The sequence below is a fragment of the Heloderma suspectum genome, chromosome 5 (assembly GCF_057233095.1).
Source record: "Heloderma suspectum isolate Gila_16-S chromosome 5, 16-S_ref, whole genome shotgun sequence".
In the NCBI taxonomy this organism is placed as follows: Eukaryota; Metazoa; Chordata; class Lepidosauria; order Squamata; family Helodermatidae; genus Heloderma; species Heloderma suspectum.
Genome location: NC_139462.1, coordinates 169,789,025 through 170,077,382, shown reverse-complemented (window position 1 = coordinate 170,077,382; position 288,358 = coordinate 169,789,025). Strand labels below are relative to the sequence as shown.

Genomic DNA, 288,358 nt, shown 5'->3' with positions numbered 1-288,358 from the left:
AACATTCCAAGTGGCAACAGAAGCATTTGCAGGGGGAAAGTACAAGGAGGTGAACTCTGTCCTGATCACCACTTCCCCCTGCAACTCTTCCTTCTGGCTGCTTTTCCCTTCTTGCCTAGGAAACACACCTGGGAATCCTGACTAGTGGGGAAAAGTGGCCTGGGGGAGGAGTTACAGAGGAAAAGCAGCAAGTGCAGGAAGGATTCAACATTTCTCCTCCAACTGCTACTTCTCCCCTGCAGCTGCTTACACATACTTTGCACATTGTGCAGCAAACATGAGGTTGGAAGCTACCAAAAGCTCCCACACTACCCATTCATTGAGATCAGATACCGTGGTTAAGTGCCCCCATTTTCAGAGATAAGTTGGGCAGCAATCACAGGTATGGCCTTTTTGGTGGTGGTGCCCTGGTGGAGTATAATAAATGCTGAAATAAATAAATAAACTTGACATGCGGAGGAGAGACAGGAGAGGCATATGGAGGAGATTCATCCATCACTGCTACTTTCCACCTAGGATAAACAGGCTTGGTGCTATGAGGTGAGGAGCACCAGCAGAGAAGGAAAGGAAGAAAAAAGAGTCTTGACTTATTTGAAACCTCTACGATTTCACAGTGATTGAGCCCTTTTGCAATTAAAGTTTCTCTGACAAACTGCAAATGCTTTTCCAGCTCAGCCTTTTGCTTTTGCTCACATTTTCATCTGCCTGCTTATACTTGTAAGAGAATGAAGGAGAAATTAATGTGGCTGCAACTCATGCATTATCCTCTGGGGATCTGATTGATTGGCTGGAAGCTTCCAGACAACCCTTCTAACAGTCAAGTAGTCTAAACTAGTCAGCAGGAAAGCAGTATGGGTGAACAATAGCAAATCTGAGTCTTCTACCTGGTGTTCCATGCCTGTGCTTCTCACAAAGTGACACCTAGCCAGGCTTTCTTGTGTGTCACAAACCAAGGAGAACATGGCATTTTGCTCAATGCACACCTTACAAATCTTCTCAATGTATTCATCCTGAAACAACACAACAACAACAACAACACCTCATGTCGCTGGTTTCTTTGCTTTAAAAAGAAAAGAAAAGCAGGGGCAGGGGGAGAGTTCCAAGTTTCTTTATTCATCCATTCTTGTGATCAGTATCTCATAAAATGAATTTCCCCAAACCCATTTTAACATTCTAACTGATCTCAAGATCTACCTGTCCTTTTTGAACATTTATTGCTGGCATTTTGCAGGCAGAAAGCTTTACCATCCATCATAAAGGCTAACGATCAGTCTCTAGGATGGTTGACTTTTATGATCTTCAGTGCAGGCATCTGAAGAACTGAATACAAGGGGCAAACCTTTATACCCCTTGCTTCTTCTCTGGGAAAGAAAATCATTGGAAATTCCGATGTGATGATATAGCAGTGAAAGACCTCTTGGTGCATAATGGCAGGAAAAGACAGTTTTGTTTTTTTTAATGCCATGGTTATACTTCATTGAAGCTGAGGCAACTGACAGAGAAATAAAAAAACTGTCAAATTACAAACAAAAATAAAGGTAGCCAATCCATATTACTATAATACCTTTATTAAGCCAACCAAAAGATCACAAAATGTGCCAGCTTTTGAGATCTCCAGATCTCTTAATCAGGAAATATATTACAAAAAGCAGATTTGGGGTGCATGGGTGGGTGCATGGGGATTAGGAGGAAAAGAAACCTGACTTGATGGTGAAGTCACAGTACCTGCATGTTCAGAGTACCAAGATGAAATGGGAGAGGGGTCTACAGACAATCAAATTAAGATCTGCAGGTCATGTGATGGTTACAAGGTCGGGCCTGGAGTTTCTGGGAAAATGCTGGCTCCCCCATTTTGAAAATATACAATTCAGTGATTCCTCAGACATGTTTCCATCCTGGGTGAAGCACACACAGGCTCCTTTTTACCAGTGTATCACAGACAGAAACTAGGTAGTCTTTATATTAATCAAGCCGGTGATAATTTTAGATGCTGTACCAGGTAAAAACAACAACAGGCCAAGCAGAACATGTATGGCTGCCAAAACCTTGAGCTGGATCCTGAAACATAAGGGAGGAAGTTATGGAAGTTAGGAAGTTAACTACAGACCAGTCAGTCTGACATCAATCCCTGGGAAAATTCTGGAGCAGATCATAAAGCAATCCATCTGGAAGCACCTTGACAACAATGCCGTGATTACTCGAAGCCAACATGGATTTGTCAAAAACAAGTCCTGCCAGACAAACCTGACCTCATTTTTTGATCAAGTAACCTCCCTTGTAGACCGTGGGAATGCTGTAGACATCATATACCTCGACTTCAGCAAAGCTTTCGACAAAGTGCCCCATGATATCCTGATGAGCAAACTAGCTCAAAGTGGGCTAGATGAAACAATGATCCGGTGGATCCACAGTTGGCTACAGAATCGGACTCAAAGAGTGCTTATCAATGGGTCCTTCTCAAACTGGGGAGAGGTAACGAGTGGGGTACCGCAGGGCTCAGTCCTGGGCCCAGTGCTCTTCAACATTTTTATTAATGACTTGGAGGAGGAGGTGCAGGGAATGCTGATCAAATTTGCAGATGACACAAAATTGGGAGGGATAGCTAATACTTTGGAAGACAGAAACAAAATTCAAAGTGATCTGGATAGACTGGAGCGCTGGGCAGAAAACAATAGAATGACATTTAATAGGGATAAATGCCAAGTTTTGCACCTAGGAAAAAGAAACCAAATGCACAGTTACAAGATGGGGGTTACGTGGCTCAACCACACTACAAGCGAGAAGGATCTTGGAATTGTTGTCGATCACAAGCTGAATATGAGCCAACAATGTGATGTGGCTGCAAAAAAGGCAAATGCTATTTTGGGCTGCATTCATAGAAGCATCGCTTCCAAATCCTGGGAAGTACTAGTTCCCCTCTACTCAGTACTGGTTAGGCCTCATCTGGAGTACTGTGTCCAGTTCTGGGCACCACACTTGAAGAAGGATGCAGACAAACTGGAGAGGGTTCAGAGGAGGGCAACAAAGATGATCAGGGGACTGGAAACAAAGGCCTATGAAGAGAGACTCAAAGAACTGGGCATGTTTAGCCTTGAGAAGAGAAAGCTGAGGGGAGATATGATAGCACTCTTCAATGACTTGAAAGGTTGTCACAGAGAAGAAGGCCAGGATCTCTTCTTGATCATCCCAGAGTGCAGGACACGGAATAATGGGCTCAAGTTACAGGAAGCCAGATTCCGGCTGAACATCAGGAAAAACTTCCTGACTGTAAGAGCAATACGACAATGGAACCAATTCCCTAGGGAGGTGGTGGGCTCTCCCACACTGGAGGCCTTCAAGACGAGGCTGGACAGCCATTTGTCAGGGATGCTCTGACTTAGATTCCTGCATTGAGCAGGGGGTTGGACTCGATGGCCTTGTAGGCCCCTTCCAACCCTACTATTCTATGATTCTATGATTCTATGAAGAAAAGTGAGTTTACTCAGTTCTAATGTACAAAGAGAGCATTTTTCTTTAATTGTAGAAATCCCACTAGCAAATAGAAGTATTTTATGAGCTTGCTCCCTAGAATAGAAATAAAGATCAAGTGCCTCATTTGAAGAGCAAAGGTGAAGAAGGAAATCTTATTAAAAAAATATTAGTTGTTAGGCTGTAGAGATTAGTACAGCTTTTAAAGGAAGGTGGAAATGTGCAAAAAGAATCAAAGAGACTAGTCTGTGATGTCTACTGGTTTTGATGGAAATAAGAGAGCTTATTAAATTGCCTATAGGGCATTCACAAGTTAGCTAAAGATGGAGCTACTACAGACCAAATTAGCCTGGTTCTTTGATCCACCCTGTTGGACAGATACACATTCCCTAGAGCATGGGTGGGAAAGCTGTGGCCTGCCAGATGTTGTTGGACTCCAACACCCATTAGCACAAACCAGCCTGGATAATGCTCAGGGCTGATGAGAGTTGCAGTCCAACATCTAGAGGGCCGTAGCTTCCCCCAGTAGAGGCTGGTGGCTCTGATTTCAGTGAGGCCATCAATCCATTCAGAACCGGCCAGAATTCTAAAGGAGCTATCCAAGGTGCTAAACCCTATCCCCAAAATATGTGCAGCACCTTAGACAGCAACATGTAGATAACTAAGGCTGCAATCCTACACCTGTTTAGACAGAAAATGTCTTACAATCCCGGCATGCCCCAGCCAGCCATGCTGGCTGGGGCATGCTGGGAGTTGTAGGACTTTTTCTCATTTAAACATGCACAGAACTGAGCCCTAAGTGTCTTGTGCTTCCAGTGTTATGTCCCAGGGGGAACGTGTGCTGCCAGGGGACAGAAAACCAGGCCCAGGGTCCCAATCTGCCCCTCCTGAGGTCCCAGTCCAGTTCTCTGGGGTTCACCAAATGGCCATGCCCCCTTCTCATGGCTCCACCCCCTTTCCCCAACCATCAATAGTTTGGTGGTTTCCTGGCTTTGTGCAGGTTTTCCTCCCATTCTAAAAGGTTGAAATGCCTCTCCTAACACTTGCTTACTGGAAGTAAGAGTTCTAAGCTAAAATATGCTGGCATTTGGGGTATATTTGGCCCTGCAACTTTTGCCTTTGGCCCCACCCACCATGGGAATGTGGTCACTGAGAGCTTCTCCAAAATGGAATTTGGCCCTTGGGCTGAAAGAGTTTCCACACCCCTGTTGTACAGGGGAAACATGCAAGTTGTACATGCATCTGAAATTTGTGTGCCCCTCAAACTGAGGCTCCGTTCAGATTGGGGAGGGACGAATCTGTCACTTTCACTTTCTGCTGTATTCAGGGTTTTTCTTTAGGCTCTGTTTCCATCTTCTATATGAAGAAATGTGCAAATTTTGGTAAATTCTTATCAAAAACGAATCAAACTCAGTTTTCACGTATCTGCAGCAGCCACATTCAATAGGCACATCTATTTCTGGCTTGGAGAGGGCTATGTTATACCTGCCTGCCATGCAGCTGTTAAAGATAAGCCTATCAGAAAGAAAGTGGCAACCCTAAATTCACCACCACAAACATGGTTGAATAAACACAGATTCAAACCCTGACTTTTAAGAGCATAACACCCAAAGCCCTGCTGGGCCTGGATGGATGAATCTGTCAGTTTCAGCTTGTCCCACATTCAAACGTTTGAAATCTCATGTTCTTTCTGTTCTGTTTATGAAGACATTTGTACAGTTTGGCAAGTTCTTATCAAAAAAATAAACCAAACAAAATTCTCATCCATCCCTATTTAAGATAATATTGGGCAGAACAGAGAAAGCAGAAGAAGCACGATGACAGAGCCTCCACACCTTCACTTGCTGGTGTATTTTGTAATTCCAAATCTGATGTGAGTTGGGCTTGTTTTATAGCATCTGAAAAGAAAAGCTACATACATTTTGGTGCACAGAGAAGAGTTGCAGCTGCAACCCCTCCCACAGGCTGTCAGCCAGAGCTCCCTGATGGGAGCTGGAAAAGGTTGTCAGGTCTATTAACCTGAATGTAAATATGAACGATGAATGCAGAAAATGCTCCGATTTGAAATGAATTTTGTTCTAACTGACTGCTGAGTGAAACAATTACATATGCTGTGCACGCACGCGCGCGCACGCACACACACACACACACATACAGAGGGAAACAACATGTTGAAAAACATAAAACTAGTTTATGAGTCTTTCTAAGATCGGTTCAGTTTCTCGGGCCGGGATGCACATTGCTGGGTTTCTTTACATTGTCACTGACATATTTATGACCCCTTATTTCAAATCCCAACACAGTAGGCTGGCTTGCATGAAATGCTAAAACCAGGGTTTAGCACTATCTGGATGAGCCTGAGAAAGGTATAATAAGGCTTGTGTGCTCCCCTCCCCTTCCTTTCCTTCTCCTACAAAGCCAGGAGGAGAATTTTGACAGAATTTAGCTACACTTTTAAAGAATCCTGGCTTAGCGTTGCCTTCAAACCTGGGATCCTGGTTTAAAACAAACTCTAGACAGTTGCTAAAGAAGCTAGCTTCACACCATGGGTTCAGAAGCTGGTTTATTGTATTGAATTAAATCATTTGTTTAAAACCAGGATCCCTGGCTCAAATGTAACACTATTCCAAGATTCTTTAACAGTGAAACTAAGCTGAAGTCCTCCTCTTAGCCACACAGGAGGAGGGGAGGAGAGAGTGGAGCATGCAAGCCCAGGACTTTACTTGGGCTCATGCCAGGTCATCCATACAGCAGTAAACTATGGTTTAGCACAGGGGTATCAAACCTCCTTCAACCCAAGGGCCAAATTCAATTTTAGTGAAGCTCTCAGGGGCCCACATTCTAGTAGTGGGTGTGGCCAGAGGCAAAAGGGGTGGGGCAAAAATGCTAGCATATTTTAGCTTGAAGCAATTACTGCCAGTAACTAAATCTTAAGAGAGGCATTTGAACCCTTTAGAATGGGGGGAAATGTGAAAAGGCCAGGAAACCACTAATGATCAGCAGTCGAGGAAAAGGGGACAAGGCCATCTGGACGACCATATTGGCTGGATTTGGCCCTTAGGCCTGAGGTTCAACAGCCCCTACTTTAGCGTTACATGTGAAGCAGAAATAGGTGGGTGGATAGAATGGGACCCATGTGGGATCTTACAGAGAGGAACCTAGGCTACCAGCCCATCACCATTCTAGCAGAAAGCCTCATGAGCAATCCCACCAACCTGTGTGAAGCCCCAGTGTCATCTCACCAAGAGCTCTTGAGCAAAAGAAGGAAAGATCCAAACTGATCAAGTCATACCTACTAAAGCTTAGGTGACCAAGTGCCTAACAGTTTGGGACTGAAAGGGGCAATCCAAAAGCAAGGTAGTGCTGGGGACTCCTTGGCTGTGCAAACATTTGCAAATTAAAAGAAAAACTGAATTTGAACAAAAGAAAACCAGCCTGACAAAGATGTGTGAGATTCCAGGGGTATGGAATTTTGAGGTGTCAGTTGAAATGGAGAGGGGTAAAAGGAAAATGGAGATGGGGGGACAAGAGAAAGAGGGGATTGGCCTACTCAAGTGGATAGAATTAGAGCCCAGGGATTGCATGCCATAAGGTTAAGAAAATTATCTTCCCTGTCCTATGTTGTTGCTGTTCAGTCATTCAGTCATGTCCGACTCTTCGTGACCCCATGGACCATAGCATGCCAGGCCTTCCTGTCCTCCACTCTCTCCCGGAGTGTGCTCAAGTCCATATTCATTGCATCGGTGATGCTATCTAGCCATCTCATCCTCTGCTGTCCCCTTCTCCTTTTGCCTTCAATCTTTCCCAGCATCAGGGTCTTTTCCAGTGACTTTTCTCTTCACATTAGGTGACCAAAATATTTGAGCTTCTGCTTCAGTATCTGTCCTTCCAATGAGCAGTCAGGGTTGATTTCCTTTAGGATGGACTGATTTGACCTCCTTGCAGTCCAGGGGACTCGTAAGAGTCTTCTCCAGCACCACAGTTCAAAAGCATCAATTCTTCCGCACTCAACCTTCCTTATAGTCCAGCTCTCACAGCCATACGTTGCTACTGGGAAAACCATAGCTTTGATTATATGAACCTTTGTCAGCAAGGTGATGTCTCTGCTTCTTACTATGCTGTCTAGGTTGGCCATAGCCTTCCTCCCAAGCAGCAAGTGTCTTTAAATTTCATGGCTGCAGTCACCATCTGCGGTGATCTTGAAGCCCAAGAAAATAAAATCTGTCACTGCTTCCATTTCTTCCCCTTCTATATGCCAGGAAGTGATGGGGCCAGATGCCATGATCTTAGTTTTTTTAATGTTGAGTTTCAAACCAGCTTCTGCACTCTTCACTTTCACCCTCAACAAGAGGCTCTTTAGATCCTCTTTGCTTTCTGTCCTATACTTCTCCCTGTCCTATACTTCTCCCCATCTAGCTATGCAGCAATAAAGCACTCAATGTTAGGGCTGGTAGGTAACCCGGTGTTCTGTATAGCACAGTGGGGAAAGGGTGGGGAAAGGAAAAAAGCCCCCAAACAGTGTCACAAAGTTCCTATTCCAGACTGGCTGAAGCCCTAGACAGGAGCACTCCTGTTAGGGGCTGAAGATCCACTGCAACATTTTGTTGTAGGGTCTCACTTGTAGTGTATAATATTCGCCTCTCTCCTGTACCTGTGTCAAATGGCAGCGATTCAGGAAGCCAAAAGCATCCAGGGGTACCTGACACTATAAAGCAATTCCAGACATCGTGCCCTAAACAGAGAAGACTGGGTTGAATCCAGGAGCTTCCTTCCACAAGATGAAAGCACCTTCCGCCAGAGGAAGGTTCCCCCGCCTGATTTGGAGGGATCCCCCCCCCAGCTCACTCAATTTGGCAGGGCCTCCTGACTCTCTGCATAGCATTTCCAGGACTCTGGGGAGGTGCCATGAGAAGGGGTAGGTGGGGAAAATCACTTCTGACAATGCAGCTGATCCAACATAAATCTGGATCCAATCCACTGTCAGAAGAATTGGGATCAGGAATGTCTTGTTTTGTTTTTTTAAAACCAGCATCTGAATTGATGCAGATTTAGGTATCATTAACCTGCAATCCAAATATTTTTGGATTTGGGTGTGCCATTAAGTATTGTTGTCATTGTTATTTATTCGTTCAGTCGCTTCCGACTCTTTGTGACTTCATGGACCAGCCCACGCCACAGCTTCCTGTCGGCCATCGCCACCCCCACCTCCCCCAAGGTTGAGTCCTTCACTTGCAGAATATCATCTATCCATCTTGCCCTTGGTCGGCCCCTCTTCCTTTTGCCTGCCACTTTTCCTAGCATCAGCATCTTCTCCAAGGTATCCTGTCTTCTCATTATGTGGCCAAAGTACTTAAGTTTTGCCTTTAATATAATTCCCTCAAGTGAGCAGTCTGGCTTTATTTCCTGGAGTATGGACTGGTTTGATCTTTTTGCAATCCAAGGCACTCTCAGAATTTTCCTCCAACACCACATTTCAAAAGCATCTATCTTCCTTCGCTCAGCCTTCCTTATGGTCCAGCTCTCGCAGCCATAGGTTACTACTACGGGTAATACCATTGCTTTAACTATGCGGACCTTTGTTGTCAGTGTGATGTCTGTGCTCTTCACTATTTTATCAAGATTTGTCATTGCTCTCCTCCCAAGAAGTACACATCTTCTGATTTCCTGGCTGCAGTCAGTGTCTGCAGTAATCTTTGCGCCTAGAAAGACAAAGTCTGTCACTGCCTCCACGTTTTCTCCCTCTTATTTGCCAGTTCTCAATCAAGCTGGTTGCCATAATTTTGGTTGTTTTTGAGGTTTAACTGCAACCCAGCTTTTGCACTTTCTTCTTTCACCTTCGTTATAAGGTTCCTCAGCTCCTCCTCGCTTTCAGCCATCAAACCGGTATCATCTGCATATCGGAGATTGTTAATGTTTCTTCCAGCGATTTTAACTGCAGCTTTGGATTCATCAAGCCAGGCATGTCACATGATGTGTTCTGCGTACAGGTTGAATAGGTAGGGTGAGAGTATACAACCCTGCCGTACTCCTTTCCCAATCTTAAACCAGTCCGTTGTTCTGTGGTCTGTTCTTACCGTTGCTACTTGGTCGTTATACAGATTCCTCAGGAGGCAGACAAGATGACTTGGCATCCTCATACCACCAAGAACTTGCCACAATTTGTGATGATCCACACAGTCAAAGACTTTAGAATAGTCAATAAAACGAAGATGTTTTTCTGAAACTCCCTGGCTTTCTCCATTATCCAGCAGATATTGGCAATTTGGTCTCTAGTTCCTCTGCCTTTTGTAAACCCAGCTTATACATCTGGCAATTCTCGTTCCATGAATTGCTGGAGTCTACCTTGCAAGATCTTGAGCATTACCTTACTGGCATGTGAAATAAGTGCCACTGTTCGATAGTTTGAACATTCTTTAGTGTTTCCCTTTTTTAGTATGGGGATATAAGTTGATTTTTTCCAATCCGATGGCCATTTTTGTGTTTTCCGAATTTGTTGGCATATGGCATGCATCACCTTGACTGCAACATCTTGCAAGATTTTAAACAGTTCAGCTGGGATACCATCGTGTCCTGCTGCCTTGTTATTAGCAATGCTTCTTAAGGCCCATTCAACCTCACTCTTCAGGATGTCTGGCTCTAGCTCACTGACCACTAGGGGTGTATGAAACCCCGCTTACCTGGCTCCGCCGGGTTCTGCAGGTGGGGGGAGGCAATCTGTTCCTCCCCCCGGAATCCTCGACGGGGGGGAGGTGATCCGTTCCTCCCCCCCAGAATCCTGCCCGGCCTGCTCTGCTCCACAGCCAGGTCATGGAGCCGCTGGCTGGCCCAACCCACAGCGGGGTCTCCAGCTGCTGCTGGGCTGCTGTGGATGCAAATGGCATCCTGTGTAGGCCTGTGATAGGCTACGTAAATATTACGTATATTTACGTAGCCTATCACGGCTAAAGCAGGGATGCAAATGGCGTAGGGGACACCATTTGGGTCCCTGCTTTAGCCGTGATAGGCTACGTAAATATATATGTAGCCTATCACGGCCCGGCATAGGGATGCAAATGGCGGCCGCTACGACGGCCACCATTTGCGGCTGCAGCAGCCCAGCAGCGGCCAGAGCCGCCGCCGCTGCCGTCACCACCAGAGCCGGAGCCAGAGCCGCAGCCAGGTAGGCTCCATTTCGCGGGGCTTTCGCAGGGTGGTGGGGCGGGGGGCTCCATTCCGCCATGGATTCTGGGGGCCGAATTCACTGAAATTTGGCCCCTCTGGGATCCATGGCGGAATTCTCTAACATCCCTACTGACCACACCGTCAAACCTATCCCCGATATTATTATCCTTCCTATACAGATCTTCCGTATATTCTTGCCACCTATTCTTGATCTCTTCTGCTTCTATTAGGTCCTTGCCATCTTTGTTTTTGATCATACCCATTTTTGCCTGGAATTTACCTCCAATCTAATTTCTAATTTTCTAATTTTCTGGAAGAGGTCTCTTGTCCTTCCTATTCTATTATCTTCTTCCGCTTCCGTGCATTGCTTGTTTAAAAATAACTCCTTATCTCTTCTGGCTAACCTCTGGAATTTTGCATTTAATTGGGCATATCTCCCCCTATCACTGTTGCCTTTTGCTTTCCTTCTTTCTTGGGCTACTTCCAGTGTCTCAGCAGACAGCCATCTTGCCTTCTTGGTTTTCTTTTTCTTTGGGATGTTTTTTGTTGCTGCCTCCTGAACAATGTTGCAAACTTCTGTCCATAGTTCTTCCAGGACCCTATCTACTAAATCTAGCCCCTTAAATCTATTCTTCACCTCCACTGCATATTCATTAGGAATATTAGTGAGCTCCTATCTAACTGCTCTGTGGGTCTTCCCTATTCTCTTTAGTCTGATTCTAAATTGTGCAATAAGAAGTTCGTGATCTGAACTACAGTCAGCTCCAGGTCTTGTTTTTACCAACGGTATAGATGACTGCCACCTTTGGCTACAAAGGATGTAGTCAATCTAATTTCGGTGTCGACCATCTGGTGATGTCCATGTATAAAGTTGTCTTTTAGGTTGTTGGAAGAGAGTGTTTGTTATGCACAGTGAGTTGTCTTGGCAAAATTCTATCAGCCTATGTCCTGCTTCATTTTGTTCTCCCAGACCATGCTTGCCTGTAATTCCAGGTGTTGTTTGACTACCCACCTTAGCATTCCAGTCTCCTGTAATGAAAATAACATCTCTTTTTGGTGTATTGTCAAGTAGGTGCTGCAGATCCTCATAGAACTGATCTACTTCTGCTTCTTCAGCATCTGTGGTTGGGGCATATATTTGGATCACTGTGATGTTAAATGGCTTACCCTGAATTTGAATTGAGATCATTCTGTCATTTTTTGGATTGTATCCAAGCACTCCTTTAGCCACTTTATTATTAACTATGAGGGCTACTCCATTTCTTCTGTGTTCCTCTTGTCCACAGTAGTAGATCTGGTGGTCATCTCATGTGAAGTGGCCCATTCCAGTCCATTTCAGTTCACTGACACCCAAAATGTCTATATTTAATCTTGACATCTCCCCAGTAACCACATCCAATTTGCCCTGGCTCATAGATCTTACATTCCAGGTTCCTATGGTGTGTTGATCTTTAGAACATCGGATTCGTCGTTCACCACCAGCACCATTGGCTGCTAGCCGTCCTTTCGGCTTTGAGCTAGCTGCACCATCACATCTGGGGCTAGTTGAACTTATCCTCTGTTCCTCCCCAGTAGCATTTTGACCATCTTCCAACCTGGGAGTCCCATCTTCCGATGGTATACCGACATATCTCTGGTTGTACTGATCCATTTAGTTTTCACGGCAAGAATACTGGTGTGGGTTGCCGTTACCTTCCCCAGGGAACGTATTTAGTCTGACCTCTCTGCCATGACCTTCCCGCCTTGGGTGTCCCTTCACGGTTTACCTCATGACATCATTGAGGTGCTCAAGCTACCACGACAAGGTAACTTGTTTTCATAGACTGTTCATTTTTAATTTTATGTATTATTTTTGCAACCATATTTTATCAGCTGCAATGAGGATCCACAGCAAAAAGGGAGTGTAAAAATATAAAAATAAATGGATGGATGTCATAGAGCTGCAGAAGGTACAGATAGCAGCTCAATACTATACATGCATATTCTGAATATGGCTATTCAGAAGTAAGTCCCATTGAGTTCATTGGAACTTACTCCCAGGTAAATCTGCATAGGTTTGCAACCTAAAATGCAGGTAATTTGCATTAATAAGGCTGGCAGCTTTATATTTCAGTATAAAGAGAAACAAGACTTATCTATAGTTTGCTGAAATGTAACAATTGGATGAATAGATCTTATTTGTTTTTACATCTCTCCCTCTCTTTCTGCCTGTAAAAATAATGCAAATATTTGTAGACATTTAGTTTTGTATTTGGAGGTTGTTTTCCCTTTCTGCTGTCTTCAAATCATGATGGAACAGATAGCATGACATTTTACTCAGCACTTTATTATTACAAAACAGGGAGACCTTTGGAAATATTTTTTTATAGGCTACACGTGCATGTAAGTGGAAAATGTACTGCATGACAGAGTGTCTGTTCAATTCTACTATGGCATTTTACATACATGCGTGCGTGTTTGTGTGTGCGTGTGTTAGGAGTATTGTGAGTTGAATGGGTAATGTGCATATCAACAGGCCATTATGCATATTTACAATGGAGAATGTACACATAATCTGTCCACAAAGAGGGAATTGTGCATATTTCCTGTTTAATACACATACTCTCCAACAGGCCTTGGAAAATGTGCACATCTCAGCAGGAGTTTGTATATTCTTCTAAGCATTATACATAATTTCCAAGAGGCCTTGGAAAATGTGCATATCTTGGCAGGATTTTGTACATTCTCTGGGCAATATGCATAATCTCCAACAGGCCTTGGGAATGTGCATATGTCAACTGCATTTTGTACATTCTGTGGGCAATATGCATAGTCTCCAGGAAACATGCCCTTTGTTTTATCTCTAGTTTAGAGGTGAATAACTCCCTACCTGCTTGCTGCATGCAGTCTGTTGTCTAACTTTATGCCATCATGGCCGCATCTCTGGGGCTTCGGAGCTGGCGGCAGGCATGATCCGGCCGTCGAGGACTTCGCATGGAGGTGGAGGTAACAGATCCGATCCTCCATAGACTTGGGGGTGGTCCGTGGAGGATCGGATCTCTTACCTCCACCATTGGGGTCCGTGGAGGATTTCTCTGCCATCCCTACCTCCCTCACACTGCTATTAAGCTTAAGAAAAAAAGGCAATTTGCCTCACACATGCTGCTCAGCTGAACGGCAGGGAGATGTGAGTCTCCTCTAATGCAGTAGGAGTGCCTGGTTATGCAGTGGTACCTGCCGCACCACTTTGTGCAATAAAGTTTATATTACACAGGCAGAAGCTCAGCAGGCAGAGTTCCATCCCTCCCACCATTTCCCCCAGAAGCATACCTAAGGTGGAATGGTTTGAAAAAGATCAGCACGCCTGCTCCATGTTTCCACAGTCTCCCATGGTGTTCACGATCATTACAAATATTAGCTCTACCACATACATTAGCCCTGCAGTTTTTCCTCCTTATGCAAGTGTAACCCCCTGGAGCACAATCCTTTTTGGCCCACAGGAGCTGCCATAGGACATTCTGAGGAGCAGGGGAGTTTGAGGCATTTCTGAGGGAGGGTGTAAGATCTGAGAGAGGAAAGAGACTGGGGAGACCACAGGATGGGCAATTTCATTTGATTTGTTATCAAACAAATTTGCTCTTACCAAAATTTGCAGATTTCTTCATAAGCAGGGTGCAAAGAACTTGAAATTTAAAAAAAAATCAAATCTAGAAGAAATAAAACTGCACATGTGACAACCCCTAATGGTGGGGATGCATAAACTTCCCCATATCTTACAGCTTAATGCTAAAGTGCTGACCTAGGATTAGAAAATGTTCTTATGCAGTAGGGTTGATTCATCTGTCCTCTACAGAGTCTCTGTGCCATTCACAGCCACACGACAGGCAGAAATTCAATAGATTTGTTTTCCTTGTCTCTGCTTTTCTGTGTCAGGAAAACCCGTACCTGCTAAATTTGTGTCTCTGTGAAATTCTGCCTGCAGCTATTGAAGGTTCAGTGCAGTTGCAACACTACCTGTGCAGATGTGCCTTGATTTAAAGCAGTTGAGGAGGAGCACATGAGAGGCATTTTCTCCCTTTTAAATACATGTCTGAAGTGGTCATCATAATACTAAATCCAACTGTGAAGAAAATAATCATGGAGTGGTAATAAATAAAATTTAGGAGCAATTAACCCAGAGCAATTACGTATGCATGCTGGGATTGAGGCCATCCTAGGTTGGCTTGAGTCTTGGCTGAACACCTGGAAATACCAGTGAGGCGGCAACAATCTGGGTGATGTGTTTGGGGCAGAGCCAGCCCTATCATTAGGCAGAGTGATGCAGCCACCTCAGCAGGCAGATGCTGATGGTGGGGAGCAGACAGTGCTGTGCATGCCACCTGCACGCCCTAGCTAGTGGAGGGCGCTGTCCCATCACCAGTGTTGAAGGAAGATTCGACAGCCAGTCTGGTTGGCTCTTCTACACAGAATGTAGAAGAGGAATTGTTTTGTCCTTTGTCTCAGGCAGCAAAATGTCTTGGACCAGCACTGGGGCCCTGACTACATGAGCCATTTCCCACAGTGCAGCTTCGGAGGGAAGATCTTTGTGACAGATGACACGGTCCCCGCTTCACAGCCCAATCGTGGTTTTCATGGAGAAATCCGGGTTTTCTCAGAGTCCATTTGCAGGGAAGTTTTCACTTGCTTCGGGTTCACTGCGGGGGGTTGAGCTGTCCGTCCCTTCCTTGGGTTGAAATCGCAGCACCGTTAATGATGCCACTCCTCCTTCGCAGCTCCGCAGTTACAGAGGCATGAAGAAGCAGGCTGGTGGAAACCACGCTGATTGGTGGAAGGGAAAGTAGCCTGGGGCAGGGGTGGGGGGAGAGCAGAGGGCCAAACACGTCTACCAGGAAGTAACTCATGCCTTCAGTTCCACATCGCTGCCTCTCTCACTTCAAGTAGTTGAGATTGAGAGTGGAGATGTGCAGCTACAAAGGAACACAGCTGAAAAATGGTGGATGCCTGTTGATTAGAAGCTGTGAAGTTGAGAAAGAGTGGTGCCAGGGAGGATGATTTTCATAAAAGTGTACTCAGAAGCACTTCATGCTCTCAGCTAGGGATGGGGGAGAATTTCTCCCCGAAACTTCAGGGGGCCGAGTGCCAATGTATTCGGCCCCCCGAAGTAGTTTCGGGGAGAAATTCTCCACACACACCCTGCCCCCCCCCCCGGGATGGGACTTACCTTTCCCGAATGTCCCTCCCGGCGGCGGGTCCCGGCGGCGGTTCGGCAGGTCTTCGACAGGGGCAGAGGCAGCAGCCGGTCTTTTGACCAGCTGCCACCGCCATTCCAATAAAAGTAAAACAAAAACAAAAACGCCCCCGTGATAGGCTACGTGACGATTAACGTAGCCTATCACGGCTGACTTTGCAGATCTAGCCGTGATAGGCTACGTTGATCATCACGTAGCCTATCACGGGGGTGTTTTTTGTTTTTGTTTTTACTTTTTATTTCGCGGCTGGGCGAGGCGAGGCGCCTCCTCCCCGGCCTGAATTTCGGCCGGGCGAGGCGGGAAGCCTCCCCCCCGGCCTGAATTTCGGCTGGGCGAGGCGGGAAGCCTCCCCCCCCCCAGCCTGAACTTCGGGGGGAACAGCGAAGCGCCTCCCCCCCACCGCGAAGCAAGCTGCGAGACCAGGTAAGTGGCTTTCGTGCACCCCTACTCTCAGCACCCACTCAATCTCTGGAGGCAGAGGCTGCCTGCTTGCCTGCCCCCCTCAGAAATGCGTATGCAGGGTTTGTTATGGACATCTACCCACAAGCAAGTTCTACATGCTAGTCGTGCAGCCTCCTCCCCAGCTCTTAACTCTCTGCTCTTCCCAGCTTGAGACGCCCGCTTTAACCCTCCCATCTACCACCTCAGTTGTTAATTTGTAGCACTAATATTGCACAGCTCCTACGGAGCAAACAATGAAATTGGTGCCATGTAGATGTGGCCTGGGGTAAGCATGGGGTAAATTAATTTACATTGTTCTGTCTGTCTCTAAATTTCTGCAGGCACTTTGCCAGCACAGAGAAAATAAGAAAGGAATTCACTGAAAACATTCATCATTGGAAGTGCCTCTCTATGAAACTTATGTTCCACTTTGTTTCGAGAGAGGACAGATGTTCAAAAATCTGGATAAGTGTTTGATATTGAGGGGAGGAGGGAATGCTGAAGTACTTTAAAATCCCATTAGAATTATAGTGGAAGTTTCAGAGGGATTCCAATTCATTAAAGACAAAACTTTATGGAATATAAGACTTATGAGCCAATCCTAAGACTTGCTGTGTTATCAAATAAGAGCTTCCTAGGAATATATAAACTGCTTTGCCAATGCAATAACACAAACCATGGCATTATCTCAGTAGTATGTTATACTACAATTCCACATTTTGTTCAGACTTTTAAAATGACTAACAGTACATTTTATGATTTTAACTATGTGAGTGTACTCGAAAGGGACCCTCACTTTCAGTGGAACTTACTCTGTCCCAAGAAAGGGCCCAAAGAGATATTACTTTAAATATGTATCTAGTAGCTACTTCTTTCCCTTCTTGTATTTTACTCTACAATAGGTGCAGGGCCCCCAGTCTGGTTCAGGGGAACCCAGTCCAGATCAGAATCCTAGTGTTGCAAGTACAGGGGTTTTTAAGATCCAGACTGGGGCCCCTGTGCCTACTCAAAGTGGAAATGAAAAGAAGACATAGCTGCTAGACATGCATTTAAAATCTGTTTTGGCCCTAGGTGTTCATAGGATTTCAACCTCGGGTATTTTCTCAGCAGGGTTAACTATATTTTTTGGCCATGAAAGCACACCAACAATTTAAACTGGCTTGTTGGATGGTAGTTTAAAGAGACTGGAAAGCAATAGGACCCTAATGCTTATTGTATGGACAATTGTTTGTGACTACTTACATGTTTAGGACAGGAAGGCCTGGCATGCTATGGTACATGGGGTCACGAAGAGTCGGACATGACTTAACGACTGAACAACAACAACAACACTTACACGTTTCCTCATGAATAATTCAGCTTAATTCATTGTCTTGGCATTGAGCTGATAGAAACATTTTAAAACTTTGTTCTGTTTGGATGGATTTGATACAAAAATGTTAGTTTAATCCTGATTCCTACAAGAAAAATAAACCAAATGATTGTGAAACCATTTAGGAATAGTTGTCATGTATTCTTGCCTTCTTGAGGTTCCTGCCCACCTAAGTGGTAGAGGGAAGGGAAGGTTTTGGTCTGGTATCCAGTCTTCTTTACAAAATGCTCCATTGGTTTTACTAAAATGTCCATGAGCTTCTATGAATTACTTTTAGATAAACTGGTGAGATAACTGGACTCAAAGATGGAGTCCAATGTTGCAGCCATACCACTTGTTTGCTCCCAGGTGCTGTCAGGGTGGACACTGAGCCCATAGAACCTCAGAGCAGTTTTCATTCTGAGGAGGAACAGCTGCCTGTGAGAGAGGAGCACGCTCATCTCTCCCAGGCCCTGCAGCTGGCAGAGATTCCTCCTGCCGGCATTCCAGACATAGATAGCGGTCCTGGGAGTGAAAGAGCGCAGGAGGAGGGCTGGCTGGATGCTCAACGCAGACGCAGAGAGCAACTAGCTATGGAGGGTGCGGAAAGGAGGCGTACCGCCCGTTTGGCACGCAAGCAATGGTCACATCCAGAGGACCCAAGGGGAAAGGGGAGGGACTCTTCCTAGCCCATAAGTTCAGGGTCTGCAAGTGATTCTCGCTCAAATGGGGACCAACTGTTTCCAACCCGGGGCATAGGTTACTCTGCTGTTCATAGCTTAGTCGCTGGTGATAAGAGTTATTAAGTTGTAAAAGGAATAAAGCCTTGAAAAGAATCCTTTGTCTGTGTCTGGAGTTGGCTACTGGAGTAGACTGAAAGAGGCTGGCTAGGGCCCCCTGACAGGTGCCACCTCCCATGTCTCAGACTCTGGGAGCGCTTCCAGATGAGACTATTAGTGTGCAATCAACTTGTCCCATTCACAGAATTTTATGGGGGGCAGGGGAGATGCTGTTGTCATCCACTTGCAATCTTCCCATGTTCTCCACCCACTTATTCTTTCTTCTTTTTTAATGCAGAAAATCTGAAAAGACAGTCTAGCTGCCTAATGCCTTCTGTGGACATAGGGGCATGGGAAGCTGTCAGACCATTGGTCCATCTAGCCCAGTGTCTATACTGATTGGCAGCAGCTCTCCAGGGTTTCTGGAAGGAGTTTTTCCAGCCCTACCTGGTGATTTCATAGATTGAACTGAGGACCTTCTGTGTGCAAATGATGTGCTCTACCAATGAGCTACAGGCCATCCTTCTGCTTATTAGGGCTAGGACCCTTCCATCTGAAAGCACCCTGAGCTTCAAAAGATTTGGCAGTCCTATTTCTCTAGGCATGGCCACATGGATGACTATTCGCAGAAAGGGACACAGAGGTTCAGCAGGATTCTGATTCTTAACAGCTCAGAGTAGCCTCCAAGATAACATCTGTACAAAACTATTGCCAATGAAATGACAAAGAATCAAACTTCAGCAAGATAATGATAATTCGAACTTCTGATTAGTAAGGCAAAAAAGGGAAAGAAACTCAAGCCACCTCTGTTCCAGCCACTCGTTCTTGAGATGAAGATAAGCCATGAACTACAAAGACTGAGCACTAAGAAAAATAGAGGTGAATGGAAAAGAAATGATGTGTCTTGCAGCCTTGACATGTTCTCCAGTATTTTGGTTTTTTAATTGACCAGCTCAGTCGTGTTCCTCTTCCATCCTGATTTTCACTTTCTGATCACTTCCTTTCATCACCTTCTAAAGCCTTATCTTTCTGCAAAAGAGAGATCAAACCACTTGTTTTTAGGTTTGCCCTTTCATGCATGCTGCACCAGCCATTTGACATCTCAGCTGGAACATGGAGGGCTTGGAGGAGAGTATCCTTGGCCTAAACCAATGCAAACATCAGCCCCTTGAGTGCAGAATGAAAAGGGCATTTGCCACCTTGAAAGAAATATGTGTATTGATGCAAGGGGAAACCACCAGGGATTTTTAAATCTTTCAGTCCTTTCCTGTTAAGACTTTGCTTTATGGAATGCTGAGTTTCCCAGAACAAGGCAAGTTGTGTGGCTGTTTGCAGGTATAACGAGATGCATTAACATCACAGAACTGTTCATGGATTGTAGGGCTGGCTTCAGGTTAGGTGACAAAGTGCCCTCTGATGAGCCCCCTCCTACATCGGGGGGCACCTGGCTGTGGGCTTACTGACAGCAGTGGAAGACCATCATTTTAAACTTCCCATAATACCTCCAATGTGGTGTGACTCTGTATGAACAACAATGACCAAAATCTGATCCAACAAGAGTAAGAGAGAGAGAGTGTGCTGAGTCTGACTTCCTGAACAGAAATCAAGCTATATGTGAGAACGAAACGGAGATAGCAGGTCTATATACACCTTCCTGGCTGTTTCTTCAAGCGTGATTGGTTGTAAGGTGAATGGCATCATCACCAGTTTACCATAAGCAAGAAAAAGGTTTATCCAACCAACTTGGTGCATATGCAGAAATAGCATTGTTTAGATACAGACTGTGCATGCTCAGAAGCTTGTGATCAATTCCGAACTTAATAGCGAATTTGCAAAACATTGGTCCAGGTTTGTTAAAAAGGTGAGCATGGGCAAAGTTCGACCAGTGAGCTAACTAACCAGTGAGCCAACAGAGTTCAACCAGTGACCCAACTAATTATGAAATTTGGAGGAATCACTACTCACAAGGAAACTGGGCAGAAGGACTGGTCCCTAGAACTTCCTCTTGCTTGGATGAGTGTGGAGTGTAGAGCTGTAACCATAGTTGGCTAATACTGGAAGACTTGGACCTTTGAAAGGGAAGGCAAGGCATCCTGCTGGGAACAGGTAGGTGTGGCAGAGCCAATGACTCTCTTGTAGATTCTCCTTCCTTCTGAAGCCAGCTATGTTAGGAGGCGGTCTGGTGCTGAAGGGATCCTTTAGGCAAGGAGCTGGCCCAAGGGATGCTTTTTTGCAAGCTTTCAGGGAACTGCTGCTTCTCTACATATACACACACACACACACACACACACACACAGGAATGTGAGACCTTTAATTTACAGGCAGAAAGCATTTTGTATCTGTGAAGAATTCTTGCAAGGAGATCTATCTCAAGTCAATTGAAAGAACAGCTTATTGGCAGGCAGAACATAGCTCAGTCCTTCAGTACTGGTTTAAATTACATGCAACAAAGTCAACTAAGCCCAGGAGCCCTTGCCATGCAGACGTTTGCCTGAGCACTCTAGTTTTATTTAATGACATCTGGGAAGTGTGGACTATAGCTCTTCCTCTAACAGAAGTGAAATACAGAAGTATTCATTGCAAAATGCAGTCTTAACAGTATCCCCCAAAAGACACACACACACACACACTCAAATACGTTACAGTATCTAGCATTCAAACCATTTCCATCATTGGACACAAAGATAGGCTGATAGGGAGCTGCCTTATACTGTGTCAGATGATTTGTCCATCTAGTATTATCTCCATGGCTGTCACTCTCTTTCCTGCTCATTGCTGCTTCTGCTACAGGAGAAGATAGCCAATAAGCAATGGGGGAGAGGTGGTGGCAGAGGCTGAATTGGGGGAGAGCACAGCCCTTTTCGGGCATTCTAAACATGGGTAAAGTATGCACACATGGAAGGGAAGTGGGGATGAATGTGCTAGTTCCACCACTGCCTCCACTGCCATTTTCACTGCTCTCTGCGTGTAAAGGGTGACTTTCTGAAGGGGAAAGCCTCTTCTATCCCTGGAGGCCAGTGGAGACTGGTGGCTCTGATGCCGGGCAATGAATCTATCCCAAGTTTCAGTCGGAACTCTAAGGGAGCTATCCAAGGTCCTTTGTTCTAGCTGAAATATGGAGTGGATTCACTGCTCCACTGACATCAGAGCCACCAACCTCCAACGAAGGCTCATCCCATGATTTGGAATCCTGGAAAATCAGGGTCCAAACCACAGGGAGAGCCTCCATGGACAGAAGATGCTCTCTCCTTTGAAAAGCCATTCTCCAGAGGCAGAGGGTGACAGAAATGCAGCAGGAGGGGGGCTAGCATGGTCATCCCTGCACCCCCTCCTTGTGCATCTTCTTTACCCATATTCAGAACACCTGAATAAGGCTCAACTAGTGGTTAAACTTTTCTATCTGATTTTAAATTGAACTCTTCTACCAAGGAGCAAGCCTGAGAAGTATGTTAGGCCAAGAACTAGTGACTGGCCCAAGGTCACCAGGTGTCAGGAGCGCCTTGGCGGCCTCTTTCAGTAGACTCCAATAGCCAACTCAAGACACAGACGAAAGGTTTCTTTCCAAGGCTTTAATCCTTTTACAACTTAATGACTCTTTCAGATGCTAATCACCAGCAACTAAGCAAGGAACAGCAGAGTGGCCTATGCGCCGAGTAGGCAGTTGATCCTAGGGATGTACGAAAGTCACTTACCTGGTCTCACAGCTTGCTTCGCGGTGGGGGGGAGGCGCTTTGCTTCTCCCCCCGAAATTCAGGCCGGGGGGGGAGGCGCCCCGCCTCGCCCGGCCGAAATTCAGGCCGGGGAGAAGCGCCCCGTCTCCCCGGCCGCGAACTACGTAAGTAAAAAAAAAAAAGACCCCGTGATAGGCTACATAACGATTTACACAGCCTATCACGGCTAGATCTCCAAAGTCAGCCGTGATAGGCTACGTTAATTGTTACGTAGCCTATCACGGGTGACTTTGAAAAAAAAAAAGCGCATACGCAAATGGCGGCCCGCATGGGGCGCCACCATTTGCGTTCCTTATTTGGTCCCTGTAGTCTACGTAAAGATTTACATAGACTACGGCGAAAATAAGGGCAACGCTATTTGCGTTGCCCTTATTTTCACCGTAGTCTACGTAAATCTTTACGTAGACTACAGGGACCAAATAAGGAACGCAAATGGCGGCGCCCCATGGGGGCCGCCATTTGCGTACGTGCTTTTTTTTTTCAAAGACACCCATGATAGGCTACGTAACGATTAACGTAGCCTATCATGGCTGACTTTGGAGATCTAGCCGTGATAGGCTACGTTAATCGTTATGTAGCCTATCATGGGGTTTGTTTGTTTTTTACTTCAGCTGTAATGGCGGCAGTGGCAGCTGGTCGAAAGACCGGCTGCCGTCCCCGCCGAAAGCCCGCTGAACCGCCGCCGGGACCCGTCACCGGGAGGGACATTCGGCTACAGTAAGTCCCATCCCGGGGGGGGGGGGGCGAAGAATTTCACCGCCGATTTCGGGGGGCCGAATGCGTTGGCGCTCGGCCCCCCGAAGATTTGGGGAGAAATTCTCTGCCATCCCTAGTTGATCCCTGCTTGAAGGAGAGTCACTTGAAGACCCTGAACTTATGCGCTAGGGAGAGATCCTCCCTCTTTCCCTTGGGTCCATGGGAGACGGCCGTTGCTCGTATGCCAAATGGGCGCTACGCCTCCTTTCCGTGCCCTTCATTGCTTGTTGCTCTTTGTGCCTGCGTCGAGTGTCCAGCAAGCCCCCCTCCCGCACTTGCTCACTGCCAGGGTCACTATCTATCTCAGGAATGCCGACAGGAGGAATCTCTGCCAGCTGCTGTGCCTGTGAGGGATGAGCTGGCTCCACTCCCACGGATTGCTGATCCTCCTCAGAATCAGAACTGCTCTGGGGTTCTAGCGGCTCAGTTTCCACCCTGACACCAGGTAAGCTTTGTGGCAGAGCAGGGGGGTTGAACCCCAGACTCCCAGTCCAAGTCCAATACTGTAACCACTCTGCCACAGTGGTAGTGGTGAAAAGACTTAGACCAGTTCCAGTGTACGTATGTTCAGGTCCCCCAAGTCCATAATCTATATTTGACTAAAGACTCATCCAAACAATCATTTTCCCTGTTCCTGGTTGGGTGTTGTCTTGCACAACTGGGAGTGCATCCCAGCAAAGACAAATTCCTCCCCCAGTGTGCTTGGGAAGCTGACTATGCAGTGCTCCATGGTCTTACACTTGTGTCTGTAACCAGTATGGGCCCGCAACAATGGAAGCACCTTGCTAGTCAGAATTGGGAGCTCTGAAACAGGAGTGTCTGATCCCCCAAATGCAAACTGGCCAGATATTCGCTATATGTGGCTGTATCGTTTGTTGTTTCAACATTATGCAGTGTGTTGATCTAAGTCTATCTGACCAGACAGAGTGCAATCCACCAGGAATATCTCTGCTTCCCAAGCCCAGTTGAAAAATAAACGACTCTTGGGCACTTCTTGTTTGTCTCTAATGGAATTCTCAAAAGAGGAGTTCCTGGTGGATTGTGCCCACAGATGACTGAAACCAGTTACTATTTAACTAGACAAACCCCGGTAAAGGATGCTCAGTTGCTCGTGTAAGGTGAAGTGTTATCATTAATCAGATATATAGTATAACTAGCACATCTTATTCCTGAGAACAAGGATTGATTTGACACAGTGCTAATACGATACGATGTAAAACCGATGGTATAATTTTGTACAGTATTAGATTAGGGCAAAGCAGCCAGGTTTTCAATCTAATAATGGCTGCAGAGCTGATGGAAAAACTTGTATACTGTGCCACCGCCTTGACAAATGCATTATGATAATCCACTTATATTGACATTATCCCAGGAAAACAGCAAGAGTGTGCTTGATCTTCTGGCCCCCATCCAGGTCAGTGGGTTTATAGGATGCTCCTAAAATGAGCTTCTTCTTGTTCTATCATGGGTGCATGTGTTGTGGACAATTGGGAATTTGATGATGTCCCCCTGCTAAATTGTGTAGGAACTTTGAGATAGCCCCTTAGAAGCAAAGGCATTGCCTTTTAGTTCATTCCACTTTCTATTTTTGTGGCTGGTAGTTCAGTTTTGCTCAAGCAGCAACCAGTAAAATTCAGACCCTCTTATAGCAGGGACAATAGAATTATTACCCTTCTAGATGGAAATCATCTCCCACAAAATAAAGACAAAGCATACAGGAACACTGAGCTTTCCCAAGGATTATGAAATGCAGGATTTTTGCTCAGTTGATCAGCAGCAATAGATTAAAAAGCGGGAGGTGATACTTTCAATTAATCCCATCATCCGTGTATCACCCAGTTCCAATAATTATATGTTTTCTGGACCTCTCTACACAAACAGCTCATGACATGATTCAATGTGTTTCTGGATGCTGCTATTTCAGACTGTAGAAGGGAGATTGTATCATTGAATGCTCCTGCATTTTTATTATTTTTAAAAAGCAACAGTTTCCTGCAAATACAAAACTATCAGGTCAGGCAAAAGGGTCTTCACTAGTTATATATGTGTAGGGATTTGGGGGAGGCAGGAAGCATTCAAACATACACACCTATAATGTTGAAGTGGTACAGCCCAGGAACAGTTTTACCACATGACCACCAGCCTGCATGTTCTGCATGGTCATGCTCTAACAATGGCAGAGAAACCATTGCCAGGGTGGAGAGAAGCCAGTACTGGCGTGGGGGGGGGGGGGCTGGGGCTGGGAATGGCTTGCTTTATTACATATCAAGAAAGACAGAGCATGGAGGCTGGTGGCTCCAACGTCACTGGGTGGTAAATCCGCTCTGGGTTTCAGTCGGAACCAGTCAGAACTCTAAAGGAGCTATCCAAGGTGCTTCACAAAGTGCCACCAGCCTCCACTGAAGATAGATTGGCATGCTCCCAAAGAACTCATAGTAAGAAATCCTCCAGCACCACCCCAGAAGAGAATTGCAATTTGACTTCAGAAGGACAATGATGTGAATGATTGAACTGAATGAGGGCAATTTACTGAAGGGAAATTGATGTTGGAGCAGGAACTGGATCATCTGGGGGGAAATTAATTGAATAAGATCACAGATCTGGGTGACCTGGGGTGGGAAATTAATTAATTAATTTAGAAATTGTTTTATCTTCCCAGAAATTTAAATTCTAGTATTTTTTTCTCTCAAATCGGCATATATGCACATCTGCAAATTCTGCACAAATTGCCACTGTCTTTTGTCCTCCTTTTTGGTGGTGCATGCCCTCTTTTTCGCCAGTGAGTAACTGTCCACCATACCCTTCGCTCCTGTTTTTACAAAGCTACAGGGTGAACCAAGACTTTGCTGAAACTGGTGATCAGAAGATGGGGATTCAAGATTACTTAATTAAGGGGAAGGGACCATGGCTCAGTGACAGAGCACAGGCTTTACATGCACAAGGTTCAGTGGATGGCATCTCCAGTTAAAAGGGTCAGGTGACATGAAAGAGCTCTGCCTGAGACCTTCGAGTGCCACACCACCATGCTAATAGGACAAATAGTATGGCCTAGTATAAACCACCTCAGTGGAGGCTGGTGGCTCCGATTTTGGTAGAGCTATGAATCCATTCTGGGTTTCAGCCAGAACCAGCCAGAACTCTAAAGCAGCTATCCAAAGTGCTGAACCTATTTTGGGGCTAGGGTTCACCACCTGGATAGCTCCTTTAGAGTACTGTCTGGTTCTGACTGAAACCCAGAATGGATTCACAGCCCCACCAAAATTGGAGCCAACAGCTTAGAATCATAGAATCATAGAATAGTAGGGTTGGAAGGGGCCTACAAGGCCATCGAGCCCAACTCCCTGCTCAATGCAGAAATCCAAGTCAGAGCATCCCTGACAGATGGCTGTCCAGTCCAGACTCGTCTTGAACGCCTCCAGTGTGGGAGAGCCCACCACCTCCCTAGGGAATTGGTTCCATTGTCGTATTGCTCTAACAGTCAGGAAGTTTTTCCTGGTGTTCAGCCAGAATCTGGCTTCCTGTCACTTGAGCCAATTATTCCGTGTCCTGCATTCTGGGATGATCAAGAAGAGATAATGGCCTTCCTCTCTGTGACAACCTTTCAAATAGTTGAAGAGCACTATCATATCTCCCCTCACTCTTCTCTTCTCAAGGCTAAACATGCCCAGTCCTTTCAGTCTCTCTTCATAGGGCTTTGTTTCCAGTCCCCTGATCATCTTTGTTGCCCTCCTCTGAACCCTCTCCAGTTTGTCTGCATCCTTCTTCAAGTGTGGTGCCCACAACTGGACACAGTACTCCAGATGAGGCCTAACCAGTGCTGAGTAGAGGGGAACTAGTACTTCCTGGGATTTGGAAGCGATGCTTCTATGAATGCAGCCCAAAATAGCATTTGCCTTTTTTGCAGCCACATCACATTGTTGGCTCATATTCAGCTTGTGATCGACAACAATTCCAAGATCCTTCTCGCTTGTAGTGTTGTTGAGCCACGTAACCCCCATCTTGTAACTGTGCATTTGGTTTCTTTTTCCTAGGTGCAGAACTTGGCATTTATCCCTATTAAATGTCATTCTGTTGTTTTCTGCCCAGCGCTCCAGTCTATCAAGATCACTTTGAATTTTGTGTCTGTCTTCCAAAGTATGAGCTATCCTGCCCAATTTTGTGTCATCTGCAAATTTGATCAGCATTCCCTCCCCCTCCCCCTCCAAGTCAATAATAAAAATGTTGAAGAGCACTGGGCCCAGGACTGAGCCCTGCGGTGCCCCACTCATTACCTCTCCCCAGTTTGAGAAGATCCCATTGATAGGCACTCTTTGAGTCCAATTCTGTAGCCAACTGTGGATCCACCTGATCATTGTTTCATCTAGCCCACTTTGAGCTAGTTTGCTCATCAGGATATCATGGGGCACTTCAGCTTCCACTGAGGTACTTTCCTGTTGTTCAAGAACCCCTGTGCTCTCTATCATTGGAACACAAGTATGAGCAGGAGAAAAGATACGATGCCTCACCATGCCCTGGAAATGGCACACGGTGGTATTATTATTATTATTATTATTATTATTATTATTATTATATCGCTAGGCAGTTTTATTTCAGCCATTTGTATAAAAGCCTATTTCTTCTCTCTAGCCTGCTTCACACATTGGGTTGAATCCAATGGGGCACTTATGCCCCCACCGATCCCTTTATGCCCCGCTGATGGCCTTCCGTAAGCAGTGGGTCCCGCCAATTCTGTTCCACAAGTGGGACCCACTGCTTACACAAGGGAGATTTGGTGTTTCCTAGGGGAAGCCCTGAAATTAGCACTTCCGCTTGTTTGGGGTTGCCCCAGAAGTGCTAAATCGCCCTTGTGCAAGTGGCAGGAGTGGAACTGGCAGGGCATAAGAGACTTGGCAGGGGGGTAAGTCCCCTGTGGGATTTTGGCCATTACACGCTTAATGAGTAAATTCATGTTAAGCACAGATGTCCCTGATCTCATCTGATCTTGGAAGCTAAGCAGGGTCAGCCCTGGTTAGGACTTGGATGGGAGACCGCCTGGGAATCAGGCTTCCTGCACTGAGCAGGGGGTTGGACTCGATGGTCTTGTAGGACCCTTCCAATCCTGTGATTCTATGAATCATTAGCTGCAATGTTACAAGCCCAGTGGAAGGTGGTGACTCTGATGTCAGTGGAGCAGGGACTCCGCTCAGGGTTTCAGTCAGAACCAGACAGATCTCTAAGGGAGCTATTCAGAGTGCAGCTTGGATAGCTCCTTTAGAGTTCTGACTGGTTCTGACTGAAACCCAGAGTGGATTTATTACCCCACTGACACTGGAGCCACCAGCCTGCACTGAATAAGCCTCACATACAGAGACACAAGCTCATAGTGGTCTCTGGCTCCAACAGCAAGGAAAAGTGGCCATGGCTGAAGAGGCTTCTCCCGGGCCTCACCTTGCCCTTTGCTCATGACAAGAAAAGGGACTCGGCTGTTGCCACATACTCCCGCTCACAACAGCATCTAGCTTTCCCCTGCCAGAGAACAAGGACATCCCTGCCCAGCTGTTTTCCTTGCTCCATCTGGCAGTGGCTGCACATGCCTATTGTTGGGAAGTGGGAGGGTGCATATTAGTTGTCATGTGCCTCTTTAAAGTACATAGGAGCAGATTGCCTTTAGCACTGTCTTTAAATCATTTGTTGTTGTTGTTGTTGTCTCAATTGCTTGTTGTTTTATTGTTGTGCTTTAATGAGACTGTTATAAACCTCTGTGAACTCTTTAGAATTGAAAGACAGGACAGAGATGTTTAAAATAGGCAGGCCCAGCACCAGGAACTGATAAGGCGGGCAGCTGCTGGGGGCTCATGGGCTCAGAAAGGCCCAGCGGTGACCCTGCCAACTCTGCAGGTGCTGGCAGGTGACAGTCAGTGCTTGGCTCTGCTCCACGCCCGGCACCCACCACCGTAGATTATACCACTGCAATGCCCAACCCAACACTGGTGCTGGGCATTGCGTTTGGATCTAAAATGGCTGACGGCCAGCGTGGAGCGAAAAGGAGGCCCAACTCCCTTTGCATTCAGAACCATCGCTGCCCACTACCACCACACTCACCCACTCTCACTCCAACAACTTTTCCTGGCTGGGAACGGTGCATCTGAATGGGAACCAATGTCAGGCATTGCATCTGAGATAACCTAACATGGTGGCCAGCATGGAGCAGATTACTGACTCAGCTCCCATTCAGAAGTGCTGCTGTCACTCACCAAAACAACTTGTCCAATCCGTAGGATGAGGTGAGTCAGTCACAGCAGCAGGCTGGCAGTGGTAGGGGTCGGAAGGCCTGGTGGTGGCAGCAGCAGTGAAATTGGGGGCCAGTTGCCACACCACCAGAGGGGCAGCACCATGCACCAGGACCCCCTGAAGCCTGGAACCAGCCCTATAAATAAATATGTCTTAAAGCAGGGGTGCAGAGCTTCAGGCCTAGGGGCCAACTCCAAGCCACCAGGGGCCCCAGTCCAGGCTTGTGAAGTTCCTCAGATGCTCATGTCCCTTCTCTTGGCCCCACCCCTGGCCACTAAACATTTGGTTGTTTCCTGTTTTTGTGGAGATTTTTTCCCCCTAAAATTCTAAAATGATTCTAAAATGCCTCTCCTAAGGCTAACTGGCAAGAGCTTTAAGCTAAAATATGCTGGTATTTTTGGCCCTGCCCCATTTGCCTTTGGTCTTATCCTCCCCTGGAATGTGGGCTCCGAGAGCTTCTCTGACATGGAATTTGAAGGAGGTTCAAGAGACAAGGGGGTTCAAGAGCCATCGCCCTTCACCACTGACACGTTCTACAATTCTTTTGCACCGCAGTAATTTCTTTAGAGCTGAGTGAACAAAAAATCCGTTTTCGGTTCTTTTTCTCCCTCCACAGCCCCGAAAGAGAATTCCACTGTGCAGAATGTTCTCTGGATATTCTCCACCATTTGTTGTTCCTGCTGCCAGTTCCCCACCACCACCACAAGGCCCCAGAACCATGCATTGTGCTTGATGCAAAACAGTGTCAAGGCTGCCAACACAGTTGCTGCAGCTGTCGTAGCACCACAAAAAGAAAAACCCTTAGAAAATAAGGAAAGAGGCTGTGCTGCTGCCACTGCTAATAATGGTGAACTGTTGGAGAACTTCTCCTCCCCCTGGAGAAATTCAGTGAAATGGTTCTCCCAACTTGTCTGCCCACAAATATAGAATTTTCAAGTACAGATCAGGACCTACTCCATATCTTTGAATTCTGTGGGAGTAGCTGAGGTATTTACATTCCCAAGTCAACATAAGGTTATATCCAACCTGGAAACATTACAAGCATTGGTGTTGTTCCACTAGGGCTTGCATAACCACTAGCACAGCTAGTGAAAGAGACACCTAGTCTAATGAAGTCATAATGAGCTGCAGAATGCCTTGTGGATCAGCTTGCAGAATGGCTTCCAGAAGAATCGAAGTAGTGGATCTGACACTTATGCAAGGATGAAATGGAGTTTCTGCAAGCAGTAGAAGCTTTGTGCTAGTGGAATTACACCACTGGATACAACCCATGTTCAGTGGTATAGTGGTAAATTTTGAATGCAGTCGCTCATCATGACAGTTCGCATAGCCATACCCCCAAGGAGAGATCAAACATTCCAGCACTGTGTTGATCCATATCAACAAACCAGTTCTAGCAGTTCTATCTCCACCAGGAGCACCTAAAGCTAATAGGTCTTATTGACCATTCAAAACCAGGCCACCCCAAAATACTTTACATGACAACAGGGTACAGTATACTGTTGTTGGGAAAATTCATTTTCCCTCAGCTACTGCAAGAATTGTATCTAAGCTCAGAGGGAACAGGGAATTTTGAGTGGGGTGGCAGATGACATCGGTGTCCCTGCTGATAAAAAAAGTACCCATGCTATGTCCCTGCAAGCCCTGCCTCCACTATGCCACTGTCCATATTTCCCACATTTGGACTCAAGACAACACTTTAAAACCTTGCCATTTTTTCTAGCTTTCACGTTCTATATTTGAGTTGCATCACAGAAATTTTGCCACCGAATTTGAACATTTATCACTGAAATCCAAGCCTCGCTCAGTTGTAACCCTGAAGATGACATTTTAAATTGGAGATGTACAGGTTTGGCAGCTTCTGTTCAATTTCGGCTCATGCTCTAATTGTGAGATTCAGGGAGAGAAAAACCCGCCAACAGCTTCCTCTTCAGATGACAAAATGCTTTGTTTTTTAAAGGTACATTTATAACTAAAACAAATCATTTTGTCATCTGAAGAGGAAGCCGCTGGCTTTCTTCCTCCCCAACTCTCACTATAGAAGATGAGCCAAAGTACAGTAAAATCATTGTAAACATTCCCATTGATTTCAAGCAATTTAGACCTGGCTTTAAACTAGGAATGTATAGATTTTGTTCCATCTGTGTTTCATGGATTTTCAGGCATCTTTTGCTGCATTGTCCAGTCAATGACGGAAATTGCGGGGTGGGGGTTGAGAATGTATGAGAATTCCATTCCACTTGCGCAAGTGTGCATTAGCACTAGTGTGCAGTAGCGCAAGTGTATTTGCGCAAATCCATCCCAAAAGTTAAAAAGCAGAGTGTAAGTCGGTGTGACTCAGAAAAAGCCAGTCCACTGTGGAACCTGCAAGTCGGATTCATAGAAATCTGAACTCATTTGAATCAGTTGCAGATTTCTCCAGCATCCCTACTTTAAACCAGGGGTGCTGAACAAGTTCCAGGTAGGGGACCGAATTGCCCTCCTCCAGGCACTCCACAGACTGGATGACATCAGTGGGCAGGGGCATGCTCGCTGATGTTGTTGCCCTGCCCATTTTGCCTTTCTCCTTAGTGAGAGAGCAATGGAGAAAAGGACTCGGCCGGCCCAGGAAGGAGCAGCCACTCTTCCCAGCATTGACCAAGTCCCCAGCTTCACATGGCACACTTCATCCCCCTGCGAGTGGCTCTCACCTCACAAAAGGACTCAGCCACTGCTGGGAAGAGCAGCCACTCCTCCCAGCCAAGTCTCCAGCTTCAGGCATCAGGCTCCTCGTGAAAGGACTCAGACGGTGCTAGGAAGAGCCACCAATCCTCCCTGTGCTGGCCACTCAGCACCTGCATCCCTGCTGTGATCTCTGATCTGAGATCAGCCACTGTTGTACCCAGTCAGAGAAGCAGAGTAAAGTACAAAACCCTTTATTTGAAAGTATAAACAACAAAGGTAGCAGAACTACCAGCCATGCCTAGAACTAAGCAGACTCCACTGCTACTGCCTATGTCCTTTTGTAGGCTGCCTCTGTTCAGCTGGGTATAATCCCAGCTCTCTTAAAGGTACAAAATCAACGCAGAGATAACAGCAGGGATTCCTCCAGAGAGTGGGGCTTAGAGGCCAAGTCCTGCCCCTGGAGGAACTCAAGGAGGCTCCACGGGCTGGATGGGGGACTTCCAAGGGTCAGATTAGACCTATAGGCTGGAAGTTCCGCATCCCTGCTTTAAACATGCACATATATACACCATGTGTTTTCAAGGCCTGGCTATAGACAAGTCCATTTTCAACAGCAGTACTTAGAAGGCTGTCTGGGCACAGACAGCTGATATCAAGTAACTTTACAGTTTGTAGACATCTGAATGGCTGGGTTGTCTATATTTTACCAAGAAACACTTATCAAAATGCTGTTTGGCTAGTTATAACTGGCACTGTATAGCAGAGGTGAAATATTGACAAATGCTTCCAGAATTATGTAATGTTTCAACTGATAAAGCACAGCATGTATGTTTTGTTTTCTTCTTCTCGCTTCTTTTGCATATATCGGGATTTTCTTCCTCTTTCGCAGTATTCCATCAAGATACGCTGTGTAAAGCTTCTTATTTATATGGAAATTAAAAACATAGTAATGTAATAATTGGAGGAGGAGCTGCCTCTTCAGGATCTATCTACTGCTGAGGGAATTTTTCAAAACTTAGCATAATGCTTTTTGGTTGTCATAAAAAATAGACTTGTCCTATAATACTGGGCTTGTGTTACTGGCTCTGAAGCAAAACCCCAGATTGCAGTACTTTTGCAGTGAATTAGACTATGCAGAACTCTCTATGTAGAAAAATAATAATAATACTATGCCTCTAGACGTTTGTTGGCATAATCTCTCTGTAACATTTATAGGATATGAAATGCTGAGTACAACTGCATCTGTCTTTATAACCAAAGATGCTGGAAGCTTCTGAAAAGCATCACTCTTGTAAATGTGTCTGTAAGTGTGATAGGGAATCAATTTTGCCCTGACCTCTGAAACTTTGAGCTATATTTCGTTATGGATGAAAATCAGCTTCATATCAGCAACAACTTCCATAGTGATGTGGAAAACAAAACTGTTTTTATTTCTAGCTATTTTACAACAAGCCTATATTTTGTTTAGCAAATATTTTTATATCATATATTTTTCCTTTTTTAAAAAAAGGATCTTCTGGAATTTAGAAACACGAAAATGGGCAGGCAAACACTTTTACTTTTGACAGATGTATGATTTCTCCCAGGGTCTCCTTTATTTGTTACGGTGGCTAAGGAAAGTTTGTGCCAATGGGCTCTATAATGCCAGGTCATTCTTCCATTAGAGCTACATGCTTAAGAGATGTCAGACTGCGTTAGCTCAGTGGCCCACCTACAGCTATAATCTGATCTCTGAGAGTGGCCATAACAGATGTTTCAAAAAGGTATACTACCCTCCTCTCCTTGCCCCAAAGGAAAAAGTTGTCTAATGACCTTTGTGGTAACTAGGACACTGATTCAAAGCTTCACAGAGCTTCAAGACACGCATAGCTGATCCTGAGCTTGGTGGGTGCTCTGATGTGCAAATAGATTTCCCTATTCACATCCGAGATCCGTCACCTGAAAAGGAAATTATGGCTCAAAGAAAAAGACTTCAACAACAGGCAAAGGGGCTATCCCTTTCTGTTCTAAAATGTGTGATAGTCAGCACACACAATGAAAAGTCTGCGAGTGCACCAGAGTCTCAAGATTATGGCATACAATCTTGAACTTTCAAACTCAACCAAATTGATTGAAAGTAGTGTCAGCACCAGCATAACTCCTCCAGCTGCCATAACAACTACCGCATGCTGATATGCAATCATACTGGGCAACTACATCATGAGTCCAATGTGGACAGGAAAAATGCTGTTGAGGCTTATAGAGCTCCTATGCCTTTATTTAAAAGCTTTCTGCTTTCAGGTTCTACCCTTTTATTGCTTAATGTTAGTGCAGCAGTAGAATTATGATTATTGGCCTGTTAACATATATATCATCTTTGTATAGCCTCTCTTAATGACCCCTTAATGTTACTCCAATTCCTGTTTGTGGTGGTGGGTTAATTACCAATTTTCCTTCATCCCATGGAGCTGATTAGTGGAAGATTCAGGACAGATAAAAGGAAGGACTTCTTCACACAATGCATAGTTAAACTATGGAATTCACTTCCACTAGATGGCCATCAATTTGGATCTTGGATGGGATGGACAAACCTATGGAGGATAAGGCTATCAATGGCTATATGCTACCTCCAGTATCAGAGGCAGTATGCCTATGTACACCAGTTGCTGGGGAACATGGGTGGGAGCATGCTGTTGCACTCATGTCCTGCTTGTGGGTTCCTATGGGCAGCTGGTTGGCCACTGTGTGAATAGAAGGCTGGACTAGATGGACCCTTGGCCTGATCCAGCATGGCTCTTCTCATGTTCTTATGTCCTCACATTATATTTTTCCCTTTTCATTTTTTAGACAGAAAAATGACACAATTTCACTATTTTAAAAAAGTGTGAGAGAGAATCGATAATTTAAGCAACAATGGGCAATTAAGAGAGACTATATGGGGCAATTATCAATAATCTCACTGCTATGTTCAATAAGAATCAATGAAAGGGCAGAACACGTAAGGAAGAAGTTTTAATTAACTTTTGCTAAATGGAACTAACTTATGAGTAAATATTATAGAAGGATCTTAGTCGTGAGGTAGAATGTTAGTGCTATGTTAAATGCCAAGGGAAACCTCTGTTTTAATAATGCTTTCAGCCTATTGCAGAAAAACAATGTCTCAGCTGTAATAAAGGACTCCAGCATAGGAACAACCTTAATCCCGGACAACTAAAGCCTACTTTCCCTTTTTTGTTAGGAAAAACAAAGTACCAGATGTGCTTGCATATTGCCACATCTTGAAAAATTTGACTGCATCCCAAGTTTGGAGTGTTCTGTAACTCAGTGTTCATCATATATTTAGTGAAGTAATTTGCCCAAGGTTCATTAAATTCAGACATCAAGTAATCAAGTTTCATAGGTTTACCAATTTCCTGTCAATTTTTCTTAAAGTGATGAATCACACTCCATGGTGCTATGCTTGTCACACAATGGGTTGTATCCAGACTTAATCATACTTAGAGTAGACCCACTGAAGTAAATTTGTCTCAGTTTAGTCACGACTGATTTCAATGTGTCTATGATGAAGTCCGGATCCAACCCATTGTGTAAAAAGTATGCAGGATGTGTAAAAAGATGTGTTTTACATCTTGTGTAAAAGGTATGCAGGATGACAACACAACATATTTCATGCAAAAATGTAAAGCACTGAAAATTGTAATTAGATCTACCATTCTTCTTACTCAAAAGATGGATTTGAATTTGTTATCCTAAAAATGGCAAAGAAGGCAGATGTTGGTGTGATCTGACATGAATTGTCCTACTACAAACTTCAAATATCAGACCACAGATTTTTGAAAAGGGTAATTTGAATTAACCATAGACAGTTAATTCCCATGAATATTTGCAAGGACATTTCTCTGTTTGTTTGGTATCCCCTTAGAAGAGATGATTCTGGAGAAACCTTGCTTCATTTCACATGGCTTCCTCAAGAAAAAGAAGTCAAGCAACATCAGGTATAATGTTTTCCCTAACCTGCTATGAATTTTTCGTATTTTTCTCCCTTTGTCTTGCTTACTGTAGAATGAAATTGCTAGAGCTATACTCTCTGCAGCTTGACTGTTTTGGGGTCATCAGAAGGTTAGACATTAGATCATACCTTTCTCTGTTGCATCAGCAGAGCATGAGACCATGAGTACACTCCTGTCTCATGTCATGCGATTCCTCTTCCCTACCCCTGCCCCCCAAAATCTGGAACTAACCTTCATGTATTTCCACACACAGAGAATTGTCAACTTTATGTTACATTTAAATAAATTGGGGGCGGGGGGACCCTCAGGCCTGCAGACCAAATCTGGCCCTCTTGGGGTCTCAATCCAGTCCTCCAGGGTTCCCCAGATGGCCATGCCCCCTTCTCCTGACCACACACCCTTTCCCCTGACCTCCAATCTTTTGATGATTTCCCTGCTTCTGCACATTCCCCCCCCTCCCCGGAAAGATTGAAATGCCTCTGTTAAGACTTAGTGACTGGCAGGAAGAGCTTTACGCTAAAACATGCTGGCATTTTGGCCCTGCCCCTTTGGATCACTGGAATGGTCCTGGGGGATCTCTACTTCCATGCTGAGGCCACTGTATCCAGGGTGGCTCAGGACTTCATGGCCATCATGACAACCATGGGGCTGTCCCAATGTCACTGGCCCAACGCAAATAAAAGGACACATGCTTGATCTGGTTTACTCGACTGGTCCGGAGGATGGTGATCTGAAAGTGGGGGAATTAACATCTGTCCCCTTGCTTTGGTCAGATCACGTTCTGCTAAGACTCTTAGACTCTCAGCAGCCTTTGCCCTCTGCAAGGGTGGGGGACCTATTAAAATGGTCCACCCCCAGAGGCTAATGGAGTCTGATGAATTCCAGAGGGCTCTAGGGGAATTTCCTGCCAGTATGGCTGGTGCTCCTGTCGAAGCCCAGGTCGCTCTGTGGAATGCAAACCAAGATGACTTGGTTTCAAATATTGAGGCCCAAGGATGCAGACAAGGTGCCTGGCCAAGTCTAGTGAACCACCTGTGTGCTCGCCCCTGCCCTTCATGGCGTATTACATCAAACAAGGAGGGGATGTCTGGCTGGGTCCAGGAGGTTGTAAATTCCTCCTCGAGAGAGGGAGTGGTGCCGGCCTCTTTAAAAGAGGTGTAATCAGGCCACTCCTGAAAAAGCGTAACCTAGGGATGTACGAAAGTTACTTACCGTTTTGCAGATCTGCTTCGCGGTGGGAGGGGGAGGCGCTCCGTCCCTCCCCCCGGAATCCTCGATGGGGGGGAGGCACTCCGTCTCTCCCCCCGGAGTCCTGCCCAGCTGGCTCCGCGGGGATTCCGCAGAGCCGCCGGCCGGCTCCGCCATCAGCTGGACATCCAGCCGCTGGGTATAAGGGACACAAATGGCGGCTGCCATAGCCACCGCCGTTTGCATCCCTTTATTCAGCTGTGATAGGCTACATAAAGACTTACGTAGCCTATCACGTCTGAGTTAAAACAAAAACAAAAAACGCGTACGCAAATGGCATCGGCTACGGCAGCTGCCATTTGCGTTCCTTATTTTTCCTTAATATTTACGTAAGCTAAAACAGCGAATCAAAAAGGAACACAAATAGCGCCCACTACGCTATTTGCGTACCCCTTTATTTTCGCCGTCTTAGTCTACGTAAATATTTACGTAGACTAAGATGGCGAAAAATAAGGAACGCAAATGGCGGTTGCTGTAGCCGCCGCCATTTGCGTATGCGTTTTGGTGTTTTTTTTAACCCAGACACGATAGGCTACGTAAGTCTTTACGTAGCCTATCACATCTATGTAAAAAAAAAAAGACCAGATTGCAAATGGCGGCAGCCGCTGGAGCCGCCGCCATCCGGAACATCCGCCCCAGGTAAGTCTCGTCCCGAGAGGGATCCGCGGGGGGCGGCAGGCCGTTCCACCAAGGATTTCGGGGGGCCAAATGCCAGTGCATTCGGCTTCACTGAAATCCATGGCGGAATTCTCCGCCATCCCTAGCTTAACCTGGACCCAGAGGATGTTAACAACTATAGGCTGGTGGCCAACCTCCCCTTCCTAGGCAAGGTGCTTGAGCAGGTGGTTGCAGGACAACTCCAGGCACTCTTGAATGAAAGGGATTATCTAGATCCATTTCAGTCAGGCTTCAGGCCTGGTTTTGGAATGGAAACTACCTTGGTCACCCTATGGGATGACCTCTGCTAGGAGAGAGACAGGGGGAGTATGACCCTGTTGATTCTCCTGGACCTCTCAGAGGCTTTCAATATCATTGACCATGGTATCCTTCTGGATAGGTTGTCGGGGTTGGGAGTTAGTGGCACTGCACTGCAGTGGTTCCGCTCCTACTTGGATGGCTGATTCCAGAAGGTGGTGCTGGGGGATTACTGCTCTGTGCCTTGGCAATTATGCCATAGGGTTCCACAGGGCTCTATTTTATCCCCTATGCTGTTTAACATCTGCATGAAACTGCTGGGAGAGGTTATCCAGAAGTATGCGCTGAGGTGCCATCAATATGCAGATGACACCCAGGTCTACGTCTCCTTTTCATCAAACCCAGGTGAGGCAGTGGCTGTTCTGAATCAGTGCCTGGGCATGGTAATGGACCGGATGAGGGCCAATAAACTGAAACTCAATCCAGACAAGATGGAGGTACTGTTAGTGGGTGGTTTCTCTGCCTGGCTAGGCAATGTTCAACCTGTTCTGGAGGGGGTTGCACTCCCCCAAAAGATCATGTTCGTAGTTTGGGGGTGCTCTTGGACCCAGAACTGTCACGTGAGGCACAGATGAACTCAGTGGCACGGAGCACTTTTTATCAGCTTAGGCTGGTATACCAACTATGCCCTTATCTGGACAGAGATAGCCTAGCTACAGTTATCCATGCTCTGATAACCTCTCATCTGGATTACTGCAATGCGTTATATGTGGGGCTGCCTTTGAAAATGGTCTGGAAACTTCAGCTAGTCCAAAATAGGGCAGCAAGATTGTTAACAGGGACTGGCCAACGAGATCACATTCCACCAATACTTTTCCAGCTGCACTGGCTGCCAGTCTATTTCCAGTCCCAATTCAAAGTGCTGGTATTAACATTCAAAGCCCTTAACGGCTTGGGGCCAGGTTATCTGAAGGATCGCCCCCTCCCATATGCGCCTGCCCGGACCCTAAGATCACCCTCAGCGGCCCTTCTCTGTGAGCCCCTGCCAAAGGAAGGGCCTTTTCTGCTGTGGCACCCCGGCTGAGGAATGAGCTCCCTGGAGAGGTTTGCATGGCACCTACGTTGTACTCCTTCTGGTGTCAGGTGAAGACCTTTTTATTCTCCCAGTATTTTAGCATTTTAGCTTTCTAGTCTTTTAGTGTTGGTGTTTTAAATCTGTATTTTAAATCATTGCTGCTAGGTTTTATTCTGGTTGTACTATTATACTGTGGTTTTAAGCTTTCATATTTTATATTGTTTTATGCTGCGCTTTGTGGTTTTAATTTTTGTGAACCACTCAGAGAGCTTCAGCTATTGGGTGGTATAGGCATGAAATAAATAAATAAATAAATAAATAAATAAATAAATGCGCCCCTCAATAGTTCCTCTGATATTGGGTTCAGCCCTCAGGCTGAAAGAGGTGCCCCACCCTTGAAATAATGACTGAATTTGCACAAATGCTCTCCATCAGCACATCCTGAGAACACAAGAAAAGCCCTGCTGGATCAGACCAAAGGTCCATCTAATGCAGTCTCCTACTTCCTACCGTGGCCAACCAGATCCCTCTGGGGAGCCCACAAGCAGGACAATCGTGGCAACAGCTGTCTCACATTGTGGCTCCCCAGCAACTGGCATTCTGTGGAAAGCTGCCTCTGAACATGGAACTTCCCTATAGCCATCATGATTAGCCACTCTTTCTCCATGAACTTGTCCCAGCCCCTTTTAACGTGAGTGGCCATTGCCACAAGGGGTGGCAGAAAAGTCCATAATTTAATTCAGTGTTATGTGTGTAGCCATTAACAGGCGATGTCTTTTGTCTGTCCTGAATCTACTGCCAATCAATTTAATTGGACAACTCTCAGTTCTAGGATTAATGGAAAAACTCCTCCCTATCCAAAATGTGCATACTCTTATAAACCTCTACCATGTCCTCCCTTAGTTATCATTTTTTCTCAGCTAAAAAGTACTTTACCTTTTCCTTGAGTAGAACGTGCACCAACCCCCTGATCATTTGGGTTCTCCTTTCCTGGACTTTCCCCGGCTCTAATATATCCTTTCTGAGATGAGGCAACCAAAACTGTGCACTGTGTTCCAGATGTTGTCCTACATTTCTATAAAGACACTATAATACTGACAGTTTTGTTTTCAGTCCTATTGCTAATTATCCCTAGCATGGTATTTGCTCTGTTCACAGCTGCTGCACACTGGCCCAGTTCAGACAATTACCTAACCCATGAGAACCACAATGAGCCTTAGGCTCATGTACTCCTCCACCTCCACTCTTCCATGCATAAGAAGAGGAGGACAAATGTTTCCGCTTTCACTTTAGCACAAACTATAGTTCTGTGTTACATACAAACCAAAGTTAGTTAGACAAACCAGAATCAAGCCATGGTTTCAGATCCTGGTTTGTTTAATCTAACTTTGGTTAGAACAAGCCACAGTGTCCAGGGTTTGCATTTAACTTATTCAAGCCATGGTTTCAGATCCTGGTTTGTTTAATCTAACTTTGGTTAGAACAAGCCACAGTGTCCAGGGTTTGCATTTAACTTATTTAAATGCAAACCCTGCAAAATGTATTTATTACGTTTTCATACTGCCCAATAGCTGAAGCTCTCTGGGCGGTTCACAAAAATTAAAATGACAAAGTACAGAATAAAAGCAGTATAAAATATAAACACTTAAAACTACACTATAAAAATACAACCAGAATAAAACTTTGTGGCAATTGTTGTTGTTGTTGTTGTTGTTGTTGTTCAGTCGTGTCCGACTCTTCGTGACCCCATGGACCATAGCACGCCAGGCCTTCCTGTCCTGCGCTCTCTCCCGGAGCATGCTCAAGTTCATATTCATTGCATCCGTGATGCTATCTAGCCATCTCATCCTCTGCCGTCCCCTTCTCCTTTTGCCTTCAGTCTTTCCCAGCATCAGGGTCTTTTCCAGGGAGTTTTCTCTTCGCATTAGGTGGCCAAAATATTGGAGCTTCAGCTTCAGTATCTGTCCTTCCAATGAGCACTCAGGGTTGATTTCCTTTAGGATGGACTGATTTGACCTCCTTGCAGTCCAGGGGACTCGTAAGAGTCTTCTCCAGCACCACAGTTCGAAAGCATCAATTCTTCGGCGCTCAGCCTTCCTTATAGTCCAGCTCTCACAGCCATACATTACTACTGGGAAAACCAGAGCTTTGATTAGATGGACCTTTGTCGGCAAGGTGATGTCTCTGCTTCTTACTATGCTGTCTAGGTTGGCCATAGCTTTCCTCCCAAGGAGCAAGCGTCTTTTAATTTCATGGCTACAGTCACCGTCTGCGGTGATCTTGGAGCCCAAGAAAGTAAAATCTGTCACTGCTTCCATTTCTTCCCCTTCTATATGCCAGGAAGTGATGGGGCCAGATGCCATGATCTTCGTTTTTTTAATGTTGAGTTTCAAACCAGCTTTTGCACTCTCCTCTTTCACCCTCAACAAGAGGCTCTTTAGATCCTCTTCGCTTTCTGCCATTAGGGTGGTATCGTCTGCATATCGGAGGTTGTTGATAATTCTCCCAGCAATCTTAATTCCAACCTCTGATTCATCCAACCCGGCATTTCTCATGATGTAATCTGCATATAATTTAAATAAGCAGGGTGACAATATGCAGCCTTGCCGTACTCCTTTCCCAATTTTGAACCAATCGGTTGTTCCATGTCTGGTTCTTACTGTTGCTTCTTGACCCTCGTACAGGTTTCTCAGGAGACAGGTAAGGTGGTCTGGTACTCCCATCACTTCAAGAATTTGCCACAGTTTGTTGTGATCCACACAATCAAAGGCTTTAGCGTAGTCAATGAAGCCGAAATAGACGTTTTTCTGGAATTCTCTTGCTTTCTCCATGATGCAGCGAATGTTGGCGATTTGATCTCTAGTTCCTCTGCCTCTTCGAAACCCAGCTTGTACTTCCGGTAGTTCTCGGTTCGCATACTGCTGAAGCCTAGCTTGTAGGATTTTGAGCATCACCTTGCTGGCATGTGAAATGAGCGCAATTGTGCGGTAGTTTGAACACTCTTTGGCGTTGCCCTTCTTTGGAATTGGAATGTAAACTGACCTTTTCCAGTCTTGTGGCCACTGTTGAGTGTTCCAGATTTGTTGGCATATTGAATGCAGCACTTTAACAGCATCATCTTTTAGGATTTTAAATAGCTCGGCTGGAATACTGTCATCTCCGCTAGCTTTGTTGTTACTAATGCTTCCTAAGGCCCACTTGACTTCACTCTCGAGGATGTCCGGCTCAAGTTCAGTGACCGCACTATCATGGCTATCAGGGACATTCAGATCTTTCCTGTATAGTTCTTCTGTGTATTCTTGCCACCTCTTCTTAATCTCATCTGCTTCTGTTAGGGCCCTGCCTTCTTTGTCCTTTATCATGCCCGTCTTGGCACAAAACGTTCCCTTGAGATCTCCAATTTTCTTGAAGAGATCTCTAGTCTTTCCCATTCTGTTGTTTTCCTCGATTTCTTTGCATTGTTCATTTAAGACGGCCTTCTTGTCTCTCCTTGCTATTCTCTGGAACTCTGCATTCAGTTGGGTATATCTTCCCCTTTCTCCCTTGCTTTTCGCTTCCCTTCTTTCGTGAGCTACTTGTAAAGCCTCATCAGACAGCCACTTGGCTTTCTTGCATTTCTTTTTCTTTGGGATGGATTTCGTTGCTGCCTCCTGAACAATGTTACGGACCTCCGTCCATAGTTCCTCAGGCACTCTGTCTATCAGGTCTAATCCCTGAAATCTATTCTTCACCTCCACTGTATATTCATCAGGGATATGATTTAAGTCATACCTGAACGGTTTAGTGGTTTTCCCGACGTTCTTCAATTTAAGCCGAAATTTTGCAAGAAGCAGCTCATGATCTGAGCCACAGTCAGCTCCAGGTCTTGTTTTTACTGACTGTATGGAGCTTCTCCATCTTTGGCTGCAAAGGACATCATCAATCTGATTTCGATATTGACCATCTGGTGACATCCATGTGTAGAGTCGCTTCTTGTGCTGTTGGAAAAGAGTGTTTGCTATGATCAGCATGTTCTCTTGGCAAAACTCTATTAGCTTTTGTCCTGCTTCATTTTGTACACCAAGGCCATGCCTGCCTGTTATCCAGGTGATTTCTTGACTTCCTACTTTAGCATTCCAATCCCCTATGATAAAGAGGACATCTTTTTTTGGTGTTAGTTCTAGAAGGTGTTGTAGGTCTTCATAGAACCGATCAACCTCAGCTTCTTCGGCCTCAGTGGTTGGGGCATAGACTTGAATTACTGTGATGTTGAATGGTTTGCCTTGGATTCGTACTGAGATCATTCTATCATTTTTAAGATTGTACCCCAGTACTGCTTTTCCCACCCTTTTGTTGACTATGAGTGCTACTCCATTTCTTCTAAGGGATTCTTGCCCACAATAGTAGATATGATGGTCACCTGAATTAAATTCGCCCATGCCTGTCCATTTTAGTTCGCTGATTCCCAAGATGTCCATGTTCAATCTTGCCATCTCATGTTTGACCACCTCCAGCTTACCTTGATTCATTGATCTGACATTCCAGGTTCCTAAACAATATTGTTCTTTACAGCATCGGATTTTCTTTTCACCACCAGACACATCCACAGCTGAGTGTCCTTTCAGGTTTGGCCCAGCCGCTTCACTCTTTCTGGCGCTACTTGGAAATACCCTCTGCTCTTCCCCAGTAGCATATTGGACACCTTCCGACCTGAGGGGCTCATCTTCCGGCGTCATATCTTTTAGCCTTGTGATACGTTCCATGGGGTTTTCTTGGCAAGAATACTGGAGGGGGTTGCCATTTCCTTCTCCAGTGGACCACCTTTTGTCAGAACTCTCTGCCATGACCTGTCCGTCTTGGGTGGCCCTGCACGGCATAGCTTATGGCTTCACTGAGTTACGCAAGCCCCTTCGCCACAACAAGGCAGTGATCCATGAAGGGGTTTGTGGCAATACAGAGATTTAAAATACAGTAACAGATTTAAAACAGCAAAGTTAAAAGGCTATATAATGCTGAAATGCTGGGAAAATAAAACGGTCTTCACCTGGCGCCTGAAAGAGTACAATGTAGGCTCCAGGCAACATCTCTAGAGAGCACATTCCACAGCCAGGGTACCACAGCAGAAAAGGCCCTCTTCCTGAAGTTCCTGGTAGCCACCTGCCTCACTTCCTTTGTCAGGAGCTCCTGACCCCTGAATATGAACATAGGGGAGGTACATATGGGAGGAGGCAATTCTTCAGATAACCTGGTCCCAAGCTGGTTAGGGCTTTGAATGTTAATACCAGCACTTGAATCAGAGCATGGATAACTGTAGCTAGACTATCTCTGCCCAGATAAAGGTGTAGTTGGTATATCAGCCTAAGCTGATAAAAGGTGCCCCATGCCAGTGAATCCACCTGTGCCTCAAGTGACAGTTCTGGGTCCAGGAATACTCCCAAACAACAAACCTGATCCTTTAAGGCTGTGCTGTCATGCACAAAGGAGAAGAGGCAAGGGGAGCATGCAAGTCTGAGACCTGCTGTGGCCTTTTATCTATCAGCTAATTAAGCAGGAGGAATGGCCAGGAAGTGAGCAACCACGGAACACCATGTTCAGAACAGTCATGCAAAAGCCTGCACTTTTCTAATGAGGTTCAAGCTTTGTATGAAAAAGAAAATACTAGAAAGCAGGGAGCAAACAATCATGGATCAAGGGATGTGATGTGACTGCTCTGGCCCCTTATATGCATATTCTAGCAGCAGACGCTCCTCGTATTCTGATAGCCAAAGGTGGCAGTTGCCAAGGTAAGCAAGATACTGCTGCTTTAAAAAAGCAAGTGTTTCTGCTGCCCATGACAAGACTGGGTTGGTGTGATGACTCCTTCATCCTGGGTGTCTGTAAAAAGGCAAAGGCACAAGCTTCTCCTGAAAGCTATAAGCCAAGTCACATGTTCCAGCTGTTGATTCAAGGGAGGTTGGACTAGATGATCTCTGACATCCCTTCCAACTCTATGATTCTATACAGGGATGGAGTGGGCAGAGGAGGAGGAAAACAAACAACCCAGGGGTTGAGAAAACAACCCACGGTTTGTTCAATAATCTGCCAAACAAACCTTGGATAGGGCAACCAACCATGGGTTAACCATAGGTTAAATAAGCCATGGTTTCATGTGCTATGTGAACCAGGACAACAAGTGATTGATTACAGTGGAAATGAAGAGTACTAACACTATTGCTGTAAGACTGGCAGGGGTTAAAAGAAAACCAAAATAGATTTGTGCTGCAAAGCTTACTTAAAAAATAATAATTTTATTCAGTTGACACATGGTGTGATGGAAAGTATATTTCTTATTAAAATACTGTCTGATAATATTTAATATTTTCTGCCTTACAGATGAAGTTCCAAATGACTTTCACTATAATACAGACATTTTCTTTCATTTTATATAGCAGAGCTTTAAAAAAAATTAAAATCAAAAAGTGCACTTACATTTCATTGTTTTACTCTCCCTCTTTTCCTTTATCTTTATCTCTAGGATAATTAAATATATTTGAAGGTCCATTAGATGTACTTAGCCTTCCTGCCATTATTCCTGTTTGGCAATAATAGTTCCAATTAGCTACTGTTCTCATTAACCAATTTACCAATTCACTATCAAAGACAACTGCTTTCAACACTATAAGCACATTTCTAAGACGATGTCTGGTTGACAAACGTCTTAATGGGTATTATCCTTAGATTACTTTAAGAAATACGCCCTTAAAAAAAAAAGAAAAAAGAATCAGCTGATAAGACAGAACACGTTTATGTCCCCGGGCTCCGATTGTTGTGCAAATAAAATAGAAATGCACAGTACTTAAGTAACGCAATGACCTGGTTTTCACATCATGATCAACTATGGGTTAAACAACCCATGGTTAGTGATATGTGAACCTGGGTTGTTGAGGGGGAAACAACACAATTTTAAGCCAACAACAAACCATGGGATAAAACTCTGGGTTGTGTCTACCTCAACAACCCAGAGTTCTGGGTCTGTATGTCATGACAAAGGTTGTTTACAAAAGCAGAAATGAAGTGGAAGGACGAGCAAGTGGGAAGGTGTGAACTGGGTCTTATGCTAGGCAAACTCTCAAATAGGCCTCTATTTATATGGGGAAGATGGAAGGATGTGGAAGAGATGTAGGGTCTTTTGGCAAAATCTATTGGCGTGCAGTTATAGCCACAGCTGCACTAATTCATGTAAAATATGTGGGACAATATCAAAAGGCCATAGGTCACAGTGGGCATGGCTTACTGTTGAAAATGAGTAGGTCTTTTATATATGCTCTGAGGCTGAGTTCAGACAACATGCTAACCCACAGTTGAACAAATAACCCACAGTTCAACTTACACTCAATCATTAAGGCTGGGTTTGCATATCACTTTAAGCCATGATAGTTTATAAGCTATTCACAGTAGCTACTGTATCCCCCAATTGGACAAATAAGCTACTGTGTGTAGCTTATTTTCCCTGCCCACTCCCTTCCCCCTCTACAGTCCTTCCGCTCAGTCGATATGGTATCCCAGCTTCCTTTGCATTGGAAATCAAATCCCAGCTTCCCTGCACTGCTGCTATATCACCTGTACCTCTCCGACTGGCCTGGTGCTAGGAGCATATCCTTCTGTCTCCAGTCTCAGATCCCCGTCATCCCCTGATTGGTGCATTGCCAATAGTTAGCTGCTTTTCCACTCCCCCATCGCCCCAGCCAGCCAGCCAGCAGTGCCCTGATCATCACGCCGTTCCTTCCTGTTCCCGCTTCCTCCTCCTGCCGCTGCTGTCCACTTCCCAGATGGTTTTCAAAGCCGTTCCCTTATCCCCGCCGGTGTGCACCAAAAGGGAGGTGGGGCTCTAACTCCTTGACAGTTTACTGGAATGGGGTGAAATTTTATACATGGGGTCTCCTCATGGGGAGCTTCCATGATAACAGCTGGGTTTGGTGGGAAGAGCCTGCCTCCTCTGGGGCAAGGGTGGAACTAATTACAATTCCCTTAGCCAATCACCAGGGGCTGAGCTCATGATTGGCTAAGGGAAATCTGCCCTGGATTTCGGGTTGGCTGATGGCTGGACTCGGGAGGCCCTTACTTTGGTATGTACAAGGACAAGTTAATCAGCTTTGTTATTTTGCTTAGGTGTGCAGTGAAAAGGCTCTCTGTGTATTTAGGTTTCTTTTTAAGTATTTCAGCTTTGAAACCCTCGTAACAACCTACCACCTCCAATTCTCCCTTTCCCTCTATCCCTTTCCCTGTAATAAACATTTATCCAACTCCAAGTTGGTGTGATTCCTTCTGGGTAACCTCAGTGCTAATTTCAGTGCCTCTTGGCCAGGGAGGGTGGCTACTTATGGAGCGCCTTCTCCTCTCCCCTACATCCCGATCCACCACCTAAGGTCCCCTGAGGGGTCTCTGCTGCAGCTGCCTAATGTGAGACTGGAAGCCACACGCAAGAGGGCCTTTTCCTTTGCCACCCTTCACTTGTGGAATGACCTGCCAGTTGAAATGCGCCTGCTGACCTCATTGAAGGTTTTTAAGCAGGCGTTAAGGACTCTATTATTCCAGCAGGCCTTCCCTTTTTAGAACTCTTGTTCCTTTTGCTGATTTTGTATACTGTTTTTAAGCTGTGTTGTTTCATTGTTGGATTTTTAAAAAAAAATAGTTCAAAATCGTTTTTAGTTATATGTTGTTTGTATACTGTCTGTATGCTTTTATGTAAATCATTTTTAAACTTTGTATATTGTATTTTAATATTTTAACTTTTGCAAACTGCCCAGAGAGCTTTGGCTATGGGGCGGTATAGAAATAATAATAATAATAATAGGTATTTGGGGGGGACCTGAGGCCAGGGTTGGCCTGTCCTACCTTGCAGGAAAGTTGTAATTAGTTCCACTGCTCCTTCACAATTTGTTTTTAAAATTTGCAGATTAATGTGGATATGGGACAGTTCAGACTTAGGAATGAACCTATGCAAAATTACATAGACTGGCAATACCATCCCTACTGTTCATTCTAATTGGTTTCAAAGGGAGATATTTTGTACATGTGCTTAACTCTCCCACTAAATCAAGGACTTAAAATGCTTCCGTTTGGCTGGATCATGCCCTTGTTTGTAACTTCAGATATCATGGAGTACAGGAATGTCTGTGGGCTATTCTGTACAGTGTATAAATGGCATGCTCTTAATTAAGACATCTCGGTTCTGAAAAGGCTTACACAAAAATAGTCCCTCTGAAGTCAAAGAATAAGTCGCTCCAGGCATTTAGTGTCAGATGAAGCAATAAATCTAGAGAGAAGACTGTGGCAATTCAAGCAAAAAAAGTCATCCTGTGAGCTTTTGCCAGACGGACATGTTACCCAAGGAATTACAGCAAAACTGCAGTCATTGACCATATGCTCCACTGGTGAAACTTTAATGGCTAGATTAGCATCTAATCAGAAAGATTTACTAATGATCAACAACTAGCTTCTGGCACTGCTGCATTAGAGGGCTGCAGGCTGCCGTACGTGCACACGCTCTCGCGCGCACACACAGATTTAATAGCAGTAAAGGAGAAGGATATTCATGCATGGGTTTAAAAATACTGGTAAATAACATTTGGCAGAAAAATGGATGAAGTGATCTAATTTTCTTGAACTTTTCTGATGACTTAGAGAGATCTGTATGCTCTATATACCCTGGGTAAACCTGTACTCCTGCCCAAAACAGAAATCTACAGATTTAGTAAGTGGGAGACTATCATCCAGTCCAGTACCAGCAATCCACTATCCAATACTGATAGTGCTGGGCCAAAATATTCAGTCTAGACTTTTGGGGTGGGGCACCTCTCTCAAGATTGGATTAATGTTTGTGGGAGGAAATCTCAGAGCCTTTAGGAGCAGATGGGCTTACCTTTAAAGCTGAGGTAGCTGTGGGTTTTCTTTGTTTTGACAGGAAAAAAGCTTCCTCGCCATTTCAAACTGTGGCTAGGCTGCCCCCAGCAGTCCCAGTGGTCTTCCCTTCTAAATCTGAGACAGAATACCCCATTTGACTGATGTGACATCATGATGTAGCATAGTTCCCACTGACATTCGGGGGTTGGGGGGGAGAGATCTTCCCCATTGGCCAACCTCCAGTCAGTATGTGTGCTGGATTCAGGAATGTTCTTCCAGCCCAGTAGTCTAATCCAAAATCAAGCAACTGAACTGAAGTACTTAGACTTAAGTATTTTTCTTCAGTGGGGCTAAAACAGTTTGAATCCAAGCACTTTGGTTAACTACATTTTGGACTTGGCTGACAATTTTATTAGTCAGTTTCTGTCCTGCAATCCCATCAACAGTTATAGATGATGAGCGTGATGTCAGAACCAACTTCAGGTTGGGGGGGTGGGGGGTGTCGGCTTACTTGGAAGTAGTGACAAGCAGCTACAAGCTACCATTTTGAATTTCCCACCATGCTCCAGTACGATACTATATCAGTGTGAAGGTTTGAGGCCTACAGAGGCAAAGGGGAAAAACGGCCAGGCGTAGAGGCCTGGAGTTTTCTGTTGGGAGGGGGTAACCCCGAGAGGAGTAGTTTCATTTCTCTGGTTAAGTGTCAGTTTCATTCCTCCTCTTAAGTATCATTTCTTCAGATTTGAACATGTACTTTTGGTTTTGTGGGAGGAGGGTATATAAAAAGAGCAAGAGAGCCGGTAAGAGCAGAGAGATAGCGAGAGCCTGAAGTGAGAGCAGAGTCTGAAGAGTGAGCAGGAAGAAGCAGCCTAGAAAAGGCTGCTTCATCTCTGAGTGACCACAGCAAATTGCCACATCTGGGATTGGGGTAGAGTTTTCAAGACTGAAGTGCATAAAACGACTGCTGGATCAGAATGACTAAATTTAATACAGTCTAAAACCAGATTAGTATTATTTTTAAATCTTCCTTCAAATTTGAAATGATTTAATTTGTTTTCATCACTTCCCAGTTACCTGTATATACATTACTATTGCTTTTGCAGTTCTTGGCTAAACACATTTTTGCTACTGTAATCAAATTTCAAACTACTTCTGCATCCTTTTTTTTATATATACACGATATCCTTAATGCAACCTAACAGAAAAATGAATGGATTTTTGGTGTTATGTATCCTAGTATTGTCTCCATTAGCCTAATCACATTAGCTATATGTCTGTATTATTTAACAGACCCACCACATGTGATAAAATGCGTCATTCATCTTCACTGTTGTAACTCACATTAAGAACCAATGAAAGACAGTTTTTATTCAAGTTAATACATAACAGAATTTAATCCATTCTGTCCAATATCACCAGAAGTGGACTAGCTTAAATCTTTTCTCATTGATCTATATAAGCCAATTCATTACCCCCCCATCAACTTATTCTATATTTTGTCTGTATTAGCAATTAATACAATTTTTTCAACTTACTTAAAAAAAAAATGTTGGGTCTTCTTCCAGGGTCATCACAGTCCCATAGAGCACAATAGATGTCCCTAAAATATATTTTATAATTGAAATTGTGATCTCTGCCATGCTATTCCACAGTGTCAAGAAATTGAAATTCAGAGAGTGTAGAGCTATTTCATCCTGCTCATCTGTACAAATGCCAGATAGGGCGGCCACTCACAAATTGCCAAAAAAGAGGAAATGCATCACCAAAAACAAGGGGAAAAAAGGACACTAATTAGCATATGCTGATTTATATGTATGTATGGAAATTTAGAAATAATCAGTATAATTTAGATAGAAATACAGTGCATCTCACCATAGTGGAGAAGACTGACAAAGTGACCGGTGTACCTGATCAGTCTGCTGCTAACTGCTGATGGTCAATTCCTTCTTATGGTCCTTTATCTTTAAACCAGACTTAGACCGGACGGATTCTTTATTTTTAAACCAGACTTGGACTGGACTGGACTGATTCTTTATCTTTGAACCAGACTTTCAAATAGATGATGCCTTCAAATAGAGGACTGTCCTCTGTGAAGTAGAGCTGTGGCCACCCTAATGCTAGAGTGGAGGCCAACATCTGAAGCAGCCCTACTAGAGATCGCTTTCTGCAGCAATTAGAGGTGATAATGTTTAGCTCCATGCCATAAAAAGCTGCTGGTTTCCACATATCAACCCTCTGTTAAACTTTTCTTCTATCCAGTTGAAGACCCTATTGCGACCTATGCAGCTCATAGGAAATAACCTCCTTGCTTGTTTAAGCAGGCCCAGCAAGGCTGGTTCCAAACATCAGGGACTGATAGCCGAAGTCCAGAAGCTAGAAACTGATCGAGACCTGGCACAAGATTGGCTTTCACAATGTCCCCAAACAGTGTTTCAGTGTTATGTTTTGAAGTGCAGGGACTCATCATGACAGTCCCCATAGCCACACCCCTAAGGAGAGTCCAAAAACACAGGTAGCTGTATTGATTCATATCAATAAACAAACCAGTTCTAGAAGTTTCCATGTCCACCAGGATCAGTTCTTTGTTTGTTTGTTTGTTTGTTTTGGTAAACCTAAAGGGTTTTGACTGCCCATTCAAGACCAGGCCACCCCAAAAAACTTCACACTACAGAATGGATAGCTCACAGTAATATATTATTGCTGGGGAAATTCATTTTCCTCCCCATCTACTGTGAGGATTACAGCTAAGCTCACGGAACAGGGAAGCCTGAGATGGGTGGCAAAAAATGACACCATCGTCCCTGCTAATAAAACATTCCTACCGCTTCAACCCTGCGAGCACTGGCTCCAACACTATCCCCAAGATGATTCCCCAGATGGATATCCTCCAGCTTTGAAGAAGTCTCCAGATCAGCCATTTTCCTAGCTGCAGGAGGGAGATGGAAAGAAGCAGTTTGGAGTTGCTTAGCAACCACTGAGAAATACTTCTCAGTCACACCTGGGCTGGGGAATTCAAACACTCACTATGTGAAAGGAAGTAATCGTAAAGCAAATTAAGGTCCAGCTAGCAGAGTAACTATTGTAAATTGCTATATGGACAAACAGTACATTGTATTATACTGGCTTCTGGGAGGGAATAAGAGATATCTATTTGTCGATCAGGGCTGATGCCAGGTCTGAGGGTGCCTGAGCAAGGTGTCCTCGAGTGAAGGCCCCCAGCACCACTGCAACAGTGCCGGCAGGAGGAATGAGCTGAAGAGCTCAAAGGAGCAGTGGCTCTAGCCACTGGCTGCTCCCCTGTCTTGGGATAGCTGGTTGATAATACCACCAACTTAATATCCCACAATTCTGGACCCCACTCCCAATATTCCATCACTCTGTGAGACTATATTGATGCCCAGAGATAATTGTAGGACAATTGAGATGGCAGTGTCTCTAACCGTCTGGCCTGGGCACTCCTCCTTTCAGCAGCATGCCCTAAAAGAATATATTTACACTAAAGGGCTGCTTGTGTCAGTTACAGTGACTCTTGGGCCCTTGGCAGATGCCTGAGGGTGCTGTGCACTGATACCAGGCCTGCTCTAGATCAACAGCAGCTATAGGACTATCTAAACGCACAGACACAGCAGATGCACACTTTTTTCCCTGCAAGTGGCAGGACTCTCATATGACAAATCTCTCACACTGAAGAACAGGATCATAGGCTTCAAAAGAAGCCTGATACGCCTCCATTTTGTTTTGCTAGTCCAAGAAGTGGGAGTTATTAATATTCCATCCAACTAACTCACTGATTGGAGATGGCTTATTTGGCTGGTTAGTAGATGATGGAACAGAGTGTTCAGCTTCATAGTTACTTTCTGATACCAAATTACATGGTAGGCTGATTCTATACATAGTCGCAAACAAAAGGAAGACCCTGCCCAGGTCTCTTCTCATTCATCAATTTCTGTTTCCCTATTCTCACTGCCAAAATATGTCACAGGCTGCTAAGTTCCTCGGCTTCCATTTCACACTTGCTAAGCTTTCACATATATGACTTGTAAAGGCTAGCAATTCTCCTGCTTTGGTACATGAGTTAATTACTGCATGAAATTAGAGAAGAAATTCTTCCTTCTCCAGTGTTACGCTCTTGTATTTTCTATAAAGCAGTTGTAATGCATGTGAGTGGGTGAATGAGCAGGGTTTGTTAATCTATACAAGATAACACTAAGACAGGATTCCAAAACAGACAGACAACACATCTGCTTATGATGATGATTTTCACCATCGTACTGAAACTGTGGCATCTTAGAACAACATTTGGCATATGTGGGATGCTTGCAAGTCATACTCAGTTGTGTGGACTGCAGAGAGAAGAAGCAGTTGTGCGATTGTTTTCTATACTCTGAGATGCAAGATGTCTACAAACTGATATTGTAGAGCTGGAAAAGGTGTAGAAAAGGGCAACCAAAATGATCAGAGGGTGGAGCAACTCTCCTACGAGGAAAAGTTACAATGTTCAGAGCTATTTAGTTTATTAAAAAGGTAAGAGGAAGCATGATAAAGGTGTATAGAATTATGCATGGTGGAAAGAAAGTTCATAGATGTTTTTCTCCCCCTCTCATAATACTAGAACCCAGGGTCATCCAATGAAGCTGAATGGTGGGAGATTCAGGACAGATAAAAGAATATACTTTTTCACACAGGACTCTATCTATCTATCTGTCTGTCTGTCTGTCTGTCTGTCTGTCTGTCTGTCTATCTATCTATCTATCTATCTATCTATCTATCTACAACACTTATATACCACTCTACGGGCATCTCTACACCAGCCTAAAATCCTGCATTTAAAATGGGGCGTTCTGCTTCTGTTTTAAATGCAGGATCACAATGACTCCCTCTTTCACCCACTTCCTTTCCCCCCTCCTTCTCCCCGTATCTGAGTCTTACATTATCTTTCATTGATCTCACTCCTCTTTTTGCCACTTTTTCTCTTTTCACGGAGGGACCTCAAGCGGAACACAATGGGGTAGTTTGATAGCTCATTATCTGCGATCTATTTAAAATGGAACAAAGGGCATTTAGTGCAGGAGTCGTCATGGCGTCATGTAAAGAGTCTGCAAACTTTTGTGAGGGAGCATTCTCAATCCCAAGATAAAAGCTCCATGTGAAGAAAGCCTACATCTAAGCATATTCTGGAGCAGTAAACAAGGAATAAAACACAATAGTTTAAAAAAACAGAAAAAACAATACCAATAAAAACTGTGGCTGGTCAATCAGGGAAGGCTTGTTGAAATAAAAATGTCTTTAGCAGGCACTGGAAACAAAACTTGGAACTGAACTAATCAGAAACTTGGAACAAAACTAAGCATGCAGATCATACACACTGATGCACACTTATGTATGTGATGCTAATTTGCATTTTCTGGGCTTCCTTAATGCAGTATTTCAGAAGATTTTGGTGCACGCTACAACTCACAGCCCTGAGTAGTTCTCCTGCTTAATGTGTATACACCGTTACATCAAAAACCATCTTTTCTTTCCATTTGTTATGAAATTTTGCCACAGTCCATTGCTATAAAGAATGCTTTCAAATCCACCAGCATTTATGAGTAAAGGAGAGTAATCAATTAGTTTATAGCAAAAAATGCCTCCAGTGACATAATGAGAGGCTACTATTTTTATCTACTGGTATGTGCAACTATTACCCTTTTGCTCATCTTGCTCTTCTGCCTATCATTTGTAGCTAGACAATTTCTTTGCTACAGAACAGCCAATCAGTTCTGATAGCTACTAGAAACAACCAATCAATTTAGAGGCTCATTTACCAGGAAGATCATTCCCTTGTTCAATAAAAGCAATTATGGTTGGTTCTATAAATCCATGGTTGACACCCTGAAACTAATATTTTGGTTTTGCTCATTCATCATTACTGTTTCCTTGCTCTTTTTATGATGGAAGCTAAAGTCTGGACAGATTAGGGATTCTGTTGGTGTACCGCCCACCCTGCTGCCCATCAGACTCCCTGCCTGAGCTGACGGAGGTGGTCTCGGACTTGGTGTTGAGGGCCCCCAGGCTGATGGTCCTGGGGGATCTCAACTTCCATGCTGAGGCCGCTGTATCCGGGGCGGCTCAGGACTTCATGGCCACCATCACAACCATGGGGCTGTCCCAACATGTCATCGGCCCAACGCATATAAAAGGATACACGCTTGATCTGGTTTTCTCGACTGGGCAGGAGGATGGTGATCTGAAAGTGGAGGAATTAACATCTGTCCCTTTGTCATGGTAAGATCACTTCCTGCTGAGGTTTAGACTCCTGGCAGCCTTCCCCCTCTGCAAGGGTGGGGGACCTATTAAAATGGTCCACCCCCGGAGATTAATGAATTCTGATGGATTCCAGAGGGCTCTGGGGGATTTTCCTGCTGGTATGGCTGGTGCTCCTGTCGAAGCCCAGGTCGCTCTGTGGAATGCAGAGATGACTCGGGCAGTTGACACGATCGTGCCCAAGCGCCCTCTCCCTCTGAGCAGAGCCCGGCCAGCTCCTTGGTATACACCTGAGCTGAGGGCAATGAAGCAAGAGGGGAGACGGCTAGAACGCAGGTGGAGGAAAACTCGTGCTGAGTCTGACCGAACACAGGTAAGAGCCCACTATCAAGCCTACTCTGTGGCGGTGAGGGTGGCAAAGAGACAGTTCTTTTCCACCAGCATTGCATCTTCTCAGTGTCGTCCAGCGGAGATTTTCCGAGTGGTTCGCGGCCTGTTACATTCTGGGCCAGGGTGAGAGACAGTGGAACCCTCAGTGGCATGCTGTGACGAGTTTGCACGGCACTTTGAAGATAAAGTCACTCAGATTCGTCATGAATTGGACACCACGATTAATGCAGTTCCGTTGGTAGAGGCATTCAGAGCACCGTCTGGTCCAGTTTTATTGGATGAGTTTCAGTTACTGAGGCCTGAGGATGCAGACAAGGTGCTTGGCCAAGTCCGATCGACCACTTGTGTGCTTGACCCTTGCCCTTCATGGCTTATTAAATCAAACAAGTAGGGGATGTCTGGCTGGGTTCAGGAGGTTGTAAATTCCTCCTTGAAAGGGGGAGTGGTGCCTGCCACTTTAAAAGAGGCGGTAATTAGACCACTCCTGAAAAAAGCCTAAACTGGACCCAGAGGATGTTAATAATTATAGGCCAGTGGACAACATCCCCTTCCTGGGCAAGGTGCTTGAGCAGGTGGTTGTAGGACAGCTCCAGGCACTCTTGAATGAAAGGGATTATCTAGATCCATTTCAATCAGGCTTCAGGCCTGGTTTTGCAATGGAAACTGCCTTGGTCGCTCTGTGGGATGACCTCTGCTAGGAGAGGGACAGGGGGAGTGCGATCCTGTTGATTCTTCTGGACCTCTCAGCGGATTTTGATACCATCAAGCATGGTATCCTTCTGGATAGGTTGTCTGGGTTAGGAGTTGGAGGCACTGCACTACAGTGGTTCTAATCCTACTTGGATGGCCGATTCCAGAAGGTGGTGCTGGGGGATTATTGCTCTGTGCCATGGAAATTGTGCCATGGGGTTCCACAGGATTCTATTTTATCCCCTATGCTGTTTAACATCTACATGAAACCGCTGGGGGAGGTTATCTGGAGGTGTTGGCTGAGGTGCCATCAATATGCGGATGACACCCAGCTCTACCTCTCTTTCTCATCAAAACCAGGTGAGGCAGTGGCTGTTCTGAATCAGTGCCTGGGCATGGTAATGGACTGGATGAGGGCCAATAAACTGAAACTCAATCCAGACAAGACAGAGGTACTGTTAGTGGGTGGTTCGTCTGCCCGGCTAGGTGATATTCAACTGTTCTGGAGGGGGTTGCACTCCCCCTAAAGGATCACATTCATAGTTTGGGGGTGCTCTTGGATCCAGAACTGTCACTTGAGGCACAGGTGAACTCAGTGGCACGGAGCACTTTTTATCAGCTTAGGCTGGTATACCAACTACGCCCTTATCTGGACAGAGATAGCCTAGCTACAGTGATCCATGCTCTGATAACTTCTCGTCTGGATTACTGCAATGCGTTATACGTGGGGCTGCCTTTGAAAACGGTCTGGAAACTTCAGCTGGTCCAAAATAGGGCAGCAAGATTGTTAACAGGGACTGGCCTGCGAGCTCATATTACGCCAGTGCTTTTCCAGCTGCACTTGCTGCCAGTCCATTTCCAGGCCCGATTCAAAGTGCTGGTATTAACATTTAAAGCCCTTAACGGCTTGGGGCCAGGTTACCTGAAGGATCGCCTCCTCCCATATGTACCTGCCTGGACCTTAAGATCATCCTCAGTGGCCCTTCTCCGTGAGCCCCTACCAAAGGAAGTGAGGCAGGTGGCTACTAGGTGGAGGGCTTTTTCTGCTGTGGCACCCCAGCTCTGGAATGAGCTCCCTAGTGAGGTTCGCCTGGCACCTACATTGTATTCTTTTCGGCGCCAGGTGAAGACCTTTTTATTTTCCCAGGCATTTTAGCATTTTAGATTTCTAAACTTTTAGCTTTGCTGTTTTAAAATTTTTATTTTAAACTCCTGCGCTGCTGCTAGGTTTTATTGCGGTTGTATTGTTATATTGTGGTTTTAATGTTCTGTATATTTCAAATTGTTTTATTGTGTGTTGTTTGGTTTTAATTTTTGTGAACTGCCCAGAGAGCTTCGGCTATTGGGTGTTATAGAAATGAAATAAATAAATAAATAAGTCAGCACATTGTAATCAGCTGTGATCAAACTTTGGGGCGGGGGGGGCATGCAATTTGCAGATATCATGGAGAGCTGAAATATTGGCCTGTAGTATCAAGATTGCTCTTCTCATCCATAGCCAGTAGCACCATTGTTGCTACCAAATGAATGCTGACTCATTGCTGCTGCTGCACTTAGTTCATCTATTCCGTTCTTAGGATGCAATCCTATGCATGTTTAGAAATAAAAAGTCCTACAACACCCAGCATTCCCCAGCCAACCATGCTGGCTGGGGAATGCTAGGAGTTGTAGGACCTTTTTCTGTCTAAACATGCATAGGACTGTCCCCTTACTGACTTTTTCTTCTCCCAGTAAAGTTAGAGTGACTAAAGTGTGAGAAGTGGCACTAAGTCTGCATCAAGAGGGCTTGTTGCAGGTACAACCTGGTCCTCAGATTTGTACCACATGCTGGTACAACAGCATGCAAGAATGTAGGGAGGCTTGCCTTGCTACCTCTATAACAGTTTTCTGCCAAATTGTGAAGAGCTTTTGGTTAAGGTTGTGTTTTTTCAGTGTGATGCAAGCTGTTTCAATGGTGTTTTTTATTACTCTTTTGATCTCTGCTTGTTTTACGTTTTTGTAGGTTTTATGATATTCTGTTGTTCTAATTGGCTGTTAGCTGCCTTGAAGTCTTTTGAAGAAAGATGAAATACTAATGTTTATAATAAGTAATCAATAGTAATACTAGAAAGCTAAATGCAAATGGAAATATAATCCGCTCCGCCAAGGCTGTCGGCAGCTCTGGTGCAAGCTCTCTCGTCACCTGAGATGGGAGACAACATGCACCACCAAACTGCCCCCCTTCCTGCCCCTTTCCATCATATACCCCTTCCCCTTACCTTTGCCACAGCTGTGTCAGCTCTATGGAGAGCCATGTAGCTGGGGGAAGTGGCTCTGCAGCTCTCGCAAGATCCGGGCAAGCTCTCACGAGAGCACTGCACTCGCTTCTTCTGACCACGTGGCTCTCTGTAGAGCCAGCGTGGCAGGAAAAGTAAGGGGACATGCAAAAAGGGAAACAGAGGGTGGGTGGCTGCTCCAGAGAGCCCTGCCAGCTGCTCTGTTGCTGCAGCAAATGCCACAATGGGATAACTGCTGGTGGGCATCTCCAGAGCACCCACTGGAGCTGGGAGGGTGGCAGCAGCAGACCCTCCTGGTGGGGGCTGTGGGGAGCAGCACAATTTGCCACTCCTCCCACTCTGCTGCCTGATGCAGGTGCCTCACTCTGCTTTATGGGAGGGCCGGCCCTGGATGCTGAACTTCTTTCAGCCTGTGGCCAAACTTTCAAAGCTCTCATGAGGGGAGGGGGATTCCAGTGATAGGTGGGGCTGAAGGCAAAAGTGGTGGGCAGGATCAATAATACCAGCATATTGTAGACAAAGCTCTTACTGCCAATACCTAAGTCTTACAAGGGGCATTCCAACGTTTTAGAAGGGGGGGGGCATGCAAAAGCTGGGAAACCACAAAATGATTGGCAGTCAAGGGAAAGGGCATGGCCACCTAGGCAATGCTGGATGGCCAGATTGGGACCTCAGGTTTCCTTGATTTGGCCTGTGGACCTCAGGCTCAACACCCCTGCACTCCACTCAGCCCTAAGAACAACAACAACACACTGATAACTATATAGTGCTCCCATTTATATACTTCATTTTGGTAATATCTTGAATCTCCAAATTCTACATCTTCTGTACCTGCCTGTCATTTGTCGAATAGACTGTTCACACTTTTCATCTCCGGCAGCAATTTATTTGCCTCAGTGTTCCCCATTCCTGGTGCCTTTTCCTTTGACATGTTCTATTCAGATTTGTTTGGCAATAAATGCCCCTGCAGCAACTTGACATTCAGGAAGAAGTGACTTGCAGAAGCGAGGTGGCGGGGATGTCATTAATTCTCCCAATGCCAAGGCTTGTGTTTGCAGCTTTTCTCTGTCCAAAATCACAGGCAAGATGAGCCTGAATGCAAATGTTAGGGGCTGACAGTTTTCCCCCTTTGTTTTCTGAACAGGAAAAATGAGGCCAGCCATTTCAATAACAAAAAAGTCATCTACATTCATTTGCCGCTCAGGCTTACTGCCCTGTGTCCCTGGCAACGCTGCCAGCTTTATTAGTGTCTTGGTCAAAGACTGAAATTTGGCATATATTATGTCCTTTTGTCCTCCGCAGTTAACACACGGATCATCCAGCTAGTGCATTCAATACCTCTCTAGTATGATGCAAATGTTAGAAGGATTCTTTTGGCTGTTTGTTCACCCTTTTTCCTAGATGCTAAGAGTGATATCCTGGGCACTATCTCATTCCATCTTCATAACAACCCTGAGAAGTAGGGTGGTGACTTGCCTAAAGCCAAGCAAGTGTTTGAACTCTGGTCTCCCTAGTCTATGTCCAGGCTCTGAGTGAATTTAGAATTTGTTAGCAGAGCACATTATGCAGAGAACAGAAGAGTGCTTTTTATTATGATGTTAAGCAAGTCTACTCTGATACTGATTGTGCTGAAAAGCCCAGCACATATATCTTGAGATTTTCAAAGGATTGGGAAACCAGATTAAAATTCCCTTTTATATTGAATTCAGGTACATAAGACCGTAAGAAGAGCCATGCTGGATCGGACCAAGGGTCCATCTAGTCCAGCTTTCTATTCACACAGTGGCCAACCAGCTGCCTGTGGGAAACCCACAAGCAGGTCATGAGTGCAACAGCACCCTTCTGCCCATGTTCCCCAGTAACTAGTGCTCATAGGCATAGTGCCTCTGATACTGGACGTAGCATATAGCCATAAGGACTAGTAGCCATTGATAGGCTTATCCTCCAGGAATTTGTCCAACCCCCTTTTAAAGCCATCCAAATTGATGGCCATCGCTACATCTTGTGGTAGCAAATTCCATAGTTCAACTATGTGCTGTGTGAAGAAGTACTTCCTTTTATCTGTCCTAAAACTTCTACTAATCAGCTTCATGGGTTGACCCCGGGTTCTAGTATTATGAGAGAGGGAGAAAAATGTTTCTCTATCCACTTTCTCCACACCATGCATAATTCTGTAGACCGCTATCATGTCTCCCCTTGCTCACCTCTTTTCTAAGCTAAACAGTCCCAGAGGTTGTAAGCTTTCCTTGTAGGGGAGTTGCTCCAGCCACAGGAGCACAAGCCTACCACATTTTCACCCTTTCTGGCCTATAGTAGGTTGGAGGGGATTTAAATTGGGGAAACGGCATGGGGATTAACCTTGGCCCTCTACCAGCACTATAGCCCTGATCCAATTTGTCTTCTGTGGCTGCTTAGTCATTCTAAACTAGCATCTTTCATGTCACATGTAGTTTGCTCCTTAGTTTATCTGCTGCTATGAAATTACTGCTTGTCTCCTATTTTTGTGTTGGATTAGTCTATATTATATCTGTGTGGCATTTTAGTCTTTTAACTATTTGTAATCCACCCAGAGAACATTGGTTATTTGGTTGATTAAAAATATAATTAATTAATATGATTGTGTTTTAAATTAACTTTATGCAAGCTGCTTTGGATATTAATTTAATGGAAAAGTGGGATGTACATTTAAACAAACACTTTCAGTCTAACTTGCTTTACTGGTTCTTGTGAAAATAAAACGTGGGTTGCCCTAAGCTCTTTGGGAGATACAAATCAAATATCATCCCCTCTATTTCCGATGTTCAGGCTTGTCAGTGATGTTGCTTATGTAGCCAAAATGGCACCACTCACACACGACAGGGAGGTATCAGCAGGCTTGGGGGAATCCCAAGGATGGCAGAAATACAATTGTTTTAAAATAAAATCCTTAGTGGTCAGGGACACCACCACCCCACAAAAAAACCCAACCCATGCTCAGTGGCCATGAAATTTTGATTGATTCTTGGGTGGGAGGTGGAATGGAAAACTGTGTGGGAGGGAGAAATGGAATGGCGTATCATGGAGGAGGACATGGCTTCCTGGCTGGATCAGCAAACAGAAAACATTGCAGCCACCTGTATTCATTGACTTCACACAACTTGCTAACCCACACTCAGTGGTTGAGTGTGGGTTGCTGTTGAACTGTGGCTTGTTTCTTGAACTGTGGGTTAATGTGTTGTCTGAACCCAGGACATTTTCCACAGAGTGGCTTGTTAATCATGTCATGTGAGTTATTTTTCTGAAACAAGCCACTTTGAGAACCCATGGTTTGTTGTTGGGTTGTTCAGTGTGGTTAACAAGCCACACTGCATGGTTAATGAGCCACTGAGTGTGGGTTAGCGTATTGTGTGAACAGCCCTACTAACTGCTAGATCATAGAATCATAGAATCATAGAATAGTAGGGTTGGAAGGGGCCTACAAGGCCATCGAGTCCAACCCCCTGCTCAATGCAGGAATCCAAGTCAAAGCATCCCTGACAAATGGCTGTCCAGCCTCGTCTTGAAGGCCTCCAGTGTGGGAGAGCCCACCACCTCCCCAGGTAATTGGTTCCATTGTCATATTGCTCTGACACTCAGGATGTTTTTCCTGATGTTCAGCCGGAATCTGGCTTCCTGTAACTTGAGCCCATTATTCCGTGTCCTGCACTCTGGGATGATCAAGAAGAGATCCTGGCCTTCTTCTCTGTGACAACCTTTCAAGTACTTGAAGAGTGCTATCATATCTCCCCTCAGTCTTCTCTTCTCAAGGCTAAACATGCCCAGTTCTTTCAGTCTCTCTTCATAGGGCTTTGTTTCCAGTCCCCTGATCATCTTTGTTGCCCTCCTCTGAACTCTCTCCAGTTTGTCTGCATCCTTCTTCAAGTGTGGTGCCCAGAACTGGACACAGTACTCCAGATGAGGTCTAACCAGTGCTGAGTAGAGGGGAACTAGTACTTCCCGGGATTTGGAAGCGATGCTTCTATGAATGCAGCCCAAAATAGCATTTGCCTTTTTTGCAGCCACATCACATTGTTGGCTCACATTCAGCTTGTGATCGACAACAATTCCAAGATCCTTCTCGCTCGTAGTGTGGTTGAGCCACGTATCCCCCATCTTGTAACTGTGCATTTGGTTTCTTTTTCCTAGGTGCAGAACTTGGCATTTGTCCCTATTAAATGCCATTCTGTTGTTTTCTGCCCAGCGCTCCAGTCTATCCAGATCACTTTGAATTTTGTTTCTGTCTTCCAAAGTATTAGCTATCCCTCCCAATTTTGTGTCATCTGCAAATTTGATCAGCATTCCCTGCACCTCCTCCTCCAAGTCATTAATAAAAATGTTGAAGAGCACTGGGCCCAGGACTGAGCCCTGCGGTACCCCACTCGTTACCTCTCCCCAGCTTCAGAAGGTCCCATTGATAAGCACTCTTTGAGTCCGATTCTGTAGCCAACTGGGGATCCACCGGATCGTTGTTTCATCTAGCCCACTTCGAGCTAGTTTGCTCATCAGGATATCATGGGGCACTTTGTCGAAAGCTTTGCTGAAGTCGAGGTATATGATGTCTACAGCATTCCCACGGTCTACAAGGGAGGTTACTTGATCAAAAAATGAGATCAGATTTGTCTGGCAGGACTTGTTTTTGACAAATCCATGTTGGCTTCGAGTAATCACGGCATTGTTGTCAAGGTGCTTCCAGATGGATTGCTTTATGATCTGCTCCAGAATTTTCCCAGGGATTGATGTCAGACTGACTGGTCTGTAGTTCCCAGGTTCCTCCTTTTTACCCTTTTTGAAGATAGACCCTGTTTAAAATATTCAGAATCTGAACAGAATGAGTTTCCAGAAACCCTCTGTGTATCATGCTGTACTTGTTTTCAAGAACTGGAGGAGCGCAAGGGTAAGATTCTTCTAAAAATTTTCATGGTTGCTTGGCCAGGTCTAGCTTGTGGAGAGGGAGAGAGACTGAGTCCTAAATAAAATGTGGAACCGATCTGCTCCAGATTCTAATGTGACAGAACTGCTAGGAAAATGTGGTGTTGATTTCTAAAGGTTACAAGCACCAGCAAAAAGGCGAACAAAAAGGTGAGGGGTTTTTCTCCACTGAAAAATGCGTAGATTGCAGGTCAGTGAAAGAGTATGCTCCAAACAGCCAGTGCTGAAAGGCAATGCTGTGAAAGGTTTAAGGCTCCTTTGGTCACCGAGGTGTGTTGCCTCACAATAACGTGGGATCATAATGGCTTCTGCAAGGCCAGATTGTAATGGTAGCATCTTTCATCAACTTCTTCTTGCAAGAAATGTATGCATGCATGCATGCATTCTGTCTTCAGAACTGGCTAGACATTTACTTTGAAAGTAAATTTGAAAGAAGCCCCAAGGAAAATTAGTCTTGCAGCACTCCATCATCAAGGGTGTGATGGTGTTCATCAGTAGGCAAGTCATCCAGCATGAAGGAGTGAGTGATGGCAGGTGGTGGTGGCGTAAATTGATTACCGAAGTCAGCCAAGAAATGGAATACAGAACAGCTGTACAAGAGCTGGCAAGGTGAAGCAAGCAATATGGATGGACAGATGGTCTCAGTGAGTTTGCCAACTTCAGTCTCACATAAAAACACCTTTGGGCCCACGTGCAGCCCCAACCTGTAGGGTGTTCGAGGTAAGCTCCCCTCTGGCTCTGGTCCTGTTATATGCCTGGTAAAGAGCCCAGTCTCCCTTCAACCCCTGCAATCACCTTTTCTCTCCAATGCATGGACCTACCCTTGCAAGTGGGCTACTTGAGGGTCATTTCCCAACCCTGGCCCCCCAAAAGAGGGATCTCCAGGGCCAGAAAGCCCAACCTAATTTGGTTCAAAGACACTTAAGCAGACTTTTACAACCTGGTGCTTTATAGAGGTTTTGGAATGTAACTGCCATCAGCCCCAGCCAGTTTGATGAGAGTCGTAGTCCACAATATCTGGAAGGCACCAGGTTGGGGAAGCCTGGACTAAGGTCAGCAGTCAGCCAACATCCCTTGTCCCAGCTTAAGGCTTAGACGTTGGAGGTTAATTTCCTGTGGGTTGAGCCCTTGTTGAAGGCTTCCATGTATCCAGTGCCCTGCCAAGCTGCTGCCAGCAGGGCAGAAGGAGCAGTGGAGGCAATTTTCACCTCCCCTTCCTCCTTCTTTTGTTCTTTTTTTCCCTCTAGATGGGCTTCTGAGCCTATCTAGACAGGGCACGCTGGCAGGGGCAGGGCTGGAGAGGCCTTATGATTTCTCATGTCCTGACCTCCCCTCCCTGCCCATCAGAATGCCCTCTTGCAGACCTCTCTGAAGTCCTCTGAGGGCACTTTGGCGCTGCAGTTCTCTCCACAGTGACTGCAAGGGGGTGGGGGAGGGATCAGATTCCAGAGTCTCCCTTCCAAGGTTGTAGCAGTATCTACAGCTTTGGAGGGAGGACTCTGAAGAATCCCATGGTCCTTCAGACGCTCTTCAGAGAGCATAGGATTGCTCTCTAATTCACCCAAATCACTCCAAATAGTGGCATGATGTATTTTTCTTTTGCAAAATTTACTCTCAATATCCCACGCTTATTTGCTGCTCAAAATGCTTGTTTCTTGTTTTATTAAACTGTCTACAAGGATACTGATCTTCATGAAACAAATGGTTTTGTTGTCTACTTCCACTGATTACATGACATCGGCTATGTGCATAACAATCTATTAGCGTACACAGTATTCCTCCCATAAAGATTTGTATGGTGTCATCTGTACTAGATTGTCAAGACAACATCCATCACAGTCACTTAAAATAGTTACAGGAAATACTGCCTTGTTACACTCGTTTGGACGTAGGAAAAGAACTTAAGCCCAAGTTTACATATACTTGCATTTCAAATATGCCACAACCTATAGGCAAATATATATCATATAGAGATAGAGATAGATTAGTGCAAGTTTTAGTTAGTGCACACATATTATTGGAGCTGTCTCCAGATTAAAGAAATCTAACAGAGGCAGGAGGCAGCGTTCTTGCTTTTCCTGCCATGATAGGGATTTTTTGCTATGCCAGCCTCAGGGCTGACTTAGAGTCACACCAGTTCCCAGGGTGTTCTAAAGAAACAAAGGGGTTTAGGATTAGGGTGGCCACTTGTGAATCACCAAAAAAGAGGACAAAAGAGGATACCTGTTTACCTAAAACTTTCATATGCTAATTTATATCTATAGATGCACTTTTAGAAATTATTATTATAATTGAAATACAGTTCATCTCACCACCGTGTGGAAGACTGGGACCAGGTGACCTGTGTGCCTTGCTCAGTTTGCTGTCCAGGTGCTGCTGATGGGCAATTTCAAGGCCCAGCTCTGCCTTCTGACGGTTCTTTCTCTTTAGACCAGCCTTAGATTAGACAGCCTTTTAAACACACTTAGGGGACGCCTTCAAATAGAGAACCATCCTCTGACAGCCCTCCAAATCAAGGACTGTCCTCTGTAAAAGAAGACACCTGGGCACCCTAGGATGTGGCATCTCCACCCTGCCACAATATGCCCCATATGGGCCCTGTTTCTCCCCACCCTACCAACAGAATGCCACAAGTGGCACACCCACACCAGCTTTTCATAGGCAGGCTGGGGGATTTCCAGCAGCAGCATCCTGCCTGCATACCTCCGTCTCCAGCAGCGGAGCAGGACTCACGCCACTTCCTGAGGATCTTCAGCTGGCTGACGTGAGCTCTCAGACTTAACAGTGCAATCCCATGCATGTTTACTCAGAAGCGAGTCCCTCTGAGTTCAGTGGTGCTTATTTCCCGGTAACTGTACTTAGGATTGCTGCCCAAGGGCACAATCCTACAGGATGGGGACTTTTTTCTGAGTAATCTCGGAGTCCGTCCTTCCTAAGCCCAGCCGTCAAGAGCCCGGCAAGGCAGGAGAACAAGAGAGGCTTTTACATCTCCTGTTCCTCCTAAAAAGCATTTAAGCTTTTTAAAAAAGCATTTCAGTGTTTAAGCTCTAAGCTTGTCTAACCTATCTTGCTGGGGATGGGATCTGACATCCTTGTGGATCCAGCGACCCACGGCCTCTCTTCTCCCCACTCCACCCACCAGTAGAGCCCCTCCCTCCCTCTCCATCCCCTTCCTGAGCTCAGACCTTGGGAGAGGAGCAGCAGCAAAGCTTTCCTTGGCTAGGGATGTACGAAAGTCACTTACCTTTGCGGAGCTTGGATTTGCGGTGGGGGGGAGGCGCTCTGTCCCTCCCCCCGAATCCTGCCTGGGTTGGTTCCACTCCGTGGTGGCTCCACGGAGCCGTCGGCCAGGGCCGTCCGCAGCTGGAGTTCTGTCCGCAGCCGGGCTGCTGAGGACGCAAATGGCGGCAGCTATAGCGGCCACCATTTGCGTCCTGCGAAGCTGCCGAGATAGGCTACGTAAGTATTTACATAGCCTATCATGGCAAGCCAAAAAAACAAAAAACAAAAACAGCGTACGCAAATGGCGGTGGTTACGGCAGCCGCCATTTGCGTTCCCTATTTTTAGCCGTTTTAGCTAAATATTTACATAGGCTATTACGGCAAAAACAAGGGGAACACAAATAGTGTAGTGGGCGCCATTTGCGTTCTCCCCCCCCCCCCGTTTTAGCCTACGTAAATATTTACATAGGCTATTACGGCGAAAAAAACAGAATGCAAATAGCGCCCACTACGCTATTTGCGTTCCCCTTGTTTTTCGCTGTAATAGCCTACGTAAATATTTACGTAGGCTAAAACGGGGAAAAATAGGGAACGCAAATGGCGGCCACTGTAGCCGCCGCCATTTGCGTATGCTGGTTTTTTTTGGTGGGGGGGCTTGCCGTGATAGGCTACGTAAGTATTTACGTAGCCTATCATGGCTATGATGAAAAAGCGAATGGCGGCCGCAGGGCTGCCGCCATTCGCAAGTCAGCGCGGACGGCAGCAGGTAAGCGCTCCGTTTCGCACGCCTTTCGTGGGTTGGGGGGGCGGGGGCTTCCTTCCACCATGGATTTTCGGGGGCTGAATCCACTGGCATTCGGCCTCACCAAGATCCGTGGCAGAATTCTCTGACATCCCTGTCCTTGGCAGGTGTGTGTGTAGGGGGCAGCCCATGATCAGAGACTCGTGCTTCAGAGGAAGGGATCTGCAGCATCCTATGCCCGCTCAGAGTCTGACTTGGTTTGCATGACACAATTAGCGACGGTGGGTTGTGAGCCTTATTTGTGTCAGTGTGGTTTGTTGTGATGGCCAAACCCGGTGCAGAGGCTTCAGCACGGCTTGCTGAGAAGCCGTGGCTTATGATTGGGTTGTTAAGGTTGGCTTGTTTTCAGGGTGGCTTGTCATTGTGCGTGAACCCGGCAGTGTGGTTTCTGGGTGGCATGTCAGCATGGGCTACAGAGCTGCCTGGCAAGTGGAGCGAAAAATTATCTCTACCTGTGATATTATCTCTACAGAGCTGTGCTACCTCCCTCCTCAGTGCTGTCTGCCCCTCCACCAAAACAAAAATGACACTTGGAAATGGCCTTAGTGCATTCACAACCTTTTTTCCCCACTGTTTCGCCAATGGCTTCATAATTGTTTTTTTTGCTTTGTTCTTTTACTTCTGAAAAAGATGTAAAACAAAATGCTGTGAAGTATGTAATTTTCATACCAGCTTATGCAAAATAATGATGATGATGATGATGATGATGATGATGATGATGATGATGATGAACTCATCTGTGCACTTGCGAAGCACCGGGGGGGGGAAAGGGTTGCGAACTTAATCATTGCTCAGAAAATGGTAGCGATTGGAGAGTGGTGGGGGGGGAGCCAGAAAAGTTTGCCTCATAGGGAATACGAGCATACGAGAGAAGTTGTGCTGCAAAGGCACCTGGGATACATGCCAGGAGTGGGTGGGAGGACTAAGGAAACAAGCCTTGGCAAGCCACAGATCAGCTGTCCAGAGTAATGTTGGTTAATAAGCAAACAGAACAACCCGCCATGGGTAATTTTCAGCATGACTTATTGTGACATGTGAACTCACCCACTGTCTAGAGGGCCCATAGGTTTGCTCTCTTCGTTAGTCATATCAGTATTTGTTGAATAATTAATTTATTAATCATTTAAAATTCCATACAAGGAAAAAAAAAATTGTTCTAAAGATGAAAATAAAAAGCATCCTTCCTTTGCTCTTAGGTAATGCATAATATGTTGCAGCAAGCATAATCTTAGAAGAGGCATTCCCTTTTTACTCTTACACAGGACAGAATGCCTCATTTATGCCTCATAAGTACTTACATTTACTTATTTGATGGTAACTACTTGCTATCTGCAGTTTTTATAAATTGTATAAAAAAAAAAGTATCTGCATCATTTTAGTTTATCAATCAGTTGGGGCTGGTGACTCCAAAGTCAACGGGGCAGTGCCTCTACTCCAGATTTCAGTCACAACCAGTCAGAACTCTAAAGGAGCCATCTAAGGTGCACCTTGGATAGCTCCTTCAGAATTCTAACTGAAAGCTGGAGCGGATTCATCGCCTCACTAACATTGGAGCCACCAGCCTCCACTGCTATCAATATGTCTTTAATCTGATTAATACGTTGGTTAAATGCGGGAGCCAAACTTATTATTTATTTAGCATGTCATGGTCAGTAAACATTATTTGCATTTTGCAGATGGTGAAGCTAAGGCTGAATAATAAATTACCCAGAGTCATAGATGAAGTTCAAAGATAAACTAGAAATAGGTGCCTGTGGACCACAATGATTCTGAGTGAATACTACAGCAAAACATAATCTGGATTTTAAAAAATTTACAGAAATATGGAAAATCTTAAATTCAAGCTCCAATTTAAACATTTCTAATTACAAAATTCAAATGTATAATTGAATGTCAGATTAATTTGAAGGGATTATGTAAATTTCTACACCCCCCAAAAGGGCATCTATGATGATATCCAAAGTTCATCATACTCATTTTATCACAGATATGTAACTCTGTAAAATTAAATTTGGGGGGCATGCTGCACAGACCCCAAAAGATCCGCCAGCACCATCTCTACTGTTAGGCAGAGTGAGGTGGTCACCTCAGGTAGTTGATTTGGGGTGTCATGGAAGAGCAACAATTTTTTGGTTTTAAAATTTGTGATTGTTGTAATTTTACTACCAGGGATGGTGAGAGGCACTTGTGGGATCTTCTGCCTCAGCCTTGATTGGAGTCTTTCTACTTGAGGCTTTTATTGTTCGCTCATGATTGCTTATTCACGGTAGTTTGCAGGTCCTTTACATGATGTCATCCTCCTCCAGGGCCTCTCCTGTGCCTTGCAATCATTACTGCAGGTTTTTTTTTCCTAATGAGGAAAGTCTGGTATTGTTTAGAAATGGTGGAATGAGAGTCTTGTGTAATTGCACAATTCTGCTATACCACAGCACCATCTAGTGGCTGTATAATGAAGCATATAGAAAGGCAGAGAAAGAAAAAACCCTGGAAAAAGCACATGTAAAGAAGCCAATCTTAATCCCTCAAAGAATCTGGAAGCAGAAGCTTTGGTAAAGGTGCAGGATAAAAGCCTCATGTAGAAATGCCCTTGGGGGAGGGTCATCACTTGCTGCTCTGCCTCAGGAAGTAAAATGTCTTGGGCTGGCCCTGGTCCTCCATGGAGAATGTCTTCTCCCTGATTGCCCTACCCCATTAGCCTCCTTCCCACACCTGGAAGGCTGCATATACCGACTGTCATGCAAAGGCACTGGCTGGATCATGTCCAAATTATTTAACATTTTTAGGGTGCAATCCTATGGGGATAGGTGGCCGCCTCCAAACTTGGAGGCGACCACGTATCCAATGCAGGGCAGGAGAAGCACAGAGGGGATTGTTCCCTCCACACTTCTCCTGCCCTGCATTTGTGGCTAGACAGCAGATTTCAGCTGTCTAGCCATGGGAAGGCGGAGCGGGGGAGGAGGCTGCTGGACGACATGTAAGATGTGTTGTACTGGCATTTCTGCCTTCCCTGCCCTAGAACGCCCCCACAGAACTCCCCATTTAGGCCGCTCCTCGCGTCTCTTCAAAGCGTGGAGCACGGTGCTGTCCCATACTGCCTGTGCGGCAGCGCAGAAGGGGGGAAGGTCAGTTCTCCAGGAACCGACCTTGGCGCATAGACTCCGAGGTCGGTATCCAGAAAACCAGATATCCTATGGCCGTCTAGCCTCTGACTAGCAGCCATAGGATTGCTCCCTTAAAGCATTAAATAAAATCAAACTGAAACCTTTCAAACTGATGAACCCTAATTTCACTTTCATGTAATATGTAAGTGCAATCAATCTGAATACATGTTTTGCTTTTGAGTTTTAAACATTGCATAATACAAGAACACACACAATATTTTGTTGTTCATCATCATCTTTTCAAAACAGATGGCTGCTTCTCACATTACAATTTACAGGTCCATGATTCAGCCTGTAACTATAGTGTTTCAAATGCACACCTCTGAGCAGGGTTGAGCACACTGCAGAAACATGAGGTGGGGGCTTGCAATGTGCCCCCTGCTACCTGGAATGCATTTCCAGGGTTAAAACATTAGGTTAAAAAAAAAGACACACATTGTCTTCAAAAGGACACATATATTCTCTTCTGTTACGGTTTTAGTGGGTAAACAATATGGGGCTTTTATGTGAACCTTATTACAATCATAACATTTGAAGCAGCCACATTTTGAGAAACAAAGCAATAGAGGGATGAATGATGCCTGAAAACTTTCTTCCCCACCTATACAGCCATTCAACATGAGCATGACGCTGGGAATGCGGTGACAACTGAACTCATACCCAACTGCCACAGTAACCATGACAACCAGAGATTAATTTGTGGAGATTCCACTTTCTCCCCACTTTGGGAGGGCAGAACTTTCCCAATCCTGCTTATTTTATAAGACCGTGACTGGGCTCACACAATAGTGGTTAAGTATGGGTTGATCATGGGTTGTCGTTGAATTGTGGGTTGTTGCTGAAACGTGGGTTATCGTGTTGTCTGAACTCAGCCATGCTAACAAACCATGGCTTGTTAACCACAAACAACCCATGAAGAGAACCCATGTTTTGTTGTTGGCTTTTGGACTGTGGGTTGTTGGTTGTTAACAAGCCATGGTTTGTTAGCACAGCTGAGTTCACACAACATGATAACCCACATTTCAATGACAACCCACGGTTCAATGACAACCCAGGCTCAACTCATATTCAACCACTAAGTGAGAGTTATTGTGTGAACCACACACGCATTGTGTGATGCGTGGAGTAGATGGTGTCAGGAGCGCCCTGGCGGCCTCTTTCAGTCTACTCCAGCAGCTAACTCAAGACTAGGGATGGCGGAGAATTTCTCCCCGAAACTTCGGGGGGCCGAGCGCCAACGTGTTCGGCCCCCCGAACAAGTTTCGGGGAGAAATCCTCCGCACCCCCCCGCACCCCGCACCCCCCCCCAGGATGGGACTTACCTTCGCCGAATGTCCCTCCCAGCGGCGGGTCCGGCCGGCGGTTCATCGGGTGTTCGTGCGGGGCGGGAGCGGCAGCCGGTCTTTTGACCGGCTGCCGCCACCGCCATTCCAATGAAAGAAAAACAAAAAACAAACGCCCCCTGATAGGCTACGTGGCGATTAACGTAGCCTATCACGGCTAGATTTGCAAAGTCAGCCGTGATAGGCTACGTCAATCGTCACGTAGCCTATCACGGCTGACTTTAAAAAAAAAAAGCGCGTACAGATAATGGCGGCCCCCATAGGGAGCCGCCATTCCCATTCCTTATTTGGTCGCCGTAGTCTACGTAAATCTTTACGTAGACTACAGCGACCAAATAAGGAACGCGAATGGCGGCTCCCTATGGGGGCCGCCATTAGCGTACGCGCATTTTTTTTTTTTAAGTCACCCGTGATAGGCTACATGATGATTGATGTAGCCTATCACGGCTGACTTTGCAAATCTAGCCGTGATAGGCTACGTTAATCGTCACATAGCCTATCAGGGGGCGTGTTTTTTTTAAAAAAAAAACTTTCGAGTTTGCGGCCGGGCGAGGCGGAAAGCCTCCCCCCCGGCCTGAATTTCAGCCGGGGCAAGGCGGGAAGCCTCCCCCCCGGCCTGAATTTCAGCCGGGGCGAGGCGGGAAGCCTCCCCCCCCGGCCTGAACTTCGCGGGGGGAGCAGCGAAGCGCCTCCCCCCCACCGCGAACAACCTTCGAGGACAGGTAAGGGACTTTCGTCCACCCCTACTCAAGACACAGACAAAAGGATTCTTTTCAAGGCTTTAATCCTTTTACAACTTAATGACTCTTTCAGATGCTAATCACCAGCAACTAAGCAAGGAACAGCAGAGTAGCCTATGCTCCAGGTTAGGCATTTGGTCCCCATTTGAAGGAGAATCACGGGAAGACCCTGAACTTATGGACTAGGGAGAGTTCCTCCCTCTTTCTCTTGGGTCCTCGGGACGCGACCGTTGCTTGCGCGCCAAACAAGCGCTATGCCTCCTTTCCACGCCCTCCAGCTGTCGTTGCTCCTGGCATCGGCGCTGAGCGTCCAGCAAGCCCCCCTCCCACACTCTCTCGCTGCCAGAGTCACTATCTCAGGAATGCTGGCAGGAGGAATCTCTGCCAGCTGCTGTGCCTGTGAGAGATGAGCTCGCTCCTCTCCCACAGATTGCTGTTCCTCCTCAGAATCAGAACTGCTCTGGGGCTCTATTGGCTCAGTTTCCACCCTGACAGATGGATGCTCTGACTTGGATTCCTACACTGAGCAGGGGGTTGGACTCGATGGCCTTGTAGGCCCCTTCCAACCCTACTCTTCTATGATTCATATGATTCATATGGTCCAGTCCATAGCTCATGCACATGCTTTCCATGCAGGCCCCTGGTTTGATCCCTGGCATCTCCCGTCAAAAGGATGAGGTAGCAGTTGATAGGAAAAACCTATCAACTAGCCTGAAACCCTGCAGTGCTGCTGCCAATCTGAGTAATACTGGGCTAGATGGACAAATCGTCTGACCTGGTATGTTCCTGTGTTCTTTGGTGGGGAAAATGGAGATGTCTTCAACTGCTGCTGTACTTCTGGGTCAGAGACCATGATTTGTGCAGGATATTTCGTGCAAAGTTGGCTAAGGGTTGTTGGAAGGATTTGCGTAGCTGAACAAAAGGCTCTATAAGGAGTGTGTATTAGTGGCAGCAGCCAGTTTTTCACAGAAGGAAAATAGAAATGTTGCCAGATGATCTGGATGTTATATGCAGTGACAATGCATTTCCATCCATTCAGCATATTTTCATTTGAAGCCTAGGGCATTACGATCTGACAGGATGCTGTTCAAGCTGTCAATGGCAAGATTTGGGAGTGCATTCATAGGCAATCCCATCATTTCTAGCCTTTCCAATGAGGAAAATTAATCATTGAGCCTTACATGAAAATATTAGATGATGACATACCTAAAAGACAAGGGTGGATGGGTGAAAAGAAACCATTATGGTCTTAAGAATTCTAAAGAGCCACAGGTGACTTAATATAATTCACAATTAAATAACTGAAGATGATCAAGAAAGGAGGGTGTATGGGAAAAATACCCATGGGTGTATTTTTCCTATATTAAAAAAACAGTTCCCATATTTTCATTACTGTCTGTGTGCATCATTGCATGTGCAGAACTGTATAATGTATTGTCTTGCACAGATGAATGAACTGGTACAAAATGGCACATTATTTTACAATGTTCATAGAGGTACTGCACTGCAGTGGCAGCACAGCATAGGACGTTAGCGCTAATGTCTCAGGATAGGGCCCTGCGCTTGTGATGCTACATCAACAACATAGTGTCTTCTTGGGTGTAGCACCCAGTAGCTGGAATTCTCTTCCCAGAGGGTCTCTTCTGATCCCAAATGTGTTTTTGGTGCCAACCAGAGACCTTTTTATTTGCTCAGGCCTTCTTTCAGCATGTCAATTTGCTGGTTTTAATTGCTGATCGTTTGCGTTTCCGCTTTATTGGTTTTAATGAGTTTTTATCATTCTGTTGAATTGTTTTGTGTCACATTTTAATTTTATTATAATACTGTTTGCTTCTCTGGCAGCTTTATAGCTGAAGCACACCATACACATTTTGAAATAAATAAAGTCAAGAGCCGAGGGTGGTAATTCATACAAACTGTAGCAGAAGTAGTAAAATTGTTCCTGGACTGTACTACGTCAGACACCAGATTTTTTTGCAGGGGGGGGGGGATCTCATGATTGCATGCTTCTCCATATACCCTACAGATAAAAAACTAGATGTTGCGGGGACAGGTTCCAGCCTAACATGCTAGATTTGTATGTGCAGGTTCCTTCCACTCACCCCGATGGGAGAGCTTTCAGCCATGAGATTTCCCCTTCCCCCCTGCAGTCTGAAGTGGTACAATTGAGGAACAGCTCAACTACCTTATCTGCTGTTTGTGTGAACTAGGCCTTTGCCGCAAGTGTGCTGCATTGATGGAGCTGGGATGGAAACAGCCACTGAGGGTTTCCTGTACAGCACCCTCCTAAGACCAGCTGGAAGAGGACTGCCTCTAGCACAGCACTACCATATGGCCGCCTCCCGCAACCTGATGCCCTCCGGATGTTTTGGACTTTGACTCCCATCAGCCACAATCAGCAGGGCCAATGATCAGGAATGTTGGGAGTTGTAGTCCAAAACATCTGGAGGGCACCATGTTGGGGAAAGCTCCTATATAGCATCTTCAGTAGTTAACAGAAGTCGGGGTTAAGCTGGCTTTCCCCTGCAATCATCTGGGTGAGATTCCTCTGAAGGCAAACGCTCAGATTCCCTACACCACTTGCCCCAAATCTTGCTTTAATGTATTTTTATTGCATTGTGTTGTTTTTTCCTTTCCTAAGTTCAAAGGCCATTTCAGCCTATCCGCTTTCCTTGCTCTCCCTCTCAGGCTAACATTAAGAGTCTGGAATGATGTGTTATTTAATCTCACTGTATTTAGGGGCAGCTGAATCATTCTGGAATCTCTCCGTGCAGCTGAGTCACCTGACCTGACTCCGCAGCTTCAGGTGTTCTGATCTCTGCATGACCATCAGGAAAACAATGCATTTCATGGGAGCCGGAGCAGATGAAACACCTGGTGCACAAACCCGGCATTCAAAGTGGCTAATTTCAAAAGCCAGACCTGCAAGTAAGTTTTGACTGAATTTCAAATAACTCCCAGCTTGATGAACCAGGAGGTGGTTATTAAAAAGAATGAATTTTCTATCAGCTACCAAGCAAACTTCAATCAACTTCAAAACAGAGAGAACAACTCAGTTAACTGCCTGACTGTTCTGCAGAGAGCCAGGCCAAAGCAGAACTAATGCAAGCACTCTGTACCTCTGGGCACCATGCAAGGTCTACTAACTCCTGGAGCACCTAATTCTTTATTAGTATCAGAGCATGAAAGCAGCTCACGTTATGACTTCCTTGAAGGCCCTTGAATGAGAAGATGATGTGACCTGCTGCGTAACAACTGCTGCAAACAAATCTGGATTTTGCATACAGGGACCTGTAGAAAGCTAGGATTATGCCATGTTAACCCCAGTGGGGTTGGGTTTGTTTTTTTCTTGTGGCTTGAGAAGATGTTCTTTATTAATCGGAATTAATTTCCAGTTGTCAAGAAGGTGGCTGCTCTAAAACTATTTTAAACAACCTTTACTATTTTCTTGAGGATACATGACTTGCAATGAAACTATATCTGTCTCGGTTTTACACACAACTATTTGCCCACGTAAATGCCAGTTCCGTGTAGGAAAAAGGGAGCGCCCAGCTTCTGTCAATTAAAACACTTCACATTCCTCGAATCTGGGACTCTGAGTAAGCTTGGGTATAGCCTCCTTCTGTCCCTCTCCTTCCTGTCCCTCAGGCCTTGAATCAAATTAAAAACTTAGGTGAGGAGTTTCCTGAGCAGGGGGCCTGTTTCACCTGAGGCTCTTGGTTTCCTCTCCCCATTAAGCAAGCCCCTTAACAGGGGTGAGGACCAAAGGGCTCTGGTTCACACAGCCTAGGAAGAATGAATAATGAAACATCACAGGGACTGAGGGAAGAAGCTCACCTAGGGTGAGCCATTTGTGAATCACCAGAAAAAAGGAGACCTATTTGTATAAAAATTGCATATGCTAATTGCAATGCAACTTTAGAAATAATAATAATAATAATAATAATAATAATTATTATTATTATTATTATTGGAATACAGTACATCTCACCATAATGTGGAAGACTGATCAGGTGACTACATTTAGATCCAACCCATTACATTTAAACATAAAAATCCATGACAGTAGGGTGCCACATGTCCTACTTTACAGGTGGCAGTCCTCAATTTGAAGGGCTGCTGGAGGGCAGTTCTCTCTTTGAAGGTGTTCTCCATTTGAAGGGCTGTCTGGTCCAAGGATGGTTTAAAGGTGAAGAATCCTAAGGAAGGGAGAGCCCAGGGACCTTGGAGTTGCCCATCGAGACTTTACACTTGTACTTCACACTGAACAAGCAGTCATATGGGAAGACCATGACCAGGTGACCTCACTATGGTGAGATGTGTTGTACTTCTATTTACATTATAGTAATTATTCAAGAAATTTAAAAACCTAAATAAAAATAATTTTTAAAAAATTAAAATTAAATGTAAAAACCATAGTTTACCCCAAAGAAAGAAAAAAAGTTAAGGCTTTTCAACCAAGCACTAAAAAGCAGGGAAATTGTGAGCTAAGGCCCATAAGCCGTAACCCCATATCCTCCCTAAGGAGGCAGAAAGTGCAAGTGAAATCCTCATTCTTCCAAAGCAGACAAGGGACCGTAGGATTGTTTGGAGCCCCCCCCCCCATGTTGGAGACAGTGCTCCGACCTTGGAAGGGGGAGTCAGGGATCTGACCCCCCTCCTCCTTGCCGTTAGCATGGAAAGAACTGTGCTGACTGGCCTCTCAAGTCGGAAAACTAACCTCAGAAAGGGGGACGTTTTGGTGGGCGGGGCGGGGCGGGGCGGGGAGGAGACTGAAGAGGCCAGGAAACGAGCTATCCTGAGCCTCTGCCAGCTTCTCCCCCCACCCTCCAAAATGCCTTTGCTAGATGTGCAAACTTTGCTTCTTCCGCCCTACATAGGATGATCGTAAGCCTCTGAGTTTGGGGGCTTACGATCTTCAAACCATGTGGACAGGATGGAGAATATGATTGCTGCTCTAACCATTATACATTATTCCCTTCAAAAGAACTCAAGGAGTCCTCCCATCTCCTATCAGCGCAGGCAGATGTTCACCTCGCTCATCCCAACCTTCTCATACAGAGATGGGACTACCATCCCAGACCTGATCCTCCACTATGTTTTACCTAGTGGTTAACTCAGCAACAATGATGAACAGTAAGATTGCAGGAGACAGCTCATCATTTGGTTGGATGAGAAAAGTCTGCAGATAATGGGCCTTTGAGGAAAAAGCTCATAGCCATATGTTTTTGACCTTTCTGGCAGCTTGTACATCACTCTGGCTTTGACACTGTCTGAAAGATTCTTTTTAATCAAGTTCTTCTGCATGCCAGAGTATTTCTCCCTGGATCAGCACAGCCATTTCCCATGCCTTGCAAACTGTTTTGATCCATTTCTCTTTCAAACGTTTGGTCTGTTCCCTTCAATGTCTTTAATTTAGCAACTTGTCTTCCCCACCTGCTTCACACCTTCCTTTATCAGCTTTCTTTTTCTTCTTCCTCCTCCACTGCTGTTTCCCCAAAACACATTGAGGGAAGACAGTTTCAGATCTCTTGACAGTGATGTGTGGATAAAATCTCATGGTTTTGCATGAGACTGAATCTATAATTTATTGAGCAGAACCCTGGAAGAACTTCTTATCTCTGTGTCTCAATTGCAGGCTCACATGGCCATTTGTTTCTCTTTTGCTATATCAGAGTGACAAGCGCTGGTCAAGCAAAGCTGTGGGTTCCTCCTTGTTTATAAGAGTTGGGATACATGATCAAAAAGAAGCACCGATAGATTGATTGGATTGGATTTATATCCTACCTTTCCTTAGAAAGAGCCCAGGGCAGCTAACAACCTACATAAAACAGTATAACTCATAAACAATATTAAAACCATCACTCTAAAATTTCAAATATATAATAAAATACAATAAAAAACATCACAATCAAGCAGAAAAACAAACAGAACACTTGTCTATACCCCCAAAGCTGCACGAATAAATCCATCTTTAATTGGCATCTAAATGACAAAGTGTGGGGGACAGTTAAATCTCTACTGGATGGGAGTTCCAGAGCCAGCGTATCACCACCGAGAAGGCCCTGCTATGCATAGTAGCCCCACAGGTCATATTCCTCAAGGGATCCACATGCAAAGCCTCCCCGACCAACCTTAAATCCTAGATTGATCAGTATTGGGGAAGGTGGCCTTCCAAGTACCTGAGCCATTCAGGGCTTTATACCTTAGTACTAACACCTTGAATTGGAGCTTTGGTGTCTTGGGCTGGCATGGAAAATTCGGGCCAATCTACACTTACGGGTTTTTTCGCTTCCAATGAGGTTTCACTGCCCGTCTTTCACACTTACACAGTACCCACCTTGAATTGGAACCGGCATTTCCTGCTTTCAATACCTGATATCCTGGTATTTCCCCTTAATGTGCTCTGATTTTCCGCCTTCACTACCGTATCTGGTCGTAGTCCCCTCCCCTGCCTGTCCATATACCATGGTGTTTGTATTTCCCTCCTGTCCAGTCATAGCTCCCGACGGCCCCATGTTGTCTTCCAGCTACTAATCACATAGCTTCCTTAGCAATCAATGTTTCCTCAGCAACAAGCAAGAAGCACGCACTTGTCTGGTCTCGGAAGCTAAGCAGGGTCGGCCCCTGTCAGTAGTTGGATGGGCAACCGCCTGGGAATCAGGCTTCCTGCAGTGAGCAGGGGGTTGTTCTATCCCTTCAAATAAGACTAAGTTTTACCTCCTTCTATCCACCACTTTGCGGTTGGTATTTTTTAATTAAGGCGTTATCTTCGAAGAATCGTGGCTTTTCCGTGATTTTTTTTTTTTTCTAATTCAGGCATGATCTTCGAAGATGCCACATCCAGCTCATTAGCAAACTTCTTCAAAGATGCCAGCAGCCCACTCCCCAAACGTGAGCGCTGCATGCCACTGCCACTGCCCCTCTTCCTTGTGCCAGCTGTCAAGGGCTGGAGCGGAGAAGAGAGCATTGGCAGAAATCCCCCAGCCGCTCGCCCTGGCCTCCAGCAGGTGGGGGGGAGAAGAGGATAGGTCCCTCCTTCTTCCCTCCATCCTCACCTGCTACGGCGGTGGCGATGGCAGGGGACAAGCTGGTCGTTTTTCCCAAGGCAGGAAAACATGCGGAAAACGACAAGCCTCTCCCGCACGGTGGGCGTGGAATCAGCAAAAACAGGAAGAGTTTCTGATCCTCCAGTGAGAGCCGCCGTCTTTAAGAGCAGGAAAACAGCACAGCTCAAACTCACGCATTCGATGAAGCACAGCAACGGGGAAAATGGGTGAGTGTGGATAATCACGTTTTAATGTGAGAGCGTTTAACCTGACAGGACACTGAATTCGTTGCGATGGTGGGCGCAATGTAGATCGGCCCTCTTAGAGAGCTGAAAATGCGTAGCTGCTCTCTTTGGGAATCTAATGCAGGTTTTGCAATGGTACTGCCTTCTTGTAAGAGTTTGCTTGCTTCAATAGGTTTTGCTTGAATCTTTGTAAATAAACAGTTCTCACAAAGGCATTGTCAGCTTCTACTGCTCTCTCCCATCCAGAGGAACAAGAACAAAACCCTGCAGCTGACCCTAAACTTTTGACCGCTCAGGGAAGTGGGAAGCACACACACCAAGATTCTCTACCTCTTGCAATTTCTAACCACCCCTCACAGTTGGCTGAGCTACTTTTGTGACTTTGGTGGGTTTTATTTTACTTGAAGTTGGGCGCTTGAGTACTTGGTTCAACTTTTATATAATCTTGAGGATGTGTTTTTTTATGGCAGAAAAGTGATACAATGGCTTGATAGGAAAACTAGCAGCAGCTGGGCTTTTGTGAAGTTTGGAAGGAGGTCTGAAACAGGTTTGCTCCCCAGTGTATCATTTGCTCACTGCCCTGCTGCTGCCTGCATCAGCAGTTCCTTTGCCCTTTAGAAGAAGAGCTACGTTTGGAGGTTTCAACCACTCTGGGATCTGGTCTCCTTCCAGCAAGTAAGAGTTTAAAGGATTCAAGGCAAAGCTTTCACTTTTGGTTAAAAAAAAAATAGGATAGAGAGGACGCAACACCTATTGCTAGAAATAGTGTTGTATTTATTTTAATGTTGTGTTCAAAGGACCTGTAGAAATTCTCCACCCTATTTGTGGGTAAATAAATTGGGGAGACCATTTCACCAAATTTTTCCAGGGGTAGGGCTCACCATTAGCAGTGGCAGTAGCACAGCTTTTTCCTTTTTTCCAAAATTATTTTTTTTAATGCAGCCACTGCAAGTGGCAGTGGCAGCAACAATGTGGGCACACCGGCCACCATTTTGCAGCCTGCACAATGTCCTGGACCTAGCATCATTCCAGGGCATGGTGGGGCAAAAATGGCAGCTGCCACCAAAATTAATGGTGAAGAATATTTGGAAAACATTCTGCAAAGTGACCTTTTTTTTCTAAGGGGATGCAAAAAGGAAAAATCTAGGAAGTTCTCAGAAAAAAAATCTTCTGAGAAATTTTGGCTCAGCTCTAATCCATTTCATAAGAATAGAGTTGGATCAGGGTAAATAGCCTGCTGGTCTAACCTCCCACCAGCTCAAAGGTGGGACCTGTGGCAGATCAGCTGGAACATTCTGGAATATAGTATGCCACAAAGAAGGAACACCTGAATGGCAAGGGACAGGCTTGGCAGAAATGTTGTCAGTTTGGTAGGTTCCAGATCTGAGTACCAGATGTAGGGAAGTATTCATGTTGTGACCTATTTATGGGTCCAAGTTAAGTGCCCAGATGCTGAAATGTGTCTGAAAAACTGAAATGGCTTTGGCCTTCCTTGTGGGCTTCAGACCTCTTCACATACCTAAGAGCCTTTCATCCTCAATCAGTGCCAGCTCCAGGTTTTTGAAGGCCCTTGAGCAATGAGCCTTCAAGCAACCCCCTCCCTCAGGGAGTCTTCATTCATCTCACCACCATTGCCACCAGGTGGTATTTCTCCTCCTTCTCTTTCTGATCATTGCTATCGCTTAGGGATGGCCGTGAATTTCTCCACGAATCTCGGGGAGGCCGAATGCCAACGCATTCGGCCCCCCGAAATTGGTGGTGAAATTCTCCGCCCCCTGCCCCCCCCCCCCCGGGATGGGACTTACCTCCCTCGAATGTCCCTCTCGGCGGCAGGTCCCAGCGGCGTTTCGGCGGGGGCGGGAGCAGCGGCCGGTCTTCCGACCGGCTGCCGCCGCCGCCATTACAAGGTGAATGAAAAAACACACACACACACACACGTGATAGGCTACGTAACGATTAACATAGCCTATCACGGCTAGATTTCCAAAGTCACCCGTGATAGGCTACGTAACGATTAACGTAGCCTAACCCGGCTGACTTTGGAAATCTAGGCATGATAGGCTACGTTAATCATTACGTAGCCTATCACGTGTGTGTGTTTTTTTTTCATTCACTTTTTATTTCGCGGCCGGGGAGACGGGGCGCTTCTCCCCGGCCTGAATTTCGGCCGGGCGAGGTGGGGCGCCTCCCCCCCCAGCCTGAACTTTGGGGGGAGAACCGAAGCGCCTCCCCCCCACCGCGAAGCAAGCTGCGGGACCAGGTAAGTGACTTTCGTACATCACTACGGTATCGCTTGCTTGCTTGCTTGCTTGCTTGCTTGCTAAGCAGAGAGCCAGTGACCAAGCAGGTGGTGGCATTTACTACTACTCCATCTCACCACTCCGGGGTGCTTTTCTCAGTAGGCCCCTGTTGGGTTGTGGGCCATGAGCAAGTTCCCAACCATGCCTACCTTTGATGCTGGTCCTGTCCTCCATCAACCTAAAAATAACAACAGGTGGATTAATTTTCAGATGTCTTGCAGTGTAGGGTTGTTGTGCTGGTTGTGGTGGTTGTTTTTAAGATTAATGACATTCTGGATTTGGGTGAGCCTACCTAGCACTAGAGCCTACAGAGCAAAGAGAGTATTTAAACAAAGGATGATGACTCAAGTTGAGCCAATGAATCAAGTGGCACTCTTTAAATAGTGCAATCCTATACATGTCTACTCAAAAATATGTTCCACTGAGTTCTAGGGAGCTTGTTGTTGTTCAGTCGTTCAGTCGTGTCCGACTCTTAGTGACCCCATGGACCATAGCACGCCAGGCCTTCCTGTCCTGCGCTCTCTCCCGGAGCGTGCTCAAGTTCATATTCATTGCATCGCTGATGCTATCTAGCCATCTCATCCTCTGCCATCCCCTTCTCCTTTTGCCTTCAGTCTTTCCCAGCATCAGGGTCTTTTCCAGGGAGTTTTCTCTTCGCATTAGGTGGCCAAAATATTTGAGCTTCAATGAGCACTCAGGGTTGATTTCCTTTAGGATTGACTGATTTGACCTCCTTGCAGTCCAGGGGACTCGTAAGAGTCTTCTCCAGCACCACAGTTCGAAAGCATCAATTCTTTGGCGCTCAGCCTTCCTTATAGTCCAGCTCTCACAGCCATACATTGCTACTGGGAAAACCATAGCTTTGATTAGACGGATCTTTGTCGGCAAGGTGAGGTCTCTGCGTCTTACTATGCTGTCTAGGTTTGCCATAGCTTTCCTCCCAAGGAGCAAGCGTCTTTTAATGTCATGGCTACAGTTACCATCTGCGGTGATCTTGGAGCCCAAGAAAGTAAAATCTGTCACTGCTTTCATTTCTTTACGTAGACTACGGCGAAAATAAGGGCAACGCAAATAGCGTTGCCCTTATTTTCGCCGTAGTCTACGTAACCTTTACATAGACTACAGCGACCAAATAAGGAACGCGAATGGCGGCTCCCTATGGGGGCCGCCATTAGCCGTACGCGCTTTTTTTTTTTTTAAGTCACCTGTGATAGGCTACGTGACGATTTACGTAGCCTATCACGGCTGACTTTGCAAATCTAGCCGTGATAGGCTACGTTAATCGTCACGTAGCCTATCACGGGGGCGTGTTGTTTTTTTTTTACTTTTCTTGGAATGGCAGCGGTGGCTGCCGGTCAAAAGACCGGCTGCCGCCCCCGCCCCTGTCGAAGCCCTGCCGAACCGCCGCTGCGACCCGCCACCGGGAGCGACATTCGGGAAAGGTAAGTCCCATCCCGGGGGGGGTGCGGGGTGCGGGGGGTGCGGAGAATTTCTCCCCAAAACTACTTCGGGGGGCTGAATATGTTGGCACTCAGCCCCCCGAAGTTTCGGCGAGAAATTCTCTGACACCCCTAGTTCCTCTGCCTCTTCGAAACCCAGCTTGTACTTCCGGTAGTTCTCGGTTCGCATACTGCTGAAGCCTAGCTTGTACGATTTTGAGCATCACCTTGCTGGCATGTGAAATGAGCGCAATTGTGCGGTAGTTTGAACACTCTTTGGCGTTGCCCTTCTTTGGAATTGGAATGTAAACTGACCTTTTCCAGTCTTGCGGCCATTGTTGAGTGTTCCAAATTTGTTGGCATATTGAGTGCAGCACTTTAACAGCATCATCTTTTAAGATTTTAAATAGCTCAGCTGGAATACTGTCATCTCCGCTAGCTTTGTTGCTACTAATGCTTCCTAAGGCCCACTTGACTTCACTCTTGAGGATGTCTGGCTCAAGTTCAGTGACCGCACTATCATGGCTATCAGGGACATTAAGATCTTTCCTGTATAGTTCTTCTGTGTATTCTTGTCACCTCTTCTTAATCTCATCTGCTTCTGTTAGGGCCCTGCCTTCTTTGTCCTTTATCATGCCCGTCTTTGCACAAAACGTTCCCTTGAGATCTCCCATTTTCTTGAAGAGATCTCTAGTCTTTCCCATTCTGTTGTTTTCCTCGATTTCTTTGCATTGTTCATTTAAGAAGGCCTTCTTGTCTCTCCTTGCTATTCTCTGGAACTCTGCATTCAGTTGGATATATCTTCCCCTTTCTCCCTTGCTTTTCGCTTCCCTTCTTTCCTCAGCTACTTGTAAAGCCTCACCGGGCAGCCACTTGGCTTTCTTGCATTTCTTTTTCTTTGGGATGGATTGAGTTGCTGCCTCCTGAACAATGTTACGGACCTCCGTCCATAGTTCCTCAGGCACTCTGTCTATCAGGTCTAATCCCTGAAATCTATTCCTCACCTCCTCTGTATATTCGTAAGGGATATGATTTAGGTCATACCTGAATGGTTTAGTGGTTTTCCCAACGTTCTTCAATTTAAGCCAAAATTTTGCAAGAAGCAGCTCATGACCTGAGCCACAGTCAGCTCCAGATCTTGTTTTTACTGACTGTATGGAGCTTCTCCATCTTTGGCTGCAAAGTACATAATCAATCTGATTTCGATATTGACCATCTGGTGATGTCCAAGTGTAGAGTCGTCTCTTGTGCTGTTGTAAAAGAGTGTTTGCTATGATTAGCGTGTTCACTTGGCAAAACTCTATTAGCTTTTGTCCTGCTTCATTTTGTACACCAAGGCCATGCCTGCCTGTTATCCCGGTGATTTCTTGACTTCGTACTTTAGCATTCCAATCCCCTATGATGAAGAGGACATCTTTTTTTGGTGTTAGTTCTAGAAGGTGTTGTAGGTCTTCATAGATCCACCCCAGCTTCTTCAGCATCAGTGGTTGGGGCATAGACTTGAATTACTGTGATGTTGAATGGTTTGCCTTGGATTCGTACTGAGATCATTCTATCGTTTTTGAGATTGTACCCCAGTACTGCTTTTCCCACCCTTTTGTTGACTATGAGTGCTACTCCATTTCTTCTCAGGGATTCTTGCCCACAGTAGTAGATATGATGGTCACCTGAATTAAATTCGCCCATACCTGTCCATTTTAGTTGGCTGATTCCCAAGATGTTGATGTTCAATCTTGCCATCTCATGTTTGACCACCTCCAGCTTACCTTGATTCATTGATCTGACATTCCAGGTTCCTAAACAATATTGTTCTTTACAGCATCAGATTTTCTTTTCACCACCAGACACATCCACAGCTGAGTGTCCTTTCGGCTTTGGCCCAGCCACTTCATTCTTTCTGGCGCTACTTGGAAATACCCTCTGCTCTTTCCCAGTAAGATATTGGACACCTTCCGACCTGAGGGGCTCATCTTCCGGCGTCATCTCTTTTAGCCTTGTGATACGTTCCATGGGGTTTTCTTGGCAAGAATACTGGAGTGGGTTGCCATTTCCTTCTCCAGTGGACCACCTTTTGTCAGAACTCTCTGCCATGACCTGTCCGTCTTGGGTGGCCCTGCACGGCATAGCTTATGGCTTCACTGAGTTATGCAAGCTAGGGCGCTTACTTCCAGGTAATTGGGCACAGGACTGCACCTAAGGGAAGCGAACAACGATCAGAGTCCCTGTTGCTTTGGTTTGGAAAACAGTAACTAAAGGATTAACTGATATCATTCTATGAACATGAGGATTACAAACAGGACATTTACAAGTAAAGGTTAAGCCAAACAACATGAGGAGGATGCAGAAATGACAGAGGGGTCATCACACGGGGGCAGAAATCCACATCAATACCGGGGCTTTCTCCGCCCGGTTTCATCACGGGATTAGATCAGGCTCCTTTACACAGTTGTTTCTATCTCGTTACATTCTGTTCCTTACCTTTTCAGGGTGTGGCTACTTTTCTGTGAAATGCCATTACATGCACTGGGGACATTGCAAAATTTCCTCCCTGCTTCTTGCCCTTTTCCCTCCCTTTGCAGCTTACTGGTGGTTTGGTAGTGATTGACACGCAATGCCGGTGGACAGCAACCTCCACCAAACTTCATGCCCCTGCCCCCACAGGCACCAGTTTCCTGGCGAATTGCTGGAATGCTGGCATGCTGGCCATTCTGTATTGTGGAGCAAGCCAAAGTTGGGAGCCAAAGTTGGTATGTTGCATTTAGTCATGGCACAGTGACAAGCCAGCATGGTGGCAAGCCGACAGGTCAGTATACCAACACGCCCATCATCCCAACATCACTTCCATAGTCATTATGACCACACCCCCAGCAAACTAAAACAGCCGCCCACAGTTGCACATACACAGCAGTTTCTTCATGCTATGGGAGAAATACTTAGGGAGGTCATGGCGCTCCTGTTACGTGGGCTGAAAAATACTGCATTTTTTTCCATTTGGGGATAACACAGGATAGGCAAGGCGAAATGGCAGGAAAACCACTGGAGGATTATGAGGTCGTGTAATGGACCCACAAACTTCCGTGAGAGGCCAATCATGAATGTACAATAAATTGCAGGTGTAGAGATGCTTAGTTATGGAGACCACGCAGGCTCAGAACATGGCTTAAACACTGTAATCAATTTTGGACTGAATAACAAAAAATACTAAAGTTTATATTGTTGTTGTTGTTGTTCAGTCGTTCAGTCGTGTCCGACTCTTCGTGACCCCATGGACCATAGCACGCCAGGCCTTCCTGTCCTGCGCTCTCTCCCGGAGCATGCTCAAGTCCATATTCATTGCATTGGTGATGCTATCTAGCCATCTCATCCTCTGCCGCCCCCTTCTCCTTTTGCCTTCAGTCTTTCCCAGCATCAGGGTCTTTTCCAGAGAGTTTTCTCTTCGCATTAGGTGGCCAAAATATTGGAGCTTCAGTTTCAGTATCTGTCCTTCCAATGAGCGCTCAGGGTTGATTTCCTTTAGGATGGACTGATTTGATCTCCTTGCAGTCCAGGGGACTCGTAACAGTCTTCTCCAGCACCACAGTTCGAAAGCACCAATTCTTCGGCGCTCAACCTTGCTTATAGTCCAGCTCTCACAGCCATACGTTACTACTGGGAAAAACATAGCTTTAATTAGATGGACCTTTGTCGGCAAGGTGATGTCTCTGCTTCTTACTATGCTGTCTAGGTTTGCCATAGCTTTCCTCCCAAGGAGCAAGCGTCTTTTAATCTCATGGCTACAGTCACCGTCTGCAGTGATCTTGGAGCCCAAAAAAGTAAAATCTGTCACTGCTTCCATTTCTTCCCCTTCTATATGCCAGGACGTGATGGGGCCAGATGCCATGATCTTAGTTTTGTTAATGTTGACTTTCAAACCAGCTTTTGCACTCTCCACTTTCACCCTCAACAAGAGGCTCTTTAGATCCTCTTCGCTTTCTGCCATTAGGGTGGTATCGTCTGCATATCGGAGGTTGTTGATAATTCTCCTGGCAATCTTAATTCCGACCTTTGATTAAACCAACCTGGCGTTTCTCATGATGTACTCTGCATAGAAGTTAAATAAGCAGGGTGACAATATGCAGCCTTGTTGTACTCCTTTCCCAGTTTTGAACCAATCGGTTGTTCTATGTCCGGTTCTTACTGTTGCTTCTTGACCCTCGTACAGGTTTCTCAGGAGACAGGTAAGGTGGTCTGGTACTATCACTTTAAGAATTTGCCACAGTTTGTTGTGATCCACACAATCAAAGGCTTTAGCGTAGTCAATGAAGCAGAAATAGATGTTTTTCTGGAATTTTCTTGCTTTCTCCATGATCCAGCGAATGTTGGCGATTTGATCTCTAGTTCCTCTGTCTCTTCGAAACCTAGCTTGTACTTCCGGTAGTTCTCGGTTCGCATACTGCTGAAGCCTAGCTTGTAGGACTTTGAGCATAACCTTGCTGGCATGTGAAATGAGCGCAATTGTGCGGTAGTTTGAACACCCTTTGGCGTTGCCCTTCTTTGGAATTGAAATGTAAACTGACCTTTTCCAGTCTTGCGGCCACTGTTGAGTGTTCCAAATTTGTTGGCATTAAGATCTTTCCTGTATAGTTCTTATGTGTATTCTTTCCACCTCTTCTTAATCTCATCTGCTTCTGTTAGGTCCCTGCCTTCTTTGTCCTTTATCATGCCCGTCTTTGCACAAAACGTTCCCTTGAGATCTCCGATTTTCTTGAAGAGATCTCTAGTCTTTCCCATTCTGTTGTTTTCCTCGATTTAAAGTTTATATAGTAAATACTAAATACCATCTAGGCTTGGTACACATATGGGTATTACAAACTTAATAGATTCTACCAATGGACCACCTGATTTTGAGTTTCAGCAACATCCCAACATCCCTAAGGAATTCCATAGACGTTGAAGTCTCCAAAAGGTGAATGGAGGATTTCATTCCAACAACACCCTTTGGGTCTTGCCAGCAAGGAATGAGTGGAAACCACCCACAAGCAGTCCCGTGAATTTCTACAATTCATGACAATCATGAATTGTCATGCTATTATCTATATAGAAAGGCTCACAAAGTTCTCCCCAAAGCAACATCTGAATCTTTCAACCAGGCCTCTGTAGAGTTTACATCCATATTCTGTGTTCACTGCCAAGGAGAATCTTTTCTATCTCCACTACTCATTTTACTACAATTTATTTATTTTATTTATTTATTGAATTTATATCCCACCTTTTTTCCTCTTGCAAGGAACCCAAGGCGGCTTACATTATCCTCCTCCTCTCCGTTTTATCCTCACAACAACAACCCTGCGAGGTGGGTTGGGCTGTGAGTCTGTGACTGGCCCAAAGTCACCCAGTGAGCTGCCATGGCCGAGTGGGGACTAGAACCTGGATCTCCCGGCTCCTAGTCCGTCACTCTCACCACTATACTACACTGGCTATTTCAATTGGTGTTGCAAACCAACACTACCACCAAATCAGGACATGATGCTACACACTTCTGTACATTGCATGCAAGCATATGCCTCTTACTGCAAGCAGCTCCCTGATCTCCTTTCACTGACATGGCCAGTATTTGGGAGCAACTGCAGGAGGCATTAACTATGCAAAAACATCTCAATTCTCACTATAGTTCTTTCTTAGTAGCTCTGTTCATCTTTAATTACAGCCAGTGTGGTGTAGTGGCTAAAGTGTTGGATTGGGAGCTGGGAGATCCGGGTTCTAGACCCCATTTGGCCATGAAGATCATTGGGTGATTTGGGGCCTTTCACTGACTCTCAGGCTAACCTACCTCACAGGGTTGTTGTTATGAGGATAAAATGGAGGAGGATGCTGCGTTGGGTTCCTCGGAGGAAAGAAGGTGGGATATAAATGTAAGAATAAGAATATAGTGGTGGTGGTGGTGGTGGTGGAGGAGGTGGTGTGTGTGAGAGAGAGATACAGGGAGACAAAGAGTGTACATGAAAGACAGAAAGTGTAACTCAGAGCCTAACTAGATGAGATGATGGATATCTATGATCAGAATTCCAAGTCTTTACATTTTAGAAGCTAATGACTGTGGAAGAGGGGGTGTAGGTCAACAACATGGCTTAGGCCCATGGCACAAGGTGAGGGGGATCCCCCTTCCAGATGCAATCTGCCACATTAGAGGAAATTACATGGGCACAAAGATATTATTTTTTTACTAATGGGGCAAAAAACAACAAAAATCAGAAATGTGCCACTGGGAGGAAATGGTTAACGGCCCCTCCCCAGTGCCATTATCCTAGTTTGCCTCTTTGCTTCTCCCCACCCCAGCCACAAGGCTGATCATTTCTAAAATTTAAGGACATGGGAGATTGGATCACAGATCTTTGTTATCTCATCTTAATTAGGCCCTAAGACGTTTGGAGATGGCTTAAGGGGATATCTGCAAAATCATGATTAGGCCTTAACAACACTGAGAGCAGACAGGCACAATCTCACTCTAAATGCATATTTGTATGCGTGCTTCCAACACAAGGCAAGCAGCCCCGGGTGTATCTGAGCTGTTAGGAAACAGAGTATGTTTATGATTAATAGCTCATTTTTCTCTGTTAATTAAAGATGTGCACTGTAAACTAACAAGAGTAGAGCCTGCTCCTGGGATTTCCCCTTTCCACAGCAAAAAGACAAAAGCCTTATATATCCAACAAACAAATATTAGTTTTATATCACTTTAACCAGCATGGCTTTGCTTCCCCCAAAGAATACTGGGAGCTGTAGCTTGGTTAGGAGCAGAGAATTCTCTATTAGAGATTCCTATCTCCCCCCCTCCCCCCAAACTAGAATTCCCAGGGTTCCTTGGGAAAGGAGGATCATTGCTAAAGCAATTTATATCTATCATGTGGATGTATGCTCCAAGTGGATACCCTCCCGAGGAGCCTGAAAGATTAGCTAGTTTATTCTGCCATGAGGCTTCATAGGATAAGCTTATGAAAAATCTCTAACACAATGAAATAGTTAGCATTTAAAGTGCCACAGGAATCTTTGGGTAGTTTTGAACATTTGATAGAAACAATCAAGTCCATCTTATCATTTCTTTCTTGATTTACTTATTTACAGTATTTTTACCCCGCCTTTTCAGCCAAAAAATGAGACAGTCCCTGCCCTCAGACTCTAAAATCTAACAATCTAAAAGATCTAACACAAAAGGGAAAAGGATTGGGAGGGAAGAGGAAAAAAACAAAACAAAACTCAGGCACTCGTTTTTGGTTTCAGCGTTCTTATTATAGGTGTTCCTTCTGGCAGGGAAGGGTGAAGTGAGCTCCCTGCAGCTGTTCCTCCTCTGGCCAATGTGTAGGGCTAGCTTGGTCTCCTCTTTGCCATGGCGCTCTTCCGGGGACTGCAAGGGGTGTAGCCTCCCAGTGGCCCCTGGTTTCCTGGCCGATGGATGAGGCCAGAGTCTGCAGCCCCAGGGAACTGTCAGATGGAGGTGCGTGTTTCTTCTGGCAGGGAGGTGTAATGCCTGCCTCTAAGGGCCTTGGAATGTTGGCTGAGTAAAGTGAGCATGGAGTGGAATAAAGTGGGCATGGAATGGAGTGAGGTCGCAGCAAAATGTCAGTTGGGGCCAGAGAAGAGGGGGAAGAAGAGGCAGAAAGGGAGTGGAGGGGAAAAGGGAAGAAAGGACGGAGAAACCAGCAGCATGGTGGAGAAGGAGAAAGTCCGCAGCTCAGTGAAAAGTGCACCTCCACACAGGGACAGGCAACCAAGGACTAAAGAACTGGAATAAGCAACGGTTGTTGGTCCAGCAACAATAACTCTGCTCTTCACAGCAAACTGTGGGTTGAAAAGGGAGTTGAATATATATTGGTTCAGAGTTCTGTTAGTTGTTTACTTTCTGTTATTATTCACCAGACATTCTTAAGTAAAGTAAATACTGTTCACTATCTGTTTTGTTTGTCTCTGGAGTGATTGTAATCTGCAGTCCTCATCCTAGAAACATCACAGAGGGGTGAAACAAACTCCCTGCAGCTACTCGCCCTGTGGCTGATGCATAGGGTCAGATTGGTCTCCCCCTTGCCATGATTTTTATCTTGGGAGTAGGGGGTACCAAGGGGCTCCCTGTGCCCTTTGGTTCTCATGTGAAAGTAGGGTGGCCACATGTTCTCTTTTACAGAGGGCAGTCCTCTATTTGAAGGCTGCTAGAGGCCCATCCTCTGTTTGAAGGTTCCTTCTGTTTGATGGGCTGTCCAGTTGAAGTCCAGTTTAAAGATAAAGAACTATAAGAACTGTTGCTCATCAACAGTTGGTACCCTGGGCAGCAGACACAGGTCACCTGGCCACAGTCTTACACCCTATGTTGAGATGGACTGTATTTCTATTTAAAGTATAATAACTATTTCTCAATCTGCATTTATGTATATAACTTACCATATGCACATTTTATGCAAATCACTGTCGTCTTTTTTGGTGATTCATAGCCCCCCCCCCCCCCGCATGTGAAATGGGATGATGCCCATACCCCCCACAACAAGATGTGGGTCCTGTTTTTCACTTTGGAAGATCATGCATCTTGCTGCAGGGGATTCATGAATCTCTTCCTTTGAATAAGACCCAGAAGCAGGGGAAGGAGGAAGCGTGAGTCATTCATACTTCCTGTCATTGCTTCCGTAGAACATCTGAAGCCACCCTTCATCTCTCTGCTGCAGCAAGCTAATATAGCTACGCTTTGGGAATTTGTGCCCTTCCACAGCTCTAGTCTCTGAGCTTTCTGTGTATATTGTCTATTTTGTTTTTATTTTTCTATGTATTTATGGTAGGTCTATGCTGCCCATAACTAGGGCTCCCTAGGCAGTGTACATCAGAAGAACTGAAAATACAACACAAAGAATGAAAAATACATTTATGGTATTTTAAAAAAACTCACTGCAACTGCGCTAAAACCAATAAAATCAATCAGAAGCAAAAACTCTCACCACACAAACAGAGCTTTAGAACTTCACAATAACAGAACCTCAGAAATCCTAAAAAGCCTATGAAAAGTGTTCCCACCCTGAAGCCTAGGAGAATAAAAAGTTCTGCCAGCATCAAAAAGAATACAAAGGCAGCACTACATGAGCATCTCAAGAGAGGGCATTCTAACATCAGGGTGCTACCACTGAGAAGTAACCACCCACTGCATCTCATTAGCCAGGAGCACCTGAGTGCTAGAATTATGCACAGGATATAGAGCATTTCTACATGAAGCTTTTATTGTGCACTCGTGATTGGTCACTCACAGTTTTTTGTGGGCCCTTTACACGATGTCATCAACCTACAGGGCCCCTCCCATCCCTTCTGGCGATTATAGCAGCTTAAATCCCAGTAAGGAACTTCAAAGCTCAATAAGATTCTGGTGAAATTCTGGAGTCATGTTATATTGCAGCACTATCTAGTGGATGTATAATGAAACATTTAGAACTTGCCCAGAAAGAAAGAAAGAAAAAATGGATGAAGCCATGAAAAGGAGCCAAGCTTAATCCTGCAAGGAGCAGGAAGCAGAAGTCCCAGTAAGGGTGTGGGATTTTAGCCTGGTGTGGAAATACTCTAAGGCTCCAGTCAGAAAGGTTTGAGAGCTGGTGATGGGCTTACAAATCTATGTTCTTCCTGCTGCTATTATCTCCCAGTTTATGGGAATGGCAGTTGCAATTGCAACACCAACAGTGGAAAGTTGTATGGGGGCTGTGGGAGTGGTCAGGGATGAGCCTCGAGATGTGAAGGCTGGGGCGGGAATCCAGGAAAAATGGGGGAAACTGGAAATATTCGGGAGGAAACCATGTTTTTCCAAATTTTCCAAAATATCCCTGGAAAAAAATGGGGCCCTAATGTTTTTCATGCTTTTTTAATTTAAAATGAATGTTTTTAGGGGGCAAGGGGTGGAGAGCTTTGCAAGCACCATTTGGGGTGCCTGCAAGCACCACATTGGGGACCCCGGCCTATGACACAAGCTCTTACCTCCAAAGGACTGCTGCCTTCAACTGGGATTTTTTCTGTAGTTTTCCCCCAGGCCCTCATATCTCTACGTCAACCAGATTACATTTTCAGGCCAGCTTGTGGACTGACATGGAAGTCTGCATCATATTTGTTTACATTTTAAGGTGATTCGAGACTTATCCAAATACATGCGCATAGTTGAAGCATGATCACACTCAGATCCAGATTTGTCCATATTTTCAGGTCCGATCAAGCCCTGTTCATACGTTACTCATGTGAGAAGAATCACATGAGGGGAGATACGCTTGCTGGACACCTCCCTGCCCCCTCTGTTGCCTGCCACCCTCCGGTATTGGTGGGGGTAAGGCCTTCAGCGAGGAGCCTATTCTATGCATGTAGCCTCCACACATGATTTTGAACCTGATGAGATCTGCATCCTAAACTGTGTGGGGAGCCAAAATATTATTTATTCATTATAATTATTGATACGCTGCCTTCAGGATACAAATTCTATTAAACTGGCTTACAAGTAACATGCAAATAATAAAATTACAATAAAAATATTAATAATTTTTAAAAATCCTTCCCTCAGGGCAGTTGGCTAAAGATGGCCCTAAGGCAGGGAGAGTTCAGCTGGAACAGGTAGGGCCAACCCAAGATATTTTGCTGCCTGAGGCAAAGGACAAGATATCGCTCCCCTATTCCACCTACTGAAGCCAACTGGACAAGCAGCTGAATCTTACTTCAACACTGGTGACTAGACAATATCCTCCACCTCACCTGAGGGCACCAGGCAAGCTTAGGGGTGCAGGGCAGGATGCCTGGAACACACAGGTCTGTTCTCCCACAGAGGGAAACAGCCAGGAGGCTGCCATTGCTGTCCTCTCCACACCACCCAGCATCTGCCACCTGTCTCACTCTGTCTAATGGTAGGGAAGGCCCTGGAAACAGAGGCAGATGTCTGGTGTTATCCTCATCTACCTCCCGCTCTCTCCTAGAATCCTTCCCACAGGGGAGTTGATGGTAGATGGCCCTGTGGAGTGGGGAGATCCAGCTGGAGCAGGTCTTGAGGTCTTCTTCGCCTGCTTCTTCCTCTCTCTCCTGGAACGTGTAGCGCAGACTCCCCATTCCAGACCTTTGCCCACCACTGCACAAGACAGCGTGATGGGGATGTGATGGAGGTGGTGGGCCCAGTGAACACATGCCAGAATGCCTGAACAGGGCTACCATGTCAAGAGATCCCCATCTCTTTGTTTTAGGATGCTAACTGAGAAATGGTCACATGAGCATTAATTTAGAAGTGTGCTCATGAAAGTGATTATCCTTCTGGGCCATGGAGGTGCGCCCATGGAATTCATCAACTCCCCTCCAAACCAGGTACAACATTGGAGGTATCTGTTTTGAACTGTCTCTTTTGAATTAAAAGACGCCAACTAGAAACTTCAAAAGGGACTGGCGGCCTGCCATGCAATCAACAGCTTTCGGTTAAATTGGAGTGACAGCATTGTCACAGCAAGGCGCTCCCCCTGGAGGGAGATCATCTCCAAATCCGTGCAAGCTGTGCCAAATGCTTTGCCAGGGAGGTGCCCTCTCAGAGGTGGCAAGAGATCATTTCCATCACCCCCTACTGAGCCATATGCTTGCAGTAATCCTTGAGCAGTGCAGGGGTGGTGGGAGATATCAGGCTCTGGAATAGCTGGGTAAGAACTAAGATCCATGCATTATAAATAGCTGAAGACCAGCTCTGTGGGTTTAGAGGTTTAGCTGTGCTCTGTGGCTTTGCTTGCTTCCTTTCCTGATAAGCTAATCTTGTGCCTTAGAGGGTTAAGAGGAGCCTACAGAGTATATGTTAAATAGGTCCAATAAATGCCAGTTAGTGTCAGCCTCTTACACCCCCAAGTCTATTATTTCCTGCTTATAGACGAAAGCACATTTTAAATATAATTTAAAATGACAGTTTTCATTGTAATCACATTTTGTAACTTGCCCATAGGAATCCCCACTGCCAGTTTGAAATTTCTCTGCCAGGAAGCTCCCTACACCATCCAAAGAGGGCTGCCATGGTGCTAGAAATGCTGAGGTCACAGATTTGCAGTGTGCTAATGTGCCAGAAAACAAGGAGGGCTATGCATCTCGATTACTTCATTTGGGTATCAGCAAGACTTGCTGCTGCCACTGAACTATAGTGGGAGGGTGAGAGGTAGATTTGGACCACGGAACCTTACATCAGGTTTCTGCCCAGGTTCTTGAGTGGCTTTAGGCTAGCTACTATCTCTCTGCTTTCTGTGCTATCTCTGTCTCTATCTCTTGTTTTATAAGTTGCTCACTGGTTTTCCCCCACCTGCTTTCAGGGAACAGGGGTCATAGTGGGCTGAAGGCATGGCACGCTAGTCCGGGGTCACCATCTTTCTCCATCGTCCACTATTGCGCATATGAACCCAGGTCTCAGTGGTGTTTCCAAATGTAACCCCACTTTCTCTACCAGCAACTCTGTCAGGTGGTGAAAATCATAGGACCTGCACATTTGAGCTTATCCAACTCCATAGGCTAAAATGGGGTGAAAAATCACACTTCTTTCAAAACCTACGAATACTTCATACTTCTTCTGGGGCATAGCCTAATCCTTTTCCCTTACCTAAGCTGACAAACTGCTTTCCAAAAGATACCATACAAACAGAAAAAATGTTACTACAAACTGATCCCCATGTAAATATACAGTGTATGTGGGAGGGAATAGACAATACCTGTCAAACTGCTGGTGGGCACTCATCAAATTTTAAACTCCCATAATAAGCCATTTCTTGCTTGTTATATCTCAAAATTGGCATGGACCATCCTCAAACAGACTTCTCTTACACTACCGAGTTTCAGATCAGCCTGTTGAGCTAGTTTCTCAGTATAAGCCATAGAACCTACTGCCCCTCCCCAGGTTCTGAATGTGCTTCAGCTGACTCACCCTTAACACAGGGCCACTGGAGTGGCACTATAATAAAGGAAATATGACTCAGCTATACAATTCTGAAGTGAAACCTCTTGAATCCTGTGACTTACTAGCAATACTTTCTATCTGCCTATTATTAAAATGACCTCTAGACACATTTTTGTGCCTTCTTATGGTGCTTTTATAGAAGAGGAGAAAATCGTATCTTAAATTTCATGCATCTCTACAATGTTGCAACAAATTACATCATGATACTCCATAAAAGAGAATTGTTATGCATCTAACCCTTCTTCACCTCATTTTGTTTTAGGAAATGCTATTCTCAGGGGGAGAGTTCGGACACTGCAATCTCAGTAATGGTGCTCATACATGCCTATGCAAGTGTGTTCCTTCAGAAAACCACGGAATTGCATATCCAGTGCACTAATTACTTATTATCCATATGGAGGCATCTATGGATGGATGAATCCGCCACGTACACTTCCTTCCACATTCAAGTTTTTAAGATCTCACGGGTTCCCATCCTGTTTATGAAGACATTTGTGAATGTTGGTAAGTTTTTATATAAAAAATGAACTGAATGAAATCCTCACATCTGCACTGGCCAAATTCAATTGGTACAGCTATTCCCAGCATGGAGAGAACCATGTTGTACCTGCCTGCCATGTAGGTAAAGGTTAGGAGTCTGTCAGAAAAGAAGAGTTGGCACCCCTAATTAAGCACTAACATAGTTAAATACTCAGGGATTCAAATCCAGGCTTTTAAGAGCTATGGACTCAAAGCCCCAGGCCTGGGTGAATGAATATGTCAGATTCAGTTTCTCCCACATTCACATTTTTTAAATCTCAAGTTCTTCCCATCCTGTTTACAAAGAAATTGGGTAAGTTCTTATCAAAAGAATGAACCAAACAAAATTCTCATCCATCCCTAGAGGCATCCATTTTGAGGTTTTCAGAGGATTTGTTTTGTTTTGTTTTTTACATTAAACTTCACGGCAAAAATATTTCTTTCTATGTTAGTGAGGAAAAAACCGGTCCAATTATCAGCTGTATCTTTTCCCCTGGTAATAATAATATAACAATACAATGGTGGAAGCCATGATAATTTTGTTTGAGACCCTCTACTTTCCACTCACATTATTCCATCCCATTCTGTGGCTCTCACCATCCATTACCAAGGAATGTGAATTTTTGCTGCCTACATGAAGGCAATGCCTAGATTCAGACCGCTGTTTACAGATATAACTGATACAATGAAGACACCACAGGTAACTTTTGTGTGACATGGCCAATCGTTGAGTCTTATTGAAACCAGTTAGTTCACAAACTGGTACCCTGATGCCCTACCCTTCCTGGCTCAGCCCAGATATTAATGTTTTCCCAAGAGGCGAAATGGCATGAAGCCTATTGCCAATTGTTTGTGATTTGACAGACATAAAAAATGCTAACATGTGGAGGCTTCACCCAGCCTGTTGCTGATGTCACCCCACATCTAATAGCAACATTGGGTGGCCCTGTGCCAGTCATTTTGGAAACAAAACAAAGGTTTCATACATATGGGGGAACTCCGAGGTATGCAGAAATAGAATACTTTGCTCAAAACCAAACTCCTCCAAATGAAATTGAGCAGGGGATTGGACTCGATGGTCTTGTAGGCCCCTTCCAACCCCGCTATTCTATGATTCTATGAGATAAGATATCCCACACACACACAAAGAGGTAGAGAAGAGCTCTGCCTCCATTCTACTCAATGACTGTTTGATCTGTTATGGGCTTCTTCAGGCAACAAGGGTGCCATCAGTTACACAGTCAGTTTTCAGTGTTCCCCTCCTTCCTGCCACTGACCATCACCTGGAGGAAGAGGGGAGGTGGAAATGAACTGTCCTGGATACGTTGGGTGAGCAGAAGCCCTGGGCTGTGGCAGGCTGGCGGCCAAGGGGAAGGCTGCGCTTACTCAGAGGGGGACAGACACCTCTGCGGCTATTTGTGCCTGGCTGCCAATGAGTGATGTTTCTCTGCCTCCCTTCTGGCTGAGAGGAGAAGGGAGACAGCTCCATTACTGGCAGCCAGTATCTGACTGCCTAGCAAGACAGGCTGAGAGATCCTGGAAAGTGAGATACCACGTTTGCCCAGTGAGGCAGCTGTATTTGATTTGCAAGGAAGCCACATAGAGCTTAGGGCGGTTCACCCCTCGCTGGACTGTAATGCAGACATGGAGGGCCATTTTCACACATTAGATGGCAACAAGCCCAGCTGGCCACCAAGTGTGCACATAGGGAGATTTTCTCTATATGACATACGTTTTTCAAGCACCAGTGTATTGCATTTGGAGGTGTACGCTTCAAAACTCCTGGATTTTAGCTTCTCTTATAGTAATATCAAGGAAGGTATACTTGCCAGTCCCTGGGTCAAGTAAGCAGAAATTACACAAATGCTGGACATTGACATGAATGCTAATTATTATTCCCAGCATCCATTCAGACAGGTTGAATAATAAAGCAACTGACTAGATAATGTGTCAATATATAGATCAGAGCCATCCACAGCTATTCATGTATAAATGTCACCAATGTAGGATAAAGGAAACTTGCATTTAGAGCTGTTTGTTTCTTTGACATGGCTCACTTGGAAGCAAGGATTCTGCTATTACCCCCTGTTGTTTTCTCTCTCTCTCTCAGAGCCAGGGCTTGAATTGTAACATTCTCCTTTTTATCCTTCTTCTCCAAGTCCTCTTCTGATTCACATTTCATCTGAAGCTGCATCCCACCTACAGCACATTTTGTTATTTCTGAGGCTGTCACTCTTAAAGCATGAATCATATTTTTTCATGTTTTGTCATTTTTAATATTTCTGTTTTTTAAGAGCTAGTTGGGGAATATGGCAGGTGATGGAAAGATCTATGAGGAGTGGGGGGAAAGCACACGGTATAGCTCCTAGTGAGATAGATGGCAGGCTGTGATATTTCTAACAGTTCATGTGGCTGGGATCCAACTTCTTCCAAAGGGCAGTAAAGATGCCATTACAGAGAATGTATTAATATGTACAAATGAGATACATTTTGCTATACTCCATGAAACAATCTTATGCACCTTTATTCAGAAGTAAGTTCCGTTGTGTCCAAGGAGACTTATTCTCTTGTAAGTGTGTTTAGAATTGCAGTTTGATATGGCTTTAAACATGATGGCAACATGAGGTCTCCAAGGGACCCTGAGATGTGAACCACAAATATTGTGGTCAAAAGGCTGGGATCTATCCAAGTGAGTTACTTGGGCCTAGGCATGCTTAAGCCTCAGAGCCTCATCAGCAGGGCCCGCCCTAACATTAGGCAAAATGAGACCTCAGGCAGTGGATGCTGGGGGGCACAAAGCAGTGGCAAGATACTGCAGGACAGGGCTGTGTGTGCCACGCAGCCTGCCCTGTGCCCACTAAGCTAACCTGCTGCCCTCAAGTGCAGTGGAGGATGCTGTCCTGTCACCAAGGTTGAAGTAGGTTTCAGCTGCCAGTCCAGGCAGCTTGTGTGTGTGGAATGGGGGTGCGTCATCTTGGCCTTCACTTCAATCAGCAAAATGTCAGGCCCTACTCATCAGCCACAGGAAAGAAAGGGGATAGTCAACATCAGCCCCTGTAATTGGCAGGCATTGTGAAGCCCTGGATTGGCAAAGGTCAATATGAATGCCAGCAGCCAGGACTGCCTTTGCCTGGCCAACCAAACAGTATCCTCAGCCTGTTGCACTTCAGGCCCCACGCGCCAGACCTAGCTCTGCCTTATGGATCCTGGCCTGGAGAACAGACACTCCAGGTCTGGATCTGAATATGGCCAGCCATGGCCTCAGTTAGGCCCTTCTAGAAGCTTCTCCAGCAACTGTCCTGCAAAGGATGTTGAACAGGAAATGCCACAAAGAGATGTGGCCTCAGATTCCATTGAGGATGAACTCAATGACTGAGTTAGCACACTGACAGCAAGTTCTGGACTGAAATATCTCTGGATGGGGAAATAAGTAAATAGGTGGTTTATTGCTGAAATGGCGAATGAAAAATGATATATTTTTGCAAGGGACATGGGCATTTGAGGGAGACTTTACACATCTCCAAGGGTTTATTAGTTTTTCATCTCCTGCATCTAAAATCCATCAATTTGGGCAGGGGTGGGGTGGGTGTATCTATTTTTATTTCAGTGACTCTTAAGGGAAATTCTTACATAATTTAAGGAAATTACATTGCAGCTTGGCTGTCGATGTGGTAGAGTTGTTTGCTTGAATTAAATAATATGATGACCACCATTTGAGTTGTTACCCTAAAGGCAAAGTACTTATTGATGGTGTTTCGAATGTTAGAGTGGGAAATAACAGGGGGAACTCCTTTAAATTAGGGAGATGTTTCCTAGCATAATGGTTTGGTGCTACAAGAACTGGGCCAATGGTGGTGATGTAGACTAGCAAGAATCAGCATGAGGATTGGCACAGATCCCACAAGGCCTGAAGATGTCAAATGCACTGACTCAGCAGAATTGATGGTGATCACAAATGCCTGTTTGGAAGCAGACTATGATGTCCATAAAGGAAAGCAGAATTACAAAAATGTTACTAGACCTCACTGTGGAGATAAGGCTGAAAGTGAAGCAGCAATGTGAAGTCGAGCCTCAGAAACTCAAGGGAGAAATCCTGCATCATCATCATCATTCATTCATTCAGTCGTTTGTTTGTTCGTTCATTTTTTTTCTTGATTTCCAAGTCCACTGCATAGTTTTGGAGGGTTAGCAGAAACACCATCACTCTTAGTAGTCCAGTCATCCATGATAAGAAGGGGCTTCCTAAAACAAATAGTGTAAACAGGAACATGGACAGTTCAGTCTACAAAACTCATTTACCCATGTGGGAGAGTAGGAGACTGTATTGTGATTCCATCAACAGTAATACTTTACACAAACATTGAGTCCTCCAGTAGTCCTAAAATGGGTATGACATGCCAACTCCATAGGAAATATATTTTTGTAGGTAAATCAATGTGCTATCCAGCTCCAACTTCATTATGTCACCTTGAAACAGAAATAATTTAAAATGTGTGTTAATCTACAGAGTGATCTATGACAAGGGCAGGATGCCACTACTGAAAATACTAGCTGGGTAAGGCTTGTTTTTCAGCAAGTGACTTCAGTCATAGAAGGTGATCTCCAGGAGTGGATATTGGAACCTAATCTTGCCCAAGTTGCTTTGAATTATTATCTGCTTCCTATTTTTGACATTCCTTGGAACATTATTGTAGGCGGAAACAGAGTTTGCCATTTGACACACATTAACAGGTTCTTGGCTTTCCATCCCAGAATATATTCATATCAATCCATCATAAAAAGCATTTTCATAATTCAGGATATGATGACAGAGGGACTGCTCTACTCTAGCTAATGCCTTCCTAATAATCCAAGCTGCTTTATTGCAGCATTAGCTATTCATAGAATCCCAGAATAGTATAGTTGGAAGGGGCCTACAAGGCCATCGAGTCCAACCCTCTGCTCAGTGCAGGAATCCAAGTCAGAGCATCCCTGACAGATGGCTGTCCAGCTTCGTCTTGAATGCCTCCAGTGTGGGAGAGCCCACCACCTCCCTAGGGAATTATTGCTCTAACAGTCAGGAAGTTTTTCTTGGTGTTCAGCCGGAATCTGGCTTCCTGTAACTTGAGCCAATTAATCCTTGTCCTGCATTCTGGGATGATCGAGAAGAGATCCTGGCCTTCCTCTCTGTGAAAACCCTTCAAGTACTTGAAAAGCGCTATTGTATCTCCCCTCAGTCTTCTCTTCTCAGGGCTAAACGTGCCCAGTTGTTTCAGTCTCTCCTCATAGGGCTTTGTTTCCAGTCCCCTGATCATCTTCGTTGCCCTCCTCTGCCCTCATAGTGCTGAATAGAGGGGAACTAGTACTTCACATGATTTGGAAACTGTACTTCTCTTAATGCAGCCCAAAAGAGCATTTGCCTTTTTTGCAGCCACATCACATTGGTGGCTCGTATTCAGCTTGTGATCTACAACAATCCCAAGATCCTTCTTGCCTGTAGTATTGTTGAGCCACGTATCCCCCATCTTGTAACTGTGCGTTCAGTTTCTTTTTCCTAAGTGCAGAACTTGGCATTTATCCCTATTAAATTTAATTCTGTTGTTTTCTGCCCAGTATTCCAGCCTATCAATATCATTTTGAATTTTGTTTCTGTCTTCCAGGGTATTAGCTATCCCACCCAATTTTATGTCATCTGCAAATTTGATGAGCATTCCCTGCACTTCTTCATCCAAGTCATTAATAAAAATGTTGAAGAGCACTGGGCCCAGGACTGAGCCCTGCGGTACCCCGCTCGTTCCCTCTCCCCAGTTGGAGAAGATCCATTGATAAGCACTCTTTGAGTTCGATTCTGTAGCCAACTGTGGATCCACCTGATAGTTGTTTCATGTAGCCCACTTTCAGCTAGTTTGCTCATCAGGATATCATGGGGCACTTTGTCAAAAGCTTTGCTGAAGTTGAGGTATATTATGTCCACAGCATTCCCACAGTCCACAAGGGAGGTGACCTGATCAAAAAATTAGATCACATTAGTCTGGCAGGATTTGTTCTTGACAAATCCATGTTGGCTTCGAGGAATCACTGCATTGTTTTCAAGGTGGTTATAGATGGATTGCTTTATCATCTGCTCCAGAATTTTCCCAGGGATTGATGTCAGACTGACTGGTCTGTAGTTCCCAGGTTCCTCCTTTTTGCCCTTTTTGAAGACAGGGACAACATTATCCCTCCTCCAGTCATCTGGCACTTCACTCGTCCTCTATGATTTCTCAAAGAGAATAGACAGTGGTTCTGAGAGTTCTTCTGCCAGTTCCTTTATTACTCTACAATGTAGTTCATCTGGCCCTGGAATTTTGAACTCATTCAAAGTAATTAGGTGTTCCTTCACCATATGCCTATTAATCTCAAGCTGCAATCCTGCCCCTTCAGCCTGTACTTCACCTTTGCCGGGGTGTGTGTGTCATAGACCCTCTTTCTGGAGAAGACTAAGCCAAAGTAGGAATTGAGCATTTCTGCCTTTTCTTTGTCATCTGTTATCATTTTGCCATCCTTATTTAATAGTTGAATGACCATTTCTTTCCTCTGTCTTTTAGTATGCACGTATCTAAAGAAAGCCTTTTTGTTGCTTTTAGCATCCCTCGCTAACCTCAGTTTGTTCTCATGTTTAACCTTCCTGACGCCATCCCTGCAATTCTGTGCTACCTGCCTGTACTCTTCCTTTGTAGCTTGGCCTTCCTTCCACTTCCTATATGTGTCCCTTTTTGTTTTCAGGTCTTCTCTAAGCCTTTTGTGAAGCCACATTCTTTTTTTTTCTTCAACCTTTTCTTCTTGTTGGAATTGTTTGCAATTGTGCCTTTAGAATTTTTAGGGATGTTAGAGAATTCTGGCACGGATCCCAGGGGGGCTAAATTCCAGTGAATTCGGCCCCCCGGAATCCATGGTGGAACGGAGCCCCCCACCCCGCGAAAACCCTGCAAAACGGAGCCTACCTTGCGGCGGCTCCCGTGGCGGCGGCGGTGGCTCCGGCCACTGCCGGGCTGCTGTGGCCGCAAATGGCGGCCATCGTAGCAGCCGCCATTTGCGTCCCTACGCTGGCCTGTGATAGGCTACGTATATATTTACGTAGCCTATCATGGCTAAAGCAGGGATGAAAATGGCGTCCCCTACGCCATTTGCATTCCCGCTTTAGCCGTGATAGGCTATGTAAATATTTGCGTTCCTGCTTTAGGAAATATTTATGTAAATATTTGCATCCCTGCTTTAGCCGTGATAGGCTAGGTAAATATTTACGTAGCCTATCACGGGCTTGTGTAGGGACGCAAATGGCATCCCCTACGCAGGACGCCATTTGCGTCCGCTGCAGCCCGGCAGCGACTGGAGGCCCCGCTGCAGGTTGGCCCGGCCGGCGGCTCTGCAGCCTGGCCGCGGAGCGGAGCCAGCCAGGCAGGATTCCAGGTGGGAGTAATGGATCGCCTCCCCCCTGTCGAGGATTCTGGGGGGAGGAATGGATCGCCTTCCCCCACCTGCGGAACCTGGCGGAGCCAGGTAAGCGGTGTTTCGTACACCCCTAAGAATTTTCTTTTTAAAAAAATCCCACCCATCTTGGACTCCTTTTCTCATTAGAGTCACTTGCCGTGGGACCTTACTTATCATTGTTCTGGGTTTATTAAAATTGGCTTTCCTAAAATCCAGGGTACACATTTGGCTATGCTTGGCTTTTGCTTCCTTTAGAATCAAGAACTCAAGTATAACATGGTCACTTTCCCCTAGAGTTCCTGTAACTGCTACTTCATCCACTAAGGGTGCAATCCTATGCATGTTTAGACAGAGAAAAGACCTATAACTCCCAGCATTCCCCAGCCAGCCATTTCTGTTGGTTAAGATCAAGTCAAGGATAGCTGATCTTCTAGTTCCTTCTTCCACTTTCTGTAGGAGGAAGTTATCAGCAACACTTCAGGAATTTCTTGGAGGAGCCATGTTTTTCAGAATTTGTCTCTCAACAAATATTGGGGAAATGGAAGTCCCCTATTGCTACTGCATCATGCTTCCTTGGAACACTGGTAATTTGCTTTTCAAAAGTTTCATCCTCGTCTTCTCCTTGATTGGATGGCTGGTAGTAGTCAGCAGAGGACAGTTTATGCTCAGCTCCTCTTGAAATGAACTCCTAGCCTTCTGACCATATGAAGCTTACACTCTGCTAATCCCAAAGTAGGAACCCTTAATTTGAGCAAAGAGATTATGCAGTCTTCTTTAAATATTTTTTAAACCCACCCCATCCTTAGAAGGACAATAGCACTAAAGCATCAATGCTATAAGAGCAGATAGCAGAAGTAAAAGAACACAACAATAAAAGGAACCAAATGGATCAAGGTGTCAAGATGTAACTACCATAATTAAAATAACTCAATTCCTGTTTTATTGTACACATTAAATTCACCGGGAACAAAAAAAATCTGCACAAAATCAGATTGTGGAAAATCCCCAGAGGAAGAAAAGGTCAATGGTTATGAAATGTCACCCAAAATGTGTCTTCATGTACATGCCCAGTGCTCAAGGCTGAGCTCTAGAGCTGGAATGGGAAACCTATGGCCCATGGGCCTGAATGCATGTGGCATCATCCAGCCCAGTCTGGGCTCTTGGGTCCATGGTGCCATCTGGATTGCTTTGGCCTCTCCAACTGCTGCAGCAAATGTGGGGCTGCATCAGGCCACTTATCTCCCTCCCCCTGGGTTCCCCCAGCCTGCCAGCTCATCCCCCACCATGGGGGCTCACAGCATCCAGAGTTGGCCAGAAGATGGGGTGGGCTGAGGGAGGGATCATGCCAAGGAACAGACTGGCAGGCTGATGGAGCTCAGAGAGGGAACCAGATTGCTGCACATTAACTGCAGTGTACTGTAGCAGCCATATCGGGGGTCAGACTAAGTAGCCTCATGCAGTCTCATGCTTCATGTTCTTGCTGAGCTCTTTCTCCCTTGAATATATTGTTGTAAGCTGACGAGACACAGGAATTCCTTATCTTGTCAAAGGTCATACAATTGTATATCTTGTTCTCTGCTGTTCTCTTCTGTTCTCTCCTTATCATGGCTACCCTATAACCCAGTTCTTGTATTATAAACAATGGTGCTAGGAGGAAAAATGTTGAGGATTGCAACCCCATGCGGGAGGGAGAGGAGGAGCCTTTTCATATGTGTCACAATGTCTATAAAACCAATGTGCTAATGTAAATCGGGGCTTCTGGCTCTTTGGAAACGATTCCAGCCTTAAGCCCGCGCGTTAAATAAAGAATCTCTTTTTCCTTCACTCCGTGGTCTCTCTGACTCTGGGTTCTGCAACATAAATGGTGCCGTGACTCGGATGTGGCAGGCTCTGAGCCAGACAGGTGGCAGTTGCCTGCTCTTGATCGCCGCACCGGGAAGACGAGCTCGGCGCATGCCTCCCTTTCTTGGCGCCACCGACCTTTTTGTCGAGTGAATGGGAGAAAGCCTGCACCGGGATCGCCCAAACGGTAGTGAGCAGCAAGAGAACTTGAGAAGCGGAGGAAGGAACTTGAGCCCTGCCTGTATCGCAGCTGCAATTGAGTTGAAACCCACATTGGAAGCCTTCAGGAGAAAGGCAAGTATATGGGAAAAAGAGGGCCCCGCCTTTAGGGAGAAAGGCCACTGGGCAGAAAAAAAGAGGGCCCCGCCTTATGAAGAAGGTCAGTGTTGGTGGTATACGTATACAAAAGAACCTACTCCTTGCGGGTAGAAGGGGGGCCTGATCACACCCCCGAGTGGGCGCCAGTACCTAGCACGCCAGTACTCAGTAGGAAGCTGAGGAAGCTGGGGAAGCCGTTTTCCGCTCTGGTAAAAAGTGGGAAAAGTGGGTGGCAGGGACATATGGATGTAGTGGAGAGATTGATGATTGTGTGAGTGGCTACTGCGGTTTCTGACGCATACCGTTGACCGTCCGGGTGCCCAGGCCAGTAGCAAAGTGCGTGGTGTGAAAAATCCTCTTGTGTCGGCCAGTGAGACCCCTTACTCACTGACCAATTCCCATTCCCTAATTGTGTCTGTCTTCAATTTAGGAGGGAGGCTATGGGTGGTGGGGGAAGCAAACCTTGCACCCCCTTGAGATGTATGTCAAACAAAGAAGGAAAAAGGTTTTTTTTAAAAAAAGATTCAGAATAAAAAGAGAAAACAGCAAAAAGCTCAAGGTCGAGCTGAGAGGAAAAAAAACAAGATCTGAGGCTGTTAATTAGAAAAATGTTGCAGGACAGTCTGGCTTTTAACAAAGCGTGGGAGCGTGAGAGTGTAAGGCCGAAGAAGTAGCTGTTAGCCTAGCGCGCCGAGAGAGGGGGGGCAGGAAAATTGCCCACAACGTTCTGAGTTGTGCAACATCATCACCTCGCCTAATTGAGATGAAATCCCTAAGAAATGGAAACTGAAAATGAAGACCCAGAAGATGAAGGCAAAATAGAAAATAAAGGTGAAGAATCAGCCCCCAGAGCACAGGCTAGACCCCTCTTCGAGTGAAAAGTGTGCCATAAGACTGTCCCAAAGCAGAATGAAGCGGAAAGACCATGTTGAAGATCTCTGTCAAGGTAACCGTGTTTAGCTTTGAACTGTGTTAGAATTGCATAGAGCCTGTAGCTACTGACCATCAGCTATATGATTTCTGAAGAGCCTAACCATTAAGCTTTTGCCGTGGGATTCCCTGCAATAAAGAAATCTCACTGATTTGAGTGTCCAGTGTTACACTGCCTAAGTGTGTGTGCTAAAGAGACCGAGAAACCAGACAGCATGTTCCTGGCCAAGCCAAAATCACGCTACTGCCATGCTCCTGAAAGCTGCAATAAACTGTGTAAGCTGAAAGACCCAACCTGATTGAGAAGAAAATATTGGAGCAACTGTCTTAAAAAACAATGAGATCTGTGTAGCTGGCTGGCTGACGCTGTCAGTGATGTTACAACTTTAAATTAAAGCTGTTTTCCTGTTTGAGACCCCAGCGAAGAAAGCTGACCCGAGTTATTTGTTGCCCGTGCCAAAGCAAGAATTTAGCTGCCCTGTACCTCATCGTGTCCTGTTTTAAGCTTGGGATTTACAAATACAAACAAACTGAGAAGCTTGCCTTTGAAGTCCTGCAAATCACCCCACCGCCTCCCCGAAGATTAATGGCTGCCTGAAAAATGCAAGTATAAAGCGATGCCCATCACCCCCCAGCGTCCTGAGTTTCGGCACTCAGTGTTTCAGTGCTTTCGTGTACCAGGTTAGAAAAGAAAAAAAAAAGAGTAAGTTCTTAAAATGTCTGTGAGAGAACCTGACAGAAGTAAAATAAAATTTACAGAGGAGTTGCCCAAGTTAAAGCGTCACGGCTAGAGAGCTGAGCTGTGCGGCTCTGTTTAGACAGAGGCCTTGCTAAAAAGTTAAAGGCCCTTGTCTGTCAGAAGGGGTGTAGGGCCACACTTTCCCTTTTTAAACTCATGCAAAAGTAGAGAGCCTTTGCTGGAAACATCGCATCTTCATTGCCCAGAGCCTTCTCTGTTTGCCTCCATCATCATCTGGGCTTTTTAGAGACACTCTGCACATGAACTAAAATTTTAAATTGTCACAAACTTGCCATGGACAGTGCTATGAAGCTTTTGATAAACTTGAACTCTCATCGCTGTGGACCGTGTGTCTATGTTTGTAGTCAGCTCAGTGTACAGCAGGCTGAGTTTGATCTATAACTTTTAGATTTCCTTCTGCCAGAACTCATGCAGCATAGAGTTGCCGATGCAAAAATGGTGACCTAGAACTCTGCGTGTGTGGGTATGCCCGTCCCTTGATTTTAATGAGCCCTGAGCTTTCAGCCAGAAGACCAGTATGACTGCTGGATCTGCTCCATCATGCCTTACCATGCAAGAAGTGTTTTCCATTCATTGTGTTAAATTGCAGAAAAAGTTTGTTGTATATATTTTATGATTTCTTAAATATCATAAAATATATGTGATATTTGCAGATTAGTGTTAGTTGCAACTCCAAATAATACTAAGTGTGGTTCCCAATGGATGACGAAGAGAAAAGACAAAAGCAAGTAGAAAAGAAGGAATAGAGAAAGTAGAAGACAGATAGAGAAGAGAGAAAAAGAAAAGGCAAAAGGCAAAGAAAAAACATTTGTAAAAAAGAAGCGTGGCCATAGTTGCCCCCAGGGTAAATTAAAAGCAGCTGATTGTGCCTGGAGCTTATTACCTGGGGTAAAGTAGCCACAATAATGTAATAGTTCTTTAAAATGAAGAAAATGTAACTAGAAGGAGAAGAAGAGCCTATCCCAAATGTGTGTCATTGGGACTAGTGTAAGGCAGAAAGGTTTAAGTGAGTGAGTTTAACTTGAAAAAGACAAATAAAGAGACAAGGCTAGTGCATGGAGCAGAAAGTTTTATATAAAAAGTTTGAAACATGATCTGCAATACAGGCAGATCAGCAAAGAAAAAGAAAGCAAAAGAAAGAAAAAATTTGTCTTCCCATACTAATAAATAAAAAGTGTTATCAAGCACTTTGAGAAGCGAAATTGTTTACAGGAAGCTGTGCCTGAGAACCAAACACTTCTAGCCTATGCTGAAAATGCTTGCTAGTGTTATGGGTAACATGTATAGTATAAAAACCCATTTAGCCCAATAGCTCGTGGTTCAGAGAAGCTGTCTGATCCAGCCATTAAGTACGCCTGTGTGCTGTAAGTTACCCAATAAAGTCTCCTTGTAAGTAACCCCCCCTGCTGGAATCCCAAAACACAAGTTGGGCTAGAGCGCCTCACCCAGTATCAAACCCTGCTGTTAGAAGCCATGAAAGGCAGGTATAAAGAAGTCAATTAATATGACCAAAGTGTCTAAAGTGCTGCAAGGTGCCACCGAGGCCCCAGAGCGTACTTGGAGCATCTTTCAAATGCCTATCGCCAGTACACCCCCCTCGACCCAGAGGCCCAAGAAGACGTAAACGAAAAAAGAAAAGAAGAAGACCCGGCAGAGGCAGAAGATTCTTAAAAAAAGAACCAGTGTGCCCAGTGTGGACAAGATGGACATTAGTGGCATGAATGCCCAAATAAAATAAATCAAATACACAAAGGAGAAAACCAAAGGGGCCAGAATGGGCGAAGAGGGAGACAGCTTGAGAGGGGCAGTGACATTGACTTCATGATTGACACTGGAGTGGCATCAAGAGCAAGCAAACGTTAGCCTTAAACAAGAAGTCCAAACACTGAGCAAAGGTCTTCAAGCCCAGCGTCGCTTTGTCTTAAAAAAATAAGCCATTCCCATCACAGAAGTTCATCCTTTCCAACCAAGAGTTAAAGTATGAGTTAAAGAGGGAAAAATAACCCTTTGACTCCCAGATGGAAAGAACTCAGAACTGTCATACTTTCCACCCCCGCAGCTATGAAAGCAGCTAGAGTTAAACCCTAGATACATTGGACACGAGTCAAGAGAGCGAGAGGGGGAGAGTAGACTGTAAACAGAAATCCTGAAAATCCTTTAAAAATCATTCTGAAAAAGCAGTAAGAAGACTCAGGCTAGACCTTACTGTGGACACACCGGGAAACTGTCCCCCTGCGTACGGTCAGACCTGCAACTGGAGAATTGAAGAAGGGGACTAGACCCTACTGCAGCTTCCCAGGTGAATAGCTGCCCAGCGTACGGTCAGATCCCAAAGAAGATCAAACATGCGTGTTGTAGTGTTAGTAGTGTTGCATTGTGTTTCCTTAATAAGGTGCAAAAAGGGGGGTCTGCCCCTGGAAAAAGAAGTTTGTCCCAGTGATTTGCTGATAATTACTGGCTTCACCTGGCTAACATCACAAGAGTAAAACATTTTTGTTTGCCAAGAGGTATACCTGCAAACAGGCTTATTAGCTCTTGCCTAATACCTGTCTGTAGACATCCTGGGAAAATTCAAAAAGATACCATGTTAAGAGTTTATGGTGTAAGTTTAACTTATTCCCAAAATGCTAATTGGGGCGTGGTTGCAAAGATCCTACCCCCTACAGAGTTCACTCTACGCACCCCCATCATTGCTGAAACAAATGCTACGTGTGCACAAATGCTTAATTGTCAAAATTTTTTCCAGAAAATACAAAGCTATCCCTGGACCCCTTCCACTGTAATAAAATTCAAAACATATCTTTTAATGATGCCCACATACTTTTGCCTCATGGATGGTTTTAGACATGTAATTCCCGCACTTGGTCATTCATTCCTGCCAACTTGTCTGATAACCACCCATGTTGCCTCAGCCGCCAATTGAACTGGTGCCAATTCTTCCCCTGTAGCCCGAGAAAATCCGTCAACGGCAGCCTCGAGCACTCCAACTAACTAAAAATTGTAATAGTCATGTGCAGTTATATTCTGACTCAGAAAAATTGGCCTTAGCAATGTCACTGGTTAAGGTTCCAGGTTTAGCCTTGGCTGATGGTCTGGAAATCAACCGGTTAGCTTGCAGCTTAGCCAAAAGCATAAATGCCACCTCACGAGCATTGTCATTGTTAAATAAAGAGTTGCGTGATCTAAGAGGTGCAGTTCTAGAAAATAGAGCTGGTATAGATTACCTCTTCCTTCTTCATCATTTAAGTTGTGAGACACACCAAAAGCTCTGTTGTTTTAACTTAACTGATAATGGCAATGCTGTAGATGAACAGATCAACAAGCTGCACAATATAGTAGCTAACAAAACAATAAGACAAAACAATTAGCTCAATTAGTTAACCCCTTTGCTTCCAGATCTTAGCTAGCTTAAAAGCATTGTTCATCCTAATTCTACCAGTATTGTTCATAAAAGTTCTGTTATGTCTCTGCGTTCCTTGTCTTATGCGCTGTTTAACCAATCTGTTTTATGTCTCAGCTAGTAAAACTGCTGCCCTCTATGCTCTAATAGCCCAACAAAAGGCTAAGTAATATGTATGTCACAAAAAGCTTTGTATGGTTATCAAAAATGCTATAATTGTAATGAAATTATGCATTTAAGGGGGGAATGTAGCAGCCATATCGGGGGTCAGACTAAGTAGCCTCATGCAGTCTCATGCTTCATGTTCTTGCTGAGCTCTTTCTCCCTTGAATATATTGTTGTAAGCTGACGAGACACAGGAATTCCTTATCTTGTCAAAGGTCATACAATTGTATATCTTGTTCTCTGCTGTTCTCTTCTGTTCTCTCCTTATCATGGCTACCCTATAACCCAGTTCTTGTATTATAAACAATGGTGCTAGGAGGAAAAATGTTGAGGATTGCAACCCCATGCGGGAGGGGGAGGAGGAGCCGTTTCATATGTGTCACAATGTCTATAAAACCAATGTGCTAATGTAAATCGGGGCTTCTGGCTCTTTGGAAACGATTCCAGCCTTAAGCCCGCGCGTTAAATAAAGAATCTCTTTTTCCTTCACTCCGTGGTCTCTCTGACTCTGGGTTCTGCAACAGTACCTCTTTTCTCCTTCCTGCCATCACTGCTCCACTTTTCCAGTTTTCCACATGTCATTTGGACAGGGAAAAGCTCTGACAAGTCAAAAGCTATTCCCTAATACTGAGACACCAATTTTCCTTTTCTCTCATCTTTATCTTGACTTTTTAGCTCTCTTGGCTATCACTTGATCTTCCAACCTGTGCAGATTTTGTTTTTGTTCAGGCTTATCCCTGTCAACTTTAAAGTCCTTTTTCTAAGAGCATTTGCTCTTTCCACCCAAGGCTGTCCCAAATATATTGTGAAGTCTAAAAGCTGATGATTCACCTGCACCAAGTTCTCAAAATCAACAATGTGTTGGCTAAAAAGGCACAGACCCAACTGGAGTTGTGTAATCCTGCAGTGCCGCAAGCTCCAGCTGCTTTTGGCTCTTCGCACTGTTGGCATTGGCCCCTGATTGGTTTTCCCCATGGGTCAATGGCCCTTCGTAGAAAAAAGTTCCCCATTCTTGACAAGCGGTGCAGTGGTAAATTTTGAAGTGCAGGCGCTTATCATGACAGTCCCCATAGCCACACCACCAAGGACCATCCAAAAATGCAGGCAGCTGTGTTGATCTATATCAGCGGCTTCATCTCTACTAGGAGCAGGTCTTTTGTAAAGCTAATGGGTCTTAATTGCCCATTCAAGACCAAGCCACCTCAGAATACTTTGCATTACAACAGGGATGGCACACAACCATATAGTGTTACTTGAAAAATCCATTTTCCTCCAGCCACTGGGACGATTGCAGCTAACCTCAGAGAGAACAGGGGAGCCTGAGGGATATGTGTGTAGCAGATAATGTCATTGTATCTGCTAATCAAAAGGTACTGGTGCTTTGACCCTGTGAGCCTTGGTTGCACTACACCTCTGTTCCTGACCTAGAGGGAACATGCAGTCTATTAATCAGCATAGAGGAATGGCGTGGTGGTCCCTCAGACACATGTTGCCCAGGCTGAGGGAATGCAGTAGATTTTGGAGCTTTATAACAGGCAATGGCATGGTATTGGCTCTCTGGGGTCAACTGATTCCCAGAAGCAGACCCTGGGCTGTGGTGCTAATATCTCAGCTCAAACTAGCTGCAGTTCAACCAATGTTTCCTCCAGCCAATGTTTAGGGAGGGAGGCATAATATAATTAGATAATAATATCATTCTCTGTGTATCTCTGAACCTATACGCACTCGACCTGAATATAATCCTCATGCTACATCAATTCATAGAAGTTGTCTCCTCTTTGAAAGAATAATTCCTGAAGGATTTCCCAGCATGCCACATTCAGAAAATGGGGGGAGGGATTCAATCTCATTGACTCTCTGTGAACACAGCACTGAACACTACCACCAAAATACAATTTGGAAGTATATCATCATCAGCCCAAATGAAACAAAAATACAATCCCAAACCTCCAGTACGGCTTCAGTAGAGGTCCTGATGGTGGAGAAATAACATAACCCCAAATGACTCATCCTATTTCCAGTGTCATTCATTGGAAAACTAACTTGAGGTATGAAGCAGCTGCCAGAAATCTCCAGAGAGATACCTATGTGAGGCTGTTTCCTGGATCTGATTCCTGTCGCACTCATTCTATCTTTATCAGCACAGAAGCTGTCTCCCTTTCTTCCCACTAGATTATAATACATATGCCATTCACACAGATACCTTTTTGTTTCCCTTGTTTTCTTTCCATCTGCCCTTCACGAACATCACTTTAAATAGCCACCACTTGTTACTGGTGACTTTTAGCTGAAGGAGCTGAACATAATTGGCCATATATTTCCTGGAAAATTCATTAACCACAAGGCATGCATCTTTCATCAGTCTCCCATTGCACACAGAGCCGTCAATTCCCATTCCCATTTTAAATTCAAATCAAGTCTGAGACTCTGTGTTGTATTATATTAGGATCTGCCTTTTTCATGCTGTTGTGCATGGGAGTTAAATGGCTTCATTCCGTTCATTATCAGAATGGCAGCACAGTCATCAATCAAGGTGGTCAAGTATCAGGAACCAGCAGGGCAAGAACCGGGAACGCTCACCTCTCTGTGCACAGATGCCCATGGGGCAAGTTACCAGAGCTCCTGTATGGAGCATCTTCTAGGGCAGTGATATATTCTCAGGGTCTGGACTGGTCATTGGGCCCTCCAGGAAAGGATGGCATAAATATGGCCATATGCCAGTACCTTTCACTACTTATATTACTTAAATGTACTTAAAATAAATAATAAGCACCATCTGATCAAGGGACCTGGCTTCCATGCTTGGGTCATGTGGTTTATGCATGTGAGACATGAAACCATGACATATTCCACGCAAGGTCTTAACATGTGTGCTATGAGTAAGGAATGTGCAGGATGGATAAAGCAGTACAGGAATGACACATTTACGACATTGCATTGGGGGTAGATTCCACACCCCACCCCACACCCCAGTGTCTCCAGACAGCCCTTCATCTCGTACTCATGTGCTTCCATGGTGTAACCCCCCCATGAATATATTTGAAAACAGTGGGGCATGTTGTTATGGGAGTGTGGGCCCACTGCCGATTCCAGAGTTTCTCTAAAAGAAAACATAACATGTAAATACCCTCTAAGTTACCTGGCTGGATTTCTTTTACTGATTGATTGCATTTATATCCCACCTTTCCTCCAAGGAGTTCGAAGTGGCATAGGTGCCCCCCCCCATTTTTTCCTCATAACAACTTGGTGAGGTAGGCTAGGCTGAGAGATCGTCACCCAGAGAGCTTCATGGCTGAATGGGGATTTGGCTGTGGGTCTCCCCATCATAGTCCTACACTCTAATCACTACCTCTCACTGTATGCAGGAAATTAGGATATTCCCCAAATAGAAAAGGGATGCCTTCTCGGGGAAAATAAAATAACCTTGTTGAACTCCCCTTTCTGAAAATAGTAGGCTTGTCATCTAAGGTCTCTCTTCACCTATTCTTTAGTTAATCCAAGTCGATGACTGTATTTGTCTGGTTTCAATCAATCTATTTACTCATCAGCTGTGAAACCCCAAAAGAAAATTAGTGATGTAGAGGGAGATCTGGACATGCAGCTGAGTTTCCAAAACAAGCCACTGTCAAAACCCAGGGAACCAAGAGAGTTCCCAAGGAGGAGCAGCTGGGAAAGAATGAGTCACCTAGTGAGCATGTGAAAGCACTCACATATACCCCACCTGGTTCTTTGGTCTCAGGTTCAGCCTAGATCCATTGCCATAACCAGGGCCAAGATGAAGTGACCTGCTTTAGGTGACACCACAGGGTGGGAGGATAGTTAAAGGCAGGGACTGGTGCCAGAATGCTGACCCTAGCATTGGGGACATACCGTTTGAGCCTCCTTTTAGGCAACAAAATATCTTGGGTCAACACTGGCCATAACATAGGCAAAAATAGCATCTATCTCCTCTTCAATGCAAGTACAATGGCCATTGGTGTAATTGTCATCAGGTAGGACATGGAGAAAGCAAGAGAATTCCAGAAAAACATCTATTTCTGCTTCATTGAATACGCTAAAGCCTTTGATTGTGTGGATCACAACAAACTGTGGCAAATTCTCCCATTCTTGATGGGAGTACCAGACCACCTTACCTGTCTCCTGAGAAACCTGTACGAGGGTCAAGAAGCAACAGTAAGAGCCAGACATGGAACAACCAATTGGTTCAAAATTGGGAAAGGAGTACGACAAGGCTGCATATTGTCACCCTGCTTATTTAACTTATATGCAGAGTACATCACGAGAAACACCGGGTTGGATGAATCACAGGTCAGAATTAAGATTGCTGGGAGAATTATCAACAACCTCCGATATGCAGACGATACCACCCTAATGGTAGAAAGTGAAGAGGATCTAAAGAGCCTCTTGTTGAGGGTGAAAGAGGAGAGTGCACAAGCTGGTTTGAAACTCAACATCAAAAAAACGAAGATCATGACATCTGGCCCCATCACTTCCTGGCATATAGAAGGGGAAGAAATGGAAGCTGTGACAGATTTTATTTTCTTGGGCTCCAAGATCACCGCAAACGGTGACTGTAGCCATGAAATTAAATGACGCTTGCTCCTTGGGAGGAAAGCTATGGCAAACCTAGACAGCGTAGTAAGAAGCAGAGACATCCCCTTGCTGACAAAGGTCCATCTAATCAAAGCTATGGTTTCCCCAGTAGTAATGTATGGCTGTGAGAGCTGGACTATAAGGAAGGCTGAGCGCCGAAGAATTGATGCTTTCGAACTGTGGTGCTGGAGAAGACTCTTACGAGTCCCCTGGACTGCAAGGAGGTCAAATCAGTCCATCCTAAAGGAAATCAACCCTGAGTGCTCATTGGAAGGACAGATACTGAAGCTGAAGCTCCAATATTTTGGCCACCTAATGTGAAGAGAAAACTCCCTGGAAAAGACCCTGATGCTGGGAAAGACTGAAGGCAAAAGGAGAAGGGGACGGCAGAGGATGAGATGGCTAGATAGCATCACCGATGCAATGAATATGAACTTGAGCACACTCCAGGAGAGAGTGCAGGACAGGAAGGCCTGGCGTGCTATGGTCCATGGGGTCACGAAGTATCGGACACGACTGAATGACTGAACAACAAAGGACATGGTGTCTCAGAGCACCTGCCAGTGGCTGACAGCTGGAGCACACATTGCAGTCACCAAAAAGGGCACCTGCACATTACAATCTCCAGTGGATTTTGTTACCCCTGTAAAATGTAGAGAATATTTACAATGTAGATTGCTGCCATCACTTTGTTGGTTTATGTCAGCCTTCCCCAACTGGGCGGCTTCCAGCTGTGTTGGACTACTAATCCTATCATCCCCAGTCAGGATGGCCATGAGGCATGCTGACTTGGGTGATGGGAGTTGTAGTCCAGTTCAGCTGGAGGGCACCAGGTTGGGGAAAACTGGTCTGTATGCTCGTGCCTCATGTGCCTAGCAGCCCACAGTCAGCAGTGTGAACAATGCAATGCAACAGTGGCAATCCATGTAGTGAGTGGTTCTCGAACCTAGACATTATGTCCATTTGCCACAAGGAGGCTATTTTTGGCACCATCTCCACAAAGTCCTGGTTTGCACGATTAAGCAACCCATGGTTTGTTAACCATGGGTTGATTGGGAGTCCATGGGGGCGAGCATGCTGGCTCTTGACTGCTCACCCACTTCTGCTGTGCTAAAACCCCCCAGGAATGCACCATTCCTGGGTTGTTCTCCATGACATCCAAATCCAAGAACAAACCAATGGGTTAAAACTCTGGGTTGTTTCTCCCTCAACAACCCAGAGTTCCAAGTTTGGACATTACATAGAATGACTCAGGAACAAACCCAGGTTACTTGCTCCCATGCACTCCTACACTGGGAATGATGGAACTTGTAGTCCAACACAGCTGGAGGCCAGTTGTGGAAGGCTGATACACACTGACAAAGTGATGGCAGCAATCCACATTGTAAATAGTTCTCTACATTGAATCATGTGAACCAGGCCAGTGAGTGTAATACTGTGTGCTTTGGCCCTTGTTTTAATATCACAGATGTACTAGGCAGCAATGGGGCAGGTCCCATAGGCTCTAAAGAGGACACCCTTAGAGTTTAAATCTGAATGTCTATGACCAATTTTTTAAATGTAGTCCATCTAAGAATGAAACTATCTATACACCATAAGTTTTCAAATGACAAGTTTGTTGGTATGAAGTGGTGAACAGTCTTTCAGCGTATAGTAATGGGACACAGACAGACACCATTCCCCACTCATAAATGTAGATTTAAAACACAGGAGAGTACTATACCACAGGTGATAACAGTAATAACATAAACAAAGTCAAATAAGGCTAGTATTATTATAATACCTGAAGGATTAAACTCCCTGCAAGAGAAGCGCCCATAGCCCCCCCCAAATCATCTCTGATTCACTCCAGTGTTGTTTATTATAGCACCAGGGTTGTTGTTGTTGTTGTTATTTTTTAACTATATTTTTCTAGAAATACTACAGTTTGAAAAAGCAAAGCAGTTACACACAAGACAAAACAAGTAGGAATCCTTGCCAGGTCAATAAAGAAGTACAGAATGGATATTGCATCATATGCTATTATATTAATGGCATTTATTAGATAAAAAGAAATAATATCTAGGAGGCCTCAGGATGGCCACTGGGGATCCGGATTTCCGATTTCTGTAAGCCAGCTGAGGAGCCAAACGAGCTCTGATGCTGAGCCCCTGGCTTGATCAAGAGTTGCTCATTAAAAGGAGACTGTGGCACAAATCCTTTGACATCCACATCCGCTGAGAACAAACAGCATGCTGATCGTTTATTCCAGCGTGTGGCATTTTATTCAAGCTAGCCCTCCCTCAGTACATTTTTCACGAGTGAGAAAAATTCACTCCCGTCATTCAGCGCCTGGCCATGGGGCATTTCCTACAGCGACCCGTTTTAGTCAAATGAATGTTTTCATCGAGGTTAATTTAGAGATTTCTTCTCGAGGAAATGAAATGATTTAGTATAAACAGACCCAAAGTTCACTTAGTGAGTGCCTGCTGAGGGCATGAAAAACAAAGCAGTGGATCATTCTGTTCGGTCAGTCTAGTGTTCCCCCCTCCCCCGCTTCTCCCTTTTGCCGTTACAAAACTGAACAAGAGAAACACAAGAAGAGCTTCTGGTCCCAAAAGGACGTGCTTTTGAAAGGGGGCTGCACAAGCCCTCGGCACAGGTCCTTCACCTGCTGCCTTTTCTCCTCAGGAATTACCACGTACCTTTTGTTTCTTTTTAGCTCCCTGCTCATCTAAATGAGGAAAAAAGCTGACGGCTGTTCCAGACAATTTTCTTTTCAATGAATAAGTGTGAAGCTGTTGTTTCATTTCTTGTGGAGTTTCTCCAAATAACCAGCTTTGTACTTGGGAGAAGCTAAAGCAGATTTGTTTGGCAGTTTTTTGCTCCAACATCAGCAGCTAGGGCTTGTGAAGGGGATATTGAGAGCTGATGCAGTGGAGTGGTCAGCCATGTAAGCAATGACACTTCCATTTCATTCTCACTTCAACTGTGAATTCAGTAAGTAGCCTCAGCCTACCCATGCCTTGCCTAATCTGTAATATTATAGAGATTGTGGCTGACACATAATGCTAACCCATAGTTTATTTAACCTATGGTTAACCTATGGTTAACCTATGGTTTGGTGCCCTACCTAGAGTTGTCTGGCAGATGATCAAACAAACCATTGTTTGTTGTTTCAATGTGTGGGTTGTTTTTTTCACTTCTCCTTTACCTGCTTCCTCCCTGTATCCCAAATACCTTTGTGGTTCTGTAGTTAGTGTTGCACAAACCCCCCACTTTCCAGTCGGGGGGGGGTCACAGAGGGGCCATTCGTGCTGCTCCCGGCCCCTTGAAATCCTCTGGAATGGCTCCGCGTCCAGAGGATTTCACAGAGCAACACTCCAGCTCCCTAGACCAGGCAATACGGTAATGATGGCTGCCATTAGCCTATCGCTGGGAGAAATACAGACACAAACGGCATATTGTATGCCACTTGTGGCTGTAAAGCACTGTTTTTTACCTAAATACAGCCCTAAACAGCTGCAATTAGGTCAAAGTCAGGGCTTTACGGCCACAAGTGGTGTCCAATACAATATTTACGTCTGTATTTCTCCCAGTGATAGGTTAATGGCAGCCATCGTTACCGTATTGCCTGGTCTAGGGAGCTGGGGAGCCGCTCCATGCAAAATCCTCTGGAGCTGGAGGTAAGTGGAGCCGCTCCACCGTGGACTCCGGAGATCAGATTCTTTGGAATCCGGCCTTATTGGAGTCCGCGGAAGATTTCTCTGCCATCCCTAGCTGTAGTACTGGCACTGTCAGACACCCGGCCCCTGGCTTTCTTTGCAGTCAAACTTTCCAGTCAACTACTTTTATTATGCAAAATACAAGCAAATAGGCATTACCTCAAGCTGCAGACAGTATCCTCATGCATCCATTACAGATAGGCTTTTCTAAGAGACTTTGCATAATACAAGAGCATGTAGACTTCAGGTAGTCATCTGGGTTTAAGGCACCATGAAAGAGAGTTGCTATGAAACTGCCACTGGCTACTATGGGCTTCCCTTCTCAACCTGAGTGGGCTACTAAGTTCCACCTTCAAGGTAGGGTTTTCCAGGGGTTCACCTTCCTGGCTGTCAGTCTCTTGGAGCATCTCATGACCCTACATTGCCCCTCCCTTTTCAACTGACATCTAACTCTTGGGTCTGTTATTCCTACCCCCTCCTCCTTGTCTTTCGGAGCCTGTGTTCCCATGGATTCCAAGGCCTGGCCTGGCTGTCATCCAAATGCTTAGGCTCTAACTGAGCTTCATCCCCTCTGGCACTGTTATTCTCACTGGCCTCCTGCAACCTTGCCAGCTCAAGAACACCTTCCAACTCCCCCTCCCTGTCTGACTCAGAATCCGTTCCCATGTCTTCTTGGTGCACGTCTGCAGAGGTGCTGGGCCCAATCCCTACAGGCATGGAGAGTGGCTGGGTCTTTTTACCACTCTTGTCCACCACCTCTGTATCCTGGTGAAACAACCCATGAACAACCCATAGTTCTGGGTTCACACATAATGACAATCCATAGTTTAAACCACCCAGAGTTCACATCCTAACAACAAACCATGGATTCTTTTTCTGGGTTGCTTGTGGTTAACAAACCATGGTTTGTTAGCATGGCAATTGGTTTTGCACATCACAACTCAGTATTCAACAACCATAGGTTAAATAAACTATGGGTTAGTGTTATATGTGAACCAGGTCAATAAATGTGGGCTTACCCAACATTGTGGTTGCAAGGATTACGAAGAAGGCATTTTAAATACTTTGAACACTCTAAAACAGCCTTCTCCAACCTGATGTCTTCCAGATGTTTTGGGTTATATCTCTTATTGTTCCCAGCCAGCACGGCCAATGGTGGAAGATGATGAGAGTTGTAGTCCAGAGGGCACTGGGTTGGGGAAGGCTGCTCTAAAAGCCCTATAGAAATGCCTGGACCGTGTTGACAATGGAAAGAGAAGCATATGGATGAGTACCAGATTTTTTTAAAAAAGGAATCAGCTTTGCTGCACTGTGGTCCATGCAGGGCTCCACGAGCAAGTGCTCCGCACCAGTAAAAATCACTTCACAGACCATACTTCCTGGTGGGGGCAGGGGCTGGAGTGAACATTATCTGATTGGCAGGGGCTGCTCAACCAGTAAGAGAGACTTCCCCCCTCTCTCCCCCTTTCTCCTTTCCCCGGAAACTCCAGATGCACCTGCATTTCAGGAGCAAGCCTCACTGAGCACAATGGGGGTTACTTCCAAGTAGACACACATATCCTTGTGCTGGGAAAGAAGCGGGGCACACAGGGATGGGAAACCAGCCCCCTTTCTAACTGCAGGATCTCTATAAGGAAGGTGTGAAGTAGTTACTTCCTAAGGCAATAAACCAAGCCAGGGAGAATTGGAAAATCGCAGGTTCGGTAAAGCGCTTTACAGGCAGGCTTCAGGGAATCAGCGCTTGAAAATCTGTATTTCAATTCAGGGGGATCTCTGTAAATTCTGATGTGCACAAGCCTCATCGAGCACAATGGGAGTTACTTCTGAGTAGAAACTAATTGGTTTGTGCAGGGATGGGAAACACAAGAAACACCCCTTGACTGGGGTCACGGTAAAAGGCACACCCCTGGGCAGGACTAGCATACCCCAGCTAAATTCAGGGGTTGGGGCACACAACAGCTATACCATGGAGGACCTGACTTAAGGAAAAGAATCGGACTTTAAGCAGCCTCAGGAAATCCAGTTTTTCCTTGATAAGCTCCGGGCTGGCTGCTGGATGGCCATGACGTCATGTATCCCTAACAACCTCAACACTTAGCCAGTTCAGAGTAAATTGCTGGTGGAGACACCCCCCTGGGTTCAGCATGCTTGTTGGTTTCTTGGCAGCATTGGGCTGTCCACTGCTGGAAACAAGGTACTGGGCATGATGGATCCTTTGCCTTATGGAGCAAGGCTCTTCTTACATTCTTATGACGCCTCCAGGTGACTGAAGTGCTGTTCCAGCAAAGTCAAGTTTCAGTTGCTCCTCGCAGTATACATAGTTTTTAATGCCAGTATGTACTTGTTGATTCCTCCCCCTAGTAGTCATATTTTCAAATTAATTTCTGCAGCCTGGAGCAATGAATAAATCAAGAAAAAAACGTATCATAGCTAGAGGGAAGTCAATGTGCCTGAAAATAATTTGTCTGGCCAAGTGAGCAAAGGTGTCAGTTAGGTCAGCAGCAGCACAGATATCCTAGCAGTTTTTCCAGTTGACTATGCATTATAATGAATTCAGATGGAATATTTGGTATCCTAATTAACCGTGTGTGTCTGATTGGAAACTCAGGCTGTCTTTTTCGCATTTTAAGCACCTCTTCAGATGAGAGAGTGCTGTGGCAATAATAGCAGATCGTAGCAGGATATGGTTCCATAGAATCCTCTTTCATACTCTGATACAAGAAAGATTTCTATCCTTTGCTGGCTCTAAGAAAAACTGGTAGATGTGCATAACATACTGCTATAAACACACACACACACACACACACACACACACTGTACCATCTGTGTGTTTGCTAGACATTATGATCACTCAACAAATGAGGAATAGATTTATAATAGAATTGTAATATAGCAAGGCATCCCCCTCTGCCCCAGGTTTTCATTACATTTGTGAGGGGTGGGAGTATTGTGTGTGTTGATGTTTTGCGAGTCTTATAGCCTGTCAGGGCTGAAGTAGTCTGCTATTCAAAATGGGGGGAAAGCTCTCACTGGTGCCAGTGGTTTTCCTACCATTAAACAGCAGGTGCTGGGGGTGAATTCCAATCAGGATTTCAGGACCACCTTGGAGGCAAAGGGTTAAAGCCTCTCCCCCATGCCATTGTCCCAATCTTTCTCACTCCACCTCCTTTGCACTGGCTATATCTTAGAGAAGAATCAGTCATGCAAGGGCAGCATGGGATGGATCCAGGATCTGCCTTCCACAGGAGGAAGGGCTCTGCTTGCAGAAGGTCCTTTGGCCCAATATTTGGGGATGCCCCCTCCTGCCAGTTCATTCCATTCAGCAAGGTCTGCTTGCTCTCTCTCTCTCTCTCTCTCATTTTCAGGGGGCTGGAGGGGCTGCCATGGGAAGGAGGGGATGAGGAAGTCCAATTCCATCAGTGGAGTCAATCCAGCATAAAGCTGTATCTAACCCCATATCTAGTATGGCCCACCGTGCCTGGAGCTATAAACCACGTGTACCATTAACAAGATCCAGATTATCGATTAACTCCAATGTCACGTTTGCACAAGTCTGCTAGTGTGACAGGACTTTCTTCCTGTCTTCTCTGCCCTAGAGTCCCCTGGACCATCCAAAAATCTGCTCTGGGGGGTTTCCCAGCCCTCTGGGGCAGATGATGAGGGCTCAGGGCAGGGTGATACTGGAGAATCTCCCCCTCCAGGTTCTGCTGACAGAACTGCTTCCATTAGTGTAATGACACAGTTGGGTATGACCCAAAGAAATTGCTCTGCCTACTCTTGGGCTGACAGGCCCAGACTCTCCCCATTTACAATGACAAACTACATTCAGCTGTAACAGCTTTAGGAAAAAACATAGTTTGGCAGGACCAGGAGAACTCCAAGAAGTAATTCACAACAACACTATTTGAAATTAAACATCCCTGTCAAATGGCAGACATTCTAAAATGGTCGAGAAGGTCATACATACATCGACGCCTTTGCTTATGAGTGCTTCTTAAGGTTACTAAGGGCACGATCCTATCCAGAGGGGATCATTCCCTCCGCGCTCCTCCTGCCCTGCATTTTTGGCTAGACAGCTGATTGTGGCTGTCTAGCCGCAGGAGAGCAGAGCAGGGGAGGAGGCTGCTGTACGACACACAAGATGTGCTGTACAGACATTTCCGCCGGCTCCAGAACACCCCCAGACACACCCCTTTTCGGCTGCTCGGCGCTCCTCTTGCGAACACGGAGGATAGGGCTGTTCCGTACTGCCTCCGAGGCAGCACAGAAGTGAGGGGAGGTCAGTTCTCTGGGAACTGACCTCAGAGCATGGGCTCCGAGGTCGGTTCCCATAAAACAAGATAACGTATGGCTGTCTAACTGCTGTCTAGCAGCCATAGGATTGCTCCCTAAAGCACACATCACTTGAAGGAAATAAACATCAGGCAAATGGTTTCATAGCTGCTGCAGGCAGTGCTGTCTCCAGGTTTTTGAGGGCCCTTGGGCAAGGCACCCTCAATGGCCCCCTCCCTCAGTGAGTCCACCTTCTCACTGCCGTTGTCACCAGCTGCTATTGCTCCTCATCCTCTCTGTCATCATAGCTACCATTTCTTTGCTTGACAGGCAGAGAGACAATGAGCAAGTAGGCAGTGGCATCTAGTGCTCTTCCTTCTCATCATCTCATCACCCACCATTGTCTGGGCCACAGTGAAAGGCTGGTGAACAACAAGGTTGCAATTGGTGAAAAGGAGCAATTCTAGGAGGCTCTTATCAGTGGGCTCCTGCTGGGGTATGGGCCCTTGGCAGATACCCAGCCACACCTGTCCTGGTTGCAGGATCAGGATGGCTCAGAGCCATTCTGATCTTTGTCATTCATGTGGCAAAGTAGAAATTGCCTCAAGCAACAAACCCAATTTCCATATTTTTAAACATCTCACTGTTCACTGTAGTATAGGTCAGGTTTATCTCTAATGTCCAGCTGCAAAAAGGTTCCTGACAAGGACAACACATCTATGGAAAATCTCTAAAGAGAGAACATATTAGTTAGGGATGGTGGAGAAATCCGCCACGGACTCCAATGAGGCCGGATTCTTTAGAATCCAGCCCCCCGGAGTCTGCGGCGGAATGGACTGCTCCCTCCCGCCACCCCGAGAAGCCCGGTCAGGATGGACCCTACCTGGCGCTGGCTGGTCCAGGTCCATCCTCTTCATTCCGCAGCCGGCCGTTGCCAGGCTGCGGCCGCAAATGGCATCCGTCGTAGCAGATGCCATTTGCGTCCCTGCCCTTGGCTGTGATTGGCTACATAAATATTTATGTAGCCAATCACAAAAAGAGCAGGGATGCAAATGGTGTCCCCTATGCCAGACACCATTTGCAGCCGCAGCCTGGCAGTGGACAGAAGTCCGGCTGCGGGTGGCCCCGGCCGGCGGCTCCATGGACTTGCTGCAGATAGGAACAGGCCGGGGGGGGGGGGGTTCCGAGGAGAGGGACGGATCGCCGTTTTCATCCCCGTTTTTCCTTGCGATAGGCTACACGTCTCTATTTACGTAGAAACTTGCGAAGCCTATCACGTAAAAAAACAGGGATGCAAACAGTGTAGTGGACGCCATTTGCGTCCCTGGTTTTTCACGTGATAGGCTACATAAGTATCTACGTAGAGAGGCGTAGCCTATCACAAGAAGAAACGGGGACGCAAATGGTGTAGCTGATGCCATTTGCGTCCGGAAAGCACTGTGGGAGCCGGGACAGAGCTGGCCAGCTCAGATTCCGGGGGGAGGAACAGATCGCCTCCCCCCTCCGCGTTGAGGATTCCGGGGGGAGGAACAGATCGCCTCCCCCCCCTGCGTTGAGGATTCCGGGGGGGGGGGAACAGATCGCCTCCCCCCTGGCGGACCCCCCCGCAGATGCAAGGTAAGGGAATCTGTACATCCCTATAAGCTATTATTACAGCTTTCTGTTTGAAAAAAGCAATCACAGCAGGCAAACATGTAATCAAGAAAGTGAAGAAACATTTCAGTAACAGCCTTGCAAATTTAATCTGTAACACTGGCTGCTAGGATCCCAATAAGCCACCTGGAAAGAGACAACTTCTTTTCCAGATTTATGGGTAAAACCCTGCCAGTTTTGAAGTACTAAATATGACTTGTGACATGGAACTGGGTCACACATAATGTGGCCAAACTTAGAAGAACATACCTTAAGTACTTTAATACTAAACAATCAACCCCGTTTTTAGAACAGTATCTCAATCCAGCAGTTTCCAATAAGAACTAGGGCTCCTATACAGTATACACACATGAAACTCCTTTGCCCCCCAGGGACTGCCTCATTCACAGGCCAGTTTCAGCACCAAGCACCTTTATGCATTTGCCAGGGCCCCAGGACAACAGCAGGACCTATACTGGCATTGGCATTTGCCCTGGGTCCCCTTCATAGGGTGGCTACAAGAGGCCATTTTACATTTTCTACAACACCTCAGAACACCCAAAGTAGTATTGCACCGGGACATTGTGGAAATTAAACTGGGGCTGCCATTTTATTTTTCCCCTATGCCCTGGAGGGGGGAATAATTACTGGAAGAGGGCAAAGGAGTATTTTGTAGGAAACTAAATTTGGGAGAAAATTAATGGCAGGGGAAATACTTTGGGAGAAATCTGAGGGGGAGATTAATCTTTTGAGGGGAAATATTTTGGGAGTGTATGCCTTTTGGAGCTGGGGGAGGGTGTTTTTTTTTTTTTTTTAAATCTAACTGTAGCCAGTCAGGTACCTCTTGAAGCTCATAAGCTGGCATAAAGTTGAGGACTGTGTCCTATTTTTAAACCTAGCATCTGGACTGGGCCAAACTTCAAAGGCTGAAACTCTGACCAAAATTGGGAGAGGGGTGCTGGTGAAAGAAATGCTGAAACCATCTCCCCTCTTTGGGGCAGGGGAAGTTGGGGGCAATTTTCAGGGGGTTTTCAAAGCTCTGTCAGCTGGTGGCCATTTTAGATTTCCCAGAATGACCTTTTCTGAATGGCATTTGCAAGGGGCAGGGAGGGAATGGGTAAGTTACTTGTTTCCAAGCCCAGCACTCATATTACCAATAGCATCCAGCTAAATGCCCTTCGGAAGTTCATATTCAGGGCATGAAGGCAACAGCTTCTCCTGTTCCTCGTACTTGGTGTTCAGACATATAACGCCTCCACTTTATATTGTTGTCCATTATGGCCTACTCTAATTCTTAGAGATGTTTCAGCGAATAAACTCATCGGACAGTTGAATTCATGTGCGTCAATGACCAGAGTTGCAATTTATTCCACAAACATATATTGCCTCAGAAATTGATAGTTCCATTTAGCTATTATGGCTGATAGGAGGTGCTTTCGTAGGCAGAGCTGTGGTGGAGAAGGCAGGGTGAGCTTTGGGTGAGTGGATGCAAGGGATGCTGTGCTGGTAGTGAAGGCAAGTTGGATGGGATAGCTCCTTTAGCATTCTGACTGGTTCTGACTGAAACCCAGAGTGGATTCACTTCTCCACTGACATTGGAGCCACCAGCCTCCTCAGCCTCCATTGAAGTGAACATGGAAGTCTGCACACACACAGGAGTGCATCCAGGCATGCAAGAGGCATTTGACTAGACAATCCTGTCAAACCTGGCTGGATACATTTATTTATTGAGAACACTTTATCCTTCCTTTCTGTTTCCAAAGCAGCTCACAAGGAGATTAACAATTAAATGATAAAACATAACAAAATTTCAAACTATTAAAAATCAAAACAGAACAATTTGTTTAAAGGACCTTGAGAGGAGCAAAAACAGTAGAAAAGCACAGGAACAAAGAACAAAGGAGCTTTCAGGTCAATGCAAACTGAAGGCCCAATGAAACAAAATCATTTTTATCTGACATCTGAAGGCCTGTTGGGAGCCGGGGGTCAGGGAGTCAAACAGGCTTCTCTGGGTACAAAGTTTCAGGGATACTTCATTCCCAAGCCTCAGTTGTAGCCCACAGAAGCTTGGGGGCTTTTCTGATTCATCAAGGACTGCCATAATGAGTATAACGATGATGGATGGGGTGGACTTGAATTCTCAGCTAAAGCTGTTTCTGTGCTTACTACATTATAGAGCCACATCAAATAATTTCAACAGTAAAACCTTGACATGCTGGAGGCCAGCTTAGCATTAGACATCTGGTACCAAACACAGCATTCCTGCTGTTTCAGTTACTTTTTCTTACACTTATAGTTACACAATTCCCTATGCTAAAGATCAAATAGTATATCCATTGGTAGTGATGTTCATTTAGGAAAGAGCAAGATAAAAATAATAAACACTCTACACCTAAGGAGTTTGGAGTTGCAAAACCATAACTTCAGGATGCCTGGTGAACCTGAATGACCCATGATGCTTTGTGAACATAGCAAACACTCCACATATAGGGGCCACCTCAGCCACCTCTGAACACATTGCTGCCTCTGTAATGGGATGCACTGACTTCTTAAAAGCATGCAGTGACTGTACACGGTTGCTTAGCAGTCTGGAATGCCTTGTCCGATATAACACAATTTGGGGGATGCAGATGGGAATGCTGGTGATGGTGCTGTACCAGCTCTCAAAATTAAGGAAGGCAGACCATGTACATTAGTGACTGAACGTGTTCTTTAGCATAAAAAATGCCGTCAGGTGCCCTGTTGTAATCCAAAGGAAGCCCGGTTCTTATTTAAAGTTGATCTCAAAAACAGGAATGTTAATGACTGCTGTTATATTTTCTGGCTACCTCTGCTGTGTCTCTACAAGGAATATGGGGAAGAAACAAGGCGGCAGAACTGAGCTATTTCATTTTCTGTGGGAAATGGAGGTGTGAGTGAGACATTAGCAGGAAAAAGAAACATCAGGGAGGGGCTGCTCCAGCTGGATTCCACACTCCCCCCCCCCAAGGGCTGACATCAACTGTCCTGTGTGAAAGAAGAAGGCGCGAGGGCAGGGGCGGCCCTAGACTAGCTGCCAGCAACTAGCACCCTAGGTGAACCATGCAATCGGCACCCCCACCCCAAGCCACAAGGACAGATCTAGGCTGAGGTTTCTGGTAAACTGGGAAACCTTTTGCCCCTATTTTGCATTTAATGAAGAGGCAATCCACCCACCTCTGCATCTTCAGAAGCAGAAATATTATCATTTGTAATAAAATGCGCCCCAAATGTTGTTGTTGGTGTTGTTGACTAAGCACTGTATCAGCACAGAGGGCCTGATAGAAACAACAAAGGAAACGAGCACAGCTGTCTGCTCTGTGGAGGAACAGGGGTCCCATCCACAATGCCCAAAGGACGTTCCCGAAAGGCCCTGGTTGCATCCTCAGGGCAACACGGCCAACAAGGCACTGCCGGCCCTAGGCTCAGCCCTCTGAGGGCAAAGGAGGCAGTTGCTGTTGGGGAGCCTCTCACTCCCTGCCTCCAAATGGGAGCGGCAATAAAGCAGGAGGATATCCCGCCTCACCTCGCCCACCTCCACAGCTTTGGCCACATTCCCTCTGTACGCGCATGTATTTTTTTGCATTTTTTTTTAATTTGGCACCCCACTTAACTTGGTGCCCTAGGCAATCACCTAGTTTGCCTGTATGGATGGGCTGCCCCTGAGCAAGGGGGCAAGAGCAGGCAAAGGAAGCATCAGGGCCTGTTCCAGTTGGACTCCTCTCATCCTTAGGAGATGAGAGGGAAAGCAGGGCAATTCCACCAGCCCTCCCGACAGTCTACTTAATGCTTTTCTCTTCCCTCACCGTCACTTTTTCTTAGGCCTAGTTTCCATATAATGACAACCCAGAATATGAGCTGAGTATGAGTTGTCATTGAATCATGGGTTGTCATCATGTGAAAACTCTGCACTATGGGTTAACCACAAACAACCAAGGAAGAGAGCTCATGGTTTCTTGTTGGGTTGTGAACTCTGGGTTGTTTGTGGTTAATAATCCATAGTTAAACCATAGTGCAAGGTTCCCACATAACAACAACTCATGATTCAACGACAACCCACCTTTCAACAACAACCCATACTCAACCCATACTCTTCGTTGTTGTTACGTATGAACCAGGTCATAGCGTGTTGTGTCTTTTTAAATTCTAAGCCTGAAGGCAGGACTGTCTTGTTTTGCTGATTGCCCGGTAGCTGTTTTTTAGTCTGGAGAGTGGGATAAAAATACCATAAATGAATGAATGAATGAATGAATGAATGAATGAATGGAATAAACAGCAAGGCTATGGGTTATTTTGCTTTACGCTTTTTCAGTACATAAAAGTTTTATCCTCTGTTGACCACATTGTTAGGAGAGGAAAAAAATAGGATTCTGTGACAACTTTGAGGGGACAAATATTGGACAGCTATTTTGATATCATAGAAAGATGGAGAATTAATTGGGCTAAGGCATCCCTCCCAAAATTTGAAGGAAAATTTTCTAGATCGACAATGAGAAATAGCATCATCAAACAGTAATCTCGAGTTAAGGAATCTTTTTTCTTCTTCTCTTTTTGGTTGGTGTAAAATACATCCACAGTGAGCCAAACTAGACATGATACCATTCACACAATTAGCTTTGACTCTTTGCCCCCTCCTGTGGTCCCAATCCCTACTGGGGTCCTTATTTACTCTTAAAAAAACCCACAATTGCTAGGTGTGTGGATGGTTTCCTGTTGAGTTTGGCCTGTAATCACTATACCATTATTATTGTTGTTTATTTTTGCATTTTTACGAGTCACTGTACATATCTTTTCATAAACTCGATCGATTGGCTGTAGAAGGGGAAGCTATGGGAGGCAAGGATCAGCCCAAAGAACAGCACCATCAGCCTCTTCTTCTCTCTCATCACCTTTTAGCTGCCATTCCATCAGACTGCATCAAGGAGAGAGATAGGACAGCAAAGCCCACTCCATTAGTGTATTGCCCCTGCCGTGGGCATTGAACTCTTAGGTTAGAGGTGCCAAGATAGTGATAAATCAGATTCAAAGGTTTACTTACAAGGAGACTTTATTGGGTAACTTACAGCACACAGGCGTACCCAACAGCTTCTCTGAACCCCGAGCCATTGGGTACAATGGGTCTTATACTCTACATGTTGGCAATAAGGCAGCATAGCATTAGCAAGCATCCCTAGCGTTCATTCCCAGCATAGGCTAGAAGTGTTTGGTTCTCAAGTTCAGCCACCTGTAAACAAACTTCACTTCCTAGGCAGAGTGCTTGATAAGGCTTTCTACTCATTAGTAAGGAATGCACTGAGAAGGCTGTTATCGGCCCTTTGAATCATCTGCACATGCTCAGAGGCTTACTAGCAAGGGAATTGCACCAATAATGAACTTAAGCAAGCATTATGGATCTCTAGGCCCCTCTAACACTACAAATGACTTGGCTCCGCTCCTGGGACCAATACAATCAGCCCTGCTGAAAGACCAACTGCCTCCTCAGTCCTGAACTGTTTCCATTCAAGTTGGTCATTTATAAGCATATTGTAACTTTAAGAACTGGTGACTTAAGTTTGCTTCTTGCCTTTTCCCTCCCCATTCCATTTTTGTGTGTGTTATCTCTTTTTGTAAGCCTTCAAGCAGGAACTGTCTTATTTGTTATTGATCGTATGTAAGCAGTTCAGGGAACCCTTTTCTGACTGAAGAGTGGGTAAATACTTAAAAAAAATAGAACATGGGACTTAACATGTTTCAACTTTATTAATATAGAATGGAATTTCATCAAACCAGGAAGGTCAACACCCCTGCAATTTCTTTGAGTTGTTGATGGGATCCAAAGCAGCAAAAGGGGGGAAAGGAGGATATGTCAGCAAAGAATGGCTGCAAAAAGGAAAAAGCTGGTCCAATGTAAAACTGTTGTAATTCAGCCATTTTGTATACATTGTTCTTTCAGATTCGGTCATCATATAGTCCTCACCACAGAGATTGTGTGTGCAAAGTTCCAGGGAAAAATCTTGATTTTATCATTATTGTCTTGATTTTATCATTATTAGAAAATTCAGGCACTATCATCTGCTACAACGATTGTGTGAAAGAACTCAGATTTCCACAGCATTCTGAACTGTTTTCACGTGAGCATAACCTGGAGCTTGAATGACAGAGAATCATTTTTCTAAAGGTGTCTAGTCAAGTGCATTCAGAAGTCATGTTGTGTTACTTTTGCAAGTCAGAAATGATTTTCTCATGTGTTAACAATAAAACTTCACCTCCTGTCATTTGATGTCATTTCATATGTGCAATCTCCTTGACTGGAGGACCACTTTCATAGACAGACAATGAAAATTCTTTGATGGACATCCCCCTCCCCTGCCCATAGAAACTATTTCCAACTTCCTTTGCTGTATCCATATCAGCTGTGCCATTGATAACATAACCTGAGAATTGCCTTCAAAGAGAAATCCTTTTGTAATAATTCAACAGCAGTGTTCTGTCCTACAGCAGTCATACTGTTTCCTTTCATCTTTGTGCTGGTTACTGCTTTTGTAGTGTGTCTTTGTTACATTCTTCATTGACACTTTAATTTCAGAACAAGCTGGATCTGCCAGCACCCCTAAAGAATGCTGCATCCTCCATCATTGTTTCCAAACTTCTCGTCTTTTCTTGTTCTTTGAATTGATTGGATGAGAGCCTGCCCCATACCCATCTGATTGTCATGTGACATGTAATTTATTTGTGAATGATTTGTAGACACCAAGATGTATTTCTGCACGTTTGCTCATGCTTCGAAGACATTGGTTTGTAGCCTCACTTCTTTAAGTGTTGTGCTGCTCACAGAAAAGGAATTCCAAGGATGTGGATAGGATCCTTGGAGAACTGAGGCCTACCGCATGTGTGCTTGATCCTTGCCCTTCCTGGCTCATAAACATGGCTAGATTGGGGGATAGCTGAGTAAGGGTAGTGGAGAATGCCTCTTCACAACAGGATGTGATTCCATCATGCTTAAAAGAGGTGGTGATGAGGCCTTAAAAAAAACCCTTCCTATTACCCATCATGTTCGATAATTTCCATCTCCAATATGCCATTCTTGGGCAAAAAGTTAGAGCATGTGGTGGCATCTCAGCTCCAAGTGTTTCTGAGGAGATGGATTTAAATCCATTTCAATCTGGCTTCAAGCCTGGTTATGGGACAGAGACTCCTTTGGTTGCCCTGGTGGGTGATCTATGCCAGGAACTAGTCAAGGGGAATTTGTCCCTTTTGGTCCTATTGGACCTCTCAGTGGTTTTCAGTACCATTGATCATGGTATCCTTCTGGACTGCCTGGCTGGGTTCCAAATTATTTTAGGGTGGTTCCAATCCTTCTTGGAGGGTAAATTTTAGAAGGTGGTGATGGGGAACTCCTGTTCACTGCTGTGGCCATTGGCCTACGTTGTCTCTGAGGGTTTCATTTTGTTCCCCATGCTACATGACATATACATGAAACTCCTAAAAGTGGTAATCTAGGCTTTTGAGGTTTGGTTTCAGTAGTGTGCTGATGACATCCAACTCTTTTTCTCCTTTCCATTTAAATCCAAGGAAGCTGTTCAAGTTCTAAATCAGTCCCTGATGTTGTTAATAGACTGGATGAGGGCAAACAAAGCTTAAACCAGACAAGACAGAAGTACTTTTGGTCAGTCGAAAGGCAGATCAAGGGACAGAGAGTCTACTTGTATTGGATGGGGTTAGCCTCCTCTTGAAGACTTGGGTTAATTATTTCAGTGTAATCCTGAATTCAGCCCTGAACCTGCATGCCCAGGTTTCAGCAATGCATTTGCACACAGTATACCAACTATGCTTGTTCCTGGAGATGACAGATCTGGCCACCGTGACACATGCTTTAATTTCATCCTGTTTGGATTACTGTAATGTGCTCTACATGGGGCTGCCTTTAAAGACTGTTGACCAGAGCCAACTTATAGGTAGCGCGTGACTCCTTGTTATAAGTTTCACTGGCTACCTGTTTCCTGATACGATTTCCTGCTGGTTATGATCTATAAATCTCTAACAACATGGAACCAGGCTGTTTGAAAGACCTCATTCTCCGTTATGCCTCTGACTGGGTTTTAAGATCCTCAGGAGAGGCCTTTCTCTCTGTCCTGCCACCATTGGTTAGATGGATACATGTTGTTTATTGTGTCTACAAATAACTTTAGGATCTCTGTATCAAGTCTGGCAGACATCCTGTTATCCAGAAATAATTTTTAGAAATCTCAATTAATGTTCTGGTAATGAAGTTTGTTCACAATATTTCTTTGCATGAAATTTACATGCTGTCATCTGGCAAAGCCCAGTTTTGCCAATTAGGACAGTATCTGCTTAATATTGGTTAGTCCTAGAAAACTCATTTTCCATTCAGTCCTTGAGAAGTTCTCATATCTTTCAAATGGGAAGTCTTACTGGCAAATCCCAAGACTCAGTTAATTCTCTTTAGAATCAAAATCAAAACTCTAAATTAATATTTAATGCCTGAAGGTTAAAAAATGAAGCAGGTTGTATCTGTAGAATAACTTATAAGCCTACTTTATTTATATTCCCCCACCCCCATTCAGTCAGGGTGACACAATTCCTAGCATTTCCCAGAAGTGACTTTTGTAGTTCATAGAATCACAGAATAGTAGGGTTGGAAGGGGCCTATAAGGCCATCGAGTCCAACCTCCTGCTCAATGTAGAAATCCAAGTCAGAGCATCCCTGACAAATGGCTGTCCAGCCTCATCTTGAATGCCTCCAGTGTGGGACAGACCACTACCTCCCTAGGCAGTTATTTTTTCCATACTGAATAAAAACGGTTTCATATTTTATATCATGTTTATTACTGAATCAGATACCTCCTGATCTAATTTTAATTAGGGATAAACAGAAAAAGGTGCAATACTTCCCTCCCCCCCACCCATAATGGGCAGAAGCTTTCCCTGTGCACATACTAGCTTCAGACCATGTCAGGGGTCCCCTGATTAGGGATGTATGAAAGTCACTTACCTTTCCGCAGGTGTGATTTGCGGTGGGGGGGAGGTGCTCCATCCCTCCCCCCGGAATCCTCCCTGGCCGGCTCTGCGGAGCTGCCAGCCAGGGCTATCTGCAGCCGGAGTTCCGGCTGCAGCCAGGCTGCTGCGGACGCAAATGACGGCCGCCGTAGCGGCTGCCATTTGCGTCCTACCAGGCTGCCATGATAGGCTACTTAAGTATTTACATAGCCTATCACAGCAAAGAGCAGGAACACAAACGGCGGCCGCTACGCTGTTTGTGCCGCTGCTCTTTTCGTGATAGGCTACGTATTTATATACTTACATAGCCTATCAAGGTAAAGGCAGCCACACAAATGGCATAGTGGCCGCCATTTGTGTGGCTGCCTTTACCGTGATAGGCTATGTAAATACTTATGTAGCCTATCACGGCAGCCTGGCAGGACGCAAATGGCGGCCACAACGGCAGCTGACATTTGTGGCCGCAGCAGCCGGCCAAAAGACCAGCCGCCACTGGAGCCGCCCCAGATAAGTTTCGTTCCGGGGGGATTCCGCCGGGGGGGGGGCCGTTCCGCCACGGGTTTTGGGGGGCCAAATGCCAGTGCATTCGGCCTCACTGAAATCCGTGGCGGAATTCTCCGCCATCCCTACCCCTGATGGCATGACTGGGCAACAACTCTTAGGGCACAATCCTATTCAGATAGGCGGCCACCTCAGAACTCGGGGGCGACCGCCTATCCAATGCAGGGCAGGAGAAGCACGGAAGGGATTGTTCCCTCCGCTCTTCTCCTGCCCTTCATTTTCAGCTAGACTCATGTCTAGCCACGGGAGGGCTGAATGGGGGAGGAGGCTGCTGTACGACACATTGGATGTGTCATACAGGCATTTCCACCCGCCCCGAAACGCCCTCCGGGAACGCCGTTTTTCAGCCACTCCGCACTTGTCTTGTGAGCGCGGAGCATGGGAATGTTCTGCACTGCCTTGAAGGCAGTGCAGAAGTGGGGGGAGGTCGGTTCTCCAGGAATTGATCTTGGAGAGCGGGCTCCGATGTCAGTTCCCAGAAAACTAGATATCCTATGGCCACCTAGCTGCTGTCTAGCGGCCATAGGCTTGCTCCCTTAGTGAGCTAGACATCACCCAGTCCTGGGACCCTGGAGGGTGGAACCACTGTGCTGCTGCCCTACCTACCATTATCTGATGCTCCAGAATGTGGCCTGCCATAAAACTTCAATAAAAGCGGCAACCCTTCCAGGCATGGACTTGTTCCCCTGGCCAGTCTGGCTGTAGGGACTGCTGGAATACAGCCATATTAGAGCTACTTATACTCCAGGCATTAGTCAGCTGCAATAATAATCAAAATAATAATAAGCAGAAATAATAATAATAATTTCTGCTATGGGGGCATTTTTTCCAGCTGCCACAATCACAGAAATGTCAACTTATTGCTGCAGGCTACATCTACATACAGACTGGTGCATATGGCAGTTTCTCCATGCAATCCGTGGGGAAAATAAGCAGTTGATTCACAGTTATTAGGCAAGCCTTAGAATTTTTTTTCTAGTTTTGTACAGTTATTGTAAAGGAGCTGTATGATCATAAGAATGTGTACAAATATGGGCTACTGAATCCTAGATTTTTTCTTAACAAGACAGGAAAATAAAAATGAGGACTCCTGATATATTGTTGTAATATAGCAATCAGATTCATATGTAGTAAGGTGCCAGTTTATCCCTTTCACCATTTCAACTCTAACAGATAGCAGAAAGATCTCCAAGCCCTGCTGTATAACATTGCACCACATTCTGTAAATAAAACATGTTTACACCAAATACACAGCTAGACAAAATTAGCTCTTTAATCAACAACCTGAGGAAAATTGAGAAAAATTAGTAGTGGCTATGGGTGTATTTTATTTGTCAATAAAAATGCTTTCAAGTATCAACTGTAGTATATAAATAAAATTAAACTAGAAAAAAATTGTCTACATACTCTGACTGCACTAAGAAATAAAGTCTTAAGAGGCCATTTTGTATTGTTTCCCGCCAACTTTTGAAAACAAAATAGCTGTGCAAACAGAAATAATTAGGACTCCCAATTACTGGTAAACACAATGTAACAGTATTTGAGGGGGAAACTACCAGAATGATTGTATGGCCTTCTAGGTAGCCGTTTCTCTCCTCTTTCCATCGGATACTTGAAATCAAAGCTATTACAAATGCATTTTTTCCTGCTCTCCAGTGATTGCAGTGTCTACTATTCTAAAAATAGTAAGATGCCATGATTACTTTGCTATTCCCAAGATGATGAATGCTGAGTTTTGAAGGTTGCCAGTATAATTACACACATCTTTTTTAAAGCAATCAGCATACTTTATTATTTGCATTTTCAAAATGTGTAATCACACTTTTGAATGGTTCCTGTTTCACAGGGCATTACAGATGGTACTTTTAAATCCAGTATCACTGAACAAGAATTTGGTCTGTGTTTTTAATGGCAGTATTATACATATGCAAAGGTTCCTAAGTTCACTGCGATATCAGCAATGGCATGAAGCAGAGCTCCATTGAAATTTATTGTATGCCATATGTTTCCTTACAATTGAGAGGACAAATCATGCTGTGGTATGTATTTTGGAAAGCAACAAAGGCATCTCTGTGTTGTTCAGCTAGAACTGATGGAGAAGTCTGTCCGTGTATATTAGAGGATGAGCTTGAATCCAACAGCTTCTTGTCCAACTGATTCCTGCTGATCCCCTTCCCCCATTACAGTCTCCCACACTGTATTTTATATTGCTTAGAAAGATCAGCCCTGTGATCCACAGGAATAACTTTGGGGGAGTGGGAGGATTTGCAGCAGAAAAATGCCATTGTGTGAGCAAACTTCTGCCCGTTTTTTAATAAAATCCAAGCAACTGTTAGCAAATACGTGACAGTGCAGTTACTATTTACTCCGGGAAGCTTTGTGTGCTACTATCTACTGGCATGAGCTTTATTTTCAAAGAGGGGATTGATCTAGTCCCACTCACTTGCCCCTTCATGGATCACTGCCTTGTTGTGGCGAAGGGGCTTGCGTAACTCAGTGAAGCCATAAGCTATGCCATGCAGGGCCACCCAAGACGGACAGGTGATGGCAGGGAGTTCTGACAAAATGTGGTCCACTGGAGAAGGAAATGGCAACCCACTCCAGTATTCTTGCCAAGAAAACCCCATGGAACGTATCACAAGGTAAAAGAGATGACGCTGGAAGATGAGCCCCTCAGGTCGGAAGGTGTCCAATATACTACTGGGGAAGAGCAGAGGGAATTTCCAAGTAGCGCCAGAAAGAGTGAAGCGGCTGGGCCAAAGCCGAAAGGATTTTCCACAGCTGTGGATGTGTCTGGTGGTGAAAAGGAAGTCCAATGCTGTAAAGAACAATATTGTTTAGGAACCTGGAATGTCAGATCAATGAATCAAGGTAAGCTGGAGGTGGTCAAACATGAGATGGCAAGACTGAACATCAACATCTTGGGAATCTCAAAAACGATAGAATGATCTCAGTACGAATCCAAGGCAAACTATTCAACATCACAGTAATTCAAATCTATGCCCCAACCACTGAGGCCGAAGAAGCTGAGGTTGATCGGTTCTATGAAGACCTACAACACCTTCTAGAACTAACACCAAAAAAAGATGTCCTCTTCATCATAGGGGATTGGAATGCTAAAGTAGGAAGTCAAGAAATCATCGGGACAACAGGCAAGCAGGGCCTTGGGGTACAAAATGAAGCAGGACAAAGGCTAATAGAGTTTTGCCAAGAGAACACGCTGATCATAGCAAACACTGTTTTCCAACAGCACAAGAGGCGTCTCTACACATGGACATCACCAGATGGTCAATATCGAAATCAGATTGATTATGTCCTTTGCAGCCAAAGATGGAGAAGCTCTATACAGTCAGTCAAAACAAGACCTGGACCTGACTGTGGCTCAGATCATGAGCTTCTTGTTGCAAAATTTTGGCTTAAATTGAAGAACATAAGGAAAACTACTAAATCATTCAGGTATGACCTAAATCATATCCCTTATGAATATACAGTGGAGGTGAGGAATAGATTTAAGGGATTAGACCTGATAGACAGAGTGCCTGAGGAACTATGGACGGAGGTCCATAACATTGTTCAGGAGGCAGCAACTCAATCCATCCCAAAGAAAAAGAAATGCAAGAAAGCCAAGTGGCTGTCTGATGAGGCTTTGCAAGTAGCTGAGGAAAGAAGGGAAGCGAAAAGCAAGGGAGAAGATATATCCAACTGAATGCAGAGTTCCAGAGAATAGCAAGGAGAGACAAGAAGGCCTTCTTAAATGAACAATGCAAAGAAATGGAGGAAAACAATAGAATGGGAAAGACTAGAGATCTTTTTTAAAAAATCGGAGATATCAAGGGAATGTTTTGTGCAAAGACGGGCAAGATAAAGGACAAAGAAGGCAGGGACCTAACAGAAGCAGATGAGATTAAGAGGTGGAAAGAATACACAGAAGAACTATACAGGGAAGATCTTAATGTCCTTGATAGCCATGATAGTGTGGTCACTGAACATGAGCCGGACATCTCAGACAGTGAAGTCAAGTGGGCCTTAAAAAGCATTCCTAACAACAAGGCTAGTGGAGATTCCAGCTGAGCTATTTAAAATCCTAAAAGATAATGCTGTTAAAGTGCTGCACTCAATATGCCAGCAAATTTGGAACACTCAACAGTGGCCACAAGAATGGAAAGGTCAGTTTACATTCCAATTCCAAAGAAGGGCAATGCCAAAGAGTGTTCAATCTACTGTACAATTGCGCTCATTTCACATGCCAGCAAGGTTATGCTCAAAATCCTACATGCTAGGCTTCAGCAGCATGTGAACCGAGAACTACCGGAAGTACAAGCTGGGTTTCGAAGAGGCAGAGGAACTAGAGATCAAATCGCCAACATTCACTGGATCATGGAGAAAGCAAGAGAATTCCAGAAAAACGTCTATTTCTTCTTCATTGACTACGCTAAAGCCTTTGATTGTGTGGATCACAACAAACTCTGGCAAATTCTGAAAGAGATGGGAGTACCAGACCACCTTACCTGTCTCCTGAGAAACCTGTACGAGGGTCAGGAAGCAACAGTAAGAACCAGACATGGAACAACGGATTGGTTCCAAATTGGGAAAGGAGTACGACAACGCTGTATATTGTCTTATTTAACTTATATGCAGAGTACATCATGAGAAACGCCGGGTTGGATGAATTACAGGTCGGAATTAAGATTGCCGGGAGAATTATGAACAACCTCAGATACGCAGACGATACCACCCTAATGGCAGAAAGCGAAGAGGATCAAAAGAGCCTCTTGTTGATGGTAAAAGTGGAGTGTGCAAAAGCTGGTTTGAAACTCAACATTAAAAAAACGAAGATCATGGCATCTGGCCCCATCACTTCCTGGCATATAGAAGGGGAAGAAATGGAAGCAGTGACAGATTTTATTTTCTTGGGCTCCAAGATCACTGCAGACGGTGACTGTAGCCATGAAATTAAAAGATGCTTGCTCCTTGGGAAGAAAGCTATGGCAAACCTAGACAGCATAGTAAGAAGCAGAGACATCCCCTTGCCGACAAAGGTTCTTATAATCAAAGCTATGGTTTTCCCATTAGTAACGTATGGCTAATTAGTAACGTATGGATGATTATGGCTGTGAGAGCTGGACTATAAGGAAGGCTGAGCACCGAAGAATTGCTGCTTTCGAACTGTGGTGCTGGAGAAGACTCTTACAAGTCCCCTGGACTGCAAGGAGGTCAAATCAGTCCATCCTAAAGGAAACCAACCCTGACTGCTCATTGGAAGGACAGATACTGAAGCGGAAGCTCAAATATTTTGGCCACCTAATGAGAAAGGAAAACTCAATGGAAAAGACCCTGATGCTGGGAAAGATTGAAGGCAAAAGGAGAAGGGGACAGCAGAGGATGAGATGGCTAGATAGCATCACCGATGCAATGAATATGAACTTGAGCACACTCCGGGAGAGAGCAGAGGACAAGAAGGCCTGGAGTGCTATGGTCCATGGGGTCACAAAGAGTCGGACACGACTGAACGACTGAATAACAACCATCACTGGCTATCTACTAGCATCCATCAGAACTATTGTGGTTTCCATATAAAATGCCCTGACATGCATTAAGTTGGCAGAACTGTTTATCATCTATGAGTCAACTGCTTAAGTCCACTGATTTTTGCAAACAAGCAAAATATGAAGAAGAGATGTATGGCCCCCAAAACACAATACACACTTGGGAACCTGGCCAATTACTGTATTCAGGGAATTCCTCTGAGTGTTTCAGGATGTGCATCTTCCTTACAGACAAACACTGCTGGAACGCTAGTATACTTGTATTCCCTTGGAAAGTGTATGGCACCTCTAAAATAACTCATCTATAAATCTTTGTTACATGGTGCTCTGGCAGTGCCATTGTCTATATTTCAAATGGTCCTTTTGGGCTGGTTGCAGAGTCAATCATGATGATGGTGCTAGATTAAGATGTGTTAGAATTGGTAACTTGAACATGGCTTTTCTACCATGCCTTCTTCACTTCCACTTGAACTACAAAAATATACAGTGTATTAGTAATGTTTTGCCTAGTAATTTAGGTGTTCAGTAAACGTCCTACTTCAGAAACAATGTCAGTGTATAGATATATTACCCACCATAGGTTAAATCCAACAATGTTGGTCGAATGGATTCTCCCTCCTTGCACACTCCCAAAATCTGCTCCAGAGATTTGGGGAACCCTCTGGAGAAGATCTGGAGGGGTACAGAGGGGAGGGGAGGAAATCCCATTGCACAAGTGGAAGTCACACAATGATGGATGATGCGCCATCTCCTAACATACCAGAGACGCAAAAACTACAATTAAGGGCACAATCCTATGGTCCCTAGATTGCAGCTAGATGGCCATAGGATTGTTCGGTTCTAGGAACCGACCTCAGAGCCTGCACTCCAAGGTCGGCTCCCAGAACACTGCCTCCCTGCCCCTGCCCCCTCATAAGAGGCGCAGGTCGTCCTGGGCTCTGTGCTCGGAAGAGCAGCGCGGAGCAGGGCAAAAGGGAGCATTCCCGGGGGCAGGGAGGGGAGCGCGGCAGTGCTGATACGACACTTCCTATGCATCATCCAGCCTTCCCCACCCTGCTCCGAAGTCCTGAAATCAGCCGTCTAGTCGTGAATGCAGGGCGGCAGGAGTGTGGAGGAGAGATTCCTCTCCACACTCCACCCGTTCTGCATTGGATAGGTGGTCACCTCCAAATTCAGAGGCAGCTGCCTAGCTGCATAGGATTGCTCCCTAAGAAAAGCATGTTATTTAAAAACAAACACTGGAATCTGGAGTATTCCATCAAATCTATTCTGATTTGCTATAGGGGTTATTCTAGACAAGCAGACATTTGCTGTAGTTGATATCCAGAAAGATATCAAAAAGAGAGAATGGTCTTAGTAACAGTGAAGGGCACAATCCTGTTTTACATACATTTTCCAGAAACATGTATAACTTTTCCAAAATGCATTATGTGTTACAAATGTGACTAGCAATAAAATAATTACATTTATCTCTTTATTTCTTTGTATACTTATGTGTTTTGTGTGTACACACACACACACACACACACACACACTTGCATACACAGATAAGTTTCTTATATACGTACATATTATAGACACTGCCATTTATCTATTTATAGAATCTAACCATGCCCTAAGCTTTAATTCTGAGACTTAACAGTTATTAGATTTTGTGCATGTTGTAAATACTGTATAGTATACCATGCCTGCAGCAGAAATTCCAGATATCCCACAGGTTTATATATCTAAGGTAACTACTTTATTTCTGATCTGCTCTTCAAAAGAATTTGAGATAATTTCCAACTCTGATATAGCAAAGGTGTTAACTATTTGCCCCCAACCCTACCCCAACATGAACGTTCTGATTTTTTCTTCTTACAAAAGATACTCTTATTATAAAAGATAAACCTCTGATATAAGCAAATCTATAAAAACTAAGATATGTTTCCAACAATCCTGAGTATTCATCAGTCTGTTCAAAATTATATAAAAAACAAGTATTGATTGGAGAGCACTGTGTTGCCAACTTAAAGCAGGTACCTGGAAGAATGTCAACATTTTGCACATAAAGACAAAAATATAGTGCGAATGCCTACTGCTGAAATTGTTTGCTACAGTTCTACTGCTTGAACAACTCTTTGGAAGCTACCCCAAACATCTGAATGTTTTTTCTTGTGTTTTAAGCAAACTGCATTCCTTTGGCAATAAGACAATAACAGCTGAACTCAAGGCACTCAGAACTCATTAGAAAACATGACAATCTAGTCAGAATTCCAGGTGCTCATCTTCTGGCTGGATGATTCCTTGCTCCCCATGGATAGTGCTGATACCTAAGAAGATTTAAGAGACTATAAGTGTTTTTATGGAATGAGAAAATCCATAACCTTCACAACTACCTGAGCCAGACTGAATCTTTGTGCTACCAAGCTGGCATGCAACAGAGACACATCAGCAGATACAGGAGGAAAGAACTATGATCTTATAACTTTGCTGGATGCTTGCACTGCCAGAACAGATGAATGAAATTCTAACCTACCAGTTACCACTGAAATTAGTAGAAATGGTAGGTGATGAATACCTCTCAAAGTCAATGTGGTTTGGTTTAAAGGGCTCAACAGGAATAAGAAAGAGCATGTAAGACCCAGGGAACAGGTACCCAGATATGCCTTTTCCCTTAAAGAAACGTTAGCTGTTAGCCATTAGATATATGTGAATTTGAACAAGACAAACATTTAGTTTTAGTGCCTATTTGGCTACTTGATAATCTACTCTTTATCTTTGATTTTCATTGATTGGATAGGGCAGACTTCCCCAACCTGGTGCCTTACAGATATGCTGGCCTGCAACTCCCATCATTCTGAGCCAGCATTTCGGGCAGGGATGGGGAATGTGTGGTCCTCCAGATGTTGCTGCACTGCACTTCCCACCATCCCTCACCATTGGCTGGGAATGATAGGAGTTGCAGTCCAACACATCCAGAGGACACTAGGTTGGAGAAGGGTGGGGTAGGAAATGTAGTTCAGTGGAAGAACACATACATTCCATGCATATGGTCCCGGGTTCAACACTCAGCATCTGCAATTAAAAGCACCTCCAGTCAAAGGGCTGAGAAAGACCCCTGTTGCCAGTCAGAATGCACAATATTTGGGCTAGGTGGATGAATGGTTTTACTCAATATAAGGCAGCTTCATATGTCAGAGTGAAATTCCACTTAAACGGATTGACTGGTGAGACAATCAGTGTGTCCTCTAAACCAGGGGTGGGGAATGTGTGGTCCTCCAGATGTGCAACTGCAACTTCTATCAGCCCTAGCCAACATAGCCAATGGTGAGGGATAGTGGGACACACAGTCCAACAATATCTAGAGGACCACACATTTCCCATCTTTGCACTAAATGCAGTTGAGTCACTAATGGAAATACTGCAGCAATAACCAGTGGTGCAGTGGTCAAAGAGCTGCAGTTGCTGAAGTAAGAATAGCAGCTATATAAGACAATGATGTTCACAGTCACCGAACAGCTTCTTTCAAGTACTTCTAAATTTTACATCTACCCTTTGCTTTCTTATGCTAGTCCTTTTGTGCTACATCCAAAAAAATGTACCAGCTAGACTAGTTTGTAGCCCAGGATTTTTTAATTAATATTTGCTTTCCAAAAGGGCTTTTATAGCAAAGTCACATTCATCAAAAGGTATAGGACAGAGGTGCCTTTCATTTCAAATATGATTTTTTTGTGGGAGGGGAAGTAAGGAGAGGAAACTGCTACAAAGTATTATGCTATTCTTCTGTTAGAATGCAGCACCTCTGGCTAAAATGTTATACATCAGTTTTATCTAGCACATGCCTACATACAATAAAATCATGCATTCAGCTAAAACTGCCCAGAGAGCTTTGACTATTGGGTGGTATAGAAATGTAATAAATAAATAAATAAATAAATAAAACTAAAATACACTGCTACAACTAGAAACTGAATTAAAAGTTGTGTTTTTCCACATAATTTAACACCTCCTTTTGAAATGAAATGTACCTATTTGAAGTGAAACTGTAATATCCACATTCCTCCAGAACCTCTTCAATCACAGTCTGCAAAAGTGAAGTACACTGAGTTTCATTATGGGTTACTAAAAAGGAACTAAAAGAAATGTATAAAACTGCAAAAACCAATGTAATGTCTGACCTGCATTTGTTCATATGTCATTCTGTCGTCCATGTCAAGAGTGCTTGGAAGACCTATGAATAAATTACATCAGATAATTCTGGTTAACTGAATGGACATTCCGGTTTCATAAAGCGAGAAAGATCCTTAAGCAGATGAAGTTATTATCATTTTACAATTAAACGTACTGCAACAATGCAAAAACAAAAACAACCAGAACCCAAGCACAAATCCTAATCTTATGCATTACTAACAGATTCTTAGATATGGGAGAGAGAAAAAAAAATTTCCACACACAACTCTTTTTTGGTCACAGACATAATACATTAAGATGAAAGCAAAAAGCAGCTAGTACATTGTGAACTAAAAGGCACAACAGTTAGACATTTGTACTGATCCAGCGAGTTGGGCTTGGGAGGTCCAATGTGTGTAGAGGAGCTTCTGTAGTGCAGCCTTCCCCAACCTGGTGCTCTCCAGCCCTAGCCAGCATGGCCAATGGTCAGGAATGCTGGGACTTGTAGTACAAAACATCTGGGAAGGCTGTAGTAGAACCAGCTTTCCAATTCACTTCAATAGAGCTGAACTGCATTTTCATTAATGGGAATCCCTGCTATTTATATCTGAGTATTTATGGACACCTCTCTCAAGGTGACTGATCTGCTTTCATGGCCATATAAGGAATCAGAAATAAGAGTGCAGGGAGCTAGGTAGTGATGTGGGTTTTCTAGAAGAATTTGAATTGGAAACTCTGGTAACGTCCCACTGTGGCCATCCAAGTCATCTCCAACCTGGTAAGGTCACACACAGCATATCAGCTGAAGCTGATAAAAGGCGCTTTGAACCACAGAGGTCACTTAAGCCTCTGTCGGTGCTAAGTGTATATTCAGTAGTATTAAGTTGAGTTCAGTGTATACTGTCAATGTCAACAGCTAATGGGAAACGTCAAGCAACATTGCTTTTGCTAGATTTACCTGGTCTGTCATCTAGGACCAAAGTATTTCCCCCTGAAGAGTGAAGCAACAAGTGGCAATCTGATGTTAAAAAGTTAGGCTCAATCAGCTCCGGAGAACCTTGGAGAAGCTGTAAAAGGGTCAAACACAAATGAAAACTGTATTCCTTTTCCTACATAAATGTGGCCATTGATAGTAAGCTCAGAGCCAGAGGTCTAAAGTAGAAGAAACCAAACCAGAAAATGGAAACTAAATTGCATACACGTCATTAACATAATTTGCATTTTGTCATGAATATGCTAGTTCTCAAACTGTGGGATGGGCTCCCTTTGGGGGTGGGGTGAAAAGATACCTGGAAACAGGGTAGAGGTTCCAGGGAGGGAATGATGCTAATTCAGCACCCTAATATCTTTTGATGAAGAGTGGCAGTGGTACAGGTAGGCCTGGACCTTCTGGGCTGACATCCAGGGCCCCCTACTGCCCAGAGGACCCCAGATAATAATCCAGAGAGTGGCAGGTGATGAGGGCAAGGCCAAACAGGCCCAGCATCAGCACCTGGGCCAACATGGGCATGATGGGGCTCATCAGGGCTGATGCTGTTCACCGCAGTATCCTTTCTTCTTACTTTTAAAAGCAGTTTAGAGTTAGCAGGCAGTTGACTGGGCACATACAGATTCTCAACTTATTATTTTTACTTTAAAAATATATTGTCCCTTTTTACAATAAAATGGTGACTATTCCCAGGCAAATGTGTTTAGCATTAGGGCAGCAGAAGCAAACTCACATATTATTCCTGTAGACATTATAGTGCTATGATTTAACTGAGTTTAAAATGCAAGACTACACATGCCCAGAGCACTTCGTTTTTGTAAATATCCAAATAAATAAATAGAATAAAATAAAACAGATAGGAGCAGCCAAGAAACAATTCCGCTGAATGCCCCAGAGCCGAGGATTTGTGAAGTGATCCTGTTCTATTTCTTTTCTAATGCCAGTGTGGGATTAATGTTCCAACCCATAAATCCTTGCACACACAATAGCAGTCATCATGCATATATGACTGAGTCCAAGGATCTTGGAACCCTCACCTGTAGAACAGATGGCTAGTGCCATGTTTTGGGGTGCAGAAAGTAGAATCAGCAAAGGAGGAATGAAGGGCTGAACTCAAACACAATTGCAAAACAGTGTATTATCTATTTATTACATTTCCATACCATCCCAATAGCTGAAGCTCTAGATACAAAACAGCAGATAGTGCATCTTTTATGCATATTCTGTGGCCTTTTTATTTTGCAAATGCTAACCCTAAATACTCCTATGGCTAACATTTGAAAAAAGAGTGGGCAAACTGTATGATGCAACAGAAGCTACCTGGGTTGGTACTCAAAATGATTATGGAGTATTCTGCCTAGAGACATCCTCCTAGTGTCTTTGTTAAGTTCTAGGTGCCAGGTCAAGACTTTGTTTGTTTGTTTACCCAAGCTTTCATTTTAATGAACAGCGTTTTCATTTGATCTGCTGGGAATTTTTATATAGGCTGCATTCACTTCTCTTTAATCTGATATTTTATTATTTTTACAGATGCTGTTGTTTTTAAATTCTACCCTGTTTTGAGATGTTAGACTTCAAACAGAGCCAGTGCGGTGTAGTGGCTAGAGTGTTGGATTGGGAGTCAGGAGATCCAGGTTCTAGTCCCCACTTGGCCATGGAAATGCACTGGGTGATTTTGGGCCAGTCACAGACTCTCAGCCCAACCTACCTCACAGGGTTGTTGTTGTGAGGATAAAATGGAGAAGAGGAGGATCATGTACACCGCCTTGGGTTCCTTAAGGAAGAAAAAAGGCGCGATATAAATGTAGTAAATAAATAAATAAATAATCAATCTGTGGTTTTTTGGTTGAGCATCGCTTTGGAACTTTTAATTTAAAACCAAAGAACAGGGTTATACATATTTTAAAATAAATACAATTAATTTAAATACTCTGTAAAAGATTCAGTTGCATTCAAGCAGTTCATTTTTTCTTGAGAAAAAAATGAATTGATATTAATTATACTGAACAATCCTAACTATTCAGAAATTCATACTGAACATGAAAAGCTTTGATTTAACAATTTCTTTAAAAAATGGTCTTAGAACTCATAGAAAACAAACACTACCACCCCAAACAAAGAACAGTTTGGGTTTTTGTAAAACTTGCGTTGATATTTCTGTCATGTACATAATACAACTGCATTGTCAAACTTATCTTTGAAATCCTAAGGATTTAAAAAAAACCCACCTTCCTTTCTTTTAGAAAAGACAAAACTGAAAGTTGAGGTTGTTAGGATTTTTAGAAGAGGCTGTTGACCATGTATACTACTAACCACCTATGGTACTCTTCTTCTATCATGTATCAAGGGTTGTTTGTTCCGTAATGCTTGTTTCACATTTGTCCTTAATGCTTGTATTAAAGGGCATGGTCCCATGAGAACAGGGGAGGAAGATGTATCGCAAATCTACAGGACAAATGCAGTAAACTATATACTTAACATTAGGTTTCACAGAGTGTATAAGTGGGCACTGGACTAATTTTCATCACAGCAGAGTATTTGGACCCACTGATGTTTGTGTGATTTCAGCCATTTTGCTCTCTCCAGGGTGCTCTACCCTTTTGATGTTGCTTAGAAAAATGACAACTGTCATAGAAGATGAAATAAGGGAGAAAATTCCTAATCCTCAAAGTGACAGGTACTCATCCAAGCACTGGCTGGCCTCAGCCACATGAATAGATTTCCACAAATTTAAATTGGTAGAAGATTTTCATATTATACACTATCAGGTTCAATTTACAGCTTTGAGCTAAAGGCAGTGTTCTGTCATTTTCAGTTACAGAATTAAAAGTGCACAACTGAGATGTTGTTGTCTGGCTTCAATATTAGTTGTGGCTAGGTATTTAACCTAGGTAGGGGAGAAAACTGGTGGAGATGCACCCGTTCTTATGGATCACTCTCCCTGTTGTCAGGCCTCCACCAGAAAATGTCCAGGTGGTCTTTCATTCATTTAGAAACCAAACATACTAAAAGGAAAACAGAATTAATAATTAAAATAATGGGTGGGAAAAAGAGCTCTAGATGTCATTCATGTAACTAATTTGCTCCAACTTTTCAGGAGAAAATGAGTGACTTTCTAGATTACTTCTGTACTACATAATTTCCTGAGACAGAGTGTACATTTTACATAAGAAAGTCTAACATCTCAAATCACTAGGGAAAATTACACATATAAAAGTATCCAAATAAGCTCGTTGAAGGTTACTCAAATATATTTTCACTATTATGGGTGCTAAGAAAAAATCCTTTGTTAGGGTGGTGGGTGGCTAATAATCCAGATTTAACTATTGATGCTTCTTCAATGGAGGCTAATGACAGGAGATGTTCTTCTGATAGCTGGTGACCTTGCTCCAGCCTTGGAATGTAATATCCTCAAGAATTTGGGGACACCCTTCATCAATGAGGGTGCAGAGAAACAGCTTGGAGTCAGTTTGGCAGTTTTTAATCTGGGCAAGAAGGAAAAATGGATGGAGAGTGCTTTTGGAGGTGTGAGCTGTCTAAAGATTAAGTACAGGGGCTCTGTAAAGATTAAGAAAAGGGCCTCTCTCTGGGAATCTGATGCAGGGTTGGTGGATTTGCTGCTTGCAACAGAGATGTCTATTTGTTTCCACTATGCTCTGCTTGTATATTTGTAAATAAAAGAAATACTACAAATATACCATCAGTATCCACAGGTTTCTCATCCAAAGAAAACTAAGCTCTCTAGCACTGCCCTCTCACTAGGGAGACATTCCGTACAAATGTCACAAATTCTGACAAATCTGGTCCGCGGGATCCTCCTCGGAACGGGGTGCCCTAGTCGACCCGGACTGGAGCTCATGTGGACCCCCCTTTTTTTTGTCCGCTGAATGGCAGATTTATGAAAATAATCATGAAAAAAAATCCGTAAATCAGAAATGGAGGAAGAACGCGAACGGCTTTACCTTTTTTACGATAATAAACAGGCATTTTCCCTGTGACCCGAGGCTTTCTTTTGCTGGGGCTGAGTCTCAAAGTCCACAGAAATCCTCCATCTTTTCTGTTTATTGTCTGCGGAGGTGACGTCAGGTGAGGTAAGGTGAGGTCCGGTCCGGTGAGGTCAGGTGACCGGAAGTTATGTGGGGAATCCCCACGAAGGGCTTTAACCTTTTTACAATAATAAATAGGCATTTTCCCTATGACCCAAGGCTTACGGAAACCGACGGCGGGCGTGCAAAAAGGGTTTTTCAGCGGTACTTGTGGAATTATTTTTGTAAGTTCAGGGAGCCAAAAAAAAATGGGGGAATCTGGGGCATGTGGATGGAGGAACGGGGCAGAAAACACAGTCTACGGACCTGAAAACAAACGGTAAGCGGTGGCCCTCAGCTCTGCAGCTTCCGGGGGGGGGAGAGAATGGATCGCCTCCCCCCTCCACCGCGGATTCCCCACCGGAATGGACGGTGGGGAATCCGTTCATCCCTGCCTCTCACTGCACAGGAGAGATGAAGAGCACGTAAAATTATTATTTTTTAATAATTTTTAAATTATTATTTTTCAACACTCAAACCCCAATCCAGAAATGCTCAAGTGCAAAACATCACTGCTTGTTAATTTGTCCCAAGTGCAGAATAGCCAACCACGGGGACACGGGCATTGTATGTTCACAAGCATTTGTACTGAAAGATTAATGGAAAGAGATATCTTCATTTGCCCTGTGCCTGGGTCACATGGCACAGGTTGCATCAGCATGCGCATAAGGCCCAGTGGATTCACAGTACACAAAATGCATATGCAAGGGTAAATCTTTTTGTGGCACAAGGCAGCAGGATTCAATATAGCCTTGTGTGTTCAAAACTCCTATTATTACTGCATATGATGGGTGATTGTTCAATTGGGTCATTATTTGTACTATTATTTTATATTTTTATCCCACTTTTATTAGTAAAAACTCAAAGATGGGTTAAAAAATTTTTTAAAGTAATAATAAGCAGAATAATAAAAACAACAAAATAAACTAAAAGGCATCAGTTAATGCAAGAAAATTACTAAAACAAACATCAGCATAGAAAGGGAATCAACTCCTTTTGATTGCAGCATGTGCAGGGGACATTACCTGCCTACTGATTCTTATAGCATGTGACTTCTATGACCAACCAGACAAAAGGCACAGTAATGCTGGAGTTTCTGTTAATAATACAGCTTTGCCCCAAAGCAAAGTAAGAACTTCCATTTGGGTGTTTGGTAGCTAGGCATAAATACAGGCTAAGTATTGTTATGTGAATGTTAAATTGTGTGAATGTTTGTATATGTTACCTATGTTACCATTCTCCTTGAGCCTAAGGGATATAAAATATATTCCTGTAGCACCATCATGACAACAGAAATATATTAATAGTTTGCTTCTGCTGCCCTGATGCTAAACACGCTTACTTGGAAATAAGCTCCATTTTGGTGTGGAAAAAGACAGTATATTTTAAAAGTAAAAAATAATAAAATTAGCATCTGTGACCATGTAAATGCCTCAGCAATCACCTTAGCTATTCAAATGTAGTTTAAAGTAAGAAAGAAAGGGTGCTGCAGCAACCGGTAGGCCTTGGCATGCCCATGCTGGCCCAGGTGCTGATACCAGGCCTCTTTGCCACTGCCTCCATTGCTTGCTGCTCTCTGGGTGGTCATTTGGATGGCTCTTGTGCTTTGGGCCCTGGACTGTGGCTCTGAAGTCCAGGCCATGCTGCTCCACTGAATGAAATACGTTGGGAATTGCCTCTATCTGTTGGGACAACTGGAAAAATGTTACTGTACTACATACTATGTGCACAAGATCAAATATGCTGCTGTGTCTTTTTGAACTTGCTTTGTTAAGATATTCTCTCTCTAGCCTTTGAAAAACAATGTTCTGTAGTTTTTAACATTATCCACATATAACTGTTCTGTACTGGACAGTAATCACAGTACAGATTTATAAACAGATGCAGACCTTGCAATGCTCACAAGAATGTTATAGCTGGAAAGCCATGATCTGAATTAAGGCCTGCTGGGCTATGTCAAGGGCATGTAGCATCAAAGCACATTTGGACAGCTTCAGTGCTTTCTGGTCTGGTTAAGAAAAAAGGTCAATCTTCAAAGGTTAAAACTGTTCCCCTTTCAACCCCTGAATACATCTCCTTTTTCTTCTCCCTTTGTACCTCTTCTTGCTGCTCTGGTCTATTCAAGATATCTCCATTTGTTAAGAAGTATGGGATGTATGGATAGATACAGATAGATATCTGCTTCTGTGAATGTTAAGATGGGAGTGTCTCTGCAATTAGGCAAGAATTAGGAAAGGTAGTCACGACTGGGGAAGGCAATGGCAAACCACCCCGCTATAGTCTGCCATGAAAACGCCAGCATAAGCAGGCGTCCCTCTAGGGGTCAGTAATGACCTGGTGCTTGCACAGGAGAAACCTTTCCTTTTGTTGTTGTTCAGTCGTTCAGTCATGTCCGACTCATCGTGACCCCATGGACCATAGCACGCCAGGCCTTCCTGTCCTGTGCTCTCTCCCGGAGTGTGCTCAAGTTCATATTCATTGCATCGGTGATGCTATCTAGCCATCTCATCTTCTGCCGTCCCCTTCTCCTTTTGCCTTCAGTCTTTCCCAGCATCAGGGTCTTTTCCAGAGAGTTTTCTCTTCGCATTAGGTGGCCAAAATATTGGAGCTTCAGCTTCGGTATCTGTCCTTCCAATGAGCACTCAGGGTTGATTTCCTTTAAGATTGACTGATTTGACCTCCTTGCAGTCCAGGGGACTCGTAAGAGTCTTCTCCAGCACCACAGTTCAAAAGCACCAATTCTTTGGCGCTCAGCCTTCCTTATAGTCCAGCTCTCACAGCCATACATTACTACTGGGAAAAACATAGCTTTGATTAGACGGACCTTTGTCGGCAAGGTGATGTCTCTGCTTCTTACTATGCTGTCTAGGTTGGCCATAGCTTTCCTCCCAAGGAGCAAGCGTCTTTTAATTTCATGGCTACAGTCACCATCTGCAGTGATCTTGGAGCCCAAGAAAGTAAAATCTGTCACTGCTTCCATTTCTTCCCCTTCTATATGCCAGGAAGTGATGGGGCCAGATGCCATGATCTTAGTTTTTTTAATGTTGACTTTCAAACCAGCTTGTGCACTCTCCTCTTTCACCCTCAACAAGAGGCTCTTTAGATCCTCTTCGCTTTCTGCCATTAGGGTGGTATCGTCTGCATATCGGAGGTTGTTGATAATTCTCCCAGCAATCTTAATTCTGACCTGTGATTCATCCAACCCGGCGTTTCTCATGATGTACTCTGCATATAAGTTAAATAAGCAGGGCAACAATATGCAGCCTTGTCGTACTCCTTTCCCAATTTGGAACCACTCGGTTGTTCCATGTCCGGTTCTTACTGTTGCTTCTTGACCCTCGTACAGGTTTCTCAGGAGACAGGTAAGGTGGTCTGGTACTCCCATCACTTTAATAGTTTGCCACAGTTTGTTGTGGTCCACACAATCAAAGGCTTTAGCGTAGTCAATGAAGCAGAAATAGACGTTTTTCTGGAATTCTCTTGCTTTCTCCATGATCCCGTGAATGTTGGCGATTTGATCTCTAGTTCCTCTGCCTCTTCGAAACCCAGCTTGTACTTCCGGTAGTTCTCGGTTCGCATACTGCTGAAGCCTAGCTTGTAGGATTTTGAGCATAACCTTGCTGGCATGTGAAATGAGTGCAATTGTGCGGTAGTTTGAACACTCTTTGGCATTGCCCTTCTTTGGAATTGGAATGTAAACTGACCTTTTCCAGTGTTGCGGCCATTGTTGAGTGTTCCAAATTTGTTGGCATACTGAATGCAGCACTTTAACAGCATCATCTTTTAGGATTTTAAATAGCTCAGCTGGAATACTGTCATCTCCGCTAGCTTTGTTGTTACTAATGCTTCCTAAGGCCCACTTGACTTCACTCTCGAGGATGTCCGGCTCAAGTTCAGTGACCGCACTATCATGGCTATCAGGGACATTCAGATCTTTCCTGTATAGTTCTTCTGTGTATTCTTTCCACCTCGTCTTAATCTCATCTGCTTCTGTTAGGTCCCTGCCTTCTTTGTCCTTTGTCATGCCCGTTTTTGCACAAAACTTTCCCTTGAGATCTCCAATTTTCTTGGAGAGATCTCTAGTCTTTCCCATTCTGTTGTTTTCCTCGATTTCTTTGCATTGTTCATTTAAGAAGGCCTTCTTGTCTCTCCTTGCTATTCTCTGGAACTCTGCATTCAGTTGGATATATCTTCCCCTTTCTCCCTTGCTTTTCGCTTCCCTTCTTTCCTCAGCTACTTGTAAAGCCTCATCAGACAGCCACTTGGCTTTCTTGCATTTCTTTTTCTTTGGGATGGTTTTCGTTGCTGCCTCCTGAACAATGTTACGGACCTCCGTCCATAGTTCCTCAGGCACTCTGTCTATCATGTCTAATCCCTGAAATCTATTCCTCACCTCCACTGTATATTCGTAAGGGATATGATTTAGGTCATACCTGAACGGTTTAGTGGTTTTCCCAACATTCTTCAATTTAAGCCGAAATTTTGCAACAAGAAGCTCATGATCTGAGCCACAGTCAGCTCCAGGTCTTGTTTTTACTGACTGTATAGAGCTTCTATACTGACTGTATAGAGCTTCTCCATCTTTGGCTGCAAAGGACATAATCAATCTGATTTCGATATTGACCATCTGGTGATGTCCATGTGTAGAGTCGTCTCTTGTGCTGTTGTAAAAGAGTGTTTGCTATGATCAGCGTGTTCTCTTGGCAAAACTCTATTAGCTTTTGTCCTGCTTCATTTTGTACACCAAGGCTATGCCTGCCTGTTATCCCAGTGATTTCTTGACTTCCTACTTTAGCATTCCAATCCCCTATGATGAAGAGGACATCTTTTTTTGGTGTTAGTTCTAGAAGGTGTTGTAGGTCTTCATAGAACCGATCAACCTCAGCTTCTTCGGCATCAGTGGTTGGGGCATAGACTTGAATTACTGTGATGTTGAATGGTTTGCCTTGGATTCGTACTGAGATCATTCTATCGTTTTTAAGATTGTACCCCAGTACTGCTTTTCCCTCCCTTTTGTTGACTATGAGTGCTATTCCATTTCTTCTCAGGGATTCTTGTCCACAGTAGTAGATATGATGGTCACCTGAATTAAATTCGCCCATGCCTGTCCATTTTAGTTCGCTGATTCCCAAGATGTCGATGTTCAGTCTTGCCATCTCATGTTTGACCACCTCCAGCTTACCTTGATTCCTTGATCTTACATTCCAGGTTTCTAAACAATATTGTTCTTTACAGCATCGGATTTTCTTTTCACCACCAGACACATCCACAGCTGAGTGTCCTTTCGGCTTTGGCCCAGCCGCTTCACTCTTTCTGGTGCTACTTGGAAATACCCTCTGCTCTTCCCCAGTAGTATATTGGACACCTTCCGACCTGAGGGGCTCATCTTCCGGCGTCATCTCTTTTAGCCTTGTGATACGTTCCATGGAGTTTTCTTGGCAAGAATACTGGAGTGGGTTGCCATTTCCTTCTCCAGTGGACCACCTTTTGTCAGAACTCTCTGCCATGACCTGTCCATCCTGGGTGGCCCTGCACGGCATAGCTTATGGCTTCACTGAGTTACGCAAACCCCTTTGCCACAACAAGGCAGTGATCCATGAAGGATCACCTTTCCTTTTGCTGTGATTCTAAAGCATTTCAGGTAAATAAAAGATTATAATCATTATATAACTTCTCTGAAAGGACATTATGAAAAATTCTGTACCAAGGAGCATTCTTGTGGTTTGGTTTTTGAAACCTACTTTCTACCTTTCTGATCACATCCATGAAAGGCAATCCTCTAATCGCCAATGATAAAAGCTCTATGCTTTTATTTATGAGTAGCTGTTAGTTACCCCCCTCCCCTGCAATTCTATGTATATTCTCATGATTGAAAGACAAAACATGTTTTTACAATATTTATAATTATTTTATAGTTTCAAAAACCAAAGTTAGTTACTGTTTATTCTTACTTTCCCCCTATAAATAAAGACAACAATTCAAATCAAAACTGTATTATTTTCAAAACTTTGACAAGCTTTTTAGTGAGTTGGTATCCATGGGCATCCATTCTTCATGAAGAAAACATGAACATCAACATAGATAAACTCCAAGCATCTTACTTAATCTTTAAAAATAGTTCCAGGCATTCCCTCTAAATATGTAGTCCACATTTCAAACAACAGGGGGAAAATCATGATCACCCTGGGAATGATTTTTAGAATACTGCACCTTTTTAATTTCAGACTTCAAGTTACATGGATTACTGTGCTGACTGAACAGGGATTTCTTGAATCTCTCAATGACCCGTCTTTTGAAGTTGCAGTGCAAAGTTGGTGGAAGCTGTTTGAAGGTGTAAAAACAGTTATCATAGCACTTTCCACTCTTTATATTGTAAAGAGAAATATGAAAGCATTAAGCACTGATGACTAGCAAACAGTGAGCAAACAGCATGTAAACTTTTACTTTTCGGAAAAGGACAGTTAGGAGAGCCAGTGTGGTGTAGTGGCTAGAGTGTTGGACTGTGAGCTGGGAGATCCAGGTTCTATTCCCCACTCGGCCATGGAAGTTCACTGGGGGACTTTGGGCCAGTCACAGACTCTCAGCCCAACCCACCTCACAGGGTTGTTGTTGTGAGGATAAAATGGAGAGGAGGAGGATTATGTACGCCACCTTCTGTTCCTTAAGGAGGAAAAAAGGTGGGATATAAATGAAATGAATGAATGAATGAATGAATGAATTTTATTCTTTCACCTCCTTAGTTAGCTGAGATTATTTACACACATTCATCTTCCTATTATTCTTCCTAGGGCAAGGGCTGAATACCCAGTATCGGCATTTACTTCAAAATGTATTTGCATCATAATGATTTTTCCATGTCTGAATTATTAAGCTTCTTCTTCAGCAATTCTGTTCCTACTAAATGCTGATAAGTGATTGCCTTCAAAGATCGCTTCAGTTTTCCCAATCTGGTACATTCATTTTCCTTTAAAAGACTCCATTCTCCCTTCCTGCCCCATATTTCTTATCTCCCCTCCCCCTTCCCAACACTTCTGTCTCTTCCTTCAAATATCTCCTCAAAACTCAGCTGCAAAATGGCATAGCCCATTTGGCCTCACCCCACAACTCAAACCAGGCGACGGAAACAACCCCAAGGCATTCTTGCAGAAATTAAGCAGATCCTGGTCTGGTCAGTGCCTGGATGGGAGGCTGCCTGGGAACCCTATAAACATCACCTTAATTTCCATCATGGAAGAAAGGCAGGATACAATTTTAAATAATAACAAATCCTGTGTTCATGTTATTGCATTTACTCATATTCATATCTGTTAATTAACTCTTGCCTCTCTTGTCTCCCACACTGTCTGGCTACATTTAGACTGTAAGCTCCTTCAGACAGTTACCTGTTCGTTTGGGTTTTTGCTTATGTTATTATGTAAACTAAATGTACATTGCTGATGCTGTAACATGATATATAATTGACTGGTATGGTGGGGCCAGGGAGTGAAGTGCCAGCAGCCACAATGTGGCAGAGAACAGCGCGCACTGGCTGTTGGGGCAATCTGCAGGCTGTCCTATTCTGGCTGGTATGCTGGGTCGAGAGGAATTGATCAAGCGCTACACAGAGGCCATGGTGCAAAGCAGACCTCTTCCCTTTGCTGGGAAGAAAAAAATGGGGTTGCTCCCTCCTGATCTGTGAAAAAATCTCCTAGCCCTCACTTAACATGTCAGATGGGGCAGGTGATGAAGGAGCCCAGAAAAGAAAGGAATAACAAACAAAAGTCAATTTAAGCAACAAGAGCTAGGCTGTAAGAGCTCCAATTCAGCTCAACTATAAGGCTTGCTACGTAGAGCTGGTCTGGGAGAACTTGGTAGCTCTTCCCCCATGAACGAAAGCAAGGAATTTGCCTAGAAGCTCCTGCAGGAGGTGCCATCCCAAAGTAAAGGAATAGTAATTTGTAAAGCTGCAGGCTTCTTTTATTAATTTCTTCATCAATTAAATCTTTAATTGCTGATTTCTGGAAGCACAGCAGTTAACTGGGAAAGTCACAAACCTTGTAGATGAGATTGTTTTTGTGCTCCAAAAAAACCCATGTTCCCAATCATGCATACATGCAGCAGGGAGACAGATGCTGACAACGTGCATCCCTATCATATATATGGTTAGAAACATGTTTGTTGCATATGCAATGCAGAAAAAATATTATGCTTTTCGGTGTACACATAAAATGTTTTAGGGATGTACTCTAAAAATATGAACCAGCCTTTAATCCACACTAGAAAAAACCCTGAGGTCTTAAGGTTCCATTTGTACTGGAGCTCAGTGCAGGCATTTACTTCCACACCAGAGGTTAACCCTGGAAAACCTAAAGCGAGAATGGAGGGGAGTGTTTTTGAGCAGGTGCAGAATGTATTTACTTCACCACTGAACTAACTAGTTCCATGGATCATGAGGAGGGCTTCCAGACATGAGCTCTGGCATCTCTGTTTCTAGAAATTAAATACTGATCACAGCTGAAGTAGTTCCATCTGTTTAGGCAAATAAATCCGCATTGTTTCTTTTCGCTTGGACTCTACCTAGACTACCTACATTTGTCAGTCACTGAAGGATCTTTGCCATGCCAAACAGGTCTGAACAGCCAAAGGAAGATAATGTGGAAAAACAAAGTTGCCAGCCCATACTGAAGTCCTTGGTAGTAAACAAGGGGGCTGGGAGGCCTTTTGCCTGGAAAGGAAATTGCGCAAAGCCATCCTGCTTCTATGTCAGAGGAGGTAAGAGGTTTACATAATCGTTTTTAAAAAGCGTACATGATTTTTCTCAGATCCGAATGAAACCTGTTGCCATGGAAACAGAATGGGAAAGGCTGCTGGAAGCCCAGAACAAACGAGAACTCTCCCCTTATGAACTTCAGCTTTTGCTTGTTAGAGAAGATCAGCAATTGATAGCTTTAAATAAACATCCTACATCTTTTAAAGTGTCCTGCTTTATGCCAGAAGAGGCCAGAGAAAGGGAAGGAAGTATTTAAAGGCTCCAGGGATTGGTCAATGTGCTTCTGTATCTCTACGTTACTACGTTCAAGCCAACCAAGTATCAAAGTGCAAAAGACTCCTCAATTCAATGGAATGTTCAGTGAGTTGGGAAATTAGTTCAATGGGGAAAACTTTTAGTTATAAGGATAGACAAGTTCATAACGGCTTGATAATTAGAAGATAATGTGCTGGAGGAAACTGCCCCAATACTCATTGTCAACTAAACATCAAATAATATGAGCAGAATGTTCAGCAAATCCAGGTTGGCTAATGCATCCCATATGGACGGTCATTATGAATCACACCCCCTCCCCCCACCCAAAGTTTGTTTTTACAAATGGAGAGCTGTGAAAATATGCAGTCCATTTTTATACACAATTTTTTTCTTTTGTCTACTTTACCAAACAGACACTAACCCTTTAGAAACACATTTAGCACTCTTCCAAATTCTATGTCAGAAACACCCACATTCAGTTCTGAAGTTTTCTTTATAAACTGTAAAGCTTGTCTAAGCAATCTGAAATATCCCTTGATAATAAACACTTCTTGTCAGATAACATGGAATTTGAAAATTAATAGGGTGTCTCATAAAGCATCGATATACAATTAGTAGCAATACTTTAGATGTTGTTGTCAACTGACAGGATAACACAGGACATTGCTACCAATGTAGCTGTCATTTATAGCCACATTGGTAGAAAGCAATCTTCTGTGTTATCCTATCAATTTTATTATGATATCGAAAGTATTGCTATTTCAGCAAATGCAAAGTGTTTATGTTATTTATTGTGAAAATTCATATTCAGCTAAATGGCTTAGATCCCATTTGGGATAAATAGTGGTCAAGCAGAAGGTTTATTTCAGAAACTCCCCCCCAAAAACTACACATGTATTGATGTAAGGAGAAAGGTTTCTTACACCTATAGTAGAAAATGCAACTCAGTACAGAATCTCACCTCTTCAACATGAAGTTTTGGGGCCTTTTGCCAAGCTTCTGGAGAAATTCCAATAAATTTCCTCCTTCATCTTAAGAGGAGCCATTCCCTTTGGGTCATGCCAGTCTACTAAAGTCTACATACCAGCCTACAAAAATAGAACTCTGCTCTGAGAACAGCAGATAACTTAACAATGGCAAATGTCTCTCGCTGTCTGTGTCGTTAAATTGAGAATTGCTTTACAAATTATGCTGCAACTTAGGTGCTGTAGTGATGCACCTGTAACGGGCCTTGGTTCCATTTTAATTCAAAGAGGATCAGTGAGATTAATAATAAAGGATATTTGTTATTGAGCTAAAAAATATATTATAGAAAAGGTTTGGATGTAGCTTGCCAGCATGACCCTTGCTCTTGAGGAAAAAAATCATCCATTCATAAGAGGGAAGCTGGTAAAACGTGATAAAAAAGGCAAATAGGTTTAAGATACAAACAGGGGAAGTAAGAAATCTTACAACATGTGATAAGACTGCCCTAGCAATGAACAGGTCATGAACAAAAGAAACATCAAGTATATTGAATAACAGGATAACCACAAGGGCGTAAAGGAAAAGTGGCTGAATGGAAGGCTAAAGATAATGCGGAAGAGAAATGGGGCGAAGGTATGGTTAAGAGCTGGGTTGGGATGCCAGTAAATCCAGATGGACTTTTTGTATTTAGAGTGTACCAGCTAATTTTGGACATAGGAAGGTTTACAGCACAACCTTATGCGTATTTACTCAGAAGTAAGACCCACTGTGTTCAATTAGGCTTTCCACCTAGTACTTGTGTAAAACTTCAGTAAGAATAAAGGTGACATGTCAGGATAAACAGGAATGTATAAAAGAGGCCTGGCAGGATGTAGGAATTTGAAGGAATTGCTTGTTGAACCAGAATGTGGCAGCTTGGCAGTCCTCTTTACCACCTTCTCTTCCTCTCTAGCGTCTACTATTTCAACAACTTAAGTTTAAGCATCCTATTATATTTTACCGTTAACTGCTCAATAATTAAGGGAGGGGCTGTAGCTCAGCGGTAAAGCACATGATTTGTGTGCAGAAGGTCCCAGGTTCAATCCCCATGAAGGTCTAGGAAAGGATCTTGCCTGACACCCTGGAGGGCCACTGCCAGTCAGTGTCAACCATATTAGGTCTGATTCAGCATAAGACAGCTTCCTATGTCAGTTGAGGGTGGGAGGAACTGAAGGTAAGTGGTAAGAAGAGGGAATTGGCCTGCTGAAGCTTTTAACAGCTTATTATAATTATTGGGGGAGGAAGGTTAGATTTGGGGGATGCATTCTATAAGATTAAAAATGCCTCCTCCTTGCACTATATAGGGATTTTTCAGGAGGAAGAACTTGCACTTTCTCCCCCTCTCCAGAACCACTACTACCCTGGGATCTGGCAACTACTGGTCTCAAATTTGACCCCTCTAGCACTATATAGCATGGGGTGGGGGGAGGGGGGCAGAAAAAAAGGTATAAATTCATAAGAAGTGAGGATACACTACAACATTTTGTTACAGTCCCACTTGCTCCTTCTAATAAGTTTGGTCGTGAAATGGGACCAACCACAGACAAGGTAATGGTTCTACATACTCGGGGGCACTCTCCAGATATGCAAAAATATATGAGTTTGTAAACTAAAAGAGAAAAAATCCAAAACCAAAATGGCTGAGTTAGGACTGAGCATGTTCAGTGCTTCTAGGAATCGGAATGTTCAGGATGTCTGAGCCTAATTTGTGGGAACGGGCAGGGAAGGGAGGGAATAGATTTGCTCCACCTCCTAACAGCTTATAGTATCCTTTGAGAGGGATTAGGATTGCAAGGTTGTGTACCATAAAGTTAAAAAAATTCCCTGGCTGCAATATACGGAGAATTTTCAAGATGGAACAAAGGAAAAATGACACATGTTCCCTTTGCCACTCTCCAGAAAGCTCTCCATGGGAGACTTTACACTAGAGACCCTTTTGTGTGTTAGGTGCTGCTGTGCTGGTATTTTTTCAAAATGCAATAGTTGCTCTGAGGGCACATGCTGATGAATACAGCACAGTATTCAGAGTGTTTACAATGCAATCAAGTGCCACACCAAAGCATGGTGTTCTAATTGTGAGAGAAGGAATTGTTCAAAAGGTCACATATATTCTATTGTTTGTATTTGTAGCATGAGTGCATGACACAAGCTTCAGGACAGTGCTGCAGCTGTGAAGGACGCTGGGAGGGTATGCTGCTGTTTCAGTTTCTTTTTTCTTTTTGAATTTGCTGACTGCATGCACACCTTCGATGGTGCACAGCAATGGAGGTTTAAAAATAAATTGCATGGTAATTCACAGCTGTGCAACTCCATACATGAGCAGTCAAAAGTATCTGCCCTCCACACACAAAAAATCACAGGGGAGGAGGAGGAAGATGCAGGGGAAGGGAAGAAGGTGGGGAGCTCATGGTGCCGCTTTTGGTGTTTGTTTTTGTTTACTTTTTCCTGCCTGCAAATTCCATAAAAATCAGTGCAAGGTGAGAACAGGGTACAAAAGGAGGAGGAGAAAGTCATGAGGGGGTAAAGAAGGTGAAAGACATAAGAGGGTGTAAAGGAGGTGAGGGAAAATGTTGCAGAACTGGCCCTGCAGCTTTAAAGTTACTCCTACCGGTAAGAGTTATAATATTGCTAGGTTGGAACTCACGTCTTTGCGGCACATGGAAACCACAGGCACCGGGAAAAATGTCATACAAGTGGTTTGGGAAACAGTGGAATATTGAGGCAGAAATTGCATCAGTGCAACAGTTTGGGGGGTGTGCCCTGTGCGTGAACCAGGTGTTAGAGGGCCAGGATAAAATGCTAATGTAGGTTAGGTCCACTCTCCATTACATAGCAATAAAGTGCTCAATGCTGACACCAAGTCCTGAACCTGAGCTCTGTAGTGCCATAAAACACAATGGGAGTAGCTTTCAGGAGGGTGGAAACGGAGGGCGGGGGGCTGTCATTTTTTCCTTTCCCAAGAAACCTCTTCCCTTGATACAGAGCAAAATAGACTGGGGTTGGAATACAGTCCCAAACCTTAGCCTTTTAACATTAGCTTCCTAAGGCTTTCAAAGAACCCGCAAATGTTTCATTTCATGAAGGCATGTGGCATCTTTCTAGTTTGCCCATAATAAAAAGAGCCTTGTCTGACAGAGCTCAAACTACTGCTATTAACAATATAATCATGCTGGCTTTGCTCTATGAATATGAATTATGATTTTGAAACCTTTAAGATAGGGTCCCTGATTCTTGTTTACTGTTCAGAGGGAATTACAACAATTAAAATGCAATTTTTCATTTTGGGGGGTATATCTCAATTACATTGTTTTTGCAAATAAAAGTGGCTCTTATTTAATAGTTCTTGTTTTGCTCCCATATAGCCCAAAGTCACCCATAAAGCCATGGGAACCGCAGGAACATGTTATAGGGAAGAAAATAACAGCAGACTGGAAAATCAATGTGTATGATAGAAAGGGATGCTAGCACCCATACCAGATAATTTCTGTTTGTGAATATCCAGGAACTCTTACTCGACTGGATAGAAGGGGGGAAATGCTGGCAGCTACTGGAGAGATGTCCTAGGCCAGTTCTGACCATCACTAGACTAAAACATGCAGAATACAATGCAGAATGAATTCCAGGTCTATTGGGGGGGGGACCTTAAAAAAAGAAAATAAAGCATATTTTGGAGCAAGAGTCTGCCGTTTTCAGATAGTTTTTGATGGAATACACAGGCCCTTACTGTCACAAGCAGTGCTCCAATTACAAGGGCACTCCTTTACCTTTAGGTTAGCTACAGTTTTTAGAAGGCTACAGGGAGATGGGGTGGGTGGAGGGGGCATCTGGCTACAATTAGGGGCAGTTAGGGAATGAAGCTTGTGGATTTCATTAAAGGTCCTCCTACCTTTCCCCCATAATTTAAGCACTGGTTGGGAGCATGGAAATTACTGTTGCACATACCAAGCAATAGCAACTAACAGAGTTGATGATCTGCACTAAAACAACGTCAACAAAATGTACCTGGGTGATGTAGATGATCTTGTGCAGTTGAATTAGAATCTGTTGAATAGGATCACTGATCTGACGCACCTTCCGTTGTGATACAGCAATCCCTGCAGATGCTGCAGATGATAATGCTACAGTCAGCAGTGAGAACCCATTTGCTGGTTTTAGTACCTCTCTCAAATGCAGATGTAGAAGCCAGGAAAGGAGGAAAGAAGGGGAGGACAGCATTTGGAATTTGAATATTGCTAATGAAGCTAGTGCTTCCTCCCCTTTTTCTGAAAACAGCAATATTTAAGTTACATTGTTAAGTCAGGAATTCTAAAAATAAAACGTCTTTCCATGCTTCATCCCAGTGGAAATACTCCTATTATCAAAGAACAAGACAGAAATAACTAATAATCACAAGTCCGAAAATGCAATAAAATTTGACACTGGTTATATAAAGGTTGTCAAATCACTATTTTGTATGCCCTTTCAAAATTCTTGGAAAAAAGACAAACCCTAGTTTTAGTCTTTGAAATTCTGTATGACAAGATCATTTTATGTGTGTTATGAAAGCAGACGTAAAAATCCAACTTTATTCAAAATGTTGCCTCAAACAGAATAGATTTAATCTTTCGATTTCCTTCCTGACTTATATCATAGACACATGCTGCATGCTGTTCAAATATTTTGTTGTTTTAGGACAATCAGTGTATTCTACATAAATGACGACTCCTGCATATGATTCCTTCAATCAGAATATAAATACAACATCTAAAAAAGGGTGCAAAGTCTACTGATATTTTAAATTAGAACTGTCAGAAAACTAGTGGTAGTATCCAATGTTAGTCCTTCATAGAGTAGACCTATTGAAATGAATGTGGATACTACCCTAGGCCCCTAATCTTGAGCATGCTCTGGGAGAGAGCGGAGGACAGGAAGGCCTGGCGTGCTATGGTCCATGGGGTCACGAAGAGTCAGACACGACGTAACAACTTAACGACTGAACAACAACAACAAAATCACCACACAGTGATTTCATGAATCATTGTCTAGATGTGATACCACCTCCACTTGAGAGAATGTAAAGCTGTCACCAGTGAACCACTAATTCATACATTTAAATAAGTGTGCAAAATAATATGTTATCATCATACTAATTTCTAGAAATATTAGAATATCAGATGTGGGAAGAGACTTTTGCATTCAACAGCTGCTGATGGAAATGAATCACTGAGAAGATGGTAAGCCAAAAAAAGGTATTTGTAATCAGGAGAGTGCCTCCAAAATGATCGTGGTCCTTAAAAAAAAAAAAAAAGCTAAGAATTTTCAGACATCTCTATCTCTGGGTGAGAAAACTGAGTGTTATTGCCAAGATGGCAATATAGATGCAGCTTTCAATACTGGATGGAGAACCTGTTCAACCTCCTGCCTACAAATTCAGAACTTAAAGCCAGCACGGTAATGATAGCAACTGGGTCAAAAAACATACCAGGATAATGTCTTAAAGTAAAGATTATCCTTCTTTAAAATGAGAATATTCCTTTGAAGTATTCAAAGCTGTCTGGCCACTGTATTAACACAACGCTGGACTAGATGAACCTTTGGTCTGATCCAGCATGGCTCTTCTTATGTTCTTATGAATTTTTTTTTTAAGATCTTTCAATTATATTCTATGCATAATGTATTGAATAAGTTTTCACTAGTTATTCAGAGCAAGAAAGGGAAATGTAGATTAAAATGTTAACACTAGAATCATTCACTGAAAGAGAAAGTGAAACGTCTGTCTCTTCCATGGACAAGTATGCATGAATCCAGCAACCTGCTGAAGAAGCAGCAATTCTGACACCCATATGGCGATCCAGGGCCTTTTCAGTGGAAAGCCAATATGAGTAAGATCTCTATGACATATAAGATCGCACATGGGACTGCAAACTAAGGTTATCAGTTACCCCTGATGTGAAGTAGGTTGTTGGCATTTTTATTTTAAAGATGAAGGCCTGAGAAAGAGACCACCCTGAGAATGAGGCCATGCTGAGATCTTATCCAAGTCCATTTCATGGACTCATTGTCTCATGATTATGTAAAGGAAATGGTCCAATGAAACCAGGGTTTACTGTGTATTTATGTCAAATGCAGCCTTTCCCCCCTCCCTTCTAGAATACATTTAGTCTCTCAATAAAGGACATGTCCAGGCATGCCAGACTTCTGTAGCTACCAAACTTTTTATTATTCTCCCCATGACCGTGCCTTATGTTAAATAAGAACATGCAGAAATCACCTAAGAAGAGCCATGCTGGATCACACCAAAGATCCATCCAATCCAGCATTCTATTCACACAATGACCAACCAGCTGCCCATGGGAAACCCACAAGCAGGACATGAGCGCAGTAGCACTCTCCTGCTCATGTTCCCCAGCAACTAGTGTACATACGCATACCGCCTCTGATACTGGAGGTAGCATATAGCCATCAGGACTAGTAGCCACTGATAGCCCTATCCTCCATGCATTTGTCTAATCTCCTTTTAAAAGCCATCAACATCTTCTGGTAGTGAATTCCATAGTTTAACTCTATAAGGCTGTGTGAAGAAGTAAACCCTTTTATCTGTCTTGGATCTCCCCTCAGTCAGTTTCATGGGATGACCCCAGGTTCTAGTATTATGAGAGAGGGAGAAATATGTCTCCTTATCCACTTTCTCCACAGCACACATATTTTTGTACACCTCTATCATGTCTCCCCTCACTTGCCTTTTCCCTAAGCTAAACAGCCTCAGAGGTTGTAACCTTTCCTCATAGGGGAGTTGCTCCAGCCCCTTGATCATTTTAGTTGTCCCTTTTCTGTGCAGTGACCAGAACTGTACACAGTACTCAAAGTGTGGTCACACCATAGATTTGTATTACTTTCCTAATTATGCCTAATTTGGAATTTGCCTTTTCCCCAGCAACTGCAGCCTGGGTTAACATCCTCATCAAACTGTCCACCACAACCTCAAGATCTCTTTCTTTGTCAGTCAACTTTTAGCTCAGATTCCATCAGCATGTATGTAAAGTTGGGAATTTTTTGCCCCAATGTGCATCACTTTACACTTGCTTACTTTGAAGGGCATTTGCCATTTTGACGTCCATTCTCCCAGTGTGGAGAGATCCTTTTGGAGCTCTTCACAATCCCTTTTTGTTTTAACCACCCTACATAATTTCATGTCATCAGCAAACTTGGCCACCTCACTGCTCACTCCTAATTCTTGGCCATTTATGAACAAGTTGAAGAGCATTGGTCCCAATACAGATCCTTGTGGGACCTCACTTTTTACATCCCTGAATTGACCATTTATTTCTTTTCTCTGCTTTCTGTTCTTTAACTCTTATTAATCCATAAGAGGACCTCTGCTCTTATTCCGTGACTACTAAGTTTGCTCAGGAATCTCTGGTGAGGGTCTATGTCAAAAGCCTTTTAGAAATCCAAATAACAACATCTACCAGATCATCCCCGTCCACATGTTTACTGACATTCTCAAAGGACTCTAAAAGACTAGTGAGATGGGACTTGACTTTGCAGAAGCCATACTGATTCTTTTTCAGCAGGGCTTGTCCTTCTATATGCCTACTACCTTTAATAATGCTTTGAACCAATTTACCCGGAACAGATGTTAAGTTAACCAGCCTGTAATTTCCCGGATCCCTGCTGGATCCCTTTTTAAAACTGGAGTTGTATCAGCCATTCTCCATTCCTCTGGTACAAAGGCTGATGTTAGGGAAATGTTACATATTTTTGTTAGAAGATCAGCAATTTCATATTCGAGTTAAGAACTCTAGGATGGATACCATCTGGGACTGGTGATTATTAGCTTTCAATTTGCCAATAAGGTTGAGAACTTCATCATTTGTCATCACTATTTGCCTCAGTTCCTCAGACTCCCTTCCTGAAAACATCAGTTCAGACACAGGGATCCATCCCAAATCTTCTACAGTTAAGACAGATGAAAATAATTCAGCTTCTATGCAATTTCCTTATCCTCCTTTAGTATGACCACTGACTGTACCCCAGCACTATCTACAAAGCTATCTAGACAGTGCATGATATCCGCAGCCTTTGCACTAGGCAGGCAATGTTCCATGCAGTCTTCACAACCATCACAAACTCAGCTGTCTATGTGTCTAATGATCAAATCTCTCACTACCACAAGTCATAGTGACACTTGGAGGCACATCCTTGGTGTGAGAGGATATTTGTTCATCTTCCAAGGAATCTAAGGTATCATTTCTAAGGGATCATTTTCGTCTTCCTCAGAATGATGCCCTCCTTCCCAAGACCCCCATTCTCTGTGACAGCAGAGAAACTGCCACCCAGGGATTGGGATCCCGCCTATAGGTCTCTGAAGGCCTCATCCAACAACTTCTCTGCCTCTCTCAGCTTGTCCAGGTCAGCAACCTTGGCTTGTGCAAGCCCTCTCGAGTACTATGTTTCCTCTCCATACTGTATTTTGTAACTGTGGGAAAGTGTGAGTAAGGTGGGGTGGGGGGAGAAGGGAAACAAAGACAAGAGGGCTGGAGATTATGGACTCCTCGGGTATGTGTTTTTCTGAGCTTTGGCAAATTATTGGAAAGAAAAATTCCAAACTTCTTCCAAAAATTAACAAAAAAAAAGGCTCAGAAAGACCCAGTCCATTCTGACAGAACAAATATATCAAATACAAAGTTGTAATAAATCATGAACAGGCTTGCAGGTATTCTGAGAAAAACATGAGAATCAAAAGGAAGGTAAGCATTATTGCTTTGTCCAAATACAGACATTGTACCTCCAACATTTGCAAAGCTGAAAGGTATTATTATCAGGGGCTTCACAAAGCTGCTACACTTGATCGATACCAATATTTTTTCCTTCCTGTTTGGCACTGCTTATGCAGAAAGATACTGCTGCTAATACCACTCCTGAAAATATGAAAATCTCCTTTGAATGCCTCTGAAGAAAAATTCTTTCACTGCTAGCCTAAACTCTGCTGTGGTTCCTTTCAATAAGATTTGAAATTGAGATCAGGTATTATGCAGCTTAGTAACAATTAATTCACTTACCTAAGCAAACTAATATTGCTCAGCAATTCAGCAAAGTACACTGTATGGATTACATACAGTGACAGCATTGAAAAGTTAACTACGCATAAACAGAAAACGTGCTTGTTTCTTAAATTAAAGTATAGTAGTTGATAGTTGTTCAGGGGGGAAATATTAATTCAAACTCTAAGAATTAGTAGGAAAGTATTTTCCATTCAACCTGTAGACCATTAAGAAGAGTTAAATAACCTATGTAGCATTCACTGATAAAACTGAATATACAGGTTTACAAGAAGTGGATAGAACCATCCAGCGATTCAATTACACCGTAGGCTAACCTTCTTGTATATATTAAGGTCATATTTATACCATATGTTCTATGGCATCCCCATGAGCCTCAGCCATGCACAAATGTCTGTAAATTTTACCAGAGATGCATCAGAATTGAAGAGCACTTTTGAAAGGGGGTATTTTCTCGTGTCTTCTTCACTTGCTATGAAATGGAGGACAGTAACCCCTTGTGAACCACTGAGGTAAACAGAACAAACATCTGATAGGACTTGTCTCATGAGGTAAGATCCAGGGTTACTACAACACCTAATTTGTAAGTGCCACATAAAGCATTTTTGCCTTATGGAAAAAATGATCACGTCCTGTGCATTTTGGGATTTGAAACATGAGTGAGGTGCCCTGATCTGCCAACATACCATCTGGCTAACTCAGAGATTAGCAGCATAACCATGAGTACTTGTTTCCATGCTTGATTTGTTTTCTGGGATGGAACTCTTTTTTTTTTTCTTAGCTTTTGCTAAGTTTAACTTGTTTTGTCCTGGTTTTATGTTCTAAAGCACCTATGAAAAGTCAAAGAGCCCTTTTATCGTTAAGATTAACTATAATCTAGGGAGCTTTTAAGGCCACAGTAGGATCTGGCAACTGGCAGCTAAATCCAGCCCTCAGAGGCTTATATTTCTGAAATAGTTACCTCAAAACTATTCCCCTTATTATTCCCTCAAAAACATCCCCTCAGCTGTATAATAAAACTGGGGTGCCGGCAGACAAGGCTTTTATAGTGCCATCGATCTGCTTCATTCATGGAATTTTAGAGGGGGTCCAAATGTCATCTTCCACTCATAACTCTCCTGTGCTTTCTCAGTGCTGCATCTGACTTTTTTTTTACTGCCAAAAAAACGAAAATCCACTAAGGGAAAAAAGACAGAATTCCTGCACAGTACCTTCTGACTGGTAGTGCTTGGAACCTTCTGTGTGGGAGTACCCACAGACAAAGGAATGTTTACACCTTCCCTCTCCCAATGTGAACAGTGAGACTGTCCAAGTACTCCCCTTATTTAAGGAGAGACGAAGACTGGGTGCAAAACGGGCCAAGCTGAGAGTCATTCAATTGCTTTTGTGAGAAAATTGTGAATGTCTGTTTCTTTGTTGAATGCAGCACTGGAAGCCAGGTGATTTTCAGTAGAGAATGCCAGGGGCAGAGGGGTGCTTAATTCTCTTTCCTTCCACCACATTTTTGTTGCAACTCTTCCAACCCTGCCTGCTTTCCCCTCCATGGTGTTCCAGATGCATATTTGAAAAGGTAAACACATGTCTGAATCGCAGTCATGACTGGGGATGATGGGAGTTCTACTCCAGTTCATCTGGAGGGCATCAGGTTGAGGAAGGCTGCTGTAGAGGGAACAGCAGCTGCCAGGAAAGATTAAGCCCATCTACAGCTGCTTCTCAGATGAACATAATGCCTTTCACTCAAAGCTGCTTTTCAGCAAAGAAATGGGATATCAGGTTTTCTTTACAACTGACTGCATGTACTGTGTAATTTGGGCTTGACAGGTCCTCCCTCGCTATTCTTACCGCTGGAAGAGGCAGGAAGGGAGGGAAAGAGACTTTTGCTTGTGTGTTGGAGTGAGTAGCTGAGGTGCATAATAAGGGGAGAACTTTGCTAAAGCCTCTACTGCTATTTATTGTGGGAAGGAGAGGATTAGAGGTCCCTTGTCTCAGGTAGAAGCAAGTCATTGGGCAGAGCTAAAGCTACTGGCCCTTCAGCCTTGGCCTGATTGAAAAGATGGATTCTCTTATGAATTAGTTGTCAACCAGGGTGCTACAGAATGTACTGTACATGAACATGGTTACTGCTGTGAAATTGGTGGCCAAATCAAATGTCATTTCTGGCTGTTTTGGATCATGTACAAATCAAAGCCATTTATCTAGAGTATCTTACTGAATCCTTCCCCCTCCACAGCAGGAACCTGAAACCAGCTCAGATCTCGGTACTTAAGATCCATCTACCATAACTCTCAGGCTACATACATATGACCACATGCCAGTCCTGCACATATGCAGACTCGCACCTCCATCCTGGCCCAAGATGGCAACACTACCCTACCTTGTCTCAGTCTATTCCTCTATGCTTAACATGTCCTACAACACTGTATACATTTAGATGCCAAGTTAAAGCTTTCCTCTTTAAGCAGGCATTTATCCTTTAATCTGTTGCTTTATTAATTTTACTGCTGGCTCTTCAATGTTTTAAATATTTTTAATTTTTAATATTGTATTATTCTGATACTTTAATTGTTGTATTATTTTCATTTATTTATTTATGGTTACTCTGTTGTTGCTGTTTGGTTTTATGATTGTAAACCACCTCAAGTGCATTTGCCAGTTAGGCAGTATACAAATCTAATAAATAAATAAATAAATAAATAAATAAATAAATAAATAAAATGATACAACATAGCTACCATTCCTTTCTCAGTCTATCCCCTGCTGACCCCCACAACCTTCACCATTCCATCCTTCCTTGACTGATCCAACTAGACTTTGCAACCACCCCTTGTTCCCTCTTGGTATTATAATGTAATGTTTCAGGGCTCTTAAAGAACCTTTGACTTAGATCATTCCTGAGAGAGACCAACACATTTTTATTTATGTATGGTTTTTCTCCAAGAAAACATCTACGCTATTTCTATCTCAGCCATAATTCTATGTTCTGTTATAACTATGCAAAATGATACTATTAAGTACTACCATGATCTTTCAGATTGCGAAGAATCACAGCTGGAAGGCTGTGGGATTTCCACCCTGTTACTAACGAGTCCTCTATTTTCTTAACGTGGGCCCTGAACATGAGCGAAGGTGCTGTCAGAAGCAGATCAAGGGGCAGCAAAGCTGAAGAAATAAAAGAAGAAACTACATGTGAAACCATAACAAACTTTAAATAAGGTCAGAAATGGCAAGATGAGTGCCCATTCCAGTTGCAGGTGCAAAATTACCTGGCCTTGGTCTGGATCCTGGGACACCAATATAATCTCTGTAAAACAGAAAGGATACTGATAAGAAAGATCTTTCAAGTAAACTTTGTGCATGAGAAACTCAAGCCAGTATTCTGGGTCTGGTCAGTGCGGGGGAAGAAGGCTGCCTGGAAACCCGATGCATTGCATACCACCTCAAATTCTATCACAGAAGGAAGCTGGGATACTAAATATGCATTTTTCTAAACTGGTACCCTGCAGGAAGTTACATGTTCTCAATGGGGATTTTCCTGCTTTGTGAACTCAAGTAGCTCTATCAAGATGGATGAAGTTTACTTATGGCTATTATTTATTAATTACATTCCTCCACATAATGTTTTATATAGACCTTGGAAGTCCTGAAAAGTATTCCATTAGTATGAACATTTCAAAATTGCCAAGTATTGCATAGTCACAGTTCGGGACAATTCACCATAAAGGTAGCCAAACATTTTACATCTTTAATTTTCCATTTCAAACTTGCCTTGCTTGAGGCTGTCTTTCAGAAGCACTGAAGCTTCGTTTTATAATACCTGTAACAAAAGCACAATGGATATATTCTTAGTGCTGAAAACATTTTAAATTACTGAAATAGATTCCATCTCCCAACATTTTTGTCCTATCATAGCAACTTTTAAAAGAAACTGGCAATAAAAGACAGTTCTAAATATAAAGTGTTTCAAGATGTAAGCAGTGCATAATGATTCACACTGATCCTAAACATCACATTTTAATCAGACTTGCAAATTGTAGGAACATTCTACTAGCTTGCCGTATCAAATACCAGCAAACCTATGAGATGCATGACTTTTATTAATTGCATTTCTACCCCACTCTTTGTCCTTGCAGGCCCTACAGCAGGGAGGAAACTTTTTGCTGTGGAGGTCCACATTACCTTGGACAAAACCTGTTGGAAGTCTGCATTTCAGCAGTGGGCATGACCAAAGTCAAAAGTAGGCAGTTACAGGTGTGACTCTTACCTTAGTTCAGTACGCCACAATCAAAAAAAGAAAAAAATTGCTTCCAGGAGTTCTCCTTCCCCAATTTGTACCAGGTTGCAAGACACCGCAGGAATGAGTAAATAATATCAATAACTGAGAGTGGGGCCAGTAAGGGGGCATGCCATGGGAAGATTCCAGATTGACAGGTCTGGAGCTTTGCACTTGACCCATGGGCTGGAGGTTCCTCAACCCTGGCCTACAGGGTGGCTCACAAATTTGTAACAGAGTAATAACTAAAAACATCAAAGATCACTTAAAACAATGTCATTCTTTCCTTTGGTCACTATTACACTCCTCAAAGGATCACTTCTTGCATTCTATTTGAAATCCTTTTCAATATCTTATTTTTCTGACACTGATGCAGGTCTTAAATAGTACATACATTACAGAACCTATGTTTCCTTTCTTCTTAAAGATACCTCATATTAACACATAGTGGGAAGTATCCAGTACAGCCAGTGCACTCCGAGCATTTCTCTTACGCTAGCAGGACCCACTGCTGGGGTAACAAGAACTAACACTACCAACAGTAATCCCAGAAATGAGCAGAAACACGCATTTCCAGAATGGAAAACTCAGCAGAGCTCCCTTCTGAAAGCTCCACTAACCTGCTCTGTTCTGGAAATCGGCATTTTACTCATTTATGATGACTGCAGGATCTGCTAGTCTCTGTTGTGCAGTGCTACCAAGCGTTTCTGCTCACACATGAGTAGCATTGGATACGGCTCAGTAATCCCAGAAACATGTGGAAACACTCATTTCTAGAACAGGACAGCTCAGCAGAGCTCCCTTCTGAAAGCTCCGCTGATCTCCATTCTGTTTCCTATCACTGCAGGATCCAGTAGTTTCCTGTTGTGCTAACGATATGTTCCACTAGTGCACAAACAACGTTGGATATTGCCCAATGTCTAAAAAAATCTTTTGTTTTCCAGAATTTAATTGGTAGAACTAATGTTCAAAATAAATCATAGTTTTTATGTCCTCTCCTTTATTGTATTATAATTTTTTTAATAAATGGTTTCCTTTCTTAACTGGCTGTCACTCAATTTTTTATATACCCACTGTCTGAGTTCAAAAAACTAAAACAATTGTAGTTTTTGACTATTTATTTCCATTATTTTTCCACACAATAACAGTGTTTAGCTTGGAAAAAAGGAGGCTAAGGTGGAGACATGACACAGGTGTACAAAATTATGCATGGGATAGAGAATGTGGATAGGGAGACATTTTTCTATCTCTCTCAAAATACTAGAACCCGGGGTCATCCTATGAAGCTGACTGGGGGGCGATTCAGGATAGATAAAAGAAAGTACTTCTTCACACAGCACATAGTTCAACTATGGAATTTACTACCACAGGATGTAGTGATGGCCACCAATTTGGATGGCTTTAAAAGGGGGTTGGACAAATTCCTGGAGAAAAAGGCTATCAGTGGTTACTAGTCCTGATGGCTAAGTACTACCTCCCGTACCAGAGGCAGTGAGCTTATGTACAGCAGTTGCTGGGGAACATGGGTGGGAGGGTGCTGTTGCGCTCATGTCCTACTTTTGGGTTCCTGGTCGACAGCTGGTTGGACACTGTGTGAACAGAATGCTGGACTAGATGGACCCTTGGTCTGCTCCAGCATGGCTCTTATGTTCATTTGGTTGTCTTCTACTAAATACTTGCTACCCGATATCATTCCCAAATTCAGTCTATCACATCTGAATTATGTAGTAATTATTGCCAAGTATAGAATAGGAATCTTGGAAAATAAATGCAGAAACATACGTGAAGATACATATGGGTGGGTGGAAACCCTCATGTATCAGTTTAATCAAATATTGCAATAGAATTTGACACCGTGGAGGCTTAAAAACCTATATGCATGTTCTTCTAATTGCTGGTATGTAGAGCCACAAAAATCAATTTCGTGCAAGTATGGTGGAACTGCCTTTACATCAAACATTTGGGGATCAAGTATTAGAAAAATAGCAACAATAAGGACAGGTTGCTTACCTGTAACTAAAGTTCTTCAAGTGCTCATCTGTGAACTCACACATAGGAGTTATGTGCCTGTGCAGAACAGTCATTCACAACACTCTAGAGCTGAATTGAGTTTTAGGCAGGAGTCCCGCCTACCCCCTCTGCACATGCTCTGGCTGTGGCTCCCACCTGCCACTTAGTTCTATGTCTACCACGGCAGAGGAATAAATTAAGAGTGAGGCATCAAAGCTCAGAGAAAGGTGGGTTGTGTGAGTTCACAAACAACTACTCAAACTACTCAGATAACTACAGTTAAAGGTAAGCAACTTGACCTACTTTTTCATGGTCTCTGTGACTCACATATTTGGGATAAGCAAGAAACTTACTGAAGGAGGGAGATGTCATGCCAGGATTGTAGAGAGGACTGCCCTGCTAAAGGCTATACCTGTACGAGCTCTGATGTCCAAGTGGTAGTGCTTAATTAAGGTTGCGGGCTGAGCCCAAGTTGCAGCACTGTATAGCTTAGGAAAGCAGAACACCCCAGAGAAAAGCAGCATATGATGCTGTGGTCCTAGTTTAGTGACCGTGAACATGCAGGGGAGCTGGAAGGCATGCAAGCCGGTAAACAAGGATACAACCCACTTAGCAAAGCATTTTGAGGATACAGGGTGTCCCTTTCTCAGGCCCAAGTGGCACACAAACAGACAAGGGGGGGGGTTCAGAACGAGGCTGTGCATTGTAGATTGAATGAGAAAGTCTTCCAGATGTCTAATGAGTGAAGCTTGATCTCCAGTAAGGAGACAGGCTGTGGAAGAAACATTGCATAGTTTGTTTTTGTCGGGACCACGGTGACATACTTTGAGCAGGCCACAGTGAGCCCCTGCTGGAAAGAGACATGTCCATTATAACCATTACTGATGGACAGTGAGGCTGAAAATCGAGTCCCGCCAATAGGTTTGCTGCGATAGTCCACTAGTCTAGGGATCTGCCAAAGGAGGCTTAGATTAGCCGCAGAGGTGGTCTTGAATGTGGTTTTGAGGACACTAAGGCTTGTGGTCTTGGGGGACATTAATATTCATACTGAGGCTACCTTGTCAGGAGTGGCTCAGGATTTCATGGTTGTCATGTCAACCATGGGCTTGTCTCAGATAATATCTGGCCCCAACATTTGTGCCAGGGCATACTTTGGATCTGATTTTCTGTACTGAGAAAATGATCTGTGGGTGGTGGAGCCAGTTGTGACTCAATTGCATGGACAGTTCATTATCTGGTCAGAGATATAACCTCTGTATAGGTGGGAACCAAATTTGATGGTCCGCCCCCAAAGGCTGATGAATCCAGATGGACAAGGGTCCATCCAGATGGAGATCCAGATGGATTTCTGAGGTCTCTTGGGGGTTTTCCTGCAGGCTTAGTTGGCAGTCCTGCTGAGGCCCTGGTCTCTGGTTGGAATGAGAGGATTGGTCCAGGTTATTGATATGATCCTTGACCCAAATGTCCTTGACCCAGTCATAGAACCATGTCAGCTCCTTGGTATTCCAAGGAGCTGAGGGCAATGAAACAATGGTGTTGACAATTCGAACACAAATGGTGGAAGACTCATAATGAATACGATCAAACACAGGTAAGTATCCATTTGCAATCTTATCCTCTGGTAGTGATGGTGACAAAGAAATATGACTTCTCTGCCAGCACTGTACCTGCTCAGTGTTGTCCAACTGAGCTTTTTTGGGCGGTTAAAGACCTCTTTGGTGTAGGCTCTAGAATACAACTCAAACCTCCCAAAGGTTCACTGTGCGCAATTTGCTGGACATTCTGCAGATAAAATCAGTTGTATCTGTGCTGACTTGGATGCCATTGTTTTGACGCAGTCTGAAATGGACGGGGCATCATCTAGTCACGTCATGGATATCTTTCAGCTTGTACAACTTGAGGACATGGACAGAGTGCTTGGAGGACAGAGGCCTACTTGCTCCTTAGATCCTTGTCCGACTAGCTTGTGAAATCTGCCAGAACTGGGCTGGGTATCTGGACCTACAAGATGGCACTGCCTCCTTGAGGGATGGTGAGGTTCCTGCAGCTTTGAAGAAAGCAGTGGTGAGGCCCATGTTGAGGAAACCAAATTAGATCCTATCATTTTGGATAACTACTACCCTTGGGCAAGGTGCTGAAGCATGTGGTGTTCTTGCAACTTCAAGCAGCGTTGGATGGTACTGAGAATTTAGATCCATTCCAATCAGATTTCAGACCTAGTTATGGGACAGAAGCAGCCCTGGTTGCTCTGGTTGATGACTTACACCAGGGAATGGATGGGGGGAGTGCAACCCTGTTGGTTCTTCTGGACCTCTCAGTGGCTTTCAATACCATCAACCATGGTATCCTTCTAGACAGTTTATCTGGGTTTGGTTTAGGAGGCACAGTATTTAAGTGGTTCCAGTATACTTGGAAGGGTGTCTCAGAAGGTGGTGCTGGGGGACTTTTGTTCCAACCCATGGCCATTAGCATTTGGGTGTCACAATGTTCCATCCTGTCCCTCATGCTTTTTAACATCTACATAAAACTGCTGGGGGAAGTCATCCAGAGATGAAGTGTCATCTGTATGTGGATGATACTCAGCTCTACCTCTCATTTCTGTCTACACATCCCAGGGAGGCTGTGGAACTCTTGAACCAGTGTTTGGAGGCTATTTTGGGGTGGATGAGGGTGAACAAGCTGAGATTTAATCCAGACAAGATGGAGGTACTGAGTTGGGAAACCAACTACTCTGGATAGCTTTACAAGTGGTTTTAGACAGTTTCACTCCCCATAAAAGACTGAGTATGTAGTCTGAGAGGCCTCCTGGACTCCACACCAACTGGGTAAGCTCAGCTGGCTGCAGTGTCCAAGAGTACATTTTAAGAGCTTAGGCTGGTACACCAGCTATGACTATATCTGGAGGGGTTGGACCTTGCTTCGGTTATCCATGCACTTGTGATGTCCAGGATAGACTACTGCAATGTGCTGTATGTGGGGCTACCTTTGAAATCAGCTTGGAAACTTCAGCTGGTGCAAACTGCAGCCGCCTGAGTGTTGATGGGGGCAAGACAGTCAGGTCATATAGTGCCTATACTGCACCAGCTGTAGTGGCTAACAGTGCATTTCTGAGCCCAATTTAAAGTGCTGGTTTTGACCTCTAAAGTCTTAAATGGGTTGGGACCAAATTACTTGAAGGACTGCCTTCACCCATATCAGCCTGCCTGCACTTTAAGAACAGCAACTGAGGTCCTCACTTGCCCGCCTTTGAGGGCAGATAGGTGGGCAAGTACATGAGAGAGCACCTTTTCCGTAGTGGCCCCACACCTCTGGAATGGGTTGCCATCGAGGGTCCGTCAGGCCCCAGCATTGCAGGCTTTTAGGAAGGTTCTGAAAAACTACTTGTTTACTGTGGCCTTCCCCTGATCATGTGTGTGTGTTTTGTATTGTTGTATTTTAGATTGTTGTTTTTATGAATTGTGGACATCTATGTTATTGTTGTAAGCTGCCTTGGGAGGGCTCCTGTCCTGAAAGGCAGCCTAGAAATATTTTAAATAAATAATAAATTCATACTGTATTAGTGTTAGGACATTTGCAGGACTTGGGTATGAAGCAGGAAACTGAACTTGTATTCACTTGTGAACAACCACTAAAATCTTAATTGGTTTTAATTATTTGATTTTGGAAAAAAAATCTGAAATGATTAGAAAACAAGATAGTTAACTATTAGTTACATAAAATCAGTGATATTTTAAAGCAGAGAAGGGGAAGTCAGAAATCTGGAAGCATTGGGAGTTACAGAAATATTATTTACATTGTATAGACTTGATAATTTGTTGAATATACTTACATTTTGAATTTTATACTATTGAGAAATAGAATAATATATCATTAGAATTATATAGGCATATTTGAGCATTAGGATTCCTATATCAATATGATTTTAACAAGCTTATAAATTTGGGCTTGAAAATAATTTTGCATATTTTATGTAATTTTGTCTGTGGGTACGGTATGGTTTATTTACTTTAAAAATGATAAACTCTGGGTTATATCCAATGTCACACAAACAGCCCTCTGCTTGTGCAAACACAATTTTTCTTCCTCTCCTGCCCCCTGTACTGCCCAAATTTGCTCTGGAGGTTCCTCTACCCCTCTGGAGTAGATTTGGGGGCCACAAAGGAAGCTGTAGGAGGGAGAAGCAATCAGTTTCGTCAACAGTGTCTGTTCTGCCCCCAGATGCACACCATTGGATATGACTTTTTGTAATTTAAGAAAGTGTTGTGTTTTGGGCTACTGTGGTTTATGAGGTCTTGAAAGGATGCATGGATTACATGGTGTATAGCTCAAAGGATATCTGAACTGTTCAACAGGTACAAAAATAACAATGAAATTTTAAAGAAGAAACTACCGGGGAATATTTATTTAGGGCGCAATCCTATGTAAGTTTAGACACAAAAAGTCCGAAAACTCCCAGCATGGCTGGCTGCAGAATGCTGTGAGTTGTAGGACTTTCTTCTGTCTAAACATGCATTGGATTGCACATTTACTGAAATAGAAAGGTAAAAACATTAAATGTCTTATTCAAAATGTATTCACAATGCACAAATCCCGTGGATGCAATGGGACCTACTTCTAAGAATTTCAGTCCAATAGATCTTTAGCTTGTTGGAAGTGGCTTGAGTAAAAAATATGAGTTACAAACTCAGGAAAATGGGTTATAACAAAATATAACACATCTACAAACATCTACAAACAGATGCTAGAGCAATAATACAAACTATTTGTCTGAAAGACTGACTTCTGAGGGATTTGCTGGTATTATAAAACCTGTACTGCTAATGTCAAGGAAGTAGCAAATCTCTTTTGTCCACCTTCAGATTGTACATACAGAATTAAAACATCTAGCAACCTGCTTGAAAACTATTTCCTCTGCGTTGCCTAATGCCACATTCTCCAAGTTAATGAGAGCTGAACACACACCACAGATGAAATATACTTGTTAATAGTTTAAAACTAATTACTTGTGAATGGTGAATATGCTGGGTATTTTGAGGCATGTGTACATTCATGTATGTCCTGGATCCCTACATTGCAAAACACACCTGCTTGTGGATCCCTTGTCTATCCATGTCTGATTCTCCCCATCTGCCACATGGTGATAGGATCCACTGGCAGACAGGTGTAATCTGGTGCACTCAGAGCACATATTTTACCCCAAAATAACCCTGTGAGGACAAGTCCACAGATAAGTCTTTTTAAAAATTGTTTCACATAGGCTTTTGTCTTTTAGGTTATATATAAGAAAGGATGCTTTGGGCAGAATCTGACAGGGTGCTTACACCCCCACCAATTCCCATCCACAAGTGGTGCTCACTGCTTGCAGAACAAAGATTTAGTGCTTCCAAGGGCAACCAGAAGCAAGCAAAAACGCTCATTTCTGGAATGGGGCGGGTTGCTGGAGCCTGCATAAGGGAGCGCCGTCAACCTGTCCCGATTGATAATCGAGCGTTTCTGCTCATTTCGGAGCTTCCTCTGGGAAGTGCTAAACCTCTGTCGCGCAAGCGGTGGGTCCTGCTTGTGCAATGGAATTGGCAGGACCCACCGCTTATGCAACGGAATCTGCGGAGTGCAAGAGAATCAGTGGGGGCGTAAGCAACCTGTTGTATTCTGCTCTTTATTAGCAGTAGCTTGTATTCACTGAAGGCCTGTCAAAGTACCACAACTACCCTGCATTCCCCACTATCTGAAACACACCACACATACACAAATACCATGCATAGGGAAAAAAATCAGAAACACTACCCAGGATGAATAGCGTCCCTGGAAACCATTAAACCTTTCTGGAAACTTTACTCTGTGATAACTTCCCCACTTGTTAGGCTAACTGCTTGCCTACATCAGAGCATTAAATAAAAAGGCTCTGGCACAAAGATGAATGCCCAGTCTAACTGAACACATATCTGATCTTGTCAAATGGCCTGGGTTGCAGGACACTTTCTCATCCATTTTTTCTATTGGCGTGGGAGAATGAGACTGGGCCTTCCTGTCACACTCATGAGCTGCCTCTGTCAACTTGGACATCTATTCAAGGGTGTAAAATTTAAACAGGATCTACTGTTCAATCCAACGCATGTGGGCCCAAATTACAAAATACCTGGATTTCAACTGCACTCTTCAGGCCTATACACACTGGATGTTATGCACATGCATTCTATTCTAATATTATACCCATGTGTAGAAGTCTGGAGTGACGTGAAATGGCTCTTATTAGCATATCTAGTTGGAACAGTGTCAGTAAACCAACATTTATAATCTATATCCCTAGGTGTTGCTAAATGTTTGCAGTCTTTACCATCTGGATGTTTTATCTGATGCTCACTCCACCTCTTGGGGACCCAAGTATTCTGGGACCTTATTTGGTTTACTTGATTGTTTGACTTGTACTGAGAGACCTAGACTCAAGCTGTCATTGAAAATACTTTTTTCTGCTACTACATTTTCTATTTAAAGAAAGGTAACTTACCTCATGAAAAAGCAGTAACTTTTATATAGATCAAATTAGGTTTTAATTAGATACTAAGACCTATTAACAGCTCTCTAGTTACTGATCTGGGTAGCCAAACAGAAAAAGGGGTATGGGGTGAGTGCACCCCTATTTGTAGAATAGTAAAGAGACATAAAAGCATTACGGGATGCACAGGATTCAGTGATGCTTTGAAGCAGTCTCTGGACAATGTCATGGGACAATTGTCTTTATCACTGGGGTAGCACCCCAAACTGGGACTGGAACTAAATTGAGACACCACTCAAATCATTTTCTAGATGTTCCAAAATAAGTCTGATATGAATATTTTTTATTTCCATTCTTCTGATTTGTTCTTGTTGCATTAAGTGTTAAGAGGTATTTAAAACCTAGTTTCAGTGTGAATTTGAATGTCCTGATGGGATAGACTGGGCAGATAGGATATGACTATCACCAGGATAGTGTGATTATTAACACCTTCAGAGAATCAACAAAGCTGAAGTTAACCTCCATTTTCACAGTTTTTATGTAATGAATGAATCCAGGACAAGGAACTTGATCTCATTTGTGTCCTATTGGCTGCTTGCCAACGTAATCTAGGACACACTGAATAAAAACATTTTCACAGAACACAATGTTAAAGAAGAGAGATCAGTCAGGGGAAAACATTTCTGAAACCTTTATTTTCCTCTGTTGTTTCAAAGGCTTCCCTGTTGATGGCAAGGGTTGTATTGCTAGAAGCAGAGATATTTAGATTTAGCCATGTTTTCTCTCAGCACACAAGAAAAAATGTATTATTTTCCTTATTCTAATCTCTGTTCTATTTGCACTCATCAATTTTTATCGTATTATAAACAAAAACAACACTTGCACTTTTATTGCCTTATAGGCAGGCACCAAATGTGCCAAGCATTTAAGAATAATCCTAGCTATTAACATAAATTGTGAATACAATGTTATTACATTGCAAATAAATTATTTACTCTTGTCCTTGCATTTAGTTTTATCTGGACCTGTTCTGTAGCCCAGATTAAATGACCAGAAATCTGAAAGAGGCTTGAAATGTATCAAAATGTCTTAAACTTTCCCAGAGGCCTCTAGGCCCCAATGGACTAGATCAGCAGACAGTCTGCCCCTCCAGCATGGAATGGGCCCTACCTTTTAACCCCCAGAAGCGCACTTAATGATTTCTGGGTAAACTGGATTAATGTTCAGAAACCCAGTAGACATCTGGGTAATAATCCAGTGTTCTTGGATTAATCACAGTTTAGACCAGGGGTGAGGGATGTTTGCCCAGAGAGAGAGAGAGAGAGAGAAGGAGCGTGCACGTGAGCGCACAAACACATACACACAAAACATAATCATACAGGGTCACAACTATGGCCCTGTGTTAAGGGCAAATTACATGAATCACAATTTACCCTTAACAGTACATTCTATGGCTTATACTCAGAAAATGGATCAGAGGATTGATTTGAAATTTGGCAGCATAGGAAAGGTTGGTTTGAGGATGGTCTGTGAAAATTTTGAGGTAGAAAGGGTAAAAATAGCTTGTTTATAGGGGTTTAAAGTTTGATAAGTGACCTTTATTTGGCATCATTTTTATCTCAGCCTCGGTGGTACTGTTTAGCTTTTACTAACCCCTCCAACCTTGTATCTCATAAAGGAAAAGGGCTGCTGAGGGCCTTGTAAGGATCAGAAAACCCAGTATAGGGATGGTTCAAATTGCTGACAAGGACCAATTCTCTTTTGTTTCTCCCATGGGTCAAAGCAATGAAGAAACTAAAGTCCCACAAAAACAACCATGTGCACATGTGGATATTCAGCTGCAGTGTCCTGGGATGGAGATGACAGTTTTAGAGCAGCATTTCTCAAACTGTGGGCCTTTTTAAAAGCGTAAGTTAAAGTTAACACATTCTGAAATATGGTTGAGTTTTTTCTGACATAGCCACTTTCTAAGACTGTATATGGAAGGATATTTCTTTATTGAAAGTCTAGGGCTTCTTGTTTGAGAGATAGAGTACTTGTAATGTGGAATGGTACGTTCAGTAGCATGATCGCTTCAGCTGCATTAGACTCCATGTGTCTATTCCAGTGAATAAACAAGTCTGGTTAGGTCCACCTCTCTGCCACTAACAGCCATCCAGCGCCAAGGTAGTGGTGAAGCTGGAACTAAACACAGCATAGGATATCATGCCATATGCATATTGCCTAAGAACGTGTCTGTTAAGGGGATGGCCTTAACAGCCATAATATCCTTGCATTTTGGAGCTTGAGTGAACATGGAAAAACCCTTAACACAAGATGTTAAACTGAAAGTAGTTTTTTTTTAACTGAATTTTAAGTTGGAGGTTCTTTATATCTGGAATTAAACTTCTCCCTTCATCTCTGGGCATCAAGTTTGGGTTGCAAGGAGAGTGGGAGGAGGGAAAGCATGTTACAATGTGAAAACAGCAATGTACTTTTTTGAGGCCTGATATAATTTTTAGTTTAGTGCTACTACTGTAACAGATGCCATGGTAAATACAGAGATGACAGTATTTGCTCCCTATTAGACTTACATTCTAAGCCAGTGTTTGTCAAACTGTGGGCAGTATCCAGCTGTGTCATTCTGTTAGCACAAATTATGTTGCACTAGTGGAAACTAGTTTCTGAACTATGTGCAAGAGAAGAATCCAACTAAAGTTACATTTATTTATTTATTTATTTATTTATTATTAAATTTATTAATCGCCCATCTGGCTGGTCACCCAGCCACTCTGGGCGATGTACAACATACAATAAAAACAGTTTAAAACAATAAAATTCTACAATAAAAACATTTTCTAAAATACCCTAACCCACCCCAAATGCCTGCCTGAACAACAACGTTTTTAATGCACGACGGAAGCTCATTAAAGAGGGGGCATGACGGAGTTCCCTAGGGAGGGAGTTCCACAGAGTGGGGGCCACCACAGAAAAGGCCCTCTCCCTCGTCCCCACCAGTCTAGCTGTCCTGGCTGATGGGACAGAGAGAAGGCCATCCGAGGCTGATCTTGTTAAGCGGCCTGTCTGGTGCTGCTGGAGGTGCTCCTTAAGATAGGCTGGGCCGGAACCATATAGGGTTTTAAAGGTCAAAACCAACACCTTGAATTTGGCCCGGAAAACAACTGGTAACCAGGGCAACTCCTTCAGCACTGGAGTGATGTGATCTCGCCGGCGGCTGCCTTTAATCAGGCGAGCCGCCGCGTTCTGTACCAGCTGCAGTTTCCGAACCGTCTTCAAGGGTAACCCCACGTAGAGCACATTACAGTAGTCTAAACGAGAGGAGACCAGGGCATGTACTACCGATGGGAGCAGATGGTCGGGAAGGAAGGGGCGCAGCCGCCGTATCAGATGGAGTTGATACAGCGCTGTCCGGCTCACAGCTGACACCTGAGCCTCCATGGACAGATGGGAGTCCAAAATGACCCCCAGGCTGCGGACCTGGTCTTTCAAGGGTAGCCGTACCCCATTCAACACCATGTCAATGTCCCCCAGCTTCCTCTTGTCTCCCACCAAAAGTACCTCGGTCTTGTCAGGGTTCAGCTTCAGCCTATTCCTCCCCATCCAGCCACTCACCGTCTCCAGACATTTGGACAGGGATTCTATGGCCAACCTTGGTGAAGATTTAAACGAGAGGTAGAGCTGCGTGTCATCCGCATATTGATGACACTGCACCCCAAACCTCCTGATGATAGCCCCCAGCGGCTTCACATAGATGTTAAATAGCATCGGGGAGAGGAAGGAACCCTGTGGCACCCCACAAGTAAGTGGCCATGGGTCTGAAACCTCCTCTCCCAGTGCTACCCTCTGGTACCTGCCGGAGAGGAGGTTTGTGCTAGCATTGTACAACTGCACAACTACTTGCACAAGCATAATGGGAAACCGCTTGTGCAACAGGAAGATTCAGTGGAGCTCCACTAGTACTATTTGAGTTTGCAGACTGACACTGCTGGATAATGCTCTGTGAGTTGGGACCCACTATTGGGTTTCAGCCAACCTTCAGTTGGGTTCCAGTGCTCTTTGCTTGACTGCCTCATGCCATGGCCGCACCATGCTCCGTCCTGTGTCCCCACAGCTGCATCCAGAGGTAATATGAATGGCACCACATATGAAAAGGATGTTGAATCAGACTGATAATCTTCCCAATCAGAGTGTGGCAAAGTGGATTGTCAAGGAGTGTGCAGTTTAGGCTGAGAGGGCACAGAAAAAGGCTGAAACAGTGGAGCCAGAACAGGAGCTCTAACAGTCTGGTCTGATGTAGTTGCTTCTGTATGCCTTTGTGGCAGATCCATCGGTTGCCTAGGAGCCAGTTCCGATGTGGGGCAAAAACATCTCGAGTTCCGATGTGGGGCCTGGATAGGAATGCAGATGGTCTTGGCCAGTCCCGAGGTGATATGGCCCCAAGATATCTCATGTGGTTGTAACAGCAATCTTGGTCCTGTCTTGATCGCCAGTTGTCCCAGTAGGTGTGCCACAAAGGAAAAGACCACTCCAAGTGCCTGTCCCAATCAGACATTGGGGGCCAAGAACGCTTGCAGCGAGATGGAGGGTGTGCCTCCCTTCACTCTCTTCTGTATGGATCCAAGGCAATGGAATCTGCGGATCCGTCTCGGTATTGAGAGTCCTCTTGAGTGCAGAATCTTGAAAGCAGACACTGAGTATCTTCATCCAGTCCTTGACTGTACCACGGAAGATAGAGTCCCTTATCTCACCTTCCAAAGTCAACAGCAGCAGAATCGGTTCCTGGGTTCAGTCACACACTAGTGGGACTGAAGCCATCAGAACTGGTGAGTCCAAGAGCAGTGGAGGGGCCGGTATAGAAGACAAAGATTTCTTTGACTGACCTTTCATCTCCCTTGATTTCAGCTTTTTCTTCTTCTTTCTCTGAGAATCTGATGATGACTTTGGTGTTCTAGCTTTCTTCCCCAGTTTCTTTGGAACTGGAAAAGCAAGCTAACATCCCGGAGTTGGTGGGTCAACCCAAGTCATGGGTAAAGACCAAGCTGGGGACATTGCAGTAGCTGGCTGGGCAGTACTCTGAGAGGCAACTGGAGATCCAGAAGAAGGGGCAGAGATTTTTGTCTTGGGCAAGACCACTGCCTCTAATGCACTCCAAAGCTCTGCTTGGAGTCTATCTGCACGGTTGTGCCGAGCCTGCTTGGTGAAGGATTGGCAGCATGGGTAGGTTTCCCCCAAGTGCCCTTCACCCAGGCACAACAAACAGTGGGAATGACCATCCATAAGAGGAAGCTTACTGCTGCACCTCACACACTTGCAAGAAGGTGCCTTCAAGGCCATATGCCTCAAAGGTGACCTTATGATCATAAAAAGGGATCATGAACTAAAATAAACAAAGGAATAATAGTAAAGAGAGAAATACAATAAGAAAAAAGGAAGAATAAAACCTCCACAACTCTCCAAAAATGCAGTCTTCCAGACAGTGTTCCCAATGAGGCTCACACAATGGTGGCTGAAGAAGAACTGAGGGAATAAGCAGGAACCTGCTAGGGATGTGCACACTGGGACAGTGTGGGAGGGGTTCCTGCCAAAATTCCTCAGCTATAGAAGTTTCCTGAATCGCAGGCACAGAGCCCAAATGTGTGATGCACAGAGTTCATGAAGAAGTAAATGTAAAAGCAGCAGGAGGGAGGGATAAAAAAAATTCTCAGTTGGGGAGAGGGTACTGTCATGTCCTACCACTTTCAGGACAGCCCTAAAACCTGAGGAGACCTTGGAAGCGGAGAAGGATCCTGTGGCTGATCCTGGGGTTATTAGAGTCAAGGGAAGGCAAAGAATGCTGACAGCCTTTCCAAGACCATCACTGGAAGCGGTGCACTACTCAAGGAGCCTGTGGTAGTGAAGGAACCTAAACACCATGACTGGTCCCATTCCCCTGCTTCAGGCCCACCAGGTTCATCCCCAGGACCTCATGAAGAAAGGTGGCAGCAGGTCTGGATAGAAGCTCAGAGCTGGAGACGTAATGCTGATCTGGAAGCACAACAACTATCTTTGAGCCCTTCTGAGGAGGAGGAATGCTCTGGAATAGGGCCCTACTGACACGCCAGGAAGAGGCGGGGCATCAGCACTCCCTATAAAGCTGCTCGGTTGGATTCTAGTCCTTACTGAAGCAACACCATTCTCACTGTGCTCTCTGCTGGACAGTTCTCCTGCTAGAATGATCTTCCTGGTCTTTGAGCTACAGAACTATTCCTGGTAAGGTTGGGAGCTGACTTTCATAGCAGGGATGGCAGAAATGGGACAGGTACAACTTAAGTGTGATAGAAGAAGAAAGAGAAATGACAGGAGATGGGCAAGAAGAAGACTTTGAGAGTCATGTTGCAGTGGGGGGTGGGGACGACAACGATACAAAATAGTTTTCTCTACTTGGAGCACTGGTCCCTAAATTGTTGGTGTTGGTGGGCACATTTGGAATTTTGAAAGAGTGTCATGGGCACTCTGACAAAATGGCTACAAAGGAGGGGCTTGTTCATTCATAAAATGGCTGCCGTGGCAGGAACGGCCAGTCACAAAACACTTGTTTCCCAGAAGGCAAACTGGTGAGACTAATAGAAAAGTAACTAGCCCAAGAACGTAAGTACGAGGGAGAGGCAGAGGGTTGAACTCCAAAATACAAGACCATTCTTTTGAACCCAAATAAAGAGCAGCACTTTGCTTTGCAGCTTGGCAATTGCCCAGTTCAAAAAATATTTTAAAATAATCTTAAGAAATAAAATTGAAATCAGGAGAGGCAGGGAACCTGGTGGGCACATTGATGCCCATAGGCACCATGTTGGAAAACCAGGCTTAAAAGCAAATTAGAGCAGCAAATTCTTTCTGAAATGGGGAGGCTGAGCAACAATGCCTCCAAAGCCAACATCAGTACTTAACCTGAGGAAAGCAGAGTTATGGAACTCCCTGCTACAAGGAAATAGCTATGGCAAAGAATTAAGCAATTTTCAAATAGGTATTAGAGACCAATATAAAATGATATCAGCAATTGCCAGCTGATTATGCCAAATTCTGCCTCCATCTGTCACCATTTTATGACTGGTGGGCTTGTCACCTTCAGTTTTCTCAAGTGGGCCCTGGGGACAGAAACTTTGAGAACCCTTGATCTAAGCAGAAGAGAGACAGTTTGACAAAGGAGCATAAAGGATGGTGTAGAGGAGGGTTTCTTGGCAGTAGAAAGCAGAGGGAAATAAAATGAGGCCATACAATCACCCTACATTACAGGACGATAGTATATAGTACATAGTCAGGCCCCTCAATACTTCAATCTTAAGCTAAAACAATACGTGACCTAAAATGTGTGATTTTCTTTAACTGTTTTTGTAGACCTGCAGTGTTAAAGTTCTAGAAATGCTAATTAAAATTAATGAGTTTGCAGGCAATTAGTGAGACCATATTAGATTTTGTCAATGGAAGTAAAGAGTCTCAGCAAAGAGATAGATGGCTTTCAAACAATGTCGGTTTTTTTACTGTATAGATCAATAGCACAATTAAAACTACAAAAATAAACAATTTATCTGTCACAAAAGGTGTTGGACCCACTTGATCAGACCTGACATGAGAAACAGTCGATGATTTCAAAGGGAGTTGCCACTTTCTCCAAAATAATACTACAAAATTTTAAAGAGGCATTACAAGGATTGAAAAAGTGACTTATTTTTTTTTTACCTTGGGCAACTAGAGAAATTACCATGAAATTAATCTCTTGGTACTGAAGGGTGAAACAGAGAGCCAAAGAGAGCCAAAGATTATTAATATATCTGAAATATGTCATTCTGACTGAAAAAAGGGGGCAATCCCACCGAGTCAGCTTAAAGTATTCCTAGTAGGAATTTATATCCCATGTGATTTGTACCCAAGGATGGGATTTCACAAGACCATAATCATATTGCAAATAATGCAAACTGGTTTTCATCATAGAACTTATACCTTTCCTCAGAATTTCAGTTTTCTTTTTAAAAAGAGCAAGTTCTGTATTCTTCACCCCTGGGGAGGAAAATCTTTAAAATGTGAAAGCTCAGAAACTCAAAGTGATCTATATAAGCATTCTAGGCCAAGCGTTGGGACTGTGTCTACAAGACTTTTTGTCCACCAGTGTTCTGTATTTCACATTACTTTTTCTTATTCCATTTTTTCAAGAAAATGTTTTGCAAAAATAATAACAATCCAACAGAACCCTTTCTGCAGTTCTCAAGCTAAGCAGCCTTTGGCTATGTTCGGATTTAACAATAATCATAGTTCGGTGCTATGGAAATGAGCTTGCAAAAGCCTCAGGTTCGAGTGCTCCTCTTCCTTTCCCTTTTTGAAGCTTTTTCTTCTGTTTTCAACTAACTGCAGTCATTCATTTTATCTGAACTGAGAACTATGGTTACTTTAAACCAGGGGTAGGCAATGTGGTGCCTGAAAGTGCCAATATAACTGGACGTCTTTGTTGGCACCCACCAAGGTAACCTACCCTTCCCACTTTAAAACAAAACGAAACAAAATCAACCCATTACTGGAAGCTGGGATTGCTGTGAAATAGGCAATCTTATTCTTCAAAACTGAAAAATGATCTTTCCAGTTTACTTATGCCATCAGTTGTTCTTTAATTAAGACTGGGGAAGAATGGGGAACTCGAGTTGAAGGGGGAGCTAAGGAGGCGGGAACTAAAAACTAGCTCCCACCATTTCTAAGTGGATCAAGGCTTGCACAGCAGAGGCCTATAAGGCACTGCAGTCCTCTCCACCTGCAGGAGCAACAGCACCTCTACCAGGGGATGGCCCCAGCATGGGCCCTTCAGTCCCGTGCCTCTTGGGAGGAGATGTGCAAAGCTGCCACCTGGGCCTCTGAAATATGCTGAGATACTATTTATAATAAATGTTGCTTCAGTATAAACTCTCTTCATGCATTCTTTCAAACCTGTGAGAACTAAACCTGGGGAAAGACAGGGCAGTTCATACTGGCCCTGCCCCCTGACATCCCCAGTCTGGCCGTGCTAAGCACTAAGGTCTGTAGGGAAGTTCTGAACATGGGTGGAACACCCTGCATGATAATGATCAAGGTCCTTGATAATGCAGGACAGAATGCATGAAGAGGGCCAGTGTAACTTCCATATTCCTAGAACAATGCCATTGGTTGGGTTCAAACAACATGATAATCTACACTGAAGGGCTGAGTATGGGTCAAGTGTGGGCTGTCGTTGAACTGTAGGTTGTTGCTGAACTGTGGGTTATGTTGTCTGAACCCGACTGCGCTAACAAACCATGGTTTGTTAACCATGAACAAACCATGAAGAGAAATCATGGTTTGTTGTTGGGTTGTGAACTGTGGGTTGTTCATGGTTAATATGGGTTGTTAGCACGGCTGGGTTCCGATAACACGATAACCCATGGTTCAATGACAGCCCATACTCATACTTATTGTGTTGTCTGAACCCAGCCACTGTGAATCAGGGCTCACCTCAAACTACATCTATAGTACCTGGAGGAAACTTCTCTCAATCCAACTCATGCAGGGTGTTTTGCTGGATCCAACCTATTGTCACTTGTCTCCCTGCAGGGGCTGGAAAAAATATAGGAAAAGGATTCTACCACAATGGCAACAGTTAAATCTTAGAACATATGTTCATATGAATTTGCTTCACATGGATTTGTTGTTGATCTTAGCTGCCTGATATTTGAATCCTGTGGTTCTTCTCCCTCTGCCTGAGGCTGTTTTATTTGACTGTCTCAACACCATTCCAAAATCCAGGACCAGCACCATACTTCCATGCTGTCTCAATACCTGCTCAGGTGCATATATCAAAATTATTCAATCATTGCCCCGACTTCAAAATCAACTGGTGAACTTCCAACTAACAATACTGGAGATTAGAACTGTTGCTTAAAGAAACTTACCAAATGCTGATTCTTTAAGAGGACTTGAACTAGAGCTGCTAGAAGTATCTGATACGTCCAGTTCATCATCTAATTCTGAGAAGACATCTGTGCATAAAATTAAAAGTAGACATGACCCTTTGTATCCAAATTCAGCTAGAAGTGCTGAATTTTTTTTAACTCATTCATCAGTACCTTTGTCTGAGTTTTCTAAAGTGCAGTTATCATCAGACAGGGTTTCATTGCAGGTTTTCTCTTCATCTTTTCCAGAGGACGGGTGGAAGTTTTCAGTCAGCAGATCAGTGTTTTCAGAAAATTCACTTTTTAAACTGGCTGCTCCACTGCTACTGCTGCTGAGACTTGACTTCTCGTAATGTTCCTGCAAAGGAAAATAGAAACCATTTCCTTTGACAGGTGGCTCCCAGAAGTCCAGTCTAGGTGCAAGGTTCTAGCAACAGTATTAATTTCCTTCAGCTTCTATTAAAGCTTTTTAGAAACTCTGTTAACACAGCATTGTATAAAAACATGGCTGATTCAAACTTGTGCTTGGGGAATACCATAGGATCTGGACCATGTATTTTAATCTGCAGGGTAGGGATGGGCAACTTGTGTCCTCAAGATGTTCTGGGATTTTGGGATTTGTAGACCAAAACATCCGGAGGGCCACAAGTTGCCCACCCCTGCTGTAAGTGAATTAATGATGTTGGTACAGCAAGACACCAGACTTAGACAGGCTGATTTAGTTTTTGATCCTTTCCAACTTTGATTGTATGCTTTTATTAGTTAGCAATGTGGCTCTGTAAATGTAACTGTGCTTATGTTATTAGATCCAAATTAAGAAGAGGAGAATTTGGTGTTTCGGTGTCCAAAGCTGGTGATAGTTTCCACTAACTGAGAGAACCAGAGTTGCACATGCAGCCACCACAGTTCTGTTCAATGTTGGACACAGAGAAGCACTTTGGTGGCTGCACATGTGAAGTTTTCTCTCTTCTTGAACTTGAACAGCCATTTATCTGCACTATGTACACAGATGTATGCTTGATAGCCTGATGTAAACATTATGTCACATCCAAATGACAAGCATGAGAGCAGGCCAATGCTCCACCATACATACAGTATTTCTGCATTTCCAGCTAGGTAAATTGGCCCAATGAATCACTGGATTCATATAATAGGGGTTGCATTATGTGTGACAAAATAACCTTAATACATTTACTTACCTGAGAGAATACAGCAAGGTGATGGTGACATGTCGCGGCATTCCTATTGGCCTCCATGAAATATCTCTGAGTACGCTTTCTTTCACGTTCCAGTTTCTTCTCCAAGACAAGTTGGGAGGTTGATAAGCCTTCTAAATATTTCATCATAGCATCTGATATCATTGAACTGACCTCTACTATATCAGGACGACTCTCTGCATCAGGGGTCAAGCACCTATGGGGAAAAAACTCTATAAAGCAATCTAGAATGATGATAACCAAAACTTACCTAGATTGAAGTCCCACTGAAACCAATGAGATGTACATTGATTGATTGATGGATGGATGGATTGAAGTAATTATTTTATTAGATTTATTAGCCACCCATCTGGCCAGCTACCCGGCCACTCTAGATGGTCTGTCTATGCACGTAGATTTGGGAGGTCAAGCCAAAGGACATATCCCAGAACAGTTGCAAAGACAGGATTCTTGTGTACATTCTTTTAGAAACTCATCTCTTTTCTGGGACGTTTACCAAGTATAGCCTTGTTTGCACCATTCCATAAGTTTTGCACGGTAAATGTTTTAAAGATTTTCCCAATAGAGGGTGGGAAGAATTGTAGGGTATGTAGTGCCTCTGTCCTGGTATGGCTTTTGGCTTCTAAGGAGAAGGAAGAGGGAACTGCAGCAGGGCATAGAGAAAGCAGGAAAAGAGAGTAAAAGAAGGGAGAGAAAGAAATATTACCAGTCCTTTCTTGTTACTCTATCTGGAAACCAGAAAAAGGATGATGATTCAAAGCGGTGTAGCAAAAACTGTGCTAGAAGAACCGCAAACTTACAGGTGGGGAGAGGAGACTCTTTAGGGGAAGAAGCAATTCTGGAACCCTGGCATTCAGAAATACCCTGAATGTCAGGGTATTTCCTAAAGAGCTTGATCCTATGAGCTGCTACATAAGCACATCAGATAGTAGTGTAAAAGAGTCCATCACCAAGGAGACACAGCTGGAATCCGGTCTGCGCCAGCAGTAACCAGAACTGTGACAGCTTTATCTCCTGGTGTGCCATGTGTGCCATTTAGAAGCCAGGGAACCAGGATGACCAAAACAACCCTGCTAACTTTTTTCTTTAGTAGGTAAGGGCTTTATTTATTTATTTATTTATTTATTTTACAGAAACAGGACGTTTTGTCTGGTCTCCACTGTAACAGTCACTCTTAATGATGTTGCTTTTTCTTCACTTTGTACAGACTTTGTTTTGAGTTACAAACCCCAAAACTTGTTATAATTTTCATTTTAGAAATTCTCCTCATGAAATAAATCATAGTAATCATTATTAGGTTTATTTTATAACTACTATGCATAACTAAACCCATCCCATTTTCTGTACTAATAAAGCTTATTTCCATTTTTCATGTTGTTATCTATTTTCATCTTATGTTGTAAGTTGTCAGCAAAGTGCTGGAAAGATCACTTGTGATAACTGAATGGGATTTCTCTCAGTGTTACACCAAGTAAATACTAATGGAATCAGCCAATTCCATGCTTCTTTTGAAAGAACACTTCAGATCATTACAGATATACTAGAGGTCTGAGAGCATTCTTTATGGCAGATCATGATCATAATACCGACTTGCCCCTGCCCCATTTGAATAAGTATGTGAAATAAGGTCCTTTCAACTTCCCATCCTCCGGCCATGTGCATCTCCCTGCTTATTTTCTCTACCAGTTTTTCTTCCCCTTTCAGACTAGTCCACCTTCCATTCTCTTCTTCTCCTCATTGCTCTGAACCATTTCCATTTTTCTTTCCTAGGCTCCTTATTTCGATTACCCCCAGTTACTAATGCCCCTTTATAATATCAGAGCAACTCGGCCAATGGCAGACAGTGGAGCTTAGGCCTTCTGAAAACATCAGTGACATCAGAAAAGCCTAGCCAGTTACTGACTTCAGCATCTTCATTACAAATTTTCATAGGTATGAGCAAGAATGCAACATGGAAAAGATCAGAAACTTTGCTAGTGTTTACAGTCAAAGCTCAACCAAGTTCCAAAAGTAATTTAATTCTTAGGAAAGATCAAGTGAATAACGCAAGCAATTCTTCATGTAAGTCCAATGTTGCAGGGAGTCTCTAGAAATTCTGGATCAGACTAGGGGTGTGAGAAAAGAAGTATAAAGCTGGAAGGAAAAATGTATGAGGGTTGGGGGTAGGGATGTACGAAAGTCAGTTACCTTTTCGCAGATGTGATTCATGGTGGGGGGGGGAGGCGCTCCGTCCCTCCCCCCAGAATCCTCCCTGGCCGGCTCTGCTCCACGGCGGCTCCGCAGAGCTGCCGGCCAGGGCCATCCGCAGCCAGAGTTCCGGCTGCAGCCGGGCTGCTGTGGCCGCCATTTGCGTCCTGCCAGGCTGCCGTGATAGGCTACGTAAGTATTTACATAACCTATCATGGCAAAGAGCAGGAACACAAACGGCGGCTGCTACACAGCAGCGTAAACGGCGTAGCAGCTGCCGTTTGCGTCCCTGCTCTTTGCCGTGATAGGCTACGTAAATACTTACGTAGCCTATCATGGCAGCCTGGCAGGATGCAAATGGCGGCCACAGCAGCCAGCTGAAAGACCAGCCGCCGGAGCCACCGCCACCCCAGGTAAGTTTTGTTCCGGGGGGGTTCTGCGGGGTGGCGGGAGACCGTTCCGCCATGGGTTTCGGGGGGCCAAATGCCAGTGCATTCGGCCTCAGTGAAATCCGTGGCGGAATTCTCCGCCATCCCTAGTTGGGAGATCAAGTGGTGACAGGGAGAACAGATAGAATTTGGTTCTCAGCCATATCTATCTGTTATGTTTAGGAACTTTCCCACCCTGAACTAGAAGCTGCATTCCATTTTTAAAGAATGCCAGCCGAACATCAAGTGGATGAGGATGCATATACGCATGACCAATAACTGATTTTATTTGCGGGTCTGCTGACTGGATCAATAAATTGACTGATTTTATTTGTTTCAAGCCAGTATGTAAGGACGATATTCATGTCCAACAGATTCTGCCGCCTGCCCCTCTTATAGATACATTTTTCAACAAGAGCCGAGTAAATGCTTACTGGTATGTGAACAAAACCCAAGTTCAGAATCAGAATGCGTACTTTTCAGCCTTGCACATCATTATATTATAAACCTTTTGTAATCATATTCTCGATGTGTACTGATGATGATCAGCATACATTCATATAAAGCTGGGCTGTGTTTCCACCAGCGATTTACTCTAACATGGCTGCGCAGTGAGGTCTCTGTGTTTCCGTGACGTCATGGCCATTCAGCACTAGCCCCACATTTTAATGCAGAAAAAACACTTCTTCTGAGACTGGTTATAGTCCGACTTTTCCAGCTTACTGTGGCTCCATTACTGATCAATTTCCACAATCACACTGGGTCCAGTATCATAGTCCTGCCCATGGGGCGTGTTGCCCGGCCTTTGTAGGTGTGTCGCTCTGCCCTCAGTGACTCAGCCCTTTCCCTCCCTGCTTTCTGGAAGTTTCATTGCCATTTTGGAGCAGGATGCTGAGGACCCAACTTTTAAAACATCATTGAAAATAAGCACTAGAACACAGCCCATGACCCCAGTCAAGGTGTGTTTTTTCCCATTGTGCTGAATGAGGCTTGCCCTCTCAATGACCAGAGAAATAACAGAGAAGCCCCACAATTGACAAGGCACATATCAAAGCCCAATTACTTAAATGCGATTATCTATCTCGAGGCTTCAGTCCATTGCCTTAGGATGTAACTCCTTCACATAGGGATGGACGAAAGTCACTTACCTGATCCCGAAGCTTGCTTCGTGGTGGGGGGGAGGCGCTCCGTCCCTCCCCCCGAAATTCTGGCCGGGGGGGAGGCGCCCCGTCCCTCCGGCCGTGAAACCTCCTCTCCTGCCGGGAGCCTGGGATGCAAGTGGCGGCGGCTGTAGCCACCGCCGTTTGCATCCCTGGCCTGCAGTCAGCCGTGATAGGCTACGTAAATGTTTACATGGCCTATCACGGCTGACTTTGAAAAAAAAAAAAAAAAAGCACGTATGTAAATGGCGGCACCCATGGGCGCCGCCATTTGCATTCCTTATTTTGGCACGGGTAGTCTACGTAAATATTTGCGTAGACTACAGCGAAAATAAGGGCAATGCTAATAAGGGCGGGGGGGTGGCGGATCGTTTCTCCACCAATTTCAGGGGGCTGAATGCGTTGGCATTCGGCCTCCCAGGGATTCGTGGAGAAATTCTCTGACATCCCTACCTTCACAGCTTCCTTACAGAGATCCTGCGTGTTAAAATGGGGGCTGGTTTTGGTCTCTTTCCCACAACAAACCCATTAGTGCCACCTCAGAAGCAACTCCCATTGCAGTTGATGAGGCTTGCCGAGATTCCTCCTCAATTGAAATGGCACAATTTAAAGCCCAATTCCTTAAGTACGATTAAGTGACCAAGCAGGACCTCGACCAAGCACGATCTCAAAGCTCAGACGAATTGCCTTAGGAAGGAAGTACTTCACAGCTTCGTTATAGATATCCTGCAGGTTACAATGGTGGCTGGTTTCTGTCCTTGTGTTTACTGCTCTCTTTCCCACAACAAACCCATAAGTGTCTCCTCAGAAGTAACTCCCATTGTGCTGAATGAGGCTTGGCTTTGAATGCCCACATCAGAACTTACAGAGTTTCCCCCCCAATTGAAATGGCACACTTTTAAGCCCAATTCCTTAAGTGTGATTAAGCGACCAGGCAGAATCTCGAGGCTTCAAATAATTGCCTTAGGAAGAAAGTACTTCACACTTTCATTATAGATATCCTGCGGGTTACAATGGGGGCAGGTTTCTGTCTTTGTGTTTACTGCTCTCTTTCCCACAACAAACCCATTACTGTCTCGTCAGAAGTAACTCCCATTGTGGACAATGAGGTCCTCTGGGTTAAAATGGGGGCTGATTCCATCTTTGCGTTCTCCCCCCTGCTTTCCCAGCACAAGCATATGTGTGTCTACTCAGAAGTAACTCCCATTGTGCTCAATGTGGGTTGTTCCTGAAATGCAGGTGCATCTGGACTTTCAGGGGAAAGGAGAAAGGGAGGAGAGGGGGAAAGCCTCCCTTCACAGCAAAGCTGATTCCTTTTTTAAAAAATGCAGTACTCCTCCATTAGCTTCTCCTTCCATTGTCCTGGAAACATGGTGAGGAGGTGAGAACACTGACGATGTAATCAGACCCAACCCAGTCTCCACTCAGACTCCACCCAGCTATCAAGAAAATAATCTGATTAGAGCTCAGTAGAAACAGTACAGAGCCCCAGGCTACAGAAATGATAAGATGGGTCTTTAAAGACTGTGGAAACAGGAAAAGGAGAAGATGTGATTGGGGAAATATCACAACAAAGCTGCAAACAAAGTGAAGCCGATAGCATGGAAACATGCCCCTGGTTTTATCTAAAAGTTCATCGTTTCATCTGCGCACAACTTGGGCTCCCCACTATACTGTGTGACAGGGATGCAGAAACTTTTTCAGCCCAAGGGCTAAATTCCGTTTTGGAGAAGCTCCTGCAGGGGGCACAATCCAGTGTCAGACAAGGCAAAGGCAAAAGGATGAGGCCCCAAACCAAAAAATACCAGGATATTTTAACTTAAAAGCTCTTACTCCCAGTAACTAAGCCTTAGGAGAGACGTCTGAACCTTTAAAAATGGGGGCAGGGGAAGCTGCACAAAAGCTGGGAAACCACGAAATGATCAGTAGTTGGGGGGAAAGGCAGGCTTTTGGGGAACCCCAAAGGGCTGGAGGTTCTGTACCCCTGCTGTATGAACTTTATGATTCCCTGTATGCTCAACTGCAGAGGACTTCCAAGTCCCTGAGGACCAAGCTAGAGATGACATTGGAGATACATGAATGTCCCCCCCCCCCCCCGGCTTTGTTGTTGTTCAAAAAGCTACAGGGCCCTCTGATTTGAATGGAGATACAGCACAAGAGAGGAAAGGTTAGTCCTTTCTCCTGACATCACAGTCTTAATCCAAACTGCCCTGCCTCCAGAAATACTATTAGCTATGGAGGGGAAGACATACAGGCACTCATATACTTAAGATAAATGTAGCATATCACAGCTAGTTTGGCCCTGAGTTTTCTTAATAATGATAAAACAGTTTCTACAACAGCAGCTGTGAAGGAACACAGGGAGTAGATCTCAATTTCAAAGGAGTTGCCATGTTTTCCATACAGAGAGGATGACAAAAGGCTCATTCCTGAGGCACTGCAAATGCCAACAAATGTGTTGTCGCTTGAGGTGTATCTTATATATAAATAGTAAATTGCCATTTGCATGTAACCACTTCTCTGTGTGCATTAATTACTAAGCAAGATTATTTTTACTAATAAAATAGATAGCTAGAAGTGGGATCTGCAACAAAATATTTCAGTGCAGACTCTGAACAGGAGCAGTCCTAATCGGAGTGCTCCCATTCAGAATTCCTGCCAGCCATTCTCTCCAAGCAGGGCATTCCATTCTCCCGGTTTTTAATGGGCATGCTCAGCCTTCATTAGGCTATTCTGGGGGAGGTGCTGCCCCCTTAGCATTTAAAAAAAAATATCCCTAAGACCTCCCTCTTGTTTCTAAGTGCCCCTATTTTGGTTCCAATCCTGTCATCACTTACCACCTGATTTTTTTATTAGAGAGAGTAATGGCACTATTAGTCTCGCACTTTTCATTGAACCTTATGTTAGATGAAACACGGAGCCACTAACCTAGAGCTCCACATACTTTCCAGTGTGCACAACAATGTCAGTCCTAGATAAACTAGCTTCTCCATTGTTTGGGCTTTCAGAAATGTCCCCTTCATTGAACTGAATGGGGAAGCTTTTGCTGCTGGGGAATCTCAAGTAATCACAGACTATGATTTTTCCTCACCAACTTTGACTAGTAAATGTTTCAGTGGCATGTCACATTTTTTGAGTTCTACAACAAGATTTCTGACTGCATCTCTCACTTAGAGCATGGTGGACAACCTTTGTGTCCTTGAGGGCCACATGTAATGCCGGGAGGTGGGGCATTGGCCACGCATGTGTGCACACATGAACGCGCAAACATAATACACATACACATCTTGGCACACAGGGATAGAGAGGTTTAAAACTCCATTCCCTGCCCACTGAAATCAGGAGATGGCATGGTAGGGAAGGTTGGTTTAAAGGGTCTCCATCATCCCCTGTGATCCTGACACAGATCACTGTTTCCGTCCTGCTAATAGTAGCAAAGAAGCAGTGATCTCAATATCAGGACACTGAGAGGAGGCGAAGGCTTTAACCTTGTCCTCCTTCTCAGTAATCCCAATGCAGACTGCTGTTTACTCTTGGTTAACAGCAGCGGGAATCAGCTGGATCACTGGTGAGGTGAAGAGGTTTTAACCTCTCCACACACCCGCTCCCAGTGATCCTGATACAGATTACTGCTTCTCCTGTTATTGGCAGTGGGGAATAAGCTAATTGTTCCTGACCACAGCTGATGGCTAAACAGCTGGATAGCAGGGAAAAGCGGGTGGGGAATACCACAGTTCTGCTGATCATGCATTCCGCCCATGGGCTGCCCATATGTGACTTACAGTAAAAAGAACTGACAAACAATGAATGTTATTCAAGTCAAGCAAGTTGTCCTGTTATTCATAAATATGAAAAGAAGCTACAATCTAGGAAGTTACAAACCTATCCAAGACACTTACCTTTTAATGATGGCCGGTACTTTTTCAGAATAGGTGCCATCTCGAACTGGCTCATACGCAGCTTCTACAATCTGCAAAATAAATATTTTTCTGTCAAAACTAGAAAAAATATTGGGTTGAATCCAGGCTTAGTCAGGCTTAGAGTAGGCCCACTGAAATTAGTGCAACAAGTTAGTTATGCCTAAGTCTGGCTCCAAGCTATTGTGTTATGTATGTATTAGATTGCTGTTTTCCCTTTCAAGAGCATGGCAGACATCACATAATCAACCTAACTTCACAAGGCACCTATGTCACTTACATGCAGTGAAACAGACACATATACACTTTTCACACATGATGGTGTGAAAAGACTACAAAGTACATCTGAGTACAAGGAATATCCTACATGCAAGTGATATCCATGCAGAAAATGCATCGAAAATTCATCAGAAACATTAACTATCTTATTTTAATCTGAAGAAACTACTAGTCATATACCTGTGAGTTTAGCTGGATAAATTGCTATTCATTGTGTACCTATTAGCTAAGAATTGTAGAATTTCTTGAACTGAGACACCCACCAATATTCTTTACTGCTTTTTAGAAAGTTATTTGGAATTTGCTTGATTTGAAACCCTTCAAGAATGTTGCTATGTTTTGCAAATTCTGATTGCCAGTCTAGACTTTGAGGGCCGTAACAGCCTTTTAGAATGACCCTTGAAAAAACAGTGAACATTTTATTAGCCCATAAAGAGTAATAGCTCAGTGATAGTAAATGGTGGAAATGGCTGATGTGAAATCATGTCCTAATTTAGAGAGCCACAGACAATGCACACATAAAAATAGAGGAGGAGGGAATGAAGAACTGTGGATGGTGAGAAAGCTAAGAAGGGAATATTTTAAATTAAAAAAATGAATGCCAAGACTCTTAGGTGTGAAGCCAGTACAGCATAGGATCTAGTGTTTCATTTCCAGAACCAGTGCAAGACAGCAGGAGGATCCTTCATTCCTTTGATCCAGCACTGGGAACTAGGTCCATTCTTTATGCCAAAACAGCGGACATCAGAACTGCTTCTCTGGTACTGCTGTAAAGTTCCTATGCGATGAAACATCACTGTATGAAGTAGGGATGTACGAAAGTCACTTACCTGAACCCGAAAGATGATTCGCGGTGGGGGGGGGCACTCCGTCCCTCCCCCCGAAATTCTGGCCGGGGGGGAGGCACCCCATCCCTCCCCCCTGAAATTCTGGCTGGGGGGGAGGTGCCCCGTCCCTCCCGCCGCTAATCCTGTCCTGCCGGGACGCAAATGGCAGTGGCCGTAGCCACCGCCATTTGCGTCCCTGCAGTCAGCTGTGATAGGCTATGTAAACGTTTACGTAGCCTATCACGGCTGAGTGAAAAAAAAAAAACACGTGCATACGCAAATGGCGGCGCCCATGGGCGCCGCCATTTGCATTCCTTATTTTGGCACGTGTAGTCTACGTAAACATTTACGCAAATAGCGTTCCCCTTATTTTTGCCGTAGTCTACGTAAATGTTTACGTAGACTACATGTGCCAAAATAAGGAACGCAAATGGCGGCGCCCATGGGCGCCGCCATTTGCGTACGCACGGTTTTTTTGTTTTTTTCCACTCAGCCGTGATAGGCTACGTAAACATCTACGTAGCCTATCATGTTTGTTTGTTTTTTTAATTTGGAAATGGCGGTGGCGGCAGCCGGTCGGAAGACCGGCCGCCGCAGCCACCACCCCCAAACCGCCGCTGAATCGCCGCCGAAGCGGCCACTGCCAGGGACATTTGCACAAGCTAAGTCCCATCCCGGGGGGGGGCTGGGGGGCAGACCATTTCTCCGCCAATTTCGGGGGGCCAAATGCGCTGGCATTCGGCCTCCCCGAGATTCGTGGAGAAATTCTCTGACATCCCTATCAGAAGAACATTTTTTAGGCTCTCTCAAGAAACGTAGGAGGAAAGGGGCATTCAGAAAATGCATATATACAAGTTAAGTGGTCTAGTTTCATCAAGCAAATCTGCATACTTTAGTTGCTAAGGAGAGCATGTTGGTGCTATAAAATGGAGGGTTGAGCGTTGCCATCTGATAGAGGACACATCCTGCAGCCCAGACATCAGCCTTCTCACCATATGGCTCACTCTTCACAACTTCAGGGCTACATAAATAAAAGCAGAATTCAACAGTTCATAAAGGGGAAAGGTCACAGAGATTTATTCTTAATAGGGAAATTAAGAGAGGGAGGCTACTAACAGTATCACAAAGATGTCTTTAGGAAAAATACAAAACAATTCAGAGTTTGTGATAAACTTTCATTAACACATCAAAATGCCTATGGTTATAAAACACAAATGTGATTATCAGGCTGCGAGCTTAAATGTCCATATCTGTTTCTACAGATGCAATTCAGAAAATCTATAAACGTGTAAAAAAAATTCAGATGATATTGAAATTTTAAATAAATTGGATTCAGGTATATTTCCCTTACTCGTGCAAAACATGGACATGATTCACCCACTTCATGATCCACCCAGTTCTGCCCACTTACCTATTCCTTCAATCCAAGTTTATCTATATGGTGACCTTTATTCCTGTTTGCAGAAGATGCTGCCTTAACTTGAGGAAGGGCATTGGAACAGATGATCTTCAGGTACTTCCAGTTACATGATTCTGTATTTATTGCTTTCTAGTCATTATCACATGCAAATCAATTCATTCTTTCCTTCCTCTACCATCGCAGGTCAAATATAATTTAATCAACTGCAGTATTGATTCAGTCATTATTTCCACCTTTTAAAACCAGCTAACAGAATAACCCTAAATTGTGTGGGGAGGTCCATGGCAGGAAATCCACCAGTTCCCAAGCCCTGCCAGCTTGCTGTGTCTGGGAGGTGGAGGTGGCATCCCCCCATTTACTCCCAGTGGTTCTTTCCCCTCCCCTCTGATTGAACTCAGTCAGAGGGAAAATGCCCACACCAGCTCCAGGCTTATATAAGTGAAGGGCCCTGAACTGGGGGCCTGGTGTGGGAATGGCCGCCTTGAGTCCCAGTATTGGGGAAAAGGCAGGATATAAATAAATATAATAATAATGAGGAGGCTTTGAATCCAGCAGATCCATGGCCGCCCCCTGGAATGCCCTTTTTCAGGTCCTACTGCCAGCAGCAATCCTACTTGCACTAAGCTTTCTGCAAGGGTACTAGGGCCCTCTGAAGTGGATGTAGTGCCTCTCTGGTGGAGCTCCTTTCCAGCAGCAGAGGGGCACTTCTGCCCCATACTAATTCCACTCAGTTGGCCTTCAGAGGAGGTTAGGACTGCTCTGTAATACATTATTTATATTCATCCCTCCTCCCCAAAATGTTCATTTCAATAAAAAATATTACAACAATAACAATTATCTTCCCACACCATTTTTTTAAAGTTTGAAAATTGAGAAAGTTCTCATTAATACCTGTGATATGCCTGCGTTTTATAAATTCTAAAACAGCCTTTTCTCCTTCCTTCCTCTTTCCCTCATACAAACAAACCAGGTACACTGTACTTATAAGCTGTGCCTAGCAAACCGGAGAAATGTAGTGGAAAGGTTGGCTTCATTTTCCATCAAGAACATATGCGAGTGAAATTATATGACACCAAGAAAAGAAAATACCCCAGTACACATAATACCTTTATTGGGTGGAGATAGAGAAAAGGCTGGGCATGATGTTGAAGCCCAGAAACCAGCACTTTGTAGCAATCTCAAGATGAAGTGCAGGAAGTGCTAGGCACAGAATTTGATTAGATTTTGCTAGATGCAAAATAGATTCCAGGTTGCACTGAGGGCTTCTGGGACAATTAAACAAGAATGGCTGTCCCCCCCCCCTTTTTTTTTTAAATATAATCTACCAGTTAGATCTGGCTCTAGCACTAATCAGAACACACAGGTCCTTTGTGAGGCAGAGGACAGAAACAAAGAGAAATATGGTAGCTTTTATTGCAAAGCTGGATTAATTTTAGGTGATGTACTAGGTAAAGAGTCAATAGAAGCCAAATTGGGTAGTATTACCTAGTGGTTCAAGGGCCTCTAACCCTCAAAAGTCAAGTTCCATCTTCAGATTGAATAAAATAATCTTATTCCAGATTTAAGATCCCTCTTTGGGGTGGTTAAATTCAGTATTTGCCAAAATGCACAAGAATCCAAGGTAGCCATGTTGGTCCATTGGAAAAAGAAAATAAAAGCCATAGTTCGTTAATAACTTTATCCAGATTAAACAAAATGTCACTATGGAGAGTTCTCCAGGACAGAGGAGAGGGAATTCTTCTGTGATGCAGTGTGAGACAGTGACTGAAGATTTGAAATTTGAAGGTTCAGATTTTGAACTGCAAACTATAGGCTGCATGTAGAATAGTCCAAGTTAACCTATACCCCAAATTAAGGAAGGTGACCTCCACTTTTTTGGGTTCCCCACATTGAAAACCCTATATCTGGAAAGAGAAATAGTTGTCAGGAATGATTCTGAGGGTGTGGAAATAGTTAGCAGCTCAGACTCTGAATGGAAACAGCCAGAACTGGGGGAGGCTCCCTTGCTAGTGAGCTCAGATATGGATAGGTGTTCTTCTCAGGACTTTGGCACACATATGGCTCTACATGAAGACCCCCCCCTCTTTCCTCCTCCATGAGAACTCAGGTCTCGGGGGAGGAGGAGAGTGTGAGTTGTGACTTGAAGGATGCTAGAGTCCGGCGCAGAGCAAAGCGGGAAAAGTTAGAGGTGGAGCTCAGACATTCCACCCAGTTGGCTATGTGTGATAGCTTACGTAGGGGGGCACAACTGAAAGGGAGGGGAATTCCCCCCTAAGTTATTCTGGCTAGCAAGTTCTTGTTTCAAACTGCAGGCAACGTCTCTAATTCCCACTTGGCTCCTCTACTGATATTTGTAATTGTGTGGAGTACCTGTTTTCCTTTGTAGCCTGAGTGTCTCCAAGGATTTGCATTTGTAAATAGCCTGGCCGGCTAATAAAGTAGTGAGCCTGAAGCCTGGTATCCTGGAGTGAGTGATTGCTAAGGGAGAGGACCAAGGGATTCTGACAATAGAACTGGAGACTATTTACTGAATATGGATACCAGTTTAGCCCCGGTGTTGTCATTCTACAAATGTGTTGTCAAACATCACAACTGCCACAAAATAGGATCCACACAATGGGCTGAGTTCAGCAATAGGATTCTTCACTAAAGTGGCAGTAACCACAAGGTGTACAGTTAATGTATGAATGAGGCACTGAATATCTAAGTCAGTTGGATTTTGCAAACATTATATTCACTGTAATCGCTAAGATTTAAGCTTTCAATCCCACATCTTATATTCAAGCAGAAAGATCCCCACTTCACCAGTATTCTGGTTTAAATAGATTAGTGTATCCTCTGCTAAACAAATAGTTACAGCCAGTACAAAGCCAGATTAGCTGAACATTTTTTCAATTTCATTCATCCTTTTTCTTTAACAGATTGAGCCATGCTTTGTTTTCTGTAAAAGGGTTCAGCATCTGCTCCTCTGCGCAAAAACTATTTAAAAAAAAATTAATAACGTATTTTCTTCCATGCTAAATCCCATCTTAAAATGAGTTTGGTAGCTGAACAAAATGTTACAGCAGCACAGCAGATAATTTTATCTTCCAAGCATCTTGTTAGGATATTCACCTTTATGCAAATGACTTGAAGAAAATTACATACAGAATGTATATAAATAATACAAATTCAAGGGGGGTGGGGAGGAAAGAAAATACATTGGTCTCTCTGAAAAGCTGTGTCACAATGCTATTCATAGAACAGCCCTTTTTCTTACTGATTCATTTTCACAGAAACCTTCATAATTCTTTGTTTAAGTATTCATTTCCAATGTTATTCTGTTAAAATTTTATTACAGTATTTACATATGTTTAATTTTAATTAGGATGTAGAGATAGTTTTTCTAAAGCTGAATCTTGATGAGCTGATTGACAGTATCCTGACTGTCTTGCAAGGATTAGCTTGTGTAAATATTAGTTTTCAATGGATGATTTTCCGTGCAAAGGTCATAATAAAAGTGACTACTGTTTGAGTGATATATACGTAAAACAGAAAATTTAGGAAGACAGAGAATGTTAAAGGCTGAAAGAGGCTAAGCCCAGATTAAATAGCCATGTTGAAGAGCTTGACCTGCCAAAGAAGAGTTTCCTATCACATTTCATCCTTCAAATGCCAAGAATTAACAGGCGATATGGTGCCCTGAGCCTTTGAAAGCACCACTCTGTGTTGTGTCTCCTGTTAGATATAAAGTATTATGCTGAACAAGTGATAATCAAAATGTAGTCCTACCTCCATTTCCTCTTTAGCTTGCTGTTACTTATTATTCCCCCATAGGTCTCTGTCTCTTTTCTGAGTTTGAGACTTCACTTTCTCTTTCATTTTAATTAATTAATTACATTTCTACACTGCCTGATATTCGAAGCTCTCTGGGTGGTTTACAACAATTGCTCTTCTTTATTTGCTCTTCCAGTTATTACTGTGGTCAATTTTAACTATTCATTATTGCCCAGTTATTGATCTATCTTCTCAATGTTTGCATTTTCTCCATTTATTGTTACATTTCTATACTACCCAATAACCAAAGCTCTCTGGGAGGATCACAGAATACCATACAATATAAAAACATAATGTAAAAACCTTAACAAGTTTAAAACATCAACAGAATACAACCAAAGTAAAAACCAGCAGCAGCTCAAGATCTCAAATGCTCTAACACTGTTTTTTTTAAACTGAACTAAAAAGTCTGGGAGAAAAAAAGGACTTTACCTGACACTGAAAAGATCACAAGATGCCAGTCAAGCCTCTCAGGGAGAACACTCCACAACGAAGGGCCAGCACTGAAAAGGCAGGGGTTTTCAGAGAAGGGCCCCTGAAGATTTCTTTGATGTGCCCTGCCCATCATACTAGTCACATTCTTGACCATTATTATTACGTCTTCTTGTTCCATGTCACATCTCTCGCCTATCTTTTCCCCCTCTGCTTTATAAATTTATTTTCTCTATTGCCCTTCTTTACTTCTCAAGATGAGTAGTAAAGAAGGGCAAGAGAGAAAATAAATTTATAAAGCAGAGGGGGAAAAGATAGGCGAGAGATGTGACATGGAACAAGAAGATGTAATAATAATGGTCAAGAATGTGACTAGTATGATGGGCAGGTACTATTTTCTCTATTGCCCTTCTTTACTACTCATCTTCCCCTTCATGGATCACTGCCTTGTTGTGGCGAAGGGGCCTGCGTAACTCAGTGAGGCCATAAGCTATGCTGTGCAGGGCCACCCAAGACGGACAGGTCATGGCAGAGAGTTCTGACAAAAGGTGGTCCACTGGAGAAGGAAATGGCAACCCACTCCCATATTCTTGCCAAGAAAATCCCATGGAACGTATCACAAGGCTAAAAGAGATGATGCCGGAAGATGAGCCCCTCAGGTCGGAAGGTGTCCAATATACTACTGGGGAAGAGCAGAGGGTATTTCCAAGTAGCGCCAGAAAGAGTGAAGCAGCTGGGCCAAAGCTGAAAGGACACTCAGCTGTGGATGTGTCTGATGGTGAAAAGAAAATCCGATGCTGTAAAGAACAATATTGTTTAGGAACCTGGAATGTAAGATCAAGGAATCAAGGTAAGCTGGAGGTGGTCAAACATGAGATGGCAAGACTGAACATCGACATCTTGGGAATCAGCGAACTAAAATGGACAGGCATGGGCGAATTTAATTCCGGTGACCATCATATCTACTACAGTGGGCAAGAATCCCTGAGAAGAAATGGAGTAGCACTCATAGTCAACAAAAGGGTGGGAAAAGCAGTACTGGGGTACAATCTCAAAAACGATAGAATCATCTCAGACTCAGTATGAATCCAAGACAAACCATTCACCATCACAGTAATTCAAGTCTATGCCCCAACCACTGATGCCGAAGAAGCTGAGGTTGATCAGTTTTATGAAGACCTACAACACCTTCTAGAACTAACACCAAAAAAAGATGTCCTCTTCATCATAGGGGACTGGAATGCTAAAGTAGGAAGTCAAGAAATCACCAGGATAACAGGCAAGCATGGCCTTGGTGTTCAAAATGAAGCAGGACAAAGGCTAATCGAGTTTTGCCAAGAGAACACGCTGATCATAGCAAACACTCTTTTCCAACAGCACAACAGGCGACTCTACACATAGACATCACCAGATGGTCAATATCGAAATCAGATTGATTATGTCCTTTGCAGCCAAAGATGGAGAAGCTCTATACAATCAGTCAAAACAAGACCTGGAGCTGACTGTGGCTCAGATCATGAGCTTCTTGTTGCAAAATTTCAGCTTAAATTGAAGAATGTAGGGAAAACCACTAAACCGTTCAAGTATGACCTAAATCATATCCCTTATGAATATACAGAGGAGGTGAGGAATAGATTTCAGGGATTAGACCTGATAGACAGAGTGCCTGAGGAACTATGGACGGAGGTCCGTAACATTGTTCAGGAGGCAGCAACTCAATCCATCCCAAAGAAAAAGAAATGCAAGAAAGCCAAGTGGCTGTCTGATGAGGCTTTACAAGTAGCTGAGGAAAGAAGGGAAGCAAAAAGCAAGGGAGAAGATATATCCAACTGAATGCAGAGTTCCAGAGAATAGCAAGGAGAGACAAGAAGGCCTTCTTAAATGAACAATGCAAAGAAATCGAGGAAAACAACAGAATGGGAAAGACTAGAGATCTCTTCAAGAAAATCAGAGATCTCAAGGGAATGTTTTGTGCAAAGACAGGCATGATAAAGGACAAAGAAGGCAGGGACCTAACAGAAGCAGATGAGATTCAGAAGAGGTGGAAAGAATACACAGAAGAACTATACAGGAAAGATCTGAATGTCCCTGATAGCCATGATAGCATGCTCACTGAATTTGAGCCGGACATCCTCGAGAGTGAAGTCAAGTGGGCCTTAGGAATCATTACTAACAACAAAGCTAGCGGAGATGACAGTATTCCAGCTGAGCTATTTAAAATCCTAAAAGATGATGCTATTAAAGTGCTGCAATCAATATGCCAACCAATTTGGAACACTCAACAATGGCCACAAGACTGGAAAGGTCAGTTTACATTCCAATTCCAAAGAAGGGCAATGCCAAAGAGTGTTCAAACTACCGCACAATTGTGCTCATTTCACATGCCAGCAAGGTTATGCTCAAAATCCTACAAGCTAGGCTTCAGCAGTATGTGAACTGATAACTACCGGAAGTACAAGCTGGGTTTTGAAGAGGCAGAAGAACTAGAGAGCAAATCGCCAACATTCGCTGGATCATGGAGAAAGCAAGCGAATTCCAGAAAAATGTCTATTTCTGCTTCATTGACTACGCTAAAGCCTTTGAATGTGTGGATCACAACAAACTGTGGCAAATTCTTAAAGAGATGGGGGTACCAGACCACCTTACCTATCTCCTGAGAAACCTGTATGAGGGTCAAGAAGCAACAATAAGAACCTGACATGGAACAACCGATTGGTTCCAATTTGGGAAAGAAGTACAACAAGGCTGCATATTGTCGCCCTGCTTATTTAACGTCTATGCAGAGTACATCATGAGAAACGCCGGGTTGGATGAATCACAGGTCGGAATTAAGATTGCTGGGGGAATTATCAACAACCTCAGATACGCAGACGATACCACCCTAATGGCAGAAAGCGAAGAGGATCTAAAGAGCCTCTTGTTGAGGGTGAAAGATGAGAGTGCAAAAGCTGGTTTGAAACTCAACATTAAAAAAATGAAGATCATGGCATCTGGCCCCATCACTTCCTGGCATATGGAAGGGGAAGAAATGGAAGCAGTGACAGATTTTATTTTCTTGGGCTCCAAGATCACTGCAGATGGTGACCGTAGCCATGAAATTAAAAGACGCTTGCTCCTTGGGAGGAAAGCTATGGCAAACCTAGACAGCATAGTAAGAAGCAGAGACATCCCCTTGCCGACAAAGGTCCATCTAATCAAAGCTATGGTTTTTCCAGTAGTAACATTTGGCTGTGAGAGCTGGACTATAAGGAAGGCTGAGCGCCGAAGAATTGATGCTTTCGAACTGTGGTACTGGAGAAGACTCTTACGAGTCCCCTGGACTGCAAGGAGGTCAAATCAGTCCATCCTAAAGGAAATCAACCCTGACTGCTCATTGGAAGGACAGATCCTGAAGCTGAAGCTCAAATATTTTGGTCACCTAATGCAAAGAGAAAACTCTCTGGAAAAGACCCTGATGCTGGGAAAGACTGAAGGCAAACGGAGAAGGGGACAGCAGAGGATGAGATGGCTAGACAGCATCACTCATGCAATGAATATGGACTTGAGCACGCTTCTTCCCCCCTCCTGTTAAGACAATGCACTGGTTCTGGACTACATTAATCAGACGTAAGTCCTATTGAAATCAGTAGGATTTAAATCAGTCATTACTAACTTTTCCCATTGATTTTAATAGGATCTAAGTGCAACTAATTTTGTCTAAATTCAACCCAATTTCTTTTTGTGATTGCCAATCAATAAATGTACATGCCTTTTCGTTTCACATTACTTTCTCTTAGCCCCTTTTCTGTCTTTCTTCAACAAAAACATCAGCACTCTATTATGTCTGCTCTACTTGTTCTGCATTTTCACTGGCCACCTCCTCCAGCTTGGGGGAAATTACAGGTTTTCAACAACCCCCTGAACATAAATACAGCACCTCATATTGCAACCTTACTCTCATGTATCATTTGTCTTACCTAAAGTAATAGCTTTTAAGGTTGCCCCTCACCACCTACCAAGTGCCTTTTGGGATGCTTTCTCTCAAGAGATACTAAGCCGCAAGGCCACTTAGACCAGGGTGCGGAACCTCAGGCATGGGGCCAAATCCATCCAACCTGGGGCTCCCCATATGGCCATTACCCCCTTCGCTGCCCCCACCCCCTGCCCCCAAACGATTGGTGGTTTCCCAGTTTTTGTGCAGTTTTTTCTTATTCTGAAAGGTTGAAATGCCTCTCCTAAGGCTTAGGTACAGGTACTAAGAGCTATAAGTCATAATATGCTGGTATTTTTTGCCCTACCTCCTTCACCTCTGGCTCTGACCACCAGGAAATGCAGCCTCTGAGAGCTTCTCCGAAATGGAATTTAGCCCTCAGGCTGAAAGAGTTTCAACATCCTTGACTTAAACTGTATTTTACTAAAGTAGAGCCCCTCCCCAATTGTCCATGTTCTCAGCATATTTTAAGAATACCTCAGCTGTAAACAACATTATGAGATGCTTTGGTGACCAGATTATGGACAGAAGTGCTTCTTTTGGTCCGAGGGAAATCAAATATGGTGTGTTACAGTACTTTGTCTTTTATTACCCATGATGGCCTGTTTCTATACAGATGATCAATTATGTACTCCACTAACCTGCAGGATGTCCTTCCTTGGAAAACAACATTACCTGAAACAGACATGCTCAACATTCAGTTCCCCATTGAATCACAGAAGGGAAGAAGACACAGTGACAGCATACGTAATTATCGTTCCCTATATAGTTTGGTGCAAGCTTCAAATGTGAATATTTTGGAAAATGGTCAGTCAGCAAGCAGTGTATAAAGCTATAACATATACCTAAAAATAAAACCTAGAACTTGTTTAACACAAGAAAAGCAAAGATTTTGACATGACTGAACATAAAAAAACAGCTAAGACCAGAAAACACAGCAGCAGAAAACAATAGGAGGAAGGGTTAAAGATAATAAAATGCCTTTTGAGAAAGAAAGGTTTCTACTAGATGGCAAAAAGTGCACACAGATGGAGCAAGCTGGGCATCTTCAGGAGACACAATCCATAAAATGGGTACCATAACAGAGAGACCCCTGCTCTGTGCAGTTTACATCATGGTTGTGTGGCACATAGAGCTTCCCCTGCATATCTCAGAAAAGGAGATTTGTAAGGAAAGAAGCACTTTCTGAGGCAAACTGGTACCAGGCTGTCTGGGGGGTTTAAAAATAACCCTCATTTAGAATTATGCCTTGAAGCTGATAGGCTGCTATTGCAAATGTGGCAGAAGGATTATTGCTAACATGTTCTCTGTAGTTAGTCCTTCTCAACAAGCAGCCCACCTAGCTGAAGCTTCAAAATGCACCCCATGTAGAACACATTACAATAATGCAACCTGAATATGGTATCACAGTGTCGTCATCACAATTATAGAAACGGAACAAAAGCCACAATAAATTACAAGGTGGACAGAGAAGTCCTGTGAACACACTACTTTGCATCTCTTCCTTTAACCCTCCACTGTCCTTGTGGAGAATCACTCCTACTTATACAGTGAGGGCACAGCTGGTAAGATTGTCAAACATGTACTAGAAACCCTGACTTTCCCAAGTCTTTACTTTTAAAAACAACACCTGAATACTAAGAGACCCAATACTTGATTCACTGCAAATTCTGCACCTTTATTTGTGTTTATGTTTCAATCTCTAAACTATTTCAACGTTTTTATTTTACTGCCAATGTGATAAATATTTCTTCTTACTGCCCCCTAAAATGGAGCACTTAAACTATACCTCCACAGTCTATAAAATGTAATTATTTCACTCCTATGGGGACCTATATAACTTTCTGCAGAGTCTACTGGCTGTACTTCTGAGGTGTAGCTTGACAAACAATCCCAAGACATTGGGATGGACAAAGCTGGCCTAGCTAATTAGAGGATGCTTGCACTCCAGCAAGGCTCCCCCTTCCACATAACAGAGTTTTGCGTATTCTGCTTTCCTACATCATCTTCCCTGTGGCCCCCATTCAACTGAGCTGAAAAGCTTGCATTTTAGCCCCTTCTAGAGTATCTTTTTTATGTTAATGATTTTTGGACTCCCCTACTGTCATGGACCAGGACCCAGAACCCTCATCCTCAGAGTATTCCAGCTTCTTGTCCTCAGAGAAAAAGGCTCCAGAGTGGTTCAAGGACAAGACTTGGTTACAGAAAAGCATCATGAGGCTTCCATCTCCCCAGGACCCAGTTCTCTAGAAAGACCTCAGGGACCAGTTCCCCTGCATCCGGAGGAGGGTGCATTACCATCCTTAAAGTCTGAGGGCTCAGGTTATGAGGAAACAAGCATGCCACAGCGACACTCCCACATTGTCACTGCCTGGGATTGCTAACACAAGCTAGGCCTCTTTAAGAGACAAAGCCTCAGTCAGCGTGGAGGCCAACCGCCCTAAATCCAACCACATTTCTATTTAAACCTCAGTCTTGCTCTGTTCTTTGTTGGAGCAACATACAGACAAACCTGTCTAGCTTCCAGCCAAAGCATCACTCAGAGCTTTCCCAGGTGCTGATCTGTTTTCATCTTGCTTCCTGAGAAACCTGACCTAACCTGAACCCAGATCACAGCCATTGCAGGACCTTGCAGTCCAAGCCACATCACAGAGCATCATCAGAACCCACGGCCTGAAATGATACCCCTACTATGTCTTAACATCTCCACTTTCAGGCATCCCCGTCACATCATGGCCCAGCTTAATCTCATTCTGCTACCAATATTTCTCTGTCAATGGCATTCAGAATTCAGAAATTAAGTAATTTGCACTTAGAAAAACAAAGCAATGAAAGCTAGCTGACATACATGAACTTTTACTCCAAGTGTATTTCTCTGTTAAATAAAAGCAAGCAATGACTTTCAGGGAAACTAATTAAATCCAAAGATAATATCAGAACATGTTTGTGTGTTTGTTCAAATAAGAATAATTCTTATTCTTTTAATAAGAAAAATATCCAAAATTCACAGTTGGGTAATACCTTTATTAGGACCAACTAAAATGTCACAAAAAATGTGCAAGCTTTTGAGTTCTCCAGAGCTCTTCATTAGGATAAGTGGATTCCCCCATCCCCTGCTTTTTGTACACCTAGCCTGATGAAGAGTTCTGGAGAACTTGAAAGTTAGCATACTGTTGTGTGACATTCTAGTTAGTCCTAATAACAGTATTACCCAACTACGTATATTGGAATTTTTTTTCTCATGGATCGACACGGCTATCTTTTCTTTTCAGAGACTCATCCATGAACTGGTAACATCCTGTTTGGATTACAAGATGCTGTATGTGGGGCTGCCTATGAAAACTGTTCAGAAACTTCAGTTGGTAAAAACTACAGGGGTTAGAATGCTGACTGAGACAGACCTGGAAAATAACTGGCCAGTTTTATACTAGCTCTCAGTCCATTTCTAGGCACAATTCAAAGTATTCATTCAAACCTTAAGGACAGGAAAAGTGGAAAGGCATGGACACCTCCAGGTACATAAAAAAGAAGGAAATCCCCAAGTGCACAGAAACATGTTTACAAAGCTCAACAGAATTCCTTTTTACAAATGCTAGAGACAAAGTTGGTTGTGTTTAAGAGTGCTCCTAAAGAAGGATTTATATTTGAAACACATTCAGTTCAGTGACGGTTTCCTCTCTTCTTTTCCAGAGTATCTTAGGTGCCACCTTCTCTCCTATGAACCTGCCAGGTATTATTCTCAGAAGCAGACCCAGTATCAGGAGTCAGCAGCATCAGGCAGCTAATAGCTCGAGCCCTCAGAAGGGTCCACTGCCAGTCTCCCCTTCCTCTGGCTGGATTAGTGGGCTGTCACTGCAGTCACAGTCAGCCATCTCCTTTTCTGGACAGGCTACAGCAGCTGCTACACAATCAGCTGGAAAAAGGAAGTCAAGCACATGTTCAGCTTCCACCAGAGCTGGGCACCTACTTTTTTTAATATCCACAATGCAATGTTCTGGATTGAGCACTGCATTGTGGGGCATTAAAATGTTGGGAACTGGCACCAATGGAAGCTAAGCACCCACCTGACTCCTTTCTTCCAGCTGGTTATGCCACTGACAGAGCAGCGGCAGTGATCCTGGATGAGACACCAGCCCTCCCGGTGAAAGACCTGCATGATATTGGTGCAGGGGCCTGGTTGAGGCTGTGGGACAGATATTGGCCGCAGCATGCCATGGGGCCCACCCAATCTGGCATAGGTTCTGCTCAGTGACACACCTTCAGGCCCTACTGTCGTCTACATTGTGGCACTCCAAATCAGACTGGCACCAAGTCTGATATATGTTCAGTGCCAGGCGAAGGCCTCTTTGTTTACCCAGGCCTTTATGGATTGTTCTTAGCTTTTTAGATGGTGTTTTAACTAGATTGGAGGGTAAATTTCTCTGAATATATTTTTAAGAACATTTCTGAGTAGTTTATCATCTTGGCTTGCCAACAAATCATAGTTTAAACCAACCAAAGCCCCCCCCCCCCCGATGTAATGACTATAGTTAGTTTAAAATAGGATGTGAATGCTTCCAATCATCTCCATGCAGCTGTGTTGGAGATGGAAGGAGGGAGCACATGACCCAAGCAGGCTTGTGCCCATAATGGTAAACCACGGCTTATCATCACATCCAAACTGATCCTCTGTGGTCTGATTCTAGATGGCCTGGCAGGCTTCCAACCCCCTTACCCCTTTTCTTCCGTAACATCAAAGCTGGAATGGATTCAACTCAATTGCCTAAACACCAATAAGAATTTTGACCATCACACTATAAAGTACATGGGTCTACAGATTGCTAGGTTCAGAGGTCCCTGTTTGGTTTGAGGATGGTGGGCATTTAAGAGGGATAAAATCTACAGAATAAAACAAATTAAAACCCCAGTATTGCTGCACCTTGCAAGCTTTTTCAGCCATTAATAATTAAGCTATGTATTCCTCCATTCAATGAATGCTGCTTTTTGAAAAGAATTGGTAGTTACTTTGAAGAATGTAAAAGTACAGCCTAATGATAAAATCTGCACTTCAAGAAGGTTTAGCCTGAAGACTAGAAAAATGCTCATACTGATTATGGCATTAAGCACATAAGTCTAACATACTATACTGTCTCACCTCTCGATGTGTCTCTTCCCAGCACATTCTCCTAGGAGTCCATACTAGAGACTGAACCTTGGATCCCTTGTGAGCTCTTCCATTGGGGTACAGCTCCACTATGGTTTGTTCAGGGCTATATGGTTGGTAACCCTGGTGTGATATATATGGAAGAGGGGAAGGTGTCTTGGGCCCCTGGGAGACTTCAAAGGGCCCCTTAAGTGTCTCTCTTCTATCTTTTTTATTAGTGAAAATGAAAAAAATCTGCACAACATACAAAACATTAATCTGTAAGCCATATTACTATACATGTTCCCACCAACTGGTGAGCATCTTGCTAAAATAGCTACGGGATGGGCTAAAATTGAATAGGACTGAAAGGAATAGTGGAAGGAAGCAAGAGAGGCAATGTTGTAGATCATGGGCACTGAAACTCTTTCAGCCTCAGGGCTGAATTTCATTTCAGAGACGCTCTCAGGGGCCACATTCCAGTAGTGGGTAGGACCAAAGGCAAAGGGGGTAGGAACAAAAAAACACCCCCACCCCCACATATTTTAGGTTAAAGCTCTTACTGTCAGTAATTAAACCTTAGGAGAGACACTCCAACCTTTTAGAATGGAGAGAAAACTGCACAAGAGTCAGGGAACCACCAAATGATCAGTCATAAGGCTGTGGCAAGGGGGCGTGACCATCTGGGGAGCCCTGAAGGGCCAGATTGGGACCCTTAGGAGGACCAGATTCAGGCACCGGGTCTGAGTTTCTGCACCCCTGTTGTAGATGGTTGGTGGAGAGAAAAGAGGCCAAAAAGCAGACAGAAGGAGGAACTGGTAGCCCAGGGAATGAAGGTAAGGTAAAGCAATGGCAGTTAGGACCAGCATTTGCTCACCAACACAACAGCCTATCCTTATGGCAACACTTTCCTGCATGAGCCCACTAATTTAGTGGACATTTCACTATTAACAGTGCAAGTTTTTACCTAGATACAAAATCACATTTAAGATGTCTACTGCTGCTCAAAATTACACATTGTTTAAAAAGCAGTAATTAACTTCCTGAGCAAGCTTATAACCCAGTACCATCTGTGGAAGTCCCAAGTACAGAAAACCAACTTCTGGTCTCAACAAAGGCAAGACTTTAGTAGAAACAATATGAATCACACATAAACTCATAATGGAACAACTGTAATAGACCCATAAGGAAAGTGGTAATGTGAATAATTTTATGCCTCAGAGAATTTAAGGTTCTGATTACTGTTACTGTAGATACAGTTAATTAGTGGAAATGAAGTATGATGGCTTGAGATTTGCCCATTTTCACACAAATACAGATGAAGTGTATTAATTTTTTAATTAATTCGTATTTTTTAAAATTAATTTATTTTTGTACATTTGTGAATGAAGTGGCTTGTCACAATATATTTTAGTTCAAAACAGTAAAGATTCCAAACATATACTGAGAAAATTAATAGCTTGAATAAAAATAATGGCTAATGTGAACCATAGTTTCAGATCTTGGTTTGTTTTCAAATTATAGTTTAAAAACAAACCACAATTCACTGAGTCTGGACATCATGGGGAGCTATGGTTAGTTTAAAATTAAAAGTGAAAACATTCATTTTCCTCATTGTGGGTATGAAAGTGAAGGAGAAGGCGGGGGGATGCCACAGCTCATTCTTGTAGTAGGAAACCATGGTGTCCCATTATGGCTAACTTTGACTTGGTTCACACGCCCAACAACCCACCATGGTCAGCCAGTCAAGGTTGTTGTGTTTTCCGAAACTGGTGTGTTTTCTGCAGGGTGGCTTATTTTTGGGAAACGAGCCGTGCAGAGAACCCATGGCTCGTTGTAGGGTTGTTTGTACCCATGGTGGGTTGTCGTGTCATCTGAACCCGGGAGACTGATTTTATTGTGGGTTGCTGTGATCGGCTACAGAGCCGCTTGGCAACAATGGCAAAAAGAAGCCCGTGCCACTCTTCACCATCTCAGAGCAAGTACTGCACTTCAGTGGATGTGTGCAAATTTGCTGACATGTAGTAACCACAGCAGTAACTGCTCTGAAAATGGGCCCTGAAAATTGGGATGGGGAGGGGGAGATTTAATCTCTCTGGAGTAGCTGGAGCATTGGGAAAGAGTTGAAGAGATGGAGAACACTGAGTAGTGCCAGTTCAACACTTAAAAGTGAGAGGATTACATTGCCAAGGGGAAGATATTGTTCTCTCTCACCCCCCACTTTTAGTGCACTTACTCCTTTGGCTCCCCCTACCCAATTTTTGGTGCTTCTGAATTGTGCTACCAGGTCCCTCCTTTCTGTTACTATTATTTCTCCCCTGGTCCTTTGCATCTGTGCGCAAATTAGCTTATATGCAACCTTGTCTTGTCAATTTCTTTGTAGGTTACCTACTTTGCTACTCCCTTGGACAGCTGAGACATACAAGGAAATTGACGAGGCAAGACTACACATACTGGACAGCCCTAAGTGAGCACTTGCGAAAGACCAACAAAAGTAATGACATAATTATGACCCCATTTGTGTATTTTTGAGGCACCGAAAAAAAACATCCAGGAAATGGAAAAGAGTAACAATTAGAGTGAGGTGGGGGAGAAAAGATGGACTTTGCCGCAAAGTCCCCTGTGATACATGCTGGAGGACCGAGGGGGAGAACAAGCCATGGCAAGGCTGGTTGTCTGTCAGGTATACCATGCGTTGTTCCATGAACAACCAACCCACCGTGGATTATTCACAGGGTGTCTTAGCATGGTGTGTGAACCTGCCCATTGTGTCTTCTAACCAGCAATATTAAAAGAACTTCCAAAATATTCACAAAAAAGAAAAAGCACACCTCCAAACTCCAGAAGTAACTTTCTCTTACCAGGAATAAAGAATAGTTCCAACAATTGAGGTGAGCTTGCTATTTTCCTGTTTTTGCTTTGCAAGACCAAAGTCAGCTGGAATAAAGAAAAAATGCAAATTAATTGCTCTACAAAACTTCAATTATTATTTTAAGAGTGACAAAACTTCACTATGGAAAATATAATCCCCCTGCCATTTTTACACTATCAGACAACACACCATACTCTTTGTTCATCTTCCACATTTGCCTTTGCTCTTAATGAAATATATTACCATCAGATCTCACAGTTTTTAGACAGTAGCCATGCACCAGCATGGAAACAAAACACACAGTTTAAATATATATCAAAATCCATTCGTTTCTGAAGATTAGATTGAAAAGATGCCAAGCCCAACATCATACTAACTATAGAAACACTTACTAAAGCAACTTTTGACTTTCATCTAAGCTATATCAACTACTGGTTTTGGCAGCAGTTGAAAAGCAGTAATTCCCTGAAGCCATATCCTAGGGTAATATAGCAACGATGATCTTTGAAAAGGTCACTTAAAATCTTTTAATTGTCAGTGGACTATTATGTTTCAACTCTTTCCTCAGGCCAAAGTATTAAATTAGCTCTGTCAGGAGAAGGAGAGAGAGAGAGAGACTGAGAGATCAAGAAGCTGCTTCTCCCTTGCTGGGGGGATTTGCTTCCTCTACACCTGCTGCAATGTTGGACATAGTAGCTTTGAGAATCAGAGTGGGTAGGCATGACTGCTGCTGCCCACTGGCTTCTGCCTTCAGCGCCTACATCATTGGCAGAACAGCAGTGGGGTATTATGTGGCTTTGCAAGTGCAGAAGCACATTTTCACACCACACTTTAGCCAGAGCAGTTTGCATTCAACCAGCACATAGCAAACACGTGGTGGTATCTCCATAGTCAGTGCTCACGTATCATGTAAATTTGTTTATTTAGTTTATATCCATGTCTTAAGATCAAAGTGCACATAACTTTTCCATGTTCAATAGACATACCCTCACAGTGACCTGGTTGGCACATAATGCTAACCCATAGTTTATTTAACCCATGTGTTGTTGAATTCTAGGTAGTCATGATGTACAAACCCAGCTGTGCTAACAATCCATAGTTTGTTAACCATGATCAATCCAGAAAGAGAACCCATAGTTTGTTGTTGGGTTGTGAACTCTGTGTTGTCTAAACCATGGGTGGTTGTTATGTGCGAACACAGAACCATGGGTTGTTCATGGGTTGTTTCACCAGACTACAGAGGCGGTGGGCAAGACTGGTAAAAACAACAACCAGCCACTCTACATGCCAGTACTGCAGTGCTATGAAGGCATGTGGGATAGAGGGAGGGGTGAGCAAAGGAGGAGGGAAACAAACAACCCATAGAGTGAGAAAACAAACCATGGTTTGTTCAATTATTTGCCAGACAAACCCTGGGTAGGGCAACAAATTATAGGTTAACCATGGATTAAATTAACCATGGGTTAGTGTCATGTGCAAACCAGGTCAATATATTTACCTCTCTAAGACTGAAATCCTGTGTACACTTTTTGGAAGAAAGACCCACTGAAAAAAGCAGTGGAAGTGACTTGAGCAAACAGGCACAAAATCAGCTGCATAGGGAAACACTATTATCTGTATTTTAGAAATGGAAGGCTAAGAACAAGATGACAATGGGCTATATGGCAGAACTGAGAATTAAATACAGTTCTCTTTGTGTCCTGATAGCGCCCAAGCCATCAAATGATCCTTACATTTAGTTCAACTTAAGTACTAGTGGCCTATTAGTTACTGCAAATGCCAGACTTCTAAAATGTCATTTTACACTGACCCATGCTCAGTGGCAGGCATATTTGGTTTTCAAAAGTCAAAACAACAAGCCCTAGCTTGGACTGGATCTCATTTTTGTTTTTAATGACACACAGAAATGGATCCTGGAGATAGGAAAATGGCACCACCTCTGGAATTTGCTGCCTGAAGCAACTATTTCACGTTGCATCACAGCAGAAATGGCCCTGCTGATACTTGAAGTCACAGCAGAATTAGAGTCCTAATAATATTACCATTCTGTGTTGTGGTTCTGTCCTTTATGTCTGCCATCCTGTTGTTACCCTAATTAATATCCAATATTAACTGTCCTTTTACAAAACAGATTAAAATACCTCAACGTTCAATATTAAACACATTTAAAAAACACATTTACATAGTGTGTATGTGGGGCGCGGGGGGGAGAAACAGGAGTGAAATGGACATTGAAGGGGAACCAACTATGGTCCCCTTAAAGTGGGTCACTCTGGCCAAGTAGATTTCAATTATTTCACTACTTACTTTCATCTATTGCCCTCTAGATAACTACTTGCCTGCATTCCCTTTAACCTCTCTCTAGTTACACTAACAGTGTGATCAGGTTACTTTTTCCTTGGCTTAGAAAAGCTGAATCAAAAGGCGTGCATCATTTTGCCTTGGCTGCTCTTGTGAAAAAAGTGACAGGGCCCTGCCACGTATACAGCTGTCAGATGCTGCTGTTCTACTTTTCATTTGAAAGATTAAGGAATTTTTATTTACTAAGTGCCTTTAGACCACAGGAGCCTCTCCTTGCGGAAGCGTATTGACATGATTAGTGCCAACTGAAACGTTTAGGAAACATGTGGTACATCCTCTCGTGGAACTTTATACAAAGAATCACTTGTCAATGGCTGCTTGTGTGTGCAAAGCAAGACTTCTCTCTCTTCCCTAAAGAGCAAGCTCTCCATATGCAAGGACATTTTGACATGGCACACTTTCAAACAAATAATCTTCGCAAGCACTTTCTGAAATAGTATAGTGCTGTCAGGACTGCATCACATAGATGCCTTTAACTCCTACACTTCAAGGCAGCCTAGAAATAATTTTAAATAAAATAACGATAATAAAGGCCTGTGCCAGAATGAGACCCGCAAGCAAAATTGAGACTTAAGAAATGAACCTTCCTCAGTGACAATTAAAACTATTTGTGAATTTGAACCTTTGCTAGAAATAATAAAGGAACACCGTTCGTAACCATTTCCCAGATTCCCTATACATGATGTAGCAACCATTTCAAACATTATCCTAACCCCAGAAAGGCTTTTTCACTTGTCTCTGGTTTAGGTAGAACTAAATGTAACATTTTAAATGTCCTGAAACTCTGAATAAATCTTTACTGCCCTGAAAACTCTCATACATTATTCTGTTCTGGTATACGCTCTAGAAAAAAAAATCTGTTCTGCATGTTTCCAGTAATGGAATAATACCAGCCCAGACAAAGCTGGAATAACTCCACTATCTTGAGATCTTTCTATTTCCCTCCATGCTGATGTTTTTCAAGAGCTATTTTGGGCATATTGCAAAATCTATTCCAATCCTCTATTGAAAAAGGTTGAATGAGCAGGAAGAGAGGTCCCCAAACACAATGCAAGAGCACCATGCAGTGGCTGTATACTTTAGTACAGCATAGCTTCTGTTTAAACAACTTCTCTAGAAAGTATTACAGTGCAAGAATTTTTTAATTATTGCAGAAATAGGCTGGTATGACTCATTGTTGTGTGTTAGCTTTCCATGCGGACAGACAGTTTTTCAAATCTGCACATGCATTCTGAAGTGATACAATAATATGGAGGATTGTAGCATGTGCTCCCCTGAACACTAAGCTCTTAGTGGTACAAGGTATTCGTCTGGTACATATATTTATTTATAGTTAGTTAAAAATTATTTTTTATCACCTTTAAGGATAAAATCCTTTCAAGACAACAAGATTATGATGTAGTCATATGTTACAGTCACATATGCCTGCATCTATGCAGAAGTGTATATACATACATACATACATACATACATAGTTTATTGCTTTTTAGCCAACCAGGCCATCCGCATGAAATGTATATACGTTCACACATACACTTCAAGCAATATCATAATGCAGCTGTTTTCTTCTGCATATGTTTGAGGCGTCAATGGCATTTGTTTGGTTAAGCAACAGAAATGAAAACCAATAGCATTCCATGCTTTATAATTTATATTTGAGCACCCACATTTGATGCCTCTGAAATTCCTGGCAAGAAAACTGGGGCGCTCCTCTGCATCAAGCAGTTGTAGGGGCACACTGAATTAAAATTTAACACTTAGGACCAGATTTACTTATGAATAGTGCCCTTTTTCCTCCATTTGGGTGATTGGAGAGATGCCTGCCAATTACATATACATTCCTTAAAAGTAGGAACCACTATATAAGCATGGACAAAATTCCCTATACTAACATTAAGAAGTTAAATGTGAATGTAGTATAGTAAGACTTTGAAAGATGTTTAAAACATAATAAAGATGTTGCAGTTAGGATTTTCGACTATGTGAATAAGGTAGCATAGGCCTAAAACATACATCCAGGTTTTATTTCCCGCCTAGCCTATCAGTTTAATTTTGCAGGTGTTTTTTCCTCTGACATCACCAGATCTTCACAGAATCATAGGACTACATGGGAGCTGTTGATGTGGCATAGTGATTTAGGGCACACTCCTATCCAGATAGGCAGGTGTCTCCGAACTCAGCGGCAACCGCCTATCCAATGCAGGGCAGGAGAAGCACGGAGGGAATCATTCCCTCCGTGCTTCTCCTGCCCTGCATTTGCAGCTAGACAGCTGATTTCAGCTGTCTAGCTGCAGGAAGATGGAGTAGGGAAGGAGGTTGCCAGACGACACATAGGATGTGTCGTACCAGCATTTCCACCTTCCCTGCCGCGGAATGCCTCCAGACATGCCCTGTTTTGGCCGCTCCACGCTCCTCTTCTGAGTGCGGCAGCAAGGCAACGCGGAAGGGAGGGAAGGTCAGTTCTCCGGGAACCGACCTCAGAGCGCGCGGTCCAAGGTCAGTTCCCGGAAAACCACATATCCTATGGCCATCTAGCCACTGACTAGCAGCCAAACAATTGCTCCCTCCATTACAGCAATCTCCCTCAACTTGGCACCCTGGAGTCATGGTTCAAATCCTATCCTCAGCAATGTCAGGGACCAACAGGAGCCTGTACCTGTTAATCTATTTTATATTTATCTAGACTTTAACCCCACTTTTGATCCCCAAACCCTCAAAGCACCTCAGAAAAAACATAAAATCAGTTTGTTCTTTGTTCAGAGTTTGTTCTTGGGTTAAAACTCTGGGTAGTTTCTTGCTCAATGGCTCGTTCCTGGGTTGCTTCGCAAAGTGGAAGCAGGGAAGACCACGAGAGCAAGCACTCTTCCTCACTTCTGACCATTCCCAAACAACCCACAGTTAATGATCTGTGGGTTGTTCAATTGTCCAAAGTGGATCAACAGGTCAGTTTGGGGTAAAAAGAATGTTAGACTGGGCTTCAAATCACACTTGGTCAGGGCCCAGGCATGGAGGATGGTATAGCTACACTATACTGGCTTGGTAAAATTTTGTCCAGCCCAGGAAACTATGATTACTGGCCTCAGAACAAACCAGGATATTAAACCAACATCAAATTGTGGTTTAATATCCTGGCTTGTTCCGAAGCTAGTTATGATAGTTTTCTGGAATGGATGAAAAAGGAAACTATTGTGAGTTAGAGGTATCCTGGTTTGATTGCTCACACCGTGAAGAGATGAGCAAAGGGGCCACAACATGTTTGCAGGCAAAGGGCTCATTCATATCTTGGTTTATTAAGCTGAGATATAATAGTTTGTAACAGCCCACTGTCTCTCAGCTTCAAATGCATCAAAGGGTCATCACAAGAATAAAAGTTGGCAAGGATGAACCCTGTACACAACCTTGAGCTCCTTCGAGGATGTGGACTAAAAAGGGAATAAATACATTAATCACGTTGGTCGTGTGGTCCAACCCTAGCCATAAGGTTGTTGTTGTTGTTCAGTCATGTCCGACTCTTCGTGACCCCATGGACCAGAGCACATCAGGCCTTCCTGTCCTCCGCTCTCTCCCGGAGCATGCTCAAGTTCATATTCATTGCATTGGTGATGCTATCTAGCCATCTCATCCTCTGCCGTCCCCTTCTCCTTTTGCCTTCAGTCTTTCCCAGCATCAGGGTCTTTTCCAGGGAGTCTCCTCTTCACATTAGGTGACCAAAATATTTGAGCTTCAGCTTCAGTATCTGTCCTTCCAATGAGCACTCAGGGTTGATTCCCTTTAGGATTGACTGATTTGACCTCCTTGCAGTCCAGGGGACTCGTAAGAGTCTTCTCCAGCACCACAGTTCGAAAGCATCAATTCTTCGGCGCTCAGCCTTCCTTATAGTCCAGCTCTCACAGCCATACATTACTACTGGGAAAACCAGAGCTTTGATTAGACGGAAATCTGTCGACAAGGGGATGTCTCTGCTTCTTACTATGCTGTCTAGGTTGGCCATAGCTTTCCTCCCAAGGAGCAAGCGTCTTTTAATTTCAAGGCTACAGTCACCATCTGCCGTGATCTTGGAGCCCAAGAAAATAAAATCTGTCACAGCTTCCATTTCTTCCCCTTCCATATGCCAGGAAGTGATGGGGCCAGATGCCATTATCTTCGTTTTTTTAATGTTGAGTTTCAAACCAGCTTTTGCACTCTCCTCTTGCACCCTCAACAAGAGGCTCTTTAGATCCTCTTCGCTTTCTGCCATTAGGGTGGTATCATCTGCGTATCTGAGGTTGTTGATCATTCTCCCAGCAATCTTAATTCTGACCTGTGATTCATCCAACCCGGTGTTTCTCATGATGTACTCTGCATAGAAGTTAAATAAGCAGGGCCGCAATATGCAGCCTTGTCGTACTCCTTTCCCAATTTGGAACCAATCAGTTGTTCCATGTCCGGTTCTTACTGTTGCTTCTTGACCCTCGTACAGGTTTCTCAGGAGACAGGTAAGGTGGTCTGGTACCCCCATCTCTTTAAGAATTTGCCACAGTTTGTTGTGATCCACACAATCAAAGAATTTAGCGTAGTCAATGAAGCAGAAATAGACATTTTTCTGGAATTCGCTTGCTTTCTCCATGATCCAGCGAATGTTGGCGATTTGATCTCTAGTTCCTCTGCCTCTTCGAAACCCAGCTTGTACTTCTGGTAGTTCTTGGTTCACATACTGCTGAAGCCTAGCTTGTAGGATTTTGAGCATCACCTTGCTGGCATGTGAAATGAGCGCAACTGTACGGTAGTTTGAACACTCTTTGGGTTGCCCTTCTTTGGAATTGGAATGTAAACTGACCCTTTCCAGTCTTGTGGCCACTGCAGAGTGTTCCAAATTTGTTGACATATTGAGTGTAGCACTTTAACAGCATCATCTTTTAGGATTTTAAATAGCTCAGCTGGAATACTGTCATCTCCGCTAGCTTTGTTGCTAGTAATGCTTCCTAAGGCCCACTTGTCTTCACTCTCTAGGATGTCTGGCTCAAGTTCAGTGACCGCACTATCATGGCTATCAGGGACATTCAGATCTTTCCTGTATAGTTCTTCTGTGTATTCTTTCCACCTCTTCTGAATCTCATCTGCTTCTGTTAGGTCCCTGCCTTCTTTGTCCTTTATCATGCCCGTCTTTGCACAAAACGTTCCCTTGAGATCTCCGATTTTCTTGAAAAGATCTCTAGTCTTTCCCATTCTATTGTTTCCCTCGATTTCTTTGCATTGTTCATTTAAGAAGGCCTTCTTGTCTCTCCTTGCTATTCTCTGGAAATCTGCATTCAACAGGGGGCATGCCCATTCATTCATTCATTCATAAATAAATAAATAAATAAATGGCTACATGGTGGGCATGGCCAGCCATAAATGTAGCAAAGGCAAACTGATGAGGTAAGAGAAGAGCATCCAAGAACATAATCACAAGGCAAAGGTGGGGTGGTGAACCCCAAAACATGAAACCACACATTTGTACCCAGTGTTATGCTCCTACAAAATATCCATTTTGTAGAAGACACATCTAGATTTGTGACATAGGGCTTAATAGGGTGACAACTTTCCTATTTAATAAGTAATCCAGTCCATATGGTACCGGTCCTTAGAACCACTGGTTATTGCCACACAAAGAAAGCACCAACCATTGTCTTAATTTCCCTTTGAAGAACCCTTGCATTGTCATTCCCATTCTTGTTGTTCAGTCGTTCAGTCGTGTCCGACTCTTCGTGACCCCATGGACCATAGCACGCCAGGCCTTCCTGTCCTCCGCTCTCTCCCGGAGCGTGCTCAAGTCCATATTTATTGCATCGGTGATGCTATCTAGCCATCTCATCCTCTCCCTTGCTTTTCACTTCCCTTCTTTCCTCAGCTACTTGTAAAGCCTCATCAGACAGCCACTTGGCTTTCTTGCATTTCTTTTTCTTTGGGATGGATTGAGTTGCTGCCTCCTGAACAATGTTACGGACCTCCATCCATAGTTCCTCAGGCACTCTGTCTATCAGGTCTAATCCCTGAAATCTATTCCTCACCTCCACTGTATATTCATAAGGGATATGATTTAGGTCATACCTGAATGGTTTAGTAGTTTTCCCTACGTTCTTCAATTTAAGCCAAAATTTTGCAACAAGAAGCTCATGATCTGAGCCACAGTCAGCTCCAGGTCTTGTTTTGACTGACTGTATGGAGCTTCTCCATCTTTGGCTGCAAAGGACATAATCAATCTGATTTCAATATTGAACATCTGGCGATGTCCATGTGTAGTGTCGCCTCTTGTGCTGTTGGAAAAGAGTGTTTGCTATGATCAGCGTGTTCTCTTGGCAAAACTCGATTAGCCTTTGTCCTGCTTCATTTTGAACACCAAGGCCATGCTTGCCTGTTATCCCGGTGATTTCTTGACTTCCTACTTTAGCATTCCAATCCCCTATGATGAAGAGGACATCTTTTTTTGGTGTTAGTTCTAGAAGGTGTTGTAGGTCTTCATAGAACCGATCAACCTCAGCTTCTTCGGCATCAGTGGTTGGGGCATAGACTTGAATTACTGTGAAGTTGAATGGTTTGCCTTGGATTCGTACTGAGATCATTCTATCGTTTTTAAGATTGAACCCCAGTACTGCTTTTCCCACCCTTTTGTTGACTATGAGTGCTACTCCATTTCTTCTAAGGGATTCTTGCCCACAGTAGTAGATATGATGGTCACCTGAATTAAATTCACCCATGCTTGTCCATTTTAGTTCGCTGATTCCCAAGATGTCGATGTTCAATCTTGCCATCTCATGTTTGACCACCTCCAGCTTACCTTGATTCATTGATCTTACATTCCAGGTTCCTAAACAATATTGTTCTTTACAGCATTGGATTTTCTTTTCACCACCAGACACATCCACAGCTGAGTGTCCTTTTGGCTTTGGCCCAGCTGCTTCACTAGGGAGGTAAATATGTCAACCTGCTAACATACACTCTTTAATGCTGACATCATCGTCCCAGTGCGAAAGAAGATAGAGCAAGGGAGAGAGGAGCAGGCAAAGGGAACATCAGGGCCTGCTCCAGTTGCACTGTCTCTCCTCACGCACTCCAAGACATGAGATGGTAAGCAGGGTAATTCTACCAGCCCTGCTGAAAGTCTACTTATTTTTTCCCTCTTCCTCCTCATTCCATTTCCCTTGTGTGTCATGTCTTTTTTAGATTGTAAGCCTGTGTGCAGGGACTGCCTTCTTTACTGACTCCAGGAGCCTTTTTTTGACTGAGAAGTGGGATAATAATACTTTAAATAAATACAAAACATATCTATCACCTACAGAAAATGGATCTGCACCATCCCTTCAAAGAATTATAAATTGTATCTAGGGCACCTAGTGTACATATAAAATGTCTACCATTCAAGATGCTCTTCCCAAACAGCAACTGACAACTGACTGTGTGTAGGCAAATGAAGGGATTACAACAGCTTACAGTTTAATAATCATCATGTGATACAGCACATGCTTTGCATGCAGAGGGTCCCAGGTTCGATCCCTGGCTTCTCCAGGTAGAGCAAGGAAAGAATCCTGTCTGAAATCCTGGAGAGCCGCTGCCAGTCAGTGTCAACAATATTGGGCTAGATGGACCAATGGTCTGACTCAGTATAAGGCAGCTTCCTGTGTTCCTTCCTATGGAAGGAGACCGAATATTCATTCATATCTCAAATGAAACATGACAGCAGCTACATAGTGTGCTGTCCTAAAACACATCTGATGACGTCAAATCCAGCCAACTGGCTTTTATGTCCCTCTACATCTTCTGAAGATGTAGAAGAGAAGACAAACCACTCCCAGAACAGTTCAATTCCAGTTTATGGTTATTTAGCTATTAATGTGATAAAGCCTTGTCTTTCAAAATGTTTTGCAGCAAGTGAGCAGTTCCTTAAACACACACTCAGAAACTCATAATGACACTGTTTAATTATTCATGAAGCCGAAATGAGAAATGGAAACATTAAGAAAACTCTTCTGCCCCAAAGGAAACAAAACAAAGCTTCCCCCACCCCCTGGCCACCATAGTGCTTATTTGTTCTTTATCTAAGATTACAGCCCACTAAACTGAATCGGACTACCATCTTTCAAAGATGCATGGCCTACGACTCCAGCAACAAATTAATTGAATGAAGAATTATTACGCTCCCAAATAGGAACAACTGTGAGTATTGCCCCAGTCTCTTTCCTTCTGCTTAATTAAATGCAGTAAGATAGTGGTGGTGCTTTCATGTGGACAGGATCCACTCCAGACTGTGTATGAGCTTAGTTGTGTTCCACCTATATTCAAGAACAGGTATTAAAACACATTGAATGATGGGTGGATGTCAGCAACTGTGCTACATTTCAGCAGAGCTCAACCACCCCCCACACTGTTGTGAAAGTCCCTACTTTCACAACTGTTTCCCAAATAGTAAATACATTCAGCACAAATCTGGCTTCAGCCTGGCTAAATGTTGGGCAATCTTGGTTCTTTAAAAGTATACCAAGAGTGCAATCCTATGGCCGCTAGACAGTATCTAGATGGCCATAGGATTTTTCAGTTCTCAGAAACCATGCTCCATGCCCCTTCCCCTGCAGCACAGTTCTTCCCCCTCTCTGCGCCTGTAACCGCAGCATGGAGTGGGCGAAAAGGGGGTGTCCCTGGGGGCAAGGAGGGGAGGAAACCGCAGAAGCATCGTTAAAATATGTCCTGTGCGCCGTCCCAGCCTCCCCCACTCCTGCTCTGATGTCCCCAGCTAGACAGCCAAAATCGGCTGTGTAGTTACAAATGCAGGGCAGCCAGAGGATCCCCTCTGTGCTCCGCCCGCCATGCACTGGATAGTCAGCTGCCTCCAAGTTCGGAGGTGGCTGACTATCCTGACAGGATTGCACCCTAACGGTCAAATGAAGAAATAATGACAGCAAACTAGTTTGAATCATGTCCTAGGTACAGAAGATGAGTGAGATGCTAGGGGAAATAGGATCATTATATCATCTGGAATACCTCTAAAGAGAATGTCTTAATGAGACTTCTATACAAATATATTTCATGTTTTTATGCAATCTGAATAAGGTTAATATTTTTATTTGTATACCGATTGATGTACCAATAAAAATTTCATAAGAGGTAAGTGTTGTTTAAGTGATGTTTTAGTTGTTTTATTATGTTTTCGTATTTTAATGGAAATTGTCCTTAGCTATTTTATATTTTTTATGTTTATAATTTTGTTGTAAGTCACCTTGGGTCTTTTTTAAGAGAAAGGTGACAAAGAAATAATAAAAAATAAAAATGTGGTTCATAAGCTTGTTTTAAGTACACACCACCACTGACTGCTACTGATTGGAGAGTTTAGTGGGGTCCTTGGATTGATCCTGCTGGGGTTGGGCACGACCCTGGCTGAGCACTGAGAAGATGGTCAAACATGACTATCTTCTAGTCATAGTCAATTTATTTGTATACCGCAATTTTCACAATACATTGTGCTCAAAGCAGTTCACAAAAACCGAAAAATACAACAGCCGTAATTATAGTAAAAGGTCAACTCAATTACAGTTCATTTAAAACATACAACAATTTTAAATAAGTACAAGACATATCAATAGGTCAGTTAACAATATCCAGTACCAATTATATCAACATTATTCTCACATTAAACAATTCAGTAAAGAGTTCATGTTAGCAATAAAAAAAACCTCTCATCCACATCCAACGCACAGCAAAAAAAGAGAGGGAAAGACACCTCCCCAGAAAAGGCACTTCAAACAGCCTATCCTCAAGCAGCAGAAAGAGACCTTCCTCTCACTAGAGTTCCAAATTCTGAGCCGAAAGGGCACCCTCATGCCCACAGCAACTTCCCTCCTGGCTTTCACGTGGCTGCACAGCACCAGGAGAGGCAAGATGGGAAAAGCCTCACCCTGGGCAGGTGCCTTCAAGTTATCCTAAAGACAGCAGAAAGACCTTCCTACTCACACCAAATGTAGCAGCAGTTCCATTACGAAGGCCCGGAGGGCTGTGGGTGTGGTAAGGCAGGTGGAAACAGCCAGGCCCTGGTGGCAAACACAGAGTCTCTTTCTCCTATGTCCTATGTAAAAGCCTTTTGCTCGAGCACACAGCCCCTTTGCTCCTTCCTTTGTGCAAACTTTGATTAAACCAGTAAGAGTGCAATCCTATGCATGTTTAGACCAAAAAAAGTCCTACAACAACCAAGCTTGGCCCAGCCAACCACACTGGCTCGGGCATGCTGGGAGTTATATAATCCTTTTTCTGTCTAAACATGCATAGGATTGTGCCCTAAGCCTCTCATTAACCACAGTTTTCTGTTTTGTCTAAACTGGGTGCCCATAATTTATCAGCTTTGGGACAAAGCTTTGGGACGTGGCTGGGCCCCATCTACACAGGAAATTTACCCCAGTTCTACTGCACCTCACAGATGATCGTGGCACATAATGCATGCCCTTTGCTGTAGCAAGCACAGGTTTTCATGCCATAAAACCTGATTATTTGCAAACAGGTTTTGTGATGGATTTTCCCGTTGCGGCGGCTTCAGTGCAGTTGGGAGTTTGTATGACCTCAACTGGGTTTGGTGCGGACTAGGGGGAGTAGCACTGATTAGCGGAAGGGTAATTTAGAAAACGTTTTTATTGTAGAATTTTATTGTTTTAAACTGTTTCATTATATGCTGTACATCGCCCAAAGTGGCTGGGTGACCAGCCAGATGGGCAATTAATACATTTAATAATAAATAAATAAATAAATAAATAAAGGGAAAGTTATATCATGAAACTGTGTACACAAGGAGAAGTCTGGGCTAAACATGTCTACTCTGAAGTAACTCATTGCCTTCAATTGCACTTTACCAATTACAGGAGTGGAGAGGGGTCAGGAGAATTCCTTGCCTGTTGTTTAGATCTCTGGATCTGCAAATGTGCGCCTAAGTTTAAAAGGTGATCGCCCCCAAATGACCCTTACTCCTGCCAAGAAAGGGTGGACGGAAGGAGAGGAGTAGGCTAAACATGTCTACTCAGAAGTAGCTCATTGCATTCAATTGCACTTCACTGAGCACAGGAGAGGGGAAAGGGTGCAGAGCAAGCCTCTGCTCATTCACTGCACCGCACCTACACAGTTGATGATGCTCCGTTCTACACACAGGACTCCACCCACCCAACCCTGAACTATGCAGTTTCAGGTGTTGTTTGCCCCGTGAAAGCAGTTTTTTAAAAAAATGTATGCACCACTTTATTGGCTACGTATGCCACCGTAGGAGCAAATTCAAAGTCATGAAAATCCGGCTTTAAACTGAATCACATTATAAAGCATCTCCATGTAGATGGGGCCTTGGCTTGTTACAAAGCTGGTAATCATAGGAAACCATGGTTAATTTGAAGCTTCCTGGCTTGACTGCTTGTGCTGCAGGGGAGGAACGAAGAGGTTTATTGCTCAGTTTATTAAATTGAAGCAAGATATGATAACCCAAATATGGTTAGCGGGTGCGCCTCTCCCATCCCAAAACCAAACACTGATGTCTGGGTGTAACATTTAAATAAAGTGTATGTATGTAGACCCGAGATCATGCAGGTGATTACTGGATTGTGAGTTATTGCCACTCTGAGGTTTTCAAAGGAAGGACAGCATACAAGCATGACAAATAAAAATGCACTGTGGCAAATCCACGTGCTGATGCAGAAAGTTTCCCTTCACAGGAAAAAAATAGGAAACACCTGGACTAGAAGTGTACCACAAGTGTGTAAAACAGAACAAATCAAACCATGAAAACGATGAACAAGTTATAAATAGCAGAAGAATTTAAATAACATATTTATAACTCTGCAGAAAACGTACTAATTTCCATATACACACAACACACACGAATACTATAGTATTATCTGGAAAGAAAAGGTTTCATTTGTGAATATGAATTAGAAATGGTTCAGGGTTTTAATTTATTCCAAACTAATTTAATAGACTTCACTTTGACAAGAAACGTCTTTCTAATGCAACCTGCTACTGTTACAAAATTAGAACTTACTGATAGTTACTCTGTCCTTATCTCCCAGCATGATATTGTTTGGAGTGAGGTCTCGATGGACAATCCTCTTCTCTTTGTGCAAATACCGAAGAGCTAAACACAGCTTTACAATAAATAAAAGTATTAGCGCAAGTGCAAAGTCATATACATCAGCAATAATTAAATGGTAGCTTAAAACCTGGTACTGGAGGGAAGTGTTTTATGGGTATACTGCAAGGAAACTTTGGATCACAAAAAACATAACAGAAGAGTCCTGGACAAGACAAAATGTTTTGCATCCTCCATAAAGCTCATTAGCACAGTGCATCAAGGTGTCCCACTCACATTATTTGTTCTGCAAATACCCTCATAGCATTGCATCTACGATGCAGACTGGGACAGAGGTGGCTTGCTGCAGAGAAGTTAACCATGCTTCTAGTGGACTGCTATGTTGCTTTGCATTTCTTTAAAAAGATAAAGCCAGATGTGTACTATAGCACTGGAGGTGAGTGGCACTGCTATGCAGAAATGTTTGCCAATTTCACTTCTCAGGAGAGGAACCAGTGAGAAAAGACTAACATAAAATTACCTTTGCCACATTCCATTATCTAGAAAGATCCTTAGTAAAATGTTTGGACCAGTGACATTTAGTTCTGATCTAATCTTCAGCACTGCTGCTGCTGCTACTACTACTAGTAGTAGCAGCAGCAGCAACAGTAGCAGTAATAGTGCTAGTAGTGTTTATATAGTGCCATAGATGTCCATGGGGCTTTACAAAAGTATAAGACAACAGATCCCTGCTGGATAAGGATAAGTGAATCACTATTCCAGAATCAGACACTATACAAAGGAAAGTAATGAAGGTTCTTACTTGAATGAATATATTCCATATTCTATCTTCAGTAAACTGTTGTTGTTTTTCCTTCAACGAATGAAAATGTTCTCCCAGTGGCGCCCCTTCTATGAGCTCCATGACTATGTACAGCCTGTCATCTATACACAACAAAATGAAATAGTAGTAGCAACACAATATTCCATTTCTGTGACCAGAGGCTGGCCAGGGAACATTATCCTGGTATAACTCCTGAGAATGTTGGAATCCACTCTTATAAATGATTCCTAAGGGAAGACTAATTGGTCTGTGACTCCTCTGACATGAACATAGCAGCACAGGGATATATGCCCTCAGAAGGAAAGAATTAAACCAGCCTTGCCCAGCCTGGTGATCTCCCATTCCCATGAGCCCCAGTCGGTATGGCCAAGAATGCTGGTAATCGTAGTCCCAAACATCTGAAGGGCCCAGGTTTGGGGAAGGCTGGATTAAGCTATTACAATGATGTCCCTCAAAATCCCCTAAAACTGAACCATCTGTCCAAAACAATGAATCTAATGCAACCAATCCATGGTGGTTAACAAGGCCAAAGGATCCTGAGCTGGCTTCAACTTTGGTAATAAAGTTATCCACGACAACAAATCAGAGCTCTAACTTAAGAGCTACATGAGTTCAGAGTGTGTACTGGGCTGTGGGCCGATTGGTACATCATCAGAATCTGACATCTATCTGAAGCTCCCAACACTGGGGAAGGAAAACACATAGGCAGGAAAACACTGCCTATGCTGGATACTTATTTGCTTTCATTTATTTATTTGCAGCCTATCCACCAAGGCCCAAATCCTCAATAACCTCTAAAGACTCCAGGAATGTGAGCATCTAAGAAATATAAATCTCTCATTTTCAGAACTGACGTTATTGTTCAGTCGTTCAGTTGTGTCCGACTCTTCGTGACCCCATGGACCATAGCATGCCAGGCCTTCCTGTCCTGCTCTCTCTCCTGGAGTGTGCTCAAGTCCATATTCATTGCATCGGTGATGCTATCTCCTCTGCTGTCCCCTTCTCCTTTTGTCTTCAATCTTTCCCAGCATCAGGGTCTTTTCCAGGGAGTTTTCTCTTCGCATTAGGTGGCCAAAATATCAGAACTGACATAATCCCACCTATATACTTAGGCTTCTAGCCGCCAATGAAAAGATTATCCCATTCTCTTTTCCTCTGAATCTTGACTAAAGTGCAAACCTGGTATGAAGTAAGGTCCACTGAGATCACCAGGCTGGCCTAGATCACCACGCTGGGCATTAAATGGGTATAGGACTGCAGCCTAGTACTCAGTCAATTTACCTTATGGCCCTAGCTGGAATACAAGCTTCTTGATGACAGAAAAGGCTTATATCTTCTTTTTATAATTCTCTTGTTAAAAATTTTATTATAACTTGTGGAATGTAGCCCTGTAAGTTTATACTTACTTTCTAAGAAGGTTCTGTGATATCGTACAACATTAGGATGATAAAGCTACAATAAAAAATGTATATAGTTAAGGGTAGATGGAACATCCATTTTTATAATGTTTTCAGAATGTTTCTCTAAGTGGCGATTATGGCATGTTGTGAACACGAGCACATTTGGCATCGTGCTAGCATCACTAGTTAATTAAAGGTATTGCGAAAAGAACAAGGAAGAGAAGACCACCAAACCCTTGTCTTCTCTGTATTGCTTATTAACACCCAACTACATCCCATTACTAAGTTCTCCTTTAATAAGCTTTCTCCTCCCTGTTTCATCTTCATTTGATTTTTCTAATATAAGCTCTACTTCTCAAGGTTTTTTAATATAAAAATAAGGCAATTTTTAATACAGAGAAATGAAAGAGCACAGGGCAACATGAAAATGGCCACACAAATTTATATTGGCCCTGATGTATGCCATCATCACCACCACCACCACACCACACACATACAGAGGCACTCTCACAGTACATTATATATGCTTTTTTGTACATTACTATGAATCTTTACACAGGAAAAAGAACATGAGCAATCAGGCCTTATAATGTGTTCCTAAACACATAAAATCTATGAGAATCCAAGTAAATGGATAGGTGGAGATAGATTAGATAGATCATGATTCTTAGCTTACTGTTTGGTTGTGCCACTTCTGTGTTCTTTAGGGGTCAAACTAGATGTTGCTTTAAAAACAAGCTGGAACCCTGTGCTCAGATTTTCTTAATCCATTTCTTTACCCCCACCTGCCACCCCAAAAAGCACCTGTGGGAAGCTCCTACCTAGATCAGGACCCTGGTGCAGAAGGACGTTTTATCATTTTTTTCCTGTGCTACTTTCCTGCTGAGAACTGCCCCCTGAAGCTGCTATTTGCAGCTAGGTAGTGTGGGGAGAGTCAATAACTGCAAAATGGAATCAAACTGCAAAGTATTTATACCAAAGTAATAGGAGCCTGAAGAACAACAGAGGTAATACCAACCCTATTGTTACCCTGGTACAAATGTGACTGCTTCCAAATGTTGCAGTATTGTATTTTCTCCCCTTTAAGTTACTGCATACATGATAAAACAACTTCTTCAGTTCTGTGGTTCCTTTGGGCTACAACTCTTAAGACTCCAAACAAATAAACCATCTCAACTGGGAAATACATGTAAGCAATTGTATTCCCACAGATACATTAAGAGAGTCATGTTACCTGCAGGCTAGAGTGCCTTGTTCTGATTGAATTTCAGACTGCAGAAAGTGTTATAGCAAATTCATTTTCTATGTCAGATTTGTTACTTCTTGACTCCTCATGTCAGATTATTAAGATTATTGTGCTGGCCAGAAACGGTCCAGTCTTGCATATGATCACATTTAAGCATTTGATTTAACAAATTTCCCCCAGTGAATCTTTATATGCATTCAACCTAGTTCAGCTCTAATCCTTATGAGACTTGATTTCCCTATTCTCCTCAATGGTGGGGTCCTCACCATGAAGGCATCCTTCCCACTCCCTCCATAGAAATGAATGGGGAAGCCATTACATACAGGGAGCACCATGTACGAGCCCTTACATCTATAAGAAAACAGTAGATTCTAAGTTTAGATACGTTTAAAATCCTTTAAAATCAATTATACTTAAGCATGTAACTATGTGTGTAAATGCCATTGATTCCAACTTTCTCTTGGTTAGCCCAGTTGCTAAACTGCTAATGTTCATTCAGTTCAACTGGGGCCTCGACCAGGTTTGACATTTACAGCTGTGAATGGATTTAAAAAAACAAAAACAAAGCATCATCAGTGCATGGAAGCTGCTTTTTGACTGGCATCCAAAATCCTGAATACATTCATTTGGAAGAAAAGCCCACTGATTTTGCTGAAACTTATTTCTAGTGTGTTCTTTCACTCACCTGTTCCTTAATTATGGTTAACTCTGAGACAATGTTCTTCACACTGCTGTCTCTGTCTTTTTTATCCTTTCCAAATGCTGGATTGTGTAAATTGATTTCTTTCATTGCTAGAAGGTTTTGGCCACTGTGTTTTCTAACCTTTGACCAGGGGGCGGCGGGAGGAGAAAAATGTAAATATGAACAACAGACAGTAGCAGAATGGAAGTAAGCACTGTTAGTTCACCAGTACTAACTGCACTGTGTCTATTCTAAGAAATTCATTTTTTTCAGTATCTAATAATCAGTGTGAAAGCATTTGAGCCACCCTGGTGCAATAAAAATACAGTTACATGAGACACATGGGTATTTGAAAGATCATAATAGATCTGTGCAGAAATTGGGAATCCCTAAGGTCGATCCAGGTACGTCACATTGTGGCTGAAAGAATACCATTTAGTATTTATATCGTGCACTGCAAGGTATTTAGAGTGCTTGGCATGCATTATCTCAGTAATTCTTACAACAACCCTGCACATTTGGGGAAAAGGATGGGTACTATGGAACAGCAGCATGTAGCGAGTGCAGGCCTGAGGTGAGATTTGACATGGCGACTTCTGACCTCATGCTATTAGCCACTTTGTTATACCAGCTTTCTCAAGAACTGTTACTTATTAAAAACAACATCAGGAAATACTAATTAACAGGGACTAATTGTTAATTCAAGCCAACACATGACTCACTGTTATAGGTAGAAAATCAACTGGCAATAACATATGATGAATATATTTCATATATGATGAAATGAATATAAATGCAAGAAAATATCAAATACACATCAAAAGCAAATTTACCTTGTAAACACTTCCAAAAGCTCCACTTCCAAGATGGTCCAATATTGCATAATTGCCTATGTATTTCGTAGGTGCTTTGTTCTGATTAATGTTTTCAATATTTTCAGCAATTTGCTTAACTTCATCCTCCTAGAAATAAGTTAAACACCTTATTTTGATTGATGTAATGCTTTGCTAATAAGACTACAGTTCTGACTTAAGTCCTGACAGCTCAGTCACTAAAAACACACAAGAGATACCTTCTCTCTTATTTCCCTTCTCAGTTTTTCAAATCAGCCAAGAACCTTTTTGTGACTGTTCCATTCCTGTGTTAAGTTCAGATAGGAAGAGCACATGGAAAAAAGTGTGATTTTTGTTTATTATTAATTGTCCTATAGCCTGCTTTCCCCTTCTCCTGAAGAACTGCCTAAGGCCAAGTATTCCCCTCCACTCCAAAAAAACTTTGCAAGATCTTTCTTGAAGCCAGGTTATGCTGAAAGATTTTAGCAGACACTGGCCAGGTTCAGCCTATCAACAGGGAAAAGAAGCTATGGTGGCTTCTTTTCTCCACCCTTTGCAGGTCACTTGTGTGCCCGCCATTTTCCTGATTACTCTCACTGCAGTGCGGGTTGCCGTGTTGTCCAAACCCAGAGCGGTGTGTGGTGGGGGTGGCTTCCAAACCAACCTGCAACCCATGGCTTGTTGTAGGGGTTACGGGGTGATTTGGAAGCCACCCCCACCACGCACCTCGCCATGTTCAGATGACACAGCAACCCGTGCCATGGTGAGGGTAACTAGGGAAATGGTAGGGGCGTGAGCAGCACATGCAGGGCGGGGAAAAGAAGTCATGGTAGTTTCTTTTCCTCCACTGATTGTCCAAATCCAGTCACTGTTTTAGTCTCAACAAGCAAGTTATCAAACATTTACTACTTACAAGTAATGCATTTAGCTTCAATACCAGCTCTTCATAAGCACGGATCTCACGAACATAATGTCCAATGTCAATGAAGCTCTCAAACAAGTCTGTAGGGAACAGTCTACAAAAATGTAAATTTGCATACTCGTGAAATGCTAAATAAAATTCATGCCTAATTATGACCAGTTTCTTAGGGAAAAATAGTGTTAAGAAGAGATTATATACATTTTTGGTAAAATACCAGACTTCTCTAGCAAAAGGAAAGCTGGTCAGATCCCCTTTCTTCAAACAAAAATTGTTTAAAGATTTTAAAAAGCCCCTGTAGCTCTTGAAAAGAACTGTAAGACAGCAGTTATATTCTCCCAGGATAAATGTAATATTAAAGTGTTATAGCTGTACCAGTAACTCAAGAAACCCAGGACAGGTGTATATATATATATTTGGCTCAGCTAGCTATTTCAAAGTTGCCAGCCTTTGAACCTCACAAGGTATTTTCCAGGCATAGGAATTACAAGTAGAAATAAAATGGCTGAGGAAGATCTTGTATGTCCAAACATGGCTTTGATCAGATGCATGCCTTGAGACAAAAGAGATGAATATCAGAGCCTGCTGTAGTTGTACCATTCATTTGGCCTGACCAGAAAGTTGGCCTTGGGTTCAGTTTCAAACCATTGGAAATGATGGAAAAGTAAATACAATAATATTTTAGATAGGTATCTCTAATTTCACTTGTGCTTGTTTCCTAAAAGAGTTCTATGAATCTGAATGGAACTAGATAAAGAAAGTTGCCTCTATATGTTGATTCTTCTACGCACTTCTATGTGCTAAAAGCCCCACACAGGGTCCGTCATATTCAAAAGCTGCTCAACATATGAATAACCCTGGTCACATGAAGAGTCTCTATCCTGCAACCATCTAAAATATTATGAATAAATAACTGGAAGTCGGGGGTATATCCACCACCCCCTTGTCATGGTCAGATCACTATCTGGTGACGTTGGACTTCTCGGTTCCACAACCCCTCTGCAGGGGTGGAGGACCCATTAAAATGGTCCGCCCCAGGCGTCTTATGGATCCAAATGGATTCCTGAACGCGCTTGGGGATTCTCTGGGGCACGCCAACAGCCACTCGGTCGAGACCCTGGTGGGTGGCTGGAATGCCGCAATCACTGGGGCATTAGATCAGGTGGCTCCGAAACGCCCTCTCCCCCTGAACAGGGCTCGGACTGCACCATGGTTCAATCCGCGGTTACGAGCTCTGAAACAGGAGGTGAGACGGCTAGAGCTGTATCTTCAGCCTATCATGTGGCGGTGAAGGCAGCAAAAAAGGAATATTATGCTGCCTCCATCGCGTCTGCAGAGTGCTGTCCCAGGAGGCTGTTCCAAGTGGTCCGGAGCCTGGTTGGTCCTGTGGCTCCGGAACCACTGGAGCATTCTAAGGCCTCCTGTGAGGCCTTGGCAAGGCACTTTGCAGATAAAATTGATCAGATTAGGTGTGTTACTCTGCACGCTGTGGATACAGTTAGTGAGCAAGAGGCGGCCTGTGGCAAACCGGTTTTGTGGGATCGGTTCCAGCTTCTTCCTCCTGATGAAGTGGACAAGGTGCTTTCATCTGTACGGCCGACCACCTGCTTACTTGATCCTTGCCCATCTTGGCTCATTATGGGCTGCAGAGAGAGACTGGGTGAGGGGATCAAGGCGGTGGTGAACGCCTCCCTTGAGGAGGGTGTGATGCCATCAGCCCTCAAGGAGGCAGTGATAAGACCGCTCTTAAAGAAGCCCTCCTTGGATCCTCAAGTTCTGAACAACTTTCGCTCAGTCTCAAATCTGCCATTTTGGGGCAAGGTGATTGAGCGGGTGGTGGCGGTGCAGTTGAAGGCACATTTGGAAGAAACTGATTACCTAGACCCATTTCAGTCGGGCTTCAGGCCTGGGCATGGGACAGAAATGTCCTTGGTCGCCTTGGTAGATGATATGAGGAGGGCTCTGGATAGGGGTGAATGCTCCTTCCTTGTTCTCCTCGACCTCTCAGCGGCTTTTGATACCGTTGACCACGGTATCCTCCTGGACCGCCTGGAGGGGTTGGGCATTGGGGACACCGTATTGCGGTGGTTCCGGTCCTTCCTCTCCGGCAGGTACCAGAGGGTAGCACTGGGAGAGGAGGTTTCGGACCCGTGGCCACTTACTTGTGGGGTGCCACAGGGTTCCATCCTCTCCCCGATGCTATTTAACATCTATGTGAAGCCGCTGGGGGCTATCATCAGGAGGTTTGGGGTGCAGTGTCATCAATATGCAGATGACACGCAGCTCTACCTCTCGTTCAAATCTTCACCAAGGTTGGCCATAGAATCCCTGTCCAAATGTCTGGAGACGGTGAGTGGCTGGATGGGGAGGAATAAGCTGAAGCTGAACCCTGACAAGACTGAGGTACTTTTGGTGGGAGACAAGAGGAGGCTGGGGGATGTTGACCTGGTGTTGAATGGGGTACGGCTACCCTTGAAAGACCAGGTCCACAGCCTGGGGGTCATTTTGGACTCCCAGCTGTCCATGGAGGCTCAGGTGTCAGCTGTGAGCCGGACAGCGCTGTATCAACTCCATCTGATACGGCGGCTGCACCCCTTCCTTCCCGACCATCTGCTCCCATCGGTAGTACATGCCCTGGTCTCCTCTCGTTTAGACTACTGTAATGCGCTCTACGTGGGGTTACCCTTGAAGACGGTTCGGAAACTGCAGCTGGTACAGAACGCGGCGGCTCGCCTGATTAAAGGCAGCCGCTGGCGAGATCACATCACTCCAGTGCTGAAGGAGTTGCACTGGTTACCAGTTGTTTTCCGGGCCAAATTCAAAGTGTTGGTTTTGACCTTTAAAGCACTATATGGTTCCAGCCCAGCCTATCTTAAGGAGCACCTCCAGCAGCACCAGACAGGCCGCTTAACAAGATCAGCCTCGGATGGCCTTCTCTCTGTCCCATCAGCCAGGACAGCTAGACTGGTGGGGACGAGGGAGAGGGCCTTTTCTGTGGTGGCCCCCACTCTGTGGAACTCCCTCCCTAGGGAACTCCATCATGCCCCCTCTTTAATGAGCTTCCGTCGTGCATTAAAAACGTGGTTGTTCAGGCAGGCATTTGGGGTGGGTTAGGGTATTTTAGGAAATGTTTTTATTGTAGAATTTTATTGTTTTACACTGTTTTATTGTATGTTGTACATCGCCCAGAGTGGCTGGGTGACCAGCCAGATGGGCAATTAATAAATTTAATAATAAATAAATAATAAATAAATAAATAAATAAATAAGAACCATATGATTTTTTTAAAATGTATTATTTTACTGCAATGTTTCCTGAACTTTTGATATGGAGGCACAGGGCTTTTTTTCTGGATTAAAATGGAAGGTGAACTTGACATTGCATTAGAAAAGATATATATGAAAATGTTTGATCAGCTCCTGGAACAAGCATACATCTTCCTCATATCTGTGCTTCCTGGTCAATAGCGATAGTTCAGCCATAGCACAGGAGGTGCAATCTAGTTCCAATGCACTGTTAACTCCTCCCTTGTAATGATGTCTCTGTTCAGATCAATGTTGCACAGGCCCTCCACTCTAAAGGCCATAGAGTGGTGAATTCATCCAATACCATGACTAAGGGCATAATCCTATGCATGTTTAGACAGAAAAAAGTCCTACAACTCCCAGCATTCCCCAGTCATCATAGCTTTGGAACTGTGCTTCATTCTATTGTAAATCAGTTTTTAGCTGCTTTGGTGACATTTGGCAAAGTCTGGGGCACAAATCCATTGAAATATATAAATGAAGAAACAAAAAAGATGTTACAGCCCCAGTGTGGAGGTGTTAGAAATGTCTCTAGAGATTTCCATGTGGCAGCTGGGCATTTAAATTGGTCCTAAAATGTAGTTACAGTTTCCTTGCAGAAACATCTGTGGATGACAGTGCCATCATTTGTCACTCCATCTCATTTTCTATTCTTCCAGCTAGAAGTCAGTGAATATAACTAAGACGTAAGCCTAATGCCAAGTATTAACCTGCGGGTTTTTTGTTGTAACTCAAGTGAACATTTTTAGAGAATAATCTTTCCTAATATTTCATTTGCATACCTTTTGAAGAGATGTCTGTTCCTTTCCATACTGAAGAGAAATCTCAGGGCTCTGAAGGCATAACACTGGAGTGAGGAAAATGCATACATTAAAGATAATGCCACAGAGAAGCATTACTAATCACATTTGGTTTCTTTTGTCTAAATAGTCTATGCTAGTAGCATACTAAATAAGACACTGCTTGTAGCCAAGGCAAGTGGCCTGATGTCTTTTCAAAGTAATGGAAGAAAGATATTTTAATGCTAGAAGTTAGGACATCAATCTCAGTTTCAGTTTAGTGCATCTAACCTTTTAGTGCCCTCAAATTCCAAATGCTTTAAAAAGCCTCAGCATGCAAATCTTTCTCAAAATTCATTCCCAAAGGATTTGTTACCTTGGTTGAGAATTTTATGGGACAATATCTTACATATCAGCCAGAAGAATCCTGTTGAACTGTGCATTCTATATTATTCCCTATTACACATATGTGCCATATGGAATTTTTTAAAGTGTGGGGTAGTTTGTATCTGTTTTCAAATAATGCACATTAACTTAATATTTTATTCTCCTGGATTATCCTACTGCTTTTTAAAAATGACAATACAAAACTGTAAAGGCTACTTTATAGTAAAGAAATATACAGTAAACCATCATGTCTTCTCTTTCAAGTGCTGTAGCTGTACTGAAAGAGCATGTAAATAAAGAAAAAAGATTACCTGTAATAAATTAGGCTTTGCTACATTTCTTTGTTTATTAGGTAAAATCAGCTTTGCTATTGTATAGACTCCATTTTCCTGAGAAAGCACACATTAAAGAATATAGATTCAAAGAACTGTCAAATGTTAAACAATATTGCATTAAGAAATTAATGACAATTTTTAACTCAAGTTCATGTGAAGGAACCTTCTAATCTATTGAAATGAAGCCTGAAAACCAATCAGTGGAGACAGACATTATGCATTTTGCAACAGGGCCTGCAGCAAAGACAGACAGGGCCTGACCCACCTACTCCTTAATGGTCTTGTGCCTTGTAGTATTCTATATATGACTGTTACCAATACTGGGTTTGAGAGGGGCACCAAGAATATCCCCACTATGGGTGTATTTTGTCTAATCTCTATTGTTTTTATCTCATCAGTTTTGCTCACTGTCTCTTCCTGTTCGTATTCCTCCCACAAAACACCCTTCATTCTCTGCATATTCGATGCTGGTAATATGGTCAGGATCAAACTTTATCCTGGTTATATTGTCTTCTCAATCTTCTTCCATTCTCAACTTGGCTCTTATCAAGCCAGATCTTCCCTTCCTCCTGTTCATCCTTCTTCCTTTTACTCAGAGTCTTTACAACATCTCCTCAAACTTCCTATGGAGCAGGAGGCATTGTCTCTTTGAAAGTTAAATAAAAAGCTTATCCTGTACTTTTTTTCAAATCTGCACAATGTAGCCTTTAGCAAAATATTTCTGTACCTACACACACTCTAAACATGAGCACAACAATATCAATCAAGATGTATGCAAATAAATGTTTTGCATCCACAACCAAGTAAGAGCACATGACAAAACTAAATAGGTAAAGATGAACAAATGTAGCACTAAACAGGTTCAAAGACGTCTTACCTGAACTACTTGATGAGCATTGGTATCATTCAGGACCAGTTCAGTAACTGCAGCACAACAAGCTAGAATAAATCACCACAGATATTTATCTTATATTGCGCTTGTAGAGAATTATAGATGAGGTGTCTCCTACATATATCCAGTGTTTGCAAAATATAATAAAATTAGCTTTTTGAATTTTAAGTGGAATTGTAAACCATGCCACTGGACCATTCACATATAACATTTCAGGTGTAGATTTAAAAACTGAAAAATGATGAAGGCAACAAATACATATTTGCAAATTTGCGAGTGTGAATTCATTGCAGCTCTTTGTTGAGTGCATATTCAGTTTAATTTCCATATCTGTCCTTATGTAATATGTGAAAAGGCTCCAAATCCCATGGATCACCATGAGAGAACAAATTAGACAACCTGCTCTCAACATTCCTCTTAGCACTTGGAGAACTTCAGCAACAAGCAGAACTGTGGGAACTTCTCTCTCCCTGCTACTGCAACTGAACAGCAGTTGCTGTTTCAAAGAGTGTGAAAATGACTGTAAAAATATTTGGTTTTGAAATTAGGTTAAGAAAAGGATCAATGATTTGGGCAAGGCAATTGAAAACATGGCAGAGACATAACTTGGCATCTAGTACATCATGATTAACAGAACTGTACCCATGGTACTCTCCCGGACTCTGAAAATCCACACTGTCATGTTTTTGGGCTTATTGGTACATTTGGATTTTTGAGAGTGCGTTGTGGGTGCCAATATAAAAAGGCTGGGCATTGTTGTTGTTGTTCAGTCCTTCAGTCATGTCCGACACTTCGTGACCCTATGGACCATAGCACGCCAGGCCTTCCTGTCCTCCGCTCTCTCCCAGAGCGTGCTCAAGTTCATATTCATTGCATCAGTGATGCTATCTAGCCATCTCATCCTCTGCCGTCCCCTTCTCCTTTTGCCCTCAGTCTTTCCCAGCATCAGGGTCTTTTCCAGGGAGTCTCCTCTTCACATTAGGTAACTAAAATATTTGAGCTTCAGCGTCAGCATCTGTCTTCCAATGAGCAGTCAGGGTTGATTTCCTTTAGGATGGACTGATTTGACCTCCTTGCAGTCCAGGGGACTCGTAAGAGTCTTCTCCAGCACCACAGTTCGAAAGCATCGATTCTTCAGCGCTCAGCCTTCCTTATAGTCCAGCTCTCACAGCCATACGTTACTACTGGGAAAACCATAGCTTTGATTATACCTTTGTCGGCAAGGTGATGTCTCTGCTTCTTACTATGCTGTCCAGGTTTCCCATAGCTTTCCTCCCAAGGAGCAAGCGTCTTTTAATTTCATGGCTACAGTCACCGTCTGCGGTGATCTTGGAGCCCAAGAAAATAAAATCTGTCACTGCTTCCATTTCTTCCCCTTCCATATGCCAGGAAGTGATGGGGCCAGATGCCATGTTTTTTTAATGTTGAGTTTCAAACCAGCTTTTGCACTCTCCACTTTCACCCTCAACAAGAAGCTCTTTAGATCCTCTTCGCTTTCTGCCATTAGGGTGGTATCGTCTGCGTATCTGAGGTTGTTGATAATTCTCCCAGCAGTCTTAATTCCTACCTGTGATTCATCCAACCCGGCGTTTCTCATGATGTACTCTGCATAGAAGTTAAATAAGCAGGGCCGCAATATGCAGCCTTGTCGTACTCCTTTCCCAATTTGGAACCAATCGGTTGTTCCATGTCTGGTTCTTACTGTTCCTTCTTGACCCTCGTACAGGTTTCTCAGCAGACAGGTAAGGTGGTCTGGTACCCCCATCTCTTTAAGAATTTGCCACAGTTGTGATCCACACAATCAAAGGCTTTAGCGTAGTCAATGAAGCAGAAATAGATGTTTTTCTGGAATTCTCTTGCTTTCTCCAGGATCCAGCGAATGTTGGTGATTTGATCTCTAGTTCCTCTGCCTCTTCGAAACCCAGCTTGTAATTCCGGTAGTTCTCGGTTCACATGCTGCTGAAGCCTAGCTCGTAGGATTTTGAGTATAACCTTGCTGGCATGTGAAATGAGCGCAATTGTAGAGTAGTTTGAACACTCTTTGGCATTGAAACACTGAAACATTGAAATTGAAACATTTGGTTTGAACACTCTTTGGCATTGCCCTTCTTTGGAATTGGAATGTAAACTGACCTTTTCCAGTCTTGCGGCCACTGTTGAGTGTTCCAAATTTGTTGGCATATTGAGTGCAGCGCTTTAACAACATCATCTTTTAGGATTTTAAATAGCTCAGCTGGAATACTGTCATCTCTGCTAGCTTTGTTGTTAGTACTGCTTCCTAAGGCCCACTTGACTTCACTCTTTAGGATGTCTGGCTCAAGTTCAGTGACCGCACTATCATGGCTATCAGGGACATTCAGATCTTTCCTGTATAGTTCTTCTGTGTATTCTTCCCACCTCTTCTGAATCTCATCTGCTTCTGTTAGGTCCCTGCCTTCTTTGTCCTTTATCTTGCCCGTCTTTGCACAAAACGTTCCCTTGAGATCTCCGATTTTCTTGAAAAATCTCTAGTCTTTCCCATTCTATTGTTTTCCTCCATTTCTTTGCATTGTTCATTTAAGAAGGCCTTCTTGTCTCTCCTTGCTATTCTCTGGAAATCTGCATTCAACAGGGGGCATGCCCATTCATTCATTCATTCATTCATTAATAAATAAATGGCTACATGGTGGGCATGGCCAGCCATAAATGTAGCAAAGGCAAACTGATGAGGTAAGAGAAGAGCACCCAAGAACATAATCACAAGGCAAAGGTGGGGTGGTGAACCCCAAAACATGAAACCACTCATTTGTACCCAGTGTTATGCTCCTACAAAATACCCACTTCGTAGAAGACAAACTTTCTCTCTGTCAGCAACTCCTCCGCCCCCCAGACTACACATCTCTCTCTCTCCCTCCCAGAACAAACACATATAAATTGAGCACAACTTATCATAATGACCTAGATCTCTGCTGAAGATATCAAAGTTCCAAAGTGCATTTTTTTCCTATATTTTGTTTGACATATCCAAATATCCAATTACTTTGAAATGATGTTTTCAACTGCATCCAGCAGATGACAGGCTATTAGTTACCTGCAATCCCCCAATTTTTTAAATATATTATCTTAAAGAAGAGGTGGAAACCAATAGATGCACAACTTGTATTTACTTTATTAACTGCTAGAATATGTATTGTACAATACTGGAAAGCAATAGAATCACCTAGCCTTATGGAATGGTTTTAGAAAATGTAAACATTTACAAATCTAACTTACCTCATAAGAAGGCTGCATAATTTTGATAATGATACATTTATACAAAAACTGCCACTGTTCATTAATTTCTAGAACAATTAATTTCAAGATCAACCTTACATCTTCTTCTCAATGTTATAAATATGAAAGTTTTTCAAGTAAACAGCTAAAAGTTCACATGATTGCCTGGTATTTTTGTTTTACTTTGTAGAATGTATTTACTGTATATTCTGTATAAATTGATTAAAAAAAAAGAGTTTGTGAATTAAAAGGAAAAACACACACAGTCAAAATGTCCTGACAAAGACTGAGCATGCTAGCAACCTCCAGGAGCCATGGGATGTTGAAGGTAATTGAGTGTCAGTTGAAGCAGGAGAAAAGGTGGGAGAACGGCCCATTTCAGCCACTTATAGGTTACAGTATCCTAGGAAGGAGGAAATGTGTGCCATGAGGTTACAAAAATCCCTGATCCACTATATGGGGTGGTTTTGAGGTGGCTAGGAAAAGGAATGCCTTTTAAAATGTATTTATTTATTACATTTTTAATCCACCACAAAACCAACATTCTCTGGACAATTTTTTAAAACTTTACAACCTTCCTTAAAATTGTACCTGATTTTCTATAGAGTACTAATGGGCTCAGGTTTGGCGTTAATCCATTTAGTATTCTATAGCACAGTAGGGAAAGAATTCAGGGGGGTAGGGGGAAAAAACCCTGTCTTCTTTCCTTCCCTCCTCCTAAAACACACAAACACTCCTGTTAAGAGCTGTGGAAGACACTCAAACATTTTGTTATACATCTAAAGTATAGCTTACTGGACTGATTGTTCAAACTCTGCAAAGAGATATGCTAACAATTTATACATTGTTCAGACATAGATTATTGCTCTGAGTGCAAATCATCACAGGACAATTTGTAATATATGTACCTGCTTGAAGGGAAAACATATTTTCCTGTATCTCATGGGGGCTTAAATCTTCTGACAGGTGAAGCTGCTGGATTCTCCCTGCTGCATTTGCACTAGATAAACTCCCAATGGAAGTACGATCTGAAAATAGATTTCGCTCCCTGGAAAAGTAAAGCTTAATGCAGTGAATACTTTAGATTATCTGTTTTCTAATTGATAATTAGAATCTATTTACCACTAAATTAAGAACATTAATGCTCTATACATCCTTTTAACTAAGCCTTATTACACCATACATTAGCACTGGAAGAAATGTGTGAATAAGTCTTAGTTGTTAACAATTTCCATATTACCATGAAGAAAAATATTTTTCAACTTAGGGATCAATTCTATCTGGATGGACAGTCACCTCTGAGCCCGGGGGCGACCGCCTATCCAGTGCAGGGTGGGAGGAGTGGTGAGGAACGGATGTCCTCCTCGCTCCCCTTGCCCTGCTTTGGCGGCTAGACAGCCGATTTCAGCTGTCTAGCCGCGGGACCTCAGAGCGCGGGAAGTGGCAGCTGGATGACGCAGTCAAATTCAGAATGAGGAACAACAATGGAGTACAAGTCCTGGAAAGGAGGATAAAATGTTTGTAGTCAACCTATCTTGGTTTTTTAAAATAAACTGTGGTAGGATTGACTTGACTACATATATATTCAATGACCAGAAAACATGCCAGTTTAAGACCTTATTTCATGTTGGCTTGAGTTCCACAAAGCCAGGACACTGGAAGCTTAGGCTGATGCTCTAACAGACATCTGCTGTGATCAGTGATGCTCTTGTGCAATGTCACAGATTGTGCTTGCTTACAACGTACCCTCCAAGCACCCACACTTTTCCTGGATCTTTTAGGCCCAAATCTAGATGGGGCGGATGGAACGCCTAGGACTAGCAGAATGCCCCACGTTGTCCTGGTCCTGTATTGCTTTACAAAGCATCTGAACCTTACTGTATTGCTAGAGGAATTCTCCTGTGAGTTGACCTATGCCTGTTTGTTGCTTGTAAGCAAGCATAATTTGTGACACTGAACAATATCAATACTGATCACAGGGCGTATCTGTTAAGGCATAAGCCTAGCTTCCAATTTCCTGGCTTTGTGGAGCTTGACCCAACATGAGATAGCCTTAATTCTGTTCTTAAACTGGAAGGTTTTTTGATCACTGAGTTTCCCTGGTTTTTAAAAAGGAAATTTATTATTACATTGTTCTGTTATTATTATACTTTTCCTCCCTCTCTTCAACAGTGATCTGTCAATCAGTGAGAGTGATTCCCTCAGCCTTCAAAATTACCTCACACTTATCTCAGTTGACAGTTTTCTGCTACCTCTCCCCCACTGTCAGAATGCTGACAGGAGCAGTAGAATTCAAAAAACATGCCCTACTCGTAGCATTCCAGATTCAGAGTGAAACTGTGCATGCCTGACATAACTTTGCCAGCAGTTGCTGCCATAGCCTTTCATGGGGCAGAAAAACCCTGTTAACTTTTAAACAGCTGCTCAAATTTCACCAAACCAATAAAAGGCATACCGCTTGAATAAAATAGATCAGTAATTTCCCCCAGAATTTGAAAGAAATCTATGATATGCCAAGATGAAGCTTGGAGTAAAAAGTACAAATGTGTCAATTTTCAGCATTCTTTGATTTATCTGTAGCAATTTGTATTGGATTAGTTTGAAATTTTGCATGACTGTAATTAGCTCTACAGATGTCATTTTTATTTGTAGTAGAATTTTGAGACATAATGGTGGAACCTCTTTTTTGCAATTCACATTTTCATAAAAATATGCTTGCAAGACAGTGTTAGTAATGCATTTTAACCAACGGATATATTTACATTCACTGCCATTAAAAATCATTATTTAAGTTTAAAGATCAAATTATTATGTCATATTTGTTATTACTACAGCTATATTCAATTCAATTCATGCCTGAATATGAAATAAACATTTGAATGATGAAAAAAATGCCTTAGATAAATGAAATGCATTGAAATCTTCACACATATGGGGCATAATTCCTTCATTTCTAGTTACTGATTATAAAAGGAAACCGTTTGTGCATGCACAAGGATTCCTCATGCAGCCTAATTTAGTCTGGATCTAACCCATTTTGTTGTTTATGCCACAGCTCCATTTGAAAAAGCTGCCAAGACACTGATCTATTTTCGCCATACAAATAGGTATACCTACATAATTTGCAAGTTATACCCTGCATTTTTATGACTTGAAGCTCTGAAAAACCTTCCAATAAAACTGTATCATTAAAAGTCAAAGCTTTACCTACCAATTTTCACATGATGTTGAACATAATATTATTATTTTGAGAATATTTCTGTGACCAAAGTGGATCTATGATGTTCATTCTCTGTAAATCAGAAATAGCCTGTGAGTGGTCTCTAGAAACGTACCCTTGTAAAATATGAAGGAGCTGTTTGATGCCTCCCCAAATACGGATTTCCACACTGGTATCAGGATCTTCGCAAACCTGGACTAGAATCCAAACTACGCTCCACAACAGTTTTAGGTGATCTGAGTGGAGCAAACTGAGCAGGATGGGAACACCTTCATACATTCTGACTTGCTCTTTGACCTGGGATTCTACACACAGGAGGCGGAGCAACTCTGCTGTCAGCCTGCAAGGGAATCAACAGATTATAATCTAAGCCACTGAAACTCAGTTTGCCTGTTAAATTATCCAGTGACTCCAATAATGCTGCATTTATCCAATGCAGTACTTAGAAACTGATCCAGTCAACTGATCCAGTTGGTTTGATTTATGTGACGTACATAAAATGCCACCTCAGTCTTCTTATGCACCCGAAACAGTTGGTATAAATATAATACTTTTAAAAAATAAAAAGCATACCATAAAATTAAGGCTACCATGCTGCATTAGTCAATGCTTCACATTAACAATCCTATAATCCTTTCCTTATACTTATTTACAGTGGTCAATTACAATTTCTGGTTTTCATTCAACTAATACAAAACAAAGAATATTAGGCTTAGTATTTCCCTCCTAAACACTGATGTAAGCAACAGCAATGCAGATGCAATGGCAAGTGATGGAAAACTAGTTGTTTCACTCTCTTTATTCACATCCAAGGGACATCAGCACTAAAGAATATTAAAGAAATCATGGTTCTTTCCTGTGTATTTAGAGTAAGGACACTGAGGTGTGCACTTACCTGGCAGCTTCAATGCAGCACATATTATGTCAGAAGCCATGGCTTTTTGTGTGTGAATTCCAACGAGTGAACAATACACAAAGCCCTAGTTCATATCTTTGTCATTATGAGAACAAGCCTACAATGAGCCTTGGGCTCACATGTTCACCCAACCCCTTCCTCTTTCTTTGCACAAAGAGGTAGTGATTGAAAGCGTCTGTTTTTGAACTGACTATGGTTTCTTGTTACATCCTAACTTGGGGAACAGTGGTTCATTCAAATAAAGTTAATTAACAAACTAGGATATCACACCACAGTTTGATCCTGGCTTCTTTTAACTAACCATCCTGGGAACAACATCACAATTCCCCACGTTCGGATGTCATGGGAAACTGGTTAGTTCAAAAGCAAAACCTTTTGATCTCCATTCACGCACGAAGGAGGAGATGGGAGAGGTGTGCGAGCCTGAGGCTCATGAAGACTCACTCACATAATAACAAACCATGGGAGGGACCATACCTCAATGGTAGAGTACATGTTCTGCATGCACAGGGACCCAAATTCTACCACTGGCATTTGCAATTTATCAAGAATTGGGTAGCAGGTGATGGGAAAGACATCTGTCTAAGACCCTAGAGGGCTGTTGCCAGTCAGAGTAGATAACACAGCTTCCTATGTGTCTATGCTGTTACATCTGAATCAGTCAAAGACTTAACATACAACTAAAAAAGAAACCTGTGTTTCCTCTTGCAGTAACATATTAAGTCTTAGAGTGCTTTTATATGCAAGGCTTAACTTGCTTTTGAGCCTCTCTCACACTGTTTCTGTTATTATCCAATCACTGTTCATGCAGAAGACAAAATGCGGAAGAGGTGTTTGTAACATGAAAAGTTTCTGGCAATTGGTCTAAGTTTAGGGAAGCCAACTAAACTAGGTCGGCTCTTCCCCATTTTCGCCCACCACAATGCGGGAAGGAGACGGGGCAGTCAAAGGAGAAGCAGTTGAGTCCCCTTTGCTTCTCTGATGGAAGAGAAAAGGGGTCAGCCACTTTGCTCACCCCGTCTCCTTCCCCCATTGCAGGAAGGAGGTGGGGCAAGCTAAGCAGAAGGGGACTCCCCCGCATATGAGAACATCTGCTTCCCCCAGCATGGGCAAGTCCCAACATCCACCACCCTTCATCCCCCGCACTGCTATTTCCAATCGGAGATCAGAGATAACAGCAAGGTTTCTGCTGCTGGTGTGCACCAGCAGGGAAATGCCCACTGTTATCACAGATCTAAGATTGAAGAGCAGTAGGGGGATGCCCTCTGAGGGGATTCCTTGAGGGGGTGGGGCTTGGACACTAAGCCCCCCCCTCCCCGGAGGAACCCCAAGAGGCTGCGCAAACTGGATTAGGCCTGCAGGCAGGAGGTTCTTCATCTCTGGTCTAACCTGACCAAAGTAACAGATGTTTAAGCCTCTGAAAATATCCTGAGTGAGTTACTGGAATTCACCAAAAGTATGCATAAACATGTGAACACTAAACATGGAAAAATCTACACCTTTTAGCTTCGTAAGCACACATTCCAAGCAATCTTTGCATTACTTCTCCACTGAGTGTCTCAGTGCCTAAAATGTCAGACTAGAAATGGGGAGAGGTAATGAGCAGGGTACCGCAGAGCTCAGTCTGGGGCCCAGTGCTCTTCAACATTTGTATTAATGACTTGGAGGAGGTGGTGCAGGGAATGCTGATCAAATTTGCAGATGACACAAAAGGGGGCAGGATAGCTCATACTTTGGAAGACAGAAACAAAATTCAAAGTGATCTGGATAGACTGGAGCGCTGGGCAGAAAACAACAGAATGACATTTAATAGGGATAAACGCCAAGTTCTGCACCTAGGAAAAAGAAACCAAATGCACAGTTACAAGATGGGAGATACTTGGCTCAACAATAGTACAAGCGAGAAGGGTCTTGAAACTGTTGTAGATCACAAGCTGAATATGAGCCAACAATGTGATGTGGCTGAAAAAAAGGCAAATGCTATTATGGGCTGCATTAAGAGAAGTACAGCTTCCAAATCCTGGGAAGTACTAGTTCCCCTCCACCCAGCACTGGTTAGGCCTCATCTGGAGTACTGTGTCCAGTTCTGGGCACCACACTTGAAGAAGGATGAAGACAAAGTGGGTTCAGAGGAGGGCAACGAGAATGATCAGGGGACTGGAAACAAAGCCCTATGAGGAGAGACTGAAAGAACTGGGCATGTTTGGCCCTGAGAAGAGAAGACTGAGGGGAGATATGACAGCACTCTTCAAGGACTTGAAATGTTGTCACAGAGAGGAAGGCCAGGATCTCTTCTCGATCATCCCAGAGTGCAGGACACGGAAGAATGGGCTCAAGTTACAGAAAGCCAGATTCCAGCTGAATATCAGGAAAAACTTCCCGACTGTTAGAGCAATATGACAATGGAACCAATTACCTAGTGAGGTAGTGGGCTCTCCCACACTGGAGGCATTCAAGATGAAGCTGGACAGCCACTTGTCAGGGATGCTTTGACTTGGATTCCTGGACTGAGCAGGGGGTTGGACTCGATGGTCTTATAGGCCCCGTCCAACCCTACTATTCTATGATTCTATGAAATTTAACTCACATGTTTTCTACTTCAAAAGTACAAAAGCACGAATGATTGAGGAGAGAATATAGTTAGAACATGAACACTGGTCAAGTCTTCGAAAAACCTCAACACAAAATGAAAACTGAAAATGAAGTATCCTACCTTTTAGAGAGCAAGTCATATTCATGCAATATCACCAACAAATTCTCCACAACATTGAGTTCACTTATTTTCTTTCGGCATTCGGGACTAAAACAGAAAATTGTTATGTATTATATGCAAAAATTGCACAGAAATACAAAAATTGCACAGAAATCATCCAAGGCATTTATCTTGCTTGTATAACACCTGCAGTGGCAGAATTAATACTGTGTACAGAAGAATAATGTATACCTTGCCATAATTTTTAATGCAAGTCTCAGTTATAAAAAATAAATTATACAAAACCAATTAATAACCTGCCTATTATCAGCCACCATAAGCTAGCCCAAAGAAAATAGTCTTATATTGTTTCCTGAGAGGCCTGGCACTTGGAAAACTGCCACAAGAAATATGTTGCATAATTCTAGAGCACCAATAGACATGAATTTGTCATTCAAATACTGTTTGTCTGTGGTATGGTTAAAAGTGGACTCTCAGTCATTCCTAGGGCTCAGTTATTAAATGTTAAAACTAGCATCTTGAACTGTGTTTCAAAGACTATAGAAATCCAACACAAAGTCAAAAGAACTGATATAATGTTCCTAGGAACCATGACCTTCCTTTTTATTATACAAACATCAAATCTCAGGTATCATAGGCACACATGAGCAGTTTCCTGTGTCAGGTCACAGTCTGTGGTCATTGTGAAACAATTCTATGAACCAAGGCAAGATATCCTGCCATCTAAGGCAAGAGGATGTACTACCACTACTGCCCCTCCTTCTTTTCCCCTTCCTCCTCCCCACTTCCAATTAATGCCTCACTCTGAGGGCTCCTTCTTCAGAGCAACACATTGATGGTGAGGTGACGCTGGAATCTGCCTGTGCTGCCAAAGCACAGGCATTCTCTAAGGTCACCTAAACCAGAATGCCTCACTTGAGGAATGACCCCTCAGAGCAAGGCATTTGGACCTGGAAGACTCTTGGAGAGTGATGCCAGCCCCTCAGAGAGCCCACCAACCTGATGCCGCACTCTGATGGCTCTGGAAAGTTGTGCTGGCCACTTTCCTGTTGTGGCATTTGCTGCTGTGGTTACTTTCCTGTTGTGGCCAATGAGACTCTCCCGAGGGGCCACCTGCCTTATGCCTCACTCTGAGAGTTCCTCAGAGACAGGTACAGGATGGGTGGTGGCCACTGCTCCAGAAAGCTGTGCTGACCACTGTCCTGCTGTGGCAGTTGCCACAGCAAGACAGCAGTTTGGAGAGCTCTCCAGAGCAGTTGGCCACTTCAACCTGGTCCTTGTGGTTGCAGGTGTGTGTATATTTGGCCCTCGCAGAGGGAGTACATGAACTGCTACCCTTCTGGATCTGCTGCCTGAGGGAGGGATTAACCCTGCCTCCTGGGAGAACAGGCCCTGCTATAAACTTGAGGCTAGATAGTAATGGGTAAATTATAAATTTGCATCAAGGCATAAAACACAGGATAGGAACAGGCTAAGTTTTCTAGAGGAGTAACCATATTAGCCTGTTGCAGAAAAACCAGCAAAGAATCTTGTGATACAGACAGACAGATAGATGGATAATAGGGAAAAACGTAAATAGTAGATACCAAAAGGATATAGGGTTGAATCCAAACTAAGTTAGTTGCACTTAGTTCCCACTGAAATTAATGAGACATTCGTCAGTGATTACTTTTTACACTGAATTCAATGGGACCCAAGTGCAAGAAGCAGAAAAAAGCCTTTAACTCCCAGCATTCCCCAGCCAGCCATGCATCCTATGGGATGCTGGGAGTTGTAAGACATTTTTCTGTCTAAACATGCATAGGGTTGTGCCCTAAATGTCCCCACCAGAAAGTATTACTTGTGATGTGTCAGCTGTTTGTGATATTTGACTTGCAGCTGTTTCACACAGGAAAGTATTCACCTGATGCTGCAGTTATCAATAAACATAATGCGTGACTTCACTTTAAGTTACCTTACCTACATCAGTGTGAGCATGCTCTCTCAGCTTTTCACACAAGATCACTAAAAACGTGCCGTAACTGCATTTTAGCGAGTGCCTTTCAGTGACAGCAGTGCAATAATCCTTCCCCGTGTTATGGATGTGGGGGTTGGGGATGGACAAGAACATTTGCTACATTTTTAAAAAGACTATTTTTTAAAAGTCCTATATAGGGGTAGTGCACCATAATTCCAAATAACGAAAGAGAAAAACTTGACATAAATTAATAGAAAATGTTCACAAAATTATATCAGCACTGCTCTAGGGAAAAGCCTTGCTGCTGCTCATACCTTTGTTAAAAAATAAAAATGGCTACTGGTGTATAGTGGTGGAGTACACCACCCCTAGAGGATTAAAAACAAACACTGTTCAAGCAAAAGATTCACGAGGTCAGGGTGGTAGTGCCTGGAGACTGTATTTGATATCCTTGAAAGCATGAGGAAATACGAAGATATTCCTGTATCTTGCATTGGTGACATATGATCCCTGGAGGAGGGAGTGGAAACCACCTTGGCTGAGGGCAGGTGGATTTGGCAGCGGCAAATCATGGGGCCATGGGGAAGGGCACATGTGGCCCATAAGCCATGGGTCATGCATCCCTGCTGTAAACAGAAACTAAACTGAACCAATTAAAACCAACAGAGGAGTTAAAGAGGGATACCTGTGGGCACATTTTTCTCCCTCTCTCAAAATAATAGAACCGGGGGTCATCCCATAAGGCTGATTAGTGGGAGATTCAGGATACATAAAAGTACTTCTTCACACAGCAAATAGTTAAACTATGGAATTCGCTACCTCAAAATATAGTGATGGTCACCAGTTCGGATGGCTTTAAAAGGGGTTTAGACAAATTCCTGGAGGAGAAGGCTATCAATGGGTACTAGTCCCGATGGCTATGTGCTACCTCCAATATGTACACCAGTTGCTGGGGAACCTGGGCAGGAGGGTGCTGTTGCACTCGTGTCCTGCTTGTGCGTTCCTGGTCGACAGCTGGTTGGCCACTGTGTGAACAGAATGCTGGACTAGATGGACCCTTGGTCTGATCCAGCATGGCTCTTCTTACGTTATCCTTACCTCCCTGGTTTAATATCTATATACATGATGTAGTGTGTATTTTAGAAATGGAGGATACATCCAGGCAAGTCTGGATTCTAATGCAAGCTGATGACCTAGTATTGGTACCTCAAACTTATCTGAGTCTGAAGAAATTTCTTAAAAGGTTCACATCATGTTGTAAGGAGGAAAAACTTAAGATAAATTACTCTTAATCTAAAATAATGATATTTGGACATCATTCACCTAAACACAAATGGCAAATACAGGGACATATACTAGAATAGGTTCATAGGTTTAAGTACCTGTGTATTCTCTATGAAAAGAACTTATTCAGGAAAGCTCATAGAGAGTCAAGTATTGCAAAAGCCAAGCAAATGAGTGGAATTTGAATTTTTTCATGCAAATGGATGGACAGATAATTCCAGCCTTTAAACACCCTTTACCCTGCAATTGCAATAATCATGAATGTGCAACCCTGGGGAAGTTTCAATGATTGACTGAATGGAAAATGTAAGCATATACCCTCATGTTTTCAGGAATAGGAGAATGAAGCTTGATTGGGGAGGTTGGACTCGATGGTCTTATAGGCCCCTACTATTCTATGATGCTATGATTGCCAATTTTTGCTCCATTTTTCCATAGTCAAGAGAAAGTGAAAGGGGCAAACCAAAGCATAATAGACTGAAACTTACCTTTCTGCTAAGCTAGTGAGAGCAAGCAAGGCACCTAGCAGTACATTATTTTCTCTAGCTCCAAGTAAATTGATCAAAGTCTGCAAAAAGAATAATTAAAAAGATAAAAGACAACTGAAACAATTGCTTAGCAGTTGTAGCACATATCTGTTTTTAAAATGTAAATTTAGCCTACTTTTACACTGAATAATAAATATCAAAAACTGAAAAGGATCCTAAATGATCCAGCAACTAATTGTGGTATTTAAAAAATGTATAAACACGATTATTTTACTGTTTTACTTATTTGCCCCATATCAAAAGGAATCAAGAACGTATCTCCCATAAACACAGGTAACAATGAAACAGTTCATATTAGTTCACACTTATCCAGCAGTAGTCTGAGAGCTGCTTTCCCCATGGCTTCTTCCCATGCAATGGTGGGTTTGTTTGGCTACAGGAACTGCTGGGCAGGAACTATACAGCCAGTCCCACCTCTATGGCTCTTACACACAAACCAGCCTGGGGCAGGCTGAAAGGAGCCTCAGGCAGTGCCTCCCGTGCTTCTGCTGTGCCAGTGTGAAGTGAGTTTTGATTTCAGAGCCTTCAAAAGGCTCCATCATAGACCTGGTTTGTAGTGAATCTATATCAACGCTGCTTCTACACTAGCCCTTTTCTCTGGAATTGCCACCCTTTCTACTGAGATTCCAGACAATGGTGTTGTCACATCACTGGAGTCCTGTATTTTTTATGTTGTCCTTCTATGCTTCTTCAGACTAGGGGCTAGATTCAAATTTAGGAGCATGCAACTGGGCTGGCAGAAGTGGATTTTGCCACACCCTCCTACCCACAGCAGCCCTTCCAGCCCCCCGAAAATGCTACACAAAGGTTTGGGAGATCCTGCTGAATGGAGTGAGCTGTGGTGCGTGGAGAAAGGAAGATCCCTGAAAAACGGACAATGGTGTCTTCTGTGAGTGGAGCCCTTCCATCAAAGGAAGGCAGATCCTGGATCCAACCCCTGGCTTATGGTGAGTTTTTGAATAGTCCAGCAGCTCATTATTAATTCATTACAATACCTTAGTTTGAATAAGTTAATAAAATTGAGAAATCATTCACTGTTTCAAAGATCACATAATGCACTATCTTGTCCAACCTACCAATTAATTGATTAATCACTTTCAGCCCTAATCATAATTTAAATTGTACAGCAGTGTTCAGATGGGAGATATCTCTGTAATATTTTAAAAAAACATTTGGGAAAGCAAAAAACAATCATTAAAAATTATGATTAATTACAATTTTAGTTCAGTTACCTTGTGTGCTCCACTGGAAGTAACCCATTCCCTTTGATCTTTAACAGCTGATAGTTTTTGAAAAATATCTGTGGAGTAGAGGAAACTGAATAAATCACATGCCACTCAGAAAGAGTTCTTATTTTTACTTATTAAAACAAAAGAAAACATAGCATAGCTCCAAAGTAGCAACTTGCATTCAGAAGCTAGCAGATTCTGTGACATGATTAAAAATGTACACTGCAAAATAACTGAAGATGTGAGAAGGCATCAGCTTTGAGATTCAAAATTACAAATATACTAAAATAAGAACTGCAGTCTAATTTGCTTATCCATTGTTACTTCCTGTGTGACAACAAATGCATAGCATGACAACCCTGGAACATTCTGATATGCACTATAAGTATTTTGCATATATACTTCATCTGCTAATCACAGAAGGGATATAATCAGTATGTGCATCTATCAAAACTTACATGTCATGTTGACCAATTTATCTACATTATGTTGTTCTTCTCCATAGCCAAGATAGTCATTTGCTACTGTTTCCATATACTGGAAGTAGAAAAACATTGAAAAAGGTGTTATTATATTGGAAAGTTATACAGATCTAAATAAATTACATATGTGTGACCACTAGATGGCACACTTGTATCACAACTTGCCACAGACTATTATTTTTAACAAATTATACTATTATGAAAACATACTAATGTAACTACAAAATGACTAGCTCATACAGTAAGTTGTAGGGTCCAGTACACTATGCATTCTCAGTCACATACTACTCAATAGGGAAAGGGCTGCAACTGAATAACTACTAGAAAGTATTCCATCTCATTTCTCCAACGCATGGAGAATGATAGTAGTAATAGTAATTTCCTTAACTGTGTACAGACGATGGAGTTACTACCAGTTCAGACATACTGCCTTCCTCTTAGCCTATGTATGTTAAAATTGTAGATAGCGATATTTCTCCATTAGAAAAAGTCCAGCAGTAATAGTAGGGTAATACCTTTAACACAGTGGTGCATTAACCTCAGCCTCTACATGTTGTTGAACTACAGTTCCCATCATCCCTGACCATTAGACATGCTGGCTGAGGCTAATGGGAAACCAACAACAAGAAGGGTGGGATGGGGGAAAGATTCTATGCCACTGCTGTAATGGGACCACACCACAAAGTAGTGAGGAAGCTTTCAAATTCACCAGAATTCTTCTTCAGGCTGGATGTGGATATAAATATTCTAAATAATTCGAATGACTGATTAAAAAGGAGAGGAGAGAAAAAGATGCTTCTGGTGGGCATATGGAAAAATTTCAAAATTAGGACTTCTTTACCATGCTTTATTTTCTCTCTCCTTTCCCTTTTTGCTTAACTTCTAGCTAGCCTAAAGAAGAGTTCTCATGAACTCAAAAGCCTGCTCACCATTTTGTGACCTTTTAGTTGGTCTGAATGAAGATAGCACCTTACCGTTACCCAATATTGGTTTTGTTATTAACATGAACAGCCCATGGAAGGCAGATCTTAGATCCAACTCACTGATCCACCTCCCCAGTTTTCGGGGATCCCCCTCCCTTCCCATACAACAGCTCACCCCATTCAGCAGGGTCACCTCACCCACTGTGTAGCACTTTCATGGGACTGGAAGGACTCCTACAGGAAGGATAGGGTGGGGAAATCTGCTTCAGCCATCCCAACAGCACATACCTAAACTTGGATCTAACCCAGTATATATTAAAATAGGTCAGGGCAAATATAAAAAAATAAGATAGATTTATTCAGTGACACACACAAGCAGCACTGGATGAAATAAGCTTGTATTAACAACTGTGCCTAGTGTACTCAAAATGCGTACTTCATTTCTCGTTTTGGCCAAGATTTGTCTGGCTGTAAATTACATGCCAGATGGCCCTGCCCAGCGGATTACAAGTCTGATCTATCACCACGGGATATGTCCTTTTCACTGAAGCAAGCCACTTAAAGAGTTTAATCAAATTACAAAGGACTGCCACTGCTGCAATTCAGCTGAACTGCAACTAGCATTGTTTTATGGTCCTTGGAAATGGAAAATATCCAATGTACCAGTTCACACAGGTTCATATCGCTTTCTTTTCAGAAACAAGAATTTGTTCAATAGTAACTTCAGTTCCTGTCATTACAAATTTTACATTAATGTGCAATAAAACATTCTGGGCAAGATAGAAAACTTTACCTGTGCTAAGCTGTCAATCCCACCCAGGTTGTGGAGAGCTTCCTATAAAAGAGGAAAAACAGACAGACTGAAGGTGCAATCCCATGGCTGGCTGGGGAATGCTGGGAGTTGTAGGGCTTTCTGCTGTCTAAACATGCAAAGAATTGTGCCCTATGTATATCAAATTTTCGAAGGATTGCTGGCAACCTATCACCCTCAGCTGCAGTCTACTCTAGGTTCAGCAGTTTTGAAAAGATCCAACTACTTTACGGGTGCAATTCTATGTCTCCTAGACAGCATCTGGGGGCTGCTTTTTGCCCCCAGCAAAAGCATAGGATATTTCGGTTTCTGGGATCTGAGGTTGGAACCAGGGTTCCAACCTCAGAGCCCAGAAACCACACTCCCCGCCCCCTGGTAGCCGGCATAGTTCTCCCTGCGCCAGCTATGTATCCGCACTAAAAACGGAGTGCAGAGATGGCGAAAAGGGGGCAGTCCCAGCAACAGAGTGGAGACCACAGAAGCTGCTTTATGTAGCTCCTACAAGTGTCCCAGCCTCCTTCCCTCCCTCTCCCCAAAGCCACGCTTAGATGGCCGAAATCGCCCATTAAGAGAAAATGTAGGGCAGCCAGAGCTGCCTGCATTGTTCCACCCGCCCTGCATTGGATACTTGGCAACCTCCGACTTCAGAGGCTACCAGCTATCAAGATAGTATTGCGCCTTAAGTTAACTAACAAAACTGGACCAGTCTTAACCATACTTACATTAAGTTAAGACCCACAAAATGACTCATAGAAAATATGCACAGCCCCATTAATTAACTAGCAGCCCAACCCACGCTATACTAGCAAGCCAATAATTAGGAGGGGGGTTGCGAACTGAATTTGGCAAATGATGGATGCCACGTTGTTAGTTTAGTAAATGCCAGAGAAATTCCACTAAATTACAGCAGTTTAATTTCTAACCAGCCATTTACAGGGCTGCTATCAGGAACAGTGCTATATTCCTATTGTATGTTTTGAGGGGAAAATCATAGACAAACCAACCTGATAGCATGGATCCCTCATTAGCAATCTTACACAAATTAAAACTCTCAGAAAGTGGATAGATGTAGCTCGGTTAACCCATTCCCTGCAACAAACAGATTTAAATAATGCATTATTAATTCTCTATTGATCAATTCCAGCTGAGAAGCTCCATCTACCAAATGCTAGCCTGGAATTATTTTTTAGTTTCAGTATTCAGGGAAATGGCAGGCAAGAGAATAACGTTGAAGTGAACAACTGGCTACCTAAATCTTAATGATTTCATTATGAATCAAGCACATATAGCTTGCTTTTGAGTGCATTCAACCTCGGGGCTAAAGTGTAGCTCCACTGACAGCAACGGAGACTTCTGCATTTAAATGCTTTTCTAGGGTTCAGTTTCAACATTATAGTTTTGAGTTTTTGTACCAATATAAGGTGAAAGCAAAAGCAGACTATATGCCACATGTATGGAAGTTCAGATGTATTTTTCCATCCATGTGTTTTTAAATTTACAAAAATCTAACAAGCCACTTTGTTCTTTACTATAGATGAACCTCCATAAGTATATGTGGAAATGTATCTACATGAGTACAACACGTGCAATTTGTTTATATTTTCACCACTCTCATTCCATCCCAGAACCAGATATGGTTGATTAATGTGACAGTTCAGTTCCATACTGGGAATCAAGCCAATGGCTAAAAATAGTATGATAAAAATAAAGACTGTGCTGCAGTGGATGCAAGTAGACTCCTAAGAACCAAGTTATTTGGAGCAATCCTTCTGGACCAAAACATCATCAGGCCCAGTGGCTCTTTTCCAGGTTCCCACCAGAGTTGCCTCTCTCTAAATAATGGGGCTCTATTCCAGGGTGAAGTGATTTCAGTCACGTGGAGAAAAGAACTGATTTAAACTACCTAACAACTGATTAATATTATATATAATCAACGTTAACTTCATTTAACTCTAAACCATAATATGATGTCTACAGTATGTATTATAACATATTGTAGGTTTTGTATAGATACAATTCAGCCTTTTTGGATATTGGAAACACTGTTGGGTTGGAATATTGCAGTGTGATTAGTAGTTCCTAATGAAACGGAGGGTGGTGTCTTCTAGAGTGAGAAGCAGGATCTGAGTACTAGTGATGACTTTCCAGTTCTTTGTCCCCAAAGCCTATGGGGCTGTGACAAATTGCTCAACAAAAATCAAGTCTGCATGGAATCTGCCTTTTTTACTTGTCACCACATAATCACACACTAGGGATTATTAAAACTAAAACTGCCAGTATCATAATGCAAGTGTTGTAATTTATTATAAAAACTGATGGTCTGGCCACATTTGAAAGACTGTGTACAGCTCTGGTCACCCCTATCTTAAAAACGATACTGTAGAGATGGAAAGAAACCAAACTGATCAAGTAGCTGAAGTACTATTCCTCCCAAACAGGAAAGATTAACTGTTTGGGGGCTTCGTTTTGAAAATATACAATGGGGGGCATGATTGAGATTTATAAAATTATGGATGGTGTGAAGAAAAGGGATAGAGGAATTGTTTTCTCTCTCACTCTCAGATACATGTGTGCGTGTGTGCGCGCGCGTGCGCACACACACACACACACACACACAATGCTTTACCTCATCCAATTGAACTGATTGGCAATAGATTCAAGACAGACAAAAAACAACTTCTTCCACACAATGCATAATTAATTTCTGAAACTGACTTCCACACAAAATGCAATTATGTCCAGTCTGGTGTCGGGGGGCCCCCCCCCCCGCCCCCCTGCTTAGAGGTACTGAAAGGGAGATTAGACAAATGAAGGATGTTTGTCTACAGCCAGTGGCCATGATAGCTAAATGGTAAGTATACTCTGAAGGTCAGCTGTTGGTGGGCTACAATAGTGGTGGGCTACAATACTAATTCCCTCATGCCATGCTTGAGAGCTTCCCAGAGGCATGTGGTTGGCCTCTGTAGGAAACCGGGTACTGGACTAGATGAGCCTTTGGTCTGATCCAGCAGGACAGTTCTGTAAGTTACTGTATCAAGCCCATAATAATAAATATGGTGCATGATCTATTGTTCCATGTTCATAATGGTTAACCTTAAAAAAAATCACCCCTGGGCTCTTACTTTACATAGATAAGTAGTATTTAATGGCGAGGATCCAAAGAACTAATTAGGCTCACGTAAAGAGGTTGTATTAGCTTGTGCCACATCACAGACTGTTCTTGAAAATCACGAGAGTTTCAGAAGCTATGTGGACTTGTGAGGAGGAATTGCTGTTTGAGAAAATCAAGCTTAAATTCCCCTTAGACTCACAGAACTACTTAAACCATCATTTGAACCTTGGCTTGTACATGTTAAAGTTATCAAAATCAGCTTTAAGAAATTATAAATGTAAGCTCTGATGCATTAGTATTGAATTCAGATTTTATTTTAAACCACCACATCTTTGCAACCTGCTAATCAGCAGAGGCGAGTCTGAGCGTGCTGTCAAAAATATCAGATCTCTTAGACTGACATCGGGCCATTCACACACTAGGGATGCATGTCCTTCAGTTGCCTATGAGGAGGGAAATGGAATGTGGCAAGGAGTTTGTGAGAAAAGTTCTTCACACCTCAAATTTCAAGGGCATTCCTTTGAAGAAGAATCTATGGGCTTTCACAAGATGGCATTTCTCATACACAACATCAGTTGATTAAAAAAAATCTCGGAGGAATTTCTGGAGCAGAAGTTCATGGATTTGTCCCTGGGGGTCCTTTTCAGTTTTACAAAAAAAAGTACTTGCCTTTTCCCCAAATATATTTTAGACAAAACATACACATTCTTGAAAAGTGGGTGGAGGCACCTTTCATGTGTGGAGCTCTGTTCACAGAAGGTGCCTCTGACCAATCTCCAGGGATTCCCCGTTCTCCCTGCACTATTGCCTACCCCATCCAGAAGGATCCTCTGACCCTCAAGTGTAACATTGTCTGAGGCCAGAGAGGCTGACGCAAAGAGGAGGAGACAGGGAAGTCTGCTTCTGTCAGCCCAGATGCATGCACTTAAACGTGGATCCAACCTATTGTCATTTCTCAGTAAAAGAGTATCTGAGGTATTAACATTTTTTGCAGTTTCCCACACAGTTACAGTCAATGTAATACATCTGTATGATAGGGATTTCTTCTTTGCATTACTGTAAAAATGAGGTTCTGTAATCCATTACCTATGATTAGTCACAACTTAGGCTGCAATCCTATACCCACCTACCTGGGAGTAAGCCCACTGAACCCAGTGGAACTTATTCCTGAGTAGGCGAGCATAGGATTGTGCTGTTGATCTTACAGCTCTTGGCACACCTGGGATAGCAATAGGATATATTTTATCAACAAAACAGAAATTAATATTTGTTTTAAATTAAAAACAGTGTTTAAAAGTATTTTAAAAGGACACCGTTGGGAAAAATGACAACAGAAATTTTACCTTCCTAGATTTAGATCTTTCTTCTCTGGATGGCAGACTGATTAGTGTAGAAGAATGGCAAGATGTCAATTTTTGGCCAAAACCAGCCAAGTTAACCCTATATCAAATTATGAAAAGCTATGGATTTGAAAAGGGCTGCCAGTGTTAAGGTCTACCACCACTTGAAAAGTCTAACTTTTGTGAGAGCAACAGTCCCCATTCAACAAGCTACATATATCGCTGATGTTTCATACCTGCAAATAAGCCGGTTCTTAACCAAAGCTGTGAAGATATCTCGAAACAACATGTGCTGTGGATGCTGGCTAAAATTTCTCTCATTCTTGTAATTCATACTAAAGGGACAAAAGGCAAGTGCACTAATGCAAAAGGGACAAATACTTCTGCTCACAATAATGAAACAGTAGAGATGTTCATCTCTTCAGAAAAGAAGTACATTTCAAATACAGCTAACGCAAGTATTATGATTATACTAGGCTCCAGTCAATGTGTTCCAGTGCTCAGAGGGCTGGCCTGAAAACAGGAAGAACTGTGTTCATGCTGCTGCTCAGCCATGGACTCACTGAGTCACCCCCCTGAGGAAATACCAGGGGAAGTTCTTCTCTCTTCCCTGAATGTTGCAGCTGCCACTACTGCCTTCAGTTTACTTGGAGAACTGGCATGAACACACTGGGAGTGCCCACCAGAAAATGAACTACAATTGTTGCTGAACCCCTCTAACCTGAGGTAAAACAATATGGACATGCTTTGGCCTCAGGATGGCCTATGGCCAGCCACAGGTTGATGGAGGACTTTTCTACCAAGCTCATGTACTCACAATTCTAGTCTACCACTGCTACAGAGCAAGTAAAGGTGACATCAGGTCTGCTACTTCCTTGCCCATGGAGTGGTCTGAAGGAATGCCTTCAGTCACTAGCAGAAGGAGGGGATCCCTCCTTTCATTTACACCTAGTAGAAGCTATCCTGGGAGTGGAACGTGGATTCTTCTGTCAAGTTCATCTTGGAGGAGGTAAGAGATAACATCTCTCCCTGATTAAATTGGGTTCCACCACACTGCTGTTGTACTACCTGAAGGGACAGGCTTTCTGGACAGAACCCTCCCAACATACACACACAGCCATACCAGAAGAGACCTCTAGAACCCTATCTGCTGTCCACAGTGACATTTGCACACCAGATGTAAAGGCTGACCAAAACTATATAAGTTTTAAATTGCCTTTCATATATAAGATAGCAATTCAAAGATTAATAAAACTGAGCGTGTGCCTTAAAGCCTCAAAGCCAGGAATATGTATAGTTAAGCTTAGAAATTCTTTACTATCCTGCTGAGTTCTAGGACATGCTTGACAGTAAAGGAAGAAAAAATACTGCACAACAGGATTTGGATTGAATCCTTACTAATACTATAAACTTTAGTTATCTTCAATACACTATACCTAAAGTGTTCAAGTTCGACAGCTTCAGTTGATTCTTGCCAATGACCTCTACATCTCTCTCCGCAAGGGTTGCCGGAGTATTGCTCAGACTTGGTCATGCTATTATTAGCACTTTCAAAGTTAAGGGCTGGCAGCTGCAAATGGAAAGGAGATTTAATAGAAGGCAAATGACATAATATGGCATTACATCATTTGAATATCAGAGGAATATCAGTGATTGTTACTGGGACCCCAGGTAACTTAAATTCAGGTAATAAAGAGCAAGAAAGCCAATATACATAGCAGTTTTAAAGCCACCCTGGAAGTTTTTGCGGCCTCTTCTCCATGGCTCTGCACAGAACCTGAAGCGATCCAGCTTGAATATTGAGGACAAAAGGGCATGAAGATGCATTGGTCATTCTCAAAATGGTGGCTGGGTGAAGATGAGACAGAGCTCTGAGAAGCAAGGCCCACTTAGCATTATTGCCCGCCCTATGAGAAGTGGGAGCCTTACATCTTTACTTCTCTGGAAATCTCCAGCAAAATCAGAACAGAAACAGAGGAGAGTTCTCAAATAGCCTTTCTGACAGAGGGCAGGATCCAACTGTGTTATTCTGCTAGTGCAAATTAGGTTCCAAACTATGCGCAAGAGGAGAATCCAAGTAAAGTTATATTTGCACAAGCGTGGCTGTGCAAGTGGTTGCGCATTATGCTTGCACAACCCATTGTGCAACGAGCCGCACAGAACTCTTCTGCAACCTGTTGTACAACCAGTTGCATAAGCATGACAGGGAACCTCTTACGCACCAGAAAGTTTTGGCAGAGCTCCACTAGCACTATTTGAGTTTGCGGAATGACATTGTTGGATACTATCCATAGAAAGCACTAGCGCTGCAGAAGTTGCAGGTGTAAAATAAGAAATTTTGAAGCCATGTTTTTTTTTAATCAAACCTAAAATTATTTACTACTCTAACAACATAAAAAAACATACTTTATAACTTAAGTTAGCATATAGAATTGTCCTAGTTGACATATTATGAAATATAGCACAATACACAAAATAAAGAACAATTATGTTTAGTGGAGCTTACTCCCAAGTAAGCAAGTATAAGACTGCAGTCTCAAATATATGTACACCTTACAGTGGAATGCTATACATGTCCACTCAGAATAAAGCCCCAATGGTTTAAAAGGGACTTATGCCCAGGTAAGTGTGTATAGGGCTGCAGCCTTAGTTTTGCACAAGCAAGATGCAGCTTACTTGATTGTATTATCTCCAAATGGTTACCAGGAGAAGACATGCAACAATTCACAAGAAAATGAAGGCCCTGTATGCTCTTCTCAGTGCAGAAACGCAACCTGGATTTGAGTGCTGTATAGTTCTACACATACTGTACACATGCATGACATTAGATGTCATTATCTAATGATGCCTGTGTAGATTCTCATACATAAACATCTTCACAGTATATATTTTAAGTGAGTAAAACCTTGTCTTTAAAAGCATTTCACCCATTCCAAAACAGAAAATGTTTCATTAGAGCTTTTTTCAGTGTTGCCCCAAAATTATACTTTTAACATTGGAAAAAATGAGAAAAAGTTGTTTGAAAAAATGGGGGAAATAGCTGCTGTATGACTGTTGTATCTGGTCCGATAGCTGCTCTATGACAGTTATATCTGCTTTAGAGGGTACTAGAGCAAAGATATGTATTGAGAGAGCACAGACTGTTTCTATAGTAATGTACTTTGACCAATGGCATAACCTACTTCAGCAATGGCATCACTCAATTTAATAAAGTTATCTTTCTACACTGTCCCTAAATTTGTAATGGGTGAGGAGGGATAAAGAGGGATCTGAGCTCTGCACAGGATAAAACAATTCTCCTGCCTTATATGTTCTGTCTCTCAAACTTATCTATCTCTATAAATGCACAACGATCTAACAGAGCCATTTCAGTTTCAGCTGGGCAGTACCCTAGCCTAGATCAGATGACAGTCTAAGAACTGCTTATGGATGTACATCTTTCACCTTTAATATGTGCCTGGGAGGACTATTGGGCAACTCAGGGGGTCGGGGAGGTGCCACCATAACTGTGGTCACGGGTAGGGGGAGGTATGGCATTGTGGGATTAACAGGCCAGCTGAGGAGAAGTGGGGCTAGATACCTTACAGCTGTCCCCTCTTCTGGTTCTTCCCCCAACCTGATGGTTCCTGGCAGCCTTACCAGTCTGCCCTCGGGTCTGGTGGTGCTGCTGCTGAATGCCAGGTCAGATAAAATCTCCCTCATCCATGATTTGATTGTGGATGGGGGGGCTGACCTGGCATGTATTACTGAGACCTGGGTGGGGGAACTGGGAGGGGTCACTCTCTCCCAGTTGTGCCCTCCTGGGTACTTGGTGCAGCACCAACACCGACTCGAGGGTTGGGGAGGGGGGGTTGCCGTGGTCTATAGGAATTCAATCTCCCTCTCCAGGCTTCCTGCTCATTCGAGTGCAGATCTTGAGTGTTTGTACCTTGTGTTGGATACCCGGGACAGATTAGGGATTCTGTTGGTGTACCGCCCACCCCGCTGCCCATCAGACTCCCTGCCTGAGCTGACGGAGGTGGTCTCGGACTTGGTGTTGAGGACCCCCAGGATGATGGTCCTGGGGGATCTCAACTTCCATGCCGAGGCTGCTGTATCCGGGGCGGCTCAGGACTTCATGGCCGCCATGACAACCATGGGGCTGTCCCAACATGTCATCGGCCCAACGCATATAAAAGGACACACGCTTGATCTGGTTTTCTCAACTGGGCAGGAGGATGGTGATCTGAAAGTGGAGGACTTAACATCTGTCCCTTTGTCATGGTCAGATCACTTCCTGCTGAGGTTTAGACTCCTGGCAGCCTTTCCCCTCTGCAAGGGTGAGGGACCTATTAAAATGGTCCGCCCCCGGAGATTAATGGATTCCGACGGATTCCAGAGGGCTCTGGGGGATTTTCCTGCTGGTATGGCTGGTGCTCCTGTCGAAGCCCAGGTCGCTCTGTGGAATGCAGAGATGACTCGGGCGGTTGACATGATCGCGCCCAAGCGCCCTCTCCCTCTGAGCAGAGCCCGGCCAGCTCCTTGGTATACACCTGAGCTGAGGGCAATGAAGCAAGAGGGGAGATGGCTAGAACACAGGTGGAGGAAAACTCGTGCTGAGTCTGACTGAACACAGGTAAGAGCCCACTATCGAGCCTACTCTGTGGCGGTGAGGGTGGCAAAGAGACAGTTCTTTTCCACCAGCATTGGATCTTCTCAGTGTCGTCCAGCGGAGCTTTTCCGAGTGGTTCGCGGCCTGTTACATTCTGGGCCAGGGAGAGAGACGGTGGAACCCTCGGTAGCACGCTGTGACGAGTTTGCACGGCACTTTGAAGATAAAGTCGCTCAGATTTGTCATGAATTGGACACCACCATTAATGCAGTTCCATTGGTAGAGGCGTTCAGAGCACCGTCTGGTCCAGTTTTATTGGATGAGTTTCAGTTACTGAGGCCTGAGGTAACTGCTTGGCCAAGTCCGATCGACCACTTGTGTGCTTGACCCTTGCCCTTCATGGCTTATTAAATCAAACAAGGAAGGGATGTCCGGCTGGGTCCAGGTGGTTGTAAATTCCACTTTGAGAGAGGGAGTGGTGCCTGCCGCTTTAAAAGAGGCAGTAATTAGACCACTCCTGAAAAAGCCTAACCTGGACCCAGAGGATGTTAACAATTATAGGCCAGTGGCCAACGTCCCCTTCCTGGGCAAGGTGCTTGAGCGGGTGGTTGTAGGACAGCTCCAGGCACTCTTGAATGAAACGGATTATCTAGATCCATTTCAATCGGGCTTCAGGCCTGGTTTTGGAACGGAAACTGCCTTGGTCGCCCTGTGGGATGACCTCTGCCGGGAGAGGGACAGGGGGAGTGCGACCCTGTTGATTCTCCTGGACCTCTCAGCGGCTTTCGATACCATTGACCATGGTATCCTTCTGGATAGGTTGTCTGGGTTAGGAGTTGGAGGCACTGCACTACAGTGGTTCCGCTCCTACTTGGATGGCCGATTCCAGAAGGTGGTGCTGGGGGATTATTGCTCTGTGCCATGGAAATTGTGCCATGGGGTTCCACAGGGCTCTATTTTATCCCCCATGCTGTTCAACATCTACATGAAACCGCTGGCGGAGGTTATCCGGAGGTGTGGGCTGAGGTGCCATCAATATGCAGATGACACCCAGCTCTACCTCTCTTTCTCATCAAACCCAGGTGAGGCAGTGGCTGTCCTGAATCAGTGCCTGGGCATGGTAATGGACTGGATGAGGGCCAATAAACTGAAACTCAATCCAGACAAGACGGAGGTACTGTTAGTGGGTGGTTCATCTGCCCGGCTAGGTGATATTCAACCTGTTCTGGAGGGGGTTGCACTCCCCCTAAAGGATCAGGTTCGTAGTTTGGGGGTGCTCTTGGATCCAGAACTGTCACTTGAGGCACAGGTGAACTCAGTGGCACGGAGCACTTTTTATCAGCTTAGGCTGGTATACCGACTACGCCCTTATCTGGACAGAGATAGCCTAGCTACAGTTATCCATGCTCTGATAACTTCTCGTCTGGATTACTGCAATGCGTTATACGTGGGGCTGCCTTTGAAAATGGTCCGGAAACTTCAGCTGGTCCAAAATAGGGCAGCAAGATTGTTAACAGGGACTGGCCTGCGAGCTCATATTACGCCAGTACTTTTCCAGCTGCACTGGCTGCCAGTCCATTTCCGGGCCCGATTCAAAGTGCTGGTGTTAACATTCAAAGCCCTTAACGGCTTGGGGCCAGGTTACCTGAAGGATCGCCTCCTCCCATATGTGCCTGCCCGGACCTTAAGATCATCATCAGCGGCCCTTCTCTGTGAGCCCCTGCCAAAGGAAGTGAGGCGGGTGGCTACTAGGAGGAGGGCTTTTTCTGTTGTGGCACCCTGGCTCTGGAATGAGCTCCCTAGTGAGGTTCGCCTGGCGCCTACATTGTATTCCTTTCGGGGCCAGGTAAAGACCTTTTTATTTTCCCAGGCATTTTAGCTTTCAAAATTTTTGTCTTTGTTGTTTTAAATCTGTATTTTAAACTCCTGCACTGCTGCTAGGTTTTATTGTGGTTGTATTGTTATATTGTGGTTTTAATGTTCTATATATTTTAAATTGTTTTATTGTGTGTTGCTTGGTTTTAATTTTTGTGAACCGCCCAGAGAGCTTCGGCTATTGGGCGGTATAGAAATGAAATAAATAAATAAATAAATAAATAAATTTCACATCTTTTCAAAATATCATGATAGAACCTGCTCGGCTGAAAACAGGAAGTACTTCATTATGAAACACAAGACAGAGATGGAAGGAAACAGTTATTAAGGTTTTAAATGACACTGAAACCTCTCACCCAGAGATGTTGACAAAGCAGAACAAAATACAGTGCAAAAAATCAACAACAACAACAACCCTGCAGAACATAAACATAAAAATAGTTTCCTTAGGTTCCCTCCATCCAACCCCTTCCATTTCTAAAAGGGATTTCTCTAGACATTTATGGCCACAACACATTAGAAACCATGTGGTAGAGTGGTGAGAGTGTTGGGACTGAGATCTGGGAGATCTGGGTTCTAGTCCCCACTCGGCCATGGAAGCTCACTGGGTGACTTTGGGCCAGTCACAGACTCACAGCCCAACCTACCTCATGGGGTTGTTTTTGTGAGGATAAAACGGAGAGGAGAAGGAGGAGGATAATGTAAGCCACTTTGGGTTCCTTGCAAGAGGAAAAAAGGTGGGATATAAATGCAATAAAGAAATAAAAAATATTGTGCAAAAAATAATTTTGAATGTTTGTTAAATGAAATTAATAATTATAGCCCACATTTATAAACTGTTGGCTCAAATAACAGCTATTGAAAAATACCTGTTGCTTGCTTGACTGAACATTTAGAAGTGCCAGAAGCCTTTTAAGATCAGTGTAATCCCTAGAGGAAAATGTAAATTATAGACCTATTAACAAACCATTACACAACTTCTTTCATCAACATATAATGTAAATTAAATCATATTCATGTTGACCTATCTATAGAAAAGCTATTTTCTGGTATTGCCTCAGCAGCCTACTCTTTGTCCCCTATATTTATATAGACTTCTTAACCACCAATTGTTTCTGTCAAAGTGAAAAGGTCCGACTAAACTTGGTGACCAGAGTAACCGTTACCATGTACACATAGCATTTCAGATTAAACTATTCTGTTCGGCAGCTGGTACAAATTCCAGACTCACTACTGACATTTAGTGAAAAGCACAGTACCCTTGAGGTTTGGTATCTGTTGCCTTTTCTGTGGTCTTCACTTTCTTGTGTTGATCAGGCATCATACAACATCAAGGCGCCAGGATTAACACATTGTGTCTTTAAAGGGAAAACAAATGTAAAGGACAATATCAGCAGAGAGCTTCAACAGCTGGCGGGAAAAATACCTGGTTTGGGTGTGTGGGGGGGGGGGAACAAAACACAGAATATATAATAGGTCAAGCATTTAAATATACAGCTTGTAATCAAAAGTACTATTTCAGGTTGACCCAAGAGTTTGTGCTCACCTACTAGGATTTTTCACCTTTTTCTTTTAATTGTACATCAACATGCCGTATCACAGATCACTTTTGATAACCTTCCATTTCAAAAGTGGCTTGCCGTGCGGCATGGGGGTTGGGGGTGGCTGCTGCACAGCAAACCACTTGGGTGCACAGAACTAGTGAAGTGGTTTTTGTAGAACTTGGTCACAGAGTCCAGTTTCTTCCAGTACCTATTTCTGTAGAAAAAATGAGGAACTAAAAACAGAGTGGCTTGTAAGAGCCATGCATTACTGTTAGCCTCCTTGGATATTAGTGACATATTCCAGAATGTTAAAATTCCACCAGCAGGTTCCCTCAAAAGAAAAGAGGGGTGCTGATTTAGAAATGAGTGGCCAAAAGCTTAAGATGTAAACACAAATGTACTGGTCATGATAAATCCATATGCTGGACATTATGTTAGGCCCTCCAAAATAATACGGCATTGACCCAATTGTACCTCTTCACCAATACAACCTTGTCCACTAAATTACAAGCAGTGGGCATGCGGTGCGGTGCGGTGCGGTGGGGTGGGGAGGGGAGACTCCTGAGACAGGACTTGCAGTACCAGTGAAAAGGAGGGTGGGGTTTTTTTTACTGAAGCACCCACATTATGTTTAAGGGTGCAATCCTATGCATAAAAAGGTAAAAGGTAAAGGTGTCCCCAACCAGTCGTGTCCGACTCTAGGGTGCGGTGCTCATCCCCGTTTCTAAGCCGAAGAGCCAGCGCTGTCCGAAGACGCTTCCGTGGTCATGTGGCCGGCGTGACTGAACACCGAGGTGCACGGAACGCTGTTACCTTTCCCGCCGAGGCGGTACCTATTTATCTACTTGCAATTTCTTGCTTTCGAACTGCTAGGTTGGCAGGAGCTGGGACTGAAGACGGGAGCTCACTCCGTCATGCAGCACTCGGGTCTCGAACTGCTGTCCTGCCGACCTTCTGGTCTGCAGTTCAGCGTCTTAACCACTAAGCCACCGCAGCCCAATCAATCCTATGCATACTTAGACAGAAAAAAAAATGCTACAATTCCCAGCATGCCCCAGCTGGTTTTACCTTTCATGGTCTTTTGGCCCCATAAGTTTGCCAAAAAAAATTGTCTCTCTCATTCATACACACAATTTTATATAATCTGACAGCCAAATGTATGGATAAGAAGAACAGTGCATGCATCTGACTGAAGTGGGCTCTAATCCACAAAGGCTTATTATACCATAATAAATGAGTGATTTGTTAAAAGGTGCCATACTGCTCTTCACCATTTTGGGGTGAGGGAAACATCACACACTATACATGTTTGGGGCCCTTTTGGTTCACATGCTCCAGTGTTAAATCTGACCCCAAAAACAGGATCTGAGGCTCCACCTGGACTGCTCTCCAAGGGGCACTGGTAAAGTCCAGAGCCCACAACCCTCCCGCCGCTCCCTGCAAATGAGCACCCAGACAGCAGCAGGTGATGAGGGCATCAGGGCAACAGAAGCAATCCCATTTTATCCCTGCAGCATGACGGTGCTATGATGTGAGTTTAAACTGCAAAACTACACATGCTCAGATTATTATTTTTTTTTTAAATCAGGATAGACAGATGTTGTTGGTGGTCTAACATGTCAGGAATGATGAAGTATGGAATGGCGGCTGGGGGAGAAACAAATGTTAGTTGTCTGCTTCACAACTGAAGCAAAACACACGGCCATCTAAAGGCGGAGAGGGTCCCTGAGCATGCACAGCGTGCGATTTTTCCCTCACCGGAAAATGGTGGAGAGAGAGCCCTGTGGCACCTTTAACAAATAATTGATTTGTCATGGCATAATAAACTTTTGTTGATCAGAGCCGCATAGGGTGTTAAGTCCAGAGTCTAAAATTACCCAGCTGCTCCACAGGGCAGGTCCCTCGCCATCCAATAACAGCAAAATATGGGGCCGGCCCCGGAGCGAAGGGAGGGAGAGACAGGGAGGGGCTTGTGCGGGGGCCTCAATAAGCCCCCTCGGTTTCACCGGACCCCCCTCCCACTCTACTCACTTCGCGCAGAGGAGGGGCGGGGCCGCTGCTTCTCCTCGGCCACTCGGTCCCTCCCCCGCTTACAGTTCCAATCCCGGACCACCGCAGCTCTCCGGTTTATTATTACTGTTGTTATTGTTATTATAAATCCACCCCCCAAAAAAAACCCCTCCCGTTGAGCGATCCAACTGACAAACGTATTATCCAATCAAAGCGCGCCTTCTTCCCAAAGGTCGTTTTCTTTGGCCAGTGGCTGGGCTCCGTAGTTGAGAGGCGATAGCGCTCCAGGGAGACGGGTAACGCCACCGCGGTTGCCACAGCAACGGAGAAGCCACTCGGGGCTCCGGCCTGAACGCTGTCGGGGAAAAGAAACGAGTCTCGCGCGAGACGCTCAGTGGGTGGGGCTAGAAGTGGTGGCGTCAAGAGCTAGCAGCAGGTGATTGGCTAATGCTGCCCTCCTCTATTAAAAAAAAAAAAAAGCGGAAGAGCAGGCGGGAAAAGATGACCGTATTTGCAAGGAGGGGAAGCGGCTTGGTGGGTGGGCGCCGCGTTGCTTGTCATTGGCTAATGAGGGCAGGCGCGAGAGAGGTCTGGATCCGATCAGAGTAGGAGGATTCCGTTCTCTTATTTCTCAAACCTGAAGACGATATAGCCATTGCAAGGGGTTTTGACTGAGCGCGTTATCTCATTACAACAGTTCCTAATATCAGCAGTACAAGCCTAAGGCAAGAATGGAAATAGCTGCCCCCGCCCCTGGTAACATACAGCATCTTCTGATTCGGTTTCAGCAAATCGCATGTCCTTCGCAAAGAAAGTTGCCATTAATTCAATATTATCGAGTTTATAAACAGCTCCATCTCGAAAGGTCTCGGAGTCACTGTCTATAAAGTAGAGAGGGAAGCGGATTTTTTTTTTTAAAAAAACAACCACCGCGGGAGTTCATACTGAGTACACTATGCTGAGTTTTCCAAGTTCAGAATCCTTAGACTAGACTTTATCCATATTGCCAGTGTTTAAGCTTCGAACCTCTTGAGGAACTATAAAGATGGTGCTAAGACTTCGCTCCTCATCACCGCTGAGTACCCACACAACGGCCAGGGGAATATGTTCCTCTAAATAGGATACGATTTCCCATAATCTATTGCACCTCATGTAAGCAAGTATGCACAACATTGCTACACGCTGTCAGTTATAGACAGGATCAAGGATTACAGCAGGGATAGGAATTCTCCATCTAACCCTCAGTTTTTTTCCCCCCAGGCCCTGCCCCTCTCCTGGCAAGGAAATCTTTCCCCTGCTGTGTTCTGAGAAAGGGAGCCTTTATCACTGTGCAGCAGGGGAAAGTGATCATTTCCTTCTGATCAGCTGCTGATTGCAGATAAGAGCTTTACGCTGCTGGGGAGGAAGCAGCTGAGGGATTTAGTCTAGCTTACCTCCCGCTTGCTTGTGAGTAGTAGACACAGTGGTTGCCCTGCTTACTTATGAGCAGACATACTGCTCATGCTTACTTCTGAGTCTCAGTATTTGGGACGCTATTGGGGAGTGCTGCTCAGTGATTCAGTCCTGCTTAGCTCTGAGTAGGCTTTTGGCACCACCCACAGATGCACACCCCACAGCTTCCACCATTAGAGGTTAGACCTATGGTTATTGTGTTACATTTACAGCCTGTCTGGCTCCCAAGGAGCAATAGTAGCCTGCTACTTAATACCATCCACTCCCTGCCTCCCCAGCTCAGTCCAGTCCAGGATGTTGCCTCCTGCATTCTAGTATATAAGATATTTCTGTAGAAGTGCAGAACTCAAAGCACAATAAAACCACAGACTTCAGTTACTGGTTTTCAACTTCAATGGAATGGCAAGAGTCAAGATATTGTACTCTACAGCCAGAACTGAATTTGGATGAAAGTTAAGAAAGGGAATATAAGAACAGCTCTGCCTGGATCTGACCAAAGGTCTGTTCCCAAGGTGGTCAACCAGATGCCTCTAGAGGGCCCACAAGCAGGACATAAGTGTAATAGCTCTCACCTGGTTGTATCAAATTGCCTGATACTCATAATGTATAGCCATCATTAGTACCCATTGATAGCCTTATCCTCCATGAATTTCTCAAACCCCTTTTTAATGCCATCCAAGTTGGCAGCCATCACTCAATCCTGTGATAATGAATTTCACAGTATAATTGCCTTGAGGAGAATTTGCTTTGAAAGGCACTATAAAAAGGCCCAAATGTTGTAACCTCTCCTCATAGGGGAGCTGCACTTTTATCATTTTGGTTTCTCTTTTCACTACCTTTTCCATATCCTTTTTCAGGTGCAGAGACCAGAACTGTGCATAGTATTCCAATTGTGTTTGCACCATAGATATGTATAAGGGCATAATTATATTGGCTGTTTTATTTTCAGTTCCTTTCCTAATGATCCCCAACTTGGAATTCTCCTTTTTCACAACACTGTAGATTGGGTAAACATTTTTATCAAGCAATCCACCACAACACCAGGATCTCTTTCCTGGTCAGTCACAGCCAACTCAGACCCCATCAGCGTATATGTGAACTTGGATTTTTTGCCCCAGTGCAATCACTTTATATTTGCTTACACTGAACTGCATTTACCTTTTCAATGCCCATTCTCCCAGTTTGGAGTTCTTCACTATCCCCTTTCATTTTAAATCATTTGAAATAATTTAGTGTCATCAGTAAACTTGGCCATCTCACTGCTCACCCCCAACTGCAGCTAATTTATGAACAAGTTAAAAAGTGCTGGTCCCAATACAGATCCTTCAGGGACCCCACTGTTTACATCCTTCCACTGTGAGAACTCTCTCTTTATTCCTACTCTCTGCTTTCTGTTCTTTAGTTACTAATCTATAAGAGGCCCTCTCCTCTTATCCCTTGACTGCTACATTTGTTCAGGAATCTTTGGTGAGGGACTTTGTCAAAAGCTTTTTGCAAGTCCAAGTAAACAGTGTCTATCAGATCACCCCATTCCACATGCTTGTTGATACTATCAAAGAACTCTAAAAGGTTAGTGAGACAGGACTTATTTGGCAGAAGCCATGTTGATTCCTTTTCAACAAGACTTGTCCTTCTATATACTTATTTTATCTTTATACTTATTTTATCTTTAATGTTTTCCAGCGATTTACCCAGAATGGATGCTATGTCTCATTTCTTGGATCCCATTTTTTGTAATGGTGTTAAATTGGGACAAGTTACATATTTTTGTAAGAAGACCAACAATTTCACATTTCAGTTAACTCTTGGGTGGATATCATCCAGACCCAGTGATTGGTTAGCTTTCAATTTATTGATGAGGTCTAGGACTTCATCTCTTGTTATCACTATTTGTCTCAGTTCCTGACTCCCTTCCTGAAAATGTCAGATGAGGTACACGTATCTTCCCTTTATACTTTGCTGTGAAGATCGACACAAAGGCTGATGACCTCTTGGACTTTGTGGTACCTTTCCTGACCTGCAGTATAAAGTCTAGCTGGACTATATTGTGGTTTTGTGCAACTCCCAAGTGTTTTGGAAAGATCTGACCCTTTTGATTTTTTCCTTTCAATTTCCTTTTAACCAATCCCCTTGTGTTTGAGAAGTTTCCTCTTTTGAAGTCAAATGCGACTATGTTGACCTTACTTGACAATTTTCCACTTACATATAAATTAAAATTCAATAGCATGGTGGTCACAGTTTTGTCAGCTCAATAATGCTCACATCTCACACTAGGTCCTGAGCACCACCCCTCTGGTCAGCTTCATGGCCAAATGTAGAGTTATTTAGGGTGCAATCTTACAGAGATAGTCAGCTGCCTCCGAACTCAGAGACAGCCGACTATCTAATGCAGGGCAGATGGAGTACAGAGGAGATCTTCTCCGCACTGAGGCCACCCTGCATTTGCGGCTAGATGGCCGATTTTGGCTTGGAGTGGGGTGGGGGGAGAGGTTGGACGGCACATAGGAAGCGTAGTAATGGTGCTTCCACTGTCCTGTCCCCTCCCTGCCCCCAGAAACGTCCCCCTTTTCCCTGCTCCACACTGCTCTGACGAGCACTGAGCCAGGGATGAACTGCGCCACCTATGAGGCAGGGGAGGGGGCAGAGAGGCAGTTTTCTGGGAACCGACCTTGGAGTACTGGCTCCAAGCTTGGTTCCCAGAAAATGAAAAATCCTATGGCCGTATAGCCGCTGTCTAGCAGCCATAGGATTGCGCCCTTAGAGTACCTAGAAATGTTACCTCTCTTTCATGACTCAAAAGTTACATAAAGGAGTGGCATATAGATAATTGAGTTTGCTATTAGCATATACAAGTGAGACCTGCAAAAAAAAAACGTTGTAGACTGCTTCTGTTAAGGATTCCAGACAACATTCCATCCTCCCTCCATCAGTCAGTGTTGCATGCTCACCGAGCATGCTCGGTCCTCATTGGGCTGTGTACTTCTGCAACTCTCAGGGTCTCATCCCCCCCCCCCCCCCCCGCCAGTCTTCTATTACCTCCTATTGTGCGTGGGTGATTCTGTTTTGGGTATATAAGGACTGACACTCTGAGAATTGAGACTGCTATTAGTATAGATCGGGGCATTGAACTTCTTTGAGACTGAGGGCTAAATCCCATTTCGGAAAAACTCTCAGAGGCCCACAACCAGTGGTGGGTGGGCGTGAAGGCAAAAGGGGCAGAGCCAAAAGCAAAAGGGGTGAGGCCAAATATACCAACGATTTTAACCTAAAGCTCTTACTGCTAGTAACTAAGCCTTATTAGAGGCATTTCAACCTTTTACAAATGGGAAAACCTACACAAAAGCCAGGGGACCACCAAATGATTGGTGGTTGAGGTAAAAGGGCGTAGCCTTCTGAGGAACCCCAAAAGACTGGATTGGGACCCCAGGTGGTCTGGGTTGGAATCCTGGGCCTGTGGTTCAGCACCCCGAGTATATAGATGATGATGATGAAGACATACTGAAATAGGCAAATCTAAAAATCTGGAAAACCATTTTTCTACCATTTCTTCTGCTTAGCCTGAAATGCTGTCCACTCATCCTTGTGATACTTTCTTATGGCCATTAAGCCAAAGTCATCCTTTCAACTCTACACATGTACATGGAAAACAAAGAATGTGTAATTGATACAGAGCTTCAACACTTTCAACACAAATAGCTACAACAAATTTACTGTAGTATATATTATAAACAAGACAAAGGATCTTCTACAGAAAGAAAGTGTAGGGGCAAGGAGATTATTCCCCTCATAAAATAACACAGATAAGGACAAGAGCACCACCCTGTCTCACCCGGTTCTTTAAAATCTAGTAAACCTTCTTGGACAATGTAAGAAGGAAACCTCTTCTTTCCCTTACTTAAGACTTGTTTCAATCCATTGGACAACCCAGAGAAGGAAAACAGGTAGCTGATCTCTTTCCTTCATCTTTACTTCTTGTTGGAGCAGTCTAGCATGGGCAGAAGCAGGAAGGGAATATGTAAATGCGTATTTCACCACACCTTGTGAAATGCTACTATAGCAGACTTCCCCAACTTGGTACCCTTTTAGATGTGTTGGACTGCAACACCCACCAACAATGTTAGTCTTGCTGAACAGCATAAAATAGCATGTAATTAGAGATTAACCCAAACTGTTAAAGTCAGCGACATTTTATTGCTTTTTGTCAACTTTTTGAAACATTACAAAAAATAGTTTTTGCAACAGTCATTAAACAAACTATAAAGGCTGGATTTTTTGCAATACATATTGGAGAAAATTGTGTAGGCATTATATAAAATAAAATATTGATTCTATATTTGGAACAGTGTTAACATGCTTTGGATTTTATTATAAAATGAAATGTTATATGTAATTAGAAAACTGTCATAAAAATTGGAATAAAGTGTGGAATTACACCTCAAATCAAAGTACATGTTTTTTGTTCAGCTAGATGCTCTGAACACTGGAAGACACACTTACAAAAGAAAACATCAATAACAAAAAGGGAAATATTAAAGGATGCATCTCCTAATAAATTGCATTATAAAAACCTGTCTATTTAACCTGGCTATTAAATAACTTACTCCAAGACTGCCAAATAGTGACAATATGTACTAAATATGAACACTTTTATTTTCACACCAATTGTAACCATTTTCCTATAATTGACAAATTTACTAAAACTTACAAAGTTACAAAATAAAAAATGGCCAAGACAATATTTTGTATAAAGAATACCAGTATATAGTGACACACAACTATGTGCCTGTACATTCACTAAATTAAATGGTTATTCACAACATCTGTACTGTATTAGGTAATGGATGGCACCTAACATCAATCATTCTAAAACATTAAATTACTGACCAAATTTAACAAAAGCAAAATACATTCAGTTATGTTGTGCTAATGATCAACAAACTCTGAACTGGTGACTTCAGACACAATTCATTTACAAAACATATGTATAATACATAACTTTTTTAACAATGCAGACCAGTGCATTTTTGTAATGCATTACACCTATCCGTAACATTTTACACTTGGAACTTACCTTTACAAAGGGCACATTTTATAAGACTACTGTACATAGAGATAAATGCATTTGAAATAAAAGAAGAAAAAGAAAATGTTCTATTGGATGCTAAATGATTGACCATGCTTTGCATTCTATCTTGCACATTTTTTATTGATTATCTGGATAATCTGGAATACCTTGCCTTAAAAAGCAGTTTGCAGTATGGAAATCTGCAAATGAAAGATAAGGAGAACAGAGTTGTACAAGTTCCTACATAAATCAAAAGCACTGTGTTGTATTTTTTGTACTCTAAATGTGATACTAAAAAAACTTGACAGAAGATGTCTACATAGTATTAAAATCCAGATATTCTTCCTGTAAAACACAATTTTAATATATATTTAAAAGATCAGAAAAAGCAAATTTCCTGGGGTGGCTTTGCAGCCACTTATGCAATAAATTAGTTTGCTTCCCAGGAGGCAACCAAGGCATCTAAAAAAGTGCTCAGCTATTTATTCTACTAGTTTGATGGAATATACTGGCTTTAAATTAGGGTTCACCCCAAGGTGGGTCAGTGCACAGTAAGTTTAGTCATTTACACCTCTTAAGGCAATATTTATATCTATGTACAGTAAAAACTATGTCTACTGTTTTACTTTAATACTATCCTTTATTACGGAAAAATATTTATACAGAGTAAATTAAGTAGGATATTACTTGTACAGAAGTTACTACTAGAGTTTTCAGCATGTCAACAGGACTTATCTTATATCAAAAAGGTTAAAATGTGTAAGAATACGTTAGTAACCAACATTGGAACAATCAATGTAAACTACATTGCGAGACGTGGTATTCCTGGCACTGGAAAGTATTTGTACATAATTAAAAAAATAAATATTGTGATTCTAAATAGCTTTCAGATCTTCATTTAAGTTACCAAAATTATTAACCCTTTGGCACTGAAAAGTTGATATGAACTGTTCAGTATTGTGGAATTCTAGGCTATGAAAACAAAGGGTTAAAATTCAAAACAATCTGTTTGGGTCTTTGCAAATTACTACCCATGGCTCTGAAGATGGAAATCTGCAGTAATGGAAGACAAGCATGGACAACTCTGAAAGCTACAGACATGATTCTCTTGTGACTGTACTGAACAGAAATTTCGAAACATAATGTTAAAGTCACTGAACACATGTACAAGAGTCAGTGGTAAGTGACAGATGGTCATGATTTTCAAATTTAAAAAATTTGCATATTTCTTAAAGAAGGCTAAGGCACAAGCTATGCAAATGTCCAGGAATGAAAGTTATAGCTACACTGTTCCCAATATTTTGCATCAAAAGCTAAACAGTACTGAAAAGCTAATTTGAAGGTGCTCAGGCATACACTCTTCTGTTTAATGGCATTATTCATACCCCTAAATGTTATCACTTAAACTTTTTCTTTGAGCTCAGATTACACTCAGCAGCATTTTTTATAATGAAGGTAACTATTCAATAAAACCTTAAGTGTCCCTTCTAAAGTTTGTATTTGCATTGCATGCCCTCAGAGTTGCCCTCAGGCCAAAACCACAGTTACTTTAGGTATACTGAAGAATGTGCTTTTATGCTATGTGACTTTTTTTTTGTTTTATTCCTTTTTGGTGCCACATAGTAAACCTGCTTTTGAAGCACCCACAATTTCAAAAACAGGTTACCCCAAGGCACAAGGTTTTGCTATTCTGAACAGTCAAAACATCCCAGAAGGTGCACCTAGTTAGGTCAGGATCTGACAAGCAGCAGAGAATGTACAAGTGACCCGCATGTTTCATACTCCCAGTGAAACATTCTGTGGGTGAGATATGCAAATTCCTCTTCTAACAGGAAGCAAAAAGAGGAGGGTCAAGTATTTATTAACATAAAATTAAGTTGTATGGAACATGCAAGTCAACAAATACACTTATTTACAAAGTTCTTAGGATGGTGGCCTTCAGTTTTCATACCAACAACATTCTCCTTCAGCAGCAACTGCTGAGACAGTTTTCTAGCAGGAATTAAGTGCTCCCGGACAATCTGAAGTGCGGCGGGGGTAGGGTGAGGAAAGCACATTCGTACAGGATACTGTTGGGGAGGTAGCAGTATAGTCAGGCAGTCCACTAAGAATTCCTGCTAATAACAGAGGCCCCTACACACTAGTGGCTCTAGCCAGTCAGTAACCACATGCTGACTGACTGAACAGCCCCTACCTCCATCACCAATACCTGATGGTCATGATTCAGGATATACTTCCCCCACTGCAGGTTATATTGCCCCACAGTGGTGACAGGTGATTCCCCTCAGTAAATTGCATTGCCAGTTGCCTCTGTTCCCCCTTCTAGAGTTAAATGAGTTACTATGAACTTTAGCTTTAGGTAAAATAACTCAAAGTCCATGCTGGGAAGCAGGTACTATCTAACCACAGTTAAATCCTAAACACAGTTAAAGCCCTGTTAATTTTAATGGGACATATATAAACATTCTTAATTCTGCCATTGAAGTCAATGGGGATTACAAGTGAAATCACAGTGTTTAACTTTGGCTGGATCATGCTCTGTGCATCCAGCAATGTATACATTAGTAAGCTAAGGTAATAAAAACAACATGCTTTTGAAACTGAGGGCCTCCCACTTTTAATTTGGCCTTTAAACTTAAAATCTTTAAAAACTATTTTACATTATCCTAAAACTTTACAAATGATCATGGAGATAGTAATTTAGAACTCATTTACATCAATGGGAACCCATTTAATATTCTCTTGCAGGGATACTGACACTCTGCCAACATGATCACAATAGGCTGGATCCAGACCTGCCCTTCCATGAATGGAAGGGCTCCTTCTGTTCACAAACAGAACTGGGATCCCACAGAGGCATCCTGCTGGACAAAGAGGATGGAGCAGTGTTTTATCCAATACCTCCTACAACCCTGGCACTGCTTCCCATGCTATTCTGGAGGGTCCCCCAACCCTCCAGAATGTGGGAGGTGGTGCTGGGGGCTGAAGGCGAAATGGAGAAAATCACCACATCGCTCCCCTTCCTCCAGCATCGGCTGAACTCCACTGAGCGCAAGTCTGGAACTAACCCAATCTATTTTGATGCTGGGCTGACCTATAGTTAGCACCCAAGACAAAAAGCATATTGTGTACAGTGGCTGCTATTCTGATAACTTTTTAATGGAAAGACAATGTCTTTAATTACTGAATAGATTATAAAACATCTGCTCTGACAAAACTAACAAATGTAAGGGCTAAGGGAAGGCAGAAGAAAACAGCTTCATAAGAAGAGTTTGTACTTTTGAAGTATTCAAGGGGAAAATGAACAGTCTGAAAGAAATCTTTATATTATGGAAATATGGCTGCTATAACTAGTAAAACTTGTGCTTTGTTTTTAATGGGTGCTCTCTCTCAGCAGGCATGTATTTTTCTTCAGAAATGCAAGTAGTTAAAAATATTTTAAGAAGTCTAACTTCACATGAAATTGTTAGCATTTCTACAAATGCATATAAGCTACTGTATTGCACAATCCTAACACATCAATGCTAAACATTGTCCTGTTGATTTCAATGGGTCTACTCTGAAATGGGTCTACTACATCTGGATCCAATCCAGGGGCTCCCTTAGTATGAGTGGTCGTTTCTGATAGGTACATACATGGAGCATAAACAAGAGCTCCCCCATTCACTTCTATATTGGTGACAATTTCATATGCACATCCTCAACATCAGAAAAGTCCTTACTGTCACAGAAGCTCTGCATGCACAGTAGAGTTGTGGAACTTTAGATCATGACTTATTGCCTCAGATGTTAAGTGCCACTGACTTCAATTATGTTTACTTAAAATAGAGACCAACGCTCTGTTGCCTTTGCAGGACTTTACAAGTTTGGGACTTTATAAATGAGTCCCAAATATTTTATAACAGTATTTAAAACTAGGTCAGATATTTAGTTATATTTGCTGAGTTATGTTTTAAC

At 43.6% G+C, this 288,358-nt stretch overlaps 1 protein-coding gene across 2 annotated transcripts; it reads right to left on the bottom strand.

Annotated features, from left to right (window-relative positions):
- Positions 1-142,886: 142,886 nt before the first annotated feature.
- Positions 142,887-278,262, bottom strand: NEK10 (NIMA related kinase 10). 2 transcript variants are annotated; one of them, XM_084858297.1, is made up of 37 exons: positions 277,906-278,262; positions 275,590-275,688; positions 275,200-275,260; positions 269,301-269,434; positions 268,101-268,199; positions 264,417-264,501; positions 263,395-263,436; positions 261,655-261,733; positions 261,200-261,267; positions 259,908-259,987; positions 256,179-256,265; positions 252,665-252,889; positions 250,238-250,377; positions 246,063-246,124; positions 245,162-245,239; positions 244,467-244,531; positions 240,374-240,476; positions 239,461-239,589; positions 238,631-238,768; positions 236,706-236,751; positions 235,279-235,400; positions 234,429-234,531; positions 220,041-220,116; positions 203,311-203,440; positions 201,296-201,366; positions 193,604-193,817; positions 192,579-192,762; positions 192,405-192,491; positions 173,474-173,522; positions 172,972-173,009; positions 172,727-172,867; positions 164,670-164,770; positions 156,869-156,979; positions 146,544-146,652; positions 145,594-145,646; positions 145,444-145,499; positions 142,887-143,745 (listed from the first exon to the last, which is right to left on the bottom strand). In XM_084858297.1, exons 2-37 carry the CDS (start codon positions 275,652-275,654, stop codon positions 143,697-143,699), a joined length of 3,480 nt encoding a protein of 1,159 aa, XP_084714423.1. In that variant the 5' UTR covers positions 275,655-275,688; positions 277,906-278,262; the 3' UTR covers positions 142,887-143,696. The 2 variants fall into 2 exon arrangements, with proteins under 2 accessions (XP_084714423.1, XP_084714424.1); XM_084858298.1 differs by lacking the exon at positions 172,727-172,867 and having other exon boundaries at positions 277,906-278,029.
- Between the last annotated feature and the right edge of the window lie 10,096 nt (positions 278,263-288,358).

Excerpts from the sequence above, each read along its gene's own strand:
- NEK10 (XM_084858297.1), bottom strand. The coding sequence starts at position 275,654 with ATGATGCCTGATCAACACAAGAAAGTGAAGACCACAGAAAAGGCAACA. Across the intron at positions 259,988-261,199 it reads CTTCCAGTGGAGCACACAAG|ACTTTGATCAATTTACTTGG; the intron begins GTAACTGAACTA and ends TTCTTTTTGCAG. Across the intron at positions 145,647-146,543 it reads GGTCCTAGATGACAGACCAG|GTCTTCCAAGCACTCTTGAC; the intron begins GTAAATCTAGCA and ends ATTTATTCATAG.